Source organism: Larus michahellis, chromosome 1 (genome assembly GCF_964199755.1).
Source record: "Larus michahellis chromosome 1, bLarMic1.1, whole genome shotgun sequence".
Taxonomy (NCBI): domain Eukaryota; kingdom Metazoa; phylum Chordata; class Aves; order Charadriiformes; family Laridae; genus Larus; species Larus michahellis.
In genome coordinates this window covers 27,315,472-27,559,264 of record NC_133896.1, presented here as the reverse complement: position 1 = coordinate 27,559,264, position 243,793 = coordinate 27,315,472, and the positions used below count along the sequence as shown (strand labels likewise).

The window sequence follows — 243,793 nt, the reverse complement described above, 5'->3', positions numbered from 1 at the left end:
CTGTAAGCACATAGAGAAGTGCATTTGCCTCTTTACGGAGCCGATGTAAGAGGGGAACAGCTGCCTGCATAGGAAAGCGTGACCTTTTCCATCCATATTTTTTTTAAGTTACAGAAGTGAAAGGAAACTGGAGTCTGCAAATATCACATTAAAGTATTAAATAAAATGAAGTCTTGTACAGAATTAAATCACAAGTTCTTATTCCTGCTTCTTGTCAGCTTTGTTTTCTTTTAAACATGCTTTCTACTGTGCACTCTGAAAGCGTTGATTTTGTTTGTACGGCATGTGTACAACGCTTCAGAAACAGCTTTTGTGTTAAAACTGGGTGTTTGGGCTAAACTTCCTAAGGATATACCCATAGTTCCCAATAGTTCCCATTCCTCCCGGTGCAGGTAGCTGTCTGCCTGCCAGAAAACTTGACAAACTGAAGCAAGTGGATTTTAAAGTGGGTACTACTGCGCTTGCCGTTCACATTTATTCTCCCCTCGGCTCACCCTCCGCCCTCTGCCCCCTCCGCTCTCCCGCGGGACCGCGCACAGGTGTAGGGGCAGCCGGGGGGTGTCTATGTTACGGGGGCTTCTGGCTCGGGCCCCCCCAGCCAAACCCCGCTAAACCCGGCTTCGCCTCCCGTGGGTCTCGGGGGGGGGGGGGGGGGGCGTTGCGAGCCGACGGCCGATGGGCTGGGGCAGACTCTGCTGTGGCGAGCTGCGCGCTCGGGAGGGCGAGGGTGTCTCCGCGCCCCGCGGGGGGGTCTCCTCACTGCGCGGTCCCCGCTGCCCCGGAGCGGGAGCCGAGGGCTCGTCCGGAGGGGTGGCTTCTTCCCCACGGCCCCTGGTGGGGCGAGGGGCTTAGTGCTGGTGGGGGAAGGTTGCGGACCCGGCGCGGGGCGAGCAGGAGGAGGTAGCGGACTGGCCGAAAGCCGTCGGGGAGGAGAGGGCGGCCGGGGAGGGGAGGGTGCGGGCGGCCGCGGGGGGAGCCGCAGGGCGCGCCCCGTGCGCGGTGCCGGGCGCGGCGGGGAGGCGGGGGAGGAGGCGGCGGCGGCGCAGACAGTGTGCGGGGACGGGGCCCCAGCCCTCCCGCTTTTGAACCTGGGCAAAGCAGAGGCGGGGAGAGGGGCAGGGGCAGGAGGCCGGCGGTGACATCAGAGCCGGCCGAGCGGATAAGGTGGGAGAGCCGCGGGAGCGGAGCGGGCCAGCCAGGCGTCAGCGATTAGCGGCACCGCACCGCACCGCAGCTCCGGCCACCATGCAGAGGTCCCCCCTGGAGAAGGCGAACATCTTCTCCAAACTTTTCTTCAGGTGGGAGCCCCCGGCGCGGCCGGGACACGGCGGGGCAGCAGGGGCGGGCAGTGACGGTGCCGGGGGTCTCAGCGGGGGCTCCTCCTTTCCCCCCCCCGTCTCGGCGGAGAAGGGGGCCGAGCGCTGGGCGCCAGTTAGCTCTGGAAAGGTCTGTGGGGAGAGCGGTGGGAGTCTCGCTTGCTGCCGAATGATGAGATCTCTCTTTTTTTGTTGTTGTCGTTGTTGTTGCTGGGGTTTTAGCACCAAGAATGGGCTTTGTCTGTCAGGTGTCATAAACCCTCGCTGGACCTGTACAGATGAATTTATGACATAATTTGAGCAACCTTTGGTAAATTGCTCAACTAGTTAATCTGTTATTTCACTGCAAACTGTGAGAATGGGCCGGGGGGGTGGGGTGGAGTGGGGGGTTCAGAGGAGAAGTGCTCTCAGAGCAAGGATTCCTTACGTTTGGCTTTTCGGATGTTCAGCATTTGCTCAGTGTGTGAGTGTAATGTAAGATCTTACTGGAAATAGTTCCTTGTAAGCCTTGAAAGTGTTCTCTTGCAAGCAAAGGCCCTGGCGCCTTTTCTTTCTCACATCTTCAAATGAAAAGAGAAGAAGGAGCCAATACCAACACTTGGGCACAATGTACTTTATAAGACAATATAGAAGCCTGAACATGTTTTATATGACACTGCTAGAAATGACACTGCCAACTGGAAATAGCAGATAATCTTTCTGGCTTTGCCCCACACACCCCTGCTTTTGCCAGGGTGCTGGTTCCCCCTTTTGTTACTTGAGGGTCTTTCACACAGTAGGGAGGGGAGGGAGGAAATCTTGTGTAAGATGTGAACATGGTGACTGAAATGGAAACATGTGATGTAAAACCATAACATTGGCATGAGGTCTCTGCCTGAGCAACTGAGGGCTTTTAACTCACTTTGTAATCCTTTTGGGATAGCTTTCCTTTCCGGCAGGTTGGCCTGGGCTTTTTTTTTTAAAGTTTCTTAAGGGAAGTGGGTCTGCGTGAATCACTCTGCCTGCCTCCCCCACTTTGGCTCATTTTAGCCAGGTGTGACAGCAGGGAAGGATCCCAAACATAACCAGTTCCTAAAGTTTTACAAACATCCAGGTAAAGGTGAGGATCCTAGAGGTGTCCTGCAGTGGGAAAGAAGCCATACCTGTTCTCAAATGCTGTTAGAGCCAGGCAGTGTGAATGATGGGAGTGTAAGCCTTTACAAATTCTCCAAGAAGTTTCAGTCAGTGCTCCTGTCAAATATAAGGTACATATGTGTAGGAAATAATGCTGCATATTAACTGCATTGCTCAAGGAGCCACTTGTTCTGTTTCATTTTATTGATTTGTAAAGCTTCTATCAGAGTAGTGCTCTCCTAGAAACTGTGTTGCTGAAGGTGTCAAGAAAAAACCCAATAACATAAAGCAAATATACTTTTGATTCCTACCTTAGTTAAAGTTCCCATGGCAGAAATCAGATGCAGTTCATGCTCATTAAGTGCATAATTAACTGTCCTTTGGTCTGACCTGGTCTTTTAAGACCAAAGTGTTTAAGTCCATTAAATGACGTTTGAATCATGTTTATCATGCGTGATACGTTATATTGTACCAGCTATCTGGCTGTAACTGAAGAGGTAATAATTAAGTACATAACATTAAAGAGATTATTATGATGAATATTAACTAGAGCAGAGAAATTTCTTTACAAAACTTTATAGTAACATTGTTTCATGGAAAAATCAGGCTTTTAATGTAAACATTCAGTTCACTGGGTAAGAACAGCCAAAATTGTATGTGTACATCTATAAAGTGTCTAATATGATTCTAATACTTTAGGAATGATGTTTCTGTGAGTAAGTCTCTGCTTAGTTGCATTTTACCCCATACACTGTGAATGTTTTTGTTTCTTCACAAATATTATATGAAATAATTGAAAAGGTCCCAAAAGTGAAAGCCACAAGATAAGAAAATGCATTGCATCAAAATTGGCAGCAAGGGTGTCTTTCTTTAAAAAATAAATAAATAAATATTTTAAAAACATTCATTACTTATAGCACTGAAACATGTTAGCTTGTTTTAAAATGCATCACTTCAATCTTCAAGGACTTCTTCAGTTTCTGCCTCATCAGAAGTAGATCTCGATCAATGCTAAAGATTATTAAAAGGTAAGTTATAGAGCAAAGAGTCATCAAGGTATAAGAATTTCACAACACTTTGAGGAATAATATTTCTGATGAGCTTTACAAAGTCAGAAGCATTTGCTATGTATCAGTAACAAGAGACCTGTCCACTCAACTGGAAACATCCACAACGTAGTGATTAGTGAGTGAGATTGGAACAAGGTTTTCTAAGATGTCAGAATATACTGTCAGTGTTTAACTGAATGTACACACATCATTGGTTTCTGATACTGATTGTGTTTAGTAAAGCACTCCAGGACACGTCTACGTTTTAGAACATGCTTTACTTCCATGAAAACTTGTGAGACAGAACTCAACAGCGTTATATCTGAAATAAGTTACGATTCTTTCTTTTAAAAAAAATCTAAACCAAAAAGGTGTGTATGGAAAAAGATTGCTCTTTCCAATGATGATGAAATAGTTGCCTTTAGGTACAACATTGCAGAATGCTTCAGTGAAGTAACTTTTACAGGAGGCTCCTGTGCAATTATGTGTGAAGTATCAATCTGAATATAAAGCAATAGGTTGAAGGTCGCATTAACAGAAGTGATGCTAAAGTATTAATTGCTATTATTCATGAAATCTTGCTGATAAGTGTAATATTATTATTTAAGATAGTACAAGTTCTTATCAGCGTCTTGATACTGATGTCTGTAAACCTATTAGCAAGGTTTTATTGCTTCATAATGTGTCCTGTTTGGTCTGGAGGGGTAGGTTTAAATGTGATAAAGTCAGAATGAAGCTCCTTGCTCATAAGTGAGTAGTTTAGACATGTTTCAGTGTTGTTTGTACATTTTTTTTTAATTCTTTATGCCAAAAAGTGAGAAACTGTCATGTGTATACAAGGAGTAGTATCTTAGGGAAGATCTTACCCTTTTTTTGGATTTCCAAGATTATCAACACTGGTGGCCAAAGAAAGAGAATTGCTTGGTGTGGTCACAATATAAACTATTTAGACATTAGAAATCAACTTTCATCCTAAAATTTGAACAATTTTTGTTTAGAAACTGGGTTTTGGTGGTTAAGAAATAAAGTGTGAAGACAAGTGGTGTGAGGTCTTCCATTAGGATGACACTTATCAAAAACTAAATACTAATTGTTTGGGATTTCAGGGTTTCTTTTGTGTTTTGTTTTATTTTCCTTATTACATTTTCAGAGTTGATCCCTTTTGTTCCCAACCACATGCAAGACATTTATCTGGGAACTGTCAACTTTTTATCTTGCTTAAAGAAAACAGAGTTTATGCAGAGGCAGTCAGATGGTCATATGCTTACCTTCATATTCATTGTGAAGCTTCACTTTTGTCTTTGTAACAGTTATTTATGTTCTTGGAGTTTTGCAGGGTCCAGGTCATACCTTTTGTAGCAAACAACATCAGAGTACTTTGCAATCACCTAGTTTTTATTATAAATTAACTGAGATCAGGTAGTATTATTATGGTTTTATTAAGGCAAGTTAATAAAGTAATTAATTTTTAGCTGGGTACTGGAACACAGAGTTACTCTTGGAGTTTCAGAAAAGGTTGCAACTTTGGGACAATTGTGATATATTTTTTTTAAAATGCAAATTTAGATATTTAAATACAAGTTCATCAAAAGCAATCCTTGTGCTCCTGTCCAACTCTCTAAGCGTATACTTTTGCTTCGGTAAGTACCAAATGTAACAACTGTCTGGGCAGGACCAAGTAGTTCAGTGCCTGATTCATTATTAAATCCACATGAGAAATACAAACTAAGCCAGTTTTTGTGCTATGTCCTCTAGTGGGATCAGTCCATCAGACCTGCTCTAGTTGCTTCTTTCTTCCCAAACCAGAGAAAAAAGTAACCTGCCACCTTTTTATACTGCTGTCCAGTGGTTTCAAGCGCAATTTAGCATGTAGGGGATAAATGTTGGATTCCTTCTTTTGCTTTGTGCGTGCTGGGAGTGGTAGGAAAAGAAATTCAATTCTACACCTTACCACTTCTGGGCAGTAGGACCAGTGTTACCAGTGCACGGTAGTGAAGGTGTTTTAGTGTGTTTTAGTTATCTATCTCTGCTCAGCTAATCTTTTTGTAGCATAAGAGCAAGGATGACTCTGTAGTCTACTGGGTAAGAAACTTGTTTGCAAGTCCTTATTTCTGTTCTGAGGGCACTTTTTATGAAACTTTTAGGGTGGATAACAGTATCCAGGACTTAAGTTTTGAAAGTACTTAGCCCATGAGCTACAGTCATGGTTATTCTTTCACTCTTTCTAGCTTAATTCAGTCTTAATTGCAAGTTTGAGAGTGCATTGACCAAGATAGTTTCTGGTTTGAATAGGCTTTCTCATGAGAATTAGTTTGAATCCCTTCAGAGAAAGGAATTAAAGCCAGACCTGCCCTAGGCAGTTCCTGCTCTATCCTTGAACTATGTATCTTAGGATTTAATACCAAGAGGGTACTTAGGATTTTGATTCCTGAATAGAGAAGGATTTATGTGCCTATTTTCCTGAAGAAGTTTGGTATTTAATGTATACATTTGTCCTCAGAACTTCCCCTGAAACTGTCATGAGTTCCTAAAAATCCCAGGTATTGTATAGGAAGCTTAAAGACATAACTCCTGTCTATAAATTTCACTCTGGAGGGCAGATGTCTGGAAATTGTCATATCCAACATATATTTGGAGCGTCCCCTATCAATACCTAGCTGTAGCACCTTGCTCATCTTTCCTCTCTGAGTAGGGAGCCTCTGTGTATGTTGGCAGCTACGAGCAGGTAGGTTGAATTGCACAGAGTGATGGCTCAGTTGCTGGGACAGCTGGCTTAGATACTTCTACAAGGCAAATTTCTTATTGTATATTCTTAAGGCCCTTTATGGGTCAAGACCTGAGAACCCACCTTTCACTGGTCCCAGGTAATCATAAATCCTGGCTGTTAGTTATAACCAAGCACAGCTGCAGCTGCAGCACAGATTCTGTCCCCATGAGGCTGCCTGATCATTTATCTGTTGCCACAAGTGGTCCTTGGAGACCTGTTTGTCTGTCAGCCCTTCAGACCTGTTTGAAACAGCAAGCTTTCAGTACTTCTGAAAGTCAGCCCCAAGATGGTTTAAAGATGTGCATCCAAGTTTTGGAGTCCTTTGAAAATTTGACTTCTGTTAATATTTCCAAGGTAAAATATGAAACTTGAAGTGAACTGGAGAAAGGATGCTGATTCTCCTACTCCGAAATAATTTCAGTCACGTGAATACCTCCTCTAATAAAGCTAAATTGTGTCCTTGACTCAACCTGATACTGCATCTTTGGTCTGACAAGCAGAAGTGCAAACCCTGCATAGCACAGTGCCCTTCTCTGGCTGCTTTATATCTCTAAAGCACAGTTGCCTGTATGAAGTTGCATCTGGGTTTCTGAAATACATAGAGAGCTTCTTTGCATCCTACAGGAGGAAGACTTACCATCTTGATGTTCAAAATGAAATTATCAAGCATTTGAAAGATTTGCAGACCTCCCTGTACCTTTTTATTCTCCTCCATGCTTATTTGATTTTGGTGGGATAGAAAATAATCCATCCAAATCCTTGAATTATTTTTTAATACTGCAGGTAATGACATGGAAAGTAGTTTTATTGTCTGCATTATAGAGGCTTCTAAATGCCCTAACAGAAATTTGAAGTCTACTCTACTAAAGACTGGAAAATATTTGATAAGGAAATGTGTTTTGAAGATTTTAAAGTCTAAGTAGATAGCACAAAGGATGAGCTAAAAAAGAAGTTTCTTTATTAGTTCTGTAGAGAAGAAAGTGGGGTGTACAAGGATTGTGATTTGTCCAGGAACACGTGATGGAGTCAGTGCAGACTGCCTGAGATCTCCTCTCCTGGACTTTAATCACACAGGAGTATTTCTTGTGTGACAAAGTTACGTCAGAATATTTCTACAGTGAACAATTATCACCTCTTTCATACAAAAGAGTCTCAGTCTCTGAATATCTAGTCTTTTTGAATATGCTAATTTTCAAACTAGTGAGAATAGTGTGACTTACTGCAGGAGAGTTCCACAGGTTGCCATTTTCTCTTTTTCTTTTTTAAAATTTTTTTATTATTTCTTTCTCCCATGCTTTGTAGCATAGATATGTAGGTATAGTGGTTGTGGGGGCAGGATGGTGCCAACCTGACATCTGGGTAATAACGTGTCACATTATGTCCTCTAAAATAAATAAATCAAAGATCAAATTAAAGTGTAGCATATAAGAAGACTTTAGTGATACACATTGCAAAATTTTGCAATGTAAACTTGTAGATGCAATTCCACTGCCTTCTATGAGAGAGGGAGTATTTCTGGGTGAGATGAGCAAGAGCTCACAGGCTGTGTTTACATATCACTCCCGCTCATATAAGCAAAAGGATCTGCATGAGCATTTTCACAGTCAGCAAGTAGCTAAACAAAGGCTACATTGTCATGAAGCTCCTCAAATTAGGAGAGAATAAGTAGGCTTTTAAGACATATTTTTAAACGGCATTGTTTTTCCCTTGAAACTAGAACCCTCCTACCTGTCAGATATGGCTAAGCATCCTTCCTTCGGGAGAGGGTAGGCGGGGAGGGGATCGATCCTGAAAGGCGGTGCTTGGGGTGGCCTGCTGCAGTACTAATGCCTTGACTCCGTGGGCAAGGTTGTGCCTTAGGAGAAAATCCTAAGTGACACCTGGGAAATGTACTTGGTTTCTGGTATATTCCCATGTTTTAATTTTGGTATTTATCTTTTGATAAACTTTTTTTTTCAACTTTTAAAATAAAGGTTATGAACTTTATTGTATTGGAGTCAATCTGGTATTTCACTTTAACTTGTTTCAATTTAACTCAGTTTAAGATTAATCTATGAAATCTGGGATGCTTTTATTTCTCCAGAGGTAACAAATACAAAGAAAACAAAACAAAAAAAATACCAATGTTGCTTTGCTCAAAGCGCAAGATCATTTTGGAAATCAGAAAATATGAGACATTTTCTCATTAACTTGCAAGGGTCAGGCCAAGGAGTAGCAGCATCAAATATGAGGATACAGGGAAGATGGCATAGAGCAGTAGGAGAAGCAGCCTCTCATTCAGGATTAATTACATATTATTGTAGTGGCGATTTACACTTTAATACTTGGTATTTAAAGAAAATAAAAATAAAAATCTTCCCACTTTCCCCTTCCCGTGTTTGAACTGCTGCAAATGTATTCACCTGTTTATGAAGGTTTTTATACCTGGTGACATATCAGTCACTGTGGTTGGAACAAATTACAGATTTGGAAAGTGCCATTGCACCTGCTATGCAACTTTTTTATGCCAATTTTTTATGAAATGTATCTATAAAAGCATGGCTAAGACAGTGGAATGCTAAATTGGGTGAAATTTGTTGCTATCACATCAGTGACACATGTGAGAGATTTTAAAATTCAGTTCAATCATGAATAGCACAGCTCTACAATAGTTTTGCTGATGCAAATTTTCTGCAATGTTCCTTGGTCTTTCAAAAGACTAGGAGAAAGAAATGTCTTTCTCTTATTCTTGCTATGGGATATATAACTGAGAAAAAGAGTGAAGATGAAGAAACGTCCTACAGTCACACTGTAGGTATGTGCTGAAACTGCCTTGCAAACACGGTTCTTAGCACATCATCACCACTCTTATTTTGATAGTTTTGTTAAAGAAATATTTGAGGCATATATTACACTTGACTGTGGTATCTAAACAATTGACAGATTTAATAAATGGAATGTATTCTGTCCTTGCATCTCACACAATTTAAATATCTTTGTACCCCCAATTATGCTTTGTTTTCTCTCAAAAATAGCTTTCAATACTTCTGCAAACCAGAATACTTTGACTATCTTACTAACTGTAAGCAAAAAGTATTGAATTTCTGCTCAAAATCTGAATCTCGAATAGCATTTACAGAGTAGATAATAATCGGAATAAGTGTCACTTTGCAAAAACTGGGCATAAAAAAGCCAGCCTTCCCCAAGAATTGTTGTGGAGTAATCCTAATTAAGATTCGCTATTGAAATCCTGGGGTTTCAGCAGAACATTGATTGTCCTTAAAATGGTGCTGCTCACAGCTAGTGGCAGAGTTGATGCAGCTAAATATTTTCCATGTCAAATAACACCTCACAGGGAAGAATTGTTTATTAGTGAGGAAATTTAAATCTTAATTTTTGTGATCTGCAGGAAAACAACAAAAAAGCAGAAATTAGTAGTGTCTGCTTTTACCTTCAGTTGTTGAAGCCCTGCAGTAATTATTTGTAAATATTAAGCTCAGTGTTGCATTTGTTTGTTTTTTAAAGGGGAAATTGCTAAAGGTTTATTACAGTTTTCAGATTATATAACAAGCTTTTTCAGCATTTGAAACAAAATAACTGCAACACCACTTTGTTGAGGGTGACCAAGGCGCAGGAATTAGGCTGTGGTGCCTGGCAGTTGTTCTCTGTGGGTGCGTTGACTTGTCCCATCTGTTAGCAAGGATCCTGCAGAGTTAGGGTCACCCTTTACGGCTGCGTTGCAGGGTGCTCAGAGAAGAGGGCTCCTCTGGAGGGCTTTTCTGGAGAAACAGTTTCGAGTGTAGTAGAGCTGCCACCTCCAGTATAAAGCAAGCAACAGTTTACAATTTGTTCTGCTGCCAGAGTGATGGATATCTTCTGGGAGAGGATGGAAGTGCAAAGTCTCTGACAGAATCTGGTCTGGTTTGACCCTTTGGGAATGGCTGAGATCTACGTGGTACCTCAGTCTCTTCCTGCAGTCAGTAGGAATTTGTGGCTGTACAAACACCTTGTAAAACTTAGGCTCCAAAACATCATAATCATGGCTTGGTTATGTTCTCTGCCCTCCCTCCCCTTAACTGTTAAAAGAAGGGATAAGATAAAGCTAGAGGCACTTTTCTTGCTCTGTCTCCGTCAAGAGTCAGGTCCAGTTCCTTGGGAGCTGCAAGCGCTATGCCTAACTATATTGTGCACAGGTATCAATGCTTTGTAAGAGAAGGGAGTGAAGCCGCGATCGCCTTTGCACTGCTCAGTAGATATTGCTATGTTGTGCACAGGACACCTGTTGAAATGGTTCCAGCCTGACCAGGGACCCTTGCCGGAAAGCTGCTCTGCATTGCAGGCCTCGGATAGCCCATCCCTACTGCTCTGTCACTGTCCCAGCACCCAGTGCTTCTTGACCTGAAGGGCCTGATGGAGCCAGGGAATCCCTGCTCCTGGGAGGAAGATCTGGGCAGTTGGCTTAGCAACACAGAGGCTCCTTCTGTCTTCAGTGACATGCAAAGCAGCCTTAAGGGAGAGTCAAATCCTATTGACAAGTTAACAGTCTCTGTTAATACTTTCTGGAAAGCCAAAGACATCTGTCCTACTGATACAATTTGCTCGCGTGGGATGAGGCTGAACATGCTGGAGAAAGAAATAGCTGTGGTAAGAAATCTATTATATATTGCTAAAGTGAATGACAAAGAAACGGTCATTAGAAATCTACCAAAAGAGAAGTTAAAACAGTGTGTTTTGTATATGATATTTACATATCAAGCTCACAAGGTATTTTTTGCTACAGGCAATCAATAATAGAGGTGGAACTTGTTTTCCTTCTTTTCTTTCCTACTGTACACCCTTGAAACTTGTCCCCTGCTGGGTTTCATGTGTGTGTACCCATAATAACATTCCTAGTTAGTGGCAAAACTCTGACAGCACTACAGGTTTCTCTGTGAAAGAGTTCATTAAATGCCCGCCAGTAATCCGGTGGCATTTGCTAACGTAATGCTGTAAAGCCATTCTGTTTCCCTTCCTTCTTGCTCTCTTCCTTTCAAAAGAAATTTCTCCTCAGCAACCACAAGAAGAAAAAACTCATTATTAATACTCGCAAATTGTTTCTAGTAAGCCAAAAAATAGAAGAGCCATATTCATTGACAGACTCTGACTGAGCTGCATTACCTGGTGATAAAGAAATGTTGATAACTACAGATTATATTGCCAGTTAAAATAAATTTATAGTCATTTTGCATTTCCAAACTTTGCAAAGAATCCGGAGCATAATGGTAAACTGGATGCTATTGGCATTTGGCAAAAGGTTGGCTTTAGGATATATTTATGTATTCTAGGTCTAGTATATTCCTTTTAATAAAATATATATTGTCTCCCACAGTTACTGACAGCACAACCCAAGCAGCTGTTGAAAATCTACCTTGAGACAAACAGCACGTGACAGGCCAGCTCCTCCCACGATTACCACTCCAACCTGAGGCCACTTGGCACAGCTCGCAAATTGGCCAGATCGAGTCAGGGTGGGACTTCCGAGCAAGTCCAGGGCAGCTGGGAGATGAACATCTCTGTGGAAGCCCTGCCAGCAGCTTGCGGTTGGAACCTGGCTGCAGACTAGAAGGTCCCTGGGGGAAGGTGTCAGCAGCGCTCCTTTAGCTGGCTGGAGGAGTTCATCTACCATAGTTGCAGCTACTCTGATGAGCAGAGAGATGAGGACAAGGACTGCACTAAGTCTGTATCAAACTTGTTGAAGCGGGAGAGGAAGGTGGTTTAGGGACCACATAATTTATGTAGCACTGATAAGTGCACCTGGTTAAAAGCCAAGCAGAACAAGAGACATTTCTGGGAGTACAGGAGATCTGCTAAGCATGCTGCCTTCCCCGAATGATAATACAGGCTCTCTGCTTATTTTCTAAATGCCATCACATTTTATTACTTCAGGTGGTGGCAAAATGCCAGGGTAGGTGCTAATCAGAAGTATAACTAAAATCAAATGTGTGGAGGGAAAGAGTGCAAAGAAAAATGTTTTCCCAAAACATACGAGGCCTGAAATTATAAAGTGCTTCTCTTTTGTCAAGACAAGTTGGGAATTGTTTACTGCAGTCTCAAAGCATTACTAAGGGGCTCAGCAAGGTTATTACTTAGCTACGGTATTGGGAATTAAAGAGGTAGCTTAGAAAGTAGTGTTGCTTATTTGCATTAGCTGCAGTAGTGGTTTAGTGTCCCATAACTTGTATTCATATTATCGTTGCCAAAATATCTGCATATACAGAACTTCTGGTGAAGCCAGTCCATGAGAGCTTCTGTTCCCGAAGGACAGGGATTAGCCTTTTCTGTGCAAGATGTGCACAAATCCAATAGCAACTGGTCCTTTCTGCCATCAGGAGATGTCAAAATACAACTCAATGCCTGACTTGTGATTTGTTGTGGCCATCAAACAATTTTACGTAATAGTATTATTTTAAAATGAAAAGTTTTCTTCTAATCCATTTTGTTACATCCCTGGAAACATTGACCTCTATTTCCAGTACTAATAAAGTTTATGGATGTTTTACCAATGATTCTCCAAAGTGGACTTTCCTAGCTGCCTTGCTGTAACATACCACAAATTGTATGTTATTTCTCAGCTACAGTGGTGTCAAAGACTGAGGTAAAGCCCAAATGATTTATCTGAAACCGTAGTATGATTGCAGAAATGAATGATAATCTTCTAATTTCTTAGAACACATTCTCTTTGCAGTGGGTGTGATACTACTGTTCTCTTGGGAAATACCTTTGTGCTTTACTGAATTATGGGGATTATAGAGTGGTGTCTCATATGATTCATAATTTTGTTAAAGTAAATGTTAGAGTGTGCATGTTTGTGCACACAGTTGCACACAAATAGGCTTTGACTGTTGTGTTAGGGTCTTTTTGCACTTCTGTAGTGTCTAACGATGTTCTTTTACATTTGTATCAACTACTTTGCACTATCAGAGGCTGCAATTGAGAATGTGGATTACTTTGTGTGTATGATACGTGTTCTTGCAGGCATACGGGTAAGCATTTCCAATAAGCTGTTTGTGTTTGTGACCATGGGAAACATTAATGCATTTCTTTTGCAATTTTGTTAACTGGTGTCTATAAAGACAATTTAAAACAAAAATTTCTGAAATGATCGAGGTTTTGCAGATCATAACTTTTATCATAATCATAAATCATGCAGGTGTTTTTTTTTTTTACAAACTGTGTTTACATATGGAAGCATGACGGCAATCAACCACAAGCTACTTCTTTCGCAGGCATTTCTTTTTTTTAAGGAAATATTTTTTTATCAATGTCAGTAAAGCAGAAATTCAAATAGTTTCAAAATACACCATTAGTTCTTACGGTGTTGCTTGTTTATGTTTTGTTTTAGTCCTGTGCTTTCAAAAAGATTTCTGAACAGAACCTGCTGCAAAATTTTGTACAAGTTGGCACTTGGGGATACACAGGCCTTTCAGCAGCCAAATTGTTTGATAAAATCAGTAATGGCTTATAAATAGTTTCTCGACAGAGTAGCCATTCTAGAGTTTTTTCCTGCTTTGGCTTAATTCAGCATGCCCTTTAAACTGATATTAAATTTTTAAACATAACATTTGAAAAGAAAAAAGGAAAACATTTACATGTGATGCATGCAATGAAGAGGGGAGACCTCATTGCTCTCTACAACTACCTGAAAGGAGGTTGTAAGGAGGTGGGTGTTGGCCTCTTCTCCCAAGTGAATAATGACAGGACCAGAAGAAATGGTCTGAAGCTGCAGCAGGGGAGGTTTAGATTAGATATTAGGAAGAATTACTTTACTGAAAGAGTGTTCAGGCACTGGAACAGCCTGCCCAGGGAGGTGGTTGAGTCACCATCCCTAGAGGTGTTTAAGAAACGTCTAGATGTGGCACTTCAGGGCATGCTCTAGTGGCAGAGATTGTAGGTTGTTTGGTTGGACTCGATGATCTCAAAGGTCCTTTCCAACCATGAAGATTCTATGATTCTATGACTCTAAGGTCTTATGAGGAGTCCTGTGAAGGATCTTGTCGGTTGTTAAATGCTTATTGCAATGTAAGCTGTCAAAGGAACACTCAAGCTATATTAAGATTTTCTGGTTTATAGGAATGAAACTTATACATACAATTTACTATAGTTCTGATTAATTACTCATTTATATGGACGTAACACATATTTGGAAATACAGTAAAAAAGTCTCAGTCCCCTGTTCATTTATCTGGCACTGACTGAATAGGAAATGCGTGGTATGATCCCACCCCAAAACTGATATAATGCAACAGTTTTGCAATTATTCTTTTAATGTTATGTTTGTGAATATAGTTTTGTAAATATAATGCAGAGCTGCACTATATTATGTCATATTGTGTGTGGATGTGTATGTGTGTGTGTGTGCACAAAGACATACTTGGATGCTCTGAACAAAATATTCAAGGTGAGACAATGCAATTCCAGGATTAACTTCAGAAACTGGTAATTTATTTTATTTTTTTATTTTTCTGCTTAGATGGACAAAACCAATTTTGAGAAAGGGTTACAGACGACGGTTGGAGCTGTCAGATATTTATCAAATCCCTTCTGCGGACTCTGCTGATAATCTTTCTGAAAAACTAGAAAGGTATGAAACATTCATGGAGTAACTTTGTTTCAGGAATCACACTGCAATTTTCATTAAAAAGCTGTTTGATAAAATGTTTAAATAGCGTGGGGTGCAAGCTGGTTGCACCCATTGACTGCTCAAGCATGTCCTCATTCAGCACACAGTTGTCCTTTGGGGCATCCTCGGTGCACACGTATCACCTAGATGCTCTAAATTACTATATACAGGTACCTGTGACATCTGTCCATTGACTGGCGAGGCTAGACTCACAGTGTCAATGTTAGTTCCCTGTTCTGCTATTCTTTCTTCCCAAAATACCCTTGTAAAACCTTGTTTTATTTTTTTCTTCAACTGAATAACATTCTTAATTTTCTTTGATACCACTGTTAAAAGACTACTTGCTTCTGCAGAAGTCATGCCCTGACTTTCCCCATTTAGGCTTCCTCTCTTCTCTACACTGTTTCAGTGGGTCCTAATTCAGAAACTGGGCTACGCTTCGGACTAACTCTTAGATACAAGTGCCTAAATCCAATCCCTCTTTCCTAGCCTCCCATGTAGCTTTCCCTGGCGTGCCAGGGCAGCTAACGTCTGCACTGTTGTACAAATCCAATTGAACTTCATTGCAGTGTGACATATGTATTCAGAACTGGTAGAAAGTATTGAGAACATTGTTATGCTTAATGCATTTTGATAGTTTATAAATGGAATATTCTGGTTATTTAATATTCTGTTGAAAAATGGAGAAAAGAGCTGAGGAAGTTCTTAGGAGTGCTTTAATCTGCGAGTTGAATTTTGACTGACCATGCTTTTTGTATTTAGCATTGCTTCTGATCAGCATTTATTATCAAATAGAAAATTATTGTCCTAGCAACACAGGTTAAAAATAATGCTGTGCAGTAGAAAAGTCACATTTTTGATGCTTTGTTGGTGTTTTCTTTTTTGCAGACTGGAAGAGCTCCAAAACATTTATTTGCCTATTATTTGTGCTTTGGTCTTAAGTACAGCAGGTTTCTTTAAAACATACAATGTGTCCTTTTCATGAATTAGTTGCCTGCGGGGTGATGTATGGCTGAGTATTTAAAACTGCCAAATATGTGGCTGAACTAGGCTTGAACTTTTATTGATCTATCAAGTCAATGAAGGCCAGGTCTTTGGGGTCTCTGCAAAGCTTTCTTTCATTAGTCACCTTAGCTAAATCTCCTTGGATATACTTGAGTGAATTGAAGTATGTCAGAGCCATAGACCCATGTATTTACTCATGGCAACTTAATGGTCTTGTTTTTCGGTTCCTTTTCAGAGAGTGGGACAGAGAGCTGGCAACTTCAAAGAAAAAACCCAAACTTATTAATGCTCTTCGGCGATGCTTTTTCTGGAAATTTATGTTCTATGGAATATTGCTATATTTAGGGGTAAGATTTGTTCTTTTTTTTGGTAAACTTGTAGTGTTCCATTCAAGTCTTAGGGATTGCTAAATTAATAGAGTCCTGTGAATAGCTACAGATTTTGCTCTGTGTATTGCTTATAAAGCAAAGATGAAAAATACAGAGAGATACTCGTAGACCTTCATAAAAAAAGTATTTTCTGATAATTTCTTAATATATTTAAAACATACATATTAATAATTTTGAAATGCATGTAGTGCTAGGTGCTGGCATATGCTTCACCAAGTACAGGTAGAGCACCTGAATTTTTGTATCACTGCTGAACTGAAGTAATTATTTTCTCATGTTACAGTTTTTAAGAAGTTTCTAAAGAATTTTCTACCCTTATATTAAAACAAATGACAGTGCAATTTCACATGATTCAGTCAATTTTATCAAAGTCACTGTCAGCCAGCTTCATAGTTAAATGTTTTATTCAGGTTTATGTATGCAATAAACAAATTGTCTTCATTAATGGTAGCAATTCCGCAACTGTGTGAAATATGCTTGGATCTTGGTGCTGTTAGCGCTCTAAAGGATATAATCAGGAACTTGATGTGAAAGTCTGAACTGATTATGTTTATCACCTTTCCAACATATTAGTTAGGATTACCCTGATTTAGCAAATGCCACCTGTTTGACAATCCTATCACTGCGGTTAGGACCTGTGAAAATAGTTTGTTATTGATGGTGTCTCACTAGGTGTGTTGGATAGCCAGACTGTAAATCTGAAAATTACTGTTAACTAATATGCACATTAAATTTCCATGTTATTTTCAAGTTTCTGCAATTTAGTAGTAAGAGTGAGATATTAAGCTCTGTGTTTCTCTGTTCAAAATTCTGTGGTATCAGAAACTGCAGCTATAATAGCCCAAATGGCCAGAAGTGGTCAGATGTACTCAGATAGTCAGTGTTTTCAGATGTGAGATGGAGCTCTAGGGCAGATTTTTATTTTCAGAAGGTTGATATAGAAAGGAACTAATTCCACTGGCATTAGTGTTGAATGTGATCTAGTTTAGCTGTACTTTCAAGGTCATGGATTGGGCAGAAGCAGTGTGTAAGGGGAATTTATGGAAAACACCCAAAAATGTCCCTGAAGTTCATGTTGCTTGCTATAAAACCAAACCTCTCTTTTCTTTTACCTTTCTATCAAGTATCACAAGGAACTATTCTGAGAGAACATCAGAGTTACAGAAATGCAAACCTTCACGCCCTAATGACCCCTCTCCCAGGCCGGAAAGAGAGTAGCGTGGTGACTTGTCATCACCCCATGAACTTGCTGCTCACTCCTCTGTAGAAGGGAAATTTTAAGCTAGGTAGATCTAGTAGGTAGATGAAGAAAGATCACAGTCTGCTCTATGTCAGCCATGCCAGATGTATGCTAACTGAAGCCACATTGACACCTAAACTCTCAAATTTTGATAATTTTGTGTAAAACAGTTTAAACATAAATAAGAATGTAGTGAAAATTAAAACACAAGTCCTTAACTGCATGCAGACTTTTCAGCATTAAAAGGGAACTTTTTAAGGGTGTAAAGTTTTAATGCATCGGGCAGCGTTTCAAGTCAAAGAGCGTTTTTCAGGTTAAGCATGGAATTTGGAGCCTGACTTCTGCTAGTTTTATGCTGAAATTGTTCCACCCTAATAAACTTCCACAGAGTCTCTCCCGTTTACATGGCTGTGTAAAAGGCAGGCTGATCTTGCAGATTACAAAATAGGTAAATTTTTTTAGGGTCCTGTAAAACATTCCTAAGTGTATTAATTTGGACTGCTAACAATGCAAATGTTCTGGTTTAGATCACTGTTGATTTGATTTGGGTAATTAATAATGGACTACAATTTCACTTCAGATTGGATTTTCCCCTAAGAATTATGGAAAAACCAAGTGCATCTTTCTCTTCTAACACCATGTCCAGGGGAAATGAGTATCAGTAATAGAATCAGAAAGTCACAAAGTAAAATGGTCTAAAGAAAAAGGAAGAAATTCTCTAAAGAAAATGCAAATCGCTTCCCTTAAAATGCAGCATTGGCCTTCTTTTTAGTCTATAAAAAATTTAGGATCTCTGTCAGTCTATCATGCTGCTTCAGGGTTTCAAAATAAAAAAAACCTATAGGTCTTAATCTTTTGCAATCACATTTAGACTGTCCCCTAGATGTAGCTCATAAAGAGGGACTCTGAAATTTCTCAGCACCAATGCTTGATTTTAAAAATAAAACCTGGAGTGAAAAAGTTATTTACATTTTATCTTTTTGCTTCTTTCTCATGGGTAGATACACTCACGCATGTGTGTATACAAATTCTGATTAAAAATAGAGGAATCAAGAATTAGCACCCAAGCCAACTTCGTTCTCTTCCAGTTTAAGTTTATTCAACTTGCTGGACTCTTGCCACTAACGAAGAGCCTCAGGTCTCCTCTCACTGCCACTCGCCTCAGTCTGAAGTCACCACTGCTGCAGATCTGGTTCAAAGAGTCGTGCTTTCCTCGCCTTCTCTGTACACAAAGGCTGCACAAGGAGAAAAGAGAGGAGATGATGGTTATGGTGCTGTCTGGGCAAAACCCCTCTGGAGGGCTTTTCCGCACCAAACCCTGGGCTACCCTCTGGCTGTTTGTGTTGTGCAGGGCTGGCAGGAGGCAATGTGGCTAGAATAGAAGTTGATGAATCAATTAATTTTTCATTTTAGTCCAGGTAGGGCAGTTAACCATCTAGGACAGGGCCTTTTGCTATCTAAGGGGCTGTGTAATAACCCTTCTCTTTATACGCTTTCACCTTGTTTGGTGACTCTTCTCTGGGACAAGACCATTTCTTTGTGGACTCCTACCCAATTCTGTCTTTTATTTACTCCTGCCATCTCATTACTGCCTTTAATTTTTTAACCTTTTTCTTCACCAAGCCAGCAACTCCTTATTCTTGTCAGGTTTGTATTTAAAAAAAACCCCAGCAGTTCTAGAAATTGAGCCTACTATACACTATAAAAGGTGTTTCTGCAGAGTCTGCCAGCTGAAACTTTCGCAGTAATACACTCCTGTTAGAAGTTAAGCAGTGTCTGAGGGCTTTTGCAGGCATTTTTGAGGATGACCTTCCCAGAGTAGGGGGCAAGTAGAGTGTGTGTGGGCATGCACGTGTGGGACTGTACATGGTTGATTTCTCCATGTGGGCTTTTTTAACCGAGTACAATTTTAGACCAGGTGAGGACAGAACAGGACTGCAGGACTTTTGAGTCAGATTCTTTGTTTGCTTGGGTTTTTTTTTTTCCATTTCTTTAAGAAATCACAGACGTGAATTCCGCACATAGGAAACAAAACCTGCACCTTTCACAATGAACATGGAAACATTAAATCTTAGTTTAAATTCTTAATTCTGTTATCATTAGTCTTCATTTTATTGAAAGCTGTAAGAGGAAAAACTCACTGTTAAAGCCACCAGTGTTCTTTTCAGGCTCTACTCACGGAAATTAACGGGAGCTTTGCCATTACTTCGAATGGGGACAGGATGTTGTGCCGTATTGGCATAGGTGCAACCAAGTTGTGTGTTCTTTTGAACTTCACTTTCCTTTCGGCTCTTCTCTTGCCTAATCCCTGAGCCGTTTTCACGGCACCTTTCTTGGAGTGTGGTTTAAACTCTGCTGACATCCCTGCTGTTTGTGCAGTTGTCTTGCAACTGGCATCACAGCTTTGCTCTCATTAGGTCTAGTAGTTTTTCTGTCTCTCCCTTTCCCCTCATGCGCCGTAGGTAATGATGTTATTGCAGGGTGGACACTTGTGCTCTGGCCCCCTAGAGTACTACGACTCTCCCTCATAAATAGTGTTTGCTAGGCACGTTGAGATACTGCACTTAATGTATCTGCTCCCCTGCTGCTCGAAACAGCTTCCACGCTTCACCTCATCAGCAGATGTGTCTTGCAATTTAAAGAAACGGTGGTACGGCAGTGAAACAAAAATCTTGTACCGATTGCACAGTACCGGCTAACAAATTGAGTATTTTGCTGTGAGGATCAGTTTGATTCTACTTACATTTTTCTCTTATATTCATCTCCATGAAATGTATACTTCCACTCAGGCACAGCAGCTTCTAACATTAACATAGAAATGGTTTTAGTATCATATCCCAAAGGACCCTAATGAGGATTTCCTGAAGTTCTCGCATATAGGTCACGGGTGTGAGTGAGGCGGCAGGGAGGGATGTGAAAGTCCCGAAGCACTTCTTGGGCGTATGCCAAAACAGAGATGTGCATTATTGTCTTCAAATGCAGAGTGATTGAGCATATGGGGGATACACGTAATGTAAAAGTTCTCATTGTGTAAGAATAGCCATACCAGGTCAGATTAGCACAGTATCCTGTGTCATACTCTGATTTCTCTTCAGATCTTTGCTCTTTTAATTAAGATTTCTGAGAGGGGGATGTTTCTGAGTTTCTCAATGGCCTATGATGAACGCAGAGGGAAGAGCAAGGACAGGAGAAGGGAAAATACAGCTCGTGAAAACTGGTTTTTCTGTTAGGTGCACAAATCCCATTTCTTTTTTTAGGCAGGTCATTCTAATCAGTTTATTTAACCATATTTATATAAGTGGGTAGTTTCGAGGTTACAAGAGGAAAAATGAAAAACAGGTAGTTCTGCTTTCATTTGTATGTTAACTAGATAATAATATCTCTGATAAGTAAGCTGATAAATCTCCACTGTAAACCAGTGGATTTTTACGCCCCATGAGATAGCAAATGATTTGGCTTATTGCCAGCCATTATTCTACCCTTAGTCTGTAAATCATCTTTTTTTTTTCAGTGAGCTAGGCATGTATGCAATACCTTTATAGTCACAACAAACACAGCAGCAGAGTGTGGCATTTTCATTGCAATAGGAGTAAAAAAAAAATTCTTGCTATTTTAAGCCTATATATAAAAGCTTATCTTGGAATCTCAGAGAGTATGAAAGCACTCGTCCTTGAGAGGTGACTGTTTTGTATTTTGTGAGTTTTGGGGAGTTTTGGTTTGCCGTTTCGGGATGCATATGTCTAAGCACAGCTGCCTTGTGTCATGTGTGTTTTAATAAACACTCCCCCCGTTGCCTACTAATAACACTGAAGTCTTTGTCAAAGCCGGCTCTAGGTTTACAACATTTCTGTTGGGGCAGAGTGGTGTTTAATTTGGGAAATGTAGTGTATAGCACAGGTATGCTATTTAAGATATAAAATGTCATCTCTTCTGTGGAAAAAATGAATGATGAATATCCACTCCACCAATAGTGACATTCAAAAGGGACTGTAGAATTGCTTGGGATTGCTCTTGTATAAGAGACCGAAAGGAACCCAAAGGAGAAAGAAAAAAGTCAAAGGGGATTTTCCCAATCTATTTATCCCTGTAAAACGTTAATTACAGCTGAACTTCACTAGTTTGCTTCTCTCTGAGTCTCTGTATGGTGGTCTGTGTGGTTTTCAGCTGGAAGGCAGTACCAATAACTTTTTGCCAGAATTTAACATATCTGTACAAAAAAGAATTCAATAGTTTCTTGCTAAATTTGAAGTTATCAGATGCTTTCTGCTGAGATACAACAGAAAGAAGGATAAGGAGACACGCATGAAAGTTCTTACCACTAAGTATTTTTACACTGACTATAACAATGAAGCAAAGGAGCACATACGTGTTTCACACCCTTCAGAAGCTCATGCAGAAGATGAAGCAAATTGTTAGACCGCAGCACACCAATGTTTTTTGCAGGTTTTGGGGAAGGAGCGGGGAAGGAAAGAGGGGGCAAGAGGCAGAGGTGAAAAAGGTTGAGATTATAGGAGTGAAAGTATGAGAAAGATGTGAGTGTGAAGGGAAATCATAGAATCCTGGAATGGTTTGGGTTGGAAGGGACCTTAAAGATCATGGCAGGTAAAGGTGAGATAACGCTTCTGGGCTTTAATTACAACAGAAAAGGAGGTTGAGGGCAAATGTAATAGTAGGCTAAGGTAAAGTCAGGGCCATAGCAGATCATTTGGGTGCTTTGCAGTTTAGCAGTTTGACACTGCCTCTTTTTCCTCTCCTACTCTGGTTCTCTACCATGTTGCTCATCCTGGGATGGGAAGTGCAGTTGCTGCCAGTGCAGGAGGGACTGGTTTCTGTCTGGAACTTTTATTAAACTTGCCTCCCCTACCATTTATGCCCTCTCATCCTGCTTTTGTTACAACCGTGGATACAATGTCTAGAACTGTTAAGTAGGATGATCCAAATTGTTTATACTTTCATTCTCATGCTATTTCCATTTATTTTATGTTTTAGCTATATCCTCACTGTATTGTGCTGGTGGTGTTCATTTCAGGAGCTCTGAGTCTTCCTGTGTCTTGTAAATCCAGTAAAGTGCAGTGAGAACTGTTCCCTAGGGGCTAAAACAGAGATCCAGCCTGCTAAACTGGCTTCACTCACATGATGTGGCTAATCTGCTACAACTCTGAAAAGTAAATGTGGAAGTTAATCTCAATTGTCAATTTTGTAGAAAATGATCAAACAAAATTTACAAACTAGATTTGTTTTGATGGAATTGCAGGAGCATCACAGATTAAGACAGCAGTGAGTTGTCAGTTCTCCTGAGCAATTACTGCAGCTTTCTGTGGTTTGCACGGCAGACAGACCTCGCTTCCTCATTTAAGATATAAAGTTGTAAATCTCAGTTGGTAAGGCTTGAAATTAAAATGTTAACCATTTTGAAAAAATGAACAAACTACTGACCAAAATTATTTTTCTCTTTCCATCTGCAGGAAGTCACCAAATCTGTGCAGCCCCTTCTGCTGGGAAGAATAATAGCTTCCTATGATCCGGACAACTCTGATGAAAGATCCATAGCGTACTACCTGGGCATTGGCTTGTGCCTTCTCTTCCTTGTGAGAACACTACTCATACAGCCTGCTATATTTGGTCTTCAGCATATAGGAATGCAAATGAGGATAGCTATGTTTAGCTTGATTTATAAGAAGGTAATTCAAAGCCAAACCTCTGTCTGTAGCCTACGTAATCTTTAGGCCAGTTTGTTGAAAGATTGATAGTTCTGTACACAAAGTACACAAAAGAATAATGTGGCTAACATGAGTTTCTGACAGCTCTCAGTTTCCTAAGTCCAAAGAATTAAATCCTCATCTATAGTTGGTTTGACTGAAGTCAGCCTCTGTGTGAGTTCAGACTTGCTGGTTATGTGGTGAGATGCCTTAATTGTTCTACAACTGTGCTCCTGTTACACACGTGTATTGCAAAGGAAGAATAACATATGCTGGTGGCCAAGGAATATTTTAAAAAAAGGATTAGAGGTGAAGATTTAAACAATAAATATAACATAGAAGGGATTGAGTTTGAATGATACTGTGTGAGATCTCTATAGCACAAAGAATCAACAGATACTGATGCGTCGCATGTTCACAAATCCAAAGATTTAAAAAGGTATTTGGTCTTACCAATTAAAAAAGCAGCTAATTTAAACAAACATGTTAGTTACTCTAGTATAAAGCTCACTGTGAAAACATCTTTCAAAAATATTTGTCAAGATAGGCACAGTAGGAGATTTTTGAGGATGCCCAGCAGCACACAGCGTGCATGCTTAATTAAAACTTGCATTTGCATATATGTCTATATACATAAAATATGCAACAGAAAACAAGGACTAAGTCAATAAATCAATATTTGTAAAGCAATTTAATGGTTATATTAAATTCAAGTGACATAAATAACAAGTTTAATTGAGAGTTTCTTTAGAGCATAAGCAGATAAGTGAATTGTTATTTATACTACTGTACCATTGTCCATTATTTTTATCTGTGTTTATTCTGTTTTACAGGGATGAGTTACATGGCCATTTTTCTATGGTTTTGTTTTCTTTTGCAGATCTTAAAACTGTCAAGCAGAGTTCTTGATAAAATAAGTACTGGACAACTGGTCAGTCTTCTTTCCAACAACCTGAACAAATTTGATGAGGTACGTCATAGGTTGTTTAATCCATTTGGTGATCCATCAGATACAAATGCAGTACTTGAAGCTGTTCATGACAAATATTAAGCAAGGAAGGAGCATAAATGACGGACTGCACTGAGTGCTCACTGTAGACATAAAATGAATCATTGCCTTAAGAAAATGTGTTGCCACGTGGTCATGGGAATCCTTGTTCTGATACTTATGACATTCTTTATCTCTGTTATGGTTTGAGGAACCCACAACAATTTATTGTCATTTAGACAATTATTCTATCACCTGATAACCCCTCCCCACCGGGAAGGGGAATCGGGAAAAAACAAGGAAACCCGAGGGTTGAAATATAAACAGATTTAATAGAATAAGACTAAATAATTAACATTAATAATACTAAAGAACCAATATTGATCCTGATACCAGTATAAAATATATGAGGATTATACTCAGCCAATTATATCAGTAGGAAGCTGTGCACTCCCAGCGGTGGACAGCAAATGTTGGACACTGCGAGCGCTCAGGCTTTGGGAGGAAGGGAAGGGCTCAGGGGTCCGGCGCCAGGGCAAGAAGTTCTCTGACTATCACCATCAAGGAAGTGAGAAACTACGCAGCAAACTTTCTAATCTATATTGAAAATTATGTTCACGGTGTGAAATAATCCTGTTGGCCAGATAGGGTCAAATGCCCGGGTCTCTCTCCTCCTCGTCCCTGCACCTGGCGAGCTTGAAAACACTGAGACCTTGACATAGATGGCTATAAAGTAAATATTTTCACAAATTCAGACACTGAAGTCTTCTAAAAAAGCAGTTTTCCCTAGCACTAGAAGAGACCTTAGTGAAAAAGAAATTAATCCTGTGTTGCTCAAACCAGGACATTCTCCTATGCTGATAAGTAGAAGAAACCTAAAAACTAGGTGTACCCTAAAACCAGGCTTGTTCTAGAGTCCAGTGAGAACCTGCTGGGAAACCTCTGGGTTATGCATTTGGTTTCAGAGAGGTCAGAACTTGCTGGTTCAATCCTTCCATCCTCTTTTCCTGACCAACATACCTTTTTAGTAAGATGATCCAGTCCATTCCTGCCGTTGAACAAGCGATGATGTTCAGTGTCCTGTTGCTACTGTTACCCGCTTTCCTAAAAATCTGAATAAGTGTCGATGTAAGACCTTATTAGGAATCATTCCAAACACTTCCATCTTAGACAATAATTCCAGAGTCTCCTGTAAAACTTCTCTTTCATTAAAGACACAGAGGTAAATCCCTGCTAATGGCTTTGGGGACTGGAAAGTCTATGAACTTCTGCTCAGCATGTATGTTTATTTGGCCCATTGGTAGTATGGGGTTTGCTTCCTATGAAAGAAGCAATATCAGAGAGACTGTAGACACATGGCTGAACCTGTAGAGTGTATTTACTTTAAGCACTATATTACTATATAGAGCAATGTCAGCTAGCACTGAACAAGCTAGGACAAGGGCCCTGTCGTTGCAGCAGTGTAGCTGCAGTAACACAGACCCCTGGGCAGCCTGATCACAGGATTCCGTCCAAAATCTCCCCAGTGTGAACGAACACGACTGAAGTAAATAGCAATCTGTTTTGAATTAGTTGTGTTCACACAACTGTCATCTCTTCACCAAAGTAATATTCGCCTCCTATATCAGATTAAATCGCTCTCAGAAGATTCTTCTGTGTATTTTTCACATCTTGCAGTGGTTAAAAGCCAGTATCGATGGCAAATTCTGTTTACTTTTACAAAGCTAGAATTTTTCCTCGTGCATATACACAGTGAAGAGGCAATTGCAAACTGAACTTTGCCTTACAAAAATCAAAGTTTAGGTGTGGAATGTGTACGTATTGCTGTGCTGTCATCATAATTAACACCCAGAATGCTATGTGTTCAGGATCACAAATCCTCCTTTATAAACTTGTTTTACTACTGGAAATATTTGTACCATCCTTCATTACGTTTTTCAAAGTGTCACTTTAAAGACTTCTTCCTCTTCATGTAGTTTTCAGAGCACATCTGTAACTTTTATTATTATTATTTTCTGCTGTGGGCTTCCACAGGGTCTTGCTCTGGCTCATTTTGTATGGATTGCACCTTTACAAGTGGCGCTGCTGATGGGTCTGCTCTGGGATATGTTAGAAGCTTCTGCATTTGCTGGACTTACTCTTCTAATAGTCATGGCCTTTTTCCAAGCCTGGCTGGGACAAATGATGATGAAATACAGGTGATGAGACTGTTTTAATATATTTCAGTATATTTTCCTGATACTCTTTGGTTTAAGAAGTTTATACCATTTGATTAAGGGTCTCCAGTTATGACATTGTTAGAAAAGAGGAGTCCAGAGAGTGTTGTCTGTGTTGGGAAAGTCATGGACAAGCCTTTACTAATTTAGCAGCAGCTGTCTAAACTTAACAAAACCAAAGATCTAATGTGCAGTAAATAATGATAATGATTTGTAGAATTAAAAGTCCTTGTTCGTGACTTGATTTATTCTTTTTAGAGCTTGTATTTTCTCCTTAATAGAACAATCATAGATTTTGAATAATTCCTTTCATATTCTTCATAATAGTTCTGTTAAAATAAACATTTTAAGTGTAGGCATATAGGGAAAGTGTTTCCATAAGATATAATCAGATACAAACTAACTATACAGGATGAAAAAGATGAAGATTGACCTACTGCCTTTTTACTTTGTAGGAATAAGAGGGCAGGAAAGATCAATGAGAGACTTGTCATCACCTCAGAAATAATTGAAAATATACAGTCAGTTAAAGCCTATTGTTGGGAAGATGCAATGGAAAAAATGATTGAAAGCATCCGTGAGTAAGTGTTCTCATTTGTTACTCAAATTTTCTATGTGCTCAGAAAAAAAATTTGGGTGGCTATGAACACCATCTGTGGTCTTGTTAGTTAAGAAGTAAAGCACACAAATATTAATCCTCCATAAACTAACCGTGCATTCCCACACTGTAGCTTGTGTGTTTTTTCCAATTTGTCAAGCTGACTATGGAAGTGAGATTTTTTTATTTTTTTTATTTGCTTCCTCATTTGTTATAATGATATTTCAGTTGTTAGCTTGTGCAGGTAAAACAATTGTGGCATCTGTGTTTGTTTCTGGCCAACCCTACCCTCATCTTACAATAAAAAGCCCTTTTGTGATGGTGGTTACTTAAGGCTTTAAAGACTTTCCTATTCCGTGGTGGAGGAAACAGTATGAGTCCTCTGCAGCCATTTTCTGAGAAATGCAATAAAGCTGGTTTTAAGTGTTACATGCAATCTGTGAAAGGATTAAAGTAGCACGGCTTCATGTATTCATCCTGCACAATTCCATTAACGTTTATTGTCTGTAGATAGCCTTGTATAGTGCTTATCTCTTCCATTAATACCAAGATTGAACTGGAACTACCAGACCTGAAGCAGAAAGGAGGTAAAAGAGCAGACCTAGTTAGCTGAGAGCTATGAGAAGGAGGTCTTCGTTAACAACAGGGAATCCTGGGGGAAGGGAGGAGAAGTGACATATTGATTGATGGGTGACGCTGCACTAAAGCAGTCCCCTGTGTTTGTTTAGTTCTTTACAGAGAATTAAAATTCTGTGCCAGGTGTGTGATTGGGAAAATAAAAGGAAATAAAAGAAATATAAGTGTCATATTATCATGTAAATAAAAGAGATGAAGCAATATTATTACACAAACACCTTCTTGTTCAGCTGCTTTCTGAAAGACAATCCAGGGAAAGTGAAGTGTTCTTTACCTGTAGAATAAGGAAGATCTTAAAATTTGTAATGATTTACTGTAAACAATCAGATATAACTCAGTCTGAATCCAGGCCGGGAGTTCCAGCTTGAGGATGGAACCAGGTTAGGATTCCCCTGGTGTCACTTATCACATGCACTGCTTTTAAGAAATTTGAGACCACGTCTTGTGAGCAAATCCTGTATAAATGAATTAAATAAATTTTAGTCCACAAAATGGTCACAGAAACCTGGAAAAAGGACTGTCATTTTATGATCTCTATTTTTGACAATAATTTATAGTGAATTTTGTAATGCTGGACTTCAATTGTTACTATATTATGCATGGATTTTTAAAATACAAGAATGCTAGCAATATTGCAAGATCAAAATCTCCCTCTTTTACTTCTCTGAACCAAAATACCATATTTTTTTGAGTGATCCAATAGGTCACTTGGTGAAGACGTCACCAGAGCAGGTCAACCTGGGAATGTCAGAGTTTCAATTGAATTTTGCTTGCTGAGCCAGCTCTGCAGGGCCTCCCAATCAGTTGGCTTGCTAAGTTGGTAGGAAGCAAGACCTTGTATGTGAAGCCATGCCTGTATTATAACCCAGTTGTTACCAAACTGCTTCCACATGCTGACCTTTTCTGATGCAACAGAGTTTAATCAACTCTAATGAACTAGTTAGACCCGTGCCCTTACTCTGGTAAACTTGAGCTGCCAGGGCTGACCGTCCTGCAGGTGTGACACTGCCACAGGCAAACTCCCTCAGGGAACTGTGACACTTCAGAGGGACCAATGTGAGCTGTCTCCTGTGTGCCCTCTGAAGTCTGTACTGATAATAACTGTTCATAACAGGTGTCTAAACAAACATACCTGCACTCCTACGGGCTATGCAATGTATGCAGAGAAGTAAAAAACCACAATGCCAAACTGTTTCCCTGAACCATAGTATAGCACTGGAGAAGGTGAAGTCCAAAGTTGGAAGTATCTATACTTTGTCAGCAGAAGATACATCTTTATGTAAAGAATCTCTAGCTCATGTATTTGTACTGATTCCTGCAGCATCACTTCAAAACCAGACATACACTGCTCTGCGCTCTGTACATGCACAAGGCTCACAGTGTCGCTTACATCTCCCTCCAAGTACTCATATTGTGTCAGCAAGACCTGTCCCAAAGGAGTGCTTAATTTGCAGAGATCTTAAGCCCGTATCACAGACAGACACACCTCTGGAAAACTTTTCCTTGTGATTGGGTCAGCTTGTGGCTGGTACTTGAGAGCCTACTGAAAAGGGTTAGTGCTTTGCTTCTCCATCTTTGGAGTAGTGTCTGTATGCTTCAGCACTGGAGGGATTTTTGGTAGCTTTTACCGGGGCATTTGTGTAGGACTGGATGAGCACTAAGCCCAAAAATCTTTGCTATCTCTATTCAGTGCTGCCACCCACAGTCTCATACAAGCTCTGGAGGGACTTCAAGGCCCTTTCTCCAGGGCAGTGGCTACTACCATGGTGGTGACCTCCATGCCTAGCCACTTTTTCAGGCCTCTCTTGTGAAATACAGACTTAACAAGAAGTGATAGGCACCCTCCTCCAAAACTGGCTGAGCTCAGATTTTCTGTCAGGGATTTTTAAGACCACTTTGGCTGACAAAGGTTTTTCAGATGCTGGATGCATGTGGAAGTCTCATGCATGCGTGGAGCGGAGCTCAAACGGAGTTCCACAGAGCTCCAAAATCCTGGATGGACTTTGCATGCAGACACTGGCTCACTACTAGAAGACACATAAAGATTATGGAGCTCAGACTTGCAGCCCCAGGTATTACCATCACCAATGTGGCCAAACTTCTGCACAGTATCCCAGTGGTTAGAACACTCTAGTGAGCATCTTGTGGTCTAGCTCCATCTCTAGCCCCAGTTAATTGCTTTTGCAGCAGAGCAATTGTTCTTTCGCTGCAGCAGAGGTATCCCTGTTCAGGCAAAGCTGAGCTGCAAGGCACCTGGGGAATGTGAAGTGAACGGGGTCAAAATGAAAGGAGTCAACAGAAAGCTTCATCACTGTGAGTTAGGGCTGTCAACTCAGAAAATGAATTATGCTCCCTGAATTATTTCTCTTTTTATTTAATAGCTTGCTGTAAGATGCATAGACATTGTGGAAGCAGCTAAGAGTTATCACCAGTTGCATTCCTGACTGCACAGCAGTCAGTAAGCAACTCTGCAGACTCACCTTCTATGGAGAAAGGAAGGGGGAGAGCAGACTCCCTGCCTTCTGCCTCTTCAAGCTGCAGTTATCAGATACCTTCCTTCATGGGTGAAGCTGTTAGTAGGGTGCCCTGCAAAAGGAGAAGATGTTATCATCGGGTTGTGGATTGTTAGGTTTTTTTATGGTCATGTATAGCAAATCTGGCGTTTCAAAGTACCTTCCTTCTAGGGGACTTTCGTGTCTACATGACCAGATGAGCGTGGGTTGACGCTTCTGGGAGCGTATCACATACCACAGCATTAGATGCTTAAGGATGGTTGCGTCAGAAATTCTAGAGGGTTGTGGTTTATGAAGTATCTGAATCATGACATAGATCATTGTTATTTTGTCTGACATCTCTGAACATTGGTGCCAAACTTTGGCTCCAATTATTTTTTAGGTCCAAAAATTGTTTTGAATCTTGCTTTTTGCCTGCAATTCTAGAAAACAATAAGGATGAATGAGTGTCTGAGTTAATTGTTTTACCAACAATTCCATCTGAAGTATTTTTGAGATGTAAACTGTGGAAACCTATACTAATTATTTGTATTTGTTTTTTTAACAGAACTGAGCTGAAGCTAACTCGAAAAGCTGCTTATGTGAGATATTTCAACAGCTCAGCCTTCTTCTTTTCAGGCTTTTTTGTGGTGTTTTTAGCTGTGCTTCCATATGCTGTGACTAAAGGAATTATTCTCCGAAAAATATTTACCACCATTTCCTTCTGCATTGTTCTTCGAATGACAGTGACCAGGCAGTTTCCCGGGTCTGTACAGACCTGGTATGACTCTATTGGAGCAATAACCAAAATACAGGTAGGGCACATACAGTAAAATCTTCCCAAGTACGTAAGCTCATTCTTTATACCATGTTATCTTGTCAGTTGATCAACAAAAGCGCACAGCATTTATGCAGACTTTCCGAATATACTGTATGTTGCTTTGACTACACACCATGAAATGTCATTATAAATCTTGATATTGTTATATGGTTCCCCAGGCAGCATAACCGCAGGAGTCTTATGCTACCTGCACACTGCTTTTTTTGAAACAGTGGCATTTAGTTATTTCTTTTCATTGCAGAACAAGGAACTTAATACAAATATATCATTAATTGTGGTGCTTAAGAGATGTTTTTCCTTCAGAAAAGGAAGTGCAAAATTAGTACATGTTTTATATAGCATGACTTCCAGTAGTTGCAGTCACAGATGTTCTGTTTTCCTAGCTATTAGTGGCAAGAGCAGCAGGAGATTGTGCATCTTATGCAAATGTACATCTCATTCATTATAAGTAGTAAACATAATTAAGGTACTGGTCAAATAATTATTACCTACCTTACCTACTGAGATCAATTGCTCATATATCAGCATGAGAGACTTATCTGCAGAGTCAAATCAGGGTGAATTCTCATTAACTCTGTCTGTTTTACCTCCTGTTTTGAAATCGCTCCTCAGGAAAAGAATTCTTATTCTATTTCAGGGTGAAATTTTAGGCTTTTTTAAAACATATTTATAGATTTCTTTTGTAAAAAAATGATTTTATTATTTTTAGTGTGATAAAAATACCTAATATGGAACTTAAAGATCTTAATCAGAAATCTGAATCTTAGTACAGAACAAGAAGCAGGTATTGGATTTTTATGATTTTTTAACTGGGCAGAAAATGCAAAAAATCTAACCATAAACCTTTCTGTTCTGTTCTGTTCTGTCCTGTTGGGTGGCAATTTAGGCAGTCCTTGTGCTGTCAGATTCCCTAGGTGCTAGTAGAGGTACCCTGTCTCTCCTGTTTTCTGGAAGAGCATATCAAATGCCCTGTCGCAGAACTGGCAAGTCCAGTTGTCCTACCATTGCCTTCAGTTTGCCAAATGCTTGTCTTTGGGGATATTAGCTCTGGAATCCATAAATAATCATCTCTTTGTGGCAGGTTCAGTATAGACCCTATAGACAGACTGCATGGAATCCCAGAGCACTGATGCCCTTTACTTGTCGCAAGAAACATAAACAAAAATAATAAACCACTCATACGTTTCTCTGATATAATTTTCTCATCAGTTTAGAGTGTTCGCTGGGCCAGATGTGTCCCCTGGGTTATTCTATCTTACCTGTAGCTAGACCCATGTTTTCTAGACCATGAAGCGTTTCAGGATCAGTGTGCTTTTTCTGGCTATCACTGTTCCAGCAACTCCACTGGATGACCCCCTGCCTTTGTTACAAAAGCCTAGCTATCATTTCCTTTTTTTTGCATAAATTGTGTGTGTTTTGCTTTCCAGTTTTTCAGTTCCTGCCCTTTCAATCGTCTGGTTTTTCCCTCCTGCTTGTTCTACTTGGGAAACTTGCAAGTTTACTGTAGAGAACTGATTTCCCTCTGTATCTGCTTAGTTTGTCCACTCTGTTGCCCACATAGACCTACTTGGTTCCACATAATTTAAAAAGACAATTTAGAGGAGATGGTACCTACAGACTACATAACCTTAACAAAATAATGGAACAGAGAAGTTATCTTTCCTATGTTAGCATAAGCTTTCTCTTTTTTCCTAATATTATCCCAGAAGGTAACACAAGTGTTGGGTTGCTGACTTGTTTCATTTGAAATTACACTACTTCAGTGCTGCACTGGCCAGGATCATTGTCTGCCTTCTTTTTTGTTGATAGAGACATCATTCTAACTCTTTTAAATTCTTGCAGTTTTGGAATAGGGAGATGGCAGCATGTAGCTGCTTTGTTTCACTGTTTACCGGAGTACAACCTTCCCACATCCTACTCTAAAACCAAAGCTTTATTTGCAAAGGATTAAGGTCGGGAGGGGTGATGCTGCCTGATACAAGTCCTGAAAGCAAAGGAAATGCCCAGTTTTGATATTCTTTCTAAACTAGAACCAAATACATTTATGGTTATGTTTTCACTAGCAATGAAAGAATCAGCAGTTTCAAAAACATTGCCTCTGTATCCAAAAGACGTTATATAAACTAAATTTATGCGTCTCTCTAAGACACTACAATACGTTAGCACCATCAGAAATATTAGCGAGTGCTCAGTGTTGGCAAGTACGTACTGCTTTGTGTGATATGGCTGTTGTCCCTTACTTTTTCCTCTCATCTGCTTTCATGGTGTTTCTAGGATTTCTTGCTGAAAAAAGAATATAAAGCCCTGGAGTATAATCTAACAACCACTGGGGTTGAGCTGGACAAAGTAACAGCTTTTTGGGATGAGGTTAGTACCTTTACTCCAACTTAATTAAAACAGACTGTGTCATTTTTTACTGATATTTGCCTTGGTGTTCTCTAACAAGAGCAGCCTACACTCCTTCATTTTAACTGGCTTCGGCTATCAGCAGGCAAGAAATATACGGCAAGTAATTAAGGCATGATATCAAATTATCCACAGTTGAAAAACTTGGGAAGAGACCTTTCAATAAGTGTTAAGACCTGTAATAAGTAGTTATTTCTCATTTAGGCCAGCCTGAAAACAGTATAAGGCTGTGGCATGTATAAACATTGCAAAGCAGTTCTATAATAGTCAATATTAACTTGTGTGCACAAATTTAGAAGCAAGTCCAATACATATATTAAAAATATATATGTATTTAAGAATATAATAAATATGTTGTCAATAGGAAAAGTAACATCAGAAAAGTAAGTTCATATGTTTTCATAGGTCCATAGTATGATATACATGTCTGCATATGCATGTTTTATTTATTTTTTATTTACATACAAATACACATCTGTGTATCTTTCAGGGAATTGGAGAGCTGTTTGTAAAAGCAAACCAGGAAAACAACAACAGCAAAGCTCCTAGCACTGACAACAATCTCTTCTTCAGTAATTTTCCCCTTCATGCCTCTCCTGTTCTTCAGGATATAAATTTCAAGATTGAGAAGGGACAGTTATTAGCTGTTTCTGGATCTACTGGAGCAGGCAAGGTATTTCTATTTCTGTTGTTTCAGGAGTAATTTTAAGGAGTAATATTGTGTTGTTATCTGTATTGTTAATGTATTCTTGCTATCCTGTGCTCACTGGAAAAATGATAGCTGCAGGAAAAAGTCTGAATAAACTGTAAGTGTCAATAAAATGGCCAATAGTTATTTGAAGTTTTACTCTGTGGACAACATGAGAAAGGGTTTGCTGGATATTTTTTTGTACATACAAGGGTACAGGCTTTATAAGGAAATAGTAATTTAAATGACAAAACTATTTTTCCATAGCAAGTGAAAGGAGATTTGCAACAATAATGCAGACTGAAACCTAAAGTTAAAGCTGATGGTGAGAATCTCGCTGCCTTTAAAACAATAAACTGGAGAACATAGCATAGATATCCAGACGGCTCAATGTGCTAGAAAGCAGGCTTTTTTTTTCCTTACCCCCCTGCCTTGCTAACATTTTAAGGAAAAAATTGAACACAAGATGATCAGTAACCTGACAAGCCTGACACAGATTAGCCGGGTAACTAAGATGCGTGCCCTGAACATTTGGTATACCTGGTCACTTGTGCTGTCGTTCCTACAGTGCCTCACTTGGACAGGCTGCCCGAGTCCCATGTGAAAGCTTGAGGAGGTGCTGCTGAAACTGGTGGTTTTCTGAGAAAAGTTGTGGTTTAGAGTAATCATCATTTTAGAATCCCAAAATATTATTGATACATTTAGTTTGCAGATAACATATCTGATTGACCTCAGTAATATAAAAGGAGTTGAACTGTGATACTCTTAGTCACTTTGAACAGCGAGTAATTAGATGAATCTTTTGTCTTCGCTGGGTTTTCTGAGGAGATGTGAAAGTCAAAACAAACATTCATTATGTGTTTGGCAACTTTTCTTTTCCTGTTAAAAACGTTATTGGTGGACATATTCTGATTTTTTTTTACTTGCACAGGGTAAAATTTTTGGTCTGTTGGAGTCAGTGTCAAAGGAATCATCAATTTCAATATGAGCAAGGCTTCTATATTATTTTTCAGTAATGATATCGATAGGAAAGAGCAAGGTAGTCAGGACATGAGGTTGTTCTCAAGCTGATATGTTGAGGTGCATTTTACTGTGATATTTCTGAATTAACAGAATAGTTTTCCTCTGTTGCTGATAATCTCAGATGGCTATTGCTAAAGCTGATACTTGTAATACAAAAATGTCAACCAGAAAGTGCTGAAGGACGTATGTGTATCTCATTTGTTCAGCTACTTAGGAAATTGAGGAAAATTCAGATTACACTGAGCAGTTTATGTGAGTATATACATACAACAAATCTGCACTTTTCAAGGCAATAAAGATAAAAGGCCTATAATAATATATGAAAGATTTACAAATAATAAGGTTTACACCGTCCCCATCCAAGAAAAAGATAATTTCTCCTTCCCTTACACTCTTAATTTAAGATTTCCTTCATGTTGCTTGAGGCTGTTACTGTATATTCCAGGAATTGTCAGGCCTGTGAAACAGACTGTACACTCATTTTCTCGATAACAGCTATGAAGCCTGACACCAGCTCTTTAATACTTCTTCAGTATTAGATAAAGTTGGGTTTGCTTTGTGTTTTTTTTTCCCCGTTTATGTTATATGGCACAAGATACAGTATTTTAACATCCAGTGTGCAAAACATACTAAGCAGCTGTCCTTTGCAAGATCAGAAACTTCTTACTCAGCATTCTGGAAAATTCAGATTCTGGTATAATGGAAAGAATCTCGTGAGACTCCCCCTGCATATTGTATAACTTGTCAAAGGATCTCTGGGCTTAACAGCATGAAACTGTGACTTAGACAGTTTTTTAGATCTTTGGCTGTTACGTCCCAGCTTTGTTGATTGTTTATTAGTGATAAGAACACCACTGGAATGGCTCTGTAACATATTTTTCCTTGTATTTCTCAATTCTATTCTTTGATCTAGTAGCCAGTGATGTGTGACAAGGTTACTACAAGCTACTGATTAACTTTGAAATTATAACATGTCAGTACTGAAATTGCAATCAATTCTTTTATGAAGGGACATAGTAAATATACTTAGGTCATGTATTCACGTAAACGAGTTAACAGTTACAGAGGAAAACTCAGATTACACTGAACAGTTTGGGAGTAATTGTATACACATACACAAAGAAATTGCATTTTTCAAGGCAATACAGATAAAAGGCTTATGAACACTAGGAAAATTGTAAATATGAATTTTGTTGTACAAAGAACAAACAAAATAGTCACTGATAATATTAAAAATCAAATAACATTCTCCATAAATACTAATGACTGTATATGTCTCACATTTTTACCTTGTAAAATTACTGGAAGTTTAATTAAATATACATACTTTTGCAGCAGCATGCCTTTTTTACAAAATACCTTACACAATTTTTATTGTTCATTGAATTAAGGTTCTTATTTCAGAGGCCTTTCAGAACCATATGTATCATGAAAATCTCCACTCATTGCAGCTTGCACTAGATCAGTACTTATAAGGACACTCTTTACAAGACAAATATACCATTTACATGACTTAGCAAAGTGACTCTCATTTTGTTTCACCTTTCTTATGGTTGTACATATCTCTGATATATTAACCAAGTGTTAATGATTTTTCAGACTTCTCTTCTGATGTTGATAATGGGAGAATTGGAGCCTTCACAGGGTAAAATTAAACACAGTGGGAGGATATCCTTTTCACCTCAAGTCTCCTGGATCATGCCTGGAACAATAAAAGAAAACATAATTTTTGGTGTATCCTATGATGAATACCGATACAAGAGTGTCATCAGTGCCTGCCAACTAGAAGAGGTCAGTCATCTAGGACTCTTAAGACCTGTGACCCAACCCAAGTGAAAAACCTCAAAGCAAAAGTCAGGGAGTGAAGCTTTAAATAAGCGAGACATTTCTGAGATTTAAGGAACTCAGCCTGGCATCCCAGTTTTGTGGAATTGCAAGTCAACCTGTTGCCAGCTCCTTGGGAGATAAACTGAGCATGCCGGTTCTGGTAGTTTACACAAAAGGAGCTAAATAAGCTAGTTCAGATATTATAAGGTGTCCGCCTTCTCGGTCTTCCTTGCTAGTTAAAAACCTGGGTAAACATATTAATGTTAAAGAAATTATGTAAAAAGTATTGTTCCTACAATTTTTTTTCCATTTTTCTTCCCCGTAAAGAAGCTTTTCTGTACCATCTTGGAAATTATCTATTTTCCTCCATTCTTTTTCACTTCAAAAATGGCTCCAGGGATAATTACAACTCTGTGTCAGAAACCTGAATTATTTAGAGAAAAATCTTGACTGAAGTTGGGGTTTTCTGTGTGCACATTGAAAATTCTCACACTGGAAATTACTGGAGGATCAATCTTTGTGTGACATATAGCCTACAATTAGTACAATGACGTGGAAATGTCCTTGTGTGTGTTTGATGTTGCCAGAGAGTAGTGTAGGAAAAGATATCTTTTCACATTGCAAGATACAAAAGGAGCCATCATTTTAGACCTTTCCAGCCTTATTACTGAGCCTTAAGATCAGGCGTTTTGTCTGTAACATGTAGATGAAAAACAATAAATATTTTAACTGTGTTGAATAGGATCTGTCTTTAGACCATGCAGTGAAACATATTTTCCTTTAGTGCCAGTCAAGCAAGAAAACAATAGCTAGTCTGTTTAAAAATAAGATGAGGTTACCGCGCTTTATCTCAGAGCAGGGTATAGTTAAGCGATAAAGTAATCTTTTCTTATATGTTTATGGACAGTTCAGCTTGTGTTTGGATTGTGGTTTGCTGGAAATCTTATTTGAAAGCTTCTGAAGACAGGAGAATTAAAACTCCGGTGTCAGGCTTTCTGAAGACAGTAGTCCTTAACCCCGGTCATAAAAATTGTAGTTAATGCCAAAGCTCCAAGAAACAACTGGCTTCAGCAGTTCAAAGCTGTCCTTGCCCAAAGAGGCTTCCTATCTCAGGCTCTTCCCAGAGCAGAAGGTGGTTAATGATGGCTCAGTGTCTTGGTGTTAGCAGCAAGGCTTGGTGTCTCAGTGTTGGTGGGACAGCTCAGTGTCTTGGTAGGCTGCAGCTCCTTTGTTCTTTAAACAGGCTCAATCAAGCAGCTTTGATCTGTGTTGGTGCAGCTCTGCGCAGAATGATATGCTTCACCTCCTAGCAGGGCTCGTTATTTGAGATCAAGTTTGGTACTTATAAGGGTATTTTCTTCTGGATTGAAGCTGAATAAATTGGACTGGCCTAAAGAGAAGGCAGAATGGCCTGGAAGGAAGCCAAATGCATTACCTTATTGCTATTATTATGTTTTCTAGTCTTGTTAGCTTTCACATCTTAGTTACCAAACAGTACTTAGTATGGCAGATTGAAGGATGGATTTCAAATATTCATTTGAATTCAAATGTCAAATATTAATTCCCTGTTTATTCCCCAGTGTGACCTTTTAGGGGTTTATTACAACAAGGGTTAGTGCTTTGTTGGATTGAGGTTGTGTGTGTTTTCATTCTTCCAAAAGGAGAGGTACCAGAGCATTTTTGCCTAAAAGAGTTCACTTTGCCGCCTCCTCTGCAGCTTTCCTAGAGAGTTACGTAGTCCACTTGAATGCAGGCCTGTTGCTGAGTCTAGTTCTTATATGGGCTCTTCAAAGTGAACAAGGATTGCTGATAGAGTTTATTTCCTTATTGCACAAATGCTGAAAGTCAGTTAACATACAGCTCTTAACAGTGGCTAAGTGAGATTTACTTCCAAGCTCCATGCTTACAAAAGCTTTTTTGAGAACACAAAGCCCTCCTCTTTGACACAGTGGGCAAATAGGTGTGTTACTGCTGCAAAAAGTAACATACCTGCGAAATGCCCCCTTTGCTTTGCCATCTGCACGATTACCCTATAGAGGAAGCATACTGTAGATCTGGTCCAATTGCTATATTTGATGTCCTTTTCCCTTTGTCTTCACTAGTGCTAATAAAACACTACAGGTTACTCCATGTGGGTCACGTCATACCAGCTACATAGATTTGGGGTTTCCTGACACACAGTGAATAGCCTGTTCTTGTCTGTCAGCAAAACAGGACACTGAAGCTGGGTGATTTCATACAAGGTGCCCTGCACTTTGTTTTAGGTCTATGGCGATATGCAAATGATATTAAGCAAGTGTAACTTAAACAATTTGGGGTGCATGAGAATTTTCAGAAAAGTCAGCGCTACATTTTTCTGCCTGACTTTTTGAATTGGTAGATAGTTGATTTGCTAAGGAGTTATCACTTACAGCCTCTTTAGAGTTGCTAAGTACTTGATGTAAATTTATCTCAAAGTAATTATGAAAGATGGAAAATACAAGTAAATATTTCACAGATCTTTTCATATTGTGAGGTGTCCAAGAATAAAATTTTCACTGTATACAAAATCAGATCTTTATTTAGAGGTTAGAAAGTGTTATGTGTTAGATTTTCATTCTGTAAAGTCCTAAAGAATAGCAAATCTAGTTATACTAACCATTACTTAAAAAATAGGTGGGTTTTGGTAGGTTTTTCTTGGATGGAAGAAGGATTTTTGATGTTTTTCTAAAAGATGTTCTTGCAGCTTTACATTTTGTTCTATTTGTGTATGGAACCATCAAAAGGGAGGTTAAAAAGATGGTCTCTTCTCTAATGAATATTCACAATTAACATTACTGGAAAGCAATGAAACTATGAGCAACAAAAGGATTTTCTTTTATTTCTTTTATGAGCTTACATAAGTTTATAGCAATTTAGAACACTGAAATTTTTTAGTTCAAAGAGTTCAGGTAGCTACATGTTATGCTTCCTTGACTTGTATACTCAGCTTAAGAGATTTCTGCCTTCAACGTCTTATTCTTGTTGCCTTGCTGCACTTCACCTACCCTCCAGTTGTGCCAGTACACCTGTTCATGATGTTGTGCTGTGAAACAGAAGATGAAGATTAAAAAGAAAATTATTATGATATATTGGACAACTGCATCCCTCATAAATACTCTGCCAGCATAGTTTGACAAAGTGTGTTTGTGTAGAGCACAATACATGAGGATCTCAGCCTGTGGCTGGGTTAATAGGCTCAATTAGTGTGTACACGTCTCTCAAGTGTCCTTTTTTCTCATGCGTAACATAACTGTTGTCTCACCAAACACCCATCACATAAGTGTGTGACTGTGTGTCAGATGCAGTGAGTCATGTCACACAATAGATAGTGCTTTGTGAGACTGTGTATGGGAAGCATGTGTTACAATGGTGCTCCTTTGAGTGTAGTCCCACTTGATGGCACCCATGTGGCAGCAGCATATTGCCGTAGGTTTCATTCATGGTTCTTGGTCCTCGCAGCTCTGCTCTGTAGCCTTCTCTGGCACATGGGGATGCCAAGGGCAAGGGACGCCACAGTGCAACCCTGTATGAATGTACGAAATCTAAGTTGGTGCAAGGATGCACAATGAAAGACAGTTGTGTGTCGAAGGCTCAGTGAGGAAAGTTTGTCAGGTCTCAGTACCACTATTTGTCATAGTTTCAGGATGATACTGTATAGATATATAATACTGAAGAAGCAACGGTTCTGAAATGCATCTCTACGTGCATCAGTAAAAGCATGCCTAAGGTACTTTTTAAACTTCTGTTTGTACAGCTTATATGCATATTTTTCTGGTAGCGTAGCCTGCTTTATATGTGTAAATGATTCAGAACTGGATTATAATTACATTTCTTGATTGTATTTTCCCTTTGAGGGTAAGCAGGGCATCAGGGGAGGTAAAATCATGTTTTAAAACGTGGTTCTAATTACTGGAGGCTGGAAATGGGCACAGGTTAAGAGGAGAAAAGTGGAAGGTGAGAGAACAACAGAAAGACTGCTTTGGAGATGAGATGAAGGGACTGTAATTAAGAGCTACTTTAGCATTCTTGATATCCTATAGAAACAGCCTTACTGGCAAGACTTATTTATGAAAGCTCAGCACAAACTAAATATGGCTGCAGTGAAATGTAAGTAAGTGGTGCATAGACGTTGCCCTTATTTTTGTGTGATGCTGAACTCAAGGGAATGCCAATACATTTCATGAGACATACATGAGACATTCTTTGAAACATCACAGTAAAATAAATTTTACAAAAAGGCATAGGAGGAGGGCTGCTTGTTCCTTCTCCATTGCTTTCTTCCTCTTTTTTCCTTTCGTTGAGAAATAGCAAATATTTCAGCAAGCAAGCAGGGTGAGTACCTAATTTAACACATCTTCTAAAATGAAGGTCCCAGTTTGCAAATGTGGGAGTGAAGGCTTTCAACTTCTAGGTCAAACCATCCAGCACAGATCAGTAGCCCTTACTGTTTGTCTTTTATTCAGAAGCTTTTTTGAAATAAATTGTTTGAATGCGTTTGAGTGTGCAGGTGTTATCAAAAATCTATTAACTTTAAAATCTTAAAAACCCTTTAAAATCTTGGCATACTATAATACAGAGAAGCCAAGATGTAATTGGTACAGATTCTGAACTCATTTCCTAAAGACAGACCCCATAGGCAAGCTTAAAGCTGCTCAAAAAGTGAGATAAGGTGAATTGGTGCTGCCTTGACTTATGCTACCTTTTTTATTGTTTTACCCTTTTTATCAAGTGCTTTTCATCACAGTCATGGTAAAAATCAATTAGCAAAAGAAGGTGAACTTTTGCCTAGCGCTTCAAATTAAGAACCAAGTATGAACAAATTTAACACTGAGAAAACATCCTACATAATTAATTGATTTTTATTCTCATTGCTCTATAGAAAAAGCCACTGAGAGATGTGAACTGGATGAGTTCATATGTCTATGTAAACTTGCTACTAAATTTGAAGTAATTCCACAAGTGTAACTTCCCTGGAGATTGAAGAGTTGTATTAATATCATGTCAGGAATAAAATGAATATAAATGGGAATTTGTAGGAGTAGCCAATTGGGTTTGCAAAATCCTTATTACTGATGTAATGAAAAATGGGGAAGGAATGCGCCTTGATTTTCAGATTTTTAGGTTGAAAAATCAGTATCAATAGCCTATACACGGGGTGTGGGATTTTTGTTTGGTTTTAGCACTTGCTAAGTTAAAAAGGTGGAACCTTTGGACAGTTGAAACAGGAATCTTCATGTCTAACTGCTGTTAACATTGAACAAAATCATCCTAAGAGAATGCGTTCCTCCAGTCAAGACTGCAGAAGCAAGCCCGTTATAGTTATTCTTGTTAAAAAATAAACAAACATTGTATCCCATTTGAAGGGGTGTGGTAATTCATTAGTTTTGAAACCATGCTTCCATGACTTCTGTTTTTACCTTTTTGCAAGGTAAAATAGTTATTTTTCCACCTAGTTAGTTCATTTGATCCTTCAATAGTTACCTAAGAGGCCATAAACACATAATGGCAAACTACCTTTAAGAGATTACCATTCTTAAAGTAAACACATGCTCTGATTTGAGAGCCACCAGCTGCTCATGAGTGTCATGTTTAACATGGCATGCAAATAGAGGAAGTGTTTCCATGCAAAATCAAATCATATAATAGTACTAAAGAAATATGTGGTGAGATCCTGTGGTTTTTTGAGCTGGTTTTACAGGGAGCGCAAGAGATTCATTTTCATCTAAGAATTTAGATTATGGAGAGAATAACTAGAGAAAGACACAGTCAATGTGCCAAGCCCTGGTTTGTGTTCCTGCGTGTTTGATGCCTCCTGGGAAAGGATGGCATCTGTCCCTGGGTGATGAGTGCGCTGCAATGTCAAGGATGCCCTGAAACAGAAACACATATCCTTGCATCCCCCTGTCCTGCTCCAGCCCTTTATCTGTGCTGGTTTTGGGTTGTTTGGTTTTGGTTGGTTGGTTGATTTTGGTGTTTTTTTGGCAGATAATTAATCAGTAGGAGTTGAGAGGTTATGATGTCAGTGAGTGGAATACTTTGTGCCCTGTTTTTGTGCCTGTTTTTCACAAGGGATATTAGCAGATTACGAAGTGTGTGGAAAAGAGGAACAATAAGGATTCAAGTCTGGAATGGAGTGCTTTGTAGTAGGCAATTCTCTACAAGAGAATATTAAGAGGTAGCTTGGTTACCTAATCAGGTATGTGTCTACAGTTAAACTACATGAGAGCAAGTTACTTAGCCTGTCTTCATAGCAGGGGAGAGCAACAGGCACATCAAGGTGAAGTTCATCTCATCCTAATGTAAACAGCTAAAATAGCATAAATGGCTCTTTCAGGCAGAAAGTGCACATAATATGTCAAATCTCCCACTACAACCATTACATCTCAGACACGTGGGCCCCAAAGCTGGCTACCTTTATACTTTTTCCACCTTGCGCTGGTATGATCCACCGGCATGTGCAGACTCCACTAACTGAAATTCTTGTCTGTGGCCCAGAATCATGGGCAGGTGAGCTGTGAAGCTGCTGACACAGTGAGGTCCCTGGGGGAACTGGAAGTAAATAGACTGGCACAGTTTCTTTATAGCAGGGGAGGATCTTGTTTAGAGAAAAAAAATAGGCTCAAGCTCCCAAATGCACTGACTTCAAAAAGTTTATCAGCGATCAAGTAAATATGTTTAATAGAGCCCCTCTGTAACGTTCGGTGTTGATATCGTTTAGTTAAAAACCTGTTTCAGTCAAGAGAGCTCTCCCCACCCCTTTCCCTGTCTTAGGTACAGACTCTGGACTGATTACCTTGGATGTTGTCCTATCTTCTGTGTCACTTCTGGAATCATATTTAATTCCCTTACCCTGCATTTAACCTACCCACACGCAGCATACCAACTACTTCATGTTTCAAAAATCTGTTCCATGGGAATGTTTCACCATAGAGAAAGCGAGTTTTGCCAGCATTTGTGTGAGTTTTGTGTAAGCCTGACACTCTGTCAAGGTCACAAACCCTCGCGAAAACAAAGCTTATGCTTTTTTGAATTGTGAACCCTTCATAAATGGCTCAGCTGGAATCTAACCAAAGCTTTGGCATCAGGAGCCATAGGCAGAGAGAGGAGAGTTACCAAAATAAAATAAATTTTTAAAAAGTGATTTCTGATTTGAAATACTTCAAAGAGATCTTGTGTTCTGGCTTATGGCCCAGGAAAATGAGTATGTTCAAACTGGTTACCCAAAAGCCAAGATATAAAAAATTACTGAAAGTTCTTAATCTTTTAAAAATTAACAGAAATGTTCATTAGTAGTTATGAGTCTGAAACACAAGACTTCATTTCAAAACTTGAAAATTTCAAATTTTGCAGTTTACTTCATATCTCTTACAAGAGAATTTCTTTTCCGAAAGTTAAGGACAAATTGAAAGTTATGCTTTCTGCAAAATGACATTTCAAATTAATTATCTAAAGATTTTTAGCAATCACTGAATTCAGATCTGGAGGTTTGTTTCAGTTCCATTTCTACTTCATCCGTATATTACAATTGAATATGATTCCTTGGAAGTACAGAAATAATCATGTTAGTGAGAAAGCAGGTAACAGGAAATTTTCCTCTTATAACTAAAGAGGAAAAATATCAAATAGGGTGGAACAGTATTGCAGCTCCTGTGTGAAACCCTTGGTGCTGCTTCTGCTTAACTTATATTCAGCTTTACTTGGCATTTTATACAATAAGGGCTTCAGTATTTTTCTTCTAATTTATTGGAAACAGTCCGTACTACAGAAAGGGAATTGCAAATTGTATTCAGCAGCAGCTTCTCTAAAACACAGAGAGAAGGCGGCAGCGAAAAAGTGGCTACTTTGGCAGTTGGGAAGGAGGTAGCAATGTGAATGGGGGGATTTTCTGGGAACTGTGAAAATAAACATGGAGAATGTTAATGGCAATGAAGGGGACTGAGCTAATAACGAAACTGAGGCTGTAGAAAAAAAAGCAAGTGAAATAGGGGAAAGGGTTAGCAAAGATGAAGTGGAGAGAGTAAAAAACACCGCTCTGTTCATCAGTTTCATGACTGTTTTATCTTTTTGGAGAGGAGGCAGAAGAGGGAAGATCGAAAGCCACGTCATTAAGGACATATTTAAAGAAGAAAGAGGGGCCCCATAAGTAAAATACATATGCTCTAGCATTGGTACTGCTTGAGTAATTTGAGTAGACTTGGATATATACAGAAAAGACTTGGAGTGTGAAGTCCATTCTGAAGTTTCTTTTTTTTTAAAGGAGACCATAGTTCTTATTCACCCTGCAAAGAGCTATTAACTTAAACTATCTCAGCTATATTCTTCCATACCAAGCCCAAAGGTATTATGAAAACTAGATTCTATGATTCTATTCTATTCTATGAGGATCATCCCTTCGCTGCTGAGATAGATGAATATGACATTTACACTGTTAAAAATGCAAACAGATATTAAAGGGGGTGCCGTTTTCTTGGGTGTCCAACTTGAAATTTGTTAGCTCCTGATATTAGAAGCACCCATGAAAGTAATTAATGTTTCTGGTAACTGTAGGGAGTTTCTTCTCTGAATAGTTACCAATAGGTTTCTCAATTTAAGCAGTTAGAAATAGATATGTAAAAGAAAATCCAGTGGCTACTTCATTAATATACTGGGTTTTGCACCATTTTGCATCATCATATTAGGTTTGTCCCTGGCTTGATTTCACTTCCTGCATAAAATGACAGCAAGGATGTATTTGGACCAGCCCTGTGTACTTTTTTACAATAGGTGATGCATGTTCCAACAAATAGCATTGTGTGTCTATTGGACTTCATCACTCTGTTTACGCCTTTGAAAGAAATTACTAAACATTTTTTAATTATTATAATTACAGCCTGAAAAGTTCTTTGTCTGTTCCATGCCATATATTATCCTGAGGTGAAGGGTAGAAGAGAGCAGAAGGGGAACTCATTAAAAGTCTGATTAAATTTCCATGTTGACACACCTGCAAAGAAATATATCTGATGAAATCCCACCACCATTTAAAACAATGGGAGCCCTGGAATTAATTTCAGTAGGGCTAGGATTTTACCCTGTTTGCAGAGGAAGACACACTGGGCCCAGTTCTTCACCTGCACTCTTTTGGAAGAAGTAGAATCAGGAGACTGCAAGGGAACCAGCACCATTACAGGCAGAAGTACTGGTAGAAATGGTAAACAGTTGAAATGAGCTTGGACATCTGGATACTTAACCACACAAATCCCAGTGTTCAGGTGAAGATACTGGGTAAATGTCAAAGTTGCAGATGAATAACATGACTTCCATATGCATAGTGAAACCACAAGTGATCTGAGCAGGTCATCTCAAATAAATGCCAGAAAAGCTTTTATGCCAGAATTTCACGTGGTCTCTCTAAACACTTCATGACCTATAGGAAGATGATTTTGTCACGTTCAGAAAATCTTCATTTAAATATATTGCTGGCACTATTTTTCACATCTCTCTCTCTGCAAATACCTGAGCTGCTACATAAATACCAGGAAATTTGCTTTAGTGGTTCTCCTTTTGCAAGAGGGAAATAACTAGTTAACATGAGAAGAATTTAAAAATCACCTGCAATAGCTTTTCCATACATAAAAGCATCTTGATTGTAAGGTCATAATCCTCTAAATCAGGAAGTAAATGCTATTATCAAATTAAAGAGTTGGGAGAATCTCCCATTTCCTGACAGACCAGGCAGTCCATTTCTAGTCCTTGAGTGGCTGGACCTTTCATCTGTCACTGATCCAGGGCTGAACGGCATTGTTCACTCTGTTCCTGAGGTCAGGGCAATTTACAGGGGAGGAAGAAGGAAACATTTCTCTGGAAGGATATTTATTTATTTATTTATGCTGCAAAACCTCAGAGGCTTGGACTGCCAAAAGGCTGCCCAACAGAGAGTGATTAGCTGTCAAAATCACTGCAGGGGTGATCAAAGTTGGATTATATCTGACTTGGTATGAAATGAGAACTTCTAGAGAGCAGCTCAATTTAGAATCTGAGGTTGTATTGCCCTGGAAGCGCAGGAGCCCCTGCCTTGGGAGCAGAAGCATGTGCACAGGCAGCGAGAGCATCAGTCCAGTGCTGCTGAGCACTAGGGGCTTCTGGGGCACTTGGGGCGTCCAGGTTGTCCCATGGCAAACTGCCCTGGAGTCGTACCTGCTGGAAACCTGGGCACCCTGGGGCACAGAGGGGTGATCCAGCCTGTGTTTCTGGGAAAAGTCCCCTGAAACTACCACCACCACAGTGATAGTGGTGTCATTGGATTGGTTTAAAGATGTAGGCCAGGTACAGCTTGAAGGGAGAATTAATATTTTTTGTTAAAGCAACTGTAAAAGTAGAAAAAGTAGACAGCCTTCAGGCGCATGAGCCATTCTCCATGTCTCCACTTCCAAGAATTGCTGTGGTTTGCATGGATCCTCATTTTCACTGCTAAATATTCCTCTCAAGAAAATTTCTGACCCTTCTGACAATGGGGCACGAGGATGTCCTTTTCTCCTTTCTCTGTCTCACATGAGAGTGAGATGGTATTTTGTGTTTTTATCACGGGCTAACGATTCATTTTTAGCATCGCCATGAGTTGTAAGTAATTTACAGCCCAAGCAGCGGAACTTGGCTCCCAAACCTTTTGCAAACCTTGAGCATTCCTGGCATTCCTGGATAGGAATTTTGTGCAAGTCTTTCTTAATGAACCTGCCTGAGGTATAAATTCTCTGGGTTTTGAAGAGCTCAGATCTCTGGGTTTACTTCTTGCTAACTTCAGCGGCAAGTGCATTTATCATTGTTATTTGACAGAAAACTCGAACAGTTAACGTCTTTGATTGATATTGTATGAAGGTACATTCCTTGCTTTTATGGAGATCTAGCAGTTAAGAAGAATATTTGTTTTTGAGATCTTGCAGCTCATGATTGCTCTCTGTGAACGATATGTTTTCTTTTATCACCATTTCTGATTGCATAAACAAATGAAAGCAATAAACCTCTCTGGGACTTTTTTACAATTTCTGTCTAACCTGTCTGTACGCTGTTGTACACTGTGCTTCCATCCAGTCTGTAGCTTGAGTTTCTTGGATATGAAAAATACATGTCTGATTCTTAAAATATTTGTTAACAGGACATTTCCAAGTTCCCAGACAAAGATTATACAGTGCTGGGTGAAGGTGGAATCATTCTGAGTGGAGGCCAGCGAGCACGAATCTCACTAGCAAGGTGAGTATTTTGCTCTCTAAGTAGTGTACTGTTTCATGTGTAAGGAAAGTATTACGACTAAGCACTTAAAGACATGTGGACCAACTCCTGCTAAATAAATATCCTCCAGGTATATCAGGAACTTAATTTTTACTATCTGAAATCTAATTTTTGCTATGCAATTGTCTTTGTGATACACCTGCATGTTTATTTATTGAATTTTAAAAGTTTAACGTCAGACACATGCTATGGCTTGGCTGCAGATGAATCTTTCCCTCCCTGATATATGATGCCATTTGGAGATTCAGACCTTTAAGTGTAGCTTTCTAAGTGCTGAAGAAACCCATACAAAGATACAAATAAGAAATATTCCAGGATCTTTTGCTGCTATGACACTTCTACAAAGCAGTTTATATATTGATTAATGACATACTCCCTGTCTGCAGGTAACAAAAATGAAAAAAATGCCATGCATCAAAGTGTTGCTAATAGTTTTGGTCCTTCTGTGGTAAAAAAAAAAAAGTGGAAAGCAATGGCTAGTCAGTACCTATGAATAATGGTCTGGCCTTGTCTGTTTGACCTTCCAACGTTAGTAAGTAATTTTGAAGGTCTACAGAACAATAACAGAGGTGTTTGTCTTATAAATTAGCTATGTGTTTCGGCGGAATCACTTAGCTATCATCACAAATCCAGTAATGATAGCTCTGATGTGTAAATGGCCCCATTTATTTCTGTGCCAAGTGCAAATTGTGCTGGTTCCCATGCTCAGAAACGCTGGCTAGAAGGAAAATCACATTATGGTGATCCACACTGGCATCCCATGAAAGATGTGCATGTATGTGTGAGGCTAAAAGTGGGTTCATTAGGATAGCGAGGCTTTCAGTGTGGATCTTTCTAGCAGATTTGTGAGAAGGAAGAGGCGTATGGATGGTTCTGTTTTACGCAGTAAGATAAGAGAGGAGGGGAGGAGCAGACAAAGCTTTCAGAGCAAAAAAACCCCAACCAACAGAACCCACTTAGATTTTCATTTAAAATGCAACATTTACGTGAAGTGTTTCCCATATTCTATGAATAATCACGTCTGTCACTTTCCAGATGGTCACAGCTCATTTACTGGTGGGTCACAGAACTGATATATTTATTGTCAGCTATATAATTATTATTTTAAAAACAATTAAAAGTCCCAAAGCCAGTGGCTGTATCTGCTTTACATTTTGTTTGGGCTGCAGTCTAAGCTCAGCGTACTGCAGGGTGTGCAGGTGTTGGGGCGTGGGTTGCAGATGAAGCTCTAAGAAAGCTGTAGGAGAAAATTTAGGATTACAGCCCTGTGTTGTACCCATTGGCACTGGCAATAAGCTAGACGTTATTCTCTTGGGCTGGTGGCATCCATGTGTCTGTGCAAAGCCATGTGAAATGAGAATGCCTGCTGAAGTGCTGTCAACCAGCCGTCATGAGAAGCAGATGGAGATTGCCTGAGTCCATCTTTCTTGCAGAGCACTGTCAGTGCCTGCAGCTACAGCCAGCAGAAAGAAAGGACCAAGGGAAAAAAAACAGCGCATGCACTGGGTTTGAGCTAGCTCACTGGCCTGGTACCCTAAAGCCAGTCATGTATAGCTGCTAAGTCCAACATACAAATTATAACAATAATTTGAGTGCTACAATTATTCCAGGAAAAAAACTGCAAACTTAGTTCTGATGAAAGTGCCAAGAACAGTATGAACTTTTTGTTGTTGTGCAGCCACTACATCATAACGTATGGTCAGTGGAACCCATCGTGACAGAGGATTTTTCAATAAAGTTGCTTGGTTATTAACATAACACACCATTATTGAAGGCTTTTTCTCCTGGTGGTTAAATATTTTCACATTGTTTAACATAATGATTTTAAAACTCATTTTTAGAGTACTTTAAAAAGCACCGAAATGCAGCTATCCAAATTTTCTTTGCTAATTATACCCTGATTCATATCACATCATGATTTTCATACTCACAGAGGAAGGCAAGGGGCCTTTTTTGAATTTCTGTTGAAATTGATTTTAAAGAAAAAAAACTCTTAACCACAGGTTTAGGTCTCAGTGAGCCATGTCCAGGCACGTACAGGTTAAGGTCCTAATGCTACAAATAGTTTTTGATGTCCCGAGCTTGAAATATTGTACAGTCCCATTTCAGATAATGTTTGCAAGATCATGGCTCACTAATACACTTGTCTTTGCTCACCAGTTATTTCCAAGTACTTTTAAAACTAAGTGCTGAGTTCTAAGTCTTTTAACACACTTATTTACATATATTTGCTCAGGCACCAGTAGATGTTACAGTAGGTACTGAATTCCCATTTAAATGGTCATAGAAATTAATGGAAAACTGAGTTAGTTTCTAATGAGGTCTGCAGAAAGGAAGGGCTTTATTGGAAAGTGTCCTATAAGCACATTTAACGTTGAACTCCAGCTCCGTATTGATGCTGTAAAAAAGTCTATCAGTTACAAGTTTTTGAGATAAAACTGTAAAGGCATTCTTTTAAAATTATATTTACGTAAAACTTGTAAAAGTTAACGTAATTTCCATTTTCTCTGTTCAGAGCAGTGTACAAAGATGCTGATTTGTATCTCCTGGATTCTCCTTTTGGACATTTAGACATTTTCACAGAAAAAGAGATATTTGAAAGGTACTGTATGTTTTGATAGATTGTATTTAAGAATCCCACCAAGCAGCACAAGTAAAACCAAGAACAAAAATTTAATAGCAGTACAAAATACTGACGTAATAACAATTATACCTTTTGGGGATGTTTATTTTTAGGGATTCTTGTGACTGAGTATTTTGTGTTAGCTGTAGGACAGTGTACTGTGCTGGGAGCAAGCCTGGGCCAGGTGTGAGCGTTACTGCTCCCTCTTTCATCTCAACATGTTGAGCCTGCTACAGTCTATTACTCCCAGAGTGCATGGCTTTATATCTGGTGTGTCTGTGTACCAGAAAGGCATTAATTTTAAAACACTTACCTGCTTTGTAAGTATAAATTTTTACAAAAGTTTACATTTATCTTGTTTTTCTAATCACTGAATATATAAAAATATATTTAAATATATATAAATATATTTGTCTTGTTTTTCTAATCACTGAAAGACTGGTCACCTGAAAGTGCCCAGTGACCAAGAGATTGGCATCAGATTGGCCAAAGACAGAGACTTTTGGCTTGTCCTGGTGGTGTAGCTCGAAACACTAAGGACACACACTGCCACCCGTGAAATTTTCAGTGACTATAAGTTTGAAGTTTTGAAATCAAGCTAATACTTTTAAGTTTGGTAGCAAAAGATCTAAGTAATCCTAAAATGAAAAGAAATATTTCATTTTCATGTTGGACTGTGCTTTTTGGATTGACCTGGAAATGATTAAATTTTCACCTTTTTTTTGGTTCATGCAATAAAGTACCCTTTACACGTCTCAGCCTTACCAACTTCTTTATAGTTTGAGGAAGCACCCAAGACTGCTCATACTTGGGGGGGGTGGTGGGGGGAGGCAGGGCAGGTAAAAGCAAATAGATTGAAAGTGAATGGGATAAAAGCAACATTTAGTCATGAAGAAAAAAACCCTATTTTTAACACTTTTCATCTTTTATAGCTGTGTGTGCAAGTTGATGGCAAATAAAACTAGGATCTTGGTTACTTCAAAACTGGAACATTTAAAGATTGCTGACAAAATATTAATTTTACATGAGGGGAGCTGCTATTTCTATGGAACATTTTCTGAACTTCAGGGTCAACGGCCAGACTTCAGCTCAGAGCTGATGGGATTTGATTCTTTTGATCAGTTCAGTGCAGAGAGAAGAAATTCAATTATAACCGAGACTCTCCGACGATTTTCCATTGAAGGAGAAGGCATGGGATCACGAAATGAAATGAAGAAGCAATCTTTTAAACAAACATCAGATCTTAATGACAAAAGGAAGAACTCCATAATTATTAACCCCCTTAATGCAAGTAGGAAGTTCTCAGTAGTGCAGAGGAATGGGATGCAGGTCAATGGGATAGAAGATGGCCACAACGACCCACCAGAAAGGAGGCTCTCACTGGTACCTGACTTGGAGCAAGGAGAAGTCGGATTGCTTCGGAGTAACATGCTAAACTCTGACCATATGCTGCAAGGTCGGAGGAGGCAATCTGTGTTAAATCTAATGACGGGGACCTCTGTGAACTACGGACCAAACTTTCCCAAAAAGGGAAGTACAACATTTCGTAAAATGTCGATGGTGCCTCAGACAAACCTGTCTTCTGAGATCGATATCTACACCAGGCGCTTGTCTCGAGACAGTGTTCTGGACATAAGTGATGAAATCAATGAAGAGGATTTGAAGGTGTGTGTTGATTTACAATCATCTTGGTTTTTTGATATGGTGCTAGGTTAGTGCAATTTACTCCTTATATATTTTTCTACCTGCCTATGTCATTCCTAATGCAGTCATTCTCTGTGGAATATCTTTTTTTGGAATATCTGTGAATTTTCTTTAACTCAAATATCATCTTGAAATCATTGAAATCCTCAAAAATTTATTTTGCCTGTTTTTTTATAGTTTTTGAATGCTATCTGTAGAGGATTTCAACACAAGATTTTAATCTCCTGCACTTTAATCTACATTTATGATTACTTATGCTAAAATTAAATTTGAAACCATAACATGAGAAAAACATTGCTTTAAAACATTTATGTAAAATTGACATTTGAAATGTTAAAGCTCATGGAAAACATAAAATACATTTGAAGTACTAGCACAGTTTTTAAAACTGGAATTTGATCAAATCTGACAAATTTGTCAGACTGCTTAGCTCTTATGTTCTGATACAAATATGAACAGAGGAGTAAGATGGATTTTACTCTGTTTTTATGGACATACTGGGAATTATGCAACTGAGGTTGAGTTTTATACCAGGAACTGGAGCAAAATTCATTTTTTTCTAGTAACTATCGACTGGTCATGATGAACTCCTTTCATTTTCAAAACCGACAGATGATTTTCACAGGACAGGAGAATTTTCTAGAGTAGTTTCCTAGGTGGGAAGAAGTCTACAAGAAACATTTAGACTCATAATTTGCTGAAGCACTGCCCATTTTTTCATTTCCTTTATTGATCTTGGCAGACTCCCCCCCCCCGAGTATTTACAAATTTATTCTAACAGCATAATAATAATCTCCATTGAAAGAAAATAGCTATTGATTAACCATTTCTGGGCTTCTAGTAGTGCTGGACAAATCTTGGTTGTTTCTTTCAGTGTTGTCTGAAAATTTCAAATCATCTCTAAACTGTGTTGTTGTATCAAAGATGACTCAACTACTCAGTACCTTCCTTTCCAGCCATTGTTAGCCAATTTGAATGCTGCAAATCAATTTTTTGGAGTGAGTTATCAGAAAGAATGACAACATTTATGTGTCAGAAATTTTCATACATAGATATCATCATTTCGACTATGGTTTTATCGATTCTTTGACAGGAATGCTTTACTGATGATGCTGAAAGCATGGGCACTGTTACCACATGGAATACCTATTTCAGATACGTTACCATCCACAAAAGCTTGGTTTTTGTTCTAATTTTTTGTGTGACTGTCTTCTTACTTGAGGTAAGAAAATCTGTGCTTGATGTCATGATACTACAAATGATGTTCGTTCAAAACATTGTTTGTGATAAAAGAATAAACGAATAAAGCATCAAGACTCATGTATACATGAGTCATGTATGTATTGCTTATTGGCAATGATATTGCAATGACTTTTCTACTGTTTAGATGAGCATTTCTCACCAAAGTTAGTGATTAGTGCATGACAGCAGAAGACCCACCTTCTAAAATTATCTTGGTTATTTTCTGCTCTGTGGTACCATAAGTAAGAATTGTCGACCTATGCAAGTCTCTTGTTCACAGGTGAATAATCTTCTATTTTCCATTAAAAAATATCTTTGTAGAGCTTTGGGGGGTTAACAACAATAATTACTAGATTTTTTTTGATGAGCTCTTCCATAAATTCTGGAGAATTGCTTTCAAAAATGAGTTAGTAGCTTTGCTCCTAGTAAAAGAACAGCAGTAAGGCAGAGAGCTGAATGCCTGTGACGGCATTTAAAGATGGATGAGGTGATCCTGCAGGATGCAGTGAAGACTTTTTAAAGTACAGTGTAAAACAGTCAGAAAAAGTGCTGAAGAACATCTGACTGATCATGCAAGTCTGACTATTTTTCTTGTAATGGAAATTGTCTGCTTTTTGTCTTGTCTCATCATTTAGGAAAGACTTTTAGCATATATACAGGATCTCATAGTGTCCTCTTTTACAATTAATTTCCTAAATCAGGTGTTTTTCTGAGGGAAGGAACATGTTTCAGAGAGAAGACGGAGATTAAAGAGACTGTGTTGATATATCAACTTATAAAATGTGGTACCAGTTTCTCTTGGCTTTTTTCAACATGAACTGAAAGAAGAGAAGAATCCACTAGGAATATAGGACTGGTTTCTGGCTCATTGTGTCAGTGAAATGTTTTTAGCAGTTCTGTGGTGGCATTCAAACTTATGGTATCATCAAACCTGTAGAAGGATATGATTGATGGCATCCTGAATTTACACTAATGTTATGTTGCAGGTAATTTAAAATAGTTCTTTTGGACCAGGAATAAAGCCTGGAGCTTAGATCTAGTTTGAGATTCCAAATTTTTAAACCACCTCCAAAAGCATGACAGTAGTTAGATGTGTAGCTGTTCTTATCATGTAAGTTTTATTGTCATGGTAGTGGAAAATGGCTATGTAAACCTACAACAGCAAAGCTGAATGCGAGTTGTAGGGGAAAAGGAAAACTTTGAAGTGTATCAGATTTATTCCCGTATATTCAGCATGCATTTCTAATCTTGATTACAGATTTTTTGCTTATTTTGAAGATACTCAGTCAGTGCAGACTATAACCTTTAGCAAATCTCTGTGCATGAGATGAAATGCTATGCCAAGTGGTTATGTGGCCTGTGCTACCACTTTCTACCCTTCTGACCTTAGACAACAAAGAGAGGCTAGTGATGAACATCCAAGTGCTGAACTGAGAGAGTGAGTGACTGAGTGACAAGTAAGCAGAAAGTGGAGCTTTGACACCCTTCAGAGCTGGATGAGACTATCATGCAAATGCTAGAGATGTTCTTTTAGATTTGGAATGGATTGTTTTGTATTGTAGGTTCCAAGGTGAGTCCACACATGTCACCATAAATAGGACAGCATTTGTACATTTTTCCTAGAAGTGCAGTGTGTGTGTGTGTATGTGTGTGTGTGTGTGTCTCACTTAAGTGGCTCAAACCTGTGTTTCCTAGCTGTAACACCCGGAGACTAGGGCTGCTGAACTGGAAAAAGAGCAGTTATGAATGTAAACATGTAGAAAGACTTTGTGAGGTTATTCTGTCACAGTATTGTCTACTTTCATCTTCCCAGTTAAAAAAAAAAAAAGGTCCTCTGTTGTGAGGAATCATGATCAGAACAAAATTCTGCTGGGAGATGTAAAAACATTATTGTGAAGGAAGCCTGATCCTTACAAATGCATAAATTTAGGGTATCATGGTCAAGCTTGAGTTATTTACTGTAAGACCTGCAAAAGTTAGTGGTTTCCAAGGAGAAGACATTAATTATTTACCGAGGTATTATCATAATACATTCCTGTACCAGTGCCATAAAAATATACAGGAAGAGGATGTTAGAAACTATGTTTGGACCCTTGGAAGAAAGATCATAGGCAGAAATAGGGCAGATTGAAATGTGGTGGATTAGATGAAGATGTCCAGTGTCTCAACGGACAGACAAGAAACCGTGTAATTGAGGAAGGTTCTGTTGAGCACTGAAGCATCTCACAACAAAATGGGTTTAATTCTACATTTTAAAAGTATCGAAATAGATTATGTGGAGGATTATGTAAAACTAGCAGCTGAGCAATATCAGACAAATAGATGTATCAAATGTAGATATCAGCTAGCAAGAACAACAATGCAAAAATAACAATGTTAAAGGTTTGACATTCATATTTGAATAGCTGCCATTGAAGATATTGAGAGACTTACTCATTTAGGGCCCTCAAGAAATATTAATCTTTAAAAACTAAAATATGTTAAAGCATACAATGAATGTTCCTTGTCATTTGGAATGCATTAGCAAGCCTTTGTTAATAGTATGGTAAAAACCAATAAAAGAATATTTAGGCACTTTAGAGCCTGATTGTAATACAAGTCTAAATGTAGCTTTCCTGGTGGGATGCACTAAATGGTTTCTGTGGAAAGAGAAGCAGATATGACAAGGTTTTTGCTTCAGGAAAAGTTTGACTTCCATCCATTTGTAATGCTGTCTTTGCAAACAATTATAAAAGTGAAAGAAGATAAGTAAAAAAACGTACATAATGTGGTAAAACAAAAAAAATAACTCTGTTTTCTTTGGTGACAGGTAGCTGCATCTCTTGCTGGGTTATGGTTTCTTAAAAAGTAAGTAGCGATGATCATTTATTGAGAACTAGAGGTCTACTTTGTATTGCTTTTTGCTAGAAATAATTAATAAATTCTGCCAGAATTCTATACGGGTAGGCACTAGCTTAGATTCAATAAAATGGTTCATAGATGGCTGATCTAAATACCTCATGTAGGTGGATTCTTAAACTGGTTCTTCTTTAAGTGCTAACAATCAAATGGCTTGTGCCTTGTTATTGAGCACATAAAAATTCACGCAAGTCTTTTCCTGGGTCAGCTCACTCTAGAGGTGCATGGACTTGATTAGCCTGAATATACTCTAGTTCACTGCTGTCTTTCAGAGGTGCCAGGTGAGACATTTGCTTAGGAATATTTTAAAGGATCAGTTTCTGTAAGACTCCATTTGTATGATTTCTTCTGCTCACCTATGAAAAATTCCCAGAAGCTGCAGGGTCAGGCAGATGAAGGTTAAAACATAATGATCAGCAGTATGGCTTTTCCTGGCTTAATGCTTTTGATCCTTGGTTTTGTACTGCAGCACAAAGTCTGTATGTTTGAGTCTAGAAAGCATATGGTGAATTACGTCTGATCTGGAGGAGGAGGGATTTGCGTTGATGTCCCCTTACGATAGGTCACCAAGGCCTTTGACTTTTATATTACACTTAAAGCATTTTACTTCCATAATAATTCACTTTTTTCAACACTTAAACTATTTTTTCTGGTTAAAAGAAGCAGATGTGTTTTCCTTCATTAGGCTAGTTTCATCAGTGATTAAACAGGGAGTAGATTTGCAAGAGACTACCAAAGCACTGCTTTTTCACAGTAGTTTGGAAAAAACTGTTTTGGGGGGTTGTAGTTATATAACAATGGCTCAGTTTTCATCTTGGTAAAAACCCTTCATTGCACAATTGAGAAGGCTCCAGGGAGACCTTATAGCGGCCTTCCAGTATCTAACGGAGGCTTACAAAAAGCTGCAGAGGGAATTTTTACAAGGGCATGTAGTGATAGGATGAGGGGTAATGGCTTCAAACTGGAAGAGGGTGGATTTAGATTAGATATCAGGAAGAAATTTTTCACTACGAGGGTGGTGAGGCACTGGAACAGGCTGCCCAGAAAAGTTGTGGATGCCCCGTCCCTGGAAGTGTTCAAGGCCAGGCTGGATGGGGCTTTGAGCAACCTGGTCTAGTGGGAGGTGTCCCTGCCCATGGCAGGGGGGGTTGGAACAGGATGATCTTTAAGATCCCTTCCAACCCAACCCATTCTATGATCCTATGAATTACAACTAATTTCAGAAATTACTACAAATGCTGATAGGCTCCTGAATCGCCAAAGGTATCTGAGGAGATGAATAAACCATTTATTGTCTTAGCCCCGGAAGACACACAGAGTAACTTTTCCTTAGTGGAACATGGTGTAGTTCATAATTTCTATTTTATGCATACAGGATAATATTTTAAAAAATATTGGAAATACATATAACTAACTATTAACATAGTTTAAAAACAAATTAACATCACAGTACTATTTGTTTAGTAGAGAAAATAAAAGAGAAAAAAACCGCAATTTCCAGTAAAGCATTTATTTTTAATTTTCATCGCACAGGATAGCTTCGAAAGTAAACACAACACAATCAGAAAACGGTACCTCTGACAAACCTCCCGTGATTGTCACTGGCACTAGCAGCTACTACATCATTTATATCTACGTGGGAGTGGCAGATACCCTGCTTGCCATGGGGATCTTCAGAGGTTTGCCCCTTGTGCATACGCTTATAACAGTGTCTAAAACTCTTCATCAAAAGATGGTGCACGCAGTTCTTCATGCACCTATGTCAACATTCAACTCTTGGAAAGCAGGTAACTGAGATGGGAACTGATTGACTCACGTGTGGGTTTCATTTCAATTAAACAGTTTTCATTTTGTTAAAGGATACTGTTGCTTTCCATTTACATTTTCAGTCAAGCTGAATGTTAAAAGTTTGCCACATAAAGTAATCTGTGAATCTTTTAATGAACCTTCATTGCACTTTAAGTGTGACATATTTCAGTTGTCAATTCTGATTCTGAAATACCACCTTGTAAGTTGGAGAAAATTAAAAGTTAACTGTTTGAGGCAATAAAATTAGACTAACTTCTAATAGACTTTGTCTAAAACTGCAATAGAAAAGATAGTCAGCTATGTGGTGAGTGACAAGGAGTCAAGTGTGGATGATAAATAGTGCTTTATTTCATGAGTAGTTCTACTAAAATGGCATAAAACATCAGTTCGTGTGAATAATGGTATTCGATGTGTATGAATGTGTATTCAAATTTGGCTCTGGAGTTGATAAGTTCATTATATAACTGTTGCAACAATGTCCATCTCCTGCTGTACATTAAATTCCTATCCAATACCCTTCTTACTGGTGCACACTAGGTCACAGGAGACACTGGTAAATGACAATACAACATAGGCCTTCTCCTTCGTTTTCCCATTATGTTCTTAATTCTGTTGTTACCTGTTGATTACAGTAATTCTACTCAGAAGCTAGGAAACTGGTGTACAAACTCATACATCTAAATATGTATATTTAATATACATTAAATATGTATATTCATTATTTATATATAAATGCTGATGTGCAAATTATCTGTAACATCAGATCCTCCTGCATAAGGGGTGCAGATCTTATGCTTTGTGCCTCTGTTTCTGTCTTGTTTAATTATGTTTTATTACATTTTCCTCATTCTTTTTCAAGATTCCAAGAGCTGAAACAGAAGTTGTGGAGCCAAATTCCTCCCTGAGGAAAGAACCTGTAGCTCCACTAAACTGTAATGGAATTGCTTGTACTAGAAAAAATCTTGTACTTTACCTTAATATTTTGCATTCAGGAAAAGTTGTACTTTTTGTAAAAGTAATAAATGTAGGATTTTGGGGGAATTAAAATGTTTGACTTTTTTTTCTTTTTCTTAATCCATAGGTGGTATACTTAACAGATTCTCAAAAGATACAGCAATACTGGATGACTTACTTCCACTTACAGTATTTGACTTCGTTCAGGTTTGTGGAATAAAAGTTCTAAATTTTGCTGTCTTAAAGCACTATAAAGTTTCAGTCGCACATCATGCAAAAGAAATAGTATTAATGAGAAGAAATAACAACTGGAATTAAATCCCTCTTCCTTTTTTCAGTCTGTATGTCTATTTACATAGCTGCTTATCTTGTAAGTCAACTTCATTGCTTCTTTTTTGAGTACTTGCCTGTATGTGTGCCTCCACTGTTTGGGCAAACAACTTTTAGTACTCAAGCTCAGAACCATTTTTGCCCTACAGACCCCTACAGTACAAGTATCCCTGCTGCAGCCCATGTTCAACTTCAGAGGTGTAAAGGGCATTCCTTAGTTTCTTTCAGTTATCTTGGCTCAAGATTAATATTTTTTTCATGCTATCCTTTGGTTGCATTCAGTTGCTTTCATGACTTCACCTCCTTACCATCTTCTGTTCCCAGTTTGCTAGCATCACCCTTAATTTCCTTCTTCTCTTTTGTTAAATATATTCTTATTTTTTCTGTTCTTTTGTCTTCTGTAGAAACTTTTCCAGACCTGCCTTACAGGGCAGTTTGACCCATGATGATGTGCTTTCAGCTCTCAGTTGGGCAGTTCTGCTCTTTTTCTTTTTTTTTCTTTTTTTTTTTTTCCTTCACAAGTTGGATTGCCTGATTTTGTCTTTTATCCTTCACATCTTTGTGGCTTCCCTTGGATCTCTGGGATTTAAACTGAGTCTGTCAGGCACTGGATAACTATTTGTAATGGGCAGAGAAGACCTTTAGATGACTCTACTCCTTAGAGGAATTTCACATCCCTAAGAGTCGTAGAATTGCAAACTTTTTATTTTTTGGATGGAAAGGCTTGTTTCCAGCGTACCTCCTGGGAAACTCCATACATTGCAAAATCTTGTGTTTTGAATGACCTTCCAGTTCGTCTGCACTGAAGAGAACATTGAAGAAATACAGAGATAGAGGCAACTCCAGTGTTTCTCAAGGAGGATGCCTTTGTTTGCTCCCCATCCTGCCTATTCTGAGACTTTGTGGCTCTGTGTGGATCCCAGCACCCCTCATTAGTGTCCCACCACTAATGCTGCAGTGCCAGCTTTTCCTCGCATAGAGCTGGTTCCCAGAACATTTAAAAAATAAAAGCAAAAGCTTCCCGGGCCCTCCTGTTCCATTCTGACTTTTTTTGGGAGGTATGCAGGCCTGACTTAATCAATCCAAACACTCTGCTGCACAGATTGCCTGTCTCCATCTGTGAGTTTGCTTTGCTTTACAGTCCCTACCAACATAGACTCATAGAATCATAGAATCATTTAAGTTGGAAAAGACCCTTGGGATCATTGAGTCCAACCATCAACCCCACTCTACAAAGTTCTCCCCTACACCATATCCCCTAACACTAGATCTAAACGACTCTTAAACGCATTCAGGGATGGTGACTCCACCACCTCCCTGGGCCGCCTATTCCAGTGTCTGACCACTTTTTCTGTGAAGATTTTTTTCCTAATGTCTAGTCTAAACCTACCCTGCTGCAGCTTGAAGTCATTCCCTCTTGTTCTATCGCTAATTACCTGTGAGAAGAGACCAACCACGCTCTCTACAATGTCCTTTCAAGTAGTTGGAGAGAGTGATGCGGTCTCCCCTCAGCCTCCTCTTCCTCAAACTAAACAGTCGCAGCTCGTTCAATCGCTCCTCATAAGATTTATTCTTCAGGCCCTTCACCAGCTTCATTGCCCTCCTCTGCACTCGCTCCAGCACCTCAATATCTCTCTCGTATTGAGGTGCCCAGAACTGGACACAATACTCAAGGTGTGGCCTCACCAGTGTTGAGTACGGGGGGACAATCACCCCCCTACTTCTGCTGGTCACACTACTTCTAATACAACCCAGGATGCCATTGGCTTTCTTGGCCACCTGGGCACACTGCTGGATCACATTCAGCAGCTTGTCAATTAGAACCCCCAGGTCCTTTTCTGCCAGGCAGCTCTCCAGCCACACTTCCCCAAGCCTGTTGCGATGCATGGGGTTGTTGTGGCCCAAGTGCAGGACTTGGCCTTGTTGAAGCTCATACCATTAGCGTTGGCCCATCGATCCAGTCTGTCCAAGTCTCTCTGTAGAGCCTCCCTGTCCTCATGCAGATCAACACTCCCTCTTAACTTGGTGTCGTTAAGACAGAACATGACGATCTGATCAAAACCAAGTCCATTTCCCTGTATCTTTGTTGGTAATTGATAAGTTTGGCTCATGACTTTAGAGAGTGCAGCTCCACATGAAGAGGTTCAAGGACATCACCGCTCTACTTCATGTCTTGCTGATGTCACGAAGATTTGCTGAATGAGTAAACGTGGACATTGAGACCTTCTCTGAATCATTAATGTCATTAATGTGTGATCAGGATTCACTGCTGTCTTTTCTGGTGTGGCTGTTTTGTTTCTGATATTTCAGATCTGCTATGGGGATGTTATTCCAAAATTATTTTAGTTATTCTGTCTCTACGTTTCAAACTCTCTACAAGAAACTGACTAGTTTTTCATGTTTTCCAGGATAAGGAAAATTCTTAGATTTGGCTTTCCTGTTCTGATGCCTTTCAGAGGCTAACCTATACTCTAATGTCCCATAGATTCACCTCTGTCTCCTTAATCTCAACTCCCTAGGCTCCTGGACTCCATAGTCCAGAGGCTCCTGGACTTGCATGATAAGCTGCCCTGTCTTTCCAGGTTCTTCTGGGGAAGATTGACGCTACCCACTGTCTTGAATGCTTTTTACCAGTCGTCCCTTCATAAGACATTTCTTACGGTCCTCAATAGATTCAGACTTGGTTGGCAGCTTCAGACACTGCTAATGAACAAAGTCAGGTTACTCTGAGATACAGAGAAGCTAAACGTATGACTTTCTCCTTCTGTGCTGATTATCGCAGAGTCACAGAATGGTTGAAGTTGGAAAGGACCTCTGGATCTAGGGCCTGGGACCTCTCCAACCCCTCTGCTCAAAGCAGGGTCAGCTAGAGCATGTTGCTCAGAGCCATGTTGGATTTTGGATATCTCCAAGGGTGGAGACTCCACAACTTCTCTGAGCAACCTGTTCCAGTATTTGTTCATCCCCACAATAAAAATGTTTTTTCTTATGATGTTTAAATGGTATTTTGTTCATTTCCACTTGTGCCCGTTGCCTCTTACATTCACACTTGTGCCACTGAGAAGAATCTGTCTCAGACTTATTTGCTCTGCACCAAATACCTATTGGGATTTATATAAATAGAATAGAATTTTTAAACATATATGTAATTTATAAAAATTATTTGCATGTATACACAAATTTATAATTTATATAAATATAACAAATACCATCACATACTTTTACAAAGTGATAAGATCCCCCTAAGCCTTCTCTTAAGGCTAAACAATCCTAGCTCTATCAGCCTGTCCTTGTGTGTGCGATGCTGCAGTCCCTTTATCAACTTCAAGACCTTTCACTGGACTCACTCCAGTATGCCTGTCTCTCTCTTGTACTGGGGAGCCCACTCCATATACAGTCTCAGTGGTGGGTGCTGAATAGAGGGGGAGGATCACCTCTCTTGATCTTCTGACAATGCTGCCCTTGTCCTCCTTTGCTGCAGGGGCGTATTGCTGCCTCATGGTCCAGCAGAACCCCCAACGCCTTCTCTGCAAACCTGCTTCCCAGTCAGTCACCCTCCAGCCTGTACTGGTGAATATGGTTATTCCTTCCCAGGTGCAGAGATCTACAGAAAAGGTTAACTTCTAAATGTACTGGGGTGCCTAAATCTGAGTCTTGTGGAGACGGAGACTTCGTCTCTGCTAGCCTGCAGTTTATGTTTGCATAAGTTTGTCCATCTGACTTCTGAGCTTTTCCCAAGAATTTGACACAAAATTTTACAGCTGGTTCTTATTCCCTCTTCTGTGAGAAAGAGCTGGTAGATGACTCCGGCTAACTCCTCATTAAGGGACACTGCCTTCTTCTCTGTTGCAGCTGTGGATGTCGTGACATAGTTTTTTTTAGGGCTTTTACGGGTATTGGACATATCAAGGGACCATCCCTTTTAGGGAGCAGTGCTTTTTATCCAGGATGAATGAGACTTGGAGATGAAAGAGGCCAGGGTTACTCTCCAGTCACTGGCATATACCCAGTTGCCCATATAAAAAAAAGGCGTATTAACCTTTACATCAACGACAAGAGATAGTAGATTCTCTGACAGCCATCTGACCTGCTTCCCTACATCTTGGGTATGAATTGTAGCCAGCTTATGATGGCAGTAGCATCGGCACTTGTTTTAACATCCATCTCAGTCTTCTACCAGTCCTTACAGTGGGGTCATCATTTTTTGGAGATTCTTCATGTGACATGCTCATCCCTAGGGTTTAATATTGTCCCAGACAAAAGGTCATAGTGAACTTATTGGACACTTATACCCATGGTCATGACTGGTTTTCCTTAAATGATAAACCATTGGTTTATCAGATTGGCTGCTGCAGCCATTGCCACCCTGAACTCTTGCTGAATTGCTGTCTCCACCACCAGCTGCCTTTTCCAAAATGGTGACACAGAGGAAGCACTGGAATATGTCTCCCCATCTGGGCTTCATCCCAGGCCTGAAAGTTCAGCACCTGGGGTCACCGCAGCGCAGCACTGTGCTTCGTAACTGGGCTGCATGAGCCCTCTGCTCCGCTCATTCCCCGAGCATATGCCAATGTAGCTGGCTTGCGTGTTGATTTTTGTCTCTGTATTTTTAGAGAAGGTGTCATTTTCTGTTTGACTTTACACTTATTTTGTGTTTGGAGTTTATGAGGTAATGCAAATTTTCATATTCAACTTTTTACTGAAATAACTGTTGGACCAGCAGTGAGAACAATATGGCATCATGGTGGCCTTTGCAAAATTTGAGCAAATGGTGGAAACAGGAATTAAAACAGTCACTGTGTGACTCTGTAATCTCAAGAAATGGGAAAGCTGTATAACTTGGCTCAATATCAGTTGAACAGCTCATTCACTTCTTAACAATTAGAGATACAAGAGGTACTAAATTCTGCATTTTGAAATCATGAGTAAACACAAATTCATTCTTGCATTGCTACAGACCAGTGCTATACAGCCTGCACAAGCATCACCCACGTGTGTCACCGTTCTTTTAAGATAAATGAGGAAAATAGTGAAAGAATTCTTTAACTTGTCCAGCTGATACAGTAATTTTTTTCAGAAGCTTTGATGCTGCTATTGCGTTGCTCAGATTTCTGATGAAAAGAAAGGGTAGGAAACCTGGAACATGCTTACCTGTTCATGAAAGACCTCTGACATGGAGTACTGGAAATTTAAATCCTTCCTTGAATTTATATGGATGTAGTAGCAAAAGCACCAACTGCAGGTTTCTTCCTAATGTGAGATTAGTTTTGCTTTTCATCTGTTTGCTGACTGGTCATTTGCAGTGGTGTTTCAATGCGATGTTCATCATTTTGTCCAGATTGTCCATTTGCAGTTGCTTTAGGCTGTAGGTTTGCAGTTTGAAGTAGTTGTTTAATGTGAAAGGTAACACCCTGATACAAAGCAGAGCTTTGCTATTCTGCGTACACTGATGTACTTGATTTTCATTAGATTTAGGTACGAGACAAAAACAGTCTAAGTGCTTAAGATGCTTCTAGAGTAAAGACCAAGTCCTGATTTTGCTAAATCTGTCTGGAGCTACTGAGGTCTTATGACAATGGTAGTGGTCTCTGGTGGGTTAAATAGATTATGGAGTGTTCTTGTTCCTTTTGAGTCATCTGTCACCTTAAAACATCTTTTTTTCTCCTCAAACTGCTATTTTTTCATACCACAAGTCCTCTTACAGCTTATTTCCTGTCTTCTGATCAGGACAAGCAGTAGTATTGCTTTCATATGTGGGTTACAGTCCCTTAAGCAAGCGATGATGTGCGACTTCCCACTTTTTCTGACCCTCAGAAAAACTGCTTGGCCCAGAACCTGCAGGAGGCTGGCACTGAGCTCCTGGCAGTCTGGCACATCTAGTCCAGACGAGACAGGGACAGCACTGGTAGGTTTGGGAGGTGTCTGCAGATATTGCAAGTGTCATTCTTACAATTTTAACTGGAGAGTGAATGCCTAGCTGCCATTGTTTTTGTGTGGCTTTGTAATTTAGAAGCCTGAAATACTGGTTGTACTACAGAAAACACTTCTTTCATCTATTAGAAAAGACGGCAGCTTATTCGAACAGGTTACGAATCTGGTCTCAGTTATTCATGATCTTTTCATGGAGGTTTGTTCTCAGCTGCAAATCCTACTTAGGCTAGCACTTTATGTTTGTTGAAACAATTAGTAGCTTGTTGCCATGGGAAGGAGATTCATCACCAATCTCTAGTCTATAAAATGATAAGTTTACTATATCAATAGTATTTTTCTTTCATTCTACAGTTAATACTGATTGTGATTGGCGCTATAACAGTAGTCTCAATATTACAACCCTACATCTTCCTGGCATCAGTGCCTGTGATAGCAGCCTTTATTGTGTTAAGGGCATACTTCCTCCACACTTCTCAGCAGCTGAAACAACTGGAATCTGAAGGTAGGAGCAGCAAAATTGGTAGACTTCTAAATCCACAACGAATCAATTGAGAAGTGATTCACCCTTTCACCTCTTCTTTGCCTTTTCTCTTGCAAGATGCCATTGTCTCTGGGAGCAGAACACGTATCTCCTTAAAGCCAGTGCTGTTACTGGTCCAGCCAATACTGAGTGCTCTGCTGCCAAAGAGCAATGGAGAAGACCTTTTTAAAGCTGGGCTTTATCACTACTGCAGCTGAAAACAAATAAAGTCCTGACATACAGTTTTCTTGAGAGTAAATGTAACTCGAAAAATTGTGGTCAGACTTGGTATGTGCCCTATGAGTTTGTTTCTTTATAAGAAAAATTTAGAATGGATATATCTTGATTGCAAAAATTTTTTATCTCTGAATAAGTTATTTGACTAAATTTCCTTCCTCTCACCCCATTAAGAGACATGTTCCCAATAAAATGGAAAACCTCATTCTGAAGTGTGGTTTTGCAGATCAGGCACTGTGGTCTGGCTTTACAACAAACCGGCAGATCCTCAGCAAATCAGTCCTGCATCTTAAACACTGATGATCATCTTCCCTTTTACTTAAGTGTAATTCTGAAGTTCCTCCAATCTAAATTTAAATTTCTTTGATGTTCATGGGGATCCAGCATTGGCTCACCACCTTTTATGAATGCAAGATCTGCTTAAAATTACCATGTCAGTACCGTGAAGTCCAGAGCATTAAAGTACTCTGTCTGTGCTTAAAAAAACTTCACACTTGGTGGAGTTATCAGAATTATAGGAATTAATTTTGGCTGAGGAGGAGCTGCCTTTTTCTTGTGGCATCTTACAGTAAGCCAGGAGCTTCCCCAAGTAATATGCTAATGAAGAAGATTTAATGTGATCCCTTCCTGGCAATACACTGAATGGCATTTCAACCCATTCATGCAAAGACTGTTGTGTATCCTGTGCTGGGATTACTTCAGTCATGTACTCCAACAACATATGTAAATTAAACACTGACAACAGTTGTATTGCTGTGAGTTAGAGCACAGGGCTGTGTATTTGCGTTATATCAAAGTTATTTGCTTATGAGTGTTTATGATGTTTCTAATTTAAACACTTTACAGCTCGGAGTCCAATATTCACCCATCTCGTTACAAGCTTAAAAGGGCTGTGGACACTGAGAGCTTTTGGGCGTCAGCCGTATTTTGAGACCTTATTTCACAAAGCCCTGAACCTACACACGGCAAACTGGTTCCTCTACCTGTCAACGCTGCGCTGGTTCCAGATGAGGATAGAAATGATTTTTGTTGTCTTTTTTATTGCTGTGGCATTCATCTCTATCATAACTACAGGTATAGTAACCTTACTGTACTGAAATGGAAGTCTTCTGCTTCTATTTAACAGCTCAGCTTTAGAAACTTCCGAGGGAAATAAACCATTGCAAAATTTAGCATACATTGGAGTCACTGATGTAAGTTTGTTATAATAGTAAACACAATTGAATTAAAACAGAAATTACACCATTATTATCTGCAATCTGGTGTTGTAGAGGACTCATTGAAGTGATTAATCTGAAAATAATATCTGAAGGGACAGAACTTTCCTTTTCTTGGCTGTAATTGCTGTAAAAGTAGTCATCTCATGTGTTTTAAACCACATTAATGTAACCACATTAGTGTACCCAAAAGCTTGGATGTTGATTATCATCTGTATAGCTCAAAGTATTTTAGCAAATAGAGGTTAATATTCCTCTCATTTGCAAATGGCTAACATGAAAAGTTTTGATGACCTTTTAAGCCACACCAATACCAAAAATAGTCACCCAGTTGTCTAATTCACAACCCACTGACCCATTTTCCAATGTGAAGTTTTGCAAATTTCATTCAAAGTTTCCTTCAAAATGGCTCACTGCTCCTAGTAAACTCAGTACATGAACAAGAATCACTCTACTTGTATTTGAAATGCTGCCTTTGGCCAGGTGTAGCAAGTCTCTAACAGCAGAGAATAGGAGGTGAGTGTCCCCAAAATGTTGGAATAATTCAGTTCTATGGAAAATCTCAGCAGCTTTAGCTACAGATTACTTCAAATACAGTTTTTAATTCACTACGCTTTTGTTATGTATGGTTTTTTTGATTTTGATTCTCAGGCATTATTCTCCCTCTCCCATTTCTACACTGAACTTTGTGTGCAGGATCTGGATGCAGTTTCAATGCTATGGTTGCTGATGAACAAGAATTTGCTGATTTTTTGAAGGAGGATTTTGGTTCTAACAATATCCGAATTTCATTTAATCATAAATAAGTGTTGAAAAGGAGTTATATAAAAGTGTACATTTTATTGACTATTGTATTCTGTATGAAATTGCTATCCTCTATTTCTTGTATAAGGAGCTCTCCTGATTCTTAGAAAAAAAAAATCCAACCACACAAGTACTTCTGCATGAAAATATGCACTTACAGTACTTTTGTTACAAAGTAGACTTTTAATTCCCCTAAAATTCATAGGGAAACAATATGTCTTGCTGCCCTTCTAACTTTTTACTTTGTGTGTTTAGTAGTTTGGGTTTTTTTTAGGAAAACTGTTTCTTGTGATACTGTTTTTCTGGATATTTTATTTGAGAAAAGGGGTTAGAAGCACTTCTTAAAAACATGACAATTTGTCACCTTGCCACCATTCTAAACTTTACTGTTACAGGTAATAGGTCCTTGGAGCAATGCTAAATTCCTTTTCTTAATCTCTCAGCTTTCAGAAGGAATATTTTGCTTTTATTGTTTACTTCCATAATTACTCTAATAATGACATCTCTATAAGTAAACAGGAGGAAGTGTGTTGAAAAGAGCCATAGAAGAAATGAAGAAATCATAGAAAGGCATTTGGCTTAAATTCTCTATTCCATTTAACACATAGTGAGATTAAAAATCAACGGTGTTGTATGAACTCATACAGAAAAATCCCTTGAAAATCCTATGCTTGTTACAGCAGACAATTAAAGCAAAAGAATTTATATCTGCAGCTTTGTGGAACAGTAAGGAGAACATGTCCTCTGTTTGCCCAAGAAATGAAATGTAAACAAGTGCAACTATTTCGAATTTTAAAATTGTTAGCTGTGGTATTTTAGTCAGATAAGAGTAATTTCACAGATTCATATGTATTGGAAAAAGGAAATTGATATCAAGATTGCAGAGGCCTGATTCTGTTCAGAGCTTAATTACCAAGATTTAAACTTTTTTTCTGCCAAAGCAAGATCAGGGTTTTTGGTAAATTCAGTGCCAAAGCCAGGTGTTTAACTGATGATTAAGCTCTCGGTCCTTTGTGTAATTAACAAATCCATGTTTTCTCCATGAACTAAAAGGGGAGAGAATGTGAATATGTATTTTAAGGTATACATACTAATTTTCTGATTTCTATTGGCTTTTTATTTGCCTATAAATTGAATGTTTTTCTCTCTGCAGGTGATGGACCAGCTAGTGTTGGCATCATTCTTACTTTAGCTATGAATATCATGGGAACCTTGCAGTGGGCAGTAAACTCAAGTATAGATGTGGATAGTTTGGTAAGCATGAAATGCACTGTGCTGTGCTTTCTTTTAAAGAATTGCCTTATATTGTTGATTATAGGTGTTCAGTGTGTTATTTTCAGAGTTGGATATCAGGCAGATGTGTCAGAAAAGTTCCCCTCATACCTTTCCTGGCAACCTACCAGCTTTGGCACAGCACAAACTGAGTTTTATTACGATCAAAAATTTTCCTGGAGTAGAAGAGGCAACAGCAAATAATTGCATTTGAGGATTCACACTGCAGATGCAGCAGTAATGGGAAAACTTCAAAAAGTCTTCGAGTTGTTTTGTTATGATTATATGCCTTACCAAGGTATACAATAGACCTTACTCGGTCTACTGAAGGCTTTGCACAGCAGATCACGGTGGATGTTTTTGAGCTTCTTCCACGCAAAATCAACAGTGATTTAAAAATCTGTCCTGGACTTCACAGAATCACAGAATGAAAGGGGTTGGAAGGGACCTCTGGAAATCATCTAGTCCAACCCCCTGCCAGAGCAGGGTCACCTAGAGCAGGTTGCACAGGAACGCGTCCAGGCAGGTTTTGAATGTGTCTAGAGATGGAGACTCCACCCCCTCTCTGGGCAGCATGTTCCAGTGCTCTGCCACACTCAAAGTAAAAAAGTTTTTCCTCATGTTTAGATGGAACTTCCTATGTTCAAGTTTGTGCCCATTACCTCTTGACTACCCTCTTCTCTGGGGGTCTTTTTGTGGTTTTGTGTAAAATACCCTCTGACATAAGGCTTTGGAATGGTACATGTTTACCTCTTTAATTTGTATAGTTAGTCTGTTAGAATTGGCTTTAAAGCAGAATATTTCACGAAGTTAACTCATCATCACCTATTTGTTGAGATACGAGAAGCAGACAGGAAACTCATAAAAGAATGTTTGTTCTTGCAGTTTTCATCATACCTTAGCTTAAATGTATGAAAGTTTTAGGTGTTATTTTTAAATGTAATATTTACTTCTTTCTTTACACTTTTAAGGCATTCTAGGATTTATTTTAGACAGAATTCTTGTAACAAAACAGAGTAGTCTTATAAACCAAACAAAATTTCTGAGAAAAAAAAAAGTCCCACATCCAGTCATACCCTCTCTGAACCTAAATTAGCTTCCAGGGCCAACCATTTCAGTATTGGAAAACAAACAGCTTTCACGGCAAATCTTGGAGACCATTAAATCCTGATTAGCTGAAATGAGTTGTCGTTTAAAAAACATAATTGCGGCAGACGGTGACAGAGAAGGAATATTTGCCAGTTCAACATATTTTTTTTAAATAAGTGATTCAACCACCCTCATCCTGAAGGAAATCCTTAAGAGCCCCAAAACTGGGAATTAACCACTTATAACATCTGATCTCTTGTTTACACGTGTGACTGGTGATAGTCCAGAAAGCTGACTGCATTCAGGGACACATTTTTTCCCTATCCACCAATTGTTTTATGCTGACTTTTTCTTTGCTTGTAAGAACAGCCTGTCTTGAAGGGCAAGCACTTTGTGAAAGGGCTTCTTTGCCGTAACTGCAAGTCACGCTGAACAGCAGTTGTGTGACTGAAGTAAAACATGCCATTGGTAAGGCACGACTGTGACAACAATGTTAATCAGCTCTCATTTGTAAACTCCATTTTAGCCCTGTGAAGTATAATGGGATCACTTTAAGTACAAGAATCTGTATAAGAATCATGTGCACTTATTATACGGCTTAATACAAACTGAAGGTGTTTCACAAGAGCAATAAAAAGTCTTGCGGTGAGATTCAAAGGGTGCTGGACATACTAGTGTTTTAATAAATAACTTCCCCTTTTTTAAAATACATCAATGTTAAAATGTCATCTATTAGTAGCAATAAGGAAGTAACTCCCTTTCCCCTGAAAAGAAAGTCTCAAGTTGCTTTAGACGTTTGTGAGGGCTTTTCTCTGTATTAAGACAAACCACTGTACTGGAGCACTGGTTATATTATATTAATGATAGCCTTGTAAGGTGCATCAGTTTATAGGTAGATCCTCTGGACTTCTTCCAGCAGTGAATAGCTGCCCACCCCTGTCCCATGGATTTTTAGGTGTCCCAGGTGACAAACTAATAGATACTGCTGGCAGGATGGTTTTCCTGACGTTCAAAAGCTGCTCCTGTGCACAAGCAAATAAGAATAGCTTCATGGTTTCAAGACAATAAAACTGCTTCACTGGGTTATGCAGGTGTATTATTTCCCACTCTTTGTATTCTCTACGTTTAGCACTTCCCTCTTTAAAATCTTATACAATTATTTGGTTACAGATGTCCTGCAAAGGCTTGCACGCGTGCCTGATGTAGTAATCTATTATACCCTATTATATGGTATTATGTGGTTATACTCTGTTTTTCTCTCAAGAGATACTTTGAGGCTCCCCACAGGACCAGGTTCACTAGAACTGACACATCTCCATGTGTCTCCAGTTACAGATATGCACGCGCCGCTCTAGATGACATCACTCTTGCCCTTCCTTGAGCAGCTGTGACATCCGTGCTTACAAGCCTGCCCACAAGCATGCCTGAGGGTATAGCACATTTGTAGGTAGCATTCTTTGGTTGTCAGATAAGCTGGAGTTTTCTGCAAGTGGCTGAAACGCACTACTGAGTTGTTTTACAAGATACGCAAGGTATAGGACATCAGTGAAATAAATGCAAGCAAAAGGACAGGAAGGCAGGAGAGTAGACAAGCAGGATCATGTGAAGAAGAAAAAAATCTACCGGAATAAATACTGGCCAAACACATGGGTAGACGGCAAATTTGACTTTATTGCACACAATCTCCTCCTTGAGCTTTCCGTGACAATGACACACATATTGAAGAAATCTGAGTTTCTGGGTTGGATTTTGTTTTTACATACACAGATATTCTCTATGAAGCAATTTCTGTTGAACTGGTTTGGCTTTAACTGAAAAATCCCCATTGTCTTTTAATACCCCATAATGGTTTTGGCATTTTATTCTGTACAGCCCTGATACTTTATCTATCTGCTCTGCTTTTTTTTTTTTTTAAAAAAAGCAACAACGCAAAACCACATATGTGGTCACTCTGACAGCTATCTATTGTTTCATTTAAAGCTACCAGTTAGACTAGATTTATCTTTTCACTTTGATCATTTCTGCTAATATCCCTTTAGCTGGTTTTCAGTCTTTTTCTTATCCCTGCAGGCAGTCTTGTAGTATTTTTGATTTTTTTCCTTCATAAGGAAATAAAAAATAAGTTTTCCAGTAAGTGCTGCTTTCACAGATAAGCATTGGCTAGTCCCAGTGGACTGTGTTAATGCTTTATAACCTCCTCCTTCACCGATGTGTATCCTGCAGTAGCAGTGCTATAACTGGGAAGGACGGTTCCTTTTATCAGGGAAAGAGAAAATGCCATGCTTTTGCTGTTGCCAAGATTACTTATGTAAGGAGACATAAAAAGAATCCCCCAAAGAGACATTAAAACCACACTTGCTAAACCTCACAGTGCCTCACCCTGCGCATCAGGGATGCTGAAGAATTTAAGTACTACATAGTAGAGAAGAAGACCAAAGGAAAAATTAGGACTGTGAAAAATAATGTTGCTTTGGCAGCTGTTTTTTATGCTTTCATTTTCCCATGCTATTTCTCCTTTAACCTGTTCAATTGGTGTGGTTTTTTTTTAAACTAAGACATGGTCTTTATATACTTTTTACTACTGTCAGCAGAAAACCTGAGAACAGGTTAATTTCCAAAGTTTAAGTAGATCAAATACTTGACTGCAAAATGTGCATCAGAATGACAATTGTCAAAAGTGAGGTGTTGGTCATCTGGAAAGGAACAGGATGAAGAAAAATCTATTAGAACATTTACTTTTCTGCCTGCAAAGCAGTGTGAGAAGGAGCAAAAAATTCAGTACAAGTTTAACATGAACTAAATATTTAATTTTTGCAGTTCGTAAGACATAAGTTTGTATGTCCTATAAGTGCACCCAAAATGTAAGAGCAGAAGATGTGAAACCTCAGTAAAACTGAATGGTCCACCTGCATTGACCCAGTTTTTGCAGTGACTTCATGCACAGGGATTTTTCACAACAGGAGCCATTGGACCAACCTCTCATGGCATCTCTCAGTTGCACACTGCGCTTTCCAGACAGCATGTTTTTTGAGGAAGTGGAGTCTTGCAATATGATCATTGAATAACATGCATGTCTGGTCTGGAGAGAGTGACTGCTCTCCTTCCAGCAGAAGAGAGCATAGGGCCTGATGAAATTAATTGCATTAGGTTACTTGTAAAAGAATTACTTCTTCCACTTTCTGGAGATATACATTACATAATTATATTATGAATTTTTCCTTCAACATTAAGAATAGCTTAAGTGATATTAATGAGAAAGTAAATTAAAGAATTTGCAATGTTATTAAAATCTCAGTAAAATACAATTAGGCAAGGCTAAAAATACTGTATTATGCTCTAGACATTTTTAGACGGAAGTAGTAAATACACTCCTTTATTCTAAAGCATTAGAGAATGTGAATATAGCAGGCACGTTGCTGATGGGAATAATGGGTAAGAAAGTTGCTGTCACCTACACTATACCTGTCATTATGAATGACAGAAGATTTCTACCTGTGAAAGGAAGAATGGATATCTTTATAAAGTGTTACTGACATTTATGCTGCATTTTGCCCAGATGTAAATCATAATGCAAATTACAGCACAAGGAAAGCATCCTTCTGAATTGATTTAAAGTATTAAGCTGTCTAAAATACCTGCATATGTGATGTGACTGATATATCTGTCAGAGAAGCTGGGACATAGAGATGAAATTTTCTGTTGTAAGGGAAGGCTCTTTGTCCAGCTGGCTTCGTAACAGGTTTTAGTTAGTGTGTAATGGTAGGTTCTCTTGGGCAATTATAGGGAATCCCTGCCTTTACAAACATTCGCAGCTCTTGATGAAGCCAAGAAAGACCTTCATTTCTGAAGTGGCGATATTTCTATAAAGATATGATTTCTGAAAACAAATGTACAATCAAACACCAATTAAAATAAATGCAGGGTGCTCCATGTGGGGATTTACTATGGACAGTCAGACAACAAAAAAATTGTCAGTCTGATCCAAAGTCTTCCTGTTTATCACCAAAATGAGATGATATTAATGGTATTATCAACATGATGATGACCATGCCTTTCCATCTTGCACAGTGGTTGAGATGGAAATTGTACTCGATAGCCTTGGGTGTTAGCATGCTTTTCAAAACTTCTGTTACAATTGTGTTTCAAGATGCTGAGATGTAAGCTATGATCCCAGTATTTCCTTGCATTGTATATGAATTTGCTTCCACATGGAAAATCCACCTAACAATATTTCAATCTGGATCGAAGAGCAGGAAGGCATGGTAATACATCAAGTAGAATCACTTTGCAGAAGGAATGCAAAAGCAGTTAAGCAAGATGAAAGATGTACAAAGCATTTTGCATAATGCCACTAAAGAGGGATATATTACTGGGAATACAGATTAGAGAACAAATAAGGCCCAGATATTCCTGGATGCAGTAGCTATGCAGGTGTCTATTTATTAATTTCTTTTGCTAAATAATTTCTGACTGATAAAAATTGACACTATCTTACAGTTTACTCTTGTTGTTTACAAGGATGAATGTTGGTAAAATGAGAAATCTGTTAAATAAGTTATTTGGACTAAGACACTTAGGAAACTGAATGTAATGTAAAGTCACATCTTAAGTAAGGGGCTGAAATTTGTTTCCTGAATAGCAGGAGAAAAACAATAGACTCTAGGACTACCAGCATGAGCAACGTTCTTTGAAAGTATATTAGAAATGACAGCCTCTACAGAATGAATTAGTTAACCAAAACAAGCAACGCATTGGAGGTCAAGAAGCAGATAGAGAAGAAAGACTTGACAAAATCAGAGTTAAACTTGCAAATGGCCCAAATTCCGAATAAATACTTGATCTCAGTTTTCAGTAAAAGGCCATTATTTTATCTGGGGAGTTGAAAGTGGAGCAGAAAGTAGAAATGGGATTTACAATATCTGAGGTGGAAGTTATATGCAAAACCAGCCTAGCTGTGAGCACGAAACTGAAGCATCTGAGTTAGAATCCCGGTCTCCCTAAATTTCCTGTACAGTTCATGGAGGGACACGTATACCACTGTGAGTCTGCCCATCTAAAATCAGAGTCTTCAACTAAGTGTGATTGGGTTCCGCAGCTGGACATTTCAGTTAAACATGTGAAACCAGGCTGGAGCAATGCCACCCCACGTGCACAGACAAGCTGTGACTACACATCCCATCCCAGGGTGCAGGAAGAGCTGGCTGAGAAGCTGGAGATCTGGTAATGGCCACTTCAGATGAATCCACCGAGCTAGCAGCAGTGGTGGCACGTGATAGAATAACAACCATCGCTTTTGGTTAAAAAGGAGAAATAAGAAGTCATTGATGCCACCATCGGTTTGTTAGTCTGATGGCAGCAGTCTTTAGAAACTATTTTGAAGAAGTAATTAAAGACTCAGTGCTTACAGAGTGAATGCACTCAGCTTTGCTGAAATTAGGGTTGTATCTGACTAACCTGATAACTCAGTTCAGTAATTTATTTGCCAGACAAAAGTAATGTAGTTGATCTCATTTGTCTTCAGGAAAGCACTGGCTGTGGCTCTGATTCAGAAATTATATAAATGAAGGGGATCGGGATTATTATGAGAACTGTAAACTAGTTAATGAGTTGGACAGAAAGGAAATGGCATTAAGCTGTAAGTATTAAGCTGTAGGGAGGCTACTCAACAAAGATTAGATTTGTGACTGAGCTCGTTTTAATCTTTTTTTAATGCTCTCAACAAAGAAAAAAAATTCTGTTGAAGAAATCTGCCAAAGGCACAAAGCTGAAAGGCACTGGTAGCATGAAGGATGCTGGGAGTTGAAAGATATTAGGTGACCCCAAATGGCAGATATAAAATAGATTTCAGTAGCCAAAGTGCAGGCTTAAATTTAGGGACTACTAAGAATAACCTTTGTTGTAAATAAGGATCTCCTCGGTTAGAAATGGCTAAGATGGAGGAAAGCTTGGCTGATCACTGCTTGATGAGAAGGTGACTATAAGATGTGACTGTGAAGAAAGAGCCTATGATCCTGGAATGTGTTGATCAAGATATTCCTAATATAGATAGGAAAGTATCAATGCCTTTGTACAATGTCCTTGTGAAACATCATTCAAAATGCTGTGTACAGTCTGGTCAGACAGGAAAGATTAATTTAAACTGGGATGTTTGGAGAAGGAGAACATATGTTAAGAAAGAGGCTTAAACCTGGATTTTCTTTAGTCCTGGAGAAGAAAGGCTGACTGGATCTAAGATGGTCCTCCATAAATTAATGGGGAAAGCAACTAGGAAAAAGAATTATTTAGAATTTAAAATTAACAAATGCACAAGAACAAACTGGTCCATAGACTTAAAAATAAGTTTTCTGACCACCTGAGCAGTGGAGTTCTAGTGAAGGAGGTGATTTGCCTCTTTATTAATTGACCTGTGATCCATTTATCTATCTATATATAAAAAATATCAAGAGGATCCCTTCTAGTCCCATGATCCTTTGAAAAAATTTACCAAGACTGCTAGTAGCAACTTCTGTCTGAAGTTCATGAACTACAGGACTTGATTATTTCACCTAATATATATAATTGCAGATATAAAATTAGTTCCTACTAATTTTTTGTTAAAAGGTATAGATAATTTCTCTTACATATTCAGATGTTAAAGTCTGATGATTGTTCCTCTTTACTTGATGCTACTGCTTTACATTTTTAAATCCCATGCATTCTGCTGATCTTTGGATATCAGTCATTATTCAAGGAACTTCAGTTTTCAGGTTGGGCAACCCCTTACAGGAGGGAGGAATTGAGGACTCCCAAGATTGCTTTCATGATCATACTTTGTTTTCATAAATACAGGTCACCTACAGTTTTCAAAATACATTTTAAAAGGTGGAAAGAGCTATTGTGTTCATTTAAAAGTGAAGCAAGTGGAATCACATGTTTAACCAATGTCAGTAGCAGAAAAACAATAGAATCTAGAGCTCTACACAAGAATTGTCCTACCTTTGAAAACTGTATCATAGTATAATTTACACAGAAAAGAGACTCACTGTTCTGGCTAGGAAATAGGAATAATTTGATTTCATTTGCTTTGGTAGCCAAGTATTAATTACAATTAGAATACTGTTTGTTTTCATTCCTAGATGCGGTCTGTCGGACGCATATTTAAATTCATTGACATGCCAACCGAAGAGACGAATACCATTAAGCCACAGAAGAATAACCAGCTTTCAGATGCCCTTGTAATTGAAAACAGGCATGCAAAGGAAGAGAAGAACTGGCCATCCGGGGGCCAAATGATTGTGAAGGACCTTACAGCCAAATACAGTGAAGGAGGAGCTGCTGTGTTAGAAAACATTTCTTTTTCAATAAGTTCAGGGCAGAGGGTGAGACACTGTTTTGTTGTGTTCGATCTGACTTCTATTAAGTTCAACTGTAGAAGTGTCGTTATAAACCTATTCATTAAGTCAAGAGTAGGTTGAGTTCAATAAGGTTTTTTAAATGGAAACATGATGTTGTCACAAAACAAAGTAATCATCTAAAGCACCTGAAGAACAGAAATGTCTCATGTCTCTTCCTAAAATGAGCTCATCGGTAGGATTATTGGCTACAAACAAAAAGAAGGCAAGGAAAATCTGCCTTAGTTATCCTAGAAATCTTGAGGTTATTTACGCCTCAGTGAAGCACAGTGGGGATATTTGCTGGCCATGAGGAGCAGAGTATACTGATAAAATACATATGCAGCAGTTCCTCAAGTCATATTCCTGTGCCTGAAGTTGTTCACCTTCTCCTCCTGGGGAGGGGGAAGCTTGCTGGTGAGCGCAGACGCTGGGGGCAGCCTGACCCAGGTGGAGCAGGGCAGGAAAGAATACCAGCCGCTGTGCCAAAAGGGTAACGCACCGCTGGCTCCGGCAGCCGGAGGGTGGAGGTGCCGTCTCGCCCATTCCATGAGGGCTCTGTGCCACCCCAAATTATTATATAACAAACCATAAACAGCTCTATTCTTCAGAAGATTGACAAACCTCTAATTAATCTTCATGTGGGTTTGGGATTGCATTCAAGAAAGAGCTTTAGTTTCAGGACAGCAGTTAGGCAGAGGCTTAATGCTTTGCTTTAAGTTCATGCTGAAGGGCCATCCTCAGTGGGGTGGGAGGAAAGGCTCCCATGGTTTCCTGAGCTGGAGCCATACGGATGAAGAGGAGATTTTAACTCTGCCACACAGATGACAAAACAGGCTTAGTGACAGCTCCCTGGCTTTGCCACAAGTCAAAGCATTGCTCGTAGTTTGCCTTGCTCTTTGCTCCTAGTTTGGATAGCACCAGTATCTGCCAGGTTTGGTAGACCTGTCTTGGTTTGCATGAACTGAATGTTTCATCTACTAAGTTTGAAGACACCGAAATTTTGAAACTGGGGGTCTGACTTCTGCAGCACCATCCCAAAAGTGCTCTGCCTATTGAAGAGAGGCACCTGTGATTCCTGGAGCGTGGAGGTGTGGGTGCCGCTGCGGTCTGATGGATTTACTTCCTGGAAAATCCCTTGAAGCAATGGAGTATGGAAAATGAAAGATACTTTTGTACTGTACAGAGAGGGGGCAGAAAAATTAAAACAAAGGTCCTTTTTTCAATGGCTATTGAAAGAACTTGATCCAATTTTGGTGACGAACCCTGGACTCAGAGGTAGTGCTTCCAGAATTGGAGCGTCCTCCTTAAACTGGAGAGGATTTGTCTCTGCCCTGTAGGGAAGCATGTGTAAAACAAGCAGGAAAGAGCAGAGCTCCCCTCTGCTGTGGGGGTCTGTGCAACAGTGCGGAGCTTTGCTCGTCTGGTTTGGAGGCCTGGGGCACTGTTAAGGAAAACATGCCAGGCAGCAGGAAGAATCCCTTTCTTCACCTACACATGTATATTGTCACCCTACAAAACCAGCCCACGCTCTGAAAGGACAGCATTGACTGTGTAAAACCCAGCTGTTGGAAAAGGCAGTATCGCAGTTTGCTGGTTGTTACTGCAGATATTGCTTGTTCCGGTGATAGGTCAGTGCAATCCCACAAGGGAAACACAACATTTTATTATGTTTCTTCCCACCTCTTAGGTCAGGAAAGGCAGCACCAGCTGGGTGGGTTGAGGATTTGCATTGCTGCTTGGGGGAGGGCAATGGCATGGTGTTTGCTGTGACCACTGCCTCGGGCCCAAGATACCCCACCACAAATTGATGGTCTGATCAGACTTGGGCCGTCTGTTTTGAATTATATGGAAATGGAGTAGCTCAGTAGTGTGATTCGAGTGCGCTCCTAGCTTGGTTTTTGTCTGCTGGATGGGGTTTTGATGAAGAGGGCTCCATAGCAAAAGAAAGGGGAAAGGCACAAAAAGCTGGACTAATTAGTACAAGATAATGTATACACAAACTTCTGTTCTTCAGCTAAGGGTAGGCTAACAGGTCTTTTTTCTTAGCTAATTCTAACAAAACAAAGAAGAGTCTGTCCCAGTGTTTCATTCAACCCTTGCTTTTATAATTTCCAAACGCATGACATTTGCTATCCCGATGAGATCCATTTGGATTGTTCTCCACTGCTGTGATCTCTAAGTGTTTCTGCCTTGGTCTGTGGTTAATATGTGAGCAGTATTAAGTGTTTGTTTTTATGATTTGCATTGCAGGTGGGCCTTTTAGGAAGAACTGGTTCAGGAAAAAGCACTTTACTTTTTGCATTTTTAAGACTGCTGAATACAGAAGGGGATATCCAGATTGATGGAGTCTCCTGGAACACGGTCAGCGTGCAGCAATGGAGGAAGGCATTTGGAGTGATTCCTCAGGTAATGAGATTATTTGTGCCTTTATTTTAGTTGGTTCTATATCCATATTCATATAGTTACCTTTAACTGGAAGTTAGTTGGTTTATGCTGAGAAACAGAAACAAAAGGCAAAGATTTTGTGAAAAGGGGAGTGGGATGGATGGATGGATGGATGGATGGATGGATGGATGGATGGATGGAATGATTCTCAGCAAACTCTACTTTTTGAGGGTTTCTGTGCCACTCTCACAAGAACTCTTCTAGAAATGGGAAGGTACAGCACACTCAAACAGAAGCGTTCATAGGCTGCTTAGCCCTGCACCTCTGAAACAGTTTGCATGTTGATTCAAAATAAGATAGTGACACCTGAAGAAAAAAATACAATCAATGGTGCTCTCAGCTACTGTTTTCTAAAGCCCCACATCACATATTATGGTTAACATGTGAATACCGTACATTGCCTATTTTCCCTGACAGGCCGGTATCAGAATTACTGCTTTTCTCATACTTTACTAGACCACTAGCTGATCCCCAGCATGGACTCATCACTTCTTTAGCTGTCACCTCTCATTACCATGCCATGGTGCGTGTATAAGGGACCACTTCATGTTATTTATGCTTGCAGCAGTGCCGGCATATGGGAAGTAAAACCATTTCAGAGATGAAAAAGGAAGCAGCTCCTCACTTGGATTTAGGCACCCCAATACTCTCAAATAACTGGAAAAAGAAAAATGGTCTAAGGAGGAGCAAACAAACTGAAAAGGGCTTCTGAGTCCCTTGCCAATGTTCCCACCACTGGACCAGTGTCCTGCATTAGTTACAAATCTGGATTTTCTGTTGCAAAAATTAACATTATTGGCTGCATGCAGTAACACTATAAAATGGTCGCTCACTCTAAAGGTAGGAATGAAAAGTGATGGAATGAACTGCATAATTTTAATGCCATGTTTTGTATTTTTGTTGTTGAAAGGTGTCAGTCCTTTCCAACAACGCTGATACAGGAGTAACACTTATTGGCCTTCTCTTCTTTGAAAGCTACACACTGGATAATTCTTCAGCTACTAAACATACACAGTCTTTTCCATAACAAGGTTCATTCCTTTGGGAATCTTGTGAGTGTGGCAGAACAATTCAATTAACACTTGACTGCAATCTTACCAACGAGTCACTTGTGGTATCGTGAGGCAGAGGGACACAAGTTGCAGGTCAGCCTGACGCACTGCGAGGGGACATGCAGTCTGTCCTGCCTTTACCCGTCCTTGAGGGGTGGCTACTTTCCCCGGAGACTGATAAGTATGGTTTGATCCTTGGTCACCCTGGTTGGCCCACCCTGGAGTAGTGACTAAGGATCTCCTTTTGACTGCCAGCTGTCAAATCCCTATTGTGCTATTCCTCCCATCCCATCCCCACCGTAAAGGAGTTGTCAGCTGCTTCCTGTGCATATTGGTTTGTTTCCAATAGATAGTCTACTGTCTTAGAAAGGTGGTTACTGTCTTAGAAAGGTGGTTACTGTCTTAGAAAGCTGGTGAGCGGCAGTGAACCTATGTGTGGTATAATGCACTGACTACATGAGGTGTGGTTGTGCACTGACTACATGAGGCATTTTAAAATAGTTGGAGATACTCTGCATCGGACACCTGACTTAACTGAAAAATATGCTGTCAGGTTATATTGTCAAAATAGTGGTTCTCTTTTCCATAGTCATCATAGCAGAGCAGAGGTCTATCTTCATTTTTACCCCTTTTTGGGTATGTAGGCTAAATTCTGCTTTCTACCACAACACAACAAACCAAACTAATTGTAGTGAAGTCACTAACATGACTGTCACTCAGTTACTATAGTCACTCCTGATTTATTTCAGTGTTATGGAGGTGGGATTTAAGTCTGACCAAGCTGTTCCTGATGACACTGTCTTGGCGTTGGTAGCTGTTAAAAGATGCTGAAATGCTCATGCTGGAAACACAATGGCTTTGATTTTGCAAACACAAGAGGGACTCAAAAGTTAGTTTTTCTACTTAATGATCAGTTTTGTGTTGCGATAGCTTCCCTTTCAAATATGTTATCCCACAGTAGCCTGAGGGGCATTTATTTAAAGTAGGCATGTGAAGAAGGCGCAGCTCTCTCCTCTCTGTGCATTTCCACAATCATGCTCTGAAATTTCCTTAAAGACAGCAATTTTTTAGCACTTTGACCTTGCCACTAGACCTTTTCTTCACTGCCAAGTTACACCCCCAACAAAATAGAACCAAGAGAGCGGTGGTGAGTCCACTGGTTAGATTTGTACCTTGCCTGAGTCTACCGACAGCCTGGCTGGTCACACGCTGCCTGCTGAGGTGAGGCTTGCTTGGCAAGCTGCCCTTTGGTACCTGACCTGTCGTCACCCTTTCCATCCTCTCTTCAACATTTTCATGTCTGTCTGTTCCTGTAAACTTCTATTTCTTTATTGTTGCTGGTTCAGTTCTGCAGCATGAAAAGAAGTCACCCGTTCAGATTGAGGCAGCTGTGCGGTGAACTGCAAATGTAGCTGCATCTATTTAGTTTCAAGGACAGGTACGTTATACAGCTGTCCTCCAAAGGATGGCTGTATAGGATGAAGGATGCTTTTACCAGTATAAAGCTATGTTTCCATTGGGAAATTTTCCTGATGTAGCTATACAGCCAAGTATAACTTCCTGTATGTGGGACAGGCTTCCCTGTATCTCCCATTGTCATCCTTTTGCTCTCAGCCCTTTCTTCCTTTGGGATGTGGTTGCCCAGTAAGGTTTCTGCTTTCCATCTCCAGCTGTCCTTGGGTACACGTGAGCTGAGGAGAAAACGGAGTGCTTGGTAACCAGTAGCCTCCTTGTCCCAGTGAAAAATATGATTAATAATTCTCATAGCTGGGTACTCACTACAGAGTCACTAATGGTATAGAAAACATTCTGCAGCCATCAGCAAAATGCGAGAGACATTTATTACACAGGCAGTGTAACTTGCCCTTCTGCTAGTGAGGTGCATTGTTAGTTCATTGTTAAAATTACACATTTAGTTCAGTTTGGAAGTCCCTAATACATGGATCAATGCCAAAAAATCCCAGCCCTCCATTCTCTGGAAGGTCACGGGAGTTGCCAGCCTGTTTGTGTGCTTCAGCTCGCAGCTCCTGTCCCAAAGCCTTGCCAAAGAACTGCACATTATGCCTTAAAAGTTCCCACATACAGAATGAAATGAAGTTTTCACCAGCACTTTCCCAGCAGGGAAGAGAAATTGCATATGCCACCCTGCCTTTCCCAGCAGAACAAAGGGAGCCTTTTGTTCTTTGCCGTTCACCTATGGCTTCCGAATGGAAAAAAAAAACCAGTTGCTTTTCCTTTCCTGTGAGGCTGGCCTGCAGCAACATGTGAATATTCGCCATCTCCAGGAGAGGCTTCGCTAGCAAAAGAACAGATCTCTACTTGAGGACCACTTCCTCATGAAAACTTTTCAACTCTCTCCTTCTCTTCCTTATCCCTAAATTTCCCAATTTAGAAGAAAAGAAGTGTTTTTCCTCTGTGGGAACCACATTGATGCACGCCTGCATAGCACATGCAGTGCCCTAACACACCGCCAAGTGCTCCACACAGGCGATGCTAGAACAGCCTGCGAGGTGGTCAGGGATCACGATGAGCCGGAGCAAAGGCAAAAACCTATTTATTTCGGTATCTCAAATCCAGCTGTCAGCATATTGCAGTGGCACGAAGGGGTAAAACATATAAAACACGTTTCCTGGAGCACCCATAAGGAAGTTCCTTCCTGTAGCTCCTCACACCCGTTGCTGCTCCTACAGGATGTTTGTCATTCCCATGCAAAACAATTACCCCAGTGATAACAGGCCATTTGAAGAATAATCACAGCCCATCATCCCTTCTTCCTGATGCTTGTACTGCAAGAATTTCCCCACCACATTTCCAGGATGAGGACATCCAGCTGCATCTGGTTTCCACACACTGAAGCCCTTTTGCATACAGATCCTCATGCAGATTCCATCCTGAAGTATTTAATGGAGTGAAATTGAGAGGATGCCTTCAGAAATTTAGCTTTGAATGGAGAACAGGAGACCTGCAGCCCATTTTCAAGTAAAATAAATGAGGAGAAACCGGAGACCCATAAGCTGCTGATAGCTCAAAGGAAGGGGATGACGTCTGGTGTCTTCTTGAGTGTTATTCCATAGCATCCTGGCGGATCTCACACATTTTCTATGTGTAAATGCTCCATATAGAGTTAAAATCAAGCTTAGCATGGAAAATGAGATTACTACAGTTTGTGGGACTTCCAGCTGACAAAAAAATAATTAAATCGCTTTTGCTCCGTTATTTTACTTAAGAAGTGAAATTTTCCAACTGTTATCTTTGTAATTCCAATTTTTCAGTAGCTGTCTCACTTTGCTCATTAGATCTGTCTGTCTCTCCTCCTGTCTGTCTCTGGCACTGTTTCGTCGCATCTCATGCCCTTCAGGGCTGTTCACTTTTGGAGGCCGCAGGGGTGTCTGCAGCATGCTACATGCAGGAGGCACGGTGCAGCACTGCTTCCTGTAGGCGGTCCCATAGAGTGTCCTGCAGAGGCTGGGTTCCTAATTAATTAACAACCCCACATGCTCATTTTGGGCAGTATATGGTTGTTTTCTGCATCATGGGTTCAGTGTTGCCAGGAGCACAGCACTTGTGTTTATCAGTAAGCTCTGTGGGAGGCAGAGGTTTTAGCATCTTCAGGGCAGAACATTTCAGAACTGGTCCCGAAGTGATTTGCAGAAGGTCTTCATTGCTCCCATGCTCTTATTCTTGTCTGTAAATGTTTTAATCTCAATGTAAAGTCCCTAATGGACCCTTATGAAGACAAATCCGCTAACTCCACACCCAATACTAAAGCATTCACATAGCAATTTGATTTTCTTTCATGTTGATATTGTTGCCATAATATATATGAAGTGGAGGAGGCTACATGGAGGTCATATTGTTGTTACTCTAACGTCTCTGTGCGTGGAGCTGGTATATGGTTCCAGATGATGTTGTGTTTGCTTTCCAGCCCTGGGTTCTATGGGAACGAGGGTCCATGGGTCTGGCTGAGGAGCTGCACATGGGGTGTCTGTTGTTGCAGTAGCAGCTACTCAGAGCCAGGATACTCTTCACTTCTTAGCAGCCTCTTGTCAACTCATCCTTTACTCTTCTGTATGCGTTTGCTTAGGTACTTCAGGGTCTTGGTTCTCCACAAAACACTTAAATCACTTAGGACACGTATCCCCACAAGCTAGGTATATCCCACGCTGTCAGCAATATGCAGAGGCTGTAGTCACTGAGGGGGATCAAAGCCTTTTGGAGGGGCTGATTTACAATATTTAGAGTGGTCAGAACATAAACGTGACCATATTTTTATTCCCGAGTGTTTTGCTTGTGGGTGGATGTCAGATCTGAGAAACTATTTAGTGTGTAATCACACGCATTATCATCCTGGGTGAATTTGAACAAGTGACTGAGAAGGAAATAGTTCCAGATTTGCTGCCAGTCTCCCCAGCCATCCATTCCCGCTTCCAACACCCTCATAATTTCTACTTCTTCCATATTTATAAACAACACGTATGTCCATGGGATTAACTTCTGTTTTTTTTCACTTAGACTTCTAGCCTTTAAGAATTTTTTGTGCTTTTTTCTGCTTCTGCTTAAGTGGACTCTAAACTGCCCATGTGACTCACAAGATATTTACCCAAGTGAACCCTATGTGGTTTCTAGTGAGCTGGGAGGAAGGAGATGTTGAATTGGAGAAAGAAGTACCAGAATTCAGGACAATGAATATTTACCTTGTGGGGAAAAAAAAAAAGTACTTTTGGGAATGGCTCGCTTTTAGTGCCCTGCTCCTTGAAAGCACAGTTATTAGGAATAACAGCAGTTTCTGAAGAAAGTAGTACCCTTTATTTCTCTGCCTGCTGCACTTCAGCAGGAATGTTATTCAGCCCTGTCTTCTTTAAAACAGGTTTGTTCAGTTAACTATTCTTTACCACTGAGAAATGAAAATACCTGTTCCATTAGTTAAATGTATGGTGCTCAAAGTGGGAACAAACCCACGTCTGACACTGTTTCCACAGTGGTATTATTTCCACCGCACCCACTACTTGTAAGAACCTAATCCTGCTGCAAATATGTCACCCCGCTCATGCCACCTAACCAGTGCGGGGCATGGGAAAAGGACTGCGCTGTGCTTCACCGAGGCATTCATTGTTATTAACAATCATGATTATAAAGGAAAGAGTCTGCTTCTCCCCCTGGTCTCTACCGAAAGTGCCTCAATGACTTTTAGCTGCATGGGCTGCTGCCTGCGCTGCAGCTCGGTTGGTGTGTTGCTGGCTGCGCGGTGAAGATCCCATCGCCCTTAGATCCACCCCACTGACCGCAGGGCACCACTGTGCAGCTGCTTTTCTCCTCTCCTCTCTTGAATCAGGTACTTCCATCTCTCTTACACCAAAGAAATTACTGGCAATAGTTTACATCTCTTAATTAAGCAAATTAATTAATGTAATTTATTTTCCTCTGCCACATTCAAACTTTTAATTAATCACAGTGAAATGATTAATGTAAATGCGTGTATAAATCACTTTGAAATCTGATGAAAGAATGCCAAGTTCCCGGGTTAGGTCAGGTGGAAATTGTGGTAGACTGGCCAAACTCCGAGAGAGTACTTGCTGAGTATATTCCCTCAGCCATTTTCTGCTGGGACAGCTAGTCCTTCACTGATTTCAGTAGCATTTGACTACCAAGACTCCAAGAAATTATGTGGCTGTAAATCACTGGCATTTCAACACGTTTTTCTCTAAATACGTATTTTCTTTAGGAAGACAAAAGAGAAGAAAATAATTGCCTCAGATCTTTCCTCTGGGTATTTGTTCCGTATGTACAAGGAAAGAGCAAGCAAATGGTAATATTTCTCAACAAGGCACTTGCATTCTTTGAGAGCAAGTTCTCCCTGCTGTAAGCAGCAGGTGTACCTCGCAGCATAGAAAGCAACAGCTCGGTTTTATCTCATACGAAATGTTGTGCAAGCTCAGTGTCTGTTGAAGAACCTCATTTCCACCTGAATCTCACACACCCACCCCATGTAAAGAAGGATTAAACAAATATTTAATTTTGTCTGAGTCATTGCTTTTCGAGCAACAAAAACGTGTATCTAATGGATGTTCACTTAAATCTGCCTGCCTAAACTGATAAGAAAAGTAGAGCTGAGTAGTAAACTTCAGTGCGAGAAGGACGGGGCTCCCAGTGCCAGGAAATGCGCATCCTCTTCATGATGGAAGGGAGGCCGGAGCACGGAGAGAGCATCGGCTGTAGCATCACTCAGGGAAGCCTCCTATGCCAGCAAGAGGGTTGTTGCTGCTACAGTCATGAATCAGGTCATGCTGTGTAACATCTCAGTGATGTGACAGTGAGAGAGAGGTGAAAAACCCCCTCTTTTGGTATAGGACCAGGAGATGGTGAAATGTCAGGTAACAAAATGATGCTGATACATATTTGGCTACAATTGGTTAGAAAAAGTGAAATTCATTGATGAAAACCAGTTTGGGACAGTGTCCCTGAATACTGACAAACATCCAACAGTTTTTTCCTCTTGAAACAAAATCATGGAAGGACACACTTTGGTTTAGTGATCTTTTTTTGTTTGAATATGTTTCACATAATAAAGAATCAAAAATCGTTTTTAAAAGACTTATTCCAAAATGGAAATACAAAGATCTTTTATTCTGAAAACTGCTGAAATTTGATGTTTTGACTGTTTTTCAGACAAGTTTGGCTAAGTTTTCATCAAGACAGCTGTGAAAAACTGAACATAAGGATTTTTAAAATCACTTTCTTTGGAACAATGTTTTAAAAAAATTTTAATAACCTGCAATAACCTCTATCTGGTAATTGCAGAAGGTTATTCTTTTCTCTGTATGCTTTACAATTTACAATGCTTTGCACAATGTTTCAGGGTATCTATCTACCTGTGTCTGTCCATCTTTTTTCTTGTAGAAAGTGTTCATATTTTCTGGAACTTTTCGGATGAATTTGGATCCTTATGGGCAGTGGAATGATGAAGAAATATGGAAAGTTGCAGAGGAGGTAAAACCGTTCAATGTTATTTGTGCCTGGTGAAGTGGTTACAGCAGAGCGCAGTGTAGGTCAAATGATTGTTGTATGTTATATTTATATAGAGTCTTAGAAAAAAAAAAGTGCTGAGGAAGGGTTATGCTGTGCTATAAACCGTGTTTCCTTATTACCTAATAAAAGGCGCCTTTGTCAGAGATTTAAAAAAAAAAAAAGGGAAGATAAACTTCCATACAGCACAACCTGGGTTCCTCATGCAGTGATTTAGAGTAGGTGAGGTTTTATGTTTGGCTCTGCTGGGTGACCCTGAGAGAAAAAAAAGTGGAGGAAGCTGATACAGCAAAACATCCTGTAATCTTTTCTTATTTTAATGACTTGCCCAATATATGAAATATCTGTAAGGCCATTTTTCTACCAAAATGTGTAAAGATGACTAGTAAACATTTTGGAGGCCAGAAAAAAAAAGTGAAAAATGTCTGTGGCCTGCCCTAGAAAGAAGACTGGTGTTATTACAATAGGAAATATTTATACTCAGCTTAGAAAAATCTTTCCTCAAAATATTTTCCAGTTATTGCAATTCTCAGGCCAATGTAAAGCCAGCTGAGAAGGAGCACTCTCTGACACCACATTCAGGCTTACGTACAGCTTGTGTCACGGGCAGCTGCCTCTTTCATGGAAAATAAGAATCATGGAATATCAGATTTTGTGAACCTGAAGGTTTTCTTCTAATTTTATGTTGAGGTTTTAGCAACACTGTTGTTTTCAAAGTCCCCAAGGTTAGGGGCCAGATTTTTACAGTTCTGTTTCCATGTTGAGCTAAACCCTGTGCATTATGGTTGTGAGATGCCACCTATTGGTTCTGATAGTGCTTAATAGGTTGCACAGGTGTCTGTAATGCCCAGAGAAAAGGCAGATGAGAGTTACAGGAGGGAGGGAAAGGGCTGCAGCCTAGAGAGCAAACGCAGATGATCTAGTCAATACAGATGGCCTAATTAATACAGATTCAACAATGAATTCGTGCCATTTTCCCTTGTTCGTTGCAAGTCTCAAGTATCAGAAAATGCTTTTAAGTGTGGGACTTAATCCGAAAGCTTCCTTCTTTCCCGTCCAGGAGGTTAACTCTGTCTCTGCTTGCTCTCTTGGGTTTATCTAATTTCTTCCCTATGTTTGGAAAAGGGGGAAATAAACACCCTCTTCTCTGCTTCTCTGAGGGGGGGGGCGGAATAGAGTGTAGATTAACATCCCCTTTTTTGAAAAAGACAAGCTCTCCTTCTGCTTTTGAGGATTGTTTTCACTGTGTGTGTGTGAATTGAGCCTGGGATTTTAAAGAAAGAGCCAAACCTCATTTACAATGGTATGAAAAAAAAATTAGTTTGAAGTGTTTATCATTAAGGAGTTTGGCAAATCCGTATGTGATAGAGAGGTTTTCATTGCACAGGCGAGAATGCAAAGCAAATAGAAAAAAAAAAGAGCTATAATGCTTTTTAGTGGGAGTGATTGGATTGTTTACAATGTTCATGCTCTTGAAAGCTGGCTTGTTAGTGACAGTGAGTCAGTGTAACTTCGGGAGCATGGCACAGAAAGAAAGTTCACTGTCAGCTTATCCCTGACCCACCTTGGGAACGCTGCTGAGGATTTAGGGAATACTGCTTGAGATCAGCATCAGCTTTTTATGCTCCTTGCAATCAGCTGCAGAGAGCGAGGCATTGTCTGAACAGATGTCAGATATTTCACTTTTTATTGCCCTTATATTTCAGCATCTCAATCTGTCAGACTTGTATCAACTTTTGAGGCTAAATTTTACTGTTGCAGTCAGCTGTCTGGACCCTATAGGTATATGGAGAAACCTTGTTTGGTTTTTAGAAGAAAGCACCTTTTCCAGCCATTAATTGCAAAATTTTATTGAAGGACACAACGTGTGTTCAGAAGACGAATGAGGAACAAAGCCGTGGCCCTAATATGCTTATAGATAAAAGCATGAAGCCTTCAGAAACATGACTAACATACCCCCACACACCAGTTTAATATGATTTCATGTAAAATGGAAACACAAAGCAGGAATTAATTTTTTTTTTTTTGTCCTGGAATGAAAAGGAATTGCAGATCAGCAATATTTCAAAAATCCAAGGGGGGGCTTTTCATAAACCACTTGGGTTGCATTGCATTTTTATATCATCTTTTGGAGCAACGCAACTCACGTATGTTTCCTAGTTCTCATACTTTACAAAAATTTCTCTGTTAAAGCTGCTGATTAGGCCAAGGAGCACAGTCAGTTTGGACCTGTGGAAGACACAAAGCTTTGCTTTGAGGTGTACGAAATGCATCTCCCAGTGACAGAAAAAAGGAGCACTGGGAGAAACAGTCAGAAAACATCTCCTGGGCTGGATTCTGGTTTCTAGTCACAGTGAAGCAGCTTCACTTGGCACAGACACCCCTCTAAATGTTTTGTCAGCAGTGCTATAGGGAAGTCCGTGATGCAGTGAGTGTGAACAAAGCGTGCAGGACCTTTGGGGCAGTAAGAGGAGCAGATGGAAACGCTCTCAGAGCCATAGAGACAACGGCCAGGGTGACCTGGGTTATTGTCTCTGTTGCTGTAGTGTAGCATGTGAATTTTGGTCATTTCTTTTTACCCTCCTTACTAGGGTAAAACCAAGCCAAAGAGGCTTGGTTTCCTTTCAAAAATCACTTTCCTTAACATTTCCAATGACATACATCGCCGCTGGATAAAAAGTTTCAAATACATCGCTCTCTCTAGCCTGCTAACTCAGAATATTTTGGTCAAAATGCCAAAACGCATTGTATGTGACAAACCGATGAAGCGTTAACTCTCAGCTTCCCAACATAAATACTAGCGTGTTGTAAGAGTCAAATGTGCTTTTCACATGATCCAGCTGCTAGCTTGTAGTCTTTATAGGACAGATTCTCCTTTTCATCAAGTTATACTTCCTCATTGCTGTCAGAAATGAAAGGCAAGGAAATTAAAGGCCTTGGTTGCCATACCCACAGTCAGCAGTAAGCGTATCTCACTGATTTTTCCTGTTCTTTTTCTTTCGGGCAGGTTGGGCTGAAGTCCGTAATTGAGCAATTTCCAGGCCAGCTTGATTTCGTTCTTGTGGATGGAGGCTGCGTCCTCAGTCACGGTCACAAACAGCTGATGTGCCTTGCCCGGTCGGTTCTCAGCAAAGCTAAAATCTTGCTGCTGGATGAACCAAGTGCTCACCTGGACCCTGTGTACGTTTCGTTTATTTGTTCTATCTTCTAATACGAAATAAGAAAATCAGTGAGGCAGCACCATCTAAAGAGACCTTTTGTAACTTGTCTGATCTGCTGCTAAACCTGATTTCAGTAATATATGTCATTAATTATGCATGGAGGATCAGGGAAGTCTAGTTACAACCTTAGCTTTATGGCTGATACCTACTTTCACACCAGAAACGCAGCACACTGAGACGCTGCAGTGTTGGTGTCTATGCACCTGAGCTTTACAACACGCAGCTAAACTATTAAATACCATCAATAAAGTTATGAGCTGTGCTGGCATGTACATTGCAGTCTCAACGCTGATGCTTGTTTGCCTTTCAGAACTTCCCAAGTGATCAGGAAGACTCTGAAGCATGCGTTTGCCAACTGCACGGTGATACTCTCTGAACACAGGCTGGAGGCAATGCTGGAGTGCCAGCGATTTTTGGTGAGCGTTTCTCATAGTCTCGCATACTGTGTTTCGCTACATTTGATGGACGTGCAAAACACATCAAGCTGAATTGATGAAGTTGGCTGGATTGATGGGAGTCATTCAGGGCAGTTGAGCAACTTAGTCACCTGCAGAAGAGCAACAGGCTCTTGTTTGCTCTTTCACATGAGCTGTCGGGGCGCCTGTGTTCGGATGAGCTGGGTCACATTATGGAAGAGCTGGATTCCTTCTTTCAACCAGAAGGACGGTTGTGTAGGCAACTCAGCTGCTGATCCAGGTGCCTTATACTGCTGATAGGCTCAGGAGCTCCAGAAAAATCCCAGCATCTCACAGAGCTTTACCATTGCTAATGCAGAAACAGCTGCACTTGGTCTTGAGCAACGGGAGGCTCCACGGGGCAGAGGGGTTTCTTGAGAAAACATCTGATGGTCAGAGCCACTAATTTCTTTCATCAAGCCACTTGAATTTTCCTTTCTCTTTTAATCAAGGTGACAAAATATTGAAGTCCTGGGGTATTTCCTTTGTTATATAAAAATGGTTAGTAAAGGAAATAAAAGGCAAGGTATGTAATTGTTCTTAAAAATGAGGTTCCTTCCTCTGTATTTTCTTGACTCTTCCATAAGAGAAGAACTTCATTTTATTAGCAGGGTGAAACATCATTTTCCATGTGCAATTGCTTGGGTGTATTAGCACAGCAGGAGGAATACAGTTTGAAGTTGAGGCAGGCTAGTCAATAGGCAGGTTGGACGTGCTTTTGGACGTGCTGCTCCTCTTCACGTGCTGGACCTCAGCCTTGCCTCCAGCCCCAGCCCGTGCTGCGCTCAGCTGTGTCGGCAGAGCCCCGGCACAAAGGCAGCCTCCGCCCGGAGCAGGTTTCCCACTGTCTAAACAACATTTTAGCAACAGAGCTGCTAAAAGCTCTTTCCTGTCAGACCTGTGCCCTCACCCGAGATGTGCCGGCATTGCAGTGCCAGCGGAGGAGCTTGATTTTTCCCGGTTTGCTGCCTGACAGGGGAAGCTGGCACAGCCTTACAGGGCAAACCTGTTGTCTCCTTCAAACACAGGCCAGCAGCACTTCCTTGTTTGGCGAGAAGAAAGCAAAGAAGGGCTGGCACCTTGCTGGCAGCTTTCTCCCTCTGCTTGCCATGTAACTCTCTCTTCTGCAGTTAACGCTTTCTTAACCTGGCAATTGAGCAGAGCCAGGGAAATGCCATGGTACCTGGAGACTTCAACAAATGATCTCAGAGGTAAGAATCAAGTCACAAGGAGAAACAGGCAAGCCCAACGGCATTTTGTAACTTGAGCAATACACACATTTCCACATGTTAAAATTTTAACATCTGTTTTTATGGTTATAATTAGAAATTGCAAACTGTTAACGGGGCTTTTCCTGTTAGAAGATCTCTGTCTCTATGTCTCTTCCCTGCTCTGTTAGCTGAATTCTGTCAGCACCACCATTGCTCACGTAACGAGGTGATATGTTTCTTCAGGTAATCGAGGACAATAAATTGCGGCAGTATGAATCCATTCAGAAGCTTCTGAACGAAAAGAGCTCCTTCAGGCAAGCCATCAGCCACGCTGATCGCCTTAAGCTACTCCCGGTGCACCACAGAAACTCCAGCAAACGCAAACCTAGACCCCAAATCACTGCCTTGCAGGAGGAGACGGAGGAAGAAGTGCAGGAGACAAGGCTGTGAGACGTGGTGCGGGCACTCTTTTTGCGGAGTGACTCGTCAGCAGTGCCACACGGGGACAGGACCAACACTCCTGAACCTGCGGGAGCCATGCACAAATTGAACCTTGCAGGAGGCGCTCGCTGCAGCGACAACACGCGCATTTGGGAATTACTTCCCTTCCATCGTTAATCGTGTGCAAGTTAGTACATTCTTTGAAGTTTTGCCACTTGTAATGGTAAAACCAGACTTCCTTTGAAAAGCTGCTCTAATTCGGTACAAACGAGATGGCAAACAGAAGTAACCTGCTTTGCCCAACATATTCGTTTTAGAAAACTTTTAGAAGTGGGGTGAGAGGTCCAGACACAGGAAGGATGTGAGAAAAATAATCAAACCTGAATGGAAAATAGAAAAATCAGAATGTAGAAAGCTGCTTTGGATTCACTTCCTGCAAACAAATTAAGGGACAGTATCGGCAAGGCGCACAGAAAACTTCCTGCTCTTTGTTTTCCATGCAGCAACTTGTAATTTCAGTTTAGCAGAAAAAGCCCTTTCATAAGAGCGCATCGCTCCGCGTGCGTAGGTGAGAATGAAGAAAGAGAGGATATTGACTCACAAGCCAGTCAACATCTGTCCCGTCTCCACAGTTAAGGGACAATTGATATTTCCTCTTAAAACCGCGGAGATGCTCCACCTGACTCTGCAGCGGGATGAGCGCAGCCTGACATCGGTATCTAGTGAAAGGTAGGACTCCTGGCAGTGGAACTGTCACAGCTTGCATAGGTCTGGCACCTTTGCGTGCTTTTTACTCTGGCCTAAAAAAAAAAAAAATTAAGAAGAAACCTCTCTGACGTAGACTTCAATAATGAAATTAATTTTTATACTCTTCTGGTTTGCAGTTTTATGATGAAACCGAACTTTCTCTAGGATATTTTATTTATTTTAATATTGGTGCAAACATTTACTAAGGAAATGATGTATTTTAAGAGTGATTATGTACTACAAAGAAAAATATATTTGTACAAAATGTTTTATATTTGAATTGTTGGGGTGGTTTTTTTGCTACTAGTCTTTCATGTCACATTATGATAGAGCTGTTAAAAACGAGGGCAGCCCCAGAGTTAGGCCAGGTACCGTCCAATGCTGTCTTTGTGCACTAAACTATTCTAGTGATAGAGACGTTTTAGATTATCTTTTTTCTTTAAATAAAAAAAAAATAAATTAAAAGAGACTGCCTGTACGACACGTTACAGCACACACCCCCACGGTGCAGGCACCACAGATCTATTCTGCTACTTCCACTTCAGTCATTGCTGCCTATCAAAACGTAATTTTTCATAAATACATTCTGTTTATTACAGAAGTGGTGGCTGGAGCCGGCGCCGGGGCGGGCGGCACTAGGTGGTGCTGCGGGGCTCCGGAGCGGGGCCCGGCCCCGCCGCCCCCCCGTGAGACAGCCCGCACCGCTGGCAAACAGCTGGATCCCTCACAGCATCCTTTGTAACCCTTCACGGCATCCTTTATGCCCCCGGGGTGGTAATTTGGCAAAAGAAGGGCTCTAGAAAGAGCACTCTGCCAGCACCACTCAAATGCTGTACAAATATGAAGGGGCTATAAATGAGGTTTATGTCTCTTGCACGGCTTGAGTCCTAAAGCTGCAAAGAGCAGCACATGCAAGTCTGGAAAATAAACTCTTTTGGGCATCGCGTAGTGGCAGCAGCTGTGGCCCCAGCCTGTGACAGTCTGCCTGGGCCGGGCACTGTCCTCAGGGGCCACTGGAGGTGCTGGCTCAGGCTGACCTGCCGGTGCCGCAGCTGGCCCTGAGCAGCGGCTCACCCTGTCCTGCTCTTGTTTTCCTCTGGCTCTCTCCCACATTACGTATTTTCTGTCTTCCCTCTGCAAATACACTTTTTCTTTCTGTCTTATTTTTATCTCGCCCAGTCCTTCATACTGTATTGTTATTCTTGTGCGTCTTCTAGCACTTACCTGGATCTCTTTCCTCTCTGCCTGCACAAGCATCTCCTTGCTTTGCCTGATTTTCTCCGCAAAGTGGTGCCTCTTGCCTCTGGGTACCCTTGAGTCTCGATTTTGGCATGTCCCTGTTTCTCCCCCACTAAGCTCTGCTTGCTTTAGCCTTTGTAACAGCTGAAAACCAACTGTATAGTGAAGAGGCATCACTTTCGAACCCCATCCCCATCCCCGCTACCCCCTTCAATTGTTCGCCTCCTGCTGTGCATCACTTTTCCCACACAGCCACCTCGCCGTTTGTACAAGCCCCTGTGGTGGAAGTGGCCAAGCCTGGCCGGGAGGCCCGGGCCGCTGCAGGGCGGCCAAGGCCAAGGAGGAGTGCCAAGGATCACTCGTTGTCAGGATGTTACTCAGAGTAGCAGACATACCACGCGGGAGAGTTTATTGTCTAAATAAACAAGATGATATGGAAAGATCAGCAGAAAAGAACTGCTGTGTCAGCAGAATCGGTGCACACTTCAAAGCTGGCACAATTAGTCGCGTTAATTTTTTGAGACTGTTGTTAGAGAGAGTTTGGAGGTGGGAAGCTGGACTGAGCAGACAAGGAGACATTTCAAGAAAGAAAAAAGTAAATACAGCAGGAGCACACAGTAGGTGGGACGTACGTGGAAGCTCCGATACAAACATACAAACACTCGGAGCACTTTGAAGGAAAAAATAAATCAGTGAACTGACTGCCCCCCACCCTGTGGGACAGCACTCGTCGGAACAGCTTCTGCCAGCGATACCTGGCTCCCACCACCGTAGTGCCTCTCCCAGAAAGCCCGGGCAAGATCCTGCAGAAATCGTTCCCTCTCTGCCCTCCGAGGGCAAGTGGGAAAAGGCTGGAGAAGAAAGCGCCATTTCTTTCAGTCCAAAAATACTGCTTCAGCTACTTTCGAGCTCAGGCTGGAACAGGAGGTAAATCACAAGCAGCCTCCATAATGAGGAGGAGGATGGCATCTGCTTCCCAACAAAGGTCGAGGAGAGCACGTTACCTTCTAGAATAAGTGTTCTTGTACTTGCTGTCAGTGGGATAACAGCTCCCGGGGCTGTTTGCCTGAAGCTGGGAAGTTGCATGTACTGTTCATGGTGGAAAATGGAGCATAAGGAGGAAAAAAAATGAGGCTATAACCCAAGCACAGAGGAGGCAAAGAATAAGCAACGACCTTCATAAACAGAGGCAGAGCGTTATTTAAGAGAATTTTTCTTTTCATGCACTTCACTTTGCATACATTTGATAAAACAAAACAGATATTAAAAAAAATACTCCTCCCAAAACACTTTGTTATTAAAAACCCACACTTATATTATTAAAATGCGTGTGTGTGTGTACAATATATGGCCGAAGAGAAGAACACGCTGACTCTGATACTACACATGAAGATTTAATTTTACAGCCTGCTAGGAAGAAACCGTAAAAAAGCTGAAAAGAGTGAAATTACTCTGCAGAGGCTCTGGAGCTCTCCTCAAGTACAGAGGAGAAGGGAGAAGGGTGGCCAAACTGCTGATACAGCACTAAGAAGCTCTTAGGACAGCAACGGCCAGGCAAGGTCAGCCTAAACAAACTTGAACTGTACACATTTCACCATCTTTCTAAATCTTATGTGGAAAATAACTACACAAAGCAGCGGGAACTGCTCAATATCTCATTGGGGTCAAACAAGCCTGCTATTCCAAAACCCAATTTCCTTTCACAGTTGCTTAATTGGTGCCTTACCAGCTTTAGTATTTTATTCATTAAATATCTATTTCCAAAGTATTTCTTAAGATCCACCTCCTCCATTTCCACAAGCCTCACATCCCTCAGCCGGCTACACTAGTGTCAGAGCTGTTAAACACCCGATTGCCTCCGCACTGAGAAGTGTAGAATCATTTAGGCTGGAAAAGACCTTTCAGATCATCGAGTCCAACCGTTAACCTAGCACTGCCAACTCCATCACTAAACCGTGTCCCTAAGCGCCACAAGGACACGTCTTTTAAATACCCCCAGGGATGGTGACTCAACCACTTCCCTGGGCAGCCTGTTCCGATGCTTGACAACCCTATCCGTGAAGAAATTTTTCCTAATATCCAGTCTAAACCTCCCCTGGCGCAACTTGAGGCCGTTTCCTCTTGTCCTATCACCTGTTACTTGGCAGAAGAGATGGACCCTGACCTCGCTACAGCCTCCTGTCAGGTAGTTGCAGAAAGCGATAAGGTCTCCCCTCAGCCTCCTTTTCTCCAGGCTGAACAACCCCAGCTCCCTCAGCTGCTCCTCACAAGACTTGTGCTCCAGACCCCTCACCAGCTTCACTGCCCTTCTCTGGACCCACTCCAGCACTTCAGTGTCTGTCTTGTAGTGAGGGGCGCAAAACTGGACCCAGTACTCGAGGTGTGGCCTCACCAGTGCTGAGTACAGGGGCACAATCACTTCCCTGGTGCTGCTGGCCACACTCTTTCTGATACAAGCCAGGATGCTGTTGGCTGCCTTGGCCACCTGGGCACACTGCTGGCTTATATTCAGCTGACTCTCGACCAACACCCCCAGGTCCTTTTTCATGGGGCAGCTCTCCAGCCGCTCCTCCCCAAGTCTGTGGTGCTGCATGGGGTTGTTGTGACCCAAGTGCAGGGCCCAGCACTTGGCCTTGTTGAAGCTCATACAGTTGGCCTCAGCCCATTGATCCAGCCTGTCCAGATCCCTCTGTAGAGCCTTCCTGCCCTCAAGCAGATCAACACTCCTGCCCAGCCTTGTGTCGTCTGCAGACATTCTGAGGGTGCACTCGATCCCCTCATCCAGGTTGTTAATAAAGATATTAAAGAGAACTGAACCAAGACTTCTTGAATCTACCCTGTTCAAGCAACAAGTTTAAGTTTATTCTCTGACGTGTAGCAGCTCTTGGAAAAGGTGCCTTTTAAAACATCTCCTCACATTAAGATTAATTCTGAATTGCCATTAATTGTTGGAGGTCAGTTCAGAACTATATAACTTGTTGCATTTTATTTACTTTATCTAAAAAGTATCCTGGTAACTTTTTTCTCCTCTTTCTGATCTAGATTTGGCATTTTAGCTCTACCGTTACTTGGCTTTGATTTAATGTTTGGGAAAAAAAAATCACTTTAGAACTGTGTGTACAATTGTTCAGTAATGGATAATTAATTGCTGCCTAAAAATCTTGCAAATTAAGCAACATGCAATGCAGTACAGTAACACATTCCCTTTACAAATCCTCTTGTTCTCCAACAACAATTTCCTGTTCCTAGGATAAACAATATTATTACTAATTTTATTCACCAAAACTCACTTCAACCTCAAAATACAGTCCTTGTCAATGCAACTGGAAGTTTTCAAGTGATGACTAACATTCTTGCCTGCTATTTTCTCTTCTTTCTCAACAAGGTTCCTTCTCGTTGTCATCAAAGCTTTAACCCATGAACGGGTTTTCTTAGTTTCCTCTCCCAAAACCTTTGAAACAGGTTATATAAAAGCGAACGTCAGTGTCACTCTGACACGTTCAGGGGCCCACAATTACCGCTGCTGTGTCTGCGATGAGCCTGTGAGTTTGGCGCAGCCTTTGCAGCTGGACTATCAATGTGCAAAGCATTTCCCCTCTTCTAAACTTTCTTCTGTTCCTCTAAATCCTTGGAATTAAAAGTCCTTTCTTTCTGATATCTTACCTGCGTGCAAAGCAAACTTCTGCCTCCTGAGTCTGCCTTCGCTACAGCCCAGCCCAAACACGCCTGGTGCTGCCTCCGCAGTCGCTTTGGCTTCAGGTTTCTGACGAACAGCCCACTCTGTAATTCTGAACTCTCTCAACCATGGTTTGAACAGTGTAAACATCGCTTTAGCCAGAGGTAGCACCAAGGAAGTGGTCCCCCATCTTTCCTCCAAATTGGCTCCTTCCACAAACAACTTCTACCTGTAGAGGCTGTTCGGCTTCTCCAGTTTTACAGGAAAGACGGAGGGGCTTGATTTATTTTGTAAATCACTTGAGCTGTGTTACAGGAAGCGATGAGCCTCAGAAATTCGGGCCCCCTGGTTTTGCTCTTGTCGATGAATGTTAACTGCCTGTGTCGAATGATGGAGCAGATTATTCACGCTTTTCATTTTGGAGCTCAAGCTCAGCAACTAAATAACCAAGGCAAATATTGTCCGATGGTCTCAGACATTCTTTTAAGGAACATATTCCATTGTTCTTTGTCAAGAAACAAGAACCATAGGAGATAGGCTGAAAAATTTTATTATCAGGACTCATTTGAAGTGGAGAGCTGGAAAGTTTAGGATTTGCCGAAGTCATCGTTGGATGAGATGATCTTTCCAGTTCCCCTGGTTGAAGAGTCTGAGTTGTATATAAGGACTGCAGTCAGACAGGGGCTAAATGAGAAGTCATCTCACTGACCTAGTAGCCTGTGGAACGGATGCAACCTCCGAGGCTTGCCTGTACTTCCCTGTACATTCCTCCACATAGACGGGGCTCTCTCTCTCCACTGACCCCACCGCTTTTAAACACATGGAAACGGGTAGTAGGTGGGAGAGGAGCGCAGCATGGAGCAGTGTAGTCCACCACAGATGGCACGCTCAAAACCTCTCTGCTTAAGACACAGGAAGGAATGAAGAAAAATGATTTTTCTCATTACTAACACAAAAAAGAGAGGAGTTGACGTTACAAGCCATGTGTGTGGAGCGCTGTTTGTAGCACCAGAGGAGACCGAAGACACGGTGAAGCCCCAAACTCACGAGCAGAGCCTTGCCGTGCTTTGCACCATCTATCACAATCCAAGCGATAAACCGACGCAGAAGCCAGCATGTTCATCGCATGCAAACTGTTTTATGGTTAGGTGGTGTTCACCATTGGAGAGCAGGAACTGATCTGGCCTCACAAGAAAGGTGAACAGTTACTACAGAAGATAAGATTCAATTAGGAGACCTGCAAAATACCACGTGACTAAAGAAGTATGAGGATCACAGACTGTGTTGAACTGAGAGACAGACAAAACGACAGCAGGTAGAGGTCCATCAGGTAAATGATGGAGAGAAATGAGGACAGCAGGCTGAATAGAAAGGCTAACGAGGCCACTGAAAGCCAATGCTAAATTTAGCAAGAGAGACCTGACTTTCAAACCATGAACAGATGGTCCAAGTCACTCCGTCTTCTGCACATTTTCACCCGAAGTACAGCACGGAAGACTTTTGGTTCTCACAGACAATATACAGTCTTAAAATATATCTCAAAACATGGTTAAGGACATTGTGCCTAAGATCTTCCCACACAGAGACACACTGCAACTCTTCATCTAAATGAGGTCTGGCATTTCCAAGGTGTATTTTCAATGTAGAAGAAACCTTGCTTAGAAGCACGTCAGGATTTTCCTTCTTTTCTCATAGTTCTTCTTTTTTTTAAAAAAACAAACAACCACTCTATTTGTTATTGCAAATCCTGATGTTGCAGGATGCTGCTTTTCCATGTTGTGTTCCTCCTCACCGTGAAATCCGCGCCTGCGCTGCTAATTGCTGAGACCCATTTCTCCGACCTACAGCGGTTCCCAGCCGACTCATTCTGCTACGAGCCAACTGCAAAAGTACCATCCCAATTTCTTGTTTTTTGGCACTAAAATTACTGGAAAAAACCCAATACCCAAACCCCTACAACCTCTAAAGAAATCATCGTTACTGTTACTATCGTATGAGAAATTGAAGCTTTAATAAAGAAGTGATTACCGAAAGATATGGTACTTTCTAAATACACCGTGCAGGAAATGATTACAGAAACAAGCTTGTAATATTCTGTATCGCTAGAGCTAACACACATATACGAACCCAGAGACAGCAAGACAAACAATACGCAGTACAAAAATTTTATTGACATGAGTTTGGGATGACTGTTTTACATATAAAGGTGGAGTGTTAGGAAACAGCTAGGTAATCCTTTCCTCTTCCAAGCTTTTCTTGAGAAAAATGCTACTTCGGAAGTGATGGGCACGACCACGTTACTGTCCATAGCTCTCAAAACCGCCTCCTGAGAGCCCATGGGAAGGCAGCTAAGTCTGAGCTCAGGACGACTGCGCTCTCCTCTGCCTGCCAGATGGGGTATGGAGCCAGCCGGCGTCTCCCCGGCATTACGGCTCACGCACACGTAACCTAAGGAGAGCCCGGGGAAATAATCCCTTCGTAGAAACGCTCCCTCATGGGAACATAATCTACCTCTGTCGTGAAGGGGCGGGAATGGAAAAGGCTTAATTTTTACTGCAACAGAAGTATCATTTTACAGCAATTACATCTTAAATCCACACTAGAAAGTGATAATTACATAGTAACTCATGTTATCGCTACTACATTTTCTCTGATAATACTGTAGTTAAACTTGTGCTCAAATCCCTTTTCGGTAAAATCCGTTTCTGTAAAACACTATTATTTTTTGGATACTTTTAAAACACTACTGAAGCATATAAAAGTTTTTACAGTATACAAGAAAAAGTAAGTTAATAAATGATCACATTTTCTTCAATTCTGTCAAAGAATAAGAGTCTGAGAAAAATAACTTTTATTGCCTTTTAATTTCTCAATCTCTTTCCTTTTTGAAAAGATAAAAGTTATAACGGAAATTCATGACATTTTAGATGAAGAGAAGCTTGGGAGAAACAAAACTCACAATTCAGCAGGCAGACGATGGGGAAATCAAAGTATTTAATATGGCTTGTAGCTGAAAGTAATTGATCTGCATTTCCAATCATTTTTAGTTATTGCCACATTCCATTAATTTTTCATTAAGTGAAGATAAAACCATGTCTTTAAATGCATGTACAATAGCTTTAAGCCATTGCTGTACATATTGTGCAACTCATCTGAATGCAGTTTAACACGTGAACTTAATAGATTATATTTATGTACAGTATATACACAAACAGAATCCTGTGGTAATACCCCTGAATATTATCACTTAAGCGAGTAATTTTCATAATAAAAGAAGAAGAAGAAAAAAAACATCTACGAAGGTGGCAAAACTGCCCATTTCTGAAGTTTAAATCAATATAATTTCCAGCTGATTTACACAGAAATAAAACTGTGGTCCTGTACAAACTTTACATTACAGGGAAACAGTTTATTTTTAAAAAATATTTACAGATTTGAGTACTTGGTTCTTCGCAATAGAGATTATATGAACACAGAGAATTGTATGGTAGGCAGGTTTATTTATTAGATTTTTCTATTTGTTCTTTTTTGTGCAAATTCCAAATCTCTCTTTTTGTGTGATTATCTGCCTCTATTTGCCTTGTATTACTGCTGCTGCTTCTTTTAGTGTTCTGCGAAGGCTGGGTGACTTTGCTTCTAGGAACAGGAAGAAAAGATTTAACTCTGGAAACACCCAACTCTGTCTTTGATTTACTGTTGCTGCTTTCCACAGTTCGACTGCTGCTGAGAGGACGCGTTCCATCCTATGAATAACAAAAAAAAAAAAAAGCGTTTTCTCTCTAAATAATTATTGCCGTTTGACCTGAAAACCAACCAACCAACCCTACCAGCCCCATGAAACCCCTGTGATTTACAATCTTTTGCAGTTTAATATGACAGCTTCTTACTACTCGGTCAACCAACTATGGCTCTTTTTTGCTTCTTTGATTGAAAGGAAATATCATCACCACCTTAGAATTCCAAAATAAGTCAATGGAGTTTATGCATTGCCATTGAAAAAAACCTTAAATTTGATTCTCAGATGTCTCAATTTCAGGAGTACTCCAATAAAAAATGCCTGTTCTTTCCTTCATTACTCTGGAAAAATGACAGCTGCAGCCACAGCTAAAAGGGAAAAAATGGAAATTTAGGCAGTTATGAGCAAAAAAACCAGCTTTAGAGCCTGAATAAAGATATTCACTTTTTTTTCTACCATCAAGGCCATAAAAACTAACAAAATAATTATAAAAAAATAATACTCATAAGTTGAAATGCTAGTTACATTTTAATCCATCATCTTATAGATTGCTTGCTTATAAATTAGTTTTTAGCATCTCAAATTATTTATGCTAAGAAGCTACATTCTTAAAAACTGGACCATATTCACCCTGCCCGAATTTAGATACCTGACGTGCCGAAGTCAGGTCCATTGTCACTTTTTGTTCCTTTACAGCCAAGGAGAAAGAGGTTCGTTAAGGCATTTTAGGATAGTCACTGACATATATGTTTAATGAGAGATGCCCACCTTTCCACTGACAGGAAAGGAGAATTAGGATGTTAACTGTTAGCATCAGTTGAATCCAGATCACCCTCTGGGCAGCAATATTAAAAAGTTCCATTTCACCACCAGCTACTGGTCTTTGCGGAAAGGTTGGTGGCATGAGAACAGACTGTTCATCGCTGTCTATTCCTTATTAATCCTTGAATCCATCAGTTTGTTTGTAGCCTGCATCAAAGATTTTGCATTTCTTATCAGTTTTCTCTTTCTCCTTCACATACTCGAAAGCATTTTTTTTTCAATTAAAAAAAAAATAAATTAATGATGGTTATGTTGCCTTTTTAAGTAAGTAATTTGTCTCATTACTGTTGATCAGATCTCCTCTGCTCATGCAGTATTGCTTTTGTTACCTACAGAATTCTATTTACTTTCACAAAAGGATGCTTTTCTAATCTCAGACTCTTTTCAGACAGCAGTTCTTGCCGCTGCTTCCGTTTATTGTTGTTACAGTTGCCTCTGAAAGTTTGATTTCTGCTTCCAAACTGAGACTCTGCTCTTCTAGATTTTTGATAAATTTATTGCAGGAATGATTAAAATTTAGGAACGAAGCTTGTCATTCAATTAGACCTCTTTTTGCTCTAGCAAAAGGTTGGATTGTGTTCCCTTCGTTTTGGCCGGGATTTCCCCACAAAGATATGGGAAATCAATTTTGTTATTCTGTATGAAATCTTTTGACAAGGTTTTTCAAAAAACTTAAAGGTAGCTAGGCTTGTCTACCTCCAAAGTCAATATAGTTAGGCCTTACATTGTTAAAAAGAATCTTAAAAGGAAAAAACTTGACTAGGAAAAATTTACAGTAGGAACGGGTAGGTGAGCTGACTTACCAAATTATACAGGCATCACTGCTATGTGAAGTTCTGATTTGCAATATCTGAAATTAATGTGTTCAGAGAAATATTCAAAAGCAGTATATCTAAATGGGGATCTGCAATGTCAAAATTGTTTCCCTTAGCGGCAACCGTTCTCTGGATTATAAGTAAAATTACAGAAAATATTCTACCATTTTGAATATTTGGGTATGAAAAAATATGATGGGAAGGGTGGTAAGTCATCTCATCCAACTTTAGCTTTTTTAATGCTCAGCTGTGCAAGTTAAGCTATTTTCAGGGCTACTTCATTGTACCTGCAGAAAACAGACAGAGTGTCCCTAGAAAACAATTTATGGCAGCCAGATAAAAGCGTCTCAGTTGGACTCTAGAGGACCCCTGCGAGGGAACACAGACAACAGATTCTGCCCTGGCTAAGGTTAATCGAGCCGTGTGCTCAGAAGCCCTTGATGTTCAAAACCACAAAGAGCAAGAAAGAAAAGGGGAAAAAAGTGTAACAACAGAGAAAGCATAACTTTTACTTTATTATCCAAAGAATGAAAACTAAGCAGGATATAATTTCATCTTCATATTTGGTAGGGGATATTAGCACCCACAAACAACGACTTCAATTTCTGCAAAGATGATGATCGTGGACCTGTTACATCTTCTAGTAGTGTTCAGCTTCTCTTCCCACTCTGAAACTACTCTGAAGTTAGTAAAGTTTATTTACATTTAGACGATCTTTTCCCAGAATCACCAAACTTATAACATAGAGTTTCTTTCGATTTCCCATAAATAAGAAGGCAAGACAGCTGGATATTACAACAAATAGCTAGGCAGAAAAAAGAAACTCAATTCCCTTTAAAAGAAAACGCTGTTCTTCACAAACTCCGGTAATATCAGGTCTTCTCAACATTTCTAGCTCTGAGAGCTTTGACACCAGAGCAGCTCAGTTCTACTTAGATAACAACCCTTAGGGAAACAGTGGTTTGAAATCATATCTGTTTGGGTAATCACTAAAAAAAAAAAATGGTAGAAAAAAACCCCACGAGCCAGAAATTTTACATCAAGAATCTAAAAAACTCTGGGGCTTTTGCAAACCTACTGAATACAATTAACTGGGGGGGGGAAATGAACCCGGGGTTTTTATTTCTCTCAAAATCTGATGCAAATAACTTACAATGTCAAAGTAACGTCAACAACACTTGGCCTAGGGAGATGGCTTTATGTAAACATGAAAACTGAAGCAAATACATCCATTGTTTAATAAATCTTTAGTTTCCATTAAGACACATGGAAGAAACTTGGCATGGTATGTCTAGCAAGTTTCCTAAGAATCATGACAGTTTATTCGTATAATAAACAGGGCACTGGAACACTCATTCTTTACATCCAATCTGGAATTCAGATTTTGGAGAAACTCAAGACACCTTCCCTATCCTGCTACAAAACTCATTTCACCTACCTTTTGTGCTGTTGTTTTACTTGGGTTAGTACCACTTGCTGAAAATACAGGATTTTTCTGAGAGTTATTGAACATCAATAGCTCATCCTTAGAATCGGCAATCTAAAAAAGATAAGAAAATGGTGATTTTTTTTAGTTATTCACAGCAGAGATTATGTTTCCATTTGCCAAATTTTGGAGTCTTGATTTTATTTTCATGTAGCTTCTGTACAATGCAATGCATAAACATCCAAAGAATGATTAAATTATCTTTCTTTTGAGTGTGTTTGTAGGAGATAGGAGATAGATTTCACCTCGACTGTTATCAGAGGCAGGTTAAACGTACATTTCCAGAGCAATACTATTCAGCGGAGCCTAAAAGCAGTTTCCCATTAAACTTTATCCAGCCCCAGGAACATCACAGAAAGGAACGATCCTTTTCTCTTTCTCCTGCCGTGTTTCTTCCCTACTATTTTCCGACAAACCTTGTGACCATGCGATCGCAGATAGAGTCTGATCAACCTTCTGTCCTCACTGCAAACCAGGTGTTTTACCCTGGGGCAGGCTGATCCCATTCAGCTCTGCGACTGCAAAAGTACTCGATCCCAACGTGCCAGAGGCAGCAGGAACATATTCGAGTGAAAGGGCAAATGAGAGAGTAGAAGGACTTATTTTGATGGCAGCCTGAAATTACATCACACAAAGAAAACATGCAACGGCAGCACCCTTCCTTCTGTAAGGCCCGTCTAGGCAGCTGGGGAATTAACAACAGAAATTCCAGTCATGGATGGTTCCACCCATGGTGAGGAAACTGAACAAAAGACAGTGACATCTATCTGCTTCCTTATCTAAGCCCTATTTCCTTGAATTGTCAACGATGAGCAGTTACATTTTACATGTTATTAAACACAATTTTAAGTTGGTTACCACTTCTTTAAGCACATGCCATCCTTTCGAAGACAGACAATGGTAAATCCCCCCTAACTGCCTGGCGGTTAGCTTGCCACCTTGGTGCGTGTGACTCATGCAAGTACTGTAAATACTTTAAAAAAACCACAACCCAAAACAAAACACCGTAATAAAGGATTTCATTAAATAGGTTGAAAAATCTCCCCGAATGCAGTATTTCTTTTTTTTAATAAAAACTTGGTTGACTTCTAAGAATAAACAGAATACTTAATAAAGCAAAACTAGTGAAATTGCTGTTCAGGGAGATCCTAGAGGACGTAGATCACGACCTAAGCTGACAGTAGACTAAGACTGATTGTATCTGTGTTTCAAAAGACATGGATCAGCTGCTTCAGTGTGAACACAGGCTGCTGTCACAGCCATCTACTGCAGCTGTGCTAGGAGAAAAGAAGGAAAAGAACAAATAGCTCCAGCTACAGGGAAAGCCGGATGCTTTTGAAAATGAGAGAGATCCACAGCTCCACCCTCTGCTCCAACGGGCCTCCCGTAACCACCCACAACCCATTCCAGGGCAGAATTTAGCCCCAGACCTCCGAGCCTCGCAAGCCTCCTTCACTCCCTCCTGCCACTGTTAAAGAAAAAGAATTAGGTCAATGTGTGCTTTCTTGCTTGGGGCAGCAAAACTGAATTTTGCCTCCACAGCAGAGGAGCTTTGAGCCCGTTCTGGGATGGCTAATGGGATTACATTAAACAAACCGAACATGCAACACGTTTTAGGAAAAACTTTCTATGTCTTCAAGACTACAAAACTGTCTCCCAGTGGAAGCAATGATAGCAAGGAAGATAACATGGGGAACAATAATGCAGAGAAGGCTACTGGCTCTAGCGTTTATGAACTTATAAATTTCAGCCTCCGCTGCAAAAATCTCTATAAAAAGAAATAGTGAAGTTGTAATTTAAAGTAATGTATATTAAAACAGAACATTTACCCTCAAATGTATAATTTATTAGTTGACTTTGACTTATTCCCAAATAATTTAATCATTTTCTTCAGTTCAGTGCTTGTAAATTAAAAATTTATTTTAAACACGTAGCAAACAACTGCATATGGTAATGATGTAAATTATTTAAAATCCTCGTGTTTACCTTGCTTATATCAGGCTCAGATTTGCTGGAACACATACTTTGAAGTTCCTGCACAAGATCTACTTCATCATCAGAACCAAGGGACAGCCTTTGATCCAGATTTAATGTTCTCAATTGATCCTTCTCTGAAGATCTGGTTTAAAAAAACCACAACAATCTGAGAGAATAAGCTATGTGAGAGAATTTAAATATTATACACACCTGAGAAATAGTAATTTCTTTCCAAATGACCTTTGTTCCCACAAACAGAAGGAAAATAACATGTAAGTGGCAGCAATACTTGTCCATAGTTGTTATATCATAATAGATCTTCTTGCTATTCAAATTATTCTCTCCATTCTGAAATTCTAACAAAGGATACTTCTGCCTACTATCTTCAAAGATGCTCCTCTTTTTAAGATGCAGCAATCAACTTTAGTCCACGCTCCTTTATAGGCTTAATTCCAAACACTTTAAAAAACCCCTGGCATAGTTGAAGCGTAAGTATTCTACGTTCTCTGTGCCTGGGAATATGGTAGAACCGAGGCTGCAGACTGAAGTGAAGTCGCGGATGCAGTTCCCTCTGGCTAATTCATACACTTCCTTAGAGAAACTCTGCAGCATTTAGACTAAAGTATGTGCCCTATACCATTTTGAAATGCCATTCAGCAAGCAAAAAGCGCCAGGGGAGTTTTTAAAATATAATGCCAGGTGAAAAAAGCATACTGTTGGCTTTTCATGGCAAAATGAGTGTTACACAATATTCTTAAGTTGTAGACTATTCTGTTACATAAAAAGACATGTAGTGCTGCAAGGTTTGAAATACAGAAATGCATTCTAAAATTATATCGAAGCACAGAAATTTTATTTTATGTCAGAAATGAAAATTAAAAATGATTCCTTTCTTCAGATGTAGAACACATTATCAAATACAAGCTCTTCATCTAGTCACTATAATGTCCTGGTTTACAACACGATTTTATCATATGTATTGTTTGCTAGGTGTTACAAATACCAGAAATTAAAACTTACTTTGTGGCGAGAGAAGCTCTTTTTTTACAGTTTGGTTGCAACATAGTCTTAGATTTTATACCTGCACAAAAGAGAGATTGACATTAGTGTGCTATCATGTGTGTTGATTTCTACATTCTAAAATCTGTAATAAACAGGGAAAATGTGTTCCCATTTACTGGCTAATTATATCAATAGAGTCTGTCAGAGATCAGAAAACATCCCTTGACACTGCTCAAAGTAGCACCAGGGCCACACGGTGCTGCTAGTACGGCAAATGGGGCATGAGTTGCCCAAGCTATTGTGGAAGACAGAACACGAGGTTTCTGTGCGAGGCACTTGAACCACCCTTCCTGGTTCTCTCAAAGAGAAGTCACTTGTCAACAGGAAAAGATTTAAGTTTGCTTCATTTAGGTAAAATCAAACAACTTACCTTTCCTTGAAATCAGGAGCAACATTTGATTCTAATAGTCAGAAATGGAAGGTTACTAAAATTAAATTCACCATCCCAGTTTTTACTTTTATATTAACAGATATTAATTGGACTGCAAGAACATTCTCAGGTACGAGATACAGCATCAACCATCCTACTTCAGGTTATGTTCATTTGATTTCTTATATCCTCTTAGCGGGATTAGATAAATTCACAGTTCAAGCAGAGAACTAGCAAGCAAAATCAAGACATTACGAGTTGCAGTTCAGCAAAAGCAGACTTTTTTCTGAACAAGAGCTGAAGAAATTAATAGCTCAATTTAACATTAAAATGTACCAGGCATCAGGTATTTCGGTTTTTATATATGAGATCATTGAGGCTAGAATCTTACTGTTTCTAAAGTGTGTGTGTGTGTGTGTGTAAGCCTCTTTCTCTCTAAATCCCTTCCTAACTCTTGTCTCTGAAGGAATTACCTTCATTTTCTGAAAGCAAAAATAAGTCATTTGATTTTGTCCTTTAGAAGTTTCCCTGTTCGACCTTGTATTCGGTTATGGTATTCCTAAGTTTTCCTTCTGGATAGATGTGTACTTTTAGAAGAATGATATGTTGCTTCTACACATACCCAGACACTATCCCTGTGTAGTAAACTGCTTGTTAGATGGCTTATGATCTTGAGCTGAAAAGACATTTCAAAAGCGTCAGCTACTAATATAACTTTCACGTTTCTACACACGCATAAACCCAGTCATACAAAGCCTTCTTTATCAAGCAGCATACTGAAAACGATGTGGAAACTTTTTTGAAAACTTTACAGTACCTGTGACTACACAGAATTTTTTACGTTTATTTTTTATATAAAGTGAAAGTCAAACAAAAATCTTCAATTTAAAAGCAAAGATCTCTTCCTTCCACTACAGGGCTTATAGGCTTTATCTAAAAAGATTGAGCAAGGGATTCATGATCTGAGGATGCATGTATTCATTTATTTGCACTTGGATTCAGACAATAGAAATTATTAGTAAAGCTATAATGTATGTGTAAAAAAACCCCCAAATTAGGTATACTGTGAATTAGGTGCAGAACTAAAAACTGCTGATCAAGTAATGAAGCTTTCTCTCATCCAGTATTGAGGAAAAGAATGACAGAGCATCATTCCATGCAATATGAGGTGGATCCACTGCTCAATCTTCCACCACCTGAGTCAAAACATACCTCATTATCAGACAACAGGAAAGGCATTAGAACAAACCAAAAAAAAATAAATTAGGATACCTCAGTCACAAAGAAATACTTTTGGAGGGAAAAAAGCAAACAATTTTTTTATTGGCAAATATAAACACAAGTGTCATTTAATTGAGAATTTTTAATTCATGATGCAGAAGAAAAGTTAGATTTGTATTGACACAGCTTAAAACCCCACACCTTCTTTTAGAATTGAAAAGAGAAATCTTTACCTTCAGTATTTGTCTCCTGCTTATTCCACGACTGGGAGGATAAATGGCCTGACTTTTTGCGAGGACTTGTGCTCACTTTTCTCCAAGAAGCATTCTCACCTCTTTTTTTACTGCAATTTTTGTAGCTCGAAACCACGGATAAAGGAAAATTTCCTCCCTTAAAATCTGCTATGTAATTATCCAGCTCTGAAACAAAAGTAGAGCCACGTTAAGAAGAACTGACTGTTGCAAATGGTTCTTTGACCACCTTGTACAACTACTTAGTTTAGTGACTGTAAATGCTTTTAACCACACACCTCCCATCATAACTACAGTTATGTTTTGTGGCAGTTTTCAAAAAGGAAACAAGCAGTTAAAAGCCCCACTTTGGCAATGTACAACTACTTGTCTTTCAGACTGTTCACTGTTACCTGTTCTGGGTAGAGGACAGCCATGCAAAACAGCTTTATTTAGCAAGATACTGAGAGCAGCTTTAACAACAGCCTGTTGACCTTGGCTAGGATTTTTTTTGGCTATTGCTTGTCCTGGTACAGATGGTCTTTTCACAGAGGCTCTGGAGAGTATTGCTTCTTGAACTCTGGGAGCTATCACAGCATTCCATAACTTGGACATCCACCTGCAGGCACACAAACAATCCATTGACTTCAGAGACAATTATCAAACCCCGAGATGTTATACATAGCGGACTTTGCATTATCAGGAAGCACACGTATTTTGGACTTTCTATTGTACCCCATGTCAGAGAGGAGCTGATTTTATTGAAGGTAGGGTTTATTTGCTTGTTTTATATTAAATTATTTGATGTAAGTTTCTTCAGGTTGCTTTGGCAAACTGTTTACCATCTGATGCTTTTCCTCCTCCAGATAAGGACTATAGAACATCCTTTTCATTTTAAGGCTAAAAGAAAGAATGTCCCAGGAAGACGTATGTTCATGTATATACAAAAAAAAGTCCCATTTCACCTTTGCCAGTGCATGGAGAAGTTTCCATGCTTGCAGATGTTCATTCACAGCGTGTTTGCTACCAGAGTGGGAAAAAAGAGGTATTCAGTTATGATTGCACCCTTTCCAGTATTATTCCATTTCCAAACTTGTCCAGCTTACAAGACCTTTCTATTCATACAGCTGCCTTGCTCTCACTCTCCTTTTGTTTATTTGATTTATGGTGAACTGTGTTTCCAGGATGCTGTGGCTTTTCCAGATTATCTGGTTTAGACACTGGGTCTGATTACAAAAGTTTGGTTCAAAGGGACGTGGTTCTCCTGGGACTTTGGCTTTTCTAAGAGTGAAACATTACGTTGTTTTAGCACAGAAGTGAAAAATTTGTATTAGGAAATAAATAAGTGCTATTTCTTATAGTTATATAAGCTCTTATATGAGCTTATATTTCTCACGGGATAAAGGCTGCGTTTCAGGCTTAGGGCTCAGCTCACATCTATAACAGACACTGAGACAATCTTTTTTAGATCAAAACCAACTCTTTTTTTTTCCTTATACCCTTTTATGGGAGGAAGATGGTAAGATTGAGAGTCAGAGGTTTATATTAAAGATCTGTAGGAAACAATAGGCTATAATGCTGTGTTTCAACTTTGGTAGAAATCCATTCAGAAAAAGTGAAGGCTAAAATGTCCGTTTGACTTAAATGAACCATTCTGTTGGATATGTTGATACACAGAACCCATCTTATTACCCAAAAGATTATGATGACCTTTTCGGCTTTTTTTTTATTTTATTATTTTTTTAAAATTAGAATGCATGAATCATTTGATAGATGTATTTTTGGTTACTTATGAAGCATAAGATTGAGTTTTTAGGATATATAATCATGCTAAAAAGTGCTGGTATTAGCTTGATAAAAGTTACATTACTTAGAAAAATAACTAGCTCAGTTGTTAAAATAAGATATCAAATGCATACTGGAGATGTTCCTTGAAGCTTCCTTAGCATAACGTTGTAGATACCATTCCATATAGATACAGTCTGCTTCTGCTAGCTAAGCTACCAAAATAAAAAAATTGCTTTCATTTTAGTAATAAAGAACTCTGTCTCTCCATTTCTGCCTATGTAGGCTTTTGACATTTTGCAATACTGCTAGCATAAATGGTCAGAAATCAACGCTGCAAATATAAAATCAATTGAGACCATTCTAATCTGACAGTTAACAATTGATGGGCCGTATAATGCCATCCTCCCTAAATAAAGTTCCAACCTGGTGTTTAAATTCAGTCTTAGGTTTGAACTCCTCTTGATCAAGTCCCCAGTTCTTTGATACAGCTGTTACTTAGGAAAGGTACAGCACCCTCCTGCCCCTGAAAAAGAGCTGTGAAGTGAAACTCGTTCCTGTTGGAACATCACCTTTAATTCCCTAGACCAAAAAAAAGAAAAAAAAAAAAAAAAGCTAAAATTTTCTTCATTTATTCACTCTGCTCTCCAAAACACGTGAAGCTACATGAAGTAGCGGGAACCAATGTCCTGTCACGCCTGGTCTCTCCCTTCCCAGCCGCCTGCTTCCGCCGCTCGTCTCTAGCCCAGAACGACCCCGGTTTGTAGATAGTTGTCTGCCGTCTGAATGAATTGAGCTGGCTCAGTGAAGCTTCAACAAATGCAAAAAGCAGCAGAATAGCAGAGTGGAGAGGAGGGGCAAGAGGACAGGAGTGGTTAATTAGATTGAAATAACAGCAACCAATGAGCTGCTAATTAAACCTGTTTATTGCTAGTTGTATGACCACACTGTTAGCTGCCATGCTGCTAAACTAAAAGCATCCAGTAAGTGCTCACTAGAGCTGTGCTTTTTAATTGTTTATTAGCGGACAAAAACTGCAGTAAAATGAGGAGTCAGATGGCATATCGCTACTGTAAAGGACATTTTGGGGTTGTGCTCAAAATAAAGGATTATGAATCCAGTCCAAGTTACACTTAGGAAAAATCCAAACTCAGAAATGCGTAATTAAGGTATCTAAAGAATAGTTTTTCTGTCCACTACTAATGCCACTGCAATAAATAAATGATTAAGACATTTCAGAGGACATGATTCAACAGGAAGACATGTGATAGATGCATGGTATACTTTGGGGCTTTTTTATTTCATAGCACCCATAAAATTTCAAGTCAATGCTACGTCCGGATTTAGACTTTGATAATTACTCTGGATATTAGATAACCTGGCCTTCTGGGAATGAAAAAAAAAAAGAAAAATGAAAAACGAGCAAGCAAAAACGTATCAAGCACTGTAGACAGAACCAAAGATGAGAACGCCAGTGCACATGCTAAGCAAAAACACTGGAAGAAGTGTGAGCACAAACTAGTACAAGAGGGAAAAGTCAGAGAGGGAACAGAAGTGGCAATTAAGGAGAACGCTGTGAAGCGGACTGAGAAACGTAATGTTGCATCTCCAGAAGCCAACGTTATTATTGGAGTTCTGAATAAGTCTGAATGTTAATTAGGGGCTCATTACCTTTCTAACATAGCCAAGTGACATCTTAGTATAAAATTAATATATTTTAAAATCCTATAATTATTTCTTGTACCACTTGCTAGCATTTGCAGAAAAGTTGGAATGTGAGCAGATGTTCATGCAATTTGCATTATGCAAGAAGAGACAAAATTTAATCATTCTTCTTTTATTTTACTGAACATCTAACCAAGTATATAGTTAAAAAGTATGTATCTGCGTTATTTACTATGCTAATACATCTGTGAACTTTTATGTATGTTTAAAAATGGTATCAGATATTAAAAAGAGTGAGAAATCATTCCACTTCTCTAGATCTCCCTCAAACAACTTTCCTGAAAATGAAACTTTACCAACTTTTCAAGGTCAGAATTCTGAACATTATTTTGGTCTGTTCACTAATGAACAGCTTTCTTTACAGTGCTGTCTTGAAATGAAGAACAAAACCTTTAAAGGGTTAAGCAACATTAGTCATTACAGTACAAGTAATATTTTGCAATCTCTGTGTCAGAAAATAACCGAAAGATCACAAAAAAAGACTCATTTTCAACTACCGTTAGACACCCAGTTCCCACTGCTGTCCTTCAAAATTGCCCCGCTAGTAATTAAATGTCAAACAAAAGTCTTAAAACTTTCAATAACCTCTTTTAAAATACTTTCAAGGATGCTGAGTCAGATGGGTTTTGGGAGAAACATAACTGCTGCATTTGAAATAAGTATCTAGGTGGCACTGAACAGAGTCAAAGAGGAAACAGAAATCTTACTTCACTGTCGCTTGGCCATGCCCTGGCACCACGGGACAAGAGAAGAAATGTTTTGGCCCCATCAGTGCTTCAGGCGCTCCTAGACGTGACAAGCAGGAGTTCAGCTGGTGCCAAACGGCAAGAATCCAGTCTATGATCTTGCACACAGGATCACACGGAGGAGGAATTTTGCCTCTGAACTGCAGAGAGAAAAGACGTTTGACACGAGGTAAGACCTCTGCTGCAGAGGTTCCTTGAAAACCTGCTGCTCTGTTCCTTGAAACTCCAAGAAGGCTCGTGGGTTTTTTTCCTGCTACATTGCTACTATGAAAATCAGGCACAGTCAAAAACTGGTCAAACTTTTCTACAGAATATACTGAAGTCTTGTATTAAAAATGTTTTCTGTGATTACCCTTTAAAAGATATCTCCTTATCCATAAACTGACACGTCTCCACTTTCTTTTGGGAAACAGACACAAATTTGGCAGCGGTGCTTTCCCTATGGTGTTTAAGATCAGGATTGCAAGAAGCACCTACCATATCCTGTGCAATATATATGATATGAATATGGCTTATAAAAGAATATACAATCACAGGAACAGGAATGTCTGATCCAGGCGTTTTCAGTGGATTTCTATATTGGTTTTACACTTGGTAGCAAGGAAGGAAAGATGCCTTCCTCTAAGACTTATCTTTTTTAGCAGGCCTTGTTAAAGGCAAATTATTTGCTGCCACAAAATCTTTGATTTCATTGAACTCCAAATTACGGTCTTCATCATCCTAATCCTAGGATTATCCTCTGGAAGAGTCTGAATTAACAAAAGCATCAAAAGATGAAGTAGGGATAGTATTTGCCAGCACAGAAGCCAGAGCTTCTTGACAAAGTCTACAGGTGAACAATTTAATGTTAGTATAGAAAAACATTCAAACTGTTCCCACATATACTAATAGCCCAAAAATAAGAGAAAAAGAGCTTTTCATCTGAAAACAAGACTATTAAGGGACAAGCAAGCAAGGATCTCAGTAGTCTATTGTTCAAACAATAAATGTGCTTTTACTTTCCCTTAGATTTTTATAACAGATTAATTTTTCTTCTGTTTTTAACATTAGAATCCACTATTTTAAGATCCACACCAACTGGTATTTTAGTTTGGAGTTTGTGTATGGTGCATGTATCTATTAAAAAAAATGTACTAGCACACTGGGCATTTTTATTAACTATTTAATTAGGGAAGATCTAGGAAGACACGTGGCTTTTTTCTCCAAATAGCATATATGCTTTAGAGAAAATAAACTTCATGATATTACTACCCAAATTCTGTTCAACTTCCGTCAGACGTAGGAGCCTATTAACTCTAACCTGTAAGACTAAGGGTTGCTTTTAAGCCTAAACAAAATAGCCTGAAAATGACATCTGTTACATGATGCTGCGAGTTCTGGTAGCCAAAGCAGTTTTCCAGCCTTTTTCTGTAAGCAAGTCAGAACACCACTGCTTCTGCAGTTGTCTGCATTGCTGTATTTCTTGGCCTTGTGCTCAACTGAAGACAGTCTTTCTCTTTGATCTTCAATAATCTACGATCAGAGTGTTTCTGTCCTTTTATAAAGGTGCTTAGATCACTCAATATTCTCCAGTGTAGGCTTGAGAATACAACCTTTCTCCTCAGGAGGACGGAAGCGAATTCTGCTACGTACTTTTACTGCACTGTCCTCTGGTCTATACCTCGTTCTAGCACCATAGTCTGTCTGCGAGATACCAGCTTCAACCAACCCACCTACTTGCCTACAGACAATTGCTGCCCTCCCCATTCTGGGCAAGGATCCTGGACACCATTCATCCCCTCAACCAGACAACCACTCGTAATCGTTCCAGTTTAAATATGTCTGTAGGGACTCGAATATTTAAAGCACATGGAGAGAAAGAGTAAGCAATGTTTCACACAGAACAAATTACTTATAAATAACTATGGACCTGAAAAAAAGTAATGTAGGGAAAGTAACCTATTAAGAGTTTCATTCATATATTTCACATGATTCTTTTTTTATATTCTGTATCCCTGTTCCTACTATTAAAGAATACCTTGGAATGTTTCTAAATTTCCTCATTATCATAACTGAAATGTTCAGTTACCACACATTTCCTCTTTGGTATCTCTTTGAAGCTTTTATAGATGAGAACTGGGGCACAGGGCACAGGAGATGACGTCCCCAAGGATAACCAAGATGCATAGAGCTGAACACTCAGAACTGACAGTAGGTCTGTTGTCTCAGACCAGGACTCTCTACTACTGACGTTTTTTTTCTCTTCCTAGAACAATGCCCCTTTTTAAGCCTGTTCAAAACTCTGCTGCCAAGATTATTTTCCTTTGCAGCTGTTTTGATTAAACTCCACTTCCCAACGTCTAACACTGCCTGACTGTCTGCAATAGCTTTCTTCCAAATAACTTTCAAAATTCCGCAATTCTGCTTTTGCCCACATCTTTCTTTTTGTTTCACATCCTCCATTTATTTGTTCATGTTAAAACAGACTTCCCATCTTTACTCTCTTTTGGGCTTTTTTTTTTCCCAGCTTCAGCAGATCTAGTGGCTCAAAATAGCTTCCCTACTGATGTATTTTCACCCCTCTTTCCTCTTTGATTTGAAAATCATGAATTTTTGCTGCTTACAACTTAGAAAACACACAGGACGTATAACTATGTTATTTTAGATATATAGAATAAATTCCTCAAGAAAGGTATTTTACATTTGCTGAGCAGATTTTTACTATCATGCTCGCACAGAAGATAAAAAAAATTACTGCAGGATGTTTTCATACAGTGGATAAGCAGGTATCCACCATATCAGTATGTGCAGCCAACCTGTGTGTTTATGGCAAACAGCTGTGGTCACACACCTTCCCATATACGGCCAAGCCCAACATTTACAGATACACAGTCCATATCTTCCCAGAAATTAATGCTTTTTCCCTGAAACAATTTAGTTATCTGATCAGCTTTTGACATTACTATCGTACGTATTTCACAGACCTGGTGATGAACAAAATTGCTGAAGCTGATTCAAGTTCTTACCTTGTTTATAACTTTTCTTCTCAAAAACCTTTGAAGCAAGCCATGCATTGGTTCCCCATCCCACCTAAGTTGAACCCAACGGAAATGCTGCTGAACCAGCAGGTCAGAGCCATGAAGATGACACTTTGCGATTGTCCCCAGTAAAAAGCAGTTCTCATGAAAGTAAAAGGCACCAGAAACTCCATTTGCTACAAATGAACCATAAAAAAATTGATGTAATACTCAAAGCTGTGACATGATTTCATCTAAAAGCAAGAAGCAGTGACATAATTAGAAAGAAAAAAACCCACACCTAAATTAGCCTTGAAAAAAGCTATATTTGATTAGGAACAACTGTTTACAAGAAAATATAACTGAACAAATTGCAATTTTTCTCCTCTACGTTCCCTGTTTGTCATGTATTATAATACTATTGTATTATAGTAAAAACATTCCTCTATCCCAAATTCTTTAAATACCTCTTTGAATAGTGCAAGGATTTTCCGAACTCCGACTCTCAAGGGGTGCCAGAAAATCTCCTAGTAATTCAGATAAAGAAGCTCTCTCCAGATTTTCTAAAATCACAATGGTTGTCTTGCTTACAGGAGGCTGTTTAACTGGGACCAGACAAGCTGAAATATAAAAATCCCATTAATGTCTACTTATGAAAATTGACTTTTATTTATGTATAGAGCGTTTACTGCTACTAATGCAACAAAAGATTTTTTTTTTATTTTATTTTCTGCCTTTTAACTTGTTCGCAGAAGCAGACAGACTGTATAATATGTTCAAAACTGGAAGCATAAAAATCAAACAATGGAAAGAATATCATGCTGTACAATAAGAAAAAATATTTGAAAGCTATTATTAAAATAAATTCCTGAAACGGTTATAATGGGATCTTCATAGACAGGAAGGATTTCAGCGCACTGAAAATAAATACAACAGAAAAGATAGCAAAGCTCTCTGGAAACATTTCTTTCATTTGCTGTAATATATCTTAAACCTTTAACATGTACTCTTTATACCACGTAGTGATAAAAGGATTCAGAATATTCCATGTTTATAAGAAACTTAATCACTTTTGAGATGGCCTATTTGTTGACTACTGTCCTCTCTTCAAAACTTCCTTCAATATCTTTAAGAATCAACCGAATAATCAGAGCTAATCTGAGGCACAAACAGTAACACCTGAACCCAACAGGCATTATAACTATATATAGCTCCTTTTTTCACATTTTAGATCTTTTCCCTTACTTTTCCTGATTTTAACATCTTATTGCCTAAAAAAGATGCAGATTTGCAAGTGTTCCTGTAACACTAAATCCCAGAACAATACTTCTGTAATACAAATATTAAACAAAACACTTGTCTTGAGTATATTGTGCCTTGCATTGTTTCAGAATTTTTTGAAGGTGGCAGCAAAGGTGGTCATTAAGGAAAAGGATGAGTAACAGGGCAAAAGTTAGAGCAACTGACTGTAGCTGATGATTGCTCTTTATTTGCAGTTTCCTGACTCTTGCTGCCCTGTTTTACTAAGAGGATACAGCTGGATAGCAGGGAGGACAAGTACCTCCCCTGTGTCTGGGAGAGGAGGAGGGTGCTTTCCCAGGAGAGGAGATGTAGCAGAACAACGGAGAAAGAAGCATGCAGAAAAATGAGAGACTTTGCCCATTTTCACTGTCAGTCATCTTTGGCTACTTTGTCCTTTTTTCACTCTTACCAGTTATTCATCGTGACTTTACAGAGGTCAGAGCCTGCTGACCATTCTGAGACTATTTCATTGTGGAGCAGCCAAGTAACAGGACTTTAACATGCCTGTAGCTACTCACATCTGTTAAGAGAAAACTCTTCTTTTTAACAGAAATGCAACTTTGTCCCACAGTAGTGGGTCAGAATACACATACTAACAACTAACATTTGCCTGCTTATGTGACAAAATTTGGCTCAGATCCACACATAAGTAGCTAGTAAACAAGCATATATAAAAACCCAGTGGCCTGACTTTTTAAGAACTCATTCACTGCTCCTTTTATTCCCAGAAAAGTAACAATTACAGCTTCCCTTCTCATATATATATTTTTAAAAAAAACATTAGAACAGCTACAATAAGGCAACAATAAACCTTTGTTTCTGATTCAGCAGATCCAAACCATAGTAATCAACTTTTAAAGGCTCACAAATAAAGGGAAAAACAAATGAGAGAGAAAAAAATATTAAGAACTACTAATTTTACTTAAATGGCATGAACTTTTGACAGAGCTCCCTATTGGGCTGTCATACTTAGTTCTAGCTCCGTTTAGACTCTTATTATTATTCCCCAAGCACCTGGAAAACTATGGATTCTGTTAAAACAGGCCACCCACTATGCAACATGTTTTAGTGTATTTCTTTACTTTGTACTATTAAAAATTTTCCTACAAATTACCAAAATCAGTCCTGCTGAAATAACCTTACCACTACTGATGAACAGTTCTGCAAGCTGCTCCTTGGAGAAACCAGCATCCACTTCAACTTTAACGATTTCACATGTGGATCCCGCAGCCACTTGCTTTTGCTGTGTTGGAAATTTATAGATTTGGTGAAACAGTGCAAACTCTAATTTATGAAGTAATTTAGTTCATATTTTTGCGTTAATACCTTCATGCAGGCCGCTATCTGATATGCTATATAGTCTTGCAAACTTCCTTCTGGACCATGGAAAATGACATTACGGTATCGTTCAACCTACAGACAGACAATAAATTATTCTTGAAAGTTCATAGACTTGGATTATTATTTTTTTTTACCTAGATGACACAATCAGCACCTAACAGACAAAATTCTTTGTTTTGCACTACTGGAGCTGAGGATCATTCCAATATTAGTTTCAAAATAGGTAATGTTGGCATACAACATCTTGGAAATATATTGATAAATTTATATCCTTATTTGTAAAACTACATTAAAAGGTATTTTGTCATTAAAACAATCATTAAAACTTGAAAAAAAATCATGTAGGAAGGATGAGTTTAGGAGTGACAAATATTTTTTTTGATTTTGCATTAAAATAGATAAACCAGAATGATGTTAAAATCATCAAAGAGAAGTTTAAGTCACTGCTAATGTAAGGACTTAGATTAAGGACTTTATTTCCAGTTGAAATGGGATCATGTTATCAATATGGTAGAATAAAAATTATTTCATCCGTCTTAACTGCAAAATTACTTTATCTCTAAAAAATCAGTAAGGGAATACACTCACATAATTGTGCAATATTGTTGAATACAGGAGAAACCTATGGCACATAACTGTTCTAACAACAAAAAACACTATCCAAGGACACAGCAGAAATTATGCAGATTTAAAACTCATTTGATTAGCAATGTTAAAATAAATGATCTATGAAAGTTAACTCATATTATCCAATTATCCTTACATTTTGAGGTATTAAATAAATTGTAAGAGGTGCAGGAACTATATATATAAGCTAATAACAAAAAACAAGTCTCAAATAATTGCTTACATGAATGTTATTCTAATTTTTTTCCCCTCAAAACGTGGAACGAAATAACTTTGGAAAGAAATAAGACATCACAGAGGTTTTAATATATTTTCTTAAGCAGTTCAGTTAATCAGATGGCAGCTATTTAAAGAAGAAAGTTAATGGCCTCACATGACTAAACTTATTGGGGTAAGATTTAGGGGCAACTTTAAAATAAAGTAACAGCTTTCATCCCATTTCCTTTTTCAGAAGTCTTGACATTCTTTCACAGAGTAGAAGACCAATTTTTTTTAGTCAATACTACTACAGAAGTATCTTCACATATAAAAAGCCTGCAGGGAGAAGGTAGCTCCGTACTTACCAGGCGGAGGTAATTCTGAAGTGTCTGAAGATGGATCATAGATGCATAAGTCACACTATTTAGGCAGCCTTCTTGAGGTCCTTTAAAAACAGACGCACAAATAACTTTTCTAAACCTGTCATCTTTGTAAGCCTGTATGATGGATAGATATGCTTTTCATGCTGTATTCTACAGCAATCTCCTAAAATTACAGGCTATGCAAATTAAAACGCTGAAGAAATGAAAGACATTTATCTAGCAACACAGATGCGTAGGTAACCATGACATAACTAAAATGGATACTACGGCATAACTGAAAAAGGCAGTAGTAGGGCTTTTATGTGCCAGCATATTTTCTAAATGTTGTAGACCCTTTCAAATCTAGTTAAACAATTAATTGGATATGATATTTCTGAAGATCAACAAAACCAGGACAACTGATTCACAAATTATATATGCCATATGGAGTGTCTTAATATTCAAAACTGAAAATTAGGAATTGAAAATTACCAAACAAAAACACCGTGATATGCTCAGCTCTGTTCTTCTTCAAGAAGTCCCATGGTGGTTGGGAAAAAATCTGTCCTGTTGACCATGAAATGTTTCCTGTTAAAAAGAAAAAATAAAAGAGATATTCCCTGTATCTCTATAAAGTGTCCTATGCTCAAGCATATTCAGTTGCTTACAAAGACCATGCGCACACACTGACAAATTTGATAAACAAAACAGTCCCATGTACTAAATCATGTTATTATTTGATACACGACTGAGGATACTAGTGTTTTCTGCCAATTAAGACACAAGTTTAATAGCCAGCCTTTACATCTTTACATGTAAAATAAAGTAAAAGAAGATAATTTACACGGTCTAATGTGAATAGGGTTTTTGGGGGGCAGTGGGCAAGTTGTGGGGGGTATTTAAGACGAAGCACATGAGTTTTCATTATCAGTAGTAACATTTCATTTCAGTAGTAACAACTGTTACTACTACTAATACCACCACATTTTGGGCAATTTCTCATCATTTTAAAGATTTTTCTGTTTTGTCTTGATAAGTAAAGTTACATAAAACAGGAGTAGTTCTGTTCTACCTATGCTCATACTTTCCAGTGTGGATTTACTGTACATTCTGGATGTACTGTAAAGACATAGGCTGGACTTTGCTTTGGCTTGTTTTGTTTCACCTGTAATACAGACCCTTCCTCTGGAGTATTAAATTGAGTAAAGGACTAATTAACGTAGGACCTCATAGTCCCCAAGATAATATTAAAGTGCTTAATTAATTGTACCATACACATAGCTAAAAGTAAAGAATGCTTTCATGCCAGCGCTGTTCCAAGTTTCATAGCCAGTATTGGTCTGTCTTAGTCTAAGCTTTAAAGGTCCAGAAATCTAAAGATTTTTTCAGCTTATTTACAACATTTCACAAAGTCAAGAAAAACCCCAATTTTTGGTTTTCTGATTACACCAATATTGATACCTAATTTGACAGATAATATACTGCTTGCACTGAGGCCAATGTTGGATTCTGCAGCACTATTAAATGACAGGTCTTCCAGGCTCCTCCATCCATCAGAAGCAATTGCTTGGAAATGGTTTGTCACTGCCTGACTCACTGCTTTTGAAAAATCTTCCCATGATGTCTGTTTACGGATATTTAAAGCACATATCGTGTTTTCTGTATCAAATTCCTCTGTACCACAATGGGCTGGTTCAATGCCACTGACTGAAATCCTTACAGGTACATTAAGAGCATCTGTTGAAAGACGGAAAACCAAAAATGAGAAAAACTGAAAGCTCAATTAAAAAAGTCTTATTATTAAACACCAATAACATCTAATACTGCAAAGGAAAGCTAGAAAATATCTCCTGCTACAGGAAAGCAAATGTTAAAGAGCAGCACAGATCACCACCAGAAAAATCAGAGCAGTGATGAAAAACAAATATCAAGGTATCTATATTTTTTTGCATGACAAAAAAACCAAACAGTATTATTATGCTTAAATAACAGGAAGCAAGACAAAATTTACTTAATCTTTTATTTCCTCTTTACAGACTAATTTCGTATAAATTAAGACAGATAGTAGGTACTGTCTTAAAGTTTCATTTACTGTGGTTGTGCATATTTTTATTATCAGTGCAGAAAGGAATTTTCTGGCACTAGTACACAAGTGGAAAACACAGTTAGCTGAGCCAAATATCTTAAAATGAAAAGCTAAGAGCTAAGACAGAAAATTCACTTGGAAGTGTATATTTGATTTGCTGCAGAATAAATTGACAAAATATTAAAAAGAGAAAGAAATTTACATGCATATTCTAGAAACAAAATTTAATGAAGTTATTATAAATCTTGCTCTTTGAAAAATGGAATACAACTCAACGGAAGCAGCAGCAGTCTATATGGACCATTTAGATGACTAAAAGTGAAAACAAAGCTATCTTCATACTTTAATGCCAAAACAATGCCTTTCAGAAGTTATCCCTGAAATTAAAAATAAATGCACCACAAAGAAAAAAGATATCAGCTTATTATGAAATCTTGCAACATGATCTTAGTTTTGCTTTTGAGTTCAGAAGCCAAATCTTCAGCTGATACAAACCAGTGAAGCTTTTCTGATGTCAGAAAAGCTCTGATTTAAACCCACCAGCCTACCATAGGGAAAAGATTACTCAAAGGCATCCTTCAGATGTGGGACTGTGAGAAATGTATCGGAGGCTTGCCCTTGTGATGGCTGGACCTCAGGGAAATGAGCAATGACCATCAGAAACACAGAGAGCTCTCTACAAGGAAACAGGCCCCTAGGACAGAGGTATAGCGTATGCCTAAATTTCAGTGCGTGTGACCTCTAGGGCAGAGCTGGCAATCCTGGCCCCGAGTCTTTCAGATCTGTCAGAGCGCATCCTCTTGTCCTATATGCATTTAATTCCTTACAGTGGAAACCCTACTGGACTGTGAGGAAGGCAGAGGATGGTACCTACACAGTTTACCCAAAATGCAATCTTGGCTTGTTGAGGCCTATACTCAGATGACAGCGGTGTTTCCAAGCTTCCACAGATCAGATATCACAGGGGAAAAAAGCTAATTTTGATTGCACTGATGTTAACTACAGGCTTAACAAATGAAAGAGAAGAGAAATGGAGTCCAATGATTCTGACCTGATAAAAGCAGTTGGATTCATGATAAGCCTGACTAGAGAAAGAGGGCACTAGGAATGATGAAAATAATACAAGCTACAATTTAACAGGCTACAGATTCAGCCATCAGAAATTGGCTTCAGTCTAGTAAAGAAGTAGACCACAGAGCAGTTTCTAATAAAAATTGAACTGTGTTCCCCTCCGCACCTACAGTAAAATGAGAAGAACCTAATATTATAACAGCCGAAGAGGAAAATCAGAAGCAGCACACAGAAAGCTTCCCTAATTTGTTGATAATCAGTGAACTCGACTGAGCCCTAGATTCCACTACACAAATACAAAAAAAAGTGAATAAATACAAAGCATACAAATCTACAAAGACAATACTTCTGACTATACAGAGAAATAGTAAACACAGAACTTGTGAGTGGATGGCCTAAGAAATGCACAGGTCAGCCTGCTCTAATGAATCTTCAGAAAACTTACACAGAGGGGAGACGACGCCATGTTCCACCAGAAGAACAGTCTTCTGACAGAAGTTACTGATGTTGGGAAAAAGAAGTTGCTTGATGTTGTCTCTAAGACTTTTTTTAAGAATAAAACAAACAACCCCCCCAACAATAAACTAGTGACAAATAAAACTATGCTCTAAAAAGAGATTCAGATATGACTAGATGACTGTTTCAGCCTGAGGAAATTTGACAGCTATCCACCACTAAGTGATTTTTCTGCAAGAATTTGAAGAAAAGATAAGAAGAGGATAACAGCTTTGGAAAAAGTAATGACTAATGCTAAATTCAGAAATTTTGAGAGAATATGGATGTTTGCATATGTACAATATATACCATCTTTTCAAATGGTTTAAAACCAGAGACATAAGTAGTTTAATAACCTCCTTTATCAAATGCTTTTGCAAAATTCGGAGAACAGAAACTTGCTAGGTTAAGAAAACTTAATTTTGTGGTGCCAAAAAAGTGACAACTACCCTTTTAATATTTCTTATTTTTGTCCCACAAGCTCTTTACTAAAAACAGTTTTATATAGTGCTGATAGCATTTACTTACTTAAGTTTTCTAGGAGATGTTTGCAATCATCAGTAGCAACATCATGCAATGTTCGATTACACTTATCTTTTCTCTCAGCCTCTAGTCCACCATGGCTACAAAGGATTTCTAGACAGTTCTGCAAAGGTAAGAACTGTATTATTTACTCGTCCATTTACTGCATTAAAGAGTTCTACCAATATGCACTTAGACTCCTAGTTGAAATTCTCACACATGCATTTCCAAAGACAGTCAGCTATGGAGTTTCTATATATCAGCATCCAAAGGATGTTCCTCGCAGAGTTGAAAACCAGGAGTAAAAGTATTTTATAGCAGACCTGAAAGTCTGAAATCAAGATTTTGAAAAAGCAGAATATATGCAGCCAGGTTTCTACAGTCTCCAAGCATCAAATGCTGGTCAACTGAATTGAGAAATTCTTAACATCTGGCCACTAGTTTAGGTATTCACAATAGAAGCCCAACGATGCATCCCGTTTTGAATATCTTGGCCTCAATGTTCAAGCAACACCAAAAATGCAATTCTAAAGCTTAATATACACTAATTAATGAATCTATTCAGATTCGATAAAAACCAGTTTTCACTTTGCAATTCACCAAGTAGGAGTTCCCATCATGCCTGACATCTCAGTGGTACACAGCAAAAGAAAAGAAAATCATTTTGAAATCACCTTGCAAGCCTCTTCTTTGGCAGGCAAACCTGAATTTCTGCAAGCATAGTAACAGTGCAGTGAAATAAGAATGCATTTCTAATAAAGTCAGAGCAAAAACATTTTGTGGATGTCAACAACATGATGCCCTCTTAAAATTCAAATGCTTAAAAAAAACCTCATATGCCCAATAAAAGAAAAAATTCATTACAGTTCATTAGAAACAAGCTACTAGCAGATAAATTTGTATTGGTACAATCATACTGTAACATGAAAAAAAAATAAATTACATAGATCCTCACATACTAGCAAGGGAAAAAAAAGCAAACCCTCACCAAACTACATTTAAATGTTAATTGATCAGTGACCAGAAGGCTGATTAAATCCTGATTTCTAATCATCATCCATTCAGCAACACCACAGGTGGCCTTCATGGAAGCACTGTCATCCTCAGACACACCTTTCGAGGACAGATATCCATATTAAAAAAAGGACAGCACCAGAAATGATACTAGTTAATAGAGTATTGATAACCTCTGGGGTTAATCAAAGCAGAGAAACCAAACCTTGAAAATACAGAGAACCATCTATTAAGTATTTTGATTCAGAACAACGGCTTGTTGCAGGTTTGGCTACTGTTACCTATTTTGCAGCTATTCTAACAGAAAGACTTTTCTCAGTATATCTGATGCTCTGACACCTTTCATAAAGATAGCAATCATTCAAGCTGTGTTTCCCTGCGAGATGAAATTTTACCAGATTGTAGTTCCAGCAGCTGTAAGAACTTTTTAAAAAGTCAATCAGCTCACTAACTTTGCCAGAAGCAAATTAGCCAGGAAAAAAAAAAGCATATTTTCTTGTCAGGTCAGGTCAGGTTAGTTAACTGTGTCTCTCAAACGGGTGCAAGGAATGGCAAAGGCAGCAGAAGGCAGAGGACTGGACTGTGAGGCTGAAAGTGGGAAGTAAAGAGGGAAGAAAGAAGCAGGAGACAACAAAGAGATGAGGCTTATTTCCTTAGTAAATAAGAAGTTTTGTCAGCTCTGTTGCCTGTGAAATGGCAGCTAAGATCATCTGTAAAGAACGGCACCTACCAATCTCAAAAGAAAAGGGTGCAAGCGCCAGCACTGTTTATATGGAACCATCACATAGTGTCATGAACGACATGCAGTGCAGATAAAGCGTTAGAGTAGGAAGTCAAAGTGTTAACAGTGCTTGAAGATGGCTATTAAGCTTTCTTTAGCTTCTTAATATCCCAAACACCTCTCGAGTCAATAAATGTATTTAATCAAATACGATTATATGAAGTCTCGGCAACATTGAAACCAGGAATCTGCCAGCTATACATTGCCTTTATCATCTAAGAGAATACCCTCAATGGAACTGACTTGGAATGTGCTCAGAAACTCAAAGCCATGAGTTATTCATGAAAGGTATACGTGAAGACTTCCAGTGTCAGCGCCTTCAGAGAGAACACCTAGCCAAAGCCTCTTCTAGACAGTAAATAAAACCTAGCTTCAAAATTCCTGAGGTTTATATTATTGCAGAAAGAAGCAAAGTATTGCACACTATTTAGGTATTTCTAGACTATAACAAATACCTTAAACTCCATCTAAACTGAGATGAGTGGAAACTGAAATAAGAGTCTGTACCTCCCTAAAAGACACTGGTGATGGAACATTGACTCTGTTTGTAATACAAAATGCTGAGTAAGCTGTGGCTGGTCCCTAAAAAACCCATAACTTAATAAATTGAATCTTGAATTTATCATAGTAAATTTATCAGGAAAAAAGCAAACATAACGATAGATATTGATTTAGGCATGTAATCACAAGCTGATTTTTGAAGTCTTGGACTATATTTTCCTAAAATTCACTTTCTTCTGTGTTTAGTATCCTCTATTTTCTCCCTGGGTAAAAGTTTCACAGTAAGATCTGACTGACAGCTGACATGAAAAAAAATAATTCCTTTAAACAGCCTGTGTTAGAAGTGTAAATCTTCTGATGTCAAATCCTTCAAGTAAAACTCAATCTCCAGAAATCTTCCTGTTTGTCATCAGTAAGACCTGTAAGGTCATTTCCCATGTCATCCGTTATCCCAACTCCCAAAAAACTTATTCATTGCCTGCTAAAAGGGATGCCCAAAATAAATAATTAAACAATATATCACTGCACAAATGTGATTCTCAGATTTCTTGTCCTCCCCTTCCTCCCACAGGAGAAATTGTTCATAGTGAAATCATCCCTAACTGGAACAGGAAACTATGTTAATCTAATATCTATATTAAGTACATGACACCCAATGAATTGGCGTTTAGGGTGGGATTCACCTCACCTTAACCTTGAAAATCTGAATCTTAAAGTAATCATGTTTTCTCTTTTTATAGTTGTTCCAAAAGAAATAAGCATTTAAATTTGCCAATTCACCCCATTTGACACCTAACTTCTGGGGTAAATTAACCAATGGAATTATTTTCTGTGTCTGTTAGATCAAGTGTGATAATAAACTAGATAACAAACTTAGATTTAACATACAAGTTTGAGTTCTTCAAAGACAAAAAAAGAAGGATTTACCTTGCCTAAATTCTATCAGGTTACTGTAACTTGGTCACACAGACTGACCTTAAAGCCTTTTGATGCTGCTATGTGGGCAGCAGTCCAGCCCTCTTTGTCAGCATGGTTGATGAGATCTGCAGAAATAACAGGCTTTACTCTACTGCTGTAGTTGTCTTCTGTCCTCTCCAAATCAAAGTAGTCTAAATTAGTCTCTGCATCAGTTAAAGAGTTCCCGTTGTTTGGCTCTCCATAGTACATAAGGAGCTTGAGACTGTCAACATTACCAGAATCCACTGCTGCATGAATTGGTGACCAACCATCCTAAAAAAACAAAAGCAAAAAGCACACTCCCACCAAACACATCGAAAAATGTTTGCAGAACTTATATCAGCAATGAATCTGCATGGATAGCTCTGTTTGGAAATTGAAGTGATAAGCAAAAGTGACATAATTATCCTTTGGGAAAACAGAGTTGCTTGTATGTGGTTGGGGGGGGTAGAAAATGTAGCAGAAAGAAAATTTTACAGCTTTCACCAAGGACAGTCCAACAGACAGAAACTGCAAAGAAGAGTCTAAGTGCTATAGAACTTACATGCTGTTAATAGACCGTTTCCTTATCATGTATCAAACTAACACGATTCTAACGATCAATAATTTGTTTCATGTTGCATTAATCAAGTTATTAGTCAGATATTTTCATGCTTTTGACATCATAAATTTCTCTCATTTCAAATTAAATATATTTACTTTCCAAATCCAAAATAAATGAATAAAAAACCCCATCAGTGTAATAGTGGAGCAGAATGTACTGTGAAGCTAATACTCTTTCTGCTGTGTTTCTGGACGGCCTATAACCCACATTTATTGTCCTGTTCATATCAAAGTCTTCAGAAAAGCTCCAGGAAAGCACCTGAAAAGGGCAATACCTAGATTTCAATTTTGACATCTAATTCCTTTTCTCCTGCATATACTTTTTTTTTTTTTTTTGGCCATATTCTGCCATTTGTGATATACAAGACTTTACAATACTGGCTGGCAAATTTGGGGTTGGGGGCCCTCAAGGACAACAAAAAACCAAAATCGCTATCTCCACTCCTCCACCTTAAAAATAAGTCAAAACAGAAGAGTTCTGTTGCAAATCCAGTGCTGAAGGAAAGTCTGCAACAAACTGCAGGCAGAATCTGAAATATGTAAAATATGATGGAAGTCATAAAATTTAGGAGATTTTAGAGACAATACACAGCTTAGAAAAACCCGCAGAAAGTATGAAAAAAATACTAATTTCAGATTACATGGCTTATTCCAGCTTTAAAGAAAACTTTAAATAAATATTTTAACGTAAGTATTTCCTAGCTGTTGTTGTATTCAGTACTATACACGGTATTTTGACTTTACAAACTGTTTTAACTTACACTGGTTTTTACTGTTCGATCTGCTCCACCTTCCAACAATAGCTTAATACAATCGTTATTTCCATTTTTACAGGCCAGGTACAAAGGTGTCTGTCCTCTTTCAGCAGCATGGTTAATATCAGCCTGATACATAATTAATAATTCTGCACACCTACAGCAAACAATAAGGTAGTAAAATTACCTTATATTCGACCTCCAAAAACTCTTTATAACATAAAACATTTAAATGCTTTTTTTAATAAAGACTGATTTTATAAATACAGATCTACCTGTGATTTTATCCGTCACATATACACAAGTATAAGGTATAATTTTATACACGCACGTAGATAAAAAGACAGCAATGGGGTTACTTTCAATCTGTAAATCTTAAACTACAGTAGATGCCTTTAAAAACTGCAAATATAAAACATTTAATTTCATAAGGCTAATAAAAACTTAACAACAGCTGCTTAAGAAAAACCTTCAGCTGAGCAAAATAGTAGCTTTTCTTTCCTGACTACCGATATTTAAAACAGCTTTAAAAAGAAAAAAAAAAAAAAAGATACCAGCTTTAGATACCAGCAAAAGGGACACTCGCCCAGGGAAGTAAACTGGTAGGGACTGCAAAACAGCTCTGGCACTACCTACCATTCCGATCCCCGAATGGAGGCTGCTCCAGAAGGATGGCTTGGGCTGTGCTGGTAGCAGCTACTGGATTCGGGAGCACAGAAGCTGAGGTGGAGGGCTGGGGAGTGACTCACTAGGGACCAGCATTTGGATCCAAGATCCTGTACCTCCTCACAACCGTGTAGCTGTAGGTCCAGTTTTATTCCCGATTCTCGAGCCAGGGTTGGCTCCCTTCCCCTTCCCAAACCCACCTTTTCAAGCTCTCAAGACTTTAGAAAAATCTCAATTCCAGTCTATTCCCTCTGCAATTCAAACAAGGGCTTTAAACAAAAATTACTCCCCATCTCTTTGGATCAATATTTATTAGTCCATAAAAATAGAAGCACATCAACAATAAATCCTCAAAGCAAGTAATGCAATGCCGTATAACTGCTGGTTAGGAGACCCTACTACAGGAACAGGATGACACAATTTTTAAAGCAATGTAATGTATATGTAAGAATATAGGTGTATAAGAAATTACAGATGAAAAAACCACAAGTATTAAAGAAAACAATCTCCTTTTAGTAAGTTCTTATTTAGTCAGAAAATCAATCAGCTTCAAGATAAAATGATCAGTTTTAGAAAAGAGTAAACCAGATAACATTACTATGAATTACTTTGCTGTACTTTCTGAAAATGCTCAAACGAACAAAAAAAAAAATACAGATAAAAGTAATGCTCTACCTTATGAAATGTTGAACGTGTATCCTAACCATACAGTCACAAAAATCATCTTAAGATGGGCTCATAACAAGACACCTCCATAAAGCAACTGCAGATTGAGTTTTAAGTCTGCTATGTTAAAAATATCTATTTTGTTATTTCACATTGAATACAATGACTCTGGAAATGCTACATTGACTTTCCACCTCAAGGTCAGGTAAGGTTAGCCTGGCCTGGACCATATGGGAAATAATTTTGAAAGTTTCTCCTAAAAGCGTTTTCTGAATCAGTGATATTACTGAACAGCCCTAAAAAATTGTAGTTCTTTCTGACTCTGTAACTGGGGCTGGAACAACAGTATTGTGCTAGTTCAGGAATAAGGTTAACTGACATGTCACAGGGGACTGGCCAGCAAATCTGTCACAGACAAGTACTGTGTAATTGATAGTAATTTAGTGCTGTCGTTAGCCCCAGATTCTTTGTGCTGTAGTACAAGTAACATGGACTGTGAAACACAACACTTTCAAGGGGACAGACTCTACTATTGCCCCAAATTCTGCCTATTACAGAATTTTTCTGAGCCAGAACTTTGAAGTGATGAACAAATCAAAAAGCCTGAAGCTGTGATACTTTTGGCTGGCCCCATTATTACATGCTCACTTTTACAATCTGGTCCATGTTTAGTATTAAAAAAAAAAATGAATGCAAGAAAAGTGTTTAGGGTACTACATAAGTAACTCTAAGGGAAACATACATCGTACTACATAAGTAACTCTAAGGGAAAAAGAATATAAAGTCTGCAATATCGTAACACAGCAGATGATATATAGCAAAGTGTTGGAGGGTAAGTCAGAGAAATAATAGCTTCCTATTTAACTAAAGTCTAAGATATTTATTTTAGTGAGAGAATATGAACAGCGTGGTTTTGGTTTGTCTTGTCAAGTCACATGTAATTTTTACAGATTTTACGTAAAACACTGAAACATTTAACTGGGTATGTATTTCTGTGCTCAAAACACCTAGTCAGATTCTGCTACTCTGGATTAAGACTTCCAGTAAAAGACGTCACCCAGGCAAGTGGGCCACCATGGAGAAAGGTATCCAGTACCTGAGGGAATTAGCTGTGATGAAGCCCTGCTGTCCTGGAGATGGCTGAACACCTGCCTACCGATGGGAAGCAGTGAATGAATTCCTTGTTTTGCTTTGCTTGTGTGCACGGCTTTTGCTTTACTTATTAAACTGTCTTTATCTCAAAAAAAAAAAAAAAAAAAAAGGCGGGGGAGTGTAGAACATGCTGGTTTTGGCTGGGGTAGAGTTCATTTTCTTCATAGCAGCTACTACGGGGCTAGGTTTTGGTTTTGGATTTGTGCTGGAAACAGTGTTGATAATACAGGGATGTTTTAGTTATTGCTGAGCAGTGCTTACACAGTCAAAGCCTTTTCTGCTCCTCATACAGCCCCGTCAGCGAGTAGGCTGGGGGAGGCACAAAAAGTTGGGATTATCAACACTGTTTCCAGCACAAATCCAAAACATAGCCCCATACTCGCTAATATGAAGAAAATTAACTCTACCCCAGCCAAAATCAGCACAGCTGCCCATTAGTTGATAAGCTTGAAGTCCTCTAAGAAGTGATAAGAATCTCTGATGATCCTTATATACTCATGGGAGACCATGGGAAGGACAGGGATCCCACTCTTCCTCATTGTTGGGTCAGGGCCTATGACCATATGATAACACTCAAAGAAAGAGTCTGACCCCTATATGTTACTGCATCAGAGTAAAATCCCTAAAAGTAGTAAAATGCAACATTAAAAGAATCAAAAACTGAAAGATAGGCAAATCCAAAGATACATAAAACAAAGGTTAAATCTGTAATAAGGATTCCTAGCCATGCTGTTCAAGACTTTTTGCATTTGTAAAATTGTTTTATCTGGATAAGCATGCTCTGGAAAAGGTTATCTAGTGGTTGCTTCCAACTGCTGCACAGTGGAAACGCAGCATCAGCCTTCAGTTGCTCTGATGAAGGGAGGAAAAGGGAGGAAAAAACCCGAACATCTGTGTGAATTGTTGTGTACTGGTTCTCAGTATAAAAAGACAACAGAATTTTTTGGTCATGCTGTCATAAACCACCAATCTTTATAAAATCAGGAGCTTTAAAAAAAAATCAAAGGAAATTATCGTAACTACATTTTGAAGAATGTTCTTAGAAATATTCTTTGACTCATACATAATTTTCTGTTTTTCAAAAAAACAGATAACTGACACAAAACACTTAAACCTTAAAAAACCCTGTTTTATTGTTTGAAGTATTTGATTATATTTCACCCAGGAGAATACTCAGATAAATGTTCTTTTCTCTCTGAATATGATATTCATAGTTCTCTATGCTTCAAAATATCAGTGCAAAAATAATTTCTTTCCTTCTTCCTCTGTTAATCCTGTATTATGGCCCATAACTCAAAGAAAATTAAGAAATTCAAAGGTATGATGCCCATGTAGACCAGTATCATATTGTGGTTGCTAAGAATACACATTCAGCAACCTTAAGAGCTGTAATTGGAAACAAAATAAATGGAAAATATTAAAAACAGAATGATATATGAATATGATTTTCAGTAGATGCTTTCAATAAATGATAGTTAAATGCATTTATACCTAAGAATGCAACAGTAAGGTAATGAAAAAATATATAATACAATGTAAAGGGAATATAAAATTGAGTAATAGCTGACAGGAAACATCTTAAGACTTCACTTACTTGACATGTCCCTGAGCAACTGCTGAACACAAGGGTGTAAAGCCATTTTTGTCAGCAGCATCAACTTGTGCTTCTGCAGTCAGCAGCAATCTCACACAATCTATAAATGGAGCATAAACATAAACTGATGCAACAAGAGCAAGTGGTTAAAACTAACAGAGCTTAAAACTTAATCAAGGAGCGACAGCAGGCAGTCTTTTTGACTATACATCACACACCTTAGCGAAGTAGAAGCTCGGGAAGTAGTTTGCAGAAGAGAGGTGAGAACTGACTCCCTGGGGGAGCAAAAAGGGCTAGGGTTGGGTTCTGCTGGGATCCAGATACATGCCCATTGCTGACAACTCCCACGGTGTTAGCTAATTTACCTCCAAAGTGGGTAATTAGAACTATCCAGCACCCGCTAAATGCAGGATGGTCCAACTGGCAGCCACGTGACACATCCCACGTACAACAGGCACAGGGGAGTTGCTCAAAAGCTACACATAACTCAAACAACACGCTGACCCGTCTTGCTTCAGGACACTTTGACATGGGATTGCAATGACAAATAAGATAAACCGACAAACTCAAACCTCCCCAAACCATTACCATTCATATATTTCCAAAATGACATGGTAAAAATAGTAGCAGCCTGATTCCTGCAACTTACAGCTAAATTAAGATAATTAATTACATAGTAATTAGACTGCTTTTCATCCACAAATTGGAATATCATTTGATGCAATTAAGTTTGAAGAAAATACTTAATCTGCTCTACATTCTTGAAATTGGTTCTAGACCAAAATAAACCAAGTCTTTTGTAGTTGAAACTATTATTTTGAAAATAAGCTCAGCTAGAACACCAATTATAAACTCCTGACCTGATTTCTGAGCAAGCTTAATGCACTCTGTTCCAGCACTGGGTAAGTTCCTGGAGCCAAGCTTTGCTAATGAAGCTTGTCTCTAGATATCAGAAACATATATTTAGAATTACTTTGAAATATGACTAATCTAAACCATTCCTGGACGTATTTACTGCTGTTACAACTCTCAAATATTAATACACATGTTGTGGAGTTGACTGAATAAATAATTTAACATTAAGAAATAAGATTTTAAAACAGATTCCTAAATTCTTAAATAAGCAATCTGATCTGATTGGGTTTTGTGTTGGTTTTTTTTTTTTTTTTTTTTTAAAGTTTGTTGTTGGGATAAGCTACCAGGACTTCATCAGTAGTAATTTCTTTAAATCATAAAGAAGCTCTCAGTTAACTAACTTACCTAGTATTTCCACTTGTAAGATAATACCAGTTAAAATCAAATTATATTTTCAATCACTTTGTAACAGAATTAATACTCTGCTAATGACATTTCTTTTTCTTTTCCATTGTGAATCCCTGTTTTATATTAAACAATTAACTTGAAAATACAGATTCCTGCTTGATATCCTAAAATACTCTTAAAGTTTATGAAGGATGTTGAAAAAATTTCTTCTAGCAGTTTCAAGTATTTGGCTAGAATACTGTTTGGCTTCTTCATAAAGCATATGTTGTTAGCCATGCAAAAGCCACGAAGAATGCACAGAACAAGACCACCTTTCTAGAAAGGTATGGTTAACTCACAATTATTGGTTGGCAGATCATTCAGGTGGTAGCTTATCTTTGTGAAAATACTGTTTCTGATGAAGATCGCTGAAAAAATCTGCTTATTCTCAGGGACAGGTGCAAGCATGAGGAAATACAGCTACTTTCCTAAGGCATACCACGTGAGCTAGTAAGCTCTACATGACCTGTTCTGGTGGCATATCAAATAAATGAGCAATAATCTCCAAGAAGCCTGGGTCCCCTGTATGGACTTTTGATTGGGATTTGGAGAAGGATAATTTGGGTCAGTCCAGACTCATTAACTCCAGTTCACTGCTGTATGCCCCTGAAATAATCAGCAGTAGAGGGGACTCAGAAGAAGGGCAGGCACAAGACAGACATAGATGTCACTCAGTTAAAGGTTTTGGTCAACGCAAAAGCAAAACATGGAAGCGTATTAGCACAAACACCTGGAGACTTTACTGCTCTCCACCACAGCTGGGTAGTTAGTTCTTCCAGAGTGCTGGCAAACACCATGCAGATACATCCAGTGGCTCGGCAGAGCTGACTCCATGTAGCTGTATGTCTCTGCACCTCACTCCTTTCTACTTCCCACATCATTCCAGTTTTTCCTATCAATCAGGGTGCCACAGCCTCCAAGTACTCAGGATAGAAGAGAATCGATTATACCATATATGCATATGATTAGAAAGCAGCTGAGTCCAAAGGATATTATTATTATTAGTAGTAGTATTATTCTCTTCACATCTCTCAATTTCAGGAACTCTTGTTATTCCATTCTCTCTTTCTCAGCCACCTCACATGTGGCAGAGAATGGTCATGGTCAGCAACACAATAGAGATATGCAGATATATTAGCTAAGTGAGCTACTGTACATGTTATCAAATGCATAATAGACTGAAGCGGCTCCTGCTTTGTTAGCCGATCAAACCAAGTAGGCCTGACAAAACAATCTATTCAGCTATCCCAATCTAGTGGTTAAATCATAAAATCAACAGTTTCCTCATGTCCATTCAAACACAAAGTATTTAGTGTATATTTTTAAAGTGAAGTTCTCTCTCTCAGACCTACAGAATTGGGGACAGTGTGCACAGGAAACAAAGCAGCTCCTATGAGCTTCATGTGCTGGAAAAACCCTCAGCTGCAGCTCTCAAAGGCAACTGTTTACGAACAGGAAGGCTACGCATTTTGTAAATAGGACAGATTAGGAAAGAATATTCGAGTGCTCTCTCTTCTTGTGTAACTCAATTTTCTCTACAGACTGGCCTGAGAGCACATAACAGCTGCTGCCACCATGTGCTCTACATGTGCTCTACCTTTCTCTAGTTATCTATACATCTCAAATACTGCATTTCTTCACTGAAAATGTGTGGAGATCGTTCACCTTCCACTCTTCCCAGACTCTGCAACATGGTGTTTGATTCTAAAGGGAGGTATTCACTATGCTGGCTCTTAACAAGTCTAGAGCCACTCTTTTCTCGTAGCTAACTATCTCCCAGGAGATACCAGAAAATCTGGTTAGTTAACTTAGAAGAAACAAGGGGTCCTGGAAATCTCCAAGCCCGTTTAGGCTTTCAACTCCAGGTTCAAATTATTCTCAATAAATTAAATCATGGTGTGATCACCCACCAGTGAAAGCTTATGTGTTAAGTCTTACGGTTGGACTCGATGATCTTAAAGGGTCTTTTCCAACCTAAATGATTCTAAGGAAAAAAAAAAACAACAGCCAAAAGACAGTAACTTACCATTGACAATCCTACTCAATGCAATGAAAAAATTTGTACAATAAATACTTCATCCTTCTTAAAATTACTCCAGCGTCATTTCTTTCCACCTGGTTATTTAAAAAAAGCTATAAAAAAGGACTTTTTCTTCTAAAAGAAGAGATTTATTCCTATACTTCCTTTCTTAAGCCTATATATTTTTACATAAATTCGTTCTTAAAAGTCTCCACTTAGAAGAGCTGTGTCTATCTATGCACTTGGGAACAAACTGTAAGTAACAAAGAAAAGATTATGTATTAAACTTCAGCACAAAAACCTTTCTCCAAAAATATTATAAATCTACTACTCTCAATGTTCATATACTGTATTAAGGAGACATCAATAACTGCTGCTGTGTGATTCTCTCATTCAGAATTCATACAATCCATTTAGTCGCTAAAATGGGATGATTTGTACAACGAAGTGTTTTTTGCACCCTGTCAACTATAAATAGAAGTGCAACACTAAAATGCTTGTAATATATTTTTTATCTTAAAAACGAAAAGATACTAAACAATTACAGGATGCATATGTGTGTGTTTTTATACCGCTGCCAAGTGCCTCTCTTATTTGAAATTTTGACAATAAAACAAGAAACCAAATTGCCTTTGCTGTCAGTAAGAGCTGCTCAGTAATTGTAACTGAAAATCAGGGCATTTCCTTCAAAACATTTTAGGAATACAAAATGAGTAAAGAAGAATTGGGTCAATTACGGTCTCCCACAAACACCATCAATGATAAATGGATGTAAGCCTAGAAGAATCCACAGAACACCCATTCAACGGGAGGGGAAAAATAAATCCACACAATATAATAAACTTGGACTCTTAATACTGAAGATAAAAAGTTGGAAAAAAAAAAAAGTAAAAAAGTGTTAAGTGCCAAAGGAAGAAAATAAAATAAAGAACTTTTCCAATATTTTAAGGGTCTTGGCAACAGCAAAGAATCTGTCAGATGAAAAGGCCCAGATGTTCCTATGAAGTAAACCATAGCACCTAGCAAGCACAGAAAAAATATACCATTCCGAACAAAGGGAAAATTCCTCCTATCCTGATGCCTGGTAGCAAAATTAACCCTGAACGTGTCAGAAAAATGTATACTATCTACCTAGCTATGGATTTTGGATCCTAACTTTACTTTGATTTTTAAAATACTTGAGAAAAATAATGGAATAGTCTCACTAAATACTATTTTGAACACTGGATCGGGTTTTTCTAATTATGTCTCTAAAAAATACATTCTTAAATAAAACCACAAAGTACTCTTGAAAGCAGTAGCTTTGAAGGCACTGTGTTCCACCTTTTACTGTGAAAAAAATAACGGAATTTTTGTCATTGGGATTGGTGGATTTCATCTTTAGTGTCCAAAACAGCATAATGGTATTATTTGCAATATAAGAATCTAAGAGATTTTTACATCAGTAGGAAAAACTACAGTAATGTGTACTGGAATTTTAAAGAAAGCTGCTGTTCAAGAGCCTTATGTTAACAGTCTGAAAATTATCGCTTAGAGTTTGTATCCATTAAATTTGCATCTGTTACTAACACATTTGCCTCATTTTATAAATATATTCATAAAATATGAAGACTAACTGTTGAAAGGTTCAGAGATGCCACCTCCTCGAGACTGAGGGTTGGGGTAGCGGGGAAAAGAAAAATGTTAACCATCTCAGTAGACCCTAGAGAACAAACTAACCCTATTTCATCTAGTTCAAAAATAGAGACAGTTCATTTTATTTCCCAGGTAACACACTACTCTGAAACTGTCTTCCATCATTTTCACTGCTGCTGCAGAAGATCAAAACACCGGTGATGACCTATTCTTTCCTGCTTACTCCCTGTAGAGGAAAGTTCTTTCTTTCAAGTTGCCTTTGCTACAAAAGATCTTTAGTTTGTCACAGAATACGGGGTGATGATATCTGGTGGCTTTTTATAGGAAGGGAGTGGAGAATTAGAATGGATGTCACTGCAGAATGTTACCATAAGCAAGAATGCTTTCTGTGTTCCAAAATTCTGCCTCTGGAAGTATTGCTTGTGTATAGGCTATACTATGACTTTTATTATATAATCTATATATCTCAGTTTCAATTTCGCAATTTTAAAAACCATGCATTTGACCTAACTTAATATTTAAAACTTGTGAAAGAAGCTTTCACTATTTGACTGGAATGTTGTCACAAAACTTAGAATCACTTACCTGTATGTCCGTTTGTAGCAGCAGAATACAAGGCAGAATAGCCATCTTCACAAGAGTAATTAATGTCCAGTCCTTCTTCATTAAGCAGCATTGATAATAAAGTGACATTTCCCTGGGCAGCAGCTTGGTGAAGAAGGGTGGGCCTGCCACCCAGGGGGACAGGACCACCACTTGTTAACAAAGGGGTTAGGGAGGAAGACCAGCCTGCGAGTTAAAGCAACAGAAGTTAGATGAAAGACAACGTAAATAAAGCTCTGCATTTTCTGTGTTCTTTTAAAAATGAAAAAGGATCTTCAAAATGATAGGATTTGTTAGTTTAGCACAAGTTTTGTGATGATGCTTTGCCTGAACATCAGAAGGTATTCTGAAGAACAAAACTGCATACAGGGGTGACAGTTGTTAATGCAAATGAACAGGATTTAATTACAAAAGGTTAACATGAAACTTATTGTGAACTGTAGTAGCAGCTGGATGTCTCAAAAAAATTTATATTATTAAAATTCAGAAACTACTGAAAGTTTTATACAAGTTTTAGTTTAATTGCTAATATGCTGGGAAAGTTTTTTGAAAGTATCTAAAGACAGGTATCCAAAACAAAATACTTATTTTCATATGAAATTTCATCCTCCTTTACAGTCTAAGTGCAAACTTTAGTATCTATCTCACCTGCAGTTATACAGATAAATCGCACAGAGAGCACTTAATAACTTTAAGTGCCTTTCAATAAGTTTGCAAAAAAATGTAGAAAACATTTACACAAATAATACAAATATATTTATTATTGAACTGTACCTTAAGGTAATGTTCCTTTTACTCAGCAATACTTAAACAACATATTATAAAATGTTCCAATGTAAATGAATAACAGTTTATATAAAATTTATGACTGAAAACTTTCAAGTCACCCCGTTAGAAAATTATATTCATTTTAAAGCTTTGAAAGCTTAGGAGTTATCTTTGTTAAACGTTCTGTTTATTACTTATCAGCTTTAGTAGGGAGTTTGTTAAGAATATGAAGTTTGCTGCATAAGGCATAGAAAATTTTGTGCATTCTTCCTTGATCAAGGACTGCAAGAGAAAATAGGAGAAAGATTTTTTTTTTTCTTATTTTCACTCTTATCTTTAGAAAATTCACATTATATTTCTCTCTTGAATAAATAGCTTTGTATTCTGTAGCCACACATAAGCTATTATATAAGACTGAAATCTGACAATACCGAGTGAGTTTACCCAGCTTTTACTGTGGTTCTGCAACACCCAAGACTGAAGAGGAGCTGCAGGGCATTACCTCCAGCTCCATCACGCTGATTCAAGTGCTATCCGACCTCCAACACCTAGAACTAGAAAATGCATGTGGCAGTAGCTCTACCACGCTGGGACGATCTGCTCTGCATTTAGGAAAACCAAAATTCAATATCCAAGTTCCCAATAGAATTCTATAGAAGCAGTAGATTTGGGAACCTTGTAGGATCTTTGGGCAAACTTAAGTCAAGGTCCAGACTTACACAAGAATCCATCATCTGGGCAACCTCAATGAAAAACACATAGTTTGATCCCAGTTCAAAACAACAACAACAAAAGTGCTTTAAGTTATTTTCATATTTGTTTCTAAAAAGTAAGCTAAATTTGTCATTTCGAATTCAGTTTTTTAGTTTAGCACATAAAGGAATTTTCCCAATGTTAGCTTATTGTTCGATGTATTTGTTCGATATTGACGATAAGAAGTCATCACTACAGCTACGAAATTATTTTATAAATCCAACTTTAAGCTGCAAAGTTAACTCCATCTTCATATAACTTCAATTCTGAAGCTACCTTCTGACTATTAATACTCTTACTAATATTTGTTTCTGCAAAATTTTTAATCAGAAGATTTTGAGTGTTTTCTGAAGTTTGTAAAAAAAAAATAATTAACAATATACAACAATACAAACCATCCTTTAAGTGGTAAAAATATATATATTTATTTCCACTTCCAATATTTGAGAACAGTTAGCTCTTACAAAATCACCAAAGCTCTGAAGAATAACTCTTGTTCTTCCTTTCCATGAGAAAAGTGTTTTTATTTTTCCAGCCTTCTGTTATTCTTTGAAACTAACAGTGCTGCAGCTGTTGCTATATACGTCAATGCTTTTAAAATGGTACTTGTGTGGTTTTTACTGTCTTGTCATAGTAGTTAACGGACAGTGGACATTGCTTGGGTGGCACTCCAGATGCTAACATTCTTTGTCCAAGTTATGTTGGAATTATTTGGGGTAACCTGGGGAGCCTGACACTAAGCTTTAAGCATGAAGTTCACTCTGCCAGGTAGTTCTGTAATATGAATAGTATTTCTGGGTTCCCTTCCTTACTGAAAATAGTGCAAGATTTTTGTTGTTTTTTTTTAAAGCATCATTAATAGAAATGCCAAAAAATTTTTTTTTTCTGCCATATGTGGTATCATAACTTTGATTTCAACTCCTTGAAATGAAAAATATGTTGTTGCAATTCAGTGATGAAATTCTTTATACTAGGTTATCATTAGATGAAAACCTCCTACTGAAAAAGATACAAAAAACAGGTAATAACAAACATAACTTTAGCTTCTATTATCAACATAAGGCAATATATTAAAGCTGAATTCATCCAACAAAATACAACAACATTAGAAAATACCAATAAATAAGGTACACCATTACAGATGCAAAAAGTGAGGAAATGTGAAGCATCTGTGAAAGCTTGTAGGGCATGCAGTGATGAAGGGCAGAGGGATAGACAAAAACAGCTTCTGGCATCAGCTTCAGAATGTGAGATGGTTAATTTCAGAGCCCAGATCAGTCCCTCACCCCCCCACTTTTATCTTCCAAGCCAATTGTATAGAGAGAATAAATCAATCATTAGAGAAATGAGCAAAATAAAAACCATACTTCATTGAAGAGTGACATAAAAAGCGCAAAACCAGGAAGAAAGTGAAAGCAGAAATCCCAGAGGTATGAAAATCCAACTGCCTACATTCGTTTCCATTTTGAAGTCTTACAGCCATTGAAACATAGAAGTCCAAACAGAGCAGAAGCATTTTGGCACCAGTTCAAAGGCTGCTGAAGTTAATGAAAACACTGTCGCAGATTTTGAATCAGGCCATAAATGTTCATTGTAATTTCTCTATGCACAGTCTGTTCAACATTAATGACAAAAGCTGGTGTCTTTTCCTACCGGGGATGAAAAGAGCAACAAGCAGTACAATGCCCAGTCTCTAAAAGAAGGTATTGTCACATTAAGTAAGCAGAACGTGTAACTGAAACAATCGATGCTCTGATTTAAATTTGGTCTTAATAGTTGCTCTTTCTAGAACCAAGACACTCTTAACAGAAAATCAGGCTGCTGATATGTTCTTAAAGCAATCTGAGATAACTAGGAAACTGTTTTAAAATTAATAAAGAGAATGCTTTAGTCACCAGGCTATTATCAATTCTTCTGACTCTACATTAAGAAGAAACAAACATGAATTTATTGACAAAAAAAATGAAGGATCCTTTCAATGTCTTTTTTAATATGTTAAATTTGTTTTGTACTGTTCTTTAAAAATATTAACAAATTCTGATTGAAGCTCACTACTTACTATACAATAAAATATGAATAAGATTTCACCATGCTCTTCTTTAATTGAAAGTAAAACTGAAATTTTAAACATTTTCTGAAAAAAAGTAAATAAAATAGATTAAAATCAACCAGAACATTAATAGAACTAACTCAATCTGTGCCTAGAGGGCATGAAAATGCAGATATGGGAAGGAGGTTTCAGTAGTGTTTGTAGTTTGAGAGATGTTGTTGATGTCAAGAAAAGTCATACTTAAAAAACAAACCAAAAAAAAAGTGATTAAGTAACATGAATTCATAGAATCACAGAATGGTTTGGGTTGGAAGGGACCTTAAAGATCACCTAGTTCCAACCCCTCTGCCATGGGCAGGGACACCTCCCACTAGATCAGGTTGCTCAAAGCCCCATCCAGCCTGGCCTTGAACACTTCCAGGGATGGGGCTTCCACCACCTCTCTGGGCAACCTGTGCCAGTGCCTCACCACCCTCACGGTGAAGAACTTAGGCATTATTGACCACATCATCTTAATGAAAACAGGGTTATTAAATTTCGTTTTGTTTATCTTTCCTAAAACAAAGTCTATTTCTTTTCTTAGCATAAAATTTTGAAGGCAAGGTCTTTCCATACTTGCATAACATCTGTTGCTCAAAGGTTTTTTAGTTCTGCAGTTTGCCAGAACACTTGGCCAAAACAGATTAAGTTCCCTTAAAAAAACATAAATAAAATGGGATTGGAGAATAAGTGCGATAAAATATAAGCATTAGTTTGGGTAAAAGACAAAGAAGCTCCTGAATATTTACCTGAATATTTCAGATAACGTTATTAAAGTTCTTTGAGCTTGTTTGCACCCAGTACAGGAGGGCTGTTAAAATAACATCTCTGTATCAATAAAATAAAACACCACTAACTGGTCTGTTTAAGCAATCTTTTGTTGCAGACTTCAAATTATGTGGTACGTTTCCCATTTGCAATTGCAAAAATTCACAAAAAACGGTGCCACTTACAAAATACTAACAGTGACAAATTTTCAGAGCAAGGATTATAAGGGAATTAAATGAACCCAAATGTTTCCATCCCTTCAAAAAACAAGTGAATGGAGTGTAAATGAAGAAAGGCAATCTGAGCGTATAAACCAGCACAATTTAAAAAAAATTAACAGTTTTTGTCAAAAATCCTATCTTTGAGAATTGCCTCTGAGAACTGTCACAAATGCCTTAAGAAACACAAATTCATCATTTGGTGGAGGAGTCCTATTTACAAGGCAGATTGTTCTCCTCAGAAAAAAGTTTATACCTGAAAGCACAAACTAAAGCAGTAACAATACATGGAGTTATGAAGTCAAGTGGTGGTAATTTAATTTTTAAGATAGAAGATTTATTTTTTTAAAGAATAATCAAAAACTGTCTTAAGTGATTACCAAACATCATCTAGTTAATATAAGACTAATTGAAATATACAGCCTAATTCATGCTGATAGGATCTCTGGAAGACACCCTCTTGCCTACAAAAACTATTCACTTTGAAGCTGATTTTGCCAATAATTTGTTGTATGTTAATAAAATCTTAGATTTTTTTTTTTTTTTAAATGAAATTTTAATTTCCTTATGGAGCCTAATAGCACCTGAAGGCAAATGAGGTTTGGAGAATATCTGGAATACTAGGAGACTAATGACCTATCTGATATGGCAATCAGATTCATCTAGGAATAAGAATTTAAGATAAAAATTCAGGACATCCATATGAAAACCAGCAAACTAAGAGCCAGCCATCAAATCCCACAGCTGTTAACTCTGAGAAGTAGTAGACAAATGGAAAAGAAAATTTCTGAGCTCATATTTTCATGGCACAGTTCAGAAAGGAGAGAGGATTCTGACAGAATGGTGCCACAGCCAAATGTTAAAAACATGACTAGGTTACTCCAGAAACATGCAGAAAGTCTTCCATGAAGTAGAATGGGAACAAAAATTCCTTAATAATGTGAACCCTGAAATCTTCTATATATACAGATACCTAAGTTTGCCACATGCTGCTTTTGGAACAGCTTCCCCAAGATTCGTGAGGGAGTTCAAATGCCTTATCAGACAGTGGTGCAGCTACCAACAGAAAGCGGTTGGTTGTGTGATGGAAGCAGACAGCTGTGCAGGGGTTTTATACCCTACAGATGATGGTACAGGGACTAAAGTTATGAGGGACTGAAGTATCATGGAAGTTTGAGACCATTCAAACAGTCTTCAATGCTGATGAAGGTCTAAAGTGTTCCATAACTGTATGTCCATCTTCCTCACTGCAGCGTAAGTCAGACTAAAGAGGAGCTTCTACCTAATGTTCTAGCGCTATTGATCCCAGCAGGGAAATACGTTGACAAAAAGATTTACAGGAGATCTACAATTAACTGAAAGGTCGATCAGGGCCGCCTTTGTTCACTTAACTGCCATCAAGATGATACCCTGAAGTTGGCAGCACATTATGCACACAAATAAGTGCCCACCACAACGCAAAATTAATAGCAGATACATACACTGACTCCAGATTTAGACTATTAACATAATACTTAGATTTTAACAGCAAATCTTTGCTGATACAAGTGTACAAGATACAAGATAAAGTACACCTGTGAGATGTCACACACAAGTATTAACAAAACCTACAACTAAAACCTTAAGAACTATAGAAAAATAAAAATGAAACATATTCTATAGGTACGACGTGGTATATTTGAAACCGCGCTCTTACCCAGGCAATTGCGTACCTTACTCTGCAACCATCTAATGCCTTAGGAGAACACAGTAACTCCAACTATACCCTATTTTCTAAAAGATTCACAAAGCACTGAAATACATGTTCCATGGAAGATGAACAGCAGAGGTAATTTTCAAAACATTATTTTGAAATTTTGAAGTGACTGAGAAAGCATTTTGAAGTCCAAAATAATAGCATTCACAAAAAAAATAACTAACAAAAAAACCCCAAACAAACAAACAAAAATAAGAGTTTCTTTAATATACCATAATCTGCATCCCATTTACTTTAAATATTAGTCCTCTTTACCTTTAAAAAAAGCCTTCAATTTGGAGACCTCTTTGAGGAAGCAAACTAATTTATAACATTACTAAATCAGCAAAAGGATTCCCATACCCCTGGAATGTGGAAAAACTACAAAGGAAAATTTTAGCTTTTAGAAAGTAAAAAAGAGAAAGGTATAAAAAGATAAATAAAGCAGACAAGAGATGTATAGGAAAACCAAAACAATATTTTAGAGGGAGACAGTTTGTAGCATATCAATCCCTTTACCTGATGCTGTTACCAGGAGGCTGTCTGAATCACATGGTCTACAGGATGAAGCACTAACAGGGTTTATGGAGGAGCTACAGGCAATGGTGGTGGGAATGACAAAGGAATTTTCTGAACATGCAGGTTGGTTCAGTCCAGGGAAGTGGGAAGGCCAGGCACCCACCTGAGATGAGGCTATGGCTGGTATGGCACAGCCTGCGGGTGCCACAGATAAATCTATAGCAGGTTTTGGTGGCAGCTGAGGTGAGGACTTAGACATAATTTCCTCATTTATTACCCTGATTCCTTGTGGTGAACTTGAAAGAGGTGAGGTCACTGTTTTGCTGTCAGTTTTTGCACTTGCATTTGGGGATCGACTACTATCCATTAAAACTTTAAGCTGTGGGTGTGGTGGAGAAGGAGTTTGCGAAAGCCCTGGTTTTTTAGGAGGAATGGGTGGAGGATTTCCTCTGTCAATTCTTGATACACTGGGAGTCTTTAAACTCGTTCTACCAACTGGGGGGTAAGTGCCAACTTCCATTGAATGTGACGTCCCTGGCCGCGATGGAGCGCCGCTCTGAGGGCTTGTAAATCTGGAAAGGACTTGGGTAACAGTATTCCGAGCTACCTGTTTGGCTACTAGGTTGTCACGACTAGTAGGGGATACATCCCTTGAGGGAGGGCTTTGGGTTGTGTTTCCATTTTGGTCTTGATCATTCGCATTTGCTTGAAATCTAAACCTAGCTGCTTGGATTCGTGGATTTAGGCCGGGATGGCCGGTAGTGTTGGCAGACGGTGAATGCAAACTGTGCATAGACGAAGTAAGCGAGGAATTCTGAGCTGTGGCAGTCGGGGCTGCAGGCGTGCAAAGGGAAGTACTGTTTGGAAAAGGGGAAGTGCTACTTGGTAAATCAGGTGATGAGCCTGTACTTGGTCCATTTTCCTCAATTCTGTTTTGATTCTGTGTAAGAACAGGAGTTGCGGGAGGGACAAGTTCACTGGATGAAGATTGCCTATCAATGACAGGTTTCACAAATGCTGCATTGGCACACACATTCATTTTTGTATTGCCAGACACGAGGGCGTTCACTGTAGAAGGCTTTACAGATACAGTCAAAGGCAACTTCTTAGTATTTTCTGTGCTACTGTCCATCACTACCGTATCTGTTTGGCAGGCAACAGTTCTTGAACTTGGCTCTTCTGTTTCAACAGAAACAGAAACAAGACTCTTGTCTTTATTTTTATCTTTATTTTTAAGAGAAAGATTAGCTTTACTTTCATTCTCCTTTTTTAATTGCTCAATCATTTTGATCATTTTATCTCTCTCTTCTCTGAGGTCGCTGGTGTGTGCTTCCTCTCTATGAAGTTTGGCACGCAACTGCTCTCTCTCTGTGTCAAACTCAGACAGCTGCTTTTCCATTTGAGCTTCCATTTGTGTGCTCCTTTGTTTCTCAGCTGCAAGAGACTCCTCCAATTCAGTAGCCTTTCTCTTTTCCTCTTCAAATTTTGACATCACTTCTTCCAGTTTCTGGGCTTCCTCTACAATTCGGCCAGACAACTGTTTACACTCTTTCACCAGCATCAATACTACATGCTTATTCTTTCCACGTTCTTCTTCAAGACGAGCGGATAGCTTTTTGTGCTCCAGCTCAAGATTCTGTAACTGAGATTTTTCCATTTCCAACTGTAAGAAAGCATAGAGAAAAATTCTCATTAACAAGATGGAGACTTGTGACATAACCTAGTATTAACTTGACATTGATATTATAACCTTTGAGAGTATGCTTAAAATGGACCCGTCTGCCACAGGAAAGTGATTTGTGATATCTAACACAAGTGTTTATAATCTTATATACGCAAAAGAAAGAGACAGACATCTCTGAAAAGCAATTCAGAAACTAAGTAAGCCATCTACTTTCCTCCATTGACAACACAGAGACTCCCCAAAGTGATTAAATGCTTGTGATTCCTAAGTGAGGAGCTACCTGTTCTCCAGAAATTAGACATAAGACATCACAGAAAGTCCTCTTCTCTGTAAAGGAACCAGACACAAGAAAGAGATGAGGTTTGTGAAAAAACTTTGAGCCCAGAAATGAATCATAGAATCGTGTAGGTTGGAAGGGACCCTTAAGGTCATCCCAGTCCAACTATCAACCTAACACTGCCAAAACCACCACTAAACCATGTCCCTAAGCACCATGTCTACATGTCTTTTAAATTCCTCCAGAGATGTTGATTCAACCGCTTCCTGGACAGCCTGTTCCAATGTTTGATAACCCTTTTGGTGAAGAAATTTTTCCTAAGAGCCATCCTAAACCTCCCGTGGTGCAACTTGAGGCCATTTTCCTCTTGTCCTGTCACTTGTTACTTGGAGAAGAGACCAACACCCACCTCGCTACAGTCTCCTTTCAGGTGGTTGTAGAGAGTGATAGGGTCTCCCCTGAGCCTCCTTTTCTCCAGGCTGAACAACCCCAGTTCCCTCAGCCTCTCCTCATACAACTTGTTCTCCAGACCCCTCACCAGCTTCATTGCCCTTCTCTGGAACTGCTCCAGCACTTCAATGACTTTCTTGTAGCAAGGGGCCCAAAACTAGACACAGTATTCAAGGTAGGGCCTCAGCAGTGCTGAGTTCAGGAAGACGATCACTTCCCTAGTTCTGTTGGCCACACTCTTTCTGATACAAGCCAGGATGCTGTTGGCCTTCTTGGCCACCTGAGCACACTGTTAGCTCATATTCAGCCTGCTGTTGACCAACACACCCAGGTCCTTTTCCACCGGGCAGCGTTCCAGCCACTCTTCCCCAAACCTGTAGCACTGCATGAGGTTGTTGTGACCCAAGTGCAGGACCCAGCACTTGGCCTTGTTGAATCTTACAATTAGCCTCAGCCCATCGATCCAGCATGTCCAGTGTTTAGGTTTTAGGTCTTCCTCAGACTAAAGCAGATAAGGGTTGAAAAACACAGTCCATAATGGGTGTCTCATATTTTGTTCTAACATTTATAAATAAGACATTCATTTCTGAGACCAACTTTTTGGTACAGGCGCAGACATCTTCCTGTACTTACTAATAGCAGAAGGTCTGACTGACATTGGTGATGTATAAACTATGTTACAAGCTAGAATCAAAAAAACTACCTACTACGTGCAGATAATGGATAAGAATAATTTTCCCCTCATTCATATAGTCATCACCTCTAATTCATCTTGCCTGCTGATTATTCAAAAAAGAATGTTCTAGAAACGCACTGCAAAAATATATTAATGCACCATTTTATAAAATACTTAACAGTAATAATGCAAACCAAATTGCTTCTTATTTTCCCAAGCAAACTTACACAAGTCAAACAACAACAAAAGAAAAATTTATTTCTTTCTTCCTGCTCCTCCCTTCACATACTGATGCAGTAGCTTCCTATAAAGCTTATCTGAATGACTGACAAAACAAACAAACAAACCCTCAAGAAACTGCTGAGCATTCCTTCTCCTGTACTCTTTTTATTGGTTTAGCCTTGTCAGTTCTGCTTCATATTTACATAGAGATCAATACAGAAATAACAATTCAGAACTGTACCACTAAAGTGCATTTTCTAAGTGGGCATTTTTTCTGGAAAAATACCTTTGGGTACCCATGGAAAAAAAATAATCAAGTGCTCACAAACATGAATGGTTAATTTTGATGGCAACAGGAAACCGTTTCATGCTTCTACAACATGAGAACATTTCACAATGCTCAAAAAAACAATCTAAGAAAAGCTGTGGCAACTAGCAGTACATTTAAGATCTTACTCAGAATAAATGTTTCATTTCATGGAAGAATCTTATATTCAGATTATAGTGTCATGGTAAAATGATACTAATTTTAAAGTTTAAAACAATACAGTGTCTGAATATATTTACAGTAAACTGTAATGTGGGAAACAAGATGGTCTAGGGGATTGGTAATAGTGATGGAATATCTCCTCTCTCAGTCAATGCCTAAAATATCGCCTTGGTTGCTAGATGAAAACAAACAAAGAGACACACAGGCAAAGAAAAAACCCCAGGCATTACAATATAATAGCTTTTCAGAAGCTTGTTGCTACAGCACACTATTCCCTGTCCTCTCCAATAGAAGATGAAATTTCTTAGTGCTGGAAGCTTTTTTCAACATCACTGTAGATGTGTCCATAATTCATTTTTAACTAAACTGGATTTAAACAAAGGCTAGTATAAATACCATTTTTAAATAACAGCTTTGTTACTCTCCAGTTATACCACAGAGGAGAGTTGAAGCTCATGCCATCAAGAGACGAGTACAAGAGGGACAGAGTCTGCAGTTGTAATAGAAAGAAATCCCACCTGCTATAGCTCATTGTCCCCGGGATAATTTTTTTCCCCACATGGTAAGTAGAATTCGAACACAAGAAAACACTTTAAAAGGAAGGGAAGTGAAATGACGTAGAGAGAACAATAAATCCTGCATGAATGTACACTTATGGATGAACATGTGCCTCAGTCTCCCAACATTTCTAATCTCGTTACCTGACTGTAAATTTATCTTCCATTTTCTTCAGAAGAATGGGAAAAAGCATAAAGAGGTCATGGCAATATTGATGTGATGTATATTACAGTAATAATAAAATTTCTTCATGAAATCATACGATTATTATAAGAACCACTGAACTAAGAGGATGAAATCACTATGGGAAATTATACCTACATTGTAAAAGTCATCTTGGCTTCAAACAGCTCAAAACCTGTTTATCAGTGGAGGGGCTCCACTGGGGTTTTAGAGCTTCATCCCAGGTTAACCAACACACTCTGTACACAAACCAAGTCCACCTTTTCTTAAAAACAGCGATAAATATATAAAAAATACGGTACGGCATTAGCAGTCATCACTAAACAAACAGTATCAGCAACAACACCTCTTCAGTTATGTGAATGACAGTACAGCTGCATATTAAATTAACAAGCTTTTATGATGACACTGTATTTAGGAACGGTCCCATTCCCAGTTCTTCACATGCAGAAAAATCATTATTTTTTCCTCAAACGTTTCAGTGTTTTTTTCAAAGCACCCAACAGCATTTGGATGCTTCACAAGCATTTCAAAGCAAGCAGAGCAACCAGCAGGTTGTTTTGTTGTTTTTTTTTTTCAAACAGGTACAAAAATCATGAGAAATACTTACAGTGTTTAAAGCTTGGAAATGCAATAAGATTGCAGTGAAAATGTTTTTATAAAGATTTTCTATGCTTTATAATTCCCCCATTTTGCTTTCAGACAAGGGATTGGTTCTATAAATTAACTTGTGAAACTATATTACTTTCAAGTAATTACAAGCAGATTTTAACATATAACTGGGATGAAATCAGCTTACCATACTATTATAGTACCTTATTTGTAAGCATTGCATATAAATAAAGAATCCCTAATATATATGTAAGTCCTCTACTTGATTTCAAATTGACAACAGCAGCATTAGTTTCTCATTTTATGTTGTCTCCTATGTGTCTCTCTCCCTCGTGCCCTTGTTTTGTCTGCATCATCTTGAGCAGGAAAAACCTGGGAATATTTACACTTCATTTTTAACTTTAGATGACAGATTTGGAACTAGCTGTAATTATTTATGAGTTTATGAACTAACTATGACCTGATTTTTGCGAAGTGTATTATATGCATACCCTAAATCATATCAGTAATGTAAACATCTGCAAATGTGTCCAAGAAGGATTTGAAGCGGGGTAAAAAAGGATACTGAGAAAAATGATAGTGTCCCACAAAGAACTAACCAGCAAAGGCCCTTCAAATGTGAGAGATAATGTGCATGCCTTGTGAGAAAAGGTTGAGGGAGCCTGGCTTGCTTTATCTAGTGAAAAAAAGACTGCGGGATGATCCAAGAACAACATACCACTCCTTTTGAAAGGTCCTTACAACAATGACAGAGTCAAATTCTTCTTGGTAGTGGCAGGTGGGGCTCCATAACAAAAGGTTACCATGAAAAATTGCCCTTTAAGAGGCTCAGTCTTGGAAAAGAGTTCTTCACAAGGATAGTAGCGCAGAAATGCTGCTGTATTGCCATTCCTGGGGGGTTTCAGGACTCAGCTAGACAAATTCACTGACGACCAGATGTAATGCTGGTGATAATCTGCTTTAAGCACCAGGTTAGACTAAATCGCGTCAATGGGCCTCTTCCAACCAATATGTCTGTCTGTCTGCCTTTGCGCATACATCCCAATACTACCTTCTCTGCAAACACTTGACAAATCAAGAACTGTCATTTTGATTATCTGGTTTTGAGTTCCCAGGAAACCTCAAAATTAATTTTGATAGCAGCTCCAGGAAAAGCATTCAAAGAGATGGAAGAGGATGGAGACTTAACACAAAGCAGATGACATCTGTGTATTAGGTGTTTGGTATATGGTAAACCTGTAACTGGCAGTCATTTGTGCACCTCTGGCACATTCTGGCACATTGTTATGACTTGCTTTTTAAGATCAAATAAAAATTTTATTCAAAGAATACTCTTAAGGTCACAATATTCACAGATAATATGTCCCCAGGAATAAGAGTTCAGTCTGAGCACGTTTAAAGTCCAGTAACATCCAGAGAAAATAAACACAGCTGTACACAGACTTCATTACTCAGTGTATGTAAGAGAGAGACATTGAGGCAATTCCAAACACGAAGACAGAGGCATCACACATTTAGAGAAGGAAGAACCACTCTTGGAGGGAGGAGGTGCAGCTGGCTCTATATTAAGGTCACATTTCTCTAGGTTTAGCTTTTTCTTTTTTTCCTTACATTGGGTCACCCTGCTTTGTCGAACATTTCTAGAAATCCCTCAAAATACCTTCATTACCCTCTTCCACAGAGGGATTTGCGAGATGGAGAACAGACAATAAAATGTGGAACTAAGGGAAGGTAAAATACTGACTGAATGGTTTGTGAATGAATGGAGATGATTGAGAGATATGTCATCTGTTGACACAAACTGAAGAAGTTTAAGAGGGTGCCCTGTCCAAACAGGATTTCTAATTGGCTTTAAAAGAGGAAGATCTAAGTTCTGTAGACAGTCATGCACACAGCTACTCAACGCCATGCACTTTGTTTTCAAATCCTCTGTTATTTAAATTTCCTATTTGTTACAAGGAGTAAAAAGGGTAGAATCATAAGGACACACTTCCAAAGCAACGTACGTTTTTTCAAGTGTAGTTCTTTAAAGTTTAGCTTGAAAGTGACAGACTTCAGAATTGAGCGTACTAGAGGTTTGCAAAATAAATTAACATCAAACTACTTAAAATTAAGATTTTTAGAAAAAAACCTCATGTATTCTTCTAGGAAACAAAAGACAAGAGCATCCTTTCCTGTACATGCAGACTTAGAGATATAGACTTTTGTAATAAACCTGTGCCAAAAAAGGAAAAAAATGGAATTTACATATCAATACCTTGACTTTGAGACATATTCTCAATATGTAGGCCCATCTTACATGCATGTATCTGTCCATATACTAAAAGCCAGAGATAGATGAAGCATTTAGATACAAGAAGACTTGTGGACATGCATTGAAACAAGAAGCTAATCCAGTTGTCCAGGCAGATGTGTCACAGTCTCTCCCAATATCATTCTTCAGTCGGAATAAGCAAGCTTACTCACTCTTTTCTATGCTGAAAGACCCTTTCCCCAAAATCTCAACTTAATTACAAAGCATATGAAAAAGAAAATTAACATTTAAGAGTCCTCAAAAAGAAGTAAGTATGAGTTCACTTACATAGGCCATTACACTGTTTTAAAACTTATATATCACACATACAGTCTAGTATTATTCATTTTTTTGAATGCGGTGTCTGTTTTCCTGAAGTCTTAACAGAGCAGGAATGCTTAAAGTAAACTAAACAGAGTTAAGATAACAAGAAAAGGTTTGCTGCTTTAACTTAAGCATGTATTTCCAGAATACTTCCAGTACTTTTCTGTGCATATTATTTCCCAAAGAGCAATTACTACCAAAATAAATTTTATGTCCATTGTCTTAGCATTTTCTGGTTGGTTTTTTTTTTTTTTTTTTAAAAAAAAACATCAAGCTAAAACTGTCACCAAAAAGCTACTTCCCAGCTCCTGAAGACATTCTATCCATTTTATACCCAGTGAGGATGATTCAACGTTTTTGAACGTTGCATTTCTCTTCTTGTTGTTCAAAAATACCTTGTCTAGATGAGTCTATTACATTACTGCACCCCTTTTTCCTTGCAGAACCCCCTTCCCAAGATATTAATATTTAGCTATACTTTAGGAATATGTTTTACATATTAGTGAAATATGTGCAATCAACCAACCATTCACTTTCAAAATGACAGTTTTATCTTCAATATGAGACTTTTTTTTGCAACATACTTGTTCCAGAATAATTTTTCTCATTACAGCAAATGCTTCAAATATGCAAAAAAGGTTTTTTTAGAATTGTAAGTTATTTTTACTGATTTATGAAACAGAGCCACCTAATATAAAATGCAAATAAATTATTTATTTTATGCCATTTATGTTAGAGCAAAAATAACAATAGCTCCTCTAGGCTTCAATGGTGTTGGTTTAAAAATACATTGTGATGATGCTTTCTCAGCTCACGCTGAGCTACCCACTTATATACTGCATCGACTTGTACCAGTTATTGCATAAGTAGAGCTAAATTCATGGAATGAATGAGGTGTGCACACAAAATATCACCAGAAAACCAGCACTTCACTATCACTATATATGACAATTAAGTGCTAACATTTTAACACTCACAGTGATAACCAAGTTAGACAAATGCAAATTAGGAAAGTGGCATGAAAGAACACATGAGGAGAGGGAAAAGGAAAAGAAGTTGGTAGCAGGATACCTTCTTTTGTCTGTTTTCAGCAGCAGCCAACTGAGCTGACATTCTTTCTTGCATTTTCCTGCAATGAGCCATAACAGCTTCTAAAATGGACAGAGGGTTCATGCATATTGGCTTCTTTTCTTTGTCACCGGCACCTGCTTCAAAGTCTCTCTGAAGAGCCAGAAATGGGTCACTCAGATTAAATCTTCCATATCGCTCCTGGATAAAAACCTCTTTGCGTCGGGCCTAATAAAAAAAATGAAACAGACAAAGAAATAAAACTAAATGCATTCTTTGGAGAACATCCACACATAGAAAAGACCTAAACCACAGGGAAAGTTATGTAACTTACTGAAGTTTTCAAAATATTTTCTTTAGGTATTTGTTTATAAACTCTAAAAGAAACAGATATGTTGCACACAGATTTCATTACAGTCAATACAATTCACTACATAAAAAATCCCTTCCCCAATATCAGTTTGGAACAGTTTCATAAGTATCACAAAAATAACACCTTGTAAATTGGCTGATGCACAAAGAGGAAAGGGAAGAAAAACATTCTAAAATAAAGTTTTCTATTTCTGTGTATTAAAATGATGTTATTAAAAGATATGAAAACATGCTTTGTGTGTTCACTGCAGTACCAAAATAAATATTTTTCAAATAAAAAAACTGACAGTACGTTTACACAAACAGAGAGTTTCATAAGTAATAGCAGACAAGCAGAGAGCAAAAACACCACCAAGGCTTTTCTGAAATTAAGACACTTCTCATATCTCTGTTCAGAAAGAACTTCATGACTATATGTTTCTCAATACCATTATTTTAAAACATAATTATATTTCCAAACTACAGTACTTTATTGTCATAACAAAAAATATTACACAATAAAGATCAGAGGTAGTTTTGCTGACAAATTTTTCGTTCTTCAGCCCAAAATGAAAACAAAATCAGCTTCACAGAAGGTATTTTTAATACACAGTACACAGGAAGGCCACAGATAAGTACTGACTTCTAACAGTCTTCATTGAAAATACTGTTCCAAAATCTCAGGCTTAAGACCCATCTAATTTGTGGGGGAAAAAGAAAACCAAATCAAAACAAACAAACAAACAAAATAGCCTCTAAAAAACTCCACCAGAAAGATCCAATGATCTCTAAAATTTTGCTGTGTTGTTTTGTGCTTGTACATACAACGGAAAGCAGAAGGAAGAAAGCCAAACCATTATTGCACAAATTTTGGAAGAAAATAAAGGCTTGCTACCTTAAAAATTAAAACAGTCACTAAAGCAGCTCTTTAAAGAATTATGTCTCAAAAAATCAGAAAGAGGAATCCCTCCAAAAAGAGATAAAACACTATCTGTGATTTGGTTCAAATTCAGGGAAGAATACGCAAAAAAGAGGAAAAATAAGCCAATTCTGAGATACAAAAGAGGAGGAACAGGCCTAAGAGTTACCAAATGGGTCAGTAGATCATTTGGAAAGCTTCAAGTTAAAATTGTTACAGATGAAAGGGTCATAAAAGGTAACACACATTTCGGTGCATGAGAAACCAAAGAACTATGTTTGAAAAACTCTCCAGAGACTAACTACAAATAACACACTTTAGTGATTGACCAACTTTTTCCTATATATTGTCTACAAAATTGAAATATTGTGGGAAATTAAAAGGTAAAATAGAATTTGGCTATAACAGAAATAAGTGTACCTACATATTGTGATGTTTGAAATACTTTTAGTCTATTTTTCAATTTGATAGTATAAATAGAACTTGAAAATACTTATTAAAAAAACATGCCTCTGGGGCATAACTTCGGAAAAAGCTTACAGAGTTCATTTAGACCTAAAGTCTGGCTAGGCTTACAAAGCCAGGTAGTGATTGGTTGAAGAGACAAAAATAAGCTAATAGAACCTAGTCATTTTTTATAAATTGCTTTGCAAATAACCCCTAATTAGTCTAATAGTTTAATTCCTTAATTTTTAACTTAGATTTTAAAATAAAATAAAATAGCTAGTTGCAAAGGCAATATTACAAAGACAGGTGGCGAGGGGCTATATTTGAAGCTCCTGGTTCTATGTACTGAAGTTACAGGACAGCATGCACGTTAGGAATTCAACCTTCATGTGAAGGAAACAATCAAAATGAAAAACCTGACCCCAAACGGATTAAATTGCTAAGCAGCCAAACAAGATGACAAACCCAAGCAGGTTAAGAATTTAAATCGAGATGGAGGCACAATCCATATATAAATTATCAGCAGTGTAGAAGCTGGCCACCTAGTTAATATAAAGGAAGTGAGACATCAAAGTAAAGGAGAAAACACTGATGCAGCAGTTCAGCTGTAAAAAAAAAAAAAAAAAAAAAAAAAAAAAGAGACCACCAGACTCTCCATCCTTAAATCCAGAGACCAACAGCAAAAAGAGAAGCCAAGCAGATTAGCCGATCTACTACTAACCTTGGCGAACTACTTGCTGATCTACTACTAACCGATCAGAGGCAAAGGCAACCACTCATGCCTTTAAGGAAACACAGGTAGAAAAATAATGTGTATTTTCCAGTTTTTTTTCTGTGACCCGTGACCAGCTGTCCTCTGGGCACATACTATATGTATGCAATATGAATGTTTTCTCTGAAGTGTCTCTAACATGCATAGCAATTAACAGAGCAAGCAAGGTAAAGCTCAACGTGCACCTGCCAAAATAGTAAGGGGACTGGGTCTTCGTATTCATTAACTAAGCAAAAGGTGAAACTACACCAAAGAGATGAGCTCCATCTCAATGAAAATCAAAACAATCTGCTGGTATTAAGAATTGAAATGGCTACAGGAAAATCCGAAAGCTAAAGACTGTGGAAAAACCAATAGGTCTCGAACAGCACATGGTTTGGGATGACAGACCCCGTAGGGCTGAAGCCGTAACTGGGTCTATACACCGGTTGTATACCCTAAAACACATGGTAAAACACAGACTGGCAACTCTCAAACCATAAACAGCAAAGTCATCTCAGGATGCTTTCAACTCAAAAGGGAGCTAAATGCAAAATATTAAAACCAATGTTTCCATGTTTCTAGACAAGGACTAAAAATATAGAATAAAATGATGGGATGAGGATGCATGATTTCAAATGAAGATACCAGAATACAAGATAAAGCAGAAGCTTGGTAGAAGGGAAACAACGAGTAGTTCCCTAACACTAAGGCAAAAGACAAGCTAGGCTTCAGGTTTTTTACGGGATTCCTCCAGCTCCTAAATAATATTTCTGTCCCTTTGCACTTTGCTAAAGTACATCAGATGGGAGAAACAGAAATACTAGAATCAGAAAATTTTCTCTCTTACATCATCTTTCAGCACTGAATTTCAAGTCATAAGAGCTAGTAGCAATATCAAGATATCTGTTTTTTATGGCACTCATTATCTGGGGAATGTACAGTCTAATGTCATACGGGTAATTAACCCTTTAAAATAGTCTCTGCATAATTTGGTGGCTGTGCTAAAACAGCATTAGCAGTGTCTCATATATTAACTTCAATTGCACAGCAATATATACAGAAAAAAACATTTAAAATGCTAATTTTTGAATAATTAACTGAATGAATTTTCAAACAGAAAATTTTCAAAACCAGACAGAATATGCACCCACTATAGGAGGTAATCAGGACTGCTGCATTGTGAAAAGTGCTATATGAATTTATAAACTGTCAGCTTTATTTTTTTGTACGTACCCATTTGCACAGCAACTAGCCTTCTAATGGAAGGACTGAGATTGAAAGTATTTAAAGATATAAAAAGACATCCATGGGAAATGACACTGTTTGCAGCCTATGACAGTGGTACACAAAATTATGACTTAAGACTTAAGCTAAATCCTCCAACAGGTAACTGTTAATGAAAACTGACAGTAAGAACACACAAATAACAAGAAAATATCTAAAAAAAAAAGAAAAAAACTTTAAATAGTTAATTAATGAAATTCACTACTGCAATAGAGTAAAAGCTTAAACTTATGTACAACAGCTTTTGAATTCAGTCCAATAAGAAGATCACATTTATACAGAGTTTTAAATCCTTACACAGGATCTGAAATGTTAATCAAGGAGGCTAAAATAAGAGTGTAACTACTACTTAAAAAGAATGAAACACCAAAGTTTCTTTATTGACAGGCTGGTGCATAGCATTTTGTTAGATCAAGGATGGACTACAATTTCATACTAAAAAAATACAGTAGAACTGAAAACATCTTCAGAGAGAAGTGAAAGATGACCAAAAGGTGCAACACGGCTTCTCTTCAAGGAAGAGCTAAGCAGAAACAGGACTTTTCAGTGTGAAACAGACAACCCAGGAAAAACATGCCAGAGGTCTGCAACCCGACAGGACAAGTAGCAATCGTCCCGTGATCTAATGAGGGAAATTTGAGTTGGACACAAATTCTTCTCACTGAGAGCAGATAAGCACTGGAACGTGTTGCCCAGGGAAAACATATAACCTCTGTCACTGGGAGATTTCCAAAACTAGATTGGATAAGGCCATCAGACACCCGATCCATGTTTGACGTTAGTCCTGCTTTAAGCAGAAGATTGGACTGAATGACCTCTGGAGGTACCTTCCAAACTAAATTACTCTATGATCAGCGATTTCTTCTAGGACTGTTATTTTGTATCTCGTAGATGCTAGCAATCTTCTCAAGTAACAAATGACAGAAATGAGGTCTCAGAGGAAGGAAAAACAACCAAATACTTATTGGTGGAACAATTCTTATGTTTTGCTTTGAATCATGAAAATACTTTTTAGGACTTAGAAAAAAGAACTTTTAGTTTGTGATATTTTCAAGAATTAAAAAAAAAAATCATTACTAAGAAATCCTAGGGATTACACAGCTGTGCGACACAAGGGGAAGGTTTACTCTCAAGTTCTCTCTCCTAGGTCTGCAGCCAAGAAGAATCTGGAAGATCAGGCTGTAAGATAAACTGCTGCTTTTATTACTCTCTCAGGGAGCCTGTCTCCTACCACACACAGCAAGACACCTCATTCACCCCTACACCAACTTTTTTCACACTATTCAAGTCACCTCTCTGCATCTATCTGCTAGCTCCTCCTGGACACTTCTATCTCTCAAGCTGCCCCTTGCAGTCGCTGACCCCGTTTATAGACTGGCAGACGAAGACTGGAAGCGCAGTGTGCAGGGAGAGGAACAAAAGGAGTGGAGGTATCTGGATGAGGGGGCTGTGGGAAAACCTGCAAATCCAGTATAAGAAATTCTCTTGTTTCTTATGTTCCACTTCAGAAGAAAAATAAATACATCTATTTTCAGTGACCAAACTGAGAATTATGAAGTCTAACTAGATTTTTCCCCCCCGTTATTCAAAAAAGAATGTAAGGGGGCAGGGAGGCCTTCAAATAGTATCCACAATACTCTGGACTTAAAGCTAAAAGCATAAAAAAAAAGCAAGGAAAACCAAATACAACCAATTATTATATAAGTAAGAAATAAGCCCAATAAGAAAACAAAAAAAAAAATCAAATAATCACATGATATGTTATATTGTTCGTTTACTTTCAGTAATAATCTACATTGATATTAGTTGCACACATTTGCTGAATTGAGTTTTCATAATCAGCTTACATAATCAGTAAGAGAATATATAAGCAACAGTATTTTTAAGTTTAATAATGCATTTTCCCCCCAATGTATCTCAGAGTTTCCTCTTCGTTTACCTGCCAAGTTAAGAGTTCAGCAAGTCCAAGTCTTCCGTGCAGCAATTGATGATAAACACCAAAATAGGACTGCGTGTCCTACACTGCTGTGGAACAATGGAACTGAATTAAAGCTGCCTTAGAACCCTTAAACAAAATTTCCTTCCTTTCAAGAGCACTTGTTCCTCTGATTAATTTCCTATTCCACATATACTAAAATTGTTTTAACAGATGTTGATAACTTCATATTAATATTTTCTCTTGACATATGTATTAGGGAGTGGTAAAAAGTTTTCTAAAACTAACCAGCACAGAAGAGGAGGCAGTAAAAGCTTATTTTATGTGTTATGTTAAAGGCGAGGGTGAGCCCTTCATTCTAAATGAAACTGAAAGGGTAACAGATTTTTTAAAAGAGGAAGGTAGCTGAAAGAGAACACGAATCTTAATCAGTGACATTATACGGTGTCTTGAAATGGTTTCCTGGAGCAATTCATTTAAGCAAAAGAGAATTATCAATAAATATATACTCATAATAAAGCAGCACTTTCAGAGATATCTGCAGATACTGGGGTGGGGGATATGATATCTTACTATGATTAATTAAGAATGACTCTTTAAAGAATGCTAGCAATTTTGCTACACAACAGGGTTTGGGGGCTTTATTGGCTTTTTAGCTTTTTTTTAATGCAGATGTAAATTAATGTTTTCAAAGTATCATAGAAGATGTTACTTCCATATAAAATTTTACAGAACAAACTAAAAATTGAAATGTAAACATCAATGACTGCTGAAGAAATGGTATCCTGATCCTGCAGCATGATTTCTGTCAATGAACGTGACGCTCAATTTCTCCTTACCATCTTAACTACAGTCTAAATTCCTTCTTTCAGCACTGTGACAGTGCATACTTACGCAAAGTCTGCAAGTGAGTTAGATTTTAATGAACTCAATATTATAAGAAAAATATTTAACCAATATATTCAAACTGTCTGTTTCCATGTTAAGTGTCAAGTACCATAAGACAAAAACTTGTGTATACACTGTAAGGATGAAAAAAATGGAAATTCTCTAAAGAAGATTGAGGATCATAACAGGCTGCTAGTTCAAGATCAGTGAAAACAGTAGAAAGAATTAAGAAACAGGAGGATGCAATCAGCAAGTTAAAGAAAACCAACATACAGATTGATTATGCTCTGGCAGACCTATATAATTGTTTCATACTATAAAAAATTGCTCTTTACAATGACTGATCAGGATCATGAAAGAATTCAAGTCTTTTGGTAGAGGTATCAATAAAGAAAAGAAAATATAACAGTTTAGTAATTTTTACAACAGTTTTTTTTTTACAACTGTTTTATAACAGTTTAGTAATTTTTACACTTACTTATAAAAAGCATTCAAAACTATCTTGGAGCAGTGTCTCGTAACAGTCCTAAGCCATGCAAATATATCAATGAAACTTGTTACAGTGAAGTAGGCTGCGTGAAAGTAGAGATATAATCTGTTTTTCCAGAAAAACTATCCCAAGCACGAACCATTCAAATGAGTAACAACTAAAAGCTGCATTATTCTCTCATTCACAACAACCCATAGAATTGTGCAAAAAATTGGTACTTCGCAGAATGTCCCTTTCTTTCAGAATCCCATAGCATTAAATCCAAGCTTTTAAAAAGCATTTTTCAAGGTAAAAGGAAAGCTCTGAATGTAAGACCGTATGTTTTTTTACAAGGCTGTCCTCAGTAATCTCCATCTAAGAAGATATACAAAAATATCATTTTAAGGCATAGAAGGTCAGATCTTACCTAGCAGCTGATGAAAACAGCAGCAAACCAGATTTTCTCTATTTCATGACAAGTATCCAAATATTAAGGTGTTTTGCAAAAAGCTGTACAATTTCCTCTTCTCTGCACTAAGAAGTGGACTTTACAAAAACACAACATCCCTAACAATTAATTCAAATCTGTGTATAGGAGGACAAATGTCTAATTAACACTTAAACAATCCTCACAATACAACAGAAAGCACTAAAGAAGAATTATACAACTAAAGTAATGATCAAGCCGGAATTTCCTTTGGGGTCTGACTACATAAGAAGAGAATATCCCCCAATAGCACCAGTTTACTATTACCCCAATATTGCTAAGTAGCACAACCTCCTTCCCTTTCTCCCTGTAACCTGACAAAAACCTCCATGAAAGAAAGATGTACAGACAGACATATGCTTCCAATTCTTCATTACTAATTTTCTCCTCTAGAGTAACGAAAATCCACTATTTTGAGGCTGCAGATTTGAAAATGAAAAGGCCATATTACAAAGCTCAGACCAGTTATTAACAGATCAGTACCAACAAGAAAAAACAATGCAGTCAATATAAAATATTCTTCGCTTCTAACAGACGTAAAAGGTGAAACTCAGGCCTTGCAAAAAGGAGAAAAAGCTCAAGTCGTGAAACAACATGTGTTTTTAATTGAGAAGAGCTATCCAGATGTTCTATATAAATATGACTTTAGACCTATTTTATGACAGTTTTGTTGTCTGATGCTTAAACATTTGAAAATTATAGGCCAACATTTTGTAAGGAAGTATCACTGTTCGATGCTGTGATTACCTAACGACCCAGACATTTATTTCTGAAAAGAATACAGATTTTCATACTGATAATGAGTCTCAATGGGTAGAGGAGACTTGAGCTTGAGTTACTTTAAATAACCATTTGTCATCTAGACTTTTTTTGCATGTTGAAATTTATAGTTCAAATTCATGCAAATCAATTCATATTCTTTACATGAAAATCTGACAGCCATTCTTCTGAGGTACTGAAGAAAATCTGACTTCAGCTCTAACCAAAAAAAAGCAATTTAACCTCCATACTTAGCAGTTCAAAAGTTTTTTCAGCTCAGTAACAGACAAAACATACTAAAGGCATAATAGAAAAGCTTTATCTAAATCAATCTGTGTTTCTTTTTCATTTACAGCATTTAGATTTTCATATTTTCGAGCTATAAAAATCTCACTTAAAATATCATACTGTATTACTGCATGGCAATTACGTGATTACCAAACGTTAATGATTTTAATGAAGAGGTATGCAAATTACGAGTTTACAATGCAAACATCAGGCACAGTCAACATGGGTTCTCAAAGAGAAAGTCCTGTTTAACTAATTTGATATCCTAATTTGATAGTGGGGCCCACCATTTAACGTGAAGGTCCTTGTTGCCCTCCTTGGGATGGTGAAGGGGCTGGAAGGCACATCCTATGAGGAGCGGCTAAGGACTTTGGGCTGGCCTAGTTTAGAGAAAAGGAAGCCAAGGGGCGACTTCATTAATCTCTACAGCTTCCTGAGGAGGGAAAGTGGAGAGGGAGGTGCTGAGCTCTCCTCCCTGGTACCCAGTGTAGGACATGTGGGAATGGTTCAAAGCTGCACCAGAAGAGGTTTAGACTGGACACTGGGAAGCATTTCTTTATCGAGAGGGCGGTCAAACACTGGAACAGGCTTCCTAGAGAGACGGTCGGTGCCCCAAGCTCGTCAGTGGTCAGTGCTTAAGAGGCATTTGGACAAAAGCCTTAATAAACATGCTTTAACTTGTTCAGCCCTGAAGTGGTCAGGCAGTTGGACTCGATGATCGTTGTAGGTCCCTTCCAACTGAAATAATGTATTCTATTCTATTAACAATATATATTTATTTGAGGTATAATAAGAGAATTCAATGTTTTCAAATTATTTCCAGTATTCAGTGGAAGGTAAATTGTGAGAGTAATATGTATTACCTCCAAGAAGAATTTTTGTTCTTGCTACTACCCTTAGTGAAGGGGCTGAACGAACAAATAGATTTAACTAAATAAATTTGATTTCTACAATGGAACATTTTAAATTAAACAGAATACTCATCCACATTGTATAGTTTGGATTTTTTGCCTTTTATTAAAACTTTAAAGCAATTTTCCAGCTAATACTGTCTTTACAGATATCATTACTTAAAAGTTACCAATTTTACAATTGTCATATATCAGCTTACATGTCCTCAATGCCCTGCTAAAATTTTACTCTGCTATTTCAGAGAGAACTCACTGTAATCATTGTTGCTCTATTTTCTCAAATTTTCCATTTATTCGTACAAATGGAACGCTGGCTTTTATAAGACACCTAGTGCCAAGTATTTTTAGTACAGCATGAGCTTCTAAGACAGATGCCTCTCTCTGGGAGAGCTGCAGGTGGAAAGACCTATCCACCACTCAGAACCGCATCAAAACAAAGCAGGAGGGAGAAAAGCATGGGAACACATACACCCAAGCATAACAAAAGTAATTGCTGCTATGAGTATTTTCACAAGTGTTGAATTTGAAAAGGACTCCAATCAAATCTCATCTTATTCATATTTTTTTTTCTATAAATTACTATCATAGTTTATTTGGAAGAAGCAAGAACAAAGCTTACATGTTTTTTTTGCAGCGACAGGAACATGAAGAGGCACACAAACAAAAGTAGCGTTATCATTTGCACTTCAGTGTTACCCTCAATAAAATTAACTGCACTATTTATTGGCATAGAGGAAATAACCTGTGTATGTTCTCTTACTAAAAATGGAAAATTTCAGTTAACATAATAATACAGATAGAATTACCAGACCCAATTACATTTCTCATTGTCAGTAACATGAGTAATGATGGCAAACAGATAAAACATTTTAAATAAATCACTCTAACAATGAAGTCACAGATGTATTACTCATAAAGATCACAGAAACTGAGAAACAGTTACATCAACATGATTTTGGAATTTTTTTTTTTTTTTTTTTTTTATTTTACAAATAGTGCGTGTATCTCTACTCACTAGTTTATGGTGGATTATGCAGAAAGACCAAACGAGGGTAGGAGGAAGCAAGTGGGAAAGGCAAAGCAATTATCCAAATAAGAAACCAGCAGAATACTTTCAGCTAAATTAGTAGTTACATACCTGGCAACAATAAAGAGATTCAGATCTCAAAACAAGAAGAGACTATTATCAGTTTAACAGTTACTGCTACAAAGGACAGAGTACAAACGATGTTTACAATGCAAGGCCATAGAGTTTTCATACTAGAAAACCAGTCTCATAATTTCATACTTGTAGTCTCCAATGTTAGGAGACCTTGGAATGCACATATTTTCCTGACTAGTGAAGCTTAAGCTTAGTAAAATAACACATATACAGAGCTGTTTGAATAAGGTTTACCAAAAGTTTTGCTTTGCTCAGTGCTTAATATCTCCCTTTGGCAAATAGCAAATAACTACCATAAGAAGTGACTTAACACTACTGAAAACTTATTTTGTCAGTAGCTTCTAGAAGAGGTCTTTATATGTATCAAAATACCAGGATCTCTCAGATTAACAAAGTTAATTAGCCCAGGGACTGCTGACGCTACATTCACAACATCTATTGCAAAAGATGTGCAGAGAAAATGTACATGCAACCATAATTAAAGTAAATAAATCAAAAGTAGTGATCAGATGAGCAAGGACACAAACTTCAGATCATTACCTCCCCAAAATATAGTAAAAATTAAATTTTTGCAAAGAAATTGCAGCATGCAAAAATGACAATGCAAACGAGGCATTTTCTGACTTGTATTTCATGGTTCACTTCTGCCACCAAGGCCAACAACTGCCATCATACTGTCTACAACAATAACCTTCTGTTATACACAGTTTAACATCTTCTGCTCCTCCTTCTACCTAATCACCATTTTTCAAAGACACCTGCTACAAAACAGGCTGTCTTACTGGCTGCCAGAAACCTCTAATGCCACCTTCTGTGTGGTCTTAGCTCCATTCTGTGTGATATGAGAGTGCCATGGGATTCATATGTATAGGAGAAGTTCAGATTTGCATTTAAATTCACAAAAATTTCGCAAAATTACTGTAGGTAAGAGTCTTCATCATTTATAAGTGGTGTAGCTTCCTTTGTGAGATTACACTTAATATACAGGAAATTTTTCTACCTATCAGTCAATTTGAGAACAACTAAACTATACGGTCTCATACCCTTTTAACTGATAGCTCCCAGGTTTCCCCACCTCTAACCCTGAAGTTCATTCTAGAAGTACCGAGTCTTATAGTACAATTCTTGTTGACTTTATGCAGTAGTTTGGGATAAAAACTTTATCCATACACAACTGACAATTATGGTGTTGGTAATAATTCTATTTTAACGTGTGACTTACAGAGTACAGGCAAAACCAAGTATCACCCCATCACAAGATGCATAAGACAATAAATAACATTAAAAGAATATGAAAACTCTAACTGGTAAATCAATTTTTCTTAACCAAAATCTCAACTTGCAGTACGCAAAAGTCTGCCTTGGCCAAGAGAAGGAAGCTCTTTGGCTAGACAGAACTCACTGGGAAGCAGAAAGGTCAAATTAGGCAAGTATAGCTTGTGAGTATCTACAGCTCTCCTTCCAAATATTTTATTTAATATTTACCCCCCCTTTATATTTTTTTTCCAAGGAACAGATAATTCATTACTGAAAGTGCAGAGTCAGGCATGAAAGGCTCCATGTTTTGCATAGTTATTCCAGTATCATTCTTGGCTACCCACCAAAATCCCAACATTGTTACATAGTATACTGTCATGATAATGTATGATACACTCGGGTTTTTTTTAAATAGTGTTTGATCTTCACATACATGTAAAGAAATACAAAAGTGGTACAGCAATATGTACACATGACAGTTATCAAAAGAGTTCATGTTTTCAATGAGATTAAAATAATGCTCTATTGTTTAGTACTTAATCATTGTCGGGAAAAATTGAAAGAGAAGTTTACTAATAATAGCCTTCCACAATGCACAGTTCAGGACTTGAAATCAAACTAGCTTGAGCAGAAAATGCATTCTGCCCTTTGGGGAGAAAAAGAATCCAGAAGAGCATTTTACAATGACCCATCTGGCAATTTCACAAGCAAGGTCCATCTGTCTTAAATTCAAGAATGATCATAATAGTAGAAAGCACTGGGGAATTTCTGGTTTTAGAAAGTAAACATGGGGGATATAAAGTTTTGGTTTTTTGGGGTTTTTTTGTTTTTTTTTTTTTTTTTTTTTTAAATCTAGACTAAATCAACTCATATTTCCTACTACATTTACACAAACAATGTTGGAAAAGGGCATTTATAGGTATACAGCGATGATTAGGTAGTGCAGCACAGCAGGAACAAGTTTGCAGAGCAACGCAGTTGGTGCTGTTCAGTTTACACAGTCTAAGAATGGTCTGTGAGGCAAGTCAAAGCAAAGTCAGGTGGGGACAATGGGGACAGTTTCTTCAAAAGTGGGTTCTTGATCTGAATGTTAGGGTAGATTCACCCAGAAGTGCATTCACGCACATATATACAGATATGGCCTTTATAATAATGAACCCCAACATCTTATAACCCACCCATAACACATGAATTCTCTAATAGAATGAAAGTACAAAGAAACATTTTTTTCTTGTTTTAAAATGCAAGAGTTTGCAAAACAACATTAAATTTGATTATTAGAAAAAATGGAGCAGAGTTTTGAAGTAATATTGGATTATACCATTATGGCCTTGGAAATAAGAGTTTCTTTTCATTGCAGCTAGTTATTTAAGAAATTTCTGAAACAATCCCATCATTTCAAAACAAATGATCTTAGAAAGAAGCACTTTTTTTAAGACTTCCTTTACTGAATTTCTCATGGAATTCCATACTGGCATCCTAGTATTTCTAAAATTATTAACAGGAGAGTTGGAACCTGAAAATATGGCATTCAACATACCACGCGTTATCTATTTTAAAGAAACATTGTGTAATCTAAACAGTAATCACTATATTTTCTAAAAGCTGTTTATCCTTATTTTAAGGTCTTGTCTTTTTAAAATGGAAACTTTTCAAGGTAAAGCTAATAGAACAGGTTATTAAACTGAAATGCGGCTATGAGGTGTTATTACATGATGCATTAACTTCAGTCTTTTGACCTACCTATTTCATTACATTAATATCCACACCTTCATTACAAAATTCAACCACAGCTCTTCAAGAACAGTGCCTTGCTAAGGGAAGTCAGAAATTATCTTATATGGATTTTCTACTTGGGCATATTATGGAAAGTATGATTCATTTCCAGCTCCATTGACTAGCCTGCAGGCCTGTCAAAATGCTTAGATTCAGGAAGATAAACTGTACTTACAATTTGGGCAGAACTAAATCCCACTGCAGAGATATTTTTCTTCTCATCTTTTTATAAACTTAGATAGTCTAGTTAAATTCTCTTAGCAGCTAAATTATCAAAGTCTGATTTTCCCTAACTCTGTATTCTACAGTTCATATACAGTGCTCAATAACAGACACCACAAATCCCTGCCCTTCCTTCAACTAAGGCGCTAACAACTGTATGACTTTTCTTACCCAGCTGTCTGGTTTTATGACACTACCTATTTCTGAAATGCTTAGCACTTTGTCAGATTTTGCAGAAACCGGCTAAAAGAAGAGAAGCTTTCCTTCCTTAGGAAGTTATGGTAAAAATTAAATACAGTAGGGCTTTACAACACTGAAGAAACACCTACAACCAAATTCACCTTGCCATTCCCATACTGTTTTCCTGACCCAGCCATCACATATACAGAATTTGTTGATTTGGAGCTCACTTAAGCTCAGAGAAAAGACATTGCTGTGCAACAATGTCATTGATATTGTAGTCAATTCTAATTAAACAAAAATATATCCTTTGTTGGTATTGGCAATTCTTTTAGCCATTTTTTTATTTCATCGGTGATTTTTCCCAACAACCCAAAGAAGTTTTTCTAAATCTATGCAGTGTGGTACATTAAAGGATCTAGTATGATAAAAATTTGCATTTTTGTTCACATTAATTAATGCATAACACAGAAGCAAGAATAATATAAATTTTCATTTTACCATTCACCACCTAATGAAAATTTACATAGGCTAATAAAATTATTTTTAAAATAAACCAAAATCCCAACAAAGTTAAACTTTTAGATGAAAAATAACCTACTAATGATTTAACTTTATGAGAGAATCACGCTAAAAGCAGCATTTAGTATTTGTAATTCCAGGCTTGACAGCTAACACTAGCACTTTAATTCATCATATGAGGGTCAATGCACTATAAAAAAAATCCTCTAGAAAGCAGGCAGATACAGCAACCACTTTATGGCTGGAGAAAAAAAACAACAAATGAATGCTGCATTTGAGGTCACAGTTGTGGGAGGCCAGACCTGTGCTTTGATTATGTGGCCACATTACCTCCACATTAAGAATATATTATCCCCTTATTACAGGCAAACAGTTTATTTGGATAATTGAGACAGATGGAGGCAGCAGCTATAGCTGTCTCCCTCCTTTTCTAACTATATGCATTCCCAATAGCAATTAAACAGCATGTTATTTCTCATTAGTGAAATAACTTTAATGATTTAAATGTTAATCTGAATTTAACTTTAATTGCCATGCAACCCTGATCATGGAGTTACTAAAATAAAGAAATTACAGATTCAGAAAGAACCATCTTAAGTCATCTGGTGTAGCAGTTATACAAAATCAGAGTGCTAATGAGAAAGATTTACACAAAGATCACCCCCTTTCAGGTGAATCCTGATGCTGCCCTCCACAGCAAATTAACTGTTCACTTGGGGAATAAATCTGGAAATTTAACCCTAAGCGTGACAAAAGTCTATTCTTCCAAGGCTGTTGGTCCTCAGAGGGATGTCCAGCAACTTTAATTGCTCTGGTCGATAATTTCTGTAACTTTTTCAAATCTGAATTTCTCCAACTTCAAAGTTCCACACAGGCAATGATCCCCAGAAAAGAAATAGTGTTCAAATAGAGATTAATTCAGAAAAATACTGTGCGTTCTGTATTGTACAAATCAGAGTGTACTATAACGAATTTGTAAGTGCTAAGGGACACCTCCCCGCCCCCCCAGCTTTCTCTGTTTATATCAAAGCACCAACCTGCTACTTTTACAGCAATAGTAGGAGACCTTGACCCAGTTAGACAAAGTTTCAATCACTGGAGCAGGAAGCAACAGCCCTTTTTTAGAAAAAGGAATGCTATGTGTCCTTATGTATCTGCAGTTGTGCATATTATAAAGGAACAACGATGTATTGTGAAATTGTGGAAGTATGCAGATTTCATCTGCATATTTCTTACAAATACAGTTTGGATTTCAAGTTTTGTTTTTGTTTCAAAAGCAGACTTGAAGGGATCAAAACTTTATTTAAAATAGAGTGGAACTCTACAATAAATTATGCACAAAGATGCAATAAAAAAATTAATTATTCTATGTGTTACCTTGGGTTTGGTTCTCTCTAATTTTTCATGTTGCACAGAATTAAACTGCCTTAATAAAAATCTACCACATCAACGCTACTAACTTTACTAACTAAACTTATCTCCTCTCCACCCCCCAGGATGACCAGTAAATTTAACAAGATTTCTTCCCAAAATCCCAAACTAATGGCCTTTCTCACTTGTAATTTTTATTTTTTTATTTACACAGAATAGACAGAATGGACACTGCACTGGAACAATACCCTGTGGACAGACTTAAAATTCCCTAGTTCAATCTTTTCAAAGCAGAGTAACATACTCTGAAGCCTTTTTTCTGTCCTCTCATTGGGCTGCACCTTTTTGAAACTAAGCTTTAAATAAGCAGAAGTAGTTATGCAAAAATCTTAAAAGTGCAAAATGAGCAGTTAGTAGCCACGGCTACTAGTAAGTTTCAGTTTAATTTGAGAGAAATTAAACTGAAAGTCATAAACCACAAATTCATTTTATGATACTATGAATACATTGTAAATGAACAGCCAGAAGTCAAGCAACTGAAGACAATATAATTCTGAAATCCAAGAGCATTGTCTCTGTGTTAGAAAAGCAGTATTACAACGGTACTAACTGATACAGGGTATCATTTTGGAGTTTAATTTCTTTCACCGACACCTCAACCTGTGCATAATTTTACAGCTATTTTTTAAATAAGAGAAAAAAATATAATCCATAGCTCACAAAATCACAACACATTAACGAGGTTATTATTTTAGATTTCTATGAGCTATTAAGTAGTAGAGTTTGCTCCATATACTGGACTGAGGCTCAATACACAAAAACAAAGAGGTCAGAAATATTTTCTGCTTAATCCATCAGAACCCATCACAGGCAAATTACACTTTTACTATGTATCAAGAAGCACTAAACTGTAATCCTGAAAAGTAAATTTCTAAAGTGATTAAAAAAGAATTCATCCAAAACAAGATTTTAGAATGGATTTAAGTGAGAACTCCATAATACATGTATATACATATAAACACACTATAAACATGTCATAGAAAAAAGACCCCAAAACGAAACCAAGAACCAGTAAGGCACAAGTTCCAACTCCATATCTTACCCAAAAATACTGTTCCTGCTCCCTAGTTCTTACCCCTTAACTTTCTGCCAGAAATCTCTGTTTCATTCTACCAGGGAATACTGGGGATAAAGTGTGGATTGCGATGATATAACACGTACATCAAGGGAAAAAACATTTGGCACACATCCATGGTCCTGTAAGAGTCAGCCTGAAAAGAAACCCTACTTATGGATGTTGAAGGTATGTGTGGGGTTCTTTTACACAACTGGCTTTATAGACAGAGAAAAAACATCAGATCTCTTTCACATCTTCAGTAAAGCACATGATGTGGCTTCACACAAAATTAGTGAAGTGGGAAACGAGGTCAGTGTAAGAATTTATACAATGGGAAAAGGACAGACTAACAGAGATGTATCAAACAGGTCTTGTTAAAATGAGAAACTTCATGCTAGGTATAGATCAAGAGTAGTACCATGTGAGTCAGTCTTTAATTGTATTCAGTGTTACCAGTTCTTTTGTGAGCAGTCAAGACTGAATCACTTTAATGCCAGAACTTGCCAGGAGAGGTATTTCCAATAGATACATAAGTACTATTTATTGCACAAATTTTACAAATACTCAGTGCAACCATGCAAAATGAGTACGGATAACGGTACAGGCACTTAGGAATGATGTAGTTAAACTTAAGTGATTATAGAGAAAAATCTGAGATGACAACCACAAGAACGGTTACTTTTTAAGAGAAGATTAAAAGATCCAGTTCTAAGAGAAGATTAAAAGATCCAGTTCTGGAGTCTTACAAAAAGACCAAGAACATATAAAACTGGTTAATACATTTATATATCACAGTGACTGAAAACTGACAGGAAGGTCACTTAAGAGGAAAAGACAACACACATTATCTATTATAGGGATGGAAATTATCAGGCTTTGACCTATCAGAGAAATTAGGCTTTGAAATAGCCCTGCAGTCCTAGTAGAATCTAAAACAAACAAACAAACAAAAACCAAAACCACAAACCAAAAAACTCCCCAAACACAAACTCACAAACTTTCCTAATTTTGAAACAGGGCTTGATCAGCTTTTGAAATAATAACATAACAAGTCTTTTCCCTTATATGAAAACCATTTTCTCCTTCTTTAAGGATACACAAAGTATATATGTCAATTTTTTTAAACAAATCAAAGTACCAAATTTGACACAATTCCAATGGAATTTTCTTGTTATTCGCTTTTACAAAAGACCTATATTTGGCTATCTAGTAGCTTATCTTGTGTGCTGCTCGGAGACTCTAGCTGTTAATACTGCTGACTTGTGGCTTCCCGAGTAAGAAGCCAGAAGATCCGAAAGTATTGTATTCCAAGATAGCAGGCTACAGTTCTTCAGCAGGTATAACTTCCAAGTTTTCCAGTATTGGTACGGCCAACCAGGCAAGCTGCCTGGAAGATTCGAGTTCCACATGGATTTTGTTTAGAGGATATTACTACGAAATACAGGAACTGGAAATTGAGATGCAGAAGAAAAAACAAAAAAACCAAAACAAGACCAACTTTGAACATTTAAATACCTCATGTGAAATGGATCTACTTTTTATATTGATCTATATTTGTCATCAAAACCCACTGTGTACATACTATCCATTTCATCAGGTGGCTGGAAATCTGATGCAGACTTTTTCTCTCCTGGGACTGCACTCTCCTGAACATTTAATGTTTACTATTCTTAAACGTGTACTACATTCTTCTTTTTTATTTTTTTTTATTTTTTTTATTTTTATTTCATTCATTTTCAATATATCCATTATTTGGTATGCAGTGTAGTAGCTTCTTCATGAATATGTATTAGAGAAAATTCTCTGAATATTCTATTTGCATTGCTCCAAAGTCAGAACAGTCAAAAAAAGAGATTCTGGATGTGGTGTGCACATTGTTTACCCTTTTACAAAACCTTAATTGGCAGTCAGGTATAATAAAAAGTCCTAGTCCAGGCAACTGAGATGTGAAACTGTAAAACAGCTAGATAAAAACGCAGCACATTTCAACATGTATGTATACCTGAAGGCCAAACACCAAATGACTTCAAAGTGCAGTAATCCCCCAGAAACATATTGCTTACAGTGTCTTATTGTCATTACAAAATGAAAATTGTATTTTATAAGAGAGATTTATACCAATAAAGTCTTTAGTTATTAACACAGGTATATCAATGGCCGCTACTTTAAAGCTCCGTTTGAATCAAGTGATCTGAAGCCACCACAAAACAAATTAAAATTAAATAAAAATAAATTTACAACTGTTACTGTGACATTACAAGTGGAAAATATTCACATACTACTTGATAATCATTACACATACTACTAAAAACTAGTATTAGAAATATTTTGTTACATTGACTTTTTGCTTTAAGAGATCTTAAAGGGCATAATTTCCCTCTATCAACTATAAAGCTACACTTATTTTCAAACCATGTAAGGCTGTTTCTCCCCTTAAACCTGTAGGCTGTTTGGCAGCTGTGTTAAATTTTATTCTGTTTTGGACCAACTTAAAAGTCTTTACATTCATAAAAATGTATCATCTTCTGATTAAAATACAGTTTTGTTTGTACGTTTCCAGTCAACTTTCTAAGTTGCCTTTCAGACTGCAACCTTCTGAAGCAGAAAACCAACCTTCACATGTGCCTAGCACAGCAAAAATCTAACCAAGTACTTGTGAGTGCTGTCAGAAGTATATAACTGTATTTCACTTTTTATTAAAAAAACAAGAAAACCCAAAACAACTCAATAAACTAAAAAGCACCACAAAAACTTTTCCATAAGTGGACATGACCACCCAATTTTTTCCCCTCTTTCCATCTCAAAGAAAATGAATACATTGGATTGACTAGATGCACAAACATATAGACCATTAGAACAAGTGAGGAATGGACTGAATTTGCCTTTGAAGCTATTACTTCCTTTCACAGATTACTTCCTCTTTAAATTCTTTTATATTATAGAGCCAGTTATTTTGCAGTTTTCACACTTATTTCTCTGAAATTTTGTTGGTATCTTATACCAAAATTACATAGAATTACTGAATTGCAACAATTAAACAACATATTTTGTGATTACTGAGATTTAGTTAACCTAAAACTTAAAAAAAACAATTTACTCTTCCACTAATAATATTCTATGCACAGTGTAAAGGAAGTGGTAAAAGAAAATTACGAAAAAAAACCCCAAAAAATGCAAGCAAACCACAACAACCCAGTAACTTACCCGCAAGGCTTCAATTACAAGGTCTCGTGCTTCTAGTTCTCCTTCCATTACACTCAAAAGCATCCGCAATTCTGGCTTGCTCAAGTTATCCACATCAAACTCTCTTTTCTGTAAGAAACAAAACACTGATGAACACAATAACTAACTGATTGCAATAGTTAATGGAGATTTGAAAGATAAACTTATCAGCATCCTAATTATGGGTTTCTCAAATATCTCTAACTGTAAAAAGTTGAGGTGGCTTTATTTGTAATATATACAGTCAAAATTAATAGCAAATAGTTTGATTCTTTTTATTGAAAGTGAAGAAATTAAAAGCCCACCAGTATGACACTGTTACAAATCCTACATCGTTGCAAGGAATTGATCCTACAAAATCTTGTGAATGATAAGGGTGAAATGTTAAAGAAACGAACTTTGTGACTAACAGTTCCCATATGCAGCCTCACAGAGACCAAAACAGTTCAGCAGATCCAAAATAGCACATCAGGGATGAAGGGAAGAGAGGGTGAAAAGAACCTAGACCACAGCACACCTCTTCCGGTGTAACCTGTGCCTCACTTGCAAATAACTACCATGTCATCACAGTATACTGGGCTGAATGTGAATTTTTGAAGCACAACTTGTGAAAAGACATGAAATCTTATCTATATGCTGTCTTTGCAGTCCCATTTGTTTGGCTGGAGGGTACAGTTCAGGTTTAAGAGGCACTGACAAACAACAGTTCAACAACAATATCTTCTCACACCAGTTACCAAGATCACTGCGAGTCTGACTTCCACTCCTAGCAAGACAGTAGAAGGAGTTTAGACTGACAAATAAGATCACTGAGTGCATGCATAAACACTGTCTGCTGGGAATACTAGTATGGCTTGTAAAACCAAATCCACCTCACAAACTGCCACAGTTCTGTAACAACGTCAATAGATACATAGGTAAAGGGGATCCACTGGACACTAATATATTTGAATTTTCTAGAAGTATTGGACAAGGTTCTATACCAAATATTATTACAGAAACTCCTTTCCAACAGAATTGTATGAAAAGACACTTCAGGGATAGGCAGCAAACACTATGGGTAACAAACACTTTTCAAGATGGAGACAGGTAAGCAGTGGGGTGCCTCTGGGACCAGTTTTATTCGACTTCTTCATCAATAACCCAGAAAAAGGATAGAGAAGTGGCAGGGGTATCTGCCTCATGTGGGAGTTGGCACATAATTCCTCACTTACAAGGTTATCACCCTCATTTTGCCACTATATAAACACTGATAATGAAACCCACATCTCAAGTACTGCATAAAGTCCTAATCCAAAGGTATAGAATTGGCCAACTAAAAGAATGAAGAGAGATGGACTAACTACTATATGACGAAAGCCCACAAGGCTGGAAGTCTTAATTTTGGAGGTGGGGTGGGGGAAATGTTATTAACATTTACAAAAATCACAAATGTAATAGATAAGATTAATACAAATCTCTTGTTCATCAATATCCACAATGCTAACACAAGTAGACGCTTGGTGAAATTAGAAGGGGATCATTTTAAGGGAGAGAAAACAACATTTATTCCACATACCAGATTCAGCTGACCAGCTTGATTTCCAATACATTATTCCCTGCAAGGGAAATGCTATGGTCCTCGCTGTGATGTGTCTCCTAGCAAAGCCCTGAGATGCAGACCCTCAGCTACCTTCAGTATGAAGTAATCAGTTGCCAAATTAGCTGAACTGTGTATCTGGATATACCATCTATTTTCCCTAAAGGATGTAAAATGTAAGAGTTCAGCTACCCAGGAGCTTAACTTGAGCACCAGAAAATCCAATAAAAATTAAAGCAAGTACCATTTCAGCTTTATCAATGCAAGAAGAGGGCAAAATAGTTGTTCTTCCCTCAGGCTAGAAGGCCATAGATCAAAACTACCCAAAAGCTATAACTGTATTAGATTTACTCTGTGTTCCATTATTACTTTGTAGTTAAAACACACAGAGGTGCACAAATGGCTAGTGAGAATTGTATGCCAGAACTTTAGAACTTCAGCTATTTGCATTCAATGAATATTGGATTGAGCTGCTTCATTTATGTGAACAGCATGGATCAACAACCAGAGCAATAATTCCTATTAAGTGTAACTGTTTCAGGGACAGGACCATCCACTCGAATATTTCTACACTGAACAATAGCTATCATCTATTTTTGCTGCCTGGGTCAGCTATTTCTCTAATCCAAGAGATACCTCTTACCCTTCATGCCAATGGACCACGAAAAACAACTAAAAGGCTATTTCCTAACATACCCCTCACAATTCTTCTATACAGTGCTCACCAATCTATGGACATGTATAACGTGAAAAGTTACTAAACGTACACAGTTCCTCACATAATCTAGTGACAGTAGACTACATTTTACCTTACAGGCTGCAGCAGATTTCACTCTCAGTACTTCTAACTAATAAATTTAATTCAGTCAGATAGGAGGACCCACTTATGCACCCTCCTTCTTCTACAAACCACTTCATAATATCTAATAGCTCAAGGACAGCAGCTGATTTATTCATATAACTTCCTTTATAATAGAGAAAAACTGTCTCCATTTTTCAGATGGAAAACTGATGCAAAGATATGAAGTATTTTTTTCCAAACCACACAAAAATCAAGTAGTGTACAACACAATTTTCGGTAACAGTCTTTTAAGTCTCTGTTCACTGGTTTAACCACTACATTAGCTTCCTTTCTAAAATATGCTTGCCTCCTCTGACAAAAAAGGCACCCAAGGTTTCCGATAGACAGGGACAAAGTTAAGAGTATCCACAAAAGCACGCTGCAAAAAACATGAGCCTACTCTTTTCTCCAAGTCAGTAAATTCAACTTGTCAGGAGGTATAACACAGGGCAGTTATTAGTCAAAACACTGACTGTACATCACAGTTGAAACTTCATTTCTGCAGTCTTCCACAAGACATAAATGAAAACGCTCTTACATTCTTAACAAACCAGAGGCATTCTTCAACATATGTGATGCAGTGATGAGCTTTTTTAACTAAGCATCTGATCAAGCAATTAAAGTAAATTTTGTTCAAGCACGCACCCTGAACTAGAACACGTGAAAAGACAGCAACAACAAGCAATTAGAAGTGTTCTCTTGTAATATATAGTTAGATATAAATAAACAAAAAAAAAAATGTTAATAGAAAGACATACCAACAAGACACACAGCTTAGTTTTTATATTTTCGATTTTAAAACTTGAAATATGAACTAGCAAACCCACTTCACATATGAACAGCTCTAGCATATCAGACTAAAAGCCACTTAGCTGAGCATCCTGTCTCCAAAAGCAGCAAATAATGGATGCCTTGAAATCAGTACCAAAGCAGGACAAGCACATAATGATATTTCCCAGAAATACTCTCCCAGCCTCCAGCAATTTTCAGTTTATGCACCTTCTGAGCCAGAAATTGTGATTTTGCAGATAATAGCTCTTGGCTGACATACCTGTTGTGAAGTTGCCCCATTGAGTTTTGAAGTTCTAGGTAATTTTAGCATCCACAACATTCCACCACATTCCACAGCATGACTACATATTTTACAAAGAACCATCACCTTTGCCATCAATCTGCCATCGGCTATTTTTATTTGATGCCTTCTTAGTCACTAAACACAGAAAACCTAATCTATTATTATCCCACACTCCATGCTACACACTCTACCAGACAAGTCTTCACATACACATGAGGAATAAACAAAATTTCCCAAAACTGATATCCAAAATCAACCAGAAAAGACACAATCAGAAAACATAAAATAAAGAACGTTAGAGCTTTTCAGGTTGAAAGAGAAAAGAAGTCTATCTTGGGGCAGAAGTACCTGCCATCCATTTATAGAAGAGATGGTGTACAGCAAATGGCATCAATCAGATGTGCATCATTATTTTACCATTAAATAAAAATACAACCCATCGTTTTTCAAGTCTTGTTTATGAATAATTTTATGCCCACTGAGGCTTTCTTATCATAACTTTATTTGACAAATTCCAAAACTTTAATGACCACTTTTTTACAGTACTTTAAGGACATCTTAGATTTGTTCACTATAGATAAGCAACCTCGAATCCCCTCACACAGGGTAAGAGTGTGCATGGCAGTTGCTGACAAAGCTACCACACCTTCTCCCCACGCGTGTGTCCGAATCAGTACTCATGGAGCTACAATATAGCGGGAACAAAATACATGGTTTAAAGATTTAATATATTCTCAAGCATAGTGGTAAAAACATTTTTAAGATTTGGATAGATAAAGCATATGATGTAATAAAACTATCCTTCCTCTTAAACACTTCCCTGCCATCTTCTGGGGACAAAAATGTCAGTCATAGTAGGCTTGCCTGAAGTTCTCATTCAGATGGAGCGCTGTTTGCCTAAATCATAGAGAAAACTGTTGTTTAGCTCTAGAAAAGTAACCTTCCTAACATCTTCCAGCAGAGCAATAAGTCTTAGATCTCCAGACAATAAAGACTGCATTAGTAGCTCATGGCTTATGTGTCATCTGGGGTTTAGCTACAATACCTCTGGTAAAGTGCCAAGCTGTAACAATTTAACCAACAATTTAACAACTATGTAACCGAGCCATCCGTTATATTGGTTTTATAACGGAGATACATGAATATGTTGCTCCAGGGTGAAATTTGGCATACACAACCAAAACACAAGAGAATTTTTTTCTCTACCTCTTTTGGATTTTAAAATGTCTGGTTTATTTGATTTATAAGAACAAAGTACCTGAAAAAGACTACAACTTCAGTCCTCTATGTCTCTAAAACTCCCCATATTATTTTTCCAGATCAGTTTTGTAAGGGGTGTGTGTTGCCTGGCAGCAAGTGCACTGACAATAAAGCAAACAGCTAATTAGCTAAAACTCATTCAACTACCTGTGTATGCATCACAAAGAGTACAGGCAAAATGATAACCTGCATTGATAAAGATTAAAAGAAGCTCTACCATGACCCAAAAAGAACACAAAAGCATCTCTTCTGAACAAGAGAAGGATTATTTAGGACAGCAGTGACCAAACTGGGCAGGCATTTTTCCACCTCCGTCATCTTTGGACCCAAAGACAGAAAGAACATGAAATCTGAAGGTCACCAAGAGGCACAGGAACAGAAGGGACTCTTTCCCACGTGCATAGCTCTTTAGAGCAGAGATGGTGAAAGTCTTTAGGGTTACATTTATTCCACCACCCTCCCACAAAACAAAACAAAAAAATTCTTGTGAGACAGTGCTAACACTTTGATTTTGCTGACCTAGACCAGTTGATAGCACAGGCAACTTCAGGGACTAAGAGTGCTGGAGTGCTGTTCATTGTGCCACCACATCAGCTGTTACAAACTCTGCTGCCTGCAGCAGAAGTCTGGAGAGGTAAAGGGTAAGAGCCACAGCTTCGTGCTTTCCTTAAGCAGAACAAAGACAAAAAACAAGGTAGCTGTGGATTAATCACAAATGACCACGGAAAACAAGCTCATTTCTGCTCAGAAAGCAGCTATATAGCCTTTTTAAAGATGGAGCTGGGTAATAACACAGCACTTGGGAAAGAACCTGTGGAGCATAACTGAGGGCTAAAGTGGAAAGACGGGGGGGAGAAGTATAAAAATGGTGTACAGGAAAACACAAAGGGAAAAGCTGCCAAAAAAAAAAAAAGGAAAAAAAAAGAAGCCTTTCAAAAGGGAAGGGAAAGGTACATATCTACATTTGTTACACATTTTATATCAAGTTCCATTAAATACACACAAGAATCCTCTTGAGGATTCACAAAGCAGACTTACAAGATGAGGTTCTAAAACCAAAAAGGTTTGATCAGGCTATATGAAATAAACTTTTAATATCATGATGGCCTCACATCTGTCAGACCCATGAAACAACTACCAGGGAAACACAACCACAATTCATATATTTTGCAACCTCAAGTAGGTCCCCCAGGTACAACTCATCTGACCAAGTACAAAGATCTGTTTTGACTAATTCTATTTAGTTGCCTACATAGAAGCATCTAATGCAATTTGAAACATCTGGGGGGTCAGAGATATCTATTTGGGACAGGTAGATATGATACAGGACCTAGGACATCCATGCCATCTGGACTGGTAGCAGGCGGCCAGCTGGGATACCCCAGAGTATCACATAGTGGCTACTAAAAAGGAAGCCCTCAAGACCTAAAGGCAGGTGTGAGCTATGTAAAGTAGGTATCTAAGGTCCCTATATTTTCAATGGAGAACTGATCAACCTTGTCAAAACAGCCAAGAAAGCTATTCGGCTAACCAGCCACCAGAACTGTTTTGCTCATGGCTCCACTGACTCTATTGGTCAGATTTCCACTGACCATAATAGGATATCAAACACTATGCACACATGTAGACACCTAAATTTAAGTGTCTTGAACCCCATCCATACCTCCAAGAGTCAGCTACCTAAGTCACTTCACTCAAAACCAGAGCAGCTCACAAAGCTGTTCCTAAAACCAGTTATTCCTTCTAACCACTTACTTCACCAACTATAAAAGGAAGCTTCAAGACCTAGCTCAACATAAACATGGGTATGTGGTCAAATGAATCCTAACCTTTTTCTAATAAAGAAAACACTGCAAACAGAATGAGTATTAAAAGAAGTGGTTATAATAACCATAGAGTATTCACGAATACTTCAGGGAAAACCACAATTTATTACTTTGGCTGCGGAAGGCTTGTTCTTTAGTTTGAAACTAGGGTAAGAGTCTGTGGCCACATGCATCTCCCAAAATTATCTGACGCAAAAAATACATGTCCATTTCCCACCCCATCCAAGATCAACTTAAGAAGATGTGACCTATAGGAATGTTCTTGGCAACAGAAACAAATATGAAGGCAGAGAATATCTTTCAAGGAAAAGCAACACCGTGGAACTTGCTCCTCAACCAAGACATGAGTTTCTTGCTGAAGAGAATATCAGCTGATGTTAACATCCAGGACTTATATAAAATTTCATACAGTTGTATCTGAGGGATCATGAGGGGACTGTAAATGCATTTAATTATTCCCATCCATTAGGTCAATGACTTTTATTGGATTATTCATCACATGAAGTTACCTGATTATTCTGCCCTCTTCTTCCCCAAGCACAGCTCCCTTGCATTCTGTTTTTTTCAAAGGTTTTCTTTAAAAGGTATGGGGGAGGTTTTGTTTAGTTGTTGTGGGTTTTTTTGGCTTGAGCTAACTGCAAAACTTTTAACAGCTTCAACATTAACCATAAATATACCTCAAAACTGGGAAATTTATTTTGGAAACAAAAAAAACCAGCCCCCGACCCCTCAAAAATTAGTAAGACACTGACCTTTGCACATACCCAGATATTGTCATAGCTGTTAAAACATTTTTGCAGTCTATTAACAGCCACAAAGGTACTTAGTCATTTTTTATTTCAGTGCAAGTTAGGTAACTAAGTTCTTTTTTTAATGGATCTAGGCCCACTACCCTTCAATAACCATGTTTAAACACTTACGTAAATTTAACAGGTAATTTCTATTCAGAAAGTTGCTTTCAGACAAGTCACTTCTAAGGCAAACAGTATATGATTAGATCCAGGTACAGGTACACATTGTTGAACCTATCTTAAGAAGTCTTCCAGAATTTTACACCTTAGAACCAAAAAACAATGACCAAAAAATATTTAATTCACATACCATAGAGGCAGTACCTCTTCCCTAAGCCTGCTTGATACCTTCCTGTTTACATATTCAAGGATTCCACAGGTATTGTAAATCAACTGATCCCTTTCTTGGGTAGGAGTGTCGGCAGAGGCAGACCTCAAACTGTTGGCTTCCTGAGCTCTTTCCTTCCCGTTCAAATTTGCATCTCTATTCTGATCTTGCTATATCACCTTTGAGGCCAAAGCAACGCTTACACAAATGAAGTCAAAGTGGTTGGGAAAAACAACAGGACGTACTGCATCCCACAGATTTGCACCTCCATGGCACTTTCACACATCCGGCTCACAGCATTGCCCCTCTGTACTTCACCTTTAGTGACAGGCAGTGTGACAAGTCCACATTTGGAAGAGAAAGGAACATTTACAAAGTGGACTACATTCAGTGGCTTTCTTTTCTCATTCTGCAGGACCTTCACAACAAGAGAAGAGAGGCTGTGCTGCAGGTTGTGGAGTAGAAGGCACAGAAAAAGCAATGCTGTAGTTTAAGTCAGGGGGAGAAGAGTCAGAAAGGAAGTTTGAAGTATATCACTGCAAGATGGATCGAGACCAATCTCTCATCACAGAGGAGCAGCAGGACTGAACCAGACAGAACTGTGCTGTCTCTGCACCTCATCTACATGTTGAAACTACACAACAGCATCATGCACCTGACTGCATGAAAACAACTTCTCTGAACAATAACGCTACACTGAGAACTTGTATTCAGATGAAGACAGTGGTATTTAACAGAAGTCCTTTTGCAAGTGACCATTTTCCAGGACGTAATCCCTAATAAGAGATCCCTAATAAGCTTTTCAAGGCTTATGGTCTCATTTTCTGCTACTTGCAATATTTTTCAGATATGGATCTTTCCAACTGATCTAAATCAGCCTGTATAATTGGTCTGATCACACCATTATTTAGCATTTCATTATATAGACCAGAATGGCAGTTCTACTACAAGCGTTCTTGCAGATCGATATAATGTGAACATACCACCAAGCTAAGCATAAAATCCTCCACAACGTCACCACAAAGTGATATGTAATTACTCTCAATTTATCAATTTTTTAAAATATTGACAGGTTTTTTCCGTAGTGCAACTTTTTTGCACTGTTACATGACCCTCAGCAGCCCAGACTGATCCTTTTGGGTATGCACACATCATTCTCAATGAATTTTTGACCGATGAAGACAGCAGCAAAATCCCTACTCACTTTAGAGGAGTCAAGATTCCACTCTACCATCATCCTTTACACGTACAGCTTTACAGACAGCGGAAGATACTGTCTTTCAGACAAAAATAATGTTTATCCTTTTGATCACTGGTCAAGCAAAAATCAAACACAGAAATATTGCTGAATAATTTTAACAAACTTTGTGTTTGATATAACAGGCTTTTCATAGGATTTTTTAAAGCTACACTGGAGCTGTAACGTGTGACAAGCCAGCTCTCTATGCACAGCAGGCTGATGTTCAATGCTTCAACAAAAAGACTGTCAAATTGGATTATTTCTTGCTATTATATAATCATTATTGGTAGACATTATGCAGATGGCAGGCATTCAAAGATGTTTAAAATACACACACATGTTTTCTCACAATTCTAGTCCAAATTGCACCAACACGATTTCACTGGCTTCAGTGCAATCAAGCTGTGGAGGTATGAAAAGGGACCAGAACCACTCCCCTGCCATTTTTCCTTGTCATCCTTACCACAATAAAAATTACCAATATTTTGTGGGAAAAAAGTGGTGGGCTTACCAAATGCTGTGCTCCGTCCAAGGAAACTCAGAATGACAAGATTATAGGCTTTGCTCCTACATGTAACATACTATAGAACAGTCTAGGCTTTTTCAGTGAAATTCACTGGTGAATGCAAAACAAGGAGGGAGAGAGGCACTTTTAATCCTTTTCTACAGTGCTTCTAAAAGCAGCAAAAAAAGTCCTTCTTTCCAGTGATGTTACTGATAGCGTACCAAGATGCAATAACAGCATTTAGTATCAAGAAACCCTACTGCACCATCCTGTCTTATACATCTCCTGCTTACACTATAAAATTTACACATTAACATATTACTATTACAAATACTGTGTGTACAGTTTTTTACTGCACCATTTGTACAATCAGGATTCTGAGAACTAAAAAAGAAAAAAACCCTAAATTTGTACTGAAAATAATATTTTGTTATTAGTTGAAGTTTAGCGTGATTTAAAAGATAGTCATCTGGATGCTTTCCATCATCCTAAAAGTAAGATGATCCAATTCGTAATACTGTACCTTGAGCTTAAAGATAGAAAAAAAAGACGTTCATGTAAACCCTCCAAAAGGAATATTGGAGTATTGTATAAATACTTTTAAAAATCTTTTCATGGCACAGAGGAGTTCTTTTTACTTTCCTGCACAAGAGATAAAATCAAATCAACAATACAACATTTATATGGCAAGGAAAAAAAAAAGATGAAAGGGAATATTAAATATTTCATCATAGAATAGTTTGAGTTGGAAGGGACCTAATGACTGAAGGCAAATTAAAAATAACAGCAATTATTTAGAAAATATTTTTAATTGCTTAAGTATAGCTATTACTTTTGTTAGGGAGCAACACACAGGTTACTTCCTAGCACCTCTTCAGTTTTCAAAAAATATTTTAATAGCGATGTGCAGTGTAGGGTTATCACTCCTACATTCCACAATCAGAACGCTAAATTGCATGAGTGGCTTACACTGTGCTGCCTAACAGGACAATACTGGAGTGCTACGTGATTACGAGCTACTTGTTTAAGTTATTAGAACTGAACCTTAAGGCAGTAATAATATGAGTATGCTAAAGAATTCAGTATAAATATTTTTTTACTCATTACTAGGGCTTTAAAGTATTTAATAGTTTGCTTTTATGAATTCTTACCTTAATATTAATTTATGTCATGATTACATCATTGCTTAAAAAGACAGTGATGTTATATTCAATGTGTAAGGTGTACTTTTTTTAAATAAAACTCAATTTCCACGACAATGAAGAAATTAAAACACGCAAGGAAGACTAAGAACACAGTTGGAACAGGGTTTCAGTTAAGAATTAGTGCCTGTTTGAAAGAAAACAAAATAATAATAAAAAAAGTGCCAGGAAGAACCTCCATTAGCGTCCCCTCCCTTCAGGGGGTCATCACCCTCAGAAACGATCATAGAAGTGTCTAGGTTGGAAGGGACCTTTCAGATCATCGAGTCCAACCATAGCCGTGCACCACAGTGGTTTTACTGCCCTAAACTTCGCGTGTCCCTACGAGGCCGAGCACTTACAGCCTGATTTTGGACCTGGCCGCCCTTCTCTCACGCTGGCAGTCAACCAGGGAATTAACACCGGGATGATTAGCCCCTGGTCTGTCCCCCTGGGCAGGTCTGACCACGCCGGGTCCGGGATGCGCCGGGCAAGGGAAAGGCTGAGAAGGGTCGCCCACCGCAGGGGCGAGGAGCCGGCGACCCACCGCAGGACAGGCCACCCGAGGGGACGGACCCCCGCTCCCCTGAGGGGGGTCAGGCCGGGGAGAGGAGCCCGCCGCTCGCCAAGCACCCGGCTGGCACCACACCACGTCCCTCCACCTCCCCCAGAGAAGACACGCCGGGATGGCGGGGTTTCTGCTCGGCTTTTGGGGGCATTTTAAGATAGGCAGACAGATCCTGCCCCTGAGGCGCCGGCCCGGGGAGGGGAGGTGTCCCAACACACCGGGGAAACGAGGCTGCCCCGCCGCCGAAAACGCCACACGGCGAGGAAAGGAGGAGAAAGCAAGGTCCTTGGCGAGACCGGCAAAGGGTTAAAGATCAACATTCCCGCCCCAGGTCTGACAGGTCCCACCGCCCCGGCCGCTGTCACCACCTCAGCCCGCCCGCAGAGACCGGGGCGCAACCGCCCTGGTCGCGGCAAGCGGCGGGAAAAGGGGTGTGAGAGAGGCGAGAGCGGGGAGCGGACGCCCCCCCCGCCCCGCTCCTCCTCCCTTGCCCCCTCACGGGCCAGCGGGAAGGAACAATGGGGGAGAGAACCCGCCACCCCCGTTGTGGGGAGGAGGGAGGCCGGCCGAGAGGGAAACCCCCGCGCCCCTCTCTCTTCTCCCCCCCCGGGGCGGGATGGGGCTCGGCTGCGGCGGGACGGCCGCAGCCGAGCCCCTTCCCGCCCCGGCGGGGGAGAAGGAGGGCGGAGGGACGGAGTGGGGGAGGCAGGTCTCCAGTTGCATCCCCACAGGGAGCCCTCCTCGCCCCGACCGGGTCGAACCCCCGCCGCTGAGCCGGTTACCGCTGCCGTGGCCGCCGAGTCCTCCCTCCCGCCGGAGCCCGGCTCGCCGCTCGCTCCCTCCGTCGCCATCTTCCCGCTGTAACGGCTCCGGCGCGGAGAGCGGCGCGGAGCCGAGTGGCGGCAGCCGCCGCCGCCGCCCGCCGCTTAACCCCCTCCCCGCCGGCCAGCGGGGAGGCTTAACCCCTCCGGCGCCGCGCTAGGCGGGGCTGCCGGAGCCGAGCCGCCCCCCTTCTCGCCGACCGAGGCGAGCGACTCCCGCCGGCGGGCCCTCGGGTTTCCCCAACCACCCCCCCACCTTCCCCGTCCGCCATGAGGCGGCCCGGAGCCAGGCGGAGGAGGGGGAGCGGGACCCCGCCGCGCAATGGTGGCTGAGGGGAGTGCCCGCGCTGCCCGGGCCCCACGCAGGCGGGCACCGCTCTCCTCCCTTCCCTCCCCCGTGGCTCAGGGGGAAGGAGAATGAAGGGGGAAAAAAAAAAAAGGTTTTTTACGGTGGGCTTAGCTCACCTGATGGGTGGGATCCTTAAACCAGCTGAAGCCTTTGAGGGAAGGGCATCTGTCTGCCCGTTCCTTCTGGGGGTGCTGACAGGAGTCGCTTCTCCTTTTCCCTCCCCTTCCCCCGTGGAGGGGCTGGGGGAGGACATTTCTGCCCCCAGACCTTGCTTACTGGCCTGTTTTCAAGGCAGGGTGGCTTCAGAGCCTGTGTGAGGGTGGACCTTCACCCAGGCCCAACATTTCAGTGCTTTTCAGCCCCAGCCCTGGAGCCCACCCTGGCCTGGGGCTGCCCTTTGCTGTACCAAAGCCAAAGCCTGTTCTAACTCCTCCAGAGGAAGGTGCGGGCTGCTGAGCTGAACCCGCTACCACACAGGCTAAACCTTCCCCCCCGGGAGCACCCCTCCATCTGTGCTGCTCTCTCTGCTTCCCAGGGGATGATCCTCAAAGTCTTGCCCCACTGCTTTCCCCCTGCAATGGGAACCTACCTGGTGAGCTACACACTGAAACCAAATCCAAATGTACACCCCTCTGGAACCAACCTACATCCATTACAGGCTGAATTTGCAACACCGTTTACTCTGCAGCTACCTACAACCTCCACCAGCATCAGGCTGCTCTGAGCCTTGCCCATCTCCTCCTTTCATAGGGCTGCTTCGTGTCCAGGTTCATGCTGAGCTCCCTTGGCATCGCGGCCCGACAGAAATGAGCCAATGCCTTCCCTTGATCAAAGACAGCGAATGTTCTGCTAAGCATGCTGTACCTAAGGATGTTAAGTAAAAATCTCCATGAACTTTTTCCCCTTTCCATTACCGAAAGGGAAACCAACGAGCGATTAGTAGAATAAACTCCCACTGTAATGTAAATGTATACTGAACAGAGCGTGCAGAAGGCCGTGTATAGGATCCATCACAGGGCACATAAAATCCAGTCAAACAGATGCTTTCTGGGTTTAGGGCTTGATTTTCTTTTTCCTTAAAAATCATCTAGCTCTCGTCCTACTCAAGCTTTACACTTTTTATAATTACAGTGAGCACTCACATCCTTTCCACCACCAAAGCTAAGAAATTCCATTGATGAGCCTAAGCCAACTTATTTTTCTCAGTTCCCAGAACTCTAATACCATTTAATTGGTTTTAGGATATGTTGTTGCTTGCTTACTTTATTGACAGCAAAGTACTATACATTACTCATAATTATTATTTATATAAATTTTGAAGAGTATGTGGTACTTTGCCATCGAGAAACTCAGTGAAAAGTCTTTTGTTTCCTATAGACTTTGTCATACTTACTCCTCTCCAAAATGGCTTTAAACACTGACGTTTTTAAACTGGTTTAAGGATATCTTTTCTCTTATTAATTCCCGTCTACTATTATCATTGCCAGTATTTCCCTATTGCATCAGAATCATCTGCTGGCCAACATGGTTACTTATGTGCCCTTCTGAGTTGGTACAAAGCATGCACACAACACCATGGAAGTACTGTTTTTTTAACTCCATCCACATCACAGCAATGATGTAGCAAAGGCTGCACCATTTATCCCTTGCTCTGCTGAGATGATAAACTCTGGTTTAGCTGATATTTTATCAATTACCAAGTGTACATTTATCAAAATAATGATGAATATTAGATTAGTCATAGCTTTCCATCTCAGACGTGAGAACTGATCTCTCTTTCCTCATCTGAAGATAAATTTAGAATGACTTCTGGGAGAGATGGGGGTGCTCAGATCTCAGCCAGCAAAAAATTAATAGGATAGATGGACCAGCAACAGCTCAGTTAACAGCCTGCCCCCAGACAACTAATACCCAGCACATCATCCAAGTGTTGGAAGCAGCTTGACCTGCTGTTGTGGTCAAAAAGATGACAGGCATGCATTTGAAGGAGGAATGATGTATATTTCTTCTTTATGCTGTGAAATGAATTTTGAAAATATTATTGATTTTTGTAATTGTATGAGCCTATACTGCATGTTTGTATTTCTTCACTCTTTCCCCTAATGACAGCAACAAGGTTTATTGTTGGCATGAGAGCACTAAAATCCGTATTAGATATTACCAGTTGCTACTGGGAGTGGATTCTCACACTGCATAGCAATAGTTGCTGCATCGTCAGTGATGGTGGGCCCGAATGCCTTTGAGGTTTTGCTGCATGAAGAACAGGTTTGGACTTGGGATCATCTTCAAAGTGGGAAATGTTTTTTTCCTTGATTGTTAGTACTGCATCACTGGAAAAGATCTTACTTATTCTCTGGTTACTCTGTTTATGCTACTGACATCCTCTCTCAGAACTGGTTTTAAATTCTCAGTAGTATATCTACACACATAAGAAATGAGTTCAGAGAGAGGGACAGCATGACTTTGTGACTGCTCCCATAGTGCACTGTCATTGCTATGACTGCATTATATAGGGTAAAACACCTCTTTAATGCATGGCTAAGCCAGAACCCTTCTAGGAGAAGAAATTGCCCATGCTTTTACAAATAATTTTATCAAAGGCAAAGGAGTCGCTTTTCCCAGAGGAAGGTGCTCACTATTTTACTACTAGCGCGTATCTGGCAAACTGAATGCAATTAACTCTTTTTCTGCTGTTTCAGCTTTATTTGGTGTGAATGACACAAAGGAAAGGCCAAGCCTAGGAGCAGACCTTACAACTGAGCTTTAAATATAATTTTTTCCTACAATTAGAGAGCTGGCATACAGCAGTGGAATGTCCACACCTTACAGGATGCAGCTGCTGGACTGAATGGTGCTCATTGCCTCCATTAGCACACAGCTGATGTGATAGAAAATGCCTGTCTTGGCTTTACATTGGTAGGGAAACAAACTGCTACGTATCTAAATCACACAGCATATAGAGGCTTTACTGCTTTGCTACAGATCACTTGCGTTAAACCAAAAAAATGTAAAATGGTAGTTTATTCACCCTTTTCTGAAAAATAAGTCTGTGTCTGAGTTTAAAGCAAGCAGGAGACGCTGAAGTCCCAAGATAAATTTTTACAGAATATTGGAGATCTGAGGAAAAAGTAATTAATCATTGTATCATCACAATCCTTTCAAAGGTCACCCCAGTGCTAACCTAAGGCATTTCTGCCATCACCCTCATCAAGCGAAGCCAAACGACATAATTCAAATACTGCACTGATTACCTCTTCAGGGAACTTTGGTCTTGGAGACCTATAAGCAATAGAGAGCACTCTGATAACTGAACCATTAGCTTGGGTTTTGTGAAGAAGGGCTTGCTTTCTCTGGAAGATGACACACCAGTGCCTGGGTGAAATTCAATAGAAAAAGAATAAATATTCTAGAAGGCATGTTGGCGGTTTCTGAGGATGTTAAACTAACATCCAAAAGAAAGGTGAAAAGGAGATAAAAGTCAAAGCATTGAGAACAAAATGGAATCACCAGTAGGCATCAACAGAAGAGAAGCTTTAATTGACTATGCACAAGGAGCAGAGCTAATAAATAAAAAGTGTTGGAATTGTTGATTTATGAGCATAAATTCAACAGTGCTGCATATTACTATAAGCCAGTGATGTGATTCACATGACTGGAATGTTGAAAACTGGCTATGATCTGCTTAGCAAGGCACAAGTGGTCAAAAAGAAGGGAAAACTATCAAAATAGAGTGTTCTGTGTGTCAGCGTTACTGACATCTCAGGAAAGGTTATTTGAATGTTTATGAATTGTGTTTTAATGTTTAAAACATAAAATTAAGTATTAGTGCCTATTGCAAACCTCACTCACATCATACTAAAGAACAAAACGACAAGATCCTTAAGTATATTTTACATAGAAAGAGAAAACTGCTATCACCGAGGCTTCACCTTGAATGACATCATTCTGCCAGTACTGTAACATCCTGGAAATGTCTAAAAATTATAGGTGACAATTCAAAAAGTTAACCTTGAGCAGGGAGGATTCTAAATGAGAGACCTCATTTTAACACGTGAAGTGAGAAAGCTAGCTCCAACTGGAATCTAAAATTTGAGCGTTTGCTGTGCCTAACTTTTAGAAATCTGAGCCCAGAATGGAATCCAGAAACTAAAAATGGGTACAGCCTGTGAATTTGAAACATTTGTTTTAGAGAAGTCTTGCAGTCTGCTATGCAAAAAGAAAAGTTCATACACTGAACTCCCTGGAGTTGAAATCCATAAGCTTCTACTAGAGTATCAATATATTTCAAGTCTATACTGTAATGTCTGAAAAAGTTGGATATTTGTTTGTTTTGGGTGTGTTTCCCTATAAGGAAGAAAATGATAACTCATTTGCTGTCAAGGCAAAAAAAAGCGTACAGCTTTTTAAATACAGGAAAGGTATAGGACAGTTAAAATTATCAGACTGAAAATGTATAAAAATATTCAGAAAAGCTAAAAGCCCTATCTTATTTCTCTCTTTCACTCATCTTCTCATGGGTACCAGTGAGGAGTGTGAAGTAGATCCACAAGAGATTGCTAACTGAAGCAATAAAGGTGCAGGATTCAAGGATTCTCAGAACCCGTTTCCCTGAGCAGGCATGATGACTAATGTACTTTTACAGGCGTCAGCACTTCCAAGCAAAAAAACACATTTTTTTTTCTGGACACAGGAGAAATGCATGCTGCTGTGATCATATTGGCTGTAGTGGCAGGAGGCAGGGGAATTCAGGCTGCAACTGCCAGACGTGGAAGAGTTTGTTCCTTCACTGGCAGGAGTTATGCAGTGATCTGCAGTGCTGGGAAGTACACTACCTCATTTTGGAATTTAACTCTTAGCCCACAAATCACCACACTGAAATTAATTTTTTCAGTGATTGTTAAATCACTTTATTGCAGAATCGCTTTTTTTTTTTTCTTTTTTTTCTTTTTTTTCTTTTTTTGAGAAAGAGTCCATCAATCGCTAGCCCCACTGTTTTGGCATTTCTCCCTTTTCATTATGCAAAAGGTTAATTTTGAAATTTTCTTATGCCGCTGACAGCCTATGAACAAAATTGGATCGCTAAATGCCCCCCTGTAGGGAGGAAGCTGTACCACTGCCAAAACGGACCGCTGTATCTTAGAAGAAACTCGGCTGGAATTGAAATGATAGTGTGCACAGTGGAGGCTGTCCTCTCTGCCAAAGCTCAACTACTGCTCTGAGAGCTCACCGTGCAAGTGCAGCGCTGCATGGGGGCATTCAGCGCCTGAAACAGCTTCAGGAGGACCTTTACTCTGTAATTGTAGAAATAAAATCTCAAGGGAGGTTAATCAATTCATTGCCAAGAAGGATCAGTCTCAGTAAAGTGGTAACTACCTTAGCGCTTGGACTGAACTTCTATATGGGGACTTGGTAATGAAATGTTGTTTGTATTGAAATGCTCCACTAGGGAGAAATTCCCTTGCTAATGAAACACAACTGCTTCGATAGGTTGTAACTCCACCACTGACACCGTAGAACCGCAGCCCAGGAGAATTAGCTCCTGTGCTGCTGACACAGAACAGAAATCATTGTGCTGAGGAGTTAACTCCCTCCTGGAAGATAAGTATTTGCTAGAATAAAGGAGCAGATTTACTTGCCTGTAGGAAAGTGATGCACTTACTCACTGATGCAATTCAGCTTTTGCCATGCAACTTTGTTTTACATGTTTGTTTACAAGTTGAAAAATAATTCTGTGAAAAGATCTGAGAGTGTGTTCCATAAACTGAACTAATATGATCATATTGCCAAGACTCGTAGTGACCTGAACTAAAGAAAGGCAGCTCATGTGTAGGTCTGTCGTTCGAATTTGTGGGTAACACATGGGCTGATGAATATTGTAATTTAAAAAAAAATAAAATAAATCTGTAAGACAGACTTTCATTGTGAAATCACAAGTATAAAAGGTGAAATTATAATTCATGTGGCATTCAGTATGTGTGCAAAATTCACTTATTTAAATGTAAATGAGGCAGACAGAGGAAAAGCTATCAGCAGGAGAGAGATAACCCTGTCTGTTCTTTCCTGTGAAGCACAAGCATCTTTCAATGTACAACTGGACTGAAATCTTTAAGTCAGGGATTAGGGATTCTGCCTTTGCTGTACTGTTTAAATTCTGGATATCCATAAGATTATCTTTCATTAGAATTTTGCTCAGCATATCCCTCAAGATTGAGATGTTTTACACAACCACTTAGATTGCATGGGACTTCGGTCCCTAATGTGTCAGGTGCCTACTTTATTGGGAATTAAGTGGGAATGAAATTCAAAAAATTAGTATGAACTAGCCCTGTTGCAAAAATGAAGAGTGTTGAGGCTCCCGAGTTTCATCAGCTCTCAATGGATGCTGGGGACTCTCCTGCCTTCTGTGCTTTGACAATTTCCTCTGAGATTTCAAGACCAGGCATGAATATAAAACCGAAGCTCCTCAGAAGATCTGCTGCAGCCAGAAACCTGTATGACTATAATGACTTTACGAAATATCTCAAAAGACCGAATAATCTTGCTGCAGGACAAAGGCAGACAAAGAGGGAATTCAGTGGAATTGGAATGAGGAATATTTATGTAATATTTCATCTTTGTTATTTTGAAACAACTGCAAAATATGATCCATAAAAACACAGGACTGGATTACTGGTCAGTTAGTCTAGCCTTTTACAGCTCCTAACAAACATATTGCACAGCCCTGTCAATGAAATGATTACTTTAAAATACGAATTTTTGCTGTATCTTTTCTATTCAAATAGCGTTAAATGTGTTAGCTTGAAACTATATAAATACTGCATCATTTATGACAAAATTAAATATGTCCTCATATCGGTGACTTTTCCTTGAGGGCTATCAAATAACATGGTAGCTACTAATTAAGCACCACAATATCTTTCCGAGACTGAAGAAATTCAAGCAGGTATTTTGATGGAAAAACAAAGATGAAGGAAAAGCTCAGTGGCTTCCTAAGGACCATGGAACAATTCAGAAACTGAGAAAGGAAACCCTGGAACACTGGTTTCCAGCCTCTTTCTCCTATTGAAGTGACCATCTGAGTAAATATATACATTGAATGAAATGAGATTTAGATGTCCCTGTGCCAAGATAAAGAGGTTGCACTGGAAATGAACTGGTACTTAAAAAAAATGGCACTATCGAAAAGGAATGCTTTTACAGCTGGGAAAGACTGCATTTCAGTGAAGTTTGTTCTACTCTGCACTGAGATAAAACACTATTTGTATAAAAACACTTCACAGCCCAAGTCTTCTTTTAAATTTAATGTATGGTTTATCCAAAAAAACCAGTTGATTGTAAAAAAATCAGCCCTGTCACAGAGGGGAAACTATTCCAATTAGAAGCAGAAATGAACCCACAGAAACACTTCCTTTGGAAACAAGGCTTTGTTATTGGAGGGTAACAAGAGGATAGTGGCTGTATTTCTGATCATAAAAGGTATCGCAAAGTATAAAAAATCAGCATGTGCAGCCTTTGGCTTCTGTTTAGCCTTTGAAAAGGCTTTTCAGCTATGCAACCTCTTACAGGAGATTTGTTTTGCAGAGATCACTCTAGAAACAGCCAGAACAGAGCAGCAGCCTAGAACAAAGCTGCTTCTCACCCATGGCGCTATGAAAGGATCCCTCTCCTGCCTTTATTCGAGGCCCCTTAGGAAGCCTACGGGATGCTGGTTGCTAGGCAACGCCTAAAGCAATGGTGTTTATAGCATTAGGTATTAATTATTGTCATGGGCCTTTTCCATGGAAGATCCTGAAAATATGCAATTAGACACGTCACAGGATAAGTTGTCTTGCATTCTGATGGACGAGCGTTATCAATCCGCAGAAAATTCAGAATTTGACAAATTGTTCAAAGGTGACTGACTGTGCCATGTCTAATATTTTCTTTTTGTTGTGCTGCTTTTTTGTAATTGTAGCAAGGGGATTTGAGCAGCAATATGGCTACAGTAAGCTGTTTAAAGGTTCTGAACTAGAATATAATATTGCTTCATTTGTTTCTGTGATTAAAGTGCCCAGCCTTGAACTGATCTTTACTAGCACTTTGAGTAGTTCAGGTCAGTAGCTGAGCAAAAAAAAAAAAAAAAAAAGAACCCTTAGAATATGAATATGAAAGCTACAAAATAAAATATTTAATAGCAGCTGCATGTTGCAACACAGAAGCAGAAACGAACAACTCAACAAAATAAATCTTGTGAGATAGGCAAGGTTTAGCCTGGTAGCGTTGTCCTTGAGGTAAGTTTCTTCATATCATTCATGACACTGGCTTGTATTGATGAGAAAGGAGAGCTGCTCTTCCTTCTCTAGCATTGCCTGCCTGGCTAATCAGCAGTAGTGTAACAGGACATACACATGGCACATGGTACATTCCACTTCTAAGAGGATGTTTATCCATTGTATGAGACAGGTTATACGCCCTGAAATGAATTGGGGCAGCCAAGAAGAAACTCCAGTTAGTGCAAAGAAAAATGGAATTCAAGCCAAAGCAAGTCATTTGGAAGCCCCTGTGAAGTGACAGTGACAAAATGCAACCAACACCAAAGCAAATAAATTACTGTTTCAGCACATGAAATGAGTAGTAGGAAAATTAGAGAAAGAAATGATTGGATTTTTATCAATTACTGCAAGAGAAAAAGTGTTAATTATTTTCTGGTTGAAGAAAGAAGATGAGATTGTGGATGGGAGAGGCTCAAGGAGACACTAATAGGAGGTTGTGTGGCTGAAAATATTTGGACACACAAGGATTCCCACGTCTTGAATACACTAATATTTGTGCACAGGGAAAGTGAAATGCAGCAAAGGGGAATAGACTTCTGTTTGTCCCGCCTGTAGATGAAACACATAATAGAGAGTAAAGCTCTCATTCTGTTTCCCGAGTCACGCCGCTTTAGATGGTTATGTGCCAGAAAACTGTCATAAATATTGATGTCTGATAATTTGCCTTGAGATGCTTCAGAAATTGGAACACTAGTCAGACTGGTACTGTGCTGCTTCAAATGCCCATTGAACGTGCTAGCAAGCAAAACTCTCAGGGAGGCAACAAAAATTATAAAATCAGGAAAAGTCTGAACCTGTCTTCTTCCAGTAGGCAGTGAAGAGTCTGGACATTCAATTTCCATCAGTTGGGGGCAGAAGACATGAAAATTTCACAGCTGTCTGCATAGCAGTTCTCAGCTCCAAAACATGACTGCCCAGTTATTGAGGCTGATGGCTGTTTTTCTTTTCACTGCTTCCAACTGGAAAGGTACGAGGAGCAGTCATTTAATTCACCATTTTGATAGACACACAGATGAGGCAAAATGACTGTCCTTTGGCCATTCACACTGCCAAATGTTCTTCCACAAAAGCTAGAAGAACATTATTTTAAACCCTGTTTTTTTTCAAGCATAGCATCTTACCAATAGTATGTATACTTTTTAATGAACTGGTATGTTACGGAAATCAGTTATTTTAAAAAAAATGAAAAGATTGTTCCACAAAGACATGCTACAGGCAGGGAAATGTAGAAATTAAATTAGTCTTCTTGAAAAAGAAAATGAACATACTGCAGTTTTATAATGAACGTAGATGCATATGTTGATAACATCATGTTGCTCAAACATTTGTCATACGGAGTATCGTTGTGTCAGCTAGCAGAGATTTGCCTTTGGTAGCACTTCCAAAGCAGGTGGATTCACTGTCACTGCCTAGTCCTGAGGAGCCAGGATGTACTGTGTGATGGCAACCACAAATTTCAGGCTGGCTCAGGATGTGTGTCTGTACTAGAACCTGACTGATACCATTTGTTTACGTGATAGAACTCACACAACAACCTACAAATAAGCATGACTCACATCCTGCCTTATTTGTAATACTGATTTTTGACTACCTGCTGCAATCTTGTGAATCTTCATAAAAACGTCCTCCTCTTTTCCTGATATTTGTTTGATCAATGTATTTGTCTTTTCTGTCACGTGTCTGATTTGAAAACATGATATAAAAGTGGAAATGAACTGTGAATTGATGTTTTCTATTTTTCTTACATTTTGGGGTGTAGCTATATTACTTTGAATTACTCTGCAGCATTTCTAGTCATTTGATACAGTGAACCATGGGCCTCAACTTATTTATTTACTGTTGTGTATCTTCATTTCCTTCATTTTTCTCATTAGAAATAGCTTAGATTTGTTTTATGAATCCTTCGTCAGAAGTTTTCCTAAGTCAGCTATTGTATTTAGTTACAGACTAACTAAAACATTCATCTCATTTCCATTTCACTGTCTGTCTGTGGTATTGCTATGTTTAATCCAGTTGTCTTCAGCAATGTTTTCTCTCAGGCCCAGATCCACTAAGAGACCTGGGTCTCATTGCCCAGCAAGCTGGAAGTTAGCTTTGGAGGTGCCTGAATCCAGCAGCAAAATCATCTTGGGTTGGGAATTTACACTTATGAAACTGGTTATTTTGAGGAAGAGGTGGCAGCACCAGGGCTTTTCAGAATTCTGAAGCCTTAATCCTACTTTATGGATATGGAATTTAGAGAATATGAACATGAGCTGTTCTAGGTGTAGAGCAATTTCACCTTCTTTTGTATCCTTGAACTTTGTTAGAGTTAATGTAATAAAATTTCATATTTATTTGAGACCAGATTCTTGGCTGTTGTGCGAAATGAAGAGCCAAAAAACCAAAACGATGCCAATGCAAATCAGCTGCAGACCTGACCCCAACCTGCAATTTACTTAAGCCCAGTACAGTATTTTTCAGTGACTTATTTTTTTTTAAAAAAAGCCCACCAAAAATCTCAGTTTAGTGTTCCACAATGCTGGGAAATAAGAGCTTAAAGCACTTGTCCCCTCTAGTCCATTTTTTCTTACAGCTTTGCTGAAGGTTATACTATTATTTAAGAAAAAGAACTGTTCTTGCACAGTTTAGCCAACAAGATGACAACAGGAAAGAAATCACTTGTTCCAAGAGCTGAGATAAACATAAATGCAAATGATAACTTGTCCCTGCCCTGAAAATCCTGAATTAAATCTTTGTCCTCTCATCAGAGATGTTGCTTTGGGGAGAGGCTTTGTAAAGTCCTTAAGTCTGTTTCTAAAGGATGTACCTTTAATAAAACAGCTAGCAACATTTGTGGCAGGGCTAGAGATGGACTCGGGTTCAAAGTCAAATAACCTTCTCTGGGCTTTCAAGTTGATTTCACAGGTTCCTATTAACTCAAGTGATATAAACATGACATTCAGTAGCTGTACCTCAATTTTTATCCCTGCAAACTCATTCTCCTTAGGCTTTTTTTTTTTCCCCATGCACGTTACTAAAAAGTAGAGCACAGTGATCATTAAGGAATACACTTGCATTTATATCTACCTATCCTCACTACAAAACTTTACATTTTTCCAGTTTTCTTCCATTGAAATGGAAACATATGTTACGTGCTTTAATTTCCTTTGCAAAAGCTTACCTCAATATAATCTCGAATTCCAACACTTTTATTGAAAACATGATTTTAAATCAGAGAAAGTCAAAAAACTTAAATAAACTGTCTGAACAACATCCCCATTTTCATATTCAGTCGTAGCTAAGCTACATCAGTACATTTTGTATTACTTGTGCTGGAAGAACAATAAATCATTTCCAGAGAAAGTTTTGTCTTTATCTAGTGGCTGTTCCATTCAGTGACAAATTCTTCTTGAATTCCCTCCTTGTTGGGAAACAGAGGCCTCCTTCATCATACACACTCATAATCCAAGAGAACAAAAAATCATTATACTGGCTACTGAAGGCTCAAGAGACAGATTGGTGTAGACAATTGTGAAGTGTTTTCAGTACATAGAATTAGAAAAGCTCATTTATCTGATTTACAGCTGCCTTCTTAAAAGGTAGATCAGAACATGAGATTTGCCCTGTGCTATACACATGTTACGGTAAATAATGGCCAGAACCTCAACATAGCAGAAAAAATAATAATGGATTTTCTGAAGACTTTCTGAGCCCTCTTTTTTAGTTCTTGCTAAGCCCCTTGTGTAGTTTTTAGGACTCAATACTTCTGTCTCTGTAAAAGTAGCATGCTCTGACTTTTTAACTTCCATATCATTTAGATTTTTGTTTCCAAGTGCTGTACTGAAATTGTCTTTTTTTTCTACCTATTTTCCTAATTAGCGTTATGCTCTGTTTTCCCAACATAATGGCACATTAATAGGCAGAATCATGGTACAGTTTGTCAGACTGTTCTAAATATTCTGGCAATTTTAGAAACTTGTTGGTCTCATTGGCTGCATATAAATATAATGACCTACATGATGCAGGAATGAAAGAAACGCAGTTGAAAATAATGCGCTCATTGACGTAAGTAAACCATGACTGATAGGAAATGAGCCTACACTAGTGGTGCCAAGATCACTATAGAAACAGAATGATCTTGTGTCAAAATTCAAAATGCTAATCAACTGAAGGGAGGCACAAAGTCTGTGAGTGCAACAGAGGAGAAGGAAAGCAGGTACCAATGCCCCTACTGATAAGGCAGTAAGGAATCCCGCCACTTAAAATGCCATACCAATGTTTGTGGCTCCTGCTGCTCCACATGGGTGGAACCAAAGGAGATAAAAGTTTTCACGTTGCAATTACAGTCACTCACCCTTCTATATTTGTTCCAGTTCTACTGCCACAAAGCAGATATTTTAAACTTCATGTGATCCTCTGGAGAAGTTTATGTGGTTCTTCTGTGTGCATCTGTGTTAAACCATAGATTCCACTTTGAACATGGAACTTCTCAGCCTCCTGTGCTTCCCTGTTCCATAACGTATTGGGAAAAACCCTATATAGAGATGAAAAGATGTAGTCTCTGAACTTCTGTGATGATCCATTCAAATGGGATACCCCTGAGTGAAAGAGATGGTCATTCCTTAAGACAGATTTTTCAAATCTGAACAGAGCAATGAATTTTCTCTGAGAGCTTTGATCATTTCGTCTGGCTGATCATAAGATTACCTGAAATAGAGGTTTAGCAAATATACAAGGTAGATTTTCAACAGATTGCTTTGGAGGAAGCTTGATCAGGACAACATAGAGGGAAGTGGATGGACTGACTACTGGTGAAGCCATATATTAGAAAAGGAATCTGATCTAAGTTTAGCGAGTGCTTACTCTGGGAAAGAAACTGAGGAACAGAAATACATCCTCGTATTTTGTTGTTTTATTTTAAGTGCCAAGTAAAGGTTAATTGTAAACCAAGGTCCCGATCAGAAGAAACTTTTAGAGAGGGAAAGCAACTGGATAGTCAGTGATAGCTTTGGAGCCCTAGGGCATGTGGACCAAAATGTCTTTATAAGAAGGTGTAGCATACACGAAGTAATTGTTTCAGAGAGGCTGAAGAAAGACATTGTGCTGGACCATACTTGCTCAGAGATGACCTAGATATTTTCCACTTAAGTTTCCATTGTAAGCACCTTGACTTCTTAAGTACTGGAAGGCTAGAAAATTAATGCTAGGAAACCACCATTCATTTCCATTGAAATGAAATCTTTTGATATCTTTCGAGACTAATCTTCACCATCTTCTAATAACAACTTTCAACAACTGGCAAAATTGCATATTCAAATACAAAGGAAGACCCTCCTTCAGCAAAGACCCTTTCCTGGTTAGAAACATCGGAAACGGTGAAGGGAGCATCATCAGTTGCTACACAAACAGCCTTGTTAATACATAGACTGATATATGAGATAGAACCATACTTCTGCTTTCATCTTATTCTTCCCTCCCCTCCTATGCTCATCTCGGTTCAAAATTTAATGAGAGTTAGGCCTTTTCAAGGGGAGAGTGCACCGATGCGCCTGTAGCACTCATATGTGGCTGGAGCTTTCTAGGTGGTCAGCAGAGGTTCACAGATGTTTGAGCAAACGATTGGAGATTAAACTGTTCTGCTCTTCCTTCATTGTGCAATAAAGGTGGATCTCAGCCAAGTTCTGGCTAAATGTGAAGTGAGTACTGGTAGAGAAAAAAGAATCCCTTTATATCATCTAATTTGACGTAACAACGATATTACAAAATTGCTAAGGCACCGCATAGATTATTGTCATTTTGGAGGTAGAGTGTGATTAATTCATTATAGCCTGAGTTCTCTTCCAAGGCAGACAGGGTAATCTTTAATATAGGTACAATTATTAGGTACAATTAACTTTCTTTTTATTTCTGTATAGAAAAGTCGTACCTATATATTTGCCTGATGACCATTACCGAGGAACAGGAAGTGTGCAAGGACCAAAGGACCACTCTTCTGATCAACTGCTTTGTCGCTTTATTGATCTATTTACTTTTCAAGTGAATTGTTGGTGAATAAGGAGTGCTTGTTGAAAGGCAGATAGCATAAATGCTTCCCAGCACTAAGATATCGTGTATGCACAGTGCCGAGAGCAAAATATTTCAATGTGGAAAAACAATAATGACAAGTAGTAATATGACTTGACTTCAAATTACACAGCATGAAGCCCATCACTTGAACTGCATCAGGAAAAATGCTGACTGCCCACACCATCCTGTGATACTATTAAATCTAATAAGAATAATTGCAAGTCTAGGAATGCTTCCAAGCAAATTTTCTTAATGATCTTAAACTCTAAGGAAGAGATGTCCACCTATTGCTTAATTATTTAATCTATTAAAGGACATGTGTATAATGCAGCAGCTTATCTGCCCATCAGGACAACTCGGCAGGAGTATAACTCTCTCTAATTGGTCTGTGCTGCTTTCCCTTTTGGCTGAAGAATCTAACCAAGAGCTGTTACAGCCTGCCAGGACACTGGACCTGCTCAGAGAGGCAATCACCATCTCATCCTGTAATTCAGCTACCCCAACAGATTACCTTCACTGGAAAAATAAAGTAGTTCACAAACAGTAAAGCACCTTAACTGCATGGGGCTGGACTTGTCCCAGTCCTGTAGCTTCCCCCCAATGGCTGAGCTGAACAGGTGAACAGCACTGGGAGCTGTATACAAAAGTACTCATTTTGACTTAGCTATTCTGTAATCATACTTAGAAGGACAACAATGTTTTCAGATTTTTCTATATGCACATGTCTGTATTTATGTATGTACAGACAGACACACAAACATGCATGTAATTCATGTATACATAAAAAATCTGAAAATTTTAAAAGCTTGCTTTTGATGGCAGGGCTGGGAAGAGAGTTTTTGCAGATTTTTCTGTATCACACATCACGCAGATAAATGATCCATAGATATGTGTTTGTGCATTTTGTATATTTATAAGCATACACTATATATTAAAGATCAAGCATTCGCAAACTGCAATAAGCTTGGATCTGAATCCCTCAAAATTAACTCCTCTGGATGTTCAGGTGGTGATGCAGATCTTGTGTGAATGCTCCATCATGGGGCTATTTCAGCATGAAAGCAAAGGTTTTGTCTTGTTTCCTCTGATGTTTTTGGAAAACTTCAATTTTGGTCAGATAAGGTGTGGGGGAAGGCTTAGGATCCTGCAAGACTGGGAAATCATTTCCTGTCCTGCTGTTCCGTGTTCTCAATTCAGATCCATGGAAATTAAGAAGCAATGTAGTTACACAAATTAAGAGAATCAAGCAATGAAATCGAAATGAAAAAGCAATGAGCCAGGTAAAATTTAGTCACACAGCATAAAGGGTTCACAATCTAGTCCCAGATTGACTTGTTGGAACAGTGAAAATAAAAAGTGATTGTTTTATTTGAGGTTCCTGGGATCCCTTTGAATCAGAACGGTTGGGGTAGCTCCTGAAATTGTAGTGGTCTCTCTTGGTCCTGTCAGATTAACAGCAGAAAGGCCCATACGGCAAACTCAGTTCCCTAAGTTTGCTTGGGATCTCCAAGCCGTGGTCTCTTTTTCACTCCTGAAGTCCTGGTGAGGTAACTATGCCAAAGCAGTTAATCCACGGCCAGTGGGGCTGGTGAAGCTGGGCTTATTATGGGTCCGTATATTACATCCTTTAAAATGCCCTCACAATAATACACTCAGTTCACCCTTACATTACTGCTGTGATCCTCCTCCCAAAGCCCCATACTCTCCTCACACCGCAGTAGTCCTCCAGCCTGCTGGTGTTGAACTAGCCCTCCCCTCACCAGCACTTCCTATGAATCCAGGCTATTTTTTCAGCTTTTAGTCGTGTAAAATGTGGATACTAACTGGCCAGTCAGGACATGGCCGCTGATTGGCCAGCTTAGATGCTGCTAAAGAGATCGTGTTGAATTATCTCTGCCTTTACTTCAGAGGAAGCACCAGCAGGGTCTCTCTGCTGTTTAATCAGCATCTAGATTTTAATGTAGACATTTGTTGTATTTGAGATCTCTAACCATCTGCCATATGGGGCTGAAATTGGTCAAGGAGTACCAAAAATAATAATAAGGGAGCTAAAAGAAGAAACAAAGGGTGTAATGTTGTAAGCTTCATGTCCTTGGAAAGGTGGACTAGAAAAAAAGTGATGATGCCTCAAAACAGACAAAACTAAGTCTACCATAAATTCAAAATTGCTTAGGAATGAATCTTTGGCTTTGCTCCGGGAGCCATAGAAAACACAAATCTAGGGAGCCAATAGCTTATTCCTGAATGAAAGAGAGGGCCGAGGGCAGAACCCCTCTATATCTTTTACATTTATGGAAGGACAGTGAAGTGATGGCCTGCTGCCAAGAGAGCTGTTCACCAGCGTGTGATATTATTTGAAGCGTCTTATTAAAGCAACTGAGTTTTTCTGTAAGTTTGAAAAGAGAAAGCCTAACTGCCACAGGAGCCAAAAAGCCAAAGGCTAGGCTGTGTCTTCAGTGGTAGCCCTGGGCAAAGTGTGTTGGGTAACCTACTCCTTCCAGGAGCAGCCCTTGGAGGCGGTTTGTCTCCGATGCACCGTGCTCTCCTTCTTCCCCTTGAATAGAGGATAGAAAAAATTATCACAAACATCTGTGTCTGGTAATTGCTCCGGTCTCTCCCACCAGGGAGGGTGGGAGGTAAGGGAAAGAGGTAAGGAGATCTTACTCTTGCCCAGCAGCTGGAGCTCAAGCTGAGAAGCGCTTCTAGGGTCGGAAAGAAGTTTTTCCTGTTGGTGTGGACAAGAGCTAAGACAAGTTGAGTCAAAACAGTATCGTATATAATAATTAAGATATTCTACAATGTCTTGAGTTACATTCATATTTTCATCTGAAACTAAAGAATCAAATTTTACATTATAAGTGAACCCCGAAAATCATTTCACTATTTTTACTGATTGATAACTGCATCTCCTTTTTCCTTTTGTTTTGCTTTTCCTTCATGTATTTTGCTTCCTGCCACCTATTCATGATCTGTGCAGAATGCTGCCATGTGGATTTAAACTGTGATTTTTCTGTTCCTTTTTCTTATATATTCTTCTAGAGCTGAGAGACTATATTAAATCATTTGCATTTAGAAACTAGAGCTTGCCTTTCACTGTGAATGCATAGCACAAACCCGGCACTCCTGACAATAATTGCTTTCATTTTTGCTGTGACCAAGGAAAATTCTTGCACTTACTGTGAACCTCATGGGTGTTAAGGAAACTCTTTAGTGCTCCGTTTTTAAATGCCTTCTGTAACAAGTGGGAATAGTCAATCGGTCGGCAAAATATTATTCTAAGATTTATTGCAATATACAAAAAGAAGAACACATTTCAAAAATAAAAACGATCACTTGACTCTCAGAGAAACAGATGGGTATGAATTACACAGCTAGCTAGAATGAAAAATAGACCTAAAGCGAATTAAATGCTGGTGGGATGAAAATGAAGCATTTTTTTTCTGCTGAAGTGAGAAAACAGTCCTACTTATAATGGAAAATTATTCACTCTGTACCATAGTGTAAGACAAAATCTATCACACTGGAAGAAGATATTACTAGACTGTAGAAATACATGGTCTCACCAGTAGAATGGATTGTCTAACTGAAGGGAGAACTACAAGTATAATCTAAAATTCAGCAGTTCTGGACAAAAAAAGAATGCTTTCAGTACTTACATATTTAAAACTTTTGCTGAACGTGTAGAACAAACAAAACAAATGCTTTTAAATTGTGCTAATGTTGCAAATCTTTTTTTTAATTGTAAACTTACATGAGATTTCATCACATTTCTGTCTCGATAGGTCTTGCTGTTATCATTAATTACAGTTGTGTTTCCACAAGCATCGAACATTCTTATAGAATCTATCACTTAATCTTCGGCTTTCAAAGGGAAAGTGCTGTAATAAAACTGAAATTGCTAAATACCAGTTAATTCCCACAGTAATTATTTAAGTATTATTTATATCACTGTAACCCAGAGAGATCTCAGCCGAGACTGAGGGCCTTTGTGCTTGATATTATCTAAGAGTAAGTTTAATATTCTTAACCACATTAATCTGGCTCAATTGAGAATGGCCACTTTACAAAAGTATCAGCTGTGCTGCAAAGATCAGGCTTTTGTGAGAGCAGTTTTTAGAGAATGATCTAATTGTTCTACGTGCTCGGGGCAGCTGAGCTGCCCTTAGTTTCCAGTGAACTGCAGGAAAACATCTTTATTCTTTCTGGGCACCCAGTATAGTGCTGGCCATGAAGGTGTGGGAAAAGTACTGGAGGGCTAACCATAGGACAGGACCACTTGCATGCCACAGCATGATCATATAAGCCTCTGACAAACTGTTAGTTGTATTTTTCTACCCATCAGTGAGCATGCTTGTTTTTTATTAACCTGTGGTCCTGATATTTGGGCCATCACATGATGACCTTACTTGGCTGATGTTAGTTTTACAGAAGATCAAAAATTAGCAAGAGTCTTTGTCCAAAGGGATTATAGTCTAAGTAAAGAAACAGTAGACAGATGTAGCAGGAGAAAAGAAATATCTTCTTTATTTACTAGATGAGAAACATGAAGATTAAGAATTAAAATTTCTTTCTGTGCAGGTCAGTGGGAATTTTGCCAGTGACAGCAACTGGATTAGGCCTTTACCCGTGAGGATGATACTGCAGTGGTACAGGCAGTGTATAGTAGATACAGGAACTGAATGCAGGTTTTCTGAATTCTGGACCAGAAAAGGGACTGTAGGGACATCAGTCTTGATGGCAGTTTGGTACGCATGTGATGTCTGTGCTGTACTGTACTGTACACCACCAATATAATTACATTTATACAGCAGTCCAGTCAACTACAATCATTTCCATCCTGATATTGATGTCTGGAACTTGGAACACACCAGAAAGTGCCTTAGGCAACATGCGTGTGCTTCAGGAGGACCAGTCTACCATTTTAATAATCACTCCAGCAAGCTCATCAGGGCGCCAGCTGCAATGCATTTTTTACCATCTGGTTCTAATCAATCTTTGCGTGGCACCATACCTACCATACACAGGTTCCCTGCCGTAAAATGACATGTTACTGCACAGTGGCTACTCGTTATTTCTGTCACTGTGTCCTCACAATGTCATGCAGTGCCTGGGGGGTCTCATAAATGTATGTGCTACAGTGAAGAGTGTGGTGTAGGAGAAATGACTGTAATGGACTTCACTTCATTACAGCTGGCTGCAGTGGTTTTAGACGTGTTCCCCGCATTTTAATGACATTTGAGTGTTGCAGAGGACATTTCTTAGCTGAAGAATGACCACCACCCTGCAGCACGCAGTTAAGGATGTGGAATAAAGAGCAGCAGGCTGCAGTGCTGACCGACAGAGGGATGGTGCTAACAGAGTTACTCAAGTCACTTTCTCCTGTGCAGACTTTTTGTTTTAACAAGGGACCATGTTGTTACTGCAAAAAGTTTAAGGAAAACAAGTTCTTTTATAAAGAAGCACAGTACACACCGTGGTTGTTGACGAGTGCTACAAGCTAAGCATGACAGAGGTTAAAATTGCAGCTTGGAGCCCCTTAATTAAGATTCTGATAAAATCATCACCCATACTGAAATGCGCAAAAACTAATCTCAGTTGAATGTCCAATACAGTGGATTGAGAAATTAAAAGAGAAAATCTCAAAACTATAGATTACTGACCTATACGTTATACAAAAGAATAAATCTAATGCATGCTTTGTGAGAAGGGGTACGCATAAATAGGAAAACCAGGTAATCTTCTGCAGAGAATGATTTTTTTTTGCTAGTGGAATTGTACATCTAATGAAACTCTGACTGGTGTAGCTCCCAAATATTTGAAACTTTCAGCACAGTGATTTCAACCTCACGTTCCCACAGAGGCTGTTTATGGCCCCTTATACACAACATTTAAAATGTGTACAAAAACTATGGTCTGGATATTCCCAGTAAAAATTTTTATCCCACAAGATGAAAGATCCCTTCCAAGATCACAATACTTAGTCTGTTGTAAGGCACCTGCTCTGGCCTCAGATGTTACAGTGTAAAATGTCTGCTGAAATAACTGAGATTACAAGGTAAGTGAAATCACGTATAAAACAATACTAGAGGTTTTGTTCATGCAATTGAATTTCAGATGCAGTAAATTCTCCTGGATTTTCCTCTCTCCCCAGACAAAATTATTTTAATAAGATAAATTAACCGAGCACTGATTATACACAGGGCTTGCAGGTCCATGGGCAAAGCTGTTTTTTGTGTTCAGACAGGGGCAGGACGTTTTGGTACAGCGGACATGTTTGCTTTATTCCCCCCAGTGCTTTCTTCTTGGAGCTCTCTCCCTGCTGGTCTCGCTGCCCTGTGCTCCTCTCAGTTGCCAGATGCTTCTTCCGGAGTCTGCCCTGGACCCGCGGAGCACCCCGAGGTGGTGTGGTGGCCCTCACATCTGTCACCATCTGGTGCCTCTCTTGCCCCACCGCGGTCACAGCTCTGATTGTAGCACACATCGCATGCGCTTGTAGCTGACAATTCATGTGGGTATGGGTGCTCTGGACAAAAAAATATCTTGTCTCCAAATCACGTTTGTCTTAACCTGTTAGGATCCTTTGCTTTATCAAGATAGTTTCACAGTGAGGATCCGGTTTAATCCTGGGTAAATACATAGAAAAGATTTTACAAAATCAGTTCTTGCTTATGCCTCTGCAGAGGAGATGATTTCACAGTAATTATGCCTGTGTCGGAGATTAGTACCAGACCCTGAGTGCCATTAAGACACTGCTATGGGCTGCATTTTCTATTTAATTCTCAGCAAAGTGGTCAGCTGCAAGGGGCATATTACCCTTTGTTTTCTGGCTTACTTTTCCACTAAGGATCCTTGTTCAGAAGAAGGAGAAGCCTTTTGTTTCAATTTTTTAAAATATCTTAGTTGTAGTTGCAATAGCTATAACAATAATTCACAAAGACTGTAGAAATCTTTAATTTGTGCTCCAAATGTAGTGTTGTCCTCAGATGTAAATCATAGGCTTCTGGGGTAAGTACTGAATGCCAGGAACAACCACCCTTGTCCTGGAGCATTTACGTCATTTGCACTACATGATTCTGATGCCCTTGCTACATTGGGCGGCACGTTATTCTGAAAAAAAAAACCCCCTTTGATTTATACAGAACTTCTTGCAGAAGAAAGGGACTAGAAATATACGGTTGTCTGAATACGTTTCTTAAGATTATGAAAGTAGTTTGCAGATGTCAAACACTATGTAAATATTACGACAAAAAAATACGAAACCTCAAAATGGTTTTGCACGTATAGAGGTAGGGAGTGACAGTTCATGGTGGGAACAGAAAAATCCTTCCCATTTAGAAGTAGAGCCATTGGGAACATCTGAGCAGGGAATCTGTGCAGCCACTGAAACGCAGCCTGTCTGGTCTGTCATGGGAAATACGCTGTTCTGTAATCTTGTGAAAATGAAACTCTGGGGAAACTAAGTGCACAGCACCCACTTTATAGGCTTCCTGAGCGTTTTCACATTACACGGCAAAGCCACTTCGGTGGCTCTGGGTTCTTGACTTACTGCAACCTTTCCCTGGGCCATTTGAATGCGTCTGATATATTGTAGAAAGAGCAGAAGTCAGACAGAGATTGTCTCTGACTGAAGAAGAGGGAAAGTGGTGTTATGGAGGTACCTCTCAGAGTCTAGTCTATTAACAAGGGCCTGAAATTCAAATTTTCAATTAACATTTTATCAGAATCTGAATATGAAAGATAGCTATGTATCAGCTGAGAAAATGATATTTCCAACCCTGTTGCTTCCCAGTGTTAAATCTCGTGTAGCCAGGATAATTTAAATAAATCTGCTACCAGCACTCGGGCAATTCTTGTAGAAAATGTAATTAAATTTGCTATTCACGCTCTATATGCATGTACGAACATATTTACCACATTTTATGTGTTCAGTTCGTTGATATACTTTGCTTTTTCATTATATAATTAGGTCACAAAATATTCCAAACACGTCAGTTTGTAAATATAAGTGTAAAGAAAAGGTATATGCCTATTATATTTCCAGTTCATATAGAAAGTTAAATTTCAAAGCACCAGCCAGGAGAAAAACCCTTAGCACCCACTGGTAGCCACAGGAGTAGCGCAAATGCACGAAGGCTAAATTTCAAAGGTTAAAAACTTTCCCTTCCCTCATAAACTGTCCTAGGTAAAGATCTAGTTGCAATGTTCTGCTAGTGTACACCTTCCAGGCATTTGACCAGGTAACTGCACTGGATTTGGGTCTGAAGGGGACAGGCAAAACCCATTAGTTTGCAGAACCAGGCATCCGACGTCTGCAGCTGAGGACACCCACCAGTGCTCACCATTCTCATTCTGGCTTCACATCCCCTGTGAACGTTGAGCTTTCCGGAGGCTGAGCTGTGGCAACTTCAGAGCAGGCTTCGTCACCTGCAGTTCATGTAGGAGGGCACCAAAAAGCTGCACGGGTGAAGCCCTTGAGAATGCAAATGGCACCATTCTTGGTCGGCACCCTCAGAGAGCTGCCAAAGAGGCCAGCGCTCTTTGAAAGCTGGACCTCCTTGTCTGCCACCAGCACCAGCGCAGAAGTGACTCTGGCTAGTACTCACCAAAAACGTTTCCGAGGGAAAGAAACTCAAGATTCCTGTCCTGCTTTGTCTTATTTAGGGAGGTAAAAAAACCAAACCAAACAACCCAGCAAATGTAAGAAACAGAAACAACAGCAGTTCTTCAAGTCAGACTACCAGGTTTGTCAATTAGGAATTTTGTTCAGAAAGGGCACTAAGTACATACATTCTGACTCCTTATTTTCTTTTCTGAAGACAGAGCAGACAATCCCAAATACATTCGCTGCTGACAATTATGAACGCATAAAAAGGCTTCCACCATACCCTATTCTATCTTGTAGAACCTAGTGCAGAAACATGGAATTAATTAAAAAACACAAAGTACTGTAAGACGTCATCCTCTCCCGTTTGTCCTCATCAGTCAGCAGGTGGTGTGTCGCATACTCAGCACTGCGGCATGAGGGCGGACAAACCCCAAACTGGTCCCCAGCACAGCAGGGTGCCGCAGCAATGTTTCTCAGGTGGGCTTGTGCAAATCCGGAGTTACACAAGGAACACCCCTGACTTACAGGTGTCTGAGCCCAGAGCAAGCGTGTGAGTTACAGTCCTTTAAAGGAGTTTCAAATCAATGTCTATAAAGATAACATTTACAAGTGTTCATAGGGTTTGGAACCCCTTCCTTGCTGCAAGTGCCCAGGACAGCTCGTGGTGTGTGAGCTGTGGCAGGGCAGGAGCACCCGCATCGCCCCACGTACACCCAGCCCATGGCAGCTGCATCCCTGCCTGCGCAGATTCATCAGTTACCTTTTCTTGGCACTGATTTGTGGTGAATCTTGTTCGTATTCTACTCAGGTTCTCAGAACTTGTCCATCACGCTGCTTTCTGTGAGCCCATTACAGCAAAGCCTATTTTACAGTCTGTGTAAGATGCTGGGTTTTTTGCACATGCTATGGAAATGTATTTGTTGGTTTGCTCAGTATGTGTGTGAATGATCCCATGTGCAATAAAAGGTTCCCGTTGCATGCTGTACTTGTAACCACATTAAAGAGCCACATGTGTCTGCAGCAGTCCGGATGTGTGTTGTGGTTATTCTCTCTAGTGAGGTTTTTGTGGTCTGGGTTTCAGTGAATTTCTCAAGGTTTTGCTCTGAGGGTTTGGGTTTTTTTTGTTGCCCACTTTGCATATGATGGAATTTTTAATTACTGAAACCTTTGTCAATACAATCTTTCTGTGGAAAAAATAAAATTGTATTGGACTGACCCAGAATTTCCTTGCTCAATGCAAGAAGGTGGATTAGGTGGTTTCTTGGGACCCTTGCAGCATTTCAGCTCCGTAGCTCTGTGTTTTTACTGGGTGTGGGAGCCATACGGGAGGTGTTGATCTGTGCTGAATGCTCGCCTGTGAATTATAGTCTGTATTTTGCCATCTGGCTGCCTGATAATTAGTCCATCTCTTTATCAAATGAATGGCACATGTCTTCTTTTCCTCAATAAATATGCAAAACTATATATTTTGGAATGGATTGCTTTCAACTTCAAAAAATAGCCAGAAAGCAGTGTCTTTCTGCAGTCACGTGTATGTCCTCAGACAAACCCCACCCACGTTTGGACCTAGATTAGCCCCTGCATCGTACTGTGGTGTTATGCACTGGAAGTATTGGATTACTGACTACATGATGTTTTGAATTTGCTACATATATATATAAGCTGAGAATTGGATAATATATTATTGTACTATATAGCTGCAATATGTAGCTATATTTTCTTACGTTCAAGAAATAAAAGAAACATCGAGTTTGACAGTGTGTTCATTCTTCTATACCCTCATCACCGCTCCAAGTATATTCCCGTGAGATGCATTCCTGATGGGACTCCATGAGCGGGGACCAGTGGGGACCCTCAGGAGAAGCAGGCTGAAGAGAAGGATAGCCTAAAGAAGACAAGGGGCGCGTGAAATACCCAACCTCAGCTCCTGTGGTACTACTGCTAGAGAAATCTGCATTTCATGATGACATGTGAAATCACGAAATCATGAATTAAATGAAAATCTACCTCCTAACCCCTGGGAAAAACTACATTTTCTGAAACATTTTTCTTCCCATTTATCAGGAAGCTCTTGGAAAAGGTCATCCAGGAGATGGAAGGCATTTTCTCACTTGGTGGCTTGCCTCTTTATTTTGGGATGTTGGCTATCCAAGTTAGTACTTAAGAGCTATAATTAATGAATCAATAGCTATATATTAAATGCACAGGGAAAATCTCTTTTATTGATAGATATTTGGAGAAAAATATTTTTGATTTATAAAATTGAAGAAGCTGTCTATTTTGTGAGAAGTTAAAAGTGTATTTTTAAAAATTTTTCAAGAACGCAACGCATTCAAAATTAAGGTGTATGTTAGCTTGTGAATTGTGGCAAATTATTTTTGCCTGTTTTTTACCAGGAAAATTTTTACCAGAAAATATATTCATTTATGCAACCTCCAACAGGTTGGCAACTGCCAAATTGCCTGAAAAGACAACCTAAAGGACGACTGCTCAGTCATTGCGATGTTGGTAGTGTGGTAATCATCTGCTAGAAATTGGTTTGAAGCAATATCTGCCATCAGAAGGAAGTGAATAAAAAAGTGCCATGAAGTCATCATTTCTCACACGTCTCATGCACTGGACGAGACTTTAAGCTATAACCAATTTAAGCTGTATTCCAGTTGACAGTATTAAATAAGTATAAAGAAAATTACCATTTTCATGAACTATCTAGTCCTATCTAGTGGAAATCAACATGTATTAATTTTCTAGCAAATCTAACTGTACATTCCCTTTCCTTTGGAATACCTTTCCTTTCCTACTACTGTTCGCACTACCATCTTTTGAAATTTAAAATACTATTTAAAGAGGAGGACTCAATTTTAAAAAAAAATATTAAAAATTAGCATGATCATATGGATCAGGATAAACCCTTCTCTTCTCTTCTCTTCGTAATAGGTACATACTAAAGTAGTAATAGTTCTTCCTTTCATCATTGACATCACTGACAACAAATGATGGCCAGAAAGGGAAATGACATTTCTGAAGAGATTTCCTTCTACACAGTGCGAAACAGGCTTCTATGAAGATAACACAAACCTTCGCCTTGAGTAAGCACTGCAAGATCAGTCTTTGGCTCATTTCAGGTTGGTGCCTATTATGCTAATTAAACTGCGTCTCCCTTTCTTCCTTCTGCTCTGCCCTACCGTATCCACTGTTATCTCCCATTAACTGTGCAGATGGTAAGGTTTTGGGACAGGGCATGCTTTTTGTTACAGATGTGTACAGAGCATGCCAAGTAGGGACCCTTTTCTCCAGTTGAAATTGTAAGCACCACTGCAACACAAATGATATTCTTTGAAACAAATATTAACTCCAATAAAAATAATGGATATTTTCTTCCCAAGTCAGAAGAAATAAAACCAACTCATTCTTTTTATTTTTTTTCTGTCCACAAATGCACACACAGATACACACATACACAAATACATTAGTCTAGATGGGAGTAATACCTTCATCTTCCATAGGTTCTATATTTGATTAACCCATGTAATCAGATAGGAAAGGATAACGTAAAGAAACCATAAAAGCAAAGTAAACATCAGAAAAAAGTGCTCAGGATACTACAGAAATAGAATAAAACTCTCATGTCCCCAGATACATATAGATCATATTTTGCTATGATCCCAACTACCACCGCCACAGTTTTATCCCTTTCTGTTGATGTAAAATGCCACTCATCACAGAATTTAAATGTGGCGCCTAGAACGAAACTTCCTAGAAGTGGAAGCACCTCATCCTACTCATACATCTTCTTGTGTCCCGGCCTTCTGTGTAATGTCAAAGTGATGAATCTTAATACGTGATATGGAGACAAAAGGGCACAAGCCTTTTATGGAGGGCTTTTACAGAGCCCTGTGCTTGCTGCTGTGAAGCCTTTTCTCCCAGTTCCTTTGCCTGCACCTCTGCTCTCCAACTCCATTTCCCAGAAGACCAGCTACCAGCAGGTTCTGGGCACAGGGTGCTTATTTTGCTGACTTCAGGTTTTGAAATGTCTCTTTAGACCAGTGTTTAGTTCTGCAGATAAAAGCTTCTCTTATTTCCAGAGAGAGAAGTTATACTTGCAGAAAACTGCTTTGAAAGCTATGCCTTCCAGTACCCAACACAGCTTTGGACAGACACGAATCTTTGGGTCCAAGTCTCCAAGCAGTTTCGAAAGGAAATTGGATCACTACTTGCTCGTGACGTATATCATACTGTATTAATTCTGCGCTTCAGGGCATTCACTGGTTGCCTTTGGGCCAAGAAGGATTTTTTTTTTTCTTTGCTCTCTTGAGGTATAAATTGGCTCCCAGTTTTTTTGGTTTGACTTTTGTTCTGCTCCTCTAATGACCAGCCAACTGGAAATAGGCCACGTGTCTAGACAGGATGGAAAAGCACAGCGCTGCACGGCTCCTGGTGCCACTTGAAGTAAGCTTACAGTTAAAATGGTAGCCAGATTTAGGATCAGGAAGAATTTTTCCGCTAATCTGAGTGGAATGGTTAGCATCATGGGTTTTTTGCCTGTTTTGTTGCATTCCTCTACATCAAGGGATACAGGCTTTGTCCTAGATGTCCTATGAATATATATATATATATATACACACACACATATATATAAAAATAGTCCTGCTATGCTGGTACCTACAATATTAGCAATATCTTTTATTTATCCTGCTTCCTTTCTGTAGGTCATTATAGATCAATTCTTTTTCCCTGTAGGTATTGTTTGTTCCAAATAAAAACTTGGTCAGTATTATAGCAGGAAGTAGATTTTTTTAGTCCATTCAGGAGTCAGCTGCCTGCTAGTACAGGGAAATGGATGTGTTGACCCATGTTGCCGTTTCAGACTGATGTTCCTATAGAAGTTGAATCCCTCCTGCAGCACCATCATCACAATTTGCTTTAGATCCGTTTCTTGCAAACATGTGCGGCAGAGCAGAATTCAGGCTCTTCATACATAGATGCAAAATGGGAACCAGTTTTTCAAGGCATGAGAACATAAATCCAATAGCCAAGCTGATCACCTTTCTATCAGCTTATTACTTAGAGTGACTGAAGGACATTTCTCTAAACAAATGGGCATGAGCACTATGTCAGATGAGACATCTAAGCAGTTAAGAAAGAAAGGTTTCAAGGCATGTTCAGGTTTGTTGAGGCCTTACATTTAATCCAGGCAATTATTTTAAAGCGCGTTTTCTGAACTGTGTAAAATGGGTCTAGCAAATAGAATGCACTTCTATAATTTGCTAAGGAAAAAAACCACAGTATGTGAAATGTGAGATCCTTGTCCCTTCAAAATAAGCTTATGTGCTTTGTAATCCTCTTGTGCATACACTTACAGGTCTGTGCTCTGTTTTTTTCAGCTTAGGAAAGATTCCCCCCTTGGAAATTCAGTACCACAGAAACGGCATCATAGCTGCTAAAAAGATATTTGGTACATGTGGATTTTTGACATGAAAATGCCTCAATGTTGAACACATAAGGTAACACCTAGAATCAGTCTGAAAATAACATCTTTCTGTTACGTTTTTACTTCATAAACATGTCTATTTTTCATTTACAATCTTATTCTAAATTTCTGTCAAGTCTGGAAATATTTCAAGTAAATTCAGCTAAACAAAGAAATAAGTTTAATTTCAGATAAATAGACACTTCTGCTAATATCAATCCCATGCAGTGTCTGGCTGGGATACTGGTCATTGTGTCTGTTTTCTGCTAGTTTTCTGCTAGTGCCCACAGAAACTCCTGGCAATTGGGTAAAGGAGTTATCATTTGAAAAGTCTTTTGAATGAGGATTAGAATAATTAAGATCAGGCACTTCAAAATACACATTTCCTGTTATGTCATTGGAGTTGCAGGTGATCTCAAACATAAATCAGCACATTAAGTAGTCAGACATGTTTAGTAAAAGCTAGACATCCATGGCACTTTTGAACTTCATCCAAGCGTGAATTTTGTAACATCCAGATTTTAACTGCTTTTATTCTCTTTTTTTTATGAATGCTGTAAAAATACGAGGCTTCTTTTGATTTCATAAAGAAAGTTCTGTATCTCTTATTAAGAAAAAAATGGAAACATGCATGCTACCAACAGCACTACCTTAATTTTGCTTCAGCCATGATATGGGATATAAAAGCAGTCTCACATAGCCACTTAATACTACAGGGCAGAAAGGCATGTTAGAACAGGGATCTGAACCTTGGACGCTAGTGCCCAACTTGACTTCAAGAGAAATGGTTGACGGTAACAGTGACGAGCCATATGCTTTTAGAAATATGCATTAGATTAGAAACCCCAAAAGATTTCCCTTGGAGGCAGTCATCTATGGCAAGAACCTGCAGGCTGGCCTGGCAGGGAACGGGAACCTCTACCCGCTTTCTCATGAGGTCAGTGTGACACCTGAAGACATTTTTCCCACCTTTAGGTGATGCGACATTCCCATCCCCAGCTTTGCTAGCGGCAGAAATCTGCCTTTCAAAACACTATTTGCCACAGCCTGTCATCTTTCAGTAAACCATCGCTGCCTGCAATGCATCTCCTTTTGGGTTCCTGAGTTTTCCAAAATGGATGGCCAGCCTGGCACTGCCTCTTCCGCAGCGTTTAAGAGTAGGTGGTGCATCATGCTGTGCTAGTACAGGGATATAAATCTACATTTGCCCACTAAATCCATGCCTGGCTGGTAGTGAATATCCACAATATTTTAGGATGCTTATTATCATGACTAGTTGCTGGCCTCGTAATGGCTGCGAGGAATACTATTTATGGAAATATGTCATTAGCCCTAAAAGTGTTTATCAGAAGTGATTAATAGGAATAATTGCCTGTTAGGTAAACAAGAAGTTACAGCGGCTTATGAACTGATTTCTAATGATTCACAACTCCTGCACATTCAGACACAAAGCCAGAGACCAGACGAATCTGGTGGTAACAACAACCCTTACATGTTTTGGGAAGTTCTAATTTAGTTTTTTTTTTAAAAATGCAGTAGGTGCATCCCTCCTCACTTCCCTGCTTCTCCCTGAACCAGGTCACAGAACTGCAGAAACAGCACAGCGAGACCGAATGCCCAATATCACTGTTCAGACTATGAACCGAAGTATCGCTTTCAGCACATAAGTCTCTGCTCTCAGGACAGGACTGTTTAGAAACTGCAGACCCCTGAGCCTAGGTAATCCAGATATGAACTCAGGCCTGATGCACCCACCACCACCATTGTGGAGTCCTTCCACGGCTCCTCTTCCAAACTTGGCTGCATCAAGCTGCTCCCTCCTCGGAGACCACCCTAGTGACCTTCATATGGACAAACCGCAGGTGGCTAACCCTGGCCTTCCCTTGTAAGCACTGTCCAGTACATAGCTAATTTGTATTTAGTACCAGAGGGCATCCAGAGTTCACGTATATAAAGTACTTAGTTTCTTTACCTTAAAAAATCATTTAATACCCAGAATTGTGACAAGGATGAACAAGGGTCAATATAATGTCCCGCTTTTTATTATAAAGTCTTTGCCTCTGTTTAAACATAAACCACCTGAATTTGGATCCTCAGGTTGCAAGATTTTAGTCCCATAAAATTCTGAAATCTAGCTAAAGGAAATTAAAAATGTCACCTTAAATTCTTTATTTCTCTCTGCACTCCCTAAGCTGTCATTTCAAAACTGCGCAGGGCAAACCCTTTAGGAAAAGCAGACTGGCAAATGACCAGGGTTTCTTTTTGTTCTGATTAAAGTCAAGTTTGACAAAAGTGTTGCATTCTACTTTGTTAAGAGCAGGAGCTAGACATTAGGATGTGTATTCTTCAGGAGCATCTATTTGCCTTAATTGCTGCCCAGCCACTTTAAAGGACATCTATTCTAATCCCTGTGATGCAACACTTGGGTTTTCCTGACACTGTGTATTTATGACGTGAACATTATTCATCATGTACAGCAGGGAAAACAGAGAGTCAGATCCTGATTTCCCTTGCAGTGACATAAATCCACCAAGGCTAATGGAATTACAGCAGATTTATGCTCTGGTGAGAGCAGGATTTGGCCCAGCAGCTCTATAATTTCTCTAGTTTTCAGCATAGCAGCCATACACACCATGTAAGTGCTGAACCTGGTTTCTCTGAGAGCACAGGAGCTTTTCAGGGAGTTCTTTCTAGCTCTAATTAAATGTGGTTAGTTATTTCTTTCCCCATTCCTGCCATCGACTACAATGATCCCTTTCTTACAAGTTTTAATTACTTCATGAGCTGTACAGCACTTGACTGGATGTTACTTCATTAAGTTGAAGAGACTATATAAAAGGTTGAACTGATTGCAACTCATGTGAAGAGAAGAAAGCAAAGCCACAAGATCTTCACTCAGCAGAACGGAAGAAAGATTTGTGGCAGCCAGGGACTGCTAGCAAAGGAAGGTTTTTGGAAGTAGAGGTGAAACACAACCTGAGATTGAAATTCTTAATTGTAAACCATCAGGGGAGCGACAGAGCATAGCAATAACGATTGCTGATAATAGGCACTCCCTTTTTGGAAAAACATAACTGTATAGATCACACATAACCTAAATTACAAATACTATTCCCTTTTGTGCAAACACATAACCAAGACTGCACAACTGGCGGGATCGAGAGAAAGAAAAAAAAAGGAGGATTTTTTAGAACAGATGTTATTTCACAGGCACGTCAAGACCACATGACTTTCCAGAGGTTCTTTGGGAAAGCAAAGAGACTTTTTTCCAAGTAGTTTACTAGTCTTAATTGTCAGCTTGAGGAAGTGCTGAGGCTTAAAGGGCACTGAGCAGTATTTCAGCAATACAGGCCTTGTTTGCGGTGAGAACTGTAGCAGAGCTCCTGATGTGTGTCGTTCTTTCATGGTTACAGTAATGCAGGGGAGGCTGAAGGGATCGACAAGTTCTGGAAAGTCAATAAAGTGCTGTAGCGTGATAGCCAATGTTCAGTCAACCAAACCCTTCGATTAGTCAGCCTGCCAGTATTCTTCTTCCAGGATAAATTATTTGATGGCTCTGAACAGCTTTGACCTTATTTTACCTTTAGGATGACTTTGCCCTTCCACTGTTTATCTCCTGAAAAAGAAATGCTCTTTTCAGAAAGGAGACTTCCTTTTTAGAATAATAACCATGCAGTGCCTGGCACAAAAGTTCTCAGCACAATTAGGAAGGTACACGATGTTTTACAGGAGACCAGTTTGGGTGACAAAACTAACACACCGAACACATCATCCTGTATTACCGAAAATCCTTTGTGTCAAAGGCAGCATTCAAGTGATCACTGTGATATTTGTAGTATATGAAATAAACCCTTTGCTTTCTAGCATGAGCGTTTCACACAGCATGAAGCAAAGAAACTATATGTTGATCTCGGTTACCCTTGTGAAACATTACAGACTTTAGAAGTATGGTATGAAAAGAGGAGCAGTGATTAGCCCAAATTAGCCCTTTGGTATATCTTGTACAACACTTCATAAAAGTAGTAGTTTTCCTTTCTATAGCAACTTTCATCGCGTCTATAAAATAGTTGAGCTATTTAGCCTCATTTTATGGAGAGAGAATGTCAAAAGCCAGTTAACGAATTCATAAGAACCCACCTGAGTGAGAAGAGTAGCATACAGAAGAGCTCAGAGCTTTTGTTTCTTCCCTTAGTCTTTTGTCACTACAACATGGTTCTAAATCTCACAAATACAAGGCTTTATTTTGAAAGCACACTTCAGTGTACTACAGCAGTGCTACCTGTCCCGGCCAGAGCCAGACCTTCCTTTCAGGTCAGCCATACTGTTTGAGAGCCCAGCTGTTGAGACATCTGGAAGCCGGCAGCCTGAGTGTGAGACTCCCTCACTCCTTCCCTGCTGGGTGTCCTTCCAACACCCCCCATCAGTCCACAGGACCGACACAATCCAACTGCCTTTGCCTTTGTCCCCTCATTTTGCTTTGCAATAGAACTGTGCTGGTAGCAAGTCACTGCTGATTTTGTATATTTTCTTAACTGAATGTGCATTAGAGAGTTTGAAAGAAGTCCACTGTTCCAGGATATTGAATTAGGCCGGATTATATGAGTGGTTTTTTACAGTGGTGTGCATTGGTAGGCTAGAAATACTAAACAGAGATTGTGCTGGATAGTACTAGGAAACAGGCTGATTAGATGGCAGTGCAACTTTGTCTTTGAAGTTAAACAGCCTTATCTTTTTAAAAACATTGTGCTGCAACCAAGATGCATATATCTGGTTGTCAGTTACTTGTGGGCAGCTGACACAATTGTTAATTGAATGCCTCGTGCCTTTTCTCAGTTGCCCTCTTTCTCTCCTCCAGAAGAAGGACAATGCCACACCTTCCTCTTTTTGGCCAAACTGAAGGGTACATGCTGCCCACATCAAACCACAGTCTGCCCCTACTGCTTAGAGCTTCATCTCTTGTCTTCAGAGACCTACATACACATTTTTCAAAAGTAAATACACTACATATGCTGCTATAGCTTAATATGTAATTCTTCTATATTATCCATGCCTTTGCTGAATGCAGGTTTTCTCCTCTGCTGCTCCTTTTTGCCGGACAATTGATACGTAGCTGCTGCTCACTCATAACGTATGGTGGGTCCCAGTGAACAGGAGTCTCTCGGGGAGCAAATGGGGACTGTACAGAATCAGCATAAAGAGGGAGGCCAGGAGGAACCTCTACGCTCCTTCGTCTGGAGGCACTTGCCCAGAGCCCCGTCTCTCTCTCAACTCTGGAAAGCCGTCGCACAGATTAGCCACGACATGTGGGACATTTCAGCCCCTGGTTTCATGGTGGTACATTTTGATCCATTTGTATTTGTGTACATGTTAGGGGTTGAGCAATGTTAAAGAGGAGTGTTTGAAAGCACTCCAAAAAGGTGCTGGCAAATGACGAGCTATGCTCTTTACGGCTTAGCTATTTCGAAAATGTCCAGAGCTTCTTGTTTCTCATTTTGGAAACGTAACATTGCTTTATGTTTGTTATCTTGGCTCTTCCAAAACACTTCCTTTCTTCATCTTAAATTTACTAGGATTTAAAATTTCATAGCTTTGTTTATATGTTGTATTTCTGCCATCGAATGTAAATCTTATTCTATCCCTCCCAAGATACTTCCAGATCAGATTTTATGCAAAACAGTTTTTATCTTCTGATTTACTTTGCAGAGATGATTAGCCCAGAAAAGTCAGAAGTATTTTGAAAACAGAACAGAAATATTTTCCTTCGCTACGTCCTTTGCTTTGGTAAGATGTGTTGAACTGAGTGCAGCTGCTCAGGGTACCATCTCCCATCTCTCCCCTCACACACTCACAGATGCTCAGCTCCAATTTGTTGGCATAACGTCACAGACAGTTGCACCCTAACCTGGTTCTGTCAGTATGGCTTGGATTAGGGGAAACATTATATTTAAGAACTTTTTTTTTTTTTTTTTTTGGTAACCTCGATCATGCAGATAGACTGCATCAGAGAGCAAGGCAGCAACTCCTTGCATATCGCATCATTAACCGTTTACTCCAAGCTTTCTACAGAAGGAATCATTCAAGCATGGAGCATGTCCAGAGGAGAGCTACCAGGCTGGTGAGGGGTCTGGAGACCAGGTCATATGAGGAGAGGCTGAGGGAGCTGGGCATGTTTAGCTTGGAGAAGAGGAGGCTGAGGGGAGACCTCATTGCCCTCTACAACTACCTGAAAGGAGGTTGGAGAGAGGTGGGTGTTGGCCTCTTCTCCCAAGTGCATAATGACAGGACCAGAGGAAATGGTCTGAAGCTGCGGCAGGGGAGGTTTAGATTAGATATTAGGAAGAATTACTTTACTGAAAGAGTGTTCAGGCACTGGAACAGCCTGCCCAGGGAGGTGGTTGAGTCACCATCCCTAGGGGTGTTTAAGAAACGTCTAGATGTGGCACTTCAGGGCATGCTCTAGTGGCAGAGATTGTAGGTTGTTTGTTTGTGGTGGGGGTTTTTTTGTTTGTTTTTTGTTTTTGGTATGTGTATGGTTGGACTCGATGATCTCGAAAGTCCTTTCCAACCATGAAGATTCTATGATTCTAAGCAGCTGGGCTTGTTGCGCCAACGCGAGTTGCTCTAGCCCCTGCAACAGAAAACCTATTGGGGGCAAGGAGAAGATAAAAAAGCTGAGAAAGCTGAAGTGCTCAGCTCTGACCTGGACTAGGGTGGAAACAGTTTTGCTCCACAGGGAAGCAGCAAGAGCACATCTCATCTCATCATGCTAAACCTGCTTTTTGCACGTTGCTTAGTTGGTTGTTTTGCAAATTTCAGTATGAATAAATAATCAAATTACCGTCACAGAAATGGATGTAAAGAAATCTGAAGGGGAGTTATGCCACACCCCTCTCAATAATCCTGCATTGTAACAGAATTTAGTGACAGCTTCGAATATGGAACAATTAGTCCTGTTTCTAAAGAGGTAGAGCTTGAAATACTGTTATCTGCATCAACACATTTATTCAAATGAAGATTTTGTGTCAATGCTTTCTATATCAGATTCTGAAGGGCTTTTGTGACTATGCCAATGTGTTTTCCACCTGGAGAAAGTGCTCTCAAACAACAAAAGAACAAATTAATAGGAAGCACACTTTGAAGATCCCAGTATCCTGAAACTTATTGCTCTGATAATTAAATGTTTAGTCTGTACTCTGTGTTTTTGTTAAATCTCTCTTTATTTAATCTCTCTCTACATAAATGCTCGTTGTATTAAGTAATTTTAAATAGTGCAATTGGCTAGTCTCTAATTAGGGGAGGAAAACACTCAGTGATGCATGAACTACAGGTTAATGTAGAGCAGTCTGTAAATCACTCTGCCCAGGGCTCAGCAGATTGTATCATACTCCTTAGGCAATGGCTTTAGAAAGCCAGTAACATAATGAAATAAAACCAGTGTATCATTACATGCATATCTGTAATTAATAAGAACAAAACAAACATTCACTGAGCAAATCAGTGAAGTGATGTGCTGTTGAAACACCACATGCCTGAGGTTTAAGAGGAGTTTCTTACAATACTGAACATTTAGTATGTAAAATAAACATGCAAAAGAGCTGAAAACAGCAAAGAAACAAAAGGTTTCTGACTTTAATATCTCCCATTGTATTAAGACAAGAAAATGTAAGTTACATAATAATTCCTGGGGAATGGCTACTTCATTATCTCACCAATTAATTGAATCTTATCAAGGAAGAAATAATTGCATGTTAAAAGAAACCAGCAAAGGCTGCACATTAATGTTACATCTTAAATGAGTGAAATGCCTCATTTCACTTCTACTCTCTAAAAAACTAAAACCAGAACCCTAAGGTGTGGACATAATTTTTGGGGTGGGGGCATAAATGAAGAAAACCCCTTTGTGTTACTGGGATGCTGCTCTCAGTAACGCCTGAGATGAGTTCATGTAGGAGTGGATTTTGCGCACCAACCTGGCAGCAGTTGAACCAGCTCGTGGGCTGTAGGCTTTGTTTTTTCCTTTGGGATTATGGTTTTGCTTTGCTTTTGTTTTTATTCTAGGCTATTTGATGGGTACCGTGCCCTCCGTATGTGTTTTTTTCCTAAAAAAATCTCCGCTTTGCAAATCAAGGAATTACTTCAGCGCCTCAGTTTCCCTTTTTGGTAATAATTTTCTTCCAGCATTTTGAGATTTACAGCCAGAGCTGGGTGTTGTTACCAAGGACTTGATTCCTGTCCCTGGTTTACAGAGGCGGGGCTTGTCCAGACAGCAGGGGGGGCATCCAGTGAACCGAAAGCAGCTGGGGCAAATTACTTATCATCTTTGAAAAGAATGTTTGTTGGCCATGATAATTCCTTGGTTTTCCCCTGCAAAGCTCTGTCAGAGTGTGACAGTGCCTTGTTTGCCATAACTGTTGATGTTTTCATCATTCATTTACTGTAAGATTAATGATTTTCTTTTTTTTTTTTCAGTCTTGATTTTAATGATGACTGGTGGTGGTGAGTTCCACTAGTGTTTGTGGTGTCACTGACCCAGTTTTGAACCCTTCTTCTTCCTGTTTATATCTCTGCTGAGGCAAGCTGAGCAGAATTGAACACAGCATTCCAGGAAAGACGATTTACACAATATTAGATTACTTTCAGTTGTATTTTCTACTGTGTTCCTTCAATATTCTAACTTTGTCTGCTTTTAGGATCTCACATTGGATAGTAGTGACTCCACTGACCCGTCCTCCATGGTACCAAACGCTTTTTTCAGTGACGATACAATTCATTTAATATTCAGCCACTCTGTATGAATAGTTAAGTACCTTTCTTTCAACGCATATTGCATTTCACTTCTTAGCTTTTAAAAAACATTATTGCTCCAAACTGGTTTTTTGGTTTTTTTTTGTAATATTCTCTAATTTTAAAACACAAGTTTTGCTATCTCATTTTGCTATCTGAAAAAGGAAATTCGTTAACGGTTTCATCTTATGCCTCTTACCTGATTTCTGATTCAGGATAATACTTTTCCTCTTGCTTCGCACCATAGGGTAATGGCCATATGGCTTATTTAACAGGGATTTCGTTACAGAATATGTGCATCCCCATGCTGATTATAAACAACAGGGTTTTTAGCCATTACTTCAGAGTCTGCGCACAGGGAATTCTACTGTATTGAAAGGTATGGCTTTTTGTCTGCACCAGCTTTTCCTCCATAGGGCATTTATAATGCCAGTACGGAAATGTATTACAGACAGGCAATATTTCGCAGCTTGAAATGTTTTATTCAGTTCACCTGGCACTGAAGCAAAGCTTATCCCTAGATAATCTATTATGCCGTCTTTCAAATGTTTCCTACACCCCAGCCCTCCACATCATTGAAGAACCACAGTAGCTGATTCTACTGTAAGTTCAACATTCATTTTAAATTCCTGGCACTACTCCCAGTGGAGCTATGTTAATTTGCAGCAGCTAAAAATATGGCCCAATAGTGCTGTTTTTGCTGCATACCCCCTCCTCCCCAAACAAAACAAAGCATTTCAGTGCTTAGAAAACACATTTGTCATGTATACAACACTATTTAATAACAGATTGACAGAGAATAGTATGATATCTAGAATGCTGTGATGAGTGCCTTTAATCTGTTTCAATAACAGCCTAAAGTGCATCGAAATACCTGTTCGATTTTCTATAAAGCATATTAATAACACTTCCCAAACTAAATTTAATAGTGTTCCATTACTCCTGGCTTTTTTTTCCCCTCCTGCTTCAGAGGCAATAGTAGAATGTATCTGGTATACCATCTCAGCGTATCCTGATTATCAGCTTTCAAAAGTCAAAATAATGTTAATAAACTGGAAAGTTTCAGCTACTGAAAATCACCTTGCTGGGAAAGGTTCAGCATTGTGGTAGGAGAAAAGCAGCATCCTAGTGTATTACAAAGGAAGGAAACCTGGGTCAGGAAGCAAAAGAAGACCTCAGTTGCCCCTTACCTGTCTCTACACAGGTCAGCCCTCAGCTCTGTGAAGACTCACTGTGTTGAACAGATGCCGCCCATGTGTGGGGCCTGCCTCGTCAGAGGATACGTATTTAAGTACCCCTGAATCCATAGGCAAGTATAAAACTCATGAGTAGAAATAAAGAATATTGATGAGAACCAGGAAGATAATTGAGACAAAGAACTTTGGAACTGAAAGAAATATATACATTCTGGTTTTAAAAATAAACAAGAAGACTAAATTTAATTATTTTGGGGAGTAACCCATTCCCCTTGTGGTCCATTCCTATTCATTAGGTAAACCTTTGTACATTCTTACCACTGATGGTCTTGTGATTGAGACAGATGTTTGAGTTCCCTCCTGCACAGGACAGTCTTTTTGAACTGGGACTGAGTAAATGTCCTGTCAATATGAAACGAGATCTTTCATGGACAAGATGAAGCAGTATTTAGTTTAAACATATTGAATATTGAAGTAGGATGACTCTCTTAAATATCAGAAGGTGCACTATTAAGGAAAAACAGCACAAATATAAAAAAATATACTCTATGTCCATTGCTGACACTTGACTCAAAATCATCCTGAAGTTCACTTTACCTTGGTCTTGGTGGTGAGCACAGGAAATTCCCAAAGCTGAACAAAAAGCAGAAGGCCCGAATGCTTTATGTAACAGTTTTGCAGTTGGAAATAGCATCAGAGAACAAAATGAATCATTCATCCTACATGGAGGGAGAAGCAGAGGTAAATTCAGGTTTTCAGGCTAGGAACTTTAGGCATCTGTGTCATTAGAGGTAGAGGAGGAAAATGCCTCTGTGTTGGTGGTAAATCTTCTATATTAAAGGGGAGGAGAAGCTAATTGCTGCGTTTCTGGCTGCAAAATCACTGCCTCAAGGACAACATCGTGTCTAAATCCTGCCCTTTGGTCAATCTGTGTAGCACAAAGTATTAGAAAGAGGGGTAGGTTTTAGCCTCTGTAGTGTATGTGAAGAATACCCTAAACCACACTTTACTAAAACAGACCGGAGAGGTGCTCCAGCAAGCGCTCAAATTAGGTTAGATCCTTGCTTAAATTTTATTTTTCACCACCTGTCATGAACCTATTTCCTTTGGCTGTTTGGTCAATCCGTGCACTTTTTCACAGCAGCAGTCGGCAGTCTTGACCTCATGAGAGATTTGGCCTGCTTACTGGTAAGACCTGAAACATGTAGAACTGACACGCTAGAGAAAACGTCATTATTCTAAATCTGATTGATCTTTGCAGGAGAGTGCACAGCTCCTACCTGTAAAATCTGCACCTTGGCTTAATGAGGGCCTGAAATAAAACAGTAACATATGCCATGTACAATAAATTGCAACGCTCCTCGTATCTCTTGGACTCCTCCACAGCATTATGGGATAACTACAGTGCTTCGTGGGCACTTGCTCCACCTTTGCTCACCCTCACAGAAGCTGGTACTGCTTTTTGTATTCACTGACTGCTCCCCTCTCTAATACTGTCCTTCCCCACTCACCAAGGAGTACTCCACCTTTTCCTGCAGACTTTGATGAAACTCTTCCCAACAAACTGAATTCTCTGTCCTTCACGAGCCTGAGTTTTCAGCTGTTCTTACAGTTTTATCCTCTTCCTCCGTCCTTGTACACGATGGCTTGTGAAAGTGCCTTGCCTGATTCTTATGCTTCTTTGTGGTATCACACACAAGCTAAACCTGTCTGCATTTTGGTCACATTATTTGACCACTTAGTGGCTCTTTCATGTCCTGGAGAAGTTTAATGACTACTGCTCCTAAAATGTCTCTCTTTTATTGTTCTGTCTTCTGCATTTCATCTTCACCAATATTTTTTCTTTTTGTCCTAAACTCATTTCATTAAGTCATCCTGGTACAAGTGCCCTCTTCCAAGAGTATAAAACAAAGCTCACAGCTTTCATCTTAACTCTACTACAGACTTCACAGTATATAAGGTCCTAATAGATTTTTAAAAATTCATTTAAATATGTAAATACAGTGTGAAAATGTCCAGTCGTGTCTCTGATAGTATTTGGAGATGATTTGAATGATACAAAGGTAGTTGGCATATGGTGCCATTCCCTGGAATTTGCTCATTTATTTTCCTCCAGGTGTAATAGATGTATTATTGGTGAAACTTGCATTCAAGTAAGGATTTTAACAATTAAGTTTTCTGTAGTGTATATCATTACTTGAAAATATCTAAGCTACCTATTTAGGTAGGCTCAAAGATTCTACCCATCTGCGACCTTTATGCAGATAAGTCAAGAGGAAGCCAAAATTTGTTTCAAAAACTTCTACAAATTCTGACAGGAGCAAAGACTCCTGAAAGTGCTGTGGGAGCTGGTGGAGAGGTAAAAAGCTGAGCTTATATTAAAATGTTAATGAAATAGTTTCAGCTCTTACTTAGTCCTAGATCCAGCACCTACAGTGTCTCCTGAAGCCTCCTGGAAGAGTTTGTTCCAACATTATCTGATGTTTTTATCAACAAACAATAGAACATATGGTTCATGTCCATGCAATACAGATGCCACCAAGATGGGTGAGGCAGTAGATAATGAGATTAGGGACAAGTTATTGATCATGGTCCAGCAAAATGTATTCTAACACAGGCAAATGCTGTGTGGTGTATTTGAGTACAAAGAACACCAGCTGTGCTTACAGGGCAAGAGACTCATTGAAGTAGTCACCAAAGAAACTGGAGTGCCTCTTCACTGACCTGTTTCAATGTTGTGGCCATGGCATTAAATAAAGTGCTTGCATATGCAGTAAGAGTAATACCGGTATAAGCTGGGAAGGCAGCTTATTATAAGCTCTGGACTTTTTATAAGCTCTGAACACGGCATTGCTAGGACCATTACTGGAACCCTGTTTCTGATTCTTTCTCAGTAAGGATGCAGAACATACAAAGGGGTCCATGAATAATTCAGGTCACGAAAGAGAATTTACAATGTGGAGACTGAGCAGCACTACTGGATTTTTTTAAGATCTGATCCATGAAAAAAGCTTTTGTTCACATAGTGGTGGGTTTTCTAGGCTTGCAGGTAAAGGCATTGGAACATCCAATAGCTGGAACTGAAGATAAATGGGCAAAAAACCAACTTTGAGCCCTAAAATGAGATGTAATTTCTTAGCTGTGAAGGTAGTTAAACATTAGATCAGCTTATCAGGAGGCTGTAAATTCATCACAACCTTCGGTCTTCAAGAGATGGTTATGCATCTTCCTATAAAACATGCTTTAATACAGTTTCTAAGCAAAAGGCTGCAGACAGAGAAGGTCAGACCAACTGATTATACTGGTCCCTTCTGGCCATCACCTCCATGAAAGAAATCAGTGAAGAGCAGAGCTGAGATTTAATTAATCATGTTTTTAAACTAAAAGCTTTTTATTTATGTTGAGTTTTGCATCTTTCTTTTGTTCATGAGAGCGATTACCAATTCCATAGAGAAGAGTTTACAGTAAATACAAATAAGAGCTCAGCAATAACAGTTTAAAGCTGAAGTATCGTTTTACCATAAGTACTTAGTGCGGAGCCTGTGGTGGAATTATGTCATTTGGAACAAGTAATGCCTATAATCCACTTACTCCCTTCATTTTTTGTTCCTTTTAGTATTAATTCAAATTTTAATAGTATTGGAAAAACACAGCTGCTTCTTGTTGGAAAGACAGTAATTTTCTCTATATTTACAGGAATAATTGATTCAGTGAGATGTAATCTATAAATCTGGTTTTTAAAAATGAAATTACATAGTGAACCATGTTTGTCCAGGCTGTTTCCAGGGAAGATGTGTCATTAACCCTTTTTTTCCAAAAAAACCATTTTGTTCCAAATGTGATTAAAAGGCTACTGTCAAGATTTAGACACGAGTATTAATCTTCATACAAATTGCTCAATTCCATTGCGGAAGTTTCCCACATTGTGTTCTGTGTGATCTGGAGCAGAACTTTTGCTGATAGATGTTCATGCAGTGACTATCAAGCGACATTTGTGAACAAAATTAAAGCCTAAACCAAGAGAGGAAATAGAGGCATACACACTCATACATCATAGGTCGTTTTTTTTTTTTTCAAATAAGTTAATAAGGACTTGTGGTTCAATACAAACTATCTGTAGTTCAATACAAAATTATCTGATGACACATAGAAGTAATATCATCAGGATTTTGGATAGTTATCTACACGTAGGTGGCAAACCATGAATCAGTTGCGTACAAAACTTACGTCTGCAAAATTCTCACACCCCCTGAAGAACATATGATGTTCGGAGACGTCACATACATTACAGGGGGGAAGAAAAAGCACAATATTCAAGGGGATTTTTAGAAATGCTACGGGAGATACTTTTCCTATCCTTTTCCTTATAAATTGACATGATTTATCTGTAACAGTACCGAATAAAATATCTGAAAACAACCTACCTTATGCCTTCCAAGTGAATTATCTTGAGACCTAGGCAGACAGCTAGCTATGGGTTCCCTTGGTAGGCTGCAGATTTCTTTCTTTAAAAGGATAAAGCTTCTGTTTCTGGGCCAGTAATGTCATGAGATATTACACTTTATTAATGGAAAACCTTATAATTTTATGTACAGAAAATCTGCTACTGAGATGATGTTTGCTGGGTATCTTTTTTATGTGTATTTGTAGGGGAAAGCATTTGCTCTGGATAGAATTGTTGTCAGCTAATATGAAACACAAACTAAAATATATGTGGCTATATGTTTGATTCTCATATTTACTAAAGCTGCAATTTAAGCAGATATGATTTATATTTACAGGTATGCATCTTTGGAATGACACCTTGAAATACTCAAAATTATTCCCATACATAGATCCACCTACATCCACTCTGAACAGAACAAACTCAAAGCAGACAAATCTGTTTTGTGGCATTTACTGGGTTTTACAACTTCGTTCCACTACACAGTAGAATGAAACTAAAATATTTCAAAGAGATTAGTTAAGGCATAATTGAGTAGAAATATTGACAATTCCAGAAAGAAGGTGGATGTCTAAATGGTTCGGATATGGGACAAAGCTTCAAATCTATATCCACACACAGTGAGCAAAAGTTCTTTAACACAGATAATCTCGAAGCAATTGAAAAGCCTTGGCTGGGCACCTCCCACCTTCTAGGGCCAGTACTTTAGTGACCATAGTGCTAAAATCTTTCTCTCTCGCTCTCTTTTCCATTTAAAGTTGTGTTGATACATCTTTGTGAAACATTTGTATTTGACAAATTGTCATTTATTCAGAAATGTCCCAGCCGGTTCTAATACAAATTTGCTTCATAGATGCTTCCAAAAAGCAATAAAGAAATTCCTCTACACTACATTAAACGTCTCCCATCCACACTTAACTGACATACATGCCCTGTTCCATGACCTGCAGTAACATCAGTGATACTTGCCCAGGAGCATGAAGATTTTGCAGTGCCCATCCTCATTGAAGTCAATGGTCATTTCACCTCACTGGTGCAAAATGCGCGGAACTAAATTAACTGATGATTGTCAGAGAAAAAATGAAGGGTTCGGAGAAGGAAAATAAAACTTTAATTTCTATAATTTTTTTTTTTTAATAACAACATCACAACAATGTTTTAAAAGTAGCTCATATATAACATATTCAAATAATGATTGAAAACTATTTACATCCCAGCTTCCCCATTACAATGGAACACTACATATATATGAAAACAGAGTGATCAATATTAATTAGTACAGCCTCACTGTGCCCAAAAACATAAAAAGCACAATAGTGTTACCAAAAAATCATACAAAAAGCCTCTAGAGGCACTCCAAAGGCAAAACAAAAAACCTGTAAAATTTAAGCAACTTTTGCTGGTCTAATTCAATAGGTGACTTTGCTACTTTGCACAGATCTTAGAGGAGTGCTCCAGAATGTGGGTTCTTCTGGTGAGGGCACCTTCCCGCCCCACCACCCCTCACGCCTCCCACGTGTCTCCCTGTGCTCCGGGCAATCGCAGCAGCAATGCTGGGGATTTGGGAAACTGGTACAAGTGAGAGCAGCCCTGAGGCTACTGCATTGAAACGGGAAAGTAGATCACCACACAGCTGGTGTAGGACCAAGCAGCACTGACATGGCTTACAGCCACCACTGCAAACTGTTCCTGGAGTATACTTTTGCCCTTCAGGTACCAGAAGAGGATTTGGGCCATTAGCTCCTATTCTGAGATGTTCAAACTGATTAACAGATAAACTTTCCAGTCTCAAACATCATAATTCTTAAAAAGATTAAAACAACAGTTTCTACACAAACTAGGTGCATGATCCCCTTTCCCTCAGTCATTAAAAACGTTATTTTAAAGTACCTTATCCTTTAAAGGATAGGTAGCCTTTAAAGGATATCCTTTAAAGGATAGCATATCCTTTAAAGCTATGAAAACTATCTGTTAATAATATTAAATGTTTTCCAAAGAGCTAAACTGCAGTAAATACAACTATTCCTGGTATGGTAAGATCCCTCTGCTTTAAGCAGCCTTCTTTGCATCTTCATGGTGCTGTAACTCCCAGTGTTTGTCGAATAGCAAGTGCATTAGATCTGGTTAAGGGTCACAAGTAAGACTTCAGTGGAAAAAACAGCATAATCTCACAGTGCCTAAGGGATGAACAGCTTATGCAAGTGGGATATCATTTTGCCCTTCAGTAAATCATTACATTCTTTCAGTGCCCTACATATGTATAGATGCCTAGTTATGTCTGGAGAGTGTTGTAAAATACCCTCTTTTAGACTTCAAACACTGCAAAAGCTACTGCCACATCATTCCTCCTTCGGGAGTCTGTCTGTTGTGCCGTGTGTGCTAATGTGTAGATCTTGGACCACCATTTTCTCCGTTTCCTTTCAACTCCCATCTAATGTGAATATAAACATGCTGGCAGGGCTCAGTACTTTATTATCCAATATCTATTTAGAATCAGTTCTGGTGGGTTTTTAACATGAAGTCCTCAGAAAAACTAGCAGCTCTTTTGTATACTTGGTCAATCTGGTAGGTGGTAGGCATTGAATACTCTCTGCTGTCGATCGTGTATGGACTACAATGGACCATATTCTGATGGAGTACTGTAGAAATGAATGTCATCCCACCCACCTTAACCCACCTAAAAATGGAGATCAAGTCTGAATTTATGATGCAATCTCCCTAAGAAATCCCTGCAGAGAGACAGGCAGTTCCAGAGGCAGATTCAGATCACACTGAAACAGGTATCTGAGATAGGTGAGAAGAAATGATCCTGGAGGTACCTATGTGCCATTGCTGCTCATAGAGCCAGACAAAATGATTAGTCAGGACCAAGCATCTATCTTCCAGATGGTCTAACGTGGGTGAGATGTATCCAACCCTCGCCTTCCAATTCAGATGTTGAAATGATTAAAAGAAAAACACTTTGGCGCAACAAACAGAGAGGTACCTCAGATGGCATCTTTAGCTCCTTCTCCTAACTCTGTAGGGTGCTGAGGAACTTGCATGATGGAGTGATCGTGAATGTTGTGCAGGGAGATGCCAAGGACTAACCCACAGGGAACCCCAGGCACGGGCTGTGTCTGAACAGGCTCCTCTCTGATCTCTTGGGGGAATAGGTGCCAAACTAGGAATAAATTAGAGGATAGGAGGCAGCAATCACTCAGCCTGGTAGGATAAATATTTGGTCTGGAGGGAGCTCTATTCTAAGCATTCCTCAACCTAAATAGTTTCCAATCTACCTCCTGGCTGTGGGTGGTGGCTCTAATGATACGATTGTGCTGGGGTTATTTTCCAGCTCCATTTTTAAGCTGGGCCACTGTGCAGCTAGGAATGCAGGATGTAAAGGGGTAAAAAGAGTCTAAATAAGAGGAGTACTGACTTAATCATGCCTAAATCTCAGTCCCATTGCTTACGACCCAATGGCATGCCTGCTCCCAGGAGTCCTCGTGCATTTTCTATCTAAGACTCAATGGATAAAATACAGGCACAGAACTGTGAGCTTGGATCAGAATGCGCAGTCCTGATGTCTAAGATCAGAAACAAGACGAAAGCCCTCTCAGACCTTCCTTACACAGATGAAGATATCAAAATGAACAATTATCTATGACAATTATCAGAGACCTGGTAAAATTCAAATAGAATTGATATAAATATTTTTTTTCTTGTTATTCATTTGCATTAAGGACTCACTTTGTGTCCAGTCACTGTGCTGACAATAGCTCTAACAATGACAGGTTTGTGAAACAGGGATATCAGGTTCTTCCTGACATGTATGATTTTGGCATATAAAATCCCTTCAGTACCAGATTACTGGGTAGTAAATCTTTCCCAGCTGCAGTTCTCTGAGTCTTCTCCCACCCCACCTCTTTTCATCCCGTCCTTCCTCCAAGCCTGGCCCTGGGAGCACACAGGCGCTGCCACATCTGTGTCCGCAGAGGGAGGCAATGGCGCTGCTGACATGAGAGCCCTGACGGCCTCCTCATCCTGTGCCGTGCCTCTGTGTGCATGGCAAAGCAGACATTTTCAAAAAGACTCTTTAGGATAACAGAGGAACTGAGAAAGGATATTGCTTGAAACAAAGTCCTGGAACCTTTCAGAAAAGAAATAACACAACCTAGAAGCACACCATTATACATGACAGCCTGTCAGGTAAGTAAAATGACCCAAAAGATACTAATATAACAAAAGGCAATGGAATGAAAATAAAGTCCCTAGAAAATCAACAACCAGAGCTTAGAGCCCATCTCCTCTGGTGTCTTTGAGTGTCCCCCCCAACCCCTGTTTAGCACTGAGTGGAGGTGAGAGTTCAAGGATCAACCCTAAGCTTCTTCACCAGATTCCCCAAATGAGCACTATGGAGCATTAATGACTGAAAGATGGTGCTTCCAGTGACACACTGTGAAGCTTGTGGTCTAGGGTGTTTGTCTTATGCCCTTAACTTTAAATTAAGGGACTTAAAGCAGACAAGGCCTTCATGGCAAGATGGTATTGGGATGTGTATTTTATCATGCCCATTGCTCCATGGCCTTAAAGACGATATAGGTCTGTAAAAACTACTGCACCATAACTCATCTTTACCATTTTCTTCCCACTCTGACCCTCACCTCCCCCTTAGATTATTATTAGTCTGTTGTAAAGTAGCTAACCATTTCAACTATTCGTCCTCCTCTGTTGATGGATTGCAGAGCTTGCACCCAGAACAGGGCCCCGCTATGAACTAGCTCATCCAAGGGAACATGACCCATTTGAACCCGTCTTACTAAACATTATGGATCTGGCCGAAGAACCAGCTCAGATGGAATTATATTCTCAAGACCTAAATACTGCTCATTTTGCTCTTTGCCAGTGGAACCAACAGAGTCTTGCTCTGATTCTGTAGCCCTTTGAAAAGCTCATTTGTGGAGTAAGCTCTGGTGACAACAATATTTCTTTCAGACCTTGTATCACCTTATTCAAAATAAGAAGTACACTTTGGTCGAAGGTTAGAGAAGGTTTCCAGGCACGGGGAGGAAACAACCAAAATGGAACAGTGGGCTTTTAAGTCACATTGTGCTTGAGCAGGATTACAATGCTCTCAGGGCTGTGTCCCGAATCCCTTCTTCAAATACTTCAGCATAATCAGCTTTTTAGGCCTTTCAGCTCCATGCCAAATGGCAACAATGCCAATGCTGGCCACATGAGTCGAATCACCTCCAAATAAGAAATAACAGTATTGTCATCACACCAGTCCAATAACACTATGCAGCAATAAGGAAATCAGGTTTCTTTATCTTGCATTGGAAGAGAGTCTACCATCATTCTCCTGTTAGAAGCAGGGTTACCAAAGCCACAAGGTGAAAAAACAAAAATGGGAAATAAGTTTTTCTTGACCAACGCTCCTGTTATAGGAGATCCTGGTGTTTCTGGATACAGTGGTATTACCAGAAGGTTACCACGTGGTATTACTATGCTCTGGAATCTACTGTTTTTGCTCTGTGAGTGCATGGGGAATGGGCAGAGGCTTTATCCAGAAGACCTCAGTAAAACGGTAGCCTAGAAAGCTGCTCTGTGATTGCTTCCTCTGATGCAGTAATTAATTATGTTGACACTTCCAGTCCCTCCAGGGCAATGTTAAGCAGTTCAATGGATGCTATGGTGGTGTAAGCTGAACTGGTAGACGTTTTTCCCTGGAGTATTCACAGGTAGCTGACAGGTAAAGAGATAAGAAACTGGTTTCTCAGCATTAACTGGGAAAAATTCTGGCCTTAAAACTTCACTGCCAGCTCACTCAGTTGGATGCTGGTCTTGTTTTGGAGGCAACTAAAAAATCAGTGACTTCTGGCCACCAGCCTCAGCTGATGACCAGCATCCTGCACTCCTCTGCTAGGCTGTTCTCCACTGATAGCTTATAGTTGCAGGCCACAGACAGCAATGCTTCACGCAGCTAATTACCAGCTCTAAGTTGGCAATCAGCTACTGAAATGGAGTAAAGACCAGCAGCCTGAACCTTTTCTCAGCTGTCACTGGGACTTTAGCCATGAACGTTTCAGCTGCCAACAGCCATGAATGATTCCATATGTACAGTAAATTTAGGGTGTCAAAGGCTCTGTCACACTTTAAAACGAGTGTATTACTAGCATGAGAGGCAAGAATGGATTACCTGGGCCATCACCGATAGTACCATGGCTCCTCTGATAATTATCATGGGCATTGACAGTTCATTGTGAGAAGGCAGCCCCCTTACATAGTGTGTGTTGGAGAAGTTTGGACTGCGGAGCTCCCTCTTTGCATACTGGGCAAGCACCAGGAGAATATTTGGCTGTGACTACGAGGACAGGCTTTCTGTAGCTTGCTAGTTACGGATTAAAAACTGACACGTAAACAGGCGTGTTCTGACCAAGCCTGAACTAGAGTCCAACCTCAAAAGTTGTAGGAATACACACATATAGACTTCAGAAAATCAATAAAGATCAATTCTCTCTCATCTTTTATTTAAGTATCTGTGAAGTGACCAGCATGGCTACATGACTAAAGCTGTTTTTTAAGGTAAAAAAATGTCTTTGTAAAAATGCTAATTCATTAGAAACTCAACTTTTCTAAGAACATACCACTTATGACAATTTTTTTTGCTGGAAAAAGTTTGGGTGTTTTTTTTCAAATCCTGAATGAAATTCCTTTTCAAAATGTGGAAAAACACAGAACTTCCTCAAGACTGTAGCAGTATTAGCCTCTTTGGAACAGGTTGGCAGCCTAGGATCAAGTCCCCTTTCTGCACAAACCTGGGATGGTTTTGTTTACTTACACAAAATAGCTTCCAAGAGATTTGGGTTTGTTTTGATACAGAATAAGAGCATTTTTTAATGTGGAAGAGTTCTGCAGAATGAAAGAACAACTCTCAGCCAGCTCTACTCCTGCAATTCAGGTCAACAACCTGTTCACCAGAGCACCGCCACAACAATAACAAATACAGCAAAACAAAAATATGTAAGTGACCCTCTCTGAAGAGCTCCTGACGATTTGAGCTGAATCTCAGTACAATATCTTTATCACAATACCATCTTTCCTCTCTGAAACTGTCACTGTCACTATAGTAACTGCTATATTAAAAAAAATTCCCCTGCTAATCTTGAAATATGAACATATACCTAAAATAGCCATGCTTACTGTACCAGTAATATCACCCAAGGATTTTGCAGTGCTTTCAGAGAGATCACAAACATAAAAGTTACAAGGAAGAAACATTTTGTGTTCGGTATAAGTCTGCCAGCTGTCATATGAGAGGTTACGTGGCTTCATCTCCTTAATGAATTCAGATATGGAAGAAATAATGGAAGAGAGAGAAAAGATGGAAATTGCTTTAGAAGGGATACATGGCTAGATTGTGAAAGACAAGGTAGAAATTCGTTTCTGCTTCACAGCTGTTACAAGAGCAAGTGGTAGTCATGATAACATGCAATCTCTTTTCATATTACTGGAAGATAACACAACTGCATTGCCATGAGCAGACACAACTCACCATGTCTTGCTTGCCATTGTTCTCCATGCTGAATTGCTCCTGGATTCTGAAAATCACTGGGTAGTACTGTGAAAAATTGCATGTCACGTAGAGACAGCCAAGGGATAAGGCAGATCCCTACTGTACAATATATAAGGATCAGCATAAATTAGAGCCAGCACATGATCTGCCCTTCTGTGCGCAAAGAAGGATTTTCTCCCAAAGTAATTAGGCTTTATGTGCAAAAAGCTTTTTTTACATTACTTGTTTATAGATGCCTGATCAGATACTAATCTCTTTATCATTATCCTTAACCTAAATTTTGTTGCTGTTGTCTAGGATTTTTAGTGTGGTAGCAGACACAGGTAGCAGGCGGCAGATAAATGTATTGCAAATCCATATTTTTATTTCTTCCTTTAATTGTTTCATTACAAGTTGTGAAATAATAATTACAGTCAGTTATCCCTGTTCAGAATACAAACATTTTAAAAAGGTTAAAACTTTGATTTAAGAACTGTCAAGCTCTGTTTTAAATGTCACTGAACCTCCTTTTGTTGACTTGTATGCCTATAAAAAGTATCCCGCAGGCAATGCTGGACATGAAATAACTTTTTTTTAGCAATAAAATAGATATATGTAGACACAGAACCAACTTCACACATTGTTCCTCCAACTTATTCTAAACTATAAGCATACACTATGGAGGCAAGGAGGCAGGCTGAGATCTGGCCTACAAGGGCGAAATGGGAGTTGCTTATTATCCACCCAGTCACTGGCTTCTCAGCTGAGAAGATCGAACAAAAGGAAACACCTGTGATGGCTTTATGGTCAAAATAAATGGATTGAAATGGAAATGGATTGAAATAATCTAGTTGATTGAATTCAGGAGATATTTATTACATGACACTGGCCTTCAGAGTAAAACTGTATGGAAAATTAGCCAGGGAAAGCAACCTACTCTTTGGAACACACCTGGGTGCGCTGAGCCACCCTGCAGATCTTCTGTGCAGTTAGGAGTCTTCGCAGCATGTTGTACAAGTCTTTGTGTTGCCTTGGCCGGGGCTGTTTGCTGCTTCCTTCCTGCTGAGTTACAGAAAGCCCTGTTTCTTCTTCTGGCTCATGAAGCGAAGAGCGTGAAGGCGTGAGCTGCCTGTCGCATCATATGTGGCATCGAGCACCTCTGTCCCTGCTATGAATTGCTTGGTTTACCAGTCCACCTGAAATCCCAGTCCAAGATTTAGCCCAGCTTCCAGCTGTGTCAGTTGTAAGGGCCCCTGGAAGGTCAAGAAAGCAGGTTTTCTGTGTGGCGAGAGAGGGTATGCAAGATCCCTACCCATGTTGCGATGTCCTTAGTGATTTTAGGCCCCTCCTGTTTTCTGTACATGATTTATCCCATTGCCTGCACACATCTGTGGTCCAGGCTGAGTCTGTCTGCACAGAGGTCAGCTGCAGAACTTCTTTAGACCTAAGTGGCGATGGGAACAAAGATTTCAGCAAGTACTGTAAGAAGAATAAACTCTGCATACCAAACACAGTGGGCCGCTGAAAGAGAGGAGAAATGCAAATGTGAAGTGATCTTGGAAAAAAAACAGAAATTCAATGTATTTGTAGAATTCATTTTCATTTTCAGATCTCTGCTCAGAGTATCACTAATGAAATAAAATGAAGAAAAAAATAAATAGCCTAGTGCTTCTGTTACAGGCAATGAAATCTAAAAAATTTGAGAAACAGAAGGAAGATTTTGTGGGATTATGAGACCAAGAGGAGGGGAGAAGCTTCCAAAATTTGGTGTATTTGTTTAAGAACAGAACTTTAAGAGGGCCCTGTTCATCTGTTTAAAAACCAAAATAAAAATCTGGCCCCTGCCCGAAAAGATTTCTGAAATGTATTCCACATTTTTACTGAACAATTTATTGCACACCGTAACACCAGCACATACACTTAATTAAAAGTACTAAAATGTCAGAACTCTATCACGAAGCTGGGAGATGTTGGCCTGTGTCCCAATTAGTTCTTTTATTAGCTACTCTTGTAGAATAATTTTTAATGAACTGGGGATGGATTTGATCAGGAACTGATTTAAAAGAGCAGGTTATAAACAGTATACTGTTGCAGGGTAGGAGATCAGGTTATGCCCCAATAGAATTAGCTGTGTAAGACCGAGACACTCTTATAACCTCATTTGTGTTAGAAAGAATTTTGTTTCTTATGGTGAAGTTTTGAATGGTTGGATTTTCTATGTATTTGCTTTAGACTGGCAGAAGAATGCATTTTTAAGGATTTTAGGTTTATTATATACTTTGAGGATTGCAAGGGAAGGAAAAATAACATGGAAAAATAAGACTGTGTAGGTTTACCTGAAAACTTTACAAATATGGGTGTTACACAGAAGGCCTCTGAGAAATTTGGAGTTAGTGGGAAAATTTCCTCAGCTTTAAAAAGAAAACGACATTAATTCTCTCAATATCTGTTGCAATCCCCTGCTAGGACAGCATGGCTCGTCAGAGGCCCGGTTCTGTAAGATGCTGATAATGTGGATGGGATGACGAGCACCCTCTGCCCTGCAGGATTTGGTGGGAGGGGAGAGTGTTCCTGCCTTCAATGGAGCACTCCTGCACTTCAGGAGAGGCAACCTTGCTTCTGCTTGCTTTAGTTTCTACGAAAACGTATCCTAAATTCCAGGACTCACACTGATCTATATCAGCATAATAGTCCATGTTCAACCTTGATTTTATATCAGGACCTTACCTCAAAAGAACCAAGAAGACGCTTAAAATTAGATACAAGTTTAATTGTTTTTATGTCTCAGGGGCCAAATCATCTTTGGTTTTATTAATTTATTTTTTTTTCTTTAACTGCGAACCAGGTTCCATAAATCCAGTCTGGGATCTGAAGCCTTATTAGGTTTCTCTCACAGAAAGAAGGAAACTAATGATTCTGCAGCTCAGTTTCTAATTACCAATCACATTAATGATGCATGGGCCAGGACATGGCCCTCCCTATCCCACAGATACTCTGGGTCTCCAGTGCTTACAGGTATGAAAAGAGAACGGGTCTACTGAGAAAAATTGCTCCATTTTTTTCCCGCATTAGCCATTTTACTGACCACTTTAAATAAGATTACCACATTGAAACTAAGTAAACACTGTACTCATTCTGTCAAACTTCAGTGATCCACCATGCTTTGAAAATAGCTTGAAACCTCTTTTGGTTTGTTTAGAAACTTTTCCTTTCCAGAATATTCCTTGGAGAGTTGCCATTTCTTTGACGGCTCAGAGACAGACCCATCAGGAAGTATTTCTGGTAATGTATATTGAGAACAAATCCATACAAATCCCACTTTTCCTCTATGTTTGAGATAGAGTCCATTATAGAAAAGGTCTGCTTTTCACTTGAATTAGATGATTTAATAATTTAATTTTGTGGTAAGGAAGAGGGTTTATTTGTAGGAAATAGATCCAATCCTTAAAAAAAATCAGCAGGGCATCTGAAACACCTCCTTTCCTTCTTGAAATTAGAATCACTCTATTTTTAGAAGATCACGTCTGTAATAAAGTCTAATTTGAGGGCAGATACGTTCAAATTTATTTTGTCATCCTTCTGGTGTAAGATTTATAAAGCTTTGGCAGAGTTATGCATCTGAGTCAGCCTCAGCATAAATGGGTATTGTTCTACCCACGTAATACAGCCTAGTAGTTCCCAATCTTACAAAGCCCCGGAGGAATAATCAAATCATGCTCTTATAATGGCACGTGCAGATTTCAAACTAATCCTTACCTTCTCCCTGACTGGAATGGGATAAAAAAGCCCTGTTTTACTGAACTCGGTCTAATAGATTCACTTTACCGAGGGAAGCAAATGCTAACGCTCATTTCCATGGCAACGGAGCTTGCAGAGGCATCTTGCATGCAGTGTTTCGGGTTAAGCGGAGCAGAGTTTGGGTCCCACTTTCCACACAATCTAAACTGATGACGTACTGCAAATACGCAGTGCCAATCTCCACGCTATGACAGTCGCCTTCCTTTGGGGACTCGGTCCCCCCTCTGCCCCCCCCGGGAAGCGCTCCCACCCGCTCACGCCCCTGCGCTTTCCGCAGG

General features: G+C 39.0%; 2 protein-coding genes across 3 annotated transcripts; one reads left to right on the top strand and one right to left on the bottom strand.

The window, feature by feature from the left end:
- The first annotated feature begins 1,118 nt into the window (after positions 1-1,118).
- CFTR (CF transmembrane conductance regulator) lies at positions 1,119-95,253 on the top strand. The gene is made up of 27 exons (XM_074601815.1): positions 1,119-1,298; positions 14,734-14,844; positions 16,124-16,235; positions 22,983-23,198; positions 24,097-24,186; positions 26,239-26,402; positions 26,876-27,001; positions 30,715-30,961; positions 33,262-33,354; positions 33,884-34,066; positions 36,704-36,895; positions 48,081-48,175; positions 50,730-50,816; positions 51,770-52,502; positions 53,635-53,763; positions 56,593-56,630; positions 58,215-58,468; positions 59,572-59,651; positions 66,057-66,207; positions 67,309-67,536; positions 69,637-69,737; positions 77,960-78,202; positions 80,468-80,623; positions 88,612-88,701; positions 91,745-91,917; positions 92,269-92,374; positions 93,868-95,253. Exons 1-27 carry the CDS (start codon positions 1,246-1,248, stop codon positions 94,072-94,074), a joined length of 4,458 nt encoding a protein of 1,485 aa, XP_074457916.1. The 5' UTR covers positions 1,119-1,245; the 3' UTR covers positions 94,075-95,253.
- Positions 95,254-101,878: 6,625 nt separating this feature from the next.
- Positions 101,879-189,368, bottom strand: CTTNBP2 (cortactin binding protein 2). Of its 2 annotated transcripts, none has more exons than XM_074601592.1 (23): positions 188,937-189,368; positions 176,943-177,050; positions 156,642-156,866; positions 147,802-149,464; positions 140,934-141,137; positions 135,392-135,491; positions 131,320-131,470; positions 129,974-130,228; positions 126,709-126,826; positions 123,990-124,265; positions 123,021-123,116; positions 122,532-122,611; positions 121,327-121,413; positions 121,144-121,243; positions 119,166-119,318; positions 118,708-118,895; positions 115,664-115,842; positions 111,860-112,065; positions 111,450-111,635; positions 109,584-109,644; positions 108,573-108,705; positions 106,539-106,640; positions 101,879-103,470 (listed from the first exon to the last, which is right to left on the bottom strand). In XM_074601592.1, exons 1-23 carry the CDS (start codon positions 189,003-189,005, stop codon positions 103,225-103,227), a joined length of 4,986 nt encoding a protein of 1,661 aa, XP_074457693.1. In that variant the 5' UTR covers positions 189,006-189,368; the 3' UTR covers positions 101,879-103,224. The 2 variants fall into 2 exon arrangements, with proteins under 2 accessions (XP_074457693.1, XP_074457776.1); XM_074601675.1 differs by lacking the exon at positions 188,937-189,368 and adding an exon at positions 186,929-187,047.
- Positions 189,369-243,793: the final 54,425 nt, after the last annotated feature.

Excerpts from the sequence above, each read along its gene's own strand:
- CTTNBP2 (XM_074601592.1), bottom strand. The coding sequence starts at position 189,005 with ATGGCGACGGAGGGAGCGAGCGGCGAGCCGGGCTCCGGCGGGAGGGAG. Across the intron at positions 112,066-115,663 it reads CATGGCCAAGCGACAGTGAA|GTGGATGTCCAAGTTATGGA; the intron begins GTAAGATTTCTG and ends GTGTGCCTGCAG. Across the intron at positions 103,471-106,538 it reads GTAAAACAACAGCACAAAAG|GATGGAACGCGTCCTCTCAG; the intron begins GTAGGTGAAATG and ends TGTTATTCATAG.
- CFTR (XM_074601815.1), top strand. The coding sequence starts at position 1,246 with ATGCAGAGGTCCCCCCTGGAGAAGGCGAACATCTTCTCCAAACTTTTC. Across the intron at positions 36,896-48,080 it reads GTGCCTGCCAACTAGAAGAG|GACATTTCCAAGTTCCCAGA; the intron begins GTCAGTCATCTA and ends ATTTGTTAACAG. Across the intron at positions 66,208-67,308 it reads GAAACAACTGGAATCTGAAG|CTCGGAGTCCAATATTCACC; the intron begins GTAGGAGCAGCA and ends AACACTTTACAG.